The sequence below is a fragment of the Vulpes lagopus genome, chromosome 1, assembly GCF_018345385.1.
Source record: "Vulpes lagopus strain Blue_001 chromosome 1, ASM1834538v1, whole genome shotgun sequence".
NCBI lineage: Eukaryota > Metazoa > Chordata > Mammalia > Carnivora > Canidae > Vulpes > Vulpes lagopus.
Window position 1 is genome coordinate 157477796 of NC_054824.1, and position 288358 is coordinate 157766153.

General features: G+C 35.8%; 2 protein-coding genes across 5 annotated transcripts; one reads left to right on the plus strand and one right to left on the minus strand.

The window, feature by feature from the left end:
* Nucleotides 1-3102: 3102 nt before the first annotated feature.
* On the minus strand, nucleotides 3103-150186 carry KIFAP3 (kinesin associated protein 3). Of its 2 annotated transcripts, XM_041765016.1 has the most exons (21): nucleotides 149957-150186; nucleotides 131830-131961; nucleotides 127290-127444; nucleotides 125097-125152; nucleotides 124410-124551; nucleotides 121298-121397; nucleotides 120062-120186; nucleotides 117707-117805; nucleotides 103757-103935; nucleotides 94166-94328; nucleotides 72437-72537; nucleotides 64414-64522; nucleotides 62984-63096; nucleotides 62302-62467; nucleotides 61568-61693; nucleotides 57937-58035; nucleotides 52049-52134; nucleotides 38876-39065; nucleotides 32692-32791; nucleotides 7769-7837; nucleotides 3103-3566 (listed from the first exon to the last, which is right to left on the minus strand). In XM_041765016.1, exons 1-20 carry the CDS (start codon nucleotides 149986-149988, stop codon nucleotides 7792-7794), a joined length of 2319 nt encoding a protein of 772 aa, XP_041620950.1. In that variant the 5' UTR covers nucleotides 149989-150186; the 3' UTR covers nucleotides 3103-3566; nucleotides 7769-7791. The 2 variants fall into 2 exon arrangements, with proteins under 2 accessions (XP_041620950.1, XP_041620940.1); XM_041765006.1 differs by lacking the exon at nucleotides 7769-7837 and having other exon boundaries at nucleotides 149957-150185.
* Nucleotides 150187-201246: 51060 nt separating this feature from the next.
* On the plus strand, nucleotides 201247-223458 carry NTMT2 (N-terminal Xaa-Pro-Lys N-methyltransferase 2). 3 transcript variants are annotated; one of them, XM_041773835.1, is made up of 4 exons: nucleotides 201247-201502; nucleotides 213519-213694; nucleotides 219006-219255; nucleotides 220022-223458. In XM_041773835.1, the coding sequence occupies exons 1-4, from the start codon at nucleotides 201349-201351 to the stop codon at nucleotides 220291-220293; spliced, it is 852 nt and encodes a 283-aa protein (XP_041629769.1). In that variant the 5' UTR covers nucleotides 201247-201348; the 3' UTR covers nucleotides 220294-223458. The 3 variants fall into 3 exon arrangements, with proteins under 3 accessions (XP_041629769.1, XP_041629778.1, XP_041629788.1); XM_041773844.1 differs by having other exon boundaries at nucleotides 201248-201502; nucleotides 220070-223458; XM_041773854.1 differs by lacking the exon at nucleotides 201247-201502 and adding an exon at nucleotides 211915-212119.
* The last annotated feature ends 64900 nt before the right edge of the window (nucleotides 223459-288358 follow it).

Genomic DNA, 288358 nt, shown 5'->3' on the forward strand with positions numbered 1-288358 from the left:
CAATAATCAAGACAATTGGATGGATTTAGAAAAAAACACTCCAGTTAACAGTTGGAAAAAGGTAGAAAGATCACTTTATATTTCTCCCTATTCTGTTTCATGACTGAAGACCAGACAGCTGGTAAAAACTAATCTTGTTATAAGAAATAAAGACTCTAAAAGCAGGCCTTCAACTGGGTTGAAGAAAAACCATCTTTTCTGTGGGACCTTCTGACAATCTGGCTGAAGCTTGTCCTAAAGATTCTTAGCATACTTCTGGTGGCATGGAGCCAGCACTACCCTGCAAGGCCAAGTGAGAGCCTTCTGACTGCCAGCTCTGATCACAGCTACAACTAGTAATAATAGCAAGTTATTTTGTGTGATATACCTCATGTGTCATTTCTGGAGCTTCTGGAGTCGTGGTAAAATGTATAGCTTCAGTTCTCCTGTGCTGTGCAGAATAGGTACTGCTCTTACATATGGAAGGGGATCAGAAAGGGTAGAGTGTCTTCTTCCCCAAGTCCTGACTGGATACAGCAGTGGCTCTGCCATGTCGGGGGGCGGGGGGCAGTGCTAACCTTATGAAGATGACCAACAGAGATGCAGCAGTGTGAAGACAAGGGGAGGAAACAGAACATGAGGAAGCTATTCCCAGCCCTGTGTGAGAAAGCACCTTAGGGAACTCTCTCGGAAAGAGCAGAAACCTCATGAGGAGAAATAATTTCCAGCTATATATCATGGCCTACGGCCATGGCAATTTAGTTATTGAAGTAAATGTGACTTTAATTTGCAGTCAAAATCTAGTGAGGCCAAGATATCTGACTTACATATCAATTGTATTTCTAAAAGTGCCCAAGGCCAAAACTTTCTGTTCTCTGAAGTATGTAAGAATTTTAGATATTCTTCCTTATTCCTTTAGTAAAATTTTCCTTCATAAATAATGTAAAGATAAGCCAGCTCATGACTGAGTGGAAAGTTCACAATTTCTAAATTTGTGAAGTCCTAAAACAATGAGAAAATTATACAGGGAGACGGAGTGTGTGCGTTGAACTTCAGTGAGCACAGCCCCAGAAACGTTCTGAATTTGGGTGGTGTTCTTCCCAAATCAGCTCACAATGTTTTACAATGTTGGCTTTGTCTTCCTATTAATTGATGAGGGAAACAAACGCAGAAGAAAAATTATGAAATCTCCTTACTGCCTGAAAAGTCCTTGAAACAGGCAGAGTGACCTTCCTCTAGGGACTCAACTGCCTTGATGTTACTATGTTGCTAAGGGCAAAAGGCAGTCTTAGCCTGACCTCTAGGATCCTGTAAGTCTACTTTAACACATAAAAATTCCTTTAGAGGGATCCCTGGGTGGCTCAGTGGTTGAGCGTCTGCCTTCGGCTCAGGGCGTGATTCCGGAGTCCTGGGATCTAGTCCCACATCGGGCTCCCTGTATGGAGCCTGCTTCTCCCTCTTTGTCTCTGCCTCTCTCTGTCTCTCATGAATAAATAAATTATTAAAAAATAAAATAAAATAAAAAAATTCCTTTAGAAATTTCCTTTATCTCTAAGCCCCACGAGATTCATGTTGGCAATCAGCCCCCAAGCATATGACCGACCAATGTACATTTGAAGGGTCTCGTGACTCAGGTTGTATTAGATGGTAGTAAATGACCCTTTCCCAACAATAGCTAGCACCCTCAAGATCCTGTGAACCTTGCTTCCAAAATTCCTCAGAGATGCTATCCCAAACTCCCTCCCAACTTGAAGGTACATAATGGGCCACTCCTCATGACCCTGGTGCAGCTTTCTGCCCTCAGGTCCTGTCCTCGTGCTCTAATAAAATCATCTTTTTGTACCAAAGATGCCTCAAGAATTCTTTCCTGGCCATCGGCTTCGAAACCTAAAGTCTTTTCCTACATCATTAATGTCACTTATTACATGTATTTTACTTGGTATATATTATAAATAATAAGGCAAGATATTTAGTATTGAGGTTACTGCATTGGAAACATGGAGATAGGTCAGAGTCAGACCAAATCTATAAGCTTGGGCAAGTCTTTTCATCTCTTCTAGCCAACAGCTTTTTCAACCAAAAGAAAGAGTGTGTGACAGGGTTTGGCATCAAAGGCCCTTTTCTAGCTTTAATATTCTGTAGTTAAAATGGAAACGAAGACAAAATAAATGTATACTTTCATAAAGATCAATTATGTTGTGAGTTCACACACAAATCATATCTTAGATTCACATATTCCCTAGGAGCATATATACTTCCTGATACGTAGCAGGTAGTTAAGAAAATCTGTTTATGATATTTCAAATTTTTATGTTTGGTTTCTCAAATACATAGAGTTATTTAAAAGGCCCTTTCTAGCTCTATTATTCTATGCTTAAAATATAAATTAAGCCAAATAAATAGTGTAGTAGATCACAGAGGTTTTAAAATTTAAGGACAGAAGTCTTATTTTTGATTTATATATTTCCTTCAAAGCGTCATATAATTCCTCTCTCTAAATAGCAGGTGCTCAAGGAAATATCTCTAGATTATAGTTATTTATTTATTTTGCTTTGTATGTCAAGTAAATTCTAACATTGTAACACTAATGAGTTGCTTTCAAAACTCATTATTAATTATAAAGTCTATTTCTTACCACCTAAATCTTATAAACACAAGTAAATGAATGGGAAACAGTTAAGAAAAAGTGCTGTTCCTTAGTTTTCCTCAATTAGACAGCTTTCCACACTTTAGGTTTCATGAATGATAAAATTTAAAAGCTCAATATGAATCTAGTTTCATGTGCACTAACAGATGTCAGGTTTTCTACCTTAAAATCAGAAAGAAAAGACTTCAAATTGCTGAAGAGAGTCTACATATATGTAACAATCTATGGCATATATTCCATTGTTAATTGAAAACACATAGTTAACTTGGGGAAGCAACCCTGAAAATGCAGATGGCATAGCGGAAAAAGGTGACATTCTTTTTATAAATTTTAAAGTAGCACACATTACATGAAAAACTCAAGAGTTTACAGGGGGGAAAATGGGCAGGGAAAAAGAAAATTCATATGCACTGTATAGAAGCATGAAACTCTTAATGAAACATATTAAACAGAAACACATGACTTTTGCTAATTCATTTGTACTTTATCCTTCTTTTTAATAGAAATTAAATTAGTCACTTAATGTACATAATGTAGTGTTTGTTTTCCAGTCTGATTGCCTTTCAGCATTTAATTCTGCATCTCTCTTTATAACATGGGAAATGTTATTCAGCATTAATATGTAGTTTCATGAGTGAACAGTGTCAAACATCAACTGTACCCTAACAGAGGACAAAGGTATCAGAGTTAATTTGTAGCTAACAACATGGAAAAATAAAAAAAAAAAACCCCACAGACCCGCAATAATATCAACATGCATTATTAGCCAAGATTCAAAGTTAACCCAACCCATACAGATTTCTTCTAAGCTGAGAGTACACAAGGATGACTTTATCGAGATCCATAGCCATAGTAGTAAGGTTCATCAGGGCGGAATCCATAAGCTGTGGCAGGACGTCCAAGAATGCCAACTGACTGGCCAAAGCCATCCATTCCAAGGCTGAAAAGAGAAAAAGGAATGATAAGTTGTACTGTTCCTCACACAATGTAGGCCAAGAGAAGGCCAGGAATTTTACACCTCCAAGATTCTCTTCCTAGCAGCAAAAGTGTGGCTGTCATTAGGCCTTTTTCTTGTTCTCTGTGTGAGTATGTATGTGTGTAGATACACACATATATATATACACACACACACATATGAAATATACACAAATATTATGTTATATATAATATATATTAAATATAGTCATAAAACTGTGTATAATATTTACTTCTAATAATGTCTTAAAAATGTTGGAAACTTCTGTCATCAGGTACTATTCAAGACAAAGAGGAGGACAGATCAGAAAATTCTTAATAAATTAAATTACATTCACATATGGCTTTTATGCCAGAATATGAAAATATTTTATGTGCTAGCAAGTATCAGTGGTAGGGAATGATAAAACTAAAACTGTAGTAAAATGATTTTTGTTTTTATAATAAGACCATTTTTTTCATATGAAGATATAGTATTGTTAAAAAGGACATGCATTTTGAATTTTAGCTGTAAATTCTCACTCAGGGCCAAATTATACTATAAACCTACAACTGAAAGAATAAGAAGGAATTTTACAACATTTGAGTTAGCAAGATTTGATCTGCAAATTCTTCTGACTCCTCAATTAGAAAAAAACAAATAAATCGTACATGTTTCTTTTGATTGACAGCAAGATAATTATAAATTTCGTTTCAGTTTATTCCTTGGAAATAACAGAAGCCTAAAGATAACTTTCAGAGTTATAAAGATATTTGAAGCATGGGTAAACTTTATTACTTTGAAAATTATTCTTTCATCTACTACTAATTTAAAAGAAAATCTGTTCTCCAAAACACTAAGGATCAGAGAATTATCCAACACTTAGCAAAATGACAAGATATTTATTTTGCCAGGCAAAGATGGCAGCTATAACATGCTCATGCATAGCTCATGCAGTGAATGCTAGTGAGCTTATTTCCAATCAAAGGAAACAATTGATAATGTAGAAACATAGACTTTGAGAAAATACATATATTTAAGTGTTTTAAGATTTGAGAGTATACTAGATGGAAAAATATTTTTTCTGGGCATCCTGGGTGGCTCAGCGGTTTAGTGCTGCCTTCAGCCCAGGGCATGATCCTGGAGACCAGGGATCGAGTCCCACGTTGGGCTCTCTGTATGGAGCCTGCTTCTTCCTCTGCCTGTGTGTCTCTGCCTCTATCTCTCTCTCTCTCTGTGTCGCTCATGAATAAATAAATAAAATCTTTAAGAAAAAAAAAACAAAAATATTTTTTCTGTATCAGAAAAATCACAATATGATTAAAAATTGTATTTACATAGGCACTAACTCTTAACTCAAAATGAGATTAAGTTAAAGCACAAAAGAAGTAATGATTAAAATGTTAAGGTTTTAGATAATTTGTGTATGTATGTGCATGCATGCGTGTGCATGTGTATATTGAGACAGGACTAATTACTAAATATAAGGAAATATAATGCCTATGGAGTATATTATTCACAGGAATCCACTGCTCAGGAAATGGATCTTCTGAGATATAAGTTTTACGTTAACATTTGGTAGTGAGTCATCCTGAAGAAAAGAAAGTTTTTGGGCTCCTTCTAAAAAAGAAAACAAAAACAAAACCTGCCTATAATTCCTAAAAGTTGGTTGAAATTTTTAAGTCTGAATTTATTTTGAAATGGCAAAATATAAATATTTCCTTTCTACCTTGGTCTCATGGGAAGAAATTTTAATTTTATGATGAAGGGAAACATTGTTCTAGAGGTAGCTTTAAAGAGGTTTTAGAAAGTAATGCAGTCCACAAACTCAGTTTAAAATTAGAGGGAGAGTTGGCCGGTGACATTTTTCTCCTGAAGCACTAAGGTTAACAAATACCCACATATCCAAACTACTTTCAATTATGTAAAGGTTGATTGTACAGTTTATAGGTTCCAACTCCTTTCCTTTTCATCTACTTACTGCCTGCCTTCGGATACTGCTTATACTTTTTAGCATCTCTTGTGAGATGGAGGAGACTTAGGTTAAACTTATGTTAATTTTATCTTCTTTTTCTCAATCTAGAGGCTTTCAGGAACTTGGAAACAAGCAGCACAGAGTAGAAACAAGAAGCGCAAACAAATATGCAAAGGCACCTTAAAAACAGAACATCTCACAAAGGGACCTCACAGCAACAGTACCATAGTTCTAAAAGAAGAAGAGAATCCTCAGAAGGGAAACTGTTAGCCATGTTGGCACAGAACAAGATGTTCCTCAGAGGCAAAGCTAGCAACTAACTCAAGCAATTCCTTGGGGTGACTATCAGGATACTATCAGGAACATCTGACCTTTTTGGCAGGCTTGTCCTCATTGAGGAACAGGCCTTAAAAAAGGTTCTGAGAGTCTGAGGTCATTATACATTCTAACTGCAAAGCTGTATTTTATTTCTATGACCAAAAAGCAAACTTCCGATTATTGTATTCCCATGTGATTTGACAAAAGGTTATGTAAAGGATAAACTTAGACATTATTCAATCTGCCTGATGTACACTGACAGATAGATACTCAGATGTTTTAAAAAAGATTTGTCAGTCACATTGTTGGTAAGAATTTGCACTCCCAAGTCAGTTAAAGTAAGATCGAACCTTGAACTCAAACTGATGAGTTTGAGTTTCTGAGCCTGCAAGTTTACTGTAATGAAGTTCTATTTACTCAGTCGACAGTTCACCCAGAGACATCTGTGTGTTTAGGCCAAATTTTTTGAACTTCCATAGATATCCCTTGGGAAAAAATTTTAAGGGGAAAAATTAGAAACTATTAAAAATCAGTTTTTCTGTAATTATCCATCATGTATCACAGATGAACTTGCTGTTTAAAGAAAAGAATGTCTGAAACATTATGACCAGTTTGCATGGTACTTTGATGTAAGTTGTCGGTCCTTTTGTTTTATGAAAAATCAGCTATATTCACACAGTTAATATCTTTTAAATAAAGTTCACTCTGAAACACAAAAGCTTGATTCTTTAAACTCTCATTTGATTCTAATATAGAGGAGAACTTGGACTTTTCAGGATGCTGAAAGCTGAAGATAGATATTCTTTTGGGATATGTGGACACTTTGGACACTTGCTGTACTTTCACCCTTGGAATCAAGATATAGCCTTATTAATGTTGAATCTAGTTCAAAATGAGGAGAGCCTAACAGTAAGTTTTCCTTTAAACACAAGCAGATAGATTCTTTACATAAGTTCTACAAGAAGGGGATCGAAACTGTGAATATAAAAGGGAATTGTGACAGCAAAAATTGTGCTTTCCTGATCCACTACGGACTTTGAGGACACAGTAACAAAGGCACTGGCATGCCCTCACTAGGAAACACAAGTACTCAAACAGCTGTGATACACTACTCCTGTCCTTTCCCTGTGTGACCATTCTCCTTCAGATGAAAGTTTGTATATCTGGCTATTTTTATTGGAATTTAACACTGCATGTGTGTCTCCATATGTACATATTTTCTTCCTGGTATTCCTAACCTACATAAAAAGTGGTGTGTACCTCTAGATCAGAATATGCTACTACTAAACCACTTTTTAAAAGAGGACTATGTAGTGTCATTTAACCATCATCCTCAATGTCTAGATATCATTTTTTAGATCTTTAAGTTAGAAAAGCAACAAAATGCAATCTCTTCTTAAAAATGTATATTTCTAGTTAAAAGAAAATGGTTCCGGTTTGTGATGAAAAGACAACCAGGTAAGGCCCCCAAATCTGTCTGCTACTAAATTTTATGTCCCAAGAACAGTGATTTGGGGTACCTAGAAAGGAAAATGACAAATTCTTCATAAGAAAAATAATATATTTAAAATTTAACAACAAACGTAAAACCACATCTAAATTTTATCTTTACCCAAACATTTAGAAATCTAATTAGCATTCAGCAAGCAAGAGACAGGATTTTCTGTAATACTAACAAGGTGTCAAACAAATTTTTAATAGCATTCATTGTATTTCTAAACTTGCAATAATTCAGAGGGGGAAAATGAGAAATCCAGGCATGACAAGTGATACTTCACATGCAGCACGTTACAAGGGGAATAGCAGCCAGTAAAGAATCCTCGGCACTCTGAGGCTCCTACTGGCCTTCTATGCCAGGGTTGACATTCCTGTAGAGAGGGAAGAAATCACCTACCTCTAGCTGTTTGTGAGCCTTAATTAGTGCATATTTGTAAAGCACTTTGAAATCCTTGGATGAAAAGTGCTGCATAAGTGAAAAGTATTATCATTATTTTATTAAAATTTGGTAAAAAGCAACACAAGTCTTTATCTTCTTTGAAATTCCCAAGTCAGCAAAAGGTATGCAGAGTAAATAATGTATATATTAGAGAATGTTACAAAAAAAATTATAAATAAATAAATTCAAGCCAAGTTCTCTTATCATAGGTTCACAGAATTTTTGACTTAGAAACATTTTTAGAAATACTCGAGACTACACTTCCATTCATAACATCCTTGACCAGGTCTATTGAATTCTTTACAGAACATCTCCAGAAGTGGGAATTCTCACAAGGCAGTTTGTTCCATTTAAAGGCCTGTTAAACTATTAGAAAGTTCTTTATCTTGATCTGAAATCTATTGGTTCTAGAATTACCCTCTGGAACCACAAAATAAATCAAATCTTCCCTAATATGGCTATTTCACAACTCTCATTTAATCAATCCTCATGATTGATATACTACTCATATATTAGTCTCTAGAATGTTTACCATCTCTTTTGCTCTCTAAAATAACTGATATTTTTCATTGTTTACCTTAAAATGAAGAAGTGAAAATAATGTGTATCTGTACTTATTATGTAGTCTGAAACCAGCATAGAATATAATGAAATCCTGTTTCTGACTCTAATAATGAAGGCTAAAAATGCATTGATCTTAAATTTTTTTAAGGAGTCCTTACCACAAAATGGCTCACATTGAATGTGTATGTGTGTGTGTAGTTGTGTCCAGGTGTATACACAGAGACATACACGAAATTTTCACATTGAATTTCACCTTTTTGGTTTGAGTCTTTCTTTAGGAATTCTATTCACCCTAAGATAACATACTTTATGACAATATATTTATAGAGGGTAGTGATTCTTATTACTACTTATTACCTATCTTTGTGATCCATGGAATAATTCTTTTGGACTTAACATAGGCTAATTTTCTTCAGAGGAAGATTTCCAGAGTGTTATAGAGATGTATGAAATGATCTGATAATAGCTTCCTAGAACAGTTTGTTCTTTTTATCCATTATTCCAATATATTGATCATAGAATCAAAATGAGTTTTATCTTCCTTTCTGAGATTATAAATTGATCAGAGTAATTTCAGCCTAACTATAATTTGTCATGAGAAATTTAGTAATATGAAATTGTAGTAGTGCAATGTAATAGTGATCCTTTTTATCCATCCACCCATCCATTAATCCAAATGGTATATGAGTTCCTACAATGTGTTAAGTAGTTTTGACAGTCAATGTTAAAAAAATGTGGTACTGAGAAGGCAATAAGATATTGTCCTTGACCAGGACTGGAGGCAACTAAACATGGGAAAAAATTCCAATAATAATATGGTGTTGTATTACCCTGGTACATTTATAAATTAATCCAGAAGACTAGAAGAGGGACAGATATTTATTTTTTTTAATTTTTTTTGTTTTTTTTTTGGGGGGGGGAAAGATATTTAATATAAGGTGAGAGTATATTAGAGGTATACATAAATTGTTACAAAAGAATCCAGGGGGCTAGAAAGTCTTCAAATAAAATATGTTGTGTGTGGTTTTTTTTTTAAAAAAAGATTTATTTATTTATTTATTTGAGAGTGAGTGAGTGAGTGGCACGGAGGGGCAAAGGGAGAGGGAGAGAGAGCCCCAAGCAGACTCTGCGCTGAGCACAGAGCCCGATGTGGGGTTCCATCGCAAGATCCTGCGATCATGATCCCAGTCAAAACCAAGAGTTGGATGCTTAACTGACTATGCCACTCAGGCACATTTAAAAGTAAAAATACTTTTAATGCATCTGTCACTTCCTAACTATACCTACATTTATCTGTATATCCTTTTGCTTTATTTCATAAAGGAGTAAAGACTGTCACTGTCTTATTAATTGCTATATCACTAGCAGCATTGTATCTGACACAGAGTGGGCATTCAAAAAATATTTTATTTTATGAATGGATGAATCTAGAAAGACAAGTAGGACTTCACAAGTGAAGAGAGAGAATTCCTAATGTGGCAGCTTCAGCAAGAGAGAGAGAAGTCGCTGAAGAATAGCAACTGGTTTGTTATGCTTAAATTCTTAGGTTTACGATGAAAGCAAATGGCAAGAGATAAGGCTAGAAGGGGAGGTTAAGATTGGATTTTGAAAGCTCTTCATATGCTATGCTAACTATATACTTCTGGAGAGTTCTCTGTGGTTTTTAGAAAGGGGACAACTTACTTCTGTGTTTTAGAAAGATAACTATGGTAACTATGGGTGTAAAGAGACAAAAGCATGGAGAACATTTAAGAGAATATCACAGCTGTCCATGTGTGAAGTATTGAGAGCCTGTAGAGGCAATGGAAGAAATAACAATCAAACATGCTATATTTCCTGACAAAAATGGTATTTCTTCTCTTTTGAAATGGTTCTTGTAGTTATACTTTTACCACTTGGGAAATGAGAATGAAGAGAAAGTGTTTCAAAACTGGCTGAAATTTTAGAGGTTAGAATTAATAGGAATGAAACAATTTTGTCCCTTTACTGTGGGAATATGCTTCATCAAATAACTAAGTGGCTGTGGTATTCCATGCAGATGAAATCAGACTGTAGAAGTAGTTTGTCTTTGAATTCAATAGGTAGGGCTGGACTATTCTGGCAGAAGAGAACATTTTTTTTCTTGAAATACTTTTACACAGTAATAAAAGAAGTATAGATAGAATGAGACAATACCGATGAGATAATACCTACCAATACATGTATTATTTTATTTTATTTTATTATTTTTTTAAATTTACAATACATGTATTATTAGAGATCTAAATGCTTGTAATTTATAAACCAACCACTAGATGGAGAGCTTGTCTTATCACTGAGTGTCATTTACTTTTATAACGTTTTAAAGCAAGTCTTATTTAAACTCTCAGCATATTTAAGTGATAGAATGTGGTTTTCAATGGTTTCTCATTTGGTCAATCTAATCATTTTATAAATTGTGAAATAATTTAGTGAGAGTTAAATAGGAGTATTCACATGCAAAAAAAATTTTTGATTGTGGGGGCCATGAAAATGACAGAAGATGCTGATCGGCTTGGACACAGAAATATGTAATGCATGTGCATGTTAAGGTACTACTACTACTATATGACAGCTTCTGAAGTTTTCATTGAACTTGTCAGAAGCACCTTTTCTATAAACTTATATGTAATAAATATTTATTTTAGGTTGTTGAAGGTGTTACTTATTGAACTTGAGCCTTTGTATTACTGAGATGAGCACAATTAAGCAGTCTTTTGATAAGCTTTACCAATATATATCAAGTTTAGCTGTTTTTATTCTTAACCTTTTAGTTTAAGTTTTTATTCTTAACCTTTTATATGCATGAGTATCAATTTCCCTTTTATTATGATAAAACTTAATGGCTAATCAATCTTAAAGAATCACATTTTAGTGAAATAAAACCAAATAATATTTTTCCAAAAATCAAGGGCAAATGATATGAGTAGTAGGAAGTTTTACTTAAAGTATTCATCTAGAATTTATTTAAAAAATATTTTTAAAGACATCTTATTAGTTTTAAGAAGAAATATACCAACTTGGGGATAGAGCCTGTCAATTTAGTTACTATACTAAGATGCTTCAGATAAAAACTAACTTGTAGTAATTATGGAAGAAGCATGCGTAAAATAGTCACTGATTTATTCCAAATGGTAAAGAAATTCCATTTCACTGATGCTCCTCTAATCTCACTTAATTCACACTTCTCTTATAATGCATCTTAATCTGTTTAACCGATCTCCAGGGGCTATTTTAATTATATTTTTTATGTGGAGATGTTATAGTTGGCCCTTTTCATATTATACCATTGCATTAATTTTCTAAATTCCTTTTTATTTTTAAAAATTTTATAGTGTAATTGAGATTCTTCTATTAATTCCAGTTCTTGGGCATCCTAACTCTTAAATGTTTTAACTGACAGTTCAACTTCATGAGTCCTTTCTCTTCATGAGCTTTACAATTTTTATTATGTTCAACTTCTAGTTTCTTTTATTTATTTTTGCCTGTCTTTTGGCCCTTGAACTTGGAAATATTTCTACAGAGAGGTTCTGTATATGCTTATATCAAGGCCCTGAGGATTCCACTATCCTGAAACAATTTTAATAATTTCTTGATTTGGGGTTCCCTGAGTTAGACGAATAACATAAATTCTGAACCTACTCATGCACATGGGAAAGCTTGTGATTTCTCCTTCCCTTGGATGGCTATCCTCCTAACCTAGGACCTTGGGGCAGAAGATAAATTTTAGTCACTTATCTAGTCTGGTGAATTGAGATCATTTAGTCCTTTTTTCAAATATGAAAAAGGCAGCCCACTGAAATTCTAGGCTTTATAGAGGGAACTCAGTTTCATTTTCCTATGCTATATAACCTATACCTAGTTGAATATATTCTTGTGGGTGGTTATTTTGTGTGTGTATGTGTATCACCTGGGGTGTTTATTTTCTTTGTGAATTTGGCCATGAATTATAAATTTTTGTTACATTTTATCAACCTTTTCCATATGTGTATATGGGGAGGGGGGCTTCTAAGTCAACTCAATCTAGCCGGAAGTCCCTTCCATTTTGCTTCTATTATTCTGCTCTGCGAATTCAAGAAAAGGATCTATCAACCTTGTATTCCTGTGACTCAGAACTGGCTTGCTTGAAGAGAACAATGACTTGAGGGAAAAAACTGGACCCATGAGAACATATTTTCTTTTTCCTTATTTGTAGCAAGTAACAGGATAAATACTCTCAAAGGTGCCTAATGAAAGCTGTCAGATGCGATTATCAGGCTAAAGTGAATATTTACTCAAACCTATAATGGTCTCAAACTTTTTATAATAATCTTTTAATGAAAGTATACCATCTAGTCATCCTTAACTTATATTTCTTCAATTAAGTGCAAGGACTTCTTGAAATTGGCAGTTCTATAATATCAAGCAATGCCTCATTTCATACCACCAAATGTTAAGAGAACTTACTGAGCTGCTTAAGTAACCCCTAGGTCAATAAACTGAGTCATTAGCACCTCCTTTGAATAATTGTTTGTCTGTTACTGGTTCAACATTTATATAATCTGTCATAATACCTTGGTTTTTTAAGGTACGAAAATTACTGCTGTAGGCTTAAAGTAGAGAATATAACATAAGTAGCAATGTTTTCACAGTGATAGTTTAACCATACTGTCTGGTACTGAGTGAGTTAAAGCCTGAACACCACAGCTAATTACTATGTAATGCTAACCTTAGTTGCTGGTTCATTTTGAGACTCTTTAAAATATGAACTGTGTATTTTACCCCTATGCACTCTCTTAATGATTTGTTTTTTTAGACTGAAATCACTTCCAGCCATCAGTTATACTCTTGGTCTCTACATATGCACTTCTCCAAGCACAAATATTTCTTTTTCCTATTGGTCTGCCAGCCCTGTCAGAGCAAATTTCACTTTAAACTAAATGCTATGATACTTAAAACCTCTTGGATTACTCAGGCTGCTAGTGTGATCTATGACCTTCCAAGAATGACAGCTGAACTTTCCAATTTGCTTATACTGCTTGGGGAACTAGAAAGCACATGCCAAATAGGAAAATGTTTCTGATGTTGAACAGAGAGAAGTTCTTGTTGGAGGTGGGAGCAGGAGACTATTAAGTACTGAAAAATACTAATAAGAAATGAAAAGAAACTAAACATGCTGCAAAGTCTAAGACCTTGAGCATAATTCAAAAGTTAATATTAGTACTAAAAACTTTTCAGTTCAGTAAAAAATATATATAATGACCCTCAGTTACTGTAATTTAAGCACCATCCAGAATCTTAAAGTGACAATGTATTATCAAAGTGAACAAGATCAAAAGATGGAAGAGAATCTAAAATTATCATGAGTGCTATGCTAAATGGGCTATATCAATTCATCTTTCTTTATGAGACAAAAATCTGACATGCAAACACAATCAGAGTAAATATGGCTACCTAACATGCATGCTACATACCACTCTTTCATAAATGAAAAATTAACATTAAGCTTCTGTTAAAATCTTGTCTTCAAGGTCTTTAAATAAATAGTACAGTTTGGGGATATTTTGATATATTTAAAAAATTTTCACTTTTGTTTAGTACCTAAGAGGTAGATAAGTGTTATTAAAAAAAAACAATCTCAAAAAATTCTATTAAATATAAGAAGCTTAATGTAAAGTTTCCATTTATGTCATAGTCTACTTACTCATTTGTCTCAATAATTTTTAGGCTAAAAAATACCAAATGATGGTTGATAATAAGTAAAGACTTATTTTGGTACCTAAAATCAAACCAAGTGATATTTTTCTAAAATTGAGGGCACAAGTAAAGATAATAGAAACTATATTGAAATAAATTAAAATGCATATTTTTAAATAGCTAAGCATGACAGTGTGAAAATTTGATCCAAAATAATATTTATAATATTAAATATAAAACTAAAAGGCACTGCCTTACATTATTATGATATTTTAAACATCTATTTTGGGTAGTGTTATATAAAATACTTCCAGCTGCTAATTCAGCAATTTCAATAATCACTACAGGTCAGATAAATGTTTTGTAGTATATTTGGTGTCCTCTAGAGCATTTGAAATCTCAGTATATTGTAGAATATGATAGCAATTGCATTTGTCACTAGATGAACAGGTACTAAGAAAATTTCTACTCTTAAATTTCATAAGCTCTCTTGTCCTTGAGAATATATTTGTTATATTATAGGGCTGCAAAACAAAAACAAAAATAGTTCATTTTCTACTTATGTCTAAGGCTAATTTTATTTATTTTTATTATTTTTATTATTTTTTATAAATTCCCATCAAGTGCCCCCCTCAGTGCCTGTCACCCAGTCACCCCCACCCCCACCCACCTTCCTTTCCACCACCCCTCATTGGTTTCCCAGAGTTAGGAGTCTCTCACGTTCTGTCTCCCTTTCTGATATTTTCCACTCATTGTTTTCTCCTTTCCCCTTTATTCCTTTTCACTATTTTTTATATTCCCCAAAGGAATGAGACCATATAATGTTTGTCCTTTTCCGAATGACTTATTTAAGGCTAATTTTAGATTGTCAAGATATGGACTGACTGAAGTCATTCTGTTCAACCAAATTGTAGTCTTATGATGAAACAAGGTATTTCTAGATCATCTCCACAGAATAAGGCCAAGCACCCTTTGGAAACACGCTGCATTGATACCAAGCAAATTCAATGTAGATTGGAATGTATATGATACTAACGATTACCTTTCTGACTTTATACCCTATTACCATATTTTTTTCCTATTACCATATTTTAAAGTTATTTTCAAAGCAACATAAGAAAACAGGATACTTTTTTTTTCCCTTTATCACTGACATGCATGGATATTTCTTCTCCCTTAAGAACTGGAAATTATACTTATTAGCAAAACTAACTTAAGTATGAATTATCAAGAACTCCTGAATTTTATTAAAGTTAGTGGAGTGCAATGACCTGAAAACCAGAATATCTGGATATGATTTCTGTTTCTAATGATATAACTTGTTATAGTCTATATCTGTAACTGTCATAATTTTTTGTAAGAATAAAAATAATCACTATCCCTTTTAACAAATGCCTTGAGATTATTATACTTCCAAGTCTCTTACAAGAACAGCACAGACTCATATATTTGGCGTTGTTATTGTTATGACATATGAAAATGATAGACCCTTCCCTAAAAATACTTATGAAATTCTGGCTCCTGTTGTAAAATCTAGACAGTTAAGACATACTCTATCATATTTGGCATGCTTCTTACACATGCTTTCTGTTTGCTTTTATAGGGCTATTACATAATTCATAGAGATTTATGCTTACACATAGGCAACTAATTGTTATTGCACTAAAATAACGCCATGGCCAATCATATCTTCCTTTTACCATACTGAGAGTAGACTGCTTGTACAAATAAGGTTATTCAATCAAAACCCTTCAGATTCTATATCATGATTGATGCAAATGATGCGACACATGTTGGGATGAAAAATACTGGGAATGTCTTTTTACATGCTTCTTTACCTTATTTTATATTCAGTCAGTTTATTTTGAGAGTAGTAAATCAAGGGTAAGGTTTTTGGTTATTCCACACAAATCATCACTTCCCAAACTGCACACATTTCTGTACTCAGGTTTACTGCTGTTTGAAAAGGGCACAGGTCATGCATGTGTGTAGGATAGAGTATTTCATTTTGTGATGTTCATTATCTTGGGGTTGTGCCAACCTGACAACCTGGGACTTATAAGCAAAGCTGGGCAACTATGAGGAGAAATCTTCGGGGAGATGGGAATGCACCAACCATACATTTTTGAGATTATAGACAGTATAGGATTTTAGGCAATATTTCAAACTATCATATAGGTGTATCTGTATTAGTTTTTTTCAAGTATGCAGGACAAGGAAAGATTACAAATTGATTTATTTAAAATGACTACAGTGCCCATTTGAGATGCCAAATAGTACCCTCACCTCAAGACTTCAGGGGAAAAAGTCAAGATGCAACTGTAAGGAATTGTAATAGTTTTCTTTTTCCCCTTAGTGTATACAGAGAACAAATTAAATTACAATAGTCCAATATTTATAAAGTCCTTAAAACCCAGAAAACTTTTTATAAAAACTTTTTGAGACTTTTAAGAATTTCTGGATTTTTACCACCTTAAAAAAGATCTTAGTATGATGTTTTTTTTTTTTAATTTTTATTTTATTTTATTTATTTATGATAGGCACACAGTGAGAGAGAGAGAGAGGCAGAGACACAGGCAGAGGGAGAAGCAGGCTCCATGCACCGGGAGCCCGACGCGGGACTCGATCCTGGGTCTCCAGGATCGCGCCCTGGGCCAAAGGCAGGCGCCAAACCGCTGCGCCACCCAGGGATCCCTTAGTATGATGTTTGAATGGGGTTTCTTGTATCAATTTGAAAAGATGTAATTTTTATGTTACAGTTGCAATTTAAAGATTAACTTGCCTAACTATGTTCATAGAAGCCTCCTCTCATCCTTTCACATTTGAGGGGCTCTTAATTAGCCACATGATACTGTTCACACAAAGGTGTGGATTCCTTTTTAAGATTATATTGCCTTTTAATTTCTGATAGGCCAATATGAAGGTACTTTGTTTTTGTCTGGAAAAACCTGAAATGGAAAGAGTTTCTGAAAAACTGGGAAGTATTAACTTTAGATCAAGCTAAACAAAGAAAATAGGCTTAATTTATATGATATTACCTGAGATACAATGCAGACTTATGACCACATAAGAGAAGATATTCAGGAAATCATTAATTGTGGTCCTGTTTGAGTCTTTTCAAAAGACTATTTTATAATCTTTAACTCAATCAAAAGGCATAAGAAAGCATTTGTTGATTGTGCCTCTCTAGTCTGAAATGAGACTAGAAATATGTATCTTTTACATAAAAACCAACACTGACATACATAGATTTTACATTCACCAATAATTGACTGTTAACAATTAAATAGAAGTATACAGTTTAGAAAATTACTAATCACTCTCTTGAGATATAAAAACAAAGTAATATTTGAAAATTGATTCTACTACAGACTGTCCCACTTGTCTCTCTGAAGTAGGTCTGAGTTCTATTTAATTGGTAGAGGCACTAAGCAGTTATGAGATTACCAAGTGGTTTGGGTCACTACTGAAAGACAGCATACTGGCCTAAAATTCTTAAAGGATTATCATCTACAGGATTATAGTTCATAATTAATTCCCTTAACTCCAAACATCTCCATTTCCAAATAACCACCAATGGAGGTTTACCGCCATTTTTTTTTGTTGTTGTTGTTCATTTTTTTTTTTTTAAATGAGAACCTGATACAAATCCTTTGCAATCGAAACCTCTTTCAATTAAAAGTTTTGAGAATTCATCAATAATTACGTCAGTGTTAAAAGAAGTTCAAAGACTAAAATGTAGTGTCATGTGTTCCCTTGGGAATATCTATCAGCCTATCCACATACCTACCATGTAAAATAAAGTTTCTACTCAGTAAACCTTTGCTCATGAGATCGGAGGCATCAGAAATCAACATTCACATCAAACTCTTTGATATAACGGCTCTCCTCAAATATTACAATTATTCAAATCATGCTTTGTAGGACACTGATGTGTCTATAAAGAGCATTGGCTCTATCACAAAGCCATAACAAGTTTCTGTCTAGACTAATCCTCCCAAAGTGCTTATCATTCTAATGAATTAACTAAATTTTAGGAATTACCAGACTATCAAAGCATGATGTTTTATTAAATAGCCTATATAATTCAAGAGGTTATATATTTCAATAATAATGTGATTTGTCAAGTATTGCACTGCTTAGCTTAAAATGCAAACAAATCTGAATCTTTCACTCTATTTTCTTTGTTATCTAAGAAATTCATCACAATCTTTAAAATTTTTTAATTTTTTTTCCAGCTTTGAGATACAACTGACATGTAATATTATCAGATTATCTGATTTTTAAAAAAATATTGAAGGTATAATATACTGTAATGGAAGTTAAGAAATAGCAATATTTCAAATAGCATACTCTTAAGATACTGTTTATTAAGATAAAGTGGCATTCTTTTCTAAAGACTAATTCTGTGTCTGCTAAAGATTACAGACAATTCAGAAATGTGTATTACAGGGACGTCTGGGTGGCTCAGCAGTTGAGTGTCTGCCTTTGACTCAGGGTGTGATCGCGGAGTCTCAGGATGGAGTCCCGCATTGGGTGGGCTTTCTGCGTAGAGCCTGCTTATCCCTCTGCCTAAGTCTCTGCCTCTCTCTCTCTCTTTGTGTCTCTCACAAATGAATAAATAAAATCTTAAAAAAAAGAGAAATGTATAATACACTTATTTATTCATTTATTTAATCAAGGTTTGGAAATAACATAAAAATGGGCCAGAACATGTATTAGACCATTCATGTCCAAATACTGGCAATGTACTTAGTATTAATTCCTTAATTCCCTTCCTAAGCCTGCTAATATATTACCCTGAAATGTTTTCAAAGAAAGTTGATACAAAGAATAATAAATAGGATACTGTAAATCATCTCAAAAAATTATATTTTAACCTGAACTATAAGCTTCTCAAAGGGAAAATGATTATTTCTTATTGATCTGTATATCCCTAGAGCCCATCCAAGTGCTTGTCAATTAAAAAGGTTACTGAGTAAAGGAAAATTTAAGTGTTAAAACATTTAATGCACATCCTTACCTTGACAATATCTTTATTTTACACTCTATAAAGGTAATTTCATTTGTCATTTCTCTATAATTTCATTAAATTTCTTTAAGTAAAAGTTTAGGGTATCTTTTGGAGATAACAAAATAACCTCCAACAGCATATGTGCTAAACTTCTGATGTACTGATTACCAACAGGTGATTATTTAAGACCCATTATTAGGAAATAAACAATATCAAAGAAACCCCTTATTCACTTTAAATATGATATAGAATTTTTTTCTAACAGAACTAAGCTATTTGGTAATGAAAACTAATGTAAAGCTTGTAATATTGGGACATTACAAGTTTCTCTTGGCAATACATTTTTTTACGGTAGAGAATGCTTACATTCAATACAGATGAGTACTTCTTAGTAGATTCAAATAGATATGTAGTAATATAATACATGGGTACTAAGAATTTAATTCAATCTTAACTACAAAGGCAAGTATCTTTATCTGTATAAAGTATTGCAATACAAAAGACAGTTTTTTTAAATCTTATATAGGTTATTCAAAATTTTCCCATATAGCATAAGTTCCTATCCTAAATTTTAAAATGCAAGCATATTATATATATAAATTACATATTAATAAATACTATGCATTGTACATTTGAAAGAATATTGAAATAGTAAAGATTAAATCTAAAATTAAGACATTATAACAAAAAAGTTAACATTGAAAACAAAATACAGCATGGGAAATGAAGTAAGACATACGATATATTTGAGTAACAGCTCTGACCCTTATAACTCATTTATAAAATAAACATGTACCCAGAGGCTAGTGTATGCCAGGCACTGTAGATATAACTTTGAATAAGAAAGTCTAAGTTCCTGGTCTTCTGGAGACTACATTCTTGTGGAAGGAGGTAAATAAACAAGTGAGCCACAAAACAGATGATTAGGGTGCTAAAGCAGTAACTACAGGATGGGGGAAAAAGAGCTGCTTTGATGGTTTTGTCAGAAAAAGATTCTCTGAAGTAGTAGTATTTGAAGAAAAGGAACAAACCAATAGATACTCCAAAGTCTACGGCTTGACTTACGGAATGATGATGACATTCACTGAGATGGGAGATTAGGGGAAGGACTTATTTGCATGTAGGAAATCAAAGTTACACTTGATGATTTTATGAAACATGCAATTGGATCTGCTAAATAGTGACAGGAATGGTTGGTGCTCAGAGAAGAGGTCTCAGATAAAAACGTAAGCTTATAGTTAGTAGTTAAGGCCATGGAATCTAGATGAAATCCTTTAGGTAGTGGGTGTTGTAGAGAACAGAGCTGAAACCCTAAAGCAAGCAGTGTAAAGGTGAAAAGGAAGTGGAATATCCAGTACAGAACATTGGAAAGGAATGGAGAAGAGCTTAGAGGAAAATCAGAGAAGTGGGGTATCTTGAGGGATGAGAGATTCAAAAAGCAGGGCTTTGACATCTGTGTCAAACACTGCTGAGTTAAAGATGAGAAAGGTGGATTTGGCAGTATGAAAATGGTGATTTCAGACTAGAGAACCTGAAGGGTAGATGGGAGTCTTTTGAGGAGTATTACATGAAGGGAAGTGAGAAACAAAAAGTGGGTAGAATGTGATGTGGGGGATTCCAGACTATGATTATATGTTGGCAAGAATGACCCAAGAGGGGAAAAGAAGGGTGGCATGAGAGAAGTCTTTGGGAAAGCAAGAAGGACTGACTGAACGAAATGAATGGATTGGACTTTGAAAAAAAGGACACTTTCTTCATCATAACAGAAGGGAGAAAGAAAGATGGGTAAAAATAAGATATTAAGTGGTAGAATGATAACTGTGAGCAAGGTGCTTTACTTCATAAACTTTGGTTTTCTTAATGTCTTCTTCCCTTAGCTGTTGTTAAGATTAAATTAGATAAAGAATGTGATAAGCAACAATCAGCATACTGCCTGGCACTCATTAAATGTATTTCTATAAATACCATCATTATTAATCAACATATCTGATTGTAGTCACATGCAACCACTTTAGAGAGTAACTTTTCAAATAATACAATTCAAATAAAGATTAAATTTGTATGGTATTTGAAGCCTGTGTTGTTTCTATTCCTTGCCAGTAATTTCATTTAAAACTGGACTGGACTGTGCATGTTTCAGAAACAAACTTTTTCGAGGAGATTCACTTATTTAAGATTTTTCTTTAAAGAACAACAAAATTTTAAAAAAATTAATGTTTATTTTGTGCAGAAATTTCTATGGGCTTTCAAATACAGAATTCTGGGTAGGGTTATGGACTAAAGGTCTGACACAGAAAAACAAAGAAACAGACTATAGAACAACCTTCCATACTAGATACAGAGGCTAAAATTTTATTTCAGCCTCAATAATTTTTTTAACCTGAAACTACAATGTTGCAGTTTAAGTACACGTAGACAGGCTTATTGAAAAACACAATAATTCTAAGAGAACAAACTAAAATTTTAAAGCTCAACATTTCTACATTATATGTTAACACCTGCTGGAAAGGCCTAGGGCCTTTTAAAATTTTCAAGCCACTCCTTTCCTACCCTCTTTTCTTCTTGTGGTAATTAGCAACTGACACTTTTCCCAAAGAAGGTCCTCCCTCTGTTTTATTAGGAGATGTGACTTTACTGCCTCCCATTTAGAAATATTCTCTTCAATACATTTTTAGTCACTGTTTTTATGACAGTGCTCTAAATCAATGAATGGGTATTATGCAGTGTTGATTTATATACCAACAGTTTGATTCTTATGAGAGTAGAAATGCCTTACTCTGAAAGCAGATGGCTGTAACAGAACTGTGAATTTAATAGTGAGAAACTAAAAGCAGATTTCTTTCTTTTATATCTAATTTATTTTATAATATATCATATTTATATGTGTACACATGATCTATATAAACATATAATATCAGTTAAGTATATTTATCAATGGCTATCATCTAAAATGGCCTCTAAGTGTGAATTTCTTGAGAGGGAAGTTACGTTCCAGTTGCCAACTACAAAACAAGACAGAAGAAAAGATTAAAGGTGTAAGTGAAATAAAGTTAACAATATACACTAACTGAATCAAATAATGCCTCAACTGAGAGATTTCACTGTAGCCACAAAAGAAAAAAATATAAAATTTTATTGTACTTCAGTATGAAGATGTATACATTTGATAATGTACAAAATCAGCTTGCTCAATGTTGATTCTGAATTTCCATCAGTTTATTCAATGGATATTTATAATATTACCAAGTATGACCCATTTGTTTAAGATGGTTCAGTAGATACTTATAAAAAATGTTATTTTTACTAAAAAAAGTTATTTTTACTTTAAGAACAGCTCTTAAAATGTAGAGATCAACTTTTTTGAAATCCTTTAAATTCCATTAAAAACTACAGAATCTTCCTTATAATCAAAAGTGAAAAGTAATGTTCTGACTTATTAAATAAACTCATTAAGTAAATATTTATGTTGAAATGGAACATAAAACATAATCAAAATAATCAAAATAATAACAAATCAGCTTATTTTATTTGAAGAGAAAGGAAGGCTTCATCTTTCAAAAGTATTAAATAGGACCCAATCTGAAACTCAATGATGGTATATACACATGAGCACCCACTTCTTCACCCCTCCTCCCCAACACATGCACACCTTTCTCCTCTCAGTTTATTAACATTCTAAATCTTTCTCCCAGCTTTGGCTTTGCAACCACTTACTTGATAAAGTAGGTCACTTAAAAAGGAAGAAAGCCCAATAAAATGAATTACAAAGACAACAAGATTAAATTGATTGCACTGTTTTCATACACTGTAGCTAAAATTTTGCAAATATGCAGTTGGCTGTGGTTTGGCATTTAACAGCATGCGATCAGTAAGGAGGAGGAAATTTTATTCTCATTAACTGTTGCAGATTTACTGCAGTGAAAAAGGGCTATGTAACCCGAGATGTGACAGTACAGAAAGATCAAAGCCATGGACTGGAAACTAAATAAACCCTCTGGCTACTTCCTGCAAGGAAAATTCACTTTGGCAATGTAAAACAGAGCCCAGTTAAAAACTACTCTCAGTTTTATGAGCTGTCATAGCAGCTCAAGTGGTTTGGATCGGCTGAGTTTAGAACATTATATTTCCTTGTTTTTGTCTTAGATACTTCTGTAAGCAGTTTTATAGACCCCCTCCCCCTTTTTAAAACACAATAACCAAAAAACTTAAAAAAAAGGCAACTCTTTTCTTTTGGTTGAAACTGAGAAGGTAACCACTAAACTTATTAAAGCATGCAGGTCTTCATTTGCACATTCTTTTCTCATTTACTACAGTTTAATATTTTGCTCTTAGATTTATTTGGCAATTATACATATACTTTAATAATTCATCTGCAATCTATACAATTCCTATTCAAAATAAGGGCAAATCAGTTTACAGAACCCATATGGCTCATATCTGAAGGGTGAGCTATTTGTAATGGCACATCTGGAAGGACTATGGGCAATATGGGAAATATGGGAATTAATTAATATTATATTTAAAAAACTATTTGGTCTAGGCTTCATGTTTTTTTAAAAAAACAAATAAAAATATTTGGTTGAACATTTCTAATATAAGGAATTTTTAACAATTGTTCTTGAATACTTAAATCACGTTAAATCAAGACACAGATGAGCTACAATAAATCAACCTTAAATGAGAAAATATCTCTGAGTTTAGGAGTAAGCTCAATATCAACAAGTCCCGATTTACAGGAAATAAGAGATGACATGCTGTGTTTTCCTCTGCCTTATTTTTCTGGAGGGGATGGTGGTGTTTATCAAATAAATAACTTATAATTTTGTTATTTTCATTAGAATGTCAGTAAGCAAGTCTTTATAATAGTGATTTATATTCCATTTCCTTAAAAAAAAAACCCAAATCCTTTTTTTTAAAACTAAGAGCATGTCATAAAAGCAGTCATCTTTGCTGACAGACTTTCTACTTTCTTTCCATTTAAATTTACAACTAATTTTTATATATTGGTAGAGTCAACAAAAATGTGATTAATAGATATAAAAAATGTATAAACTTTAACACTAGACAATCACTCTTAAAAGGTGGTGATATAATTAACTTCCCAGTCATGACTGGATTAACTCCCATGTCATTTCTTCTAGTACAAAGCTACACCATAATTGATGTGTTAACATTTTTATAGGATCTAGTCATAGATTACTTTTTTTTTTATTTATAGACTCAGTTATGCTGACTTCCATCTAAATAAAAGTTCTAATAAAGTGACAATAAATTTGGTTTTCTTTGGGAGCATCTTTGGACTTTATATACAGCTAACATGTATGCCTCCCAAAACTCTGCTCAGATCGCCACACTGAAAATTACCACAAACTTAATGAGGATAGTTTTGTTGCCAATTTCTTCTCTTGCTTCTAAATTTCCAAAGGAAAGTTAATCACTTAAAATATTTTTCCAAGTCAGGAGTGTAACTTCTCTAGGATAAAACATCTTCCCAAGTTTCCAGGATTCTAAGCCTTGAATTTTGGCGTGTATTTCTAGATTTCAGTAAAGTTTACAATTTGCTAATGCTGATGTGTGATAATCTAATAAAATCTGGCCTTAAAAGTTATGGGCCCAATTTACTAATAAAACCTAATTCAATTCTCCTTGGGAAATGCAAATCATTAGTGTCCAAGCAGCAGAACCAAATTTCCTTGCCTTTGTTCAAGGCCAGAAAGAAGCTGTCTATAAAATGTCTAAACAAATAAGATAATTAAGACCAATATATGAGGATTCGTCTACAGGCTTAAAACAACAGCATCATATATATAAACATTTATATCAGTTAATTAGTTAAATAAATGATTTGCATGAGACATTGACCCTTATAGACTGAGATTATTTTACTCATTTCATCCTCATTTTTTATGACTAGATTATTCTGTGGAGAACTTAATGAACTAGTAAATACCTAAAAGAATTTAACAGAAGTGAACTAATTAATGTGTTACTATATTTTTAGCAACTTGTCTCCAAGAATCTGAAGCACCAATCTGCAATAGACAATGTCAAATGTATTAAAGCAAAGTAGGTAAACAATATTGTGCTGCATAACAAAAGCTATATATCTTACTCTGAATTTTAATAACATTTACTCCAAGACACTCTAACATACAGTTCACTGTTAGAGTAATAAATTTGCTTGCCTTTTGGAGGCCATAATGGTATAATAGTAAAGGCTTCACTTTTTATTAACTATCTGGTTTTGGACTAGTCCCTTAAAAATCTATAAGCCTTCATTTCTACATTCATTAAAATAGGGACAATACTATTCTTTCCCTTATGTACTTCACACACTATTGATGATCAACTGAAATGCATGATGATATAAATGCTAACTAAATACACATTATTGGTTTTTGTATACTTTTAGACCAAAAAAAACGTAAATATTTTATTCCTTAAAACTTTTAGAAGGCTCCTAAGACATTTCATCTTCTGAAATAAACAAACAAAAAACCTGACAGAATTGCCCTTGGGAGTATTTAGAAAGAAAAATGCAATTTAATGTATGAATTACAGCAAGGGTCTCAGAGTGTAAAAACCATTTATTTTCATTGGTTTAATTTTCAGAACTGTGTTACATAAATATTGCCACTCTTGTTCTCCTATTTTCACCATCCCACAAGTTTAAAAGTAAAATTTCATCAACTTAGATATAATTTTACTTGTCACAGTATTATTTCTTATAAATGGTTTTATTCATTTTAAGAAATTTCACCATACATTTGATTGGTTACTATTGATGAAAGGAGGAAGAACTTAAAATTATTATTATATAGCACTAATTACTAAGCTTGAAATACATGTCTACATATATTAAGAACAATACTATTTGGATAATCAAATACAATTGTAATAAATATTTGCACAGATCTAGTTATTTTTAGACTAAATCATATAACCTGAAACAGAGCAACTTTTAAGTAAATAGAATACAGTCTGTTACCCAACCCTATCAGTTTCTTCTATACAGAGATTCTACTCTAAGTGCCTTAATCATGATTTAACACAATTGCATTTAAACTAAGAAGTAACTCTTGCAAATACCCTAAATTAGATACAGCTAAGAACAAATATTAGAGACCTATGCAAATGTGTATGCCAAGAAGAGAGTCAATAAAATATATACTAATGCCTTGTGTATCAAACCATTCAGTAAGTTTTTATTTTTTAATACTATACATTCTTTAGTAATAGGCTTATCTTAAAATGAAAATGTTTATATATTAAGATTAGATCAATGAATCTCGTCATAATGTTTCAATACATGTAAGTGAATATAAATGGAATGACCAAATACTCCAAGCATACTGTGAACTTTCATTACTAGAAATCAAAGATGTGGCAGTGGTATGTATACTCACTTTTACGCTATCAAAACATTATAGGTGAATAACATTTTTTTAAAAAGAATTTTCAACAAGAAAAAAATCAAATTAAAAGATCTCTGTAGGCAATTCTTTAAAAAAGTGGAGAATTTAATGTTAAATGATTACCTGCTAAATATACCTATTTTTACCTATTTCAATCTTCATATTTATGTTCTTAAATCAGAACACTGGTGTAACATAATTTGTGAATAAAATCATGTGGCACAAAAGCAGGTGCTAAAAACAACATATACTCCACAATTAGATAGGTGTACACTACACTCCCTACATTCAGTGACATACACTTTGACACAGGATCACTTATTTTTTTAACAACTTATTTATATGATGCTTATTCCTGATTATTTCATAAGGATAAATCATTAGGAATGAAATTACAGGGCTATAGGAAGTGAACAATGTAAGGATCTTGTTTTCTATTACCAAATACATTTCACAAAGGTTTTATCCATTTAAATTCCCACAGGGGTGTATCAGAGTACTTCTTTGCTCCTATGTGTGGGTATTAGTATTAAAAAAATTTTTGGCAATTGATAGGTGAAAATGGAATCTGGTTGCTTTATTTTATAACCACCATGTCTGGAAAAAATTACTAAAGTAAGCCAGAGTTTTTTTTTAAAAGGCTTCTAATGAATGTTCTCTGAGAAAAATCAATAGGAAATTAGTAAATAATAAGCTATAATAATTTTTGCTAAAAATTTAATAACACTAAATAAAGCAGCATTTTAGTTAATTATTATCTTTTAAAAGATTTCATAAATGTATACCAATTCATTTAGATCTTAAAATGCTGCTGAACAAATGGCTGGTCTCAATGTCTATCAAAAGAATTATTTTTAGGAGGTTCTTTTGCTTTTCTTTTGATCCTTCTATATAATTTCTATACTACTTACTCATTAATGAAGGTCATTAAACTTTTTTAGAATAGAAGAGTTTGGGTTATCAATTAAAATTGATATAGGACTTATCAAAAAGAAGGTATTTTATGGCATATTTACGTTCCTCTCAATATAAAAGAACTTCTTGACTAGCCAAATAAAGACAGTAATTTGATTTCTTTTGAATAACTGCTTTGAAGTAATCTCATATAGTTCGAAAAATAACATGTAGTTCTATAAACACTACACAACGGCATTTAGACTAAGAATATGTAATGTTGAGGTTACTTTTTTTCAAGTGAAAAAACTAAGTAGCTGAGTATAATTAAAGTGGCCTGAAAGCTAAAGAAATAAGTCTAATATTGACATGTAGAGTCTTAGGAAAAATTGTACATTTAAAGATTTGGGTAAAAGATTATTTTTTATGTATTAAGAAAATAATTTGTTCTATTTGGGATGATTTTTAAAAGTGCAACTACCACTTCAACTGTGATTTAATGTTTGAAAAAAATAAATTAGAATGGAATAAAAAGTGTGTATGTATGTAATACATATAATGGACAGAACAATTAATGCCCAAGTATTCTCAGAAGGGAAAAAAAGAGGCAGGCTATCTAAAACATACAGAAAATGAAAGTGTAAGAATCAGATGGCTCAGATAATGCACACATCTAATTCATCTTTGACTGCAGTGAAATGGTCAGTCAATGACATCACTGTGCCAACCACAAAAAACTCCAGGCCCTCCGAAAAATAGTTTTCAAAGCCCCAAGGAAACCTAAGCAGTCTCTGCAATTTTTTTTCCAGTTTATGAAAATTGGATTCCTATAAAAGAAAAATGGACCATTTTTACTGCAACAAAAACTGATTTGTAAAAGCTGGAAGCAGTTTAAAAATACTCAACATGAGGTTCTTGTTAGTCTTGAAAAGTAAGAGTTATAATAAAAAAACGGTCCAAAAATATGGTACGGATATATTGTATATAAGGGGAAAAAAAGCTAGTCTTACTCCTATTATTTTTAATTAGCTTCAATAGCAAGTTCCACTTTACTTTCTAACACCAGTTCAAATTTTTTTGGGTGGGGGAAGATTTACATCTAACCCTCTGGGACTGGCAACTCTATAGCTAATGCCTTGGAGCCCTAATGTATTTTGCATCACCTCTAAATGTTGGGAAATTCTGGCGCCAAGAGGCTCAAACTGATAGTGACACATGTCTAAAACCCAGGATTTGCTGTCCAACTGCCAGTATCTATTTTATCAAACATTCAGTCTCTCCTGCAGAATAGGATAGAGGAGTTTAACAATTTTCGCTGTTTCCAATTAAACTGCCTTGCTATATTACAAAAATGTAGGCATTCAGATTAAGAAGGATCCCCTGACCTGGGATTTTAAGAAAAATACCAATTTAAATGGTTTAAACAATTCTTTAAATCTGGCTTAGTGTCCTCATTTTAACAGATTTGTCCTATTTCTAAACTTTGTCATTTTAGGAATACAGTGAAGATTTTTTTCTTTGAACAATTAAGAAAAAACCCTCTTATCATACAAATGAGAAATTTATTCCTTACCTTTCAGGAACTTGGGATCATCTACTTTACCTGAACCCACTAAAACTAATATGTTAAAAACAAAAACAAAAACACAAGGACTGAGAAGTTGTGAGTACTGCCTGAAGTGTATGCCATTTGGCACTGTCATACCATTTCATGTTCTCGAATCATTAAAAACAATGGCAAAGATAAAAGTTCACATTTTATACATTAATTTTTAAAAAATTCTTCTTCCAGATAACTTGATGGTGCTTATTTATCAAAAACATATGATAAAGAACAGGGAAAAAATTGTAAGTCATCTGGACAATTTCCCTGATTTAAAGAAAAAAAAAACCCTCAAAATAGGTGACATTTCCTCTTTTTACAAGTATTTAAAGAACAACTTTTTCCATATTCAGAATTCAATCAAGACATTATACTTTCATATTTCAGAGTTAACTCAAATTCTTCATGTTGCCCATTGAAGCTGCATATTCTCATCTTTCCAGTGGAGATAAAGAATAAGAGTCCAATACCCTCTGTTCACATTTCTCAAAAAATATTCCTATTTTGTTAAAGTAAAAAGTTTCAAAAGCAGTATTTTAAGTTAATGTTATTTGATCTAATAGCTTTAAATTTACCTACTGGATATCAGAAGCCAAAAGGTAGCCATTAGTTTAAAATTTCACATCTGGGACATTATGCAGCAAAATAATCATGATAAATATGTGAATAATCATATAGCAATTTAAAATGCTTAAATCTTTGCAGAATTAAGAAGTAAGCCAGAGTTAAGGTCCATGGTTTGTTACTATCAAAGAAGAGCACAGAAATCCTACTAAAAAAGAATCCTAATCAACCAAAAATGACTGAATAAAAGAGTAAATGATGCCAGAGTAAGTTAATAAAACAAAATGTAGCAAAAAGCAAAGATGAGGATTTGGCTATGCTGTATACCTTCTCTGTATCTTTGCTGATACAATTTTGAGTCCTTTTTTATTTGATCTATTACCTACAAAAATGCTGAGGAAGTTCATTGTAAATTATTTCTTCTGGAAATAAAAAGAGAAAATGATATAGTTATGTGATTTAAGGCCTGAAAAATTACAAAAGACAAGAGATGAAAGACTTAGCTTTCTCAGGGGAAGTTCTTTTTACAGGTCAAACAATTCTCAAATCAAAGTGATTATAATAAGTATTTCACTCCTTTGATTTGAAAAAATAGTCTAGTACGTTTTATTAGCTAATCTTTTAAGCTACCATTACTGTGATGTGTCTTTTATGATGTAGAAGAAGCTACTGAAATATTTTTACCCTTAAGAAGGAACTGACGGTACAAAGGTAAGATTTCCCAAAGTCATTTTATAAAAAATAACTTTTTTAAAAAAGTTATTAATAGAGCTGAGGAATAAAATCCTGAAATCTTTGGACACAGTATATAATTTATTCATTGGGCACCACCATCTCTTACAACATTTCTATTGTTTATAAAATGACCACTTTTGAAAACCAGAATTGAGAGATTTTGCTGACTTAAGCTCGTATGTTCACTGTTTTGAATCATCAATTTTAATGAAAGTGTTCAGGTTCTTAATTATAAAATTATATAAAAAATGAAAGCAACTCTTTATGAAAAAAATAATGCATTATTATATAATCAGTAATAAGTATTATAATCAGATATAAGACTGATATTAGTATCAGTCTACTTTTAGATCAGTAAATATCTGCAGGAGATACCAAAATAATGTTGTTGTTCATAGTGAAACATAAATGGCACAATAATTAATCTTATAATGATATCAGCAAAAATCTTCATATAAATAATCAGGATTATACATCCAAATCACTTCTTCCTTTACCAATTTTATTTCAGAAAACACTTTTACAGTGAATTGTCATATGATGGAATATAGTAGTTACAATGATTAAACAGATCCTATATTTACATAATTACAGCTAATATAGACAAAAACATCAGAAGCAATCAAAAGCCATATGCTTTCTGATATTTAACCATGTTTAACTTTTACGTCCTAAGGCAAGGAGCTTCTTACCATGACAATCCAGTATACCAATGAAACTATTTCTGAAGTGTTATTATTTATTTAAAGTCTGCTTACAGAATACTGAACTATATATAAGGTTATACTGCATGTCATATAATACTCCTAAGTTTTCAACATGTTTTTAAACTTTGGGTCACAAATATCAATGAATTGTGAAATCACATAGAAGGTTGCAATCTGTACTTCAAAAATGAAGTGGAATAGGTTAAAACAATATATAATTGTGCATTGCAAGGGGTAAGATTAATTACCATGTACATTTTTTTTGTTTTACTTCTATGTATAGGTATATATGTATTAACAAATATATAATCATATCTGGGTGTGTGCACTAGGTTGCAACATGAAATGTATTTCTTAATGTGAGTTGTGGTAAAAAAAAAAAAAAGACAAAAAACCACTAAAACTCATGATGGTATACCATGTCTCCTTCCAAATTAGGTATCATGTTATACTAGAAAGAACCTGTGCTTTGGAGTTCAAATTTTTTTCTCTACCACCCTGTTTATGTGAGTTGGCTATTTAAACTTAAATTATTAGAGCCTTTATTTCTTCATTTGTAAAATGGCCATAATAATACTTGCTTTAAAACATTGCTGTGCAGGTTAAAATAAATGATGAATGTTCATAAAATAGATTATATACGATAGGTGATTCATATTGGTTGCAATAATTATTAGATTAAAATGGCTTATTATAAGTGACCATTTAAGAATTACAACATATTGGTCACAACTGCATTCTTTCATGCAAAAAATACATTAATACACCCTTCAAAGAGAAAATAATTTATATTAATGAAAAGTAGAAGAAATTTTAGAAGGGGATATTAAATGAGTAATTAAAAAAAAAGTCTTAAGGGCAGATAAGACTCCACCTATATATTAAATAAGTGTAATGCAAAATTTCAACAGTCAGACTAAATTAAAATATTGACCTCTAAGAATGATATGAACGGGGAAATATTGTGCATACTTTCTGATAAAATTTTAAAAATCTATGCTACCAGTAATGAAGCGGGAAATCTGTTGGGAGAAACTTTATTATAATTGTAGAACAATGCTGGCATGCCATATTTTTTTTCTTTAAACATTTTATTTGAATGCCATACAGGGAAGGATAAATAGTCTTTAATTTAACCAAAGTATCAACTTTTTTTTTTTTTTTGTATACAGATTTTTTAATTGATATTTTTAGTTGTTTTCCAAAAAAGATAGTAACCATTTATATTTCCACCACATCCATGGCATCAATAGACATTATCACTTATTTTCTATTTTTATAGGCACATAAGAGCTATTGAGAACTGTCATAAGACTTTTTAAAATAGTGATGCTGAATACTTATTAAAATACATGTACTGTGTTCTTATATTTTACTAGCTTTAGAAAGCACTCAGGAAACAATCTGAGTTAATTAATTTGGCAAAAGTACTGTCTACTTCAATGGACAGCCTGTATTTTTCAAACGATGAAGCATTTCTTTTTCAGATCTGCGATCTCCATTTTTTAAATATAGAAAAATGTGACTTCATAGGTTAATTTAAAATCAAACTTGCATGTTCTTGAAAATATTGAGGGTTTTTTTTCCCTCTTTAATGAAAATAGAGAAATGGGGAGTTAAAAGAATTCTAGTTTTTCGAAAACAAGGGAAACATCAATATATTAGATTTTTCTTGAAAGACTATTATTTACCTGCCAGGAAATGAATGCTGCCCAACTATATCTCCATTTTGAAGGTGATAATCATTGAAGAAATCTGGACTTATAGCTCCTTCAGAGGCAATTAATCCATCTAGAAAGAAGGAAAATTGGTAACTAGTGAAACATACTGGTAGGGAATAAAAAGGAAACTATTCTATCAAGCAACACAATAGAAAATTATATATTTAATCTGGAAAGAGAAATGTTAGCATGACATGCTACTCTCTCTGGTAATATAGAAGACCATACATAAGTATTCACAATGATGAAGCAAAAGAACTGAACATTTATTGAACAGCTACTATGTGGTGGTAATACACTAACACAGAGACAAGACAATCTCTGCCTTCAAGGGATGTATAGCCTTGTGTAAAAAACAAAAAAAGGGGTGAGGTGAGGTAATGTGGGATAGTCAGGATGGTCCAGGCTAAGGAAACAGAATGAGTAAGGAAACATTAAACAGCATGGAATCAGTAAAGAGCAACATTTTATACCCAGACAGCTTCATTTGTGTAGTATAATTAAGAAATTAGAGATTTCAAGTAAGTAAATTTCTAAATAAGCAATGCCTGACACTTTCAGTGCCAACCTTAAAAAACACACACAAACGTGGGTTAGAAATATTTGTAAATATATTTTACATTCTCTGTGTTTTAGAAAATACATTGAACTTATTTTATATTACTTCTTGAAAATTTAATCTTTAATATCCATTACTGTATAATTGTGCCCCAGGCTATTAGCTACATTTGACTGCCTATGCTAATTGGCACTATACCACTATGCTTTCAAGTTCTTTTTCTTTGTTTATAGAGTGCTCCTTTTCCATTATCTAAGTCTTTATTATTAATTCCTGCTGATTTTAGAATGATACTACTTTCTTATTTATGCTAAGAAACCAGATAGCCTATTATTGATAGAATTATGAATAAGTTATGAATAAGGAAAGAATTCTAGGGAAAAAGCTCTAAGTGATGGCTTCAGGGCTAACCTATGCATTGGAAGAAATGTATTTCAGTCTATGGCTTTTGTAGTAATTATTTAGAAAGCTCTCAGGCCTAAGTTTCCTTTTCTGAAAAGTGTTCTGGGTTGTTAAGTGATCTATAGATAAATGTTGGCTAGGTCATACTCACAACATTGTTTATAAAGTTGGCACAAGGTAAGCAGATTATTTAGTCACCAGATAACCATTTTAGACCTACTGTTTGCATAATAATACTTTGCTAGGTTCTGTGGGAAATACAAAAAGTTGTTACATATAATTTCTGTTTTCAAGAATTTTTAGATTAAGTGAAATATAAGACAAACACTTAGGATGCAATTAAATAATACACTTCATTAATAAACGTTCTACAACAGGAATGAATGCATGTACTGAATGAGTGTTGGAGGCAGAGGGGGGTATAAAGTGATACTGTGTTTTGTAGGGGTTAGAAAAATCTAACTGGGGAGGAATGAGGCAGAGGTGTAACTGATTTGAGTCTTGAAAGACAGGCAGCAATTAAATGACAAAATCTATTTGAGGAGTACAGTTATTACAAATCAAGTGGTAATGTTAAGTAATAAGTGTTGGTAAGTGAGTAAGTAGGTGATTTGTCTTTCCATATGACTCCTGTACCACTTATTTGTTACACGTCATCTACTAAAGATTTGCATTATTATATAATTGTTGAATTGCTAACGAATGTCTTTGTTACTTTAGCGAATTTTAAATATTTAAGAGTAAAAGTCCATTATCCATGTCCTTGAAAAGTTAATAAATCAAAAGACCAGTTAAATCCAAAAAAGTTACAAAAAATGAAATTATGGAAAAAACCAAGACCCAATTGATTGAGAGCTAAGCATTTAGAATATATTTTACATATATTAGGAGTTTGGCTAAAATTAACAAGGTTAAGAACACAGAAATTAATTAAGTTCCTCTGTTAAATGAAAACCAAATAATTGAAGATCAAGGTTTAAGAAATCTGCCAATATCAGAGGCACACAACTAAGTAGAATGCCAAAATAAAATATTTATCACACTTTGAAAATGAATACGAAGATATTCAGCATGCCAGGAGAACAAAGATTCTAACACTCAGAAAATAAATATAACCAAATAAAAAGATACTTGAATTATATTTTAAAAGTTTATACATGAAACATGACCTAATGAAGTAAGCCAGATTAAGAAGAAATTAAACGAAAAATTGTCAATTTTTCAAGACCTTCATTTTGATCTGGAGCTCCCACTGTCTTCAAAGGGAATACAAGGAACTACAAACTAGGAGCTCATTAAATAGATATCAAATTAAAAATGTCTGAGTTTAAAGATTCAGTCAGCAATTTTATAAATCTAGAATACAATTAGAATAATATAATAAATCGGACATTATGTAAGTAGGACATTTATACTTCTGAAATTTTTAATAATTGGAGAGCACAGCCATTCATTCAGTAAGCTATGGCCTCTACTGTGTCCTTTAAAATGTCTTGACAAAATTTAGGCAGCTCTGCTATATGGGCAATCTTTCTTTACTAGAATGAGGAATAAAAATTAAATTATACATTAACCAAAATCCTCAACTCAAACACCTCAACTTCTTTGGAATTATTTGTTTTTTAGCATTCTGCATCCAAAATTAATTCTTTTATAGAAGTAATAAAAAGGAATTGTATATTCTTGACAATCAAGTCCAGATAAATCTAAGAGTGTCCTAAAGCTCCTACTCTAACCTTGATTCAAAGATAGCAACAAGGAACCAAAAAATTTATGGAACTTTTAAACTACCAGAGAACAAACAGAAGACAGAGATGATATATACCAGAGCACTTTTTAAACTGTGGAGCATTATAAACATTTAGGTTATTAAATTATATGAAACCTTTTAAACCACAGTTATACAATACACCTTTTTGAGGTGCTCCCAGTAATGAAGATAAATATGGCTATAAGTAAAATGGGGTATGTTCTGAAACAAGGATGAAATCAAAGCAAATTTATTGTTAGCACAGGTAATTTATCAACCTTCTGATTTTTGCAAGTCAGTTGTCAAAAACTGGTTTATAGATATCATGAATAAATGTAAAAAATAAAAGAACTCAGTATCTCCTTATGGATTGTTACTGAAATAAACTTTATTTTTTAAAGTCAAATGATAACATAATATTGGGCTCTTTAGTGAACTAGCCAAAAGTAAGGTTGTGACTGTATGGGAGAAAAAAGATATTAGTAATAAAGAAAATGAGAAAAACAAATTACTAAAATAGAAAAATTATAATTCATTGTGTTATAGCTAGTAAGAGATATCACAGAAACATATAAGTAAATGAAACTATGATTTTATAATAATTGAGACAGAAACAAAGCATTGTAAGCTTTATATATGCCAGAAATATATTCACATATTAAATGCTAAGAATAAGATTCAGCAAGTTGGTGAACAAACAACAGAAAAGTAAAAAGTCATTTAATTATATAATTATACTTCCTTTATGGATAACGTGCTTAAAGCAAATAGGATCATTTTTATGATGGAAGAGTAAATTACTCAGTGACTACAATCACAATAACTTTAGACTCTAAGGAAAAAGGATGCTAGCTTCCTATTTTCAGATGACAATACTAAGATCCTTTTTAAAAATAAAAGCAAGAGGGAAACATACATTCTGACATATTTAACAGTTTGAAAATATAGAGGGCAATATTAATGACTAGGAAGCAGCAAATGCTATTTCCTTTTTTTACTCTTTTATTTTTTTATTTTATTTTTTATTTTTTTTAAGATTTTATTTATTTATTCATGAGACACACACACACACACACACACACACACACACACAGAGACAGAGAGAGAGAGAGAAAGAGGCAAAGACACAGGCAGAAGGAGAAGCAGGCTCCATGCAGGGAGCCTGACGTGGGACTCGATCCTGGGTCTTCAGGATCACGCCCTGGGCTGAAGGCGGCGCTAAACCGCTGAGCCACCCAGGCTGCTCTATTTTTTATTTTAAATTCAATGAACATATAATGCATTATTTGTTTCAGAGGTAGAGGTCAGTGATTCATTAGTCTTATATAACACCCAGTGCTCATTACATCACGTGTTCTCCTTAATGTCCATCACTCAGTTACCACATCTCCCTACCTTTTCCCCTCTAGTGACTCTCAGTTTGTTTCCTATGATTCAGAGTCTCTTATGGTTTGTCTGCCTCTCTGATTTTGTCTTATTTTATTTTAAAGTAAAAGATAAGACCCAGGAAATCACAGACCCTTTAGCTTAACCTCTATGGCTGAAAAGCTACTAAGGTTGTTTTTATCAGAAGCAGCCTAAAGGGGAACCAGGGATTTAAATAAGATGGCTCAAGTGTTCAAACGTATCTGCAGTTTTACAAATCTATCTGGTGTTTCTGAAGATACAACTGCACACAATGAAAGACATATTATCTGATTTCCATGACACATATTAAGAGATCCCACAATACCACAAGCTGAACAATTCATGCAAAACAAACTAGGTAAAATAATTAATCAACTAAAATTATACAGATGGCTTGATATGAGGCCTTTATCTTTATTAAACTCATAGCAGCAATGTAACCTCCACTGTCAAATGTCTACTGTAACATCAGTCTACAGGGATTAAACAAAACAACTATGAGGATACCTAATATTCCACTTCCCAAATACTTAAAATTATTTATTTATTTGTTCATCAGCTGTGGCTGCTTCTAAATTTTGATATATAAAATATATATATAATTCCGATATCTCAAAAAAGCATAAGTTGTACATTTTAATTATAAGATATCTCAGAAAAATGTTTATGATTTTCATTTTAAGAGGTTAATTTAAGTGGATTAATTTTGGGAATGTGGTATCATTTTTTAGAAATTTATTCTGAAGTTCTAATCATATTAAAACAACAAAGTTGAACACTGAGGTGGTTAAAAGTTTTATTCAGTTTTGGAAACTAGATTGATTCACACTGAAAAGTAGCTATCAATCTTCAAAGCAAGAAACCTGATTCCACAGAATTCTGATTCCGGTTAACAAAAAAAATCGTATCATATATATTTTACATCACTTTACTACATGAATATCTGAATATGTAAGGAACAGCTGCTTGCCATTACTGAACTAAGACATTCTGGTTGGCTGAAATTAATGATACTCCATCTGGTTTGAAACACAAGGCAGTATTTCATAACTACCGTAAAGTTCAGTTAGGAAGAAATCCATTTAATTTTTAAAGTATCAATTTTCCAAGATTCTAGTATCTGTACCAAAAATAAAAATAAGACAGTTGATGGGCAATGTGCACAAAACGAAATGATAAAAACAAAGTGTGAATGAATACATAGTAGGGGGAAAAAGTAAGCCATTAATTCAGACATAATATCTTAATACTTTTTATATCCAACTTGCTACAGACCTTAATTAGAAATTCTTTTCTTTTTCTACTCACCTAAATGAGTTCAATGAAGTAATATTAATATTGGCAACAGTACAACACTTTAAAAGCCAGAATATGCAGGAACTTACCAATCTTTGTGCCAAACTCATCCTTGGAAAAAGGAAGTATGGCAGAATCAACAAAGTTATAATATATGTATGATTAATGTAAAAATTAAATTTTACACTGAAAACACTAGCAGAGTTGGAAGGAAAAAACTATTGCTGTAAAGTGTCTAAATCTTCCCAACCAAATACAGTTTACTGGTTCAAAATTAGAGCAAAACCATGGCAAAATGAAATAGATTGGAAAACAAAAGTTATTTATACATTTATATAAATCTAGAATGATGAAAAATGAGTATTGTATTTTCAAAGAGAAGTCTAGAAACCTTGAGGATTTTTTTTAAGTTACACATTCTAGAAAGTAATAAACTAAGAGTAATTAATTTTCCTGGGTACAACCTTTTTTATGGAGATCACATCAAAGACTAACTTGGAAAAAAATGGTGAGTTAATAGGTTTGCATGGTGTGTATGGATAGTACTTCTGAAATCACTTGCAGAAGTCCATTTATATACTACAAGAAAGTAGTATATAAATATATATATTATAAATATGATAAATAAATATATATATATATAGGAATATAAATTCCAAAGCTTGGGAATGAGCAAGGTTGGTCAACCCAAATCTCTATAGCACACAAACTGTTTAATTTTGCTTTGGTTATCATCTTACCTGAGTTATAGAAAAGGTCAGGTCTTTCAAGAATATCTCCTTCATGGATGTATGGCTCAATTCGATCATCGCCATACAAGAACTGCTCGCTCTCATCCATCTGACGGCTCTCTACCATCTCTAGCCACTGAGAGTTATGCCAGCGAAATTTTTCACTCTGAATTTTCTTAGCCCATTCTTCATCATATTCCTATTGAAAACAAATAGTTAAGTATTATTATGTAAGCTTATAAAGGAACTCCTTTGGACCTCAGATAATAGTACTAATTTGGAGGTTCTTTGGGTCAGTGGAAACATTAAAAATATCTGTTCAGAATTATTTTATATAATAATCAATACAGCCAATTAAATACATATATTAAAGACACCTGTTTGAATTACTAATTAATTGCTAATGGCAAAGACTGGAAAAGTCTGAACTTCATAAGAATCTCTATTATTAGAATTTAGGTAAGCAATCAGACTTCAGCTCTCAAATGTGTGGCTATAATTGTTTGTGACACTAATGATGGGTGGTTAAGCATTAATATGACATCTTTCACTACATCTTTTTTTAAGATTAACACTTTTCATTTTTTTAAAAAAGATTTTATTTTTTATTTATTCATGAGAGACACAGAGAGAGAGAGAGAGAGAGGCAGAGACACAGGCAGAGGGAGAAGCAGGCCCAAATACAGGGAGCCTGACGTGGGACTCGATCCCCAGTCTCCAGGTTTACGCCCTGGGCTGCAGGCGGCGCTAAACCGCTGTGCCACCAGGGCTGCCCAACACTTTTCAATAGGAAAAAAAAGGTATGTCTCGTAAGTACTGAAATAGTTTACCATGGAAAACAAATAGAATTTAATTTTACATTAAATTAAATTAATTCTATTTGTTATTAATATTATTAAATAGAACAATTACTTCTATTTGTTTAGAATTTAATTTCATATTAAAATCTAAAAGAACAAAGTAACATTATCTTATTTAGTCATAATTACTTCTTTAAATATCTATTTCTTCCTCTAATCCTGAACTCCTGAGGAGCAAGACTGACTTCTTGGCTGCTTATCTATAATATCTGTTCACAGAGAATGCCCTTGGTGAACATTTGTGAAGGACTTATCAGCAAATTACTCTTAGCTACAGCTGAACATATCTAGCTCTCAACTTCTGCCACAAATTGTGGTTACTACTGACTGGTGTATTCACTTAACAATTAAAGGACAGTACCACTGATAACATAGATTAAAAAAAGATTCAAGATTTCAAGATCTTTCTTGTCATTCTAACTCTAGGATCTTAGTTGTTTTTTTTTTTTTTTTTTTTTTAGGGTCTTAGTTTTAAGACTAATGATCAATTTTCATCCAAAGCTGAGGCTCAAAGTAAAAGACTATCATCACAGCAGAAATTTCTGGGATGTAAGAATAAATCTAAAATTTTATAAGAATGTAACTATTATTATTTTGTTAAAATTTTACCTGTTAAATTTTAAAAGTTTTACATCATCAATAAATCTCTCAACAGCGGCAGCTGTCAGATTGTGTGCTCTATACTGGACATCTTTGAAATAATAGATGCCCCTTCTTGACTGAGGAGGTAAGTAGAAAGTATTTTGGCAATGATACTGCTAATGGCAGTTTTGCAACCAAATTAAGTTTTCTTTTTTCAAATAGTTAAATTTTAACATTCTGATTAGTTCTATGATTTAAAATTTAATTGCATAAAAGATCAGTTACAAACATTGCATTTTACTTTAAAAATAACAAACATTTACTAATCCAACTATTACAATTTCAATATTTAAATCACTGAAGTAGTTTTTAAAGAGATTTATTTATTTTAGAAAGAGAGAGAGTACACACCAGTGAGAGTGGAGGGAGAGAATTTTCAAGCAGGCTACCCCACCCCCACACCACCAGGCACTCTGAGCCCAAGGCCCCCGAGATGAGGACCAATGAGATCACTACTCCTAGCTGGAATCAAGAGTTGGATGCTTAACCAACTGACCACCCAGGTGCCCCGAAGGAGGGTTTTTTTACCATTCCATTTTACATCTACAATTTTAATCTATATTTGAAATTGACAATTTAGATATAAATAAATGCTAAATGTAAATGCCATCTTATTGGTATGCTTACAGTGAGTAGATATGACCATAATTTATTCAATCATTCATTTATTGATTATATATAAGTTGTTTCGATAAAATGAGATAATACATATAAAGCATTTAGAAAATCTATATTGAAAACACTTAATGTTAGCCATTACTATTAATTAAGTGAAGTGACAGCTCTCTGAATTAATACTATAATCATTGTCATTTTATGAGAAAACGAGGCCCAGAACACTGAACTAACTTAAGTATGCACAGCTAGTTGTGGCTATTATAGCATTGTAAACCTTGGGCTAGCAATGTGGAAAAGGCAATTAAACAGAGGATAAATGAGTATTGTCAGAGTCACAAAGAATGGATTCTTTAGTAATGAGAATATAATAAAGAACTCCAGGGTCAACTTCCAGCTCTAAGGGTCTACAAATGTGTTGAATTGTTGACAGAGCAGTGATATGAGAGAAAGTAGCTTCTGGTATGGTAAGTTTATTTTATAACACATGGTATTTTCAATCATGTTTTCTCTAACCTGGCCACACATGGGAGGGTATAGGGAAAGAGGAGTTAAAAAAATAGTAGCAGAGATGTTGTTACAAGTAGTTTCACTGACTACAGATTTTAGTGGTTCACTCTGGGTTTCCCAAACTAGATGTAATACTAAGTGATGCTAATAATGCAATATGAGCACTGTGATCAGCTTTAAAATAATTTAGCCCAAATGCTAAATATAATTTTGAACTTCTTCAAAATTCATGCTTTTGCAGGTATACTTTTTGGTTCCATATATGGCACAGTATGTGTGTTAGCTGCAAAGCTGGCTGCACAAATATATTACTGTTATATTAGAAGTGGCTAGATAATTTAAGAATGGTCATATACACTTATAGAAGAAATGGATGAACTTATACATTAAGATAAAAAATTAATGCCTAAACAAGAAGTAAATTGGTATTTGGGGCAAGAAATTCTCCATAATAATTGGCTTTTTTCCTAAAAGATAAAGTTAGTTACAGGTCACCAAAACTCCCAGAATATGCCTCATATTACCAGAAATCCTATTAAATCTACATTAAATGCTAGAACTAATTTGATAGGTGTTTGTTTCTTTTGTGAATACTAGCTTATTTCACTTGGAAAGAGGTATGAACTTTTTAATTTTGACAGAAAAATTTTAAATCTGATTATCTGAATGAAGAAGTATTCAAGAAAGGTGATAGACATATGACTTATTATTATAATTTAGGTTCAAGTGTATGGATTCCTAGGGTAAAGACAAGAGATAAACCCCAGTCAAGTGTTCAAAACATACAAAATATTGGGTTTGCTACTCCACTGACAGTAAAACTTGCTGCTTACTAATATCTGTGAAATGTTACAGAAATAGGTATAATATTAAAAGTAAATCGGGGTGCCTGGGTGGCTCAGTCAGTTAAGCATCCGACTTCTTCCTTTCAGCTCAGGTTATAGTCTCAGAGTTGTGAGACCAAGTCCCCATGATTGGCTAGTGCTCTGTGTGCAGAGTCTGCTTGGGATTCTCTCTCTTTCCCTTTCTCTACCTCTCTGCACCCTCCCTGCTTGTACAGGGTACGCTGATATGCTCTTAAATAAATAAAATCTTAAAAAAGTATTTAAGCACTGGGTGTTATTCTGTATGTTGGCAAATTGAACACCAATAAAAAATAAATTTATTATTAAAAAAGTATTTAAAAAGTAAATCCTTAAATTACATAGCCATAAAATGTATTTAGCTGAGTAGGTAATGCTCTGCACAAGGAAAAAAAATCATGCTTGTTCTAGTAAAGCATGCATTACTATCTTACATGCTTCTCATAAGTTTTCACTATTCTAATAATAAAAGTACAGTGATAAATGTAGAAATGTGTAACGAAGTTGCTATTTTCTTCACAGATGCCCTTCAAACTTAAGCCTTCTTATCACCCTTTAAGCTTACAGCAATGTTATTAATGAACCTAAACACACAAGGCTTAGTTTTTAAAAAGAGACTCTCTATCCACAGACTATCTATCCATTTGACAGAAGCCCAAACACACAAACCAAAAATATCCATGAGCATCCATCGCTAACTTTTGACACTAAAGCTTGTTTTGTGAGTGTCTTAGGGAAGCTGATTTTCCAAAGCAGTGAGTTAACACAGACCTAGAACTAAATGTAATTAGACTACCTTTATGCAATCTGAATTCCTTTAAGGTTTTTACCACATTTTTTTTTTATCAGTTTATAACCAAGTAAACTTATAGAACCAAGGCAAATCTTAACATTGTAAGTCCAAAAATAGTAACAATGATGGCAGACTGTAATATCATTTTACTAAAAACAATTTTATTCTAATTTTTAAGTTTTTGTACTATAAAACGATAGGTTTTTCTATGACTAAAATAATGATTAATGTGTGCATTACTGTTTACAGGGTAACAATGAAAACACTATGACTGTTTGCTTAGCTCTTCAAAAAACAAGTTTCTTCCTCAGAAAACAGTAGACAAAATGTTATTCTATATCAAACTGTGTGATCATTTAGGATATAAAAAATTATGTTTTGCAGATGATATAAAGATTACAGATTCCTACTATAATGAATCTAATAATAATAATCTAATAATCTAAATAATAATAAATCTAATAATCTAAATAATAATAAATCTAATAATATAATGAATCTACTACAATGACAAGAAGAGTTTTCATGAGAGGTAATCTTATGAAGAATGATTTAATAAGTATGAGTGGTTTTTTGTTATAAATCATAGCAAACAAAATGGCTAAAAACCTTGACCAACCAGTATCAAAGCCTTAAAGTTTCAAGCAGTTATATATAATGTGACTTTTTGAAAATATTTATAATCATAAAACTATTTCAGTATTGAAAGCTGAAAATTATAGAAAAAATATCCATACCTTTATCTAGGTATGGATAATAATAATAATAAGTATTGTATATATCCTATTTGCAATGACTTTCTTAATTCTAATAGCAAATGCTAACTTTAGAAAATATTTTAAAATACATATTTTTAAAATTTAGAACCTAAGTATGAAACAATTTTATTTTATTTTATTTTTTTTTGAAACAATTTTAATATATTGTACTTGTGCCATAAAAGTTTGCTCTAAGTTGTGATAATACAGCTTCAAGTATATGAATGTTTCCCAAATACAGCATTTTGGAATGAAGCATGTTATGAGGAATACAATACTGGTTTAAATAATTGGCTTCTCCTTTTCCTTAATAGTAAACATTAGCGAAAATCAAATGAGATAGTACTGGTTCACTATGCAATGCTGGCTTTTGATCTTTATGTTTTTGAAAATCAAATATTTTAGCTTATGGCTGTTGAGTCTATTCAGTGTTAAACTGAAAGGCTAGGATAGCAGTCCTAAGAGTTTTAGATTTTGGGAAAGTTTCAAAGACAAATTTTGGGAACTGATGTTAAATTGAATCAACTGCTACTTACTATTTACTGTCTTAGAAAAGAAAGACTATTTTAATACTAAAAATGTTGAGAGATAATCTCAAAATGAAGATCTACTCTCCCAATATAAAACATGTTAATAATTTTAACATCTGCAACTCTTCCCCAGCCCTGGTCTCTCCCTATGTGTGCTCCTTTCCATTGACCTTCTCTCACTTTATTCTTTTTTCCCTTTCTCTTCCATTTTAGTGAAGACCACTAAAAGCTTTATCATGCTCCAATGGATCAGCACTCCAGAAGACATAGCTTCAACAATCTCCTGTATTTATTCTAAATGAGCATAGTTTATCAGCCATGGCAGAGGCAGTTCTGTTGTATCTCAGAGTCTGAATTTATAGGTTTTAATGATATTATGGTACGGTATAATTCAAAGAACCTTAAATTTGGAGTTAGGAGGCTTGGGTTCTGTGTCTAGCTCTGACATTAATAGAAGTAAGCAACCTTCTACAGGTATTTTAATATCTTTTGGTCTCAGATTCTTCCTTTCTAAAATGAAACAAATCTAAGATTTACTGAAGTTCTAACATTCTATAAACAAAAATCTATGATTAATACCATTATTTCATGAAACTGTTGAAACAATTATCCTCCAAAATTGAAGAATATTGTCTGAGGAGTTTATTTTAAAAAATTAAATAGCAACTCCAAAATGAATATCCAGTATCAAAAATTTACTAAACTCAACATATACCAGTTAAAATCTGTTCTCTCTAAAATCCCTCTCCCATAAATTTCTCCTTATCTCTTAACACCCTCTCCCTCCATTGTCAGGAAATTCAGGGATGGTATAGCTCAATCACAGCCAAGATACATCATAAGAATTTATCAAGCCATTGTGGAAATACTCCAGGAATATAGTTGTTTTTTCTTCATTTTTGAGATGCTTCTTTTTACAAAAAGGGTACCCTGATATCCTTGCTTTGAGACTCGAGTTTGACTTGTATTTAAAAGTACACATGCTTTTTTACTTTCGTCTCTTCTCAGCTCCTGACATGATCTTAGGCACTCAGTTTCCATAAAAACTAAAGTGTCATGAAAGACTTATGGTTTGATTTTAAATGGAATGTACCATCCTTTTTGAAGTCCGACATCATTTTGTTTACTACTTAACCACAGAAACATTGTGAAGCCTTAACCAGCCTATTATCAGAGCCTGTTCACTATCAGAAAAACTCTTTGTAACTGGCTTCCGTCACACCTTGTATCTGATTAACACACTATAGGATAACATAGAGCTACATAGATCTGCTTTGTGTTCTAACATAACTGATGGAAAACAGATTTTCCTTTCTCCTTTAATGTGACAGCCCCTAATTGAGAATGTAATATGGTTTATTTAATACACTTCTTCATACTAAATTAAAGCAGAACCAGAGTAATTTAGTTGCTCATTAAGGTTAAGGTAATAGCTGCTAAAAAGATGCCTTTTTATGTCTTAGAGAACATTTATTCTGATGATAGGTACAGGATAAGTAGATATAGATATGTACACATAATTAAACACACACACATAACGGAGTTGTTGACTTTTATGGGATAGTACTATTTCTCAATAGTACTATCCCAAGTTTTGTTCTGTAGTCATGACTATGACATTTTCTAACCAGATCTCAAATATAATCATCTCTTTAACCCCTGTTTAAAGTGCTGAGGAAGCTCATCTGTGCAATATCATTTCAAGTATCATGTCCAATAGGGACAAAGTTAGATAGAACTAAGTGAAATTTATTTAAGAAATCATGATTTTTATCTTTCGTACTATGCTTGAGTTCTTTTGAATCCAACTATTGTCAATTAAAAAAAAAGCAACATGCATAGAACTATCAAGGAATACATATACTTTCACATACATATGATCACATTCATATCATATATATATATATATATATATTCTATATTTTAACAAGCTAGAAGAATATCCTAAATTTCTGCCTTTCAGGTTTATATATCAAAAGGAACTCCAGAAGATGGCTAACCAAATTCATCTCACTAAACCCAATTTGATTGTATACAATTGAGAAAAATCTAACTTATAAGTCTGAGCAATGAAAATTCGTACAAAGACTATAAAACAAGCAAGAACCAACACCACCTGCTCTGGAAAGAACACCTAAGTAGTTTTCTGTCAACAACTCATTTGTCTCTGCTCTGTACCTGTGCCCAACCTGTAAGCCAATTAAAACTGACTGCCATCTATCCATTTTACCCAATCCCCACCCATTTCCTGCTTTTGAGAGCCTGTCCTGAAATAATCTGAGTTCTAATGTTAACCCTAATCTAATCTTATGAAAGTTTCTCTATAACTTCCCTTTCCAAGATGTTATAACACGTCTTTTTTTTTTTTTTCTTAATAAGACATCTTTTTAAAGTGCTTTCCCTTGCAGGCAATATTAATGCACTTCTGTAGGACATAGGCTTGCCTGGTAATTTTTGTGGGGACCATACCAGTTGATGTCTTAGAGGTTATAGTGAACTTACTTTGGTTTATCTCTTTTCAAAATATCAGTCTTATTAAATATAATTTTGACTATCCAAGAATAAAGATAGCACTTTGTTTTCCAAGTTTAAAATATTAAACCTAGGTAATAATTCCAAGTTACTAAAATATACACAATCTTCCCATGATCACAATTAGACTTAAAAAAAAAAAAAGGCCACCATTCACAATCTCAGTGACACAAACCTGTGTTAGTATCAAATCACATGGGCCTGTGGCTGGTTAGAAAGATGACAGACATCACTCTTTTACCAGAGAACCTAGATACATCCCTCTTCCCATAGATACCTTACAGACACAATGTGCCATTAGTATATAACATCTATTGATAGGGCCATATAATAGTACTGTTCCTGGAAGGTAAATTGGTGTCTAGATGACAGTATCCTGGTGTTCTCTAGAGTTTAGAATGTAAACTTTTGTATTCTAGGGACATTGTGTTTTGTTATTCCCAGTGTCTTACTGTTTTGACACTATATCTTTAATAAACATGTATTAAATGTTTTACAACTAAGAAAGGTCAGGGGAGGAATTTATTTAACCAACTGGGGAAGAATTTATGAGGTTATCAAATATTTCATATAAAGCTGAAGAAGTACTGAGGATAAAAATCTAATTGGGTTTTTAGAAGCTCTCTATGATTAAAGGATTCTGTTCTTCCCTTCAGGATTCCCCAGGCTTGAAAAATAGATAATGATCAACTGCCATATATACATACATATACATCTATATATAAGATATGTAGATATATATATCCCCTTAGAAGACTAAGAAGATAAGCTCCTCTCTCCTTGTCTCCCCACTTCTCTCTGCATCTACTTCAATCTCTGCCTCCAAAAGCTACATGGAAGGCCTAGTCAGACAGATGACAACTTGCTGATAAGCCCACAGAGACATCACCAAACATAATCCTCCTAGGGTACAAAAAGTACCGCCACCACACATACTAAGGGCTTGGGCCCAAATACATTAAACAAATCACCACTAATGTATCATTTCCATAATTTGGGGGACAAATTCTTTACTGCAGAAGGCATATTTCCCTAAGGTTTGTATTGAATAAATATAGCATGGAATAATACGAAATTTTTATTCAAATTCATTTGCTTTCTTTAATTGCCTTAAACTACAAATATTCTCATTAGCTCTTTTTAAAAAATCTAGAAATTATTATAGTATATACTCATGCTGAGAATAGTAGGATATCAAAGCCCAAAGGTAAAAAGAATCTTAAGAGATGATCCACTCCCACTCTAGGCAGGTTTCTAACTATTTCAGAAAGTTGGTTATTTAGTTATTACTAATGCTAACTGGACAGAGGCTTCACATTCTCCCTTGACAGCTTATTTCTAGTGTTTCATCATCTTTGCTGTGTCTAATCAAAATTTCTCCTGTTTCGAATTAAGTCAATTTCCTCCTGTTTTACTCTTGAAAAAGATTTGGGACAAGCAAATAGCACCCTGAGTCATGATCAGTAATAGAGTCTGAGCTCAAAGAACCAGACTGGCAGCTATGTCCCAAGTGAATCTGAGAGGCTGTCATTTTACTGATGCATTAAAAAGGCCCACTCCTCAAATTTCTCCCAAATAAGGAGGCCTAGCAAGGAGTATAACTCTGTTCTGAGGTTAGCTGATAAATTGAGTCCAAATTAAAATAAGTCACCACAGATTCAGAATATGGGTAATTTAACAGATGAGGCACTTCTATACTAGAAAAGGCAGATTCCTGTTTACATTGTCCTAATTAAGGCCTTTCAGTTAATTACCCTACTTAGAATTGCCCTGATCTAGAGTTTTAAAATGCTAAATTCAGTCATTTTGCAGAAAAATATTAAGGTAAACTCTGAATAGTAATATGTCTGGCCAAAATAATACTCTAAATAACTTTCCATAGTTAAAATCCAAACAGTGAACAGATTATCTTCCAATACCATTTAAAACATTTAAATGAACAGGAAATAAAGTAGATAATTAACTGTACCAAGTAAAGAAAATGTTGGTCCAGATATGGAATCAACCATCATGTGGTAGATGCTTCATATTTTCTCTAACCTTAATAACTCTCTAATGCTCAGATACATCATTGTAAACCAAATCTTCAAAAAGTTATAAGTGGTCTGTGGTTATTTAGCAGGTGAGAGAACTAGAATCAGTGATATTTTAGATGCAATACTCCGTTAAACCAAGTTGCCACATCAGAGAGACCAAAGTTGAATATAAGATTAGAACCCCTACCCAAGTGAGAAAGGGAGAAAAAGCTTTGGGAAGAAGCTGCTTCCAGTGGTGCAGCTCCTTACTATCAATCTAAAACTGAACCAGGGCCTGACTCCCATAAGTGTATAACAGCAAAAAGGTAAAGAAACATTCTTCCAGCAGAATATGGGATGTTTCTAGCCCTTCTATCAGCTGTAGTAGACCACTTCTTTCCTCTAAAAAACTGAGCTATGAATATGACTCAGTTGAGTAGCACAACAGGACTTTTAAATTACATAATTCACACAGTAATATCTTTATATTTTCTATTTAGTAAGTTTATTATTTCTAAATATCTTTTCAGATTAAAGTTTTCTAACGTGTGAAATGAAACAATCCAAAATTACTTGGCATCATATCAAGTACTTACTTTAAGTCTCATGTAGAGAGTCAGAGAGAGATTAGGTGAACCTTCAGATTACTTGTTTAGATTTCTTTTTATACTAAGTCAAGTGATCAGATAGCATCTTAGGGAGACATATAGAGCTAGCTGATATATCACCAGTTTCATTTTGCCGATTACTCTTCTTTGAAGACCATATCAACAAGATTCTTTGTAAAAATAACCTAAATAATTTTCCTTATTTACATTTTAACTGATCAGGATTTATAAATTCCTTTAAGGACGGTAAAATCAACAAAGTAAAATGAGTATTAAAAATGCTCATTGGATTTAGAAAAACGAAGGTCAGGGTGACTTTAGTGAGCACCGTATCAGTGTAATAATGGAGGCAGAAGCCAGAATTAGTATAGGTTGAAAGGAGGGTGAGGTGAAGTGCAGAAATGAAGAAAGTAATATGTAGACAATTTTTTCAAAACACTGGTTCTAGAGAGAAAGAGAGAACTAGGACAGCCATCTAGAAAAAAAAAGGTAGACACACGGGGAAAATTCCTGTTTAAAATGAGACTGTAGCCCAGATTTTAAAAATAATTGGGAATAACATTTTTTGTACCTTATATTCATATTGTGTACTAAATATTTTTATAATAATAAGCTGGCATTTTAGAACTAGTACTAATTTACATTCTAAACCCAACATGCCTAATGTGTAAATCTAAACATTACTGCCTTCCACCTACCTTTTCTCAAACAAGAATGTAATTTTAAAAGTATGCTAAAGGCAATCCATAACAAACTGACATCTTTTTTCCTTTCCTCATTGCTTAAGGTAAGATAATCATAAATAGAACTTTAATAAGTTTTTAATTCTTATACTATATATACTTTATATACAAAATGACATTAATCATCTACTAGGAAATAGGATTTGAGGGGCACCCGGGTGGCTCAGCTGGTTAAGCATCAGACTCTTCATTTCAGCTCAGGTTGCGAACTCAAGGTCCTGGGATCCAGCCCTGTGTCAGGCTCTATGCTCAGCAGGGAGTCTGCTTGGGATTCTCTCTCCTTCTGCCCCTCACCCCTATACTCTCTCAAAAATAAATAAATCTTAAAAAAATAGAATATGAGACATGAAATTATTCTCTACAAGATATAAACATTCTCTATTTACAAACCCTGTGACCAGAGGCCTACATGTATGAAACATCTTACTGGAGCAAGAATTTAATACATAAAATTTCCTTGTTTTAATTTAGAGATCAAAGCTAAAATGACAATGTACTCATTACTTTAAAACCTGTAATGATAGGGGTACCTGGGTGGTTCAGGGGGTTGAGTGTCAGACTCTTGATTTCTGCTCAGGTCATGGTCTCAGGGTTGTGGGATCAAGACCTGAATTAGAGCCTGCTTAGGATTCTCACTCCCCCTCTCCCACCTCACGTGCATGCTAAGGTAAAAAAAAAAAAAAAAAAGTTTAAACTAGTATGATATGCTCAGATCCAAAGCAGATCATATCAATTAAGATCAATTTCTGAAATAAAATGCAGGAAATTGATAGGAAGGTACCTAATACTGATTGTCAGATTTCATAATGAAATCACTAGCACAAATGCCAACTTAGAGAATTTGTAATAAAGTTGTTAACTGATTCTTTAAAATGTTATTATGATCCTCTAAAAAGCAGGCTAAAATCTTAAAACTACTGAATAGGCCATATTCAAGAAGCATTTTACAGAATGAGCCAAAATAAGAAGTATAAATCCAGTTCAAAGAAGGAAGCAAGCAAGTTGTGTGCAACACTATATGCCATAGGTGAAAAAGACATTTAAAGTAACCTAGTATATGGGATGGCACCATATGCCTGATGCATGGTCCAAGTCTAGGCAGAAGATTGTGGTGGGCAGCATGAGCATAACTTCTGAAAAAACTATACACAGAAAGCAAGTTTCTATTTCAGGACTCAGATTACCCTTCTGATTATATTCCTTCAGTTATATATTCTTTAAAAAGTTCTATAGTCATGAATAACATGATTTTTGTATGTTTCATCATTTCAAAGCAACTTACAAAACAAGTGCATGGATATGACAAAAATCAAATTGAAAAAATAATTGCTATAACATGACTTATTAAAAAAGCTTAATAGCCAAATTGCAAAATTGAGTGTATCAAGTTTTGGTAGAAATTCTCATCAAACTCCAGTCCCTATGCAATAATTTCTCTGAAAAACAAGTGATTCTGAGATTACATGCAGACCAAACCTAAAACTCCGAATATGTATAAAACCGCTTTAAGGAGCCTAAAGTTAAAAAGTTGAAAGTCAAAGATCTTAATGTTTAAAGAATTAATGAATTTAGTATCACTGTATTTTCAGAGATTTATCAAAATATAAGTTTGCATTTACATGAATTGCAGAGTTCTAAACAGATGTATCAAGTCTTCTTTTTTCCCAAATGAAGACCACTATTATACTTTGCATAAGAAGCAAAATTACTTACCGCTATAATATCTAATGTATTATCACAGACTTTTCGGATTTCATTATTTTTATCATGCATCAGATCTATGAGATATGCTGGGGCCTCTGAACAAAAGTGGTTAAAGATACAAACTACATTTGAGATTGAGGCTATTCAAGCATATTAGAAAATCCCACATTTCTCCAAATTAAAATTCTGCCTTGAAATCTAACTTCAAATTTTAAAGTAGAATCATTAATAAAAGATGACCAGAAACATTTAACATTTAACTTGTTTAAAAGGGAAAACAGAAATAAGAAAGAAAGAAAAATAAATAAAAATGGGTAAGGAAAGGGAGACCGAACATGAGAGACTCCTAACCCTGGGGAACGAACAAGGGGTGGTGGAAAGGGAGGTAGGCAGGGGGTGGGGGTGACTGGGTGATGGGCACTGAGGGGGGAACTTGATGGGATGAGCACTGGGTGTTATTCTATATATTGGCAAATTGAACACCAATAAAAAATAAATTTATAAAAAAAAATGGGTAAGGAAAACAGCCAGTAAATCTCAGTACAAGGCCCTAATTTTTGAAAACATGAAAATAACTGAAGAGGGAGCTCTAGAGCTGCACAGTTATAAAGCTTTTTTGATCAAGCTGGCCCACCAAGTTCAGGAAAATTAATTTCACATAAAAATAGCAACAGAAAAGAATCACAAATGCTATGTACAGTTATTATGAGAAAGATATTTTCATATATATAATGGAAGCTGTACCCTTCCAAGTTGTATTTCTTTTTGAAATACAAGAACTTAAGAAAACAATAGAATATGTGTAAAAGAACAATATAATAAATTAGTAATCTCAAAGAAATAAAATAATTCATGAAAGAACAAAAAATAAAAGTAAAAATTATTTCAAATATATAAGAACTAAATTTATAGTAATACATGAGTAAACAAAAACAACAGATAAAACTCTAAGAGAAATGAAAGGCAAAAGGAAGAAACTTTGTAAAATTTTAAAATAGAGAAAATATTAGAAAATGGCAAATATTAAAGATAGGCAAAGAAGATCCAACATAATAGAGATTCCAAAAAAAGATTAAAAAAAAAAAAGCAATAAAACAGAACAAATACTAAAAACTGTAATTTAAGAGAACTTCCCTGAAATTAGGTGGGAAAAAAGAGAACTACATATTGAAAGATCACATTTGATACTTGGAAAAATCAAGCAAGTATTGTCAACATCTAATAAAACAACTTGGCTTAAAAAAAAAAGACATTCCTCTGATGTTACTGGCAAAAAGATCAAGTCATTCATTTTTAAAGGAAAAGAAAAGTAAATTGTCATCAGACTTTATGACAGATACCTATAATTAGCAGACTACAGACTTCACAGTGGCATCAACTCAGGCAAGAAAACAGTGGAAAAATATCTTTCAATTGCTGAGAAAATAGCAATCTAAAATTCTATATTCTGCTAACTTATTATTAAAGAAAAGGTGCTAGTTATTTTCAGATAGATATATATTTTATTATTCATAGATATCCAATTAGCAGTATAAGAATATAATTATGAAAGAAAATCAACACAGAGAAATAGAGAAATGGAATTCAAGAAAAAATAGTAAACAAGGGAGTAGGTCAATATATTATAATCTTAAATAAGCACTGGTTCTTAAAAGGCAATAACTGAAATAATTCATTTTCAAATGTCAGAAAAATGTTCTAGAAATGAGGTTAAATTATACTGGATAGCAAGTGACTGGAAGATTAGACTTACAAGTAGAAGGACACAGTCCTTTAAAATCAGAGAGTACTTGTATTGAAATTTGGGTTTAACTCCGGAAAAGAAATGGAATAGATAAATACGTAGGGGAAAGGGAAGAATAAAGAAAAGTCTTAAGAAACCTCAATGAATCTACTAAAACAGGCAGTGAAGAAAAATTTATCTCCAATACAGTCTTGGTTAAAATTGTATTTGAAACAGAAGTCACAGGTTTCTACCAAGAAACTTTAGCACATGTGTACAAGCAAATGACATTCTTTGTAGCACTGATTGTAATGAAAAAATAATTTTTACAAGTTTTTTTTTTTTTAACCAAGTTTTAAAGCAGTAGTAAAGACAGAGCTTAGCCCACATCTTCTATGCACATCTTCTACTTACTATTTTTAATGGGGGAAGAAAAGGATATATTTAAAATATAGAAAAAAATACAGAATGATATATTCTCAGGGAGGGTCCTAAAACGACCAAGTCAAATTTAGCTTCTTTTTCATTTGGCAATTTTGGGGGTTGTATGAAAATTAATTAATTTCATTCTGTTTAAAATTGTATCAAATAATGATCAAATTCCCTAAATTTAAAAAATGGAAAAAAGAAATAGCTTATTGCCTAATAAATCTCTATTTAAAAATTTTAAGTATATCAGTCACACCAAGAATCAAAAAAATGCTTAAAATTATGGCAAAATATTTTAATAATCATTTATAATTATGTGACAAAAAATAACAAGATATACTTAAATGTCATTGACATCAACAAAAATCTTGGATTTTGAACACCAAACACTGGGCAAAAACACTTTAGCAATCTTTATCCAATCTTTTTTTTTTTTAATATTTTTTTTAATTTTTATTTATTTATGATAGTCACAGAGAGAGAGAGAGAGAGGCAGAGACACAGGCAGAGGGAGAAGCAGGCTCCATGCCCTGGGAGCCCGACGTGGGATTCGATCTGGAGTCTCCAGGATCGCGCCCTGGGCCAAAGGCAGGCGCCAAACCGCTGCGCCACCCATGATCCCTCTTTATCCAATCTTAAGGCATGGATGGAAGCATCAGGTCTAAGTGGAATTCCTTGATGCTTTTGTAAAAATTTTAAATCAGCAGATTTTTTAAATCTCCCAACCCCTCCATTATCAACGTTATATTATTCTAAATAACTATTTAAAAAGTACTCACTTCAGATCCAATAGCTTAACAAAAATTGAACTTGGAAGAAAATAAAGTTACACTGAGAAGAAAAATCAAATGGAAGTTGTCTTAATACTGTGAACTTTGATATTAAATGTACTGAGAGTACATTTTAAACAGACCAGGGTAGAGATACTTAATCACTTATGCACACTTTCTCACTATATACTACCACCTGATTGGTACTAAAAATATTTCATTCTTCTTTAGTCCTCAGAAAAACACCTATGAGATGACAATGTAAACAAAAGTTGTCTTTCAAAGAAGTCACCTAGGGAAGCTACGCTTTCACATTAATGTTTTCTAACATGTGTTTCTTACAGAGACACTCAACTCAGAAAAGCATATTAAAGTTTCTGAGAAGACCCCATAGCAAGAAAACCTGTTTAATTCAATGTTTTCCCAATTCATTTATCACAGAATCTTTTTAAATTAAACAATGATTAATAAAAAGCTCCATGGAACACCCTGGGGAAAATTAATTCATTCCAATGACATTAACACTGCTCAAAAGAATGTATTGAAATTTATTTTCCTGAGAGAGTCAGTTTATAAGCCACATTTAAAAAATATTGCTTTGTCATAAAAGAAGCTCTCTCTAATGTAGCTGTTAAGGCAAACAGTATTTGCATTTTGACAGCCCATATCAAAATAAGTATTTCTCAGACTTGTTATTCTTCAGACTTGAATCATGGGAGATTTTATATGGCCTCAGAATTTAATCTTGTCCTCAAAAAGCAAGGCAATTTCCTCCAAAGATGATACTTAAAGCATGCGTCATTGGGTTTGAATGTAACATTGAAGGATTTGCAAAATGTTTTGAACTATGGCCCAGATCATTTAAAACAAAAACAAGGGCAGTCCAGGTGGCTCAGCGGTTTAGCGCCGCCTTTGGCCCAGGGTGTGATCCTGGAGACCTGGGATCGAGTCCCACATTGAGGTCCCTGCAGGGAGCCTGCTTCTCCCTCTGCCTGTGTGTCTCTGCCTTTCTCTCTCTCTGTGTGTGTCTCTCATGAGTAAATAAATAAAATCTTAAAAACAAAACAAAAAAAACGTTTTCCAAGGTATTAATTTAAAAGGGCATTAACAATTAGACACATGTGTTCACTGACCAAACAAGTACTAACCACATGCCATGTACTGTGTTAAGTTTTGATGATAAAGGTGAGGAAGACAAAGCTGGTCCTTGGGCTTGAAGAGCCCAAAATCTTTTGGTAAAAACAGGCATACAAATACACAATTTAAAAGTCTTTATTGAAGGTGAAAATAAATTACTTCTACTGGGAAGGAGGGAGGCTTAACTGCATTAGAAAGGCTTAACTGAGAAGATAGGTTATAAATCTGCCTTTGATGAGCTGGAGGTTATTAGGGAAAGAGACAAATGTATTTGAGGCTGCTAAGGCACACAAAGAGGCAATAAGATGCATCCTGTCTGATATGATGAAAAATTTTGGTATGCTAAGAAAAAATTGTGTATTGCAGAATTAAAGGGGGAATTTTGGCTGTTTCCTTTTTTTTTATAAATTTATTTTTTATTGGTGTTAAATTTGCCAACATATAGAATAATACCCAGTGCTCATCCCGTTAATGCCCACCTCAGTGCCCGTTACCCAGTCACCCCCATCCCCTGCCCACCTCCCCTTCCACCGTCTCTAGTTCATTTCAAAGGGGGAATTTTGGGAAAAAAACGGTCAAATTAAATTTAGATTTTTCACATGGGTAATGAACAATTTTACCAGTGGAGTTCAAAAGTAGATTTTTTTTTTTTTTTTGCACACAAACAAGCAGGCCACCACAATAAGACACACACACACACACACACACACACACACACACACATGCACACACATTCAGCTTAGATATCACTTCCACTGTCAGCATTTCATGACATCCCCAGATTTGGTTATATATTCTCTCCTATGCCCAATGCACATACCTTCATGACGTTAATACACTGAATTATAATTTTATATTTCTTATTCACTTGTCTCTCTCTCTCCAATTAGATTATAAACTCATTGAGTACAGGGATTGACTTTTTATATATATAGCACTCAAAAGAGTATCTGTTAGATGATTAGAACTTGCCAAATGCTTGTATTACGAATGACTGATTAGGCGTAGTACAAGAGACAGGCACAAAATGTTCAGTTATGAGACTGGGGAGATGGTACTTTTATTATCCACTATGAATATAGAAGATAGATTGTTCAAGGTAGGGTATTGACATTACCGAGTATCCCTTCGAATGTAATAATGATAAACTATCACTTACTAAGTATCTCTGTTTGCTGGAAACAACTATAGGCACTGCAAGTCCATTAGTACTCACAACAATGATATAAGGCAAGAAGTATTCTTTTCATTAATATTATGGCCATTTTATAGATGCAAGATTTTTATGCTCAAGGGAGGTTAGATAACTTATCCAAAGTCCTGCAGCTTTTAAATGACAAAAGGTAAGTTACAATTCAGACTATAAGATTATAATGCTCTATGGATAGGTAGAAGACATCCAGATGGCAGATAGCAACAAATGCCTGGGACACAAGAGAGAAATTTTGAAGATATTAAGTACCTAGCATATAGTTGGTAGCTGAGGTCTTGGGAACAGATATATTTTCCCATGTAGAGTGAATAATGGTAAGACTGAAATAGTACTAAGGATGGTCCTAAGAACATCTGATATTTAAGTTAATAGAGAAGAAAGTTCTTACATATTTGTTAAGTTCTTAGGAATCACAGCCTGACAAGTTAATAGAATTGTTTGCAAGATTTTACCTAGATACTCATTTGGGGTCAACAACTTCCATGAAAAATACATTGCCTTCTAAAATTATTTTGAAGTTTGATATTTCCTACATTATTTGAATATATGCTAGGAAAAATATCTAAAATGCATCTTTTCTGAGAATGTGAAATATCATTATCTATTGTAAACATTAAAAGGATACGTGTTTCCTTGATTATGACATCTCTTGTGGCTTGGTGGAAAACCATCTGGTAGAAGACATAAATTATCTGACACACAAATTCATCATCTTCTTGTTGAGCTGAAAGGAAGCAGAAAACTTCAAATGAAAGAATACTATAGTTATATATAAAACTGAAAAACATTGACTGGAATAGTGGAGAATGAAAAAACCAAAAGTGACAGGAGACAGGTAAAGACAACCAGTTTACATTATTTACAGTACATGGGTGGCATATACCATTTTTATCTTTATTCAGTTATTTTTTAAAAATTCCATGATGATGACCATTGAGGAAACTTCTAACATATTTTCAAAAGCTTTAGTAATTTTGGTTACTGTTCAATTAAGTAGGTTGTTACTCTGAAATATAAATATAAAAAATAATATTTTGAAAAAGAGAAATTATATCAGCTCTGAGTTTAAACCAGACTACTTGACATTGTCTCAAAAGATCAGGTTGTATTTAGGAAGAAGAACTGAAGGAGGAGACTGGTTTAAGAACATTGTAACAGTGCTTTTCTGTAACTCTCACTCTGTTTTGCCAACAGACACAAAGAAATGATTAAATTAACTTCCATGTCCCTAATGTGAAATGGTAACACTTACTAACACTTGTTTTTTGGGTTTTGTCAATCATAGGATATTTAAAACTATTTTAATTTGTAAAATAAACCTGGTTCTATATTTTGTATAATACTGACTTCAAATGAGAAAAACAGTTCCTAAAAAAAAATTGCACCTTCTAAATTCTAAGTTTTTGGTAGGAAAACTATTATGAAGAGGTATTATTCTTGAATAATGTTAACAAAATTAAATTTTACCTATTGTCATGAAATAATAAATTATTTGATCAAATTTTGATCAAATTTTTTATAACAGTAAAAATAATGTTACATAATCACAAGGCTAATTAATAAATGTTTAATATCATACAAAGAATAGTTTAACAGAGGGACGCCCAGGTGGCTTAGCAGTTGAGCATCTGCCTTCGGCCCAGGGAATGATCCTGGAGTCTCAGGATCGAGTCCCACATCGGGCTCCCTGCATGGAGTCTGCTTCTCTCTCTACCTATGCCTCTGCTCTCTCTGTGTGTATCTCTCATGAATAAATAAATAGAATCTTAAAAAAAAAAGTTTAACCGAATAACTTATGTCCACTGATTAATATGTAATGAAAAAGCAAATACTTATAGAAATCTAATTTTTAGGTACTGGTCATGAAATTTGATTTACTAACAGTTTTTTGTCAACCTTTGGAAATAGTTCAATGATACCTGTTGATACAGATTTACAGGTCAACAGAGCATCTAACTAGCATGTAGAATAAATTGTGGGCTCCTGAAAGTCCACAGGATTTCCTCCACCCACTTGCTAATGTACCACTCTCCCAGACTACTTGGGCTAAAATTCTATTACTCTCATGGTATACAGTGTTCCCTCACTTAACCCTAAGGATTTTAATCTTGAAATATATTTCTTTATTTTATCATTGAAGTATAGTTGGTATATGCTCTATTTATTTCAGGTGTATAGCAGTGACTCAACAATTCTATCTGTAACTCAATGCTCACCACAATAAGTGTAGTCCCCATGTATCTCTATACATTATTACAATATTATTGACTATATTCCCAGAAATCCATGCATTTCTTAAAAAGAGAAGTATACAGCCTCTGCTTATGATAACCTCATGGCAGAGAACATAAAAACATAGTAAAACATTGTGACTGGCTCTGTCAACTTGCTTTATACATATGTTAGCTCTGTGGAACAGCAATTCAGGAAGACAAGCCATTTGTTTCAACTTTCTCCAACTCATCATAAAATCCTCATTCTCAATCTGCCAACTACATTGTTATCCCTTATACCTCCCAACTACCTCTCCTTTAATTATTTTTAATCTGAAAACTCCTGGCTATGAGAAGGGTAGACCAAGGTAAATATCTTATACTATATGTAGGAACACTTCCAATATGGAGGTATTATCTCTAGATGACTTATTAAAATGCATTATGTTAAAGAATTTACAAATCAAATTTTTAAAATTCAAAACAGAGAAATGGGCAAAATACTTAAAGGAGTACTTAACTTTATTAGCCCTAACTAACTGGCCAATAAATACAAACAGGTACTCAATTATTAGTCATTAGGGAAATGCAAATTAAAAACACTACTCTGTAGGCTACAATTAAAGAGACCAATAATGTCCAGATACAGTGGTGATGTAGAAGGACTGGAACTTTTTGCACATTGCTGGTGGGACTGAAAATTGGCACAACTACCTTGAAAAACATATTGGCACTATTCACTAAAGGCAAACATATGCAGACTCTACAACCCAACAATTCCAATCCTAGGCATATGTTTAATAGGAATGAATACATACATATATTCACCAAATGAAAGGTTTAAGAATGTTCAAGGAGCATTATTTATAATAGCTCTTTGCCTATCAAAAAAACAAAAAAACCCAGGGTGCCTGGGTGGCTCAGTGGTTAAGCATCTGCCTTTGGCTCAGGTTGTGATCCCAGGGTCCTGGGATCGAGTTCCTCATCGGGCTTCCTGAAGGAAGCCTGCTTCTCCCTCTGTCTTAAGTCTGTGCCTCTCTCCCTCTGTGTCTCTCATGAATAAATAATAAAATCTTTAACAATAAAATCAATCAATCAATCAATCAATCAATCCCTAACCCAAATGTGAGACTAATCTGGAGACAGGTCTATACGGAAGTAATTAAGGTCAAATGAGGTCATAAGGGTGGAGTCCTGACCTAATAGGATAAGTATCCCTATAAGAAGAGATACCAGAGTGTTGTGCTCGTGCTTAAGTTCACTTGTTTGTACTCTCTGCCCTGTGGGGATGTGATGACACATTAAGAAAGTGGCCTTCTGGAAGCCAGGAAAAAAGGCCCCATGAGAAACCAAACTGGCTGACACTTTGATCTTGAACTTCTCAGCCTCCAGAACTATGAGAAAATATACATTTTTTGGTTTAGGCCACACAACCTACGGTATTTTGTTATGGTAGCCTAAGTACACTAACACAAAGTTCTAGAGAACTTGATGCTAATAGAGTAACATTAGATCCAGATAGTTTTGTATGCAATGTGGAAAATAATGAATCCGGGCCCCTCAATAACAATATAAAAGTCAGAGAAAAACTCTATCCAGGCCTGTAACTGTACTGTAACTATAGCCACTAAGGCTAATTAAATTAAAATTAAATACAAAATTCAGATTCTCATTCCCAATAGTCCCATTTCAAGTACTCAACAGCCACATGCATGGACAGAGAAAACAGAGAACTTTTTCTTCATTACAGAAAGTTTAGAGGACAGTACTTAGGAAGTACTTAGAACTTCCTTAGAAGTTAGGAAGTTCCTTAGACTTAGGAAGGAATAGGATGCTTAGGATGAGCTTCCAAATGAAGCTTGAAATCAAGATACCAAAAAAAGCGTTTGCACAAGATAGGCAATCTGATTCAATTAACACAAAGCTCAACGGAAGAAAAGCTAGAATATTAGTATTTCATGATTACAGATCTTTTACATTTAAAACTGTAAACTAATATTCTGTTTATATATTACATAAAAATAAAGATAAATTATAATTTACCATTTAGCAATTCAATAAGTGCAGGGATTATTCCAGATTTGGCTAGCAATGCAGCACAAGAGTCATCCATAGATACTGTTCCAATCATTATAACCACTTCTAAAACAAGGTCATCTTCTGCAGCACCTAGTAAAGTCAAAACCACAGAAAGTTTTCTTTGAATTTTCCTGATCCAAATCCATTTATATTACCAAAACTTTAATGCACAGAAAAGATGCTGTAAGCTATTAAATCAGTTCTTCATTCTTACTTAACATGCTTATAAATCTGTCCTTTTTTCCACATTTCTAAGCTCAGTGAAGACAGTTCATAGTGGTGGGGGAGTACAGAAGAGAAGTGAAAATATGTCTCTGAAAATATAAATGAATGACAATGTAAACACAGAAAACAGAAGTCTCATTTGAATGGCTCAAAGAACTTTTGGTGTGCATGTGTATGCATTTTTATAGAGAAATGGTATTCAGTAATTTTAATAAGACAGAATAAAAATAAGCAGGATAGGGAAGGGAAACTAATATTAAGAAAACATATTGCTGGAATAAGAGTACAGACACATAAGAGGAGACCTAGTGACCATCTTTCTAGAAAGAAACTAGAACTAGAGCTGAAACTCAAGGTGTGGGAAGAAAATGTGTTACCCAATATTAGTCACAAAATACTGCTCTGACAACCTTATTCACAACAGAAAGGAATAACTTAATGATTATGCAAAAAGGGGAATACTTTGCACAGACCTGGTTTTAGTTTATCCTTGAGGTATGGAACTAACTTGTACTCCTTAAGAACCAATTCCCAGTCTAAGTCTGGAATGGTCAAATTTGCAAGGGTTCCCAAACATTCAATCACAAATTCCTCTTCCTCATCATTAGAGATCTGGGCTGCAAGGTCTCCAACATAATCCTAAATAAAACAGAAATTTAATACAAATTTAAAATATGATTTCTGAAGAACCAATCTGATAATGTAAACCATAAGAAGAAAAAAATAAGTATCAAATATGATTCTCTTTGTTTTAATAATCTTAAACCAAATTGCTATAGGAGCCATTGATTTAAAGTTTATTTTTTAGTAACCTCTATACCCAACATGGGGTTCTAACTCACAGCTCTGAGATCAAGAGTCACATGCTTTTCCAACTGAGCCAGCCAGGTACCCCAGAAGCCACTGGTTTAAAAGGCAATAAAATTGGCATGAGGATGGAAGGGTTAGGGGTAGGGATCATTGAACAAAAACAACTTTAAAACTTAGGTTGGGATGTCTAGAAGCTAAACTTACAAGAAGTTAATAACAAAAGAACCAACTTGGATCATGAGTTAATATTTGGTAAGAGATCAGTTATAGTTTTATTTCCAAATGTAGCACTTTAAAGCTTGAATTCTCAGGCTACTATTAGACAAAAAGAAATAAACTACTTACAATAAATAAATTTTTAGTTGGTCCATCATGCTGGGAAATGTTCCTAATCATTTTCATCAGCAATGGATCCTTGAACTTCAGAGCTCTTTTCATGAGCATTTTCAGACCATTTCCTAAAAAAAAAAAAAAAACAGAAAACTCTTCCAATAGAATTAAAGTTCATTTAAGTTTAATGATTTTTTGTTGTTGTTTATAGTTCTCAAAAAAAAAAAAAACATTTACACTTGGTAAAATGGATGAATATGAAGTGTACAAAGATTAATTTTGATAAATTTATGCCTGTGGGTAATTCATACCCATGTATAACAGGTTAATTTCAAGAAATCTATGCCCCTGTATAATTCATACCCATATTAAGGTATAGAATATTTCCATCCACTCCAGAAAATGCCCCTTTCTCAGTCAATTCTCTTCCCCAAATGTGAACGCTTTTCCTTTTTCTCTTCCTCCTCTTGTTTTCCTTTTCTTTCTTCTTTTCAAACATAGACTAGTTTTACCTGTCCTAGAATTTCACATAAATAGAATTACATAGTATGTGCTCTTCTGTGTATGGAATAGGCACGACAAATTTTAAAAATGTAAATACTTTTTGACCCAGAAAAGTTGTACTTCTAGGAATTTATCCTAAGAAAATAAAAATTGAAATTTGAAAAGTTTCAGAGAAAGGAAAATTACTGCAGCATGGTTTATTATAGAAAAGAAGTGGCAACAAATTAAATATCCAAAATAGCTGATTAAATTCTAGAAAATCCCTTCATGGATTATTTTGCAGCTATTAGCAATTATGTCTTATAAAAGTATTTAATCACATGGAATGAGATTCAAGGTATTACTAACTTAAAAAAAAAAAGGTCACCATATATAGATAGAAAAATTGTAATTTAGTCTAAAAATATACAGAAGCATAGCACCAAAATTTTACCTATCATAACTCTGGATAGCATGAGTAAGGATTTTAATTTTTTTCTATTGCTCATTTGTCCTTTTTTTCTTTAAGACAAAAATGTATATACTTTTCAAATAAAAAACTATGGAGCAGACTCTGAAATATCATAATGCATGAAAAGCTATATGTAGGTATTATAGAAACAAATACCTAATATATTTCTATTGTATTATCTTATGCTGTAGCAGATTGTTTTGCAAATAGAAAGTTTTGTTTCATCTAGAAATGTTTTTAAAAATCAAATATCAATTAAGGACAACTAAACCCTGGTTTATAAAATGTTACTAAAGGGTGTTTCTACTCACGATATAAGAGTATTTATTCTGAATCTATTTGACCTTTAAGGATTAGAGCTATAATTTTAAAACTACTTAAAAATAGGATCTACGTAGCTACTATAATTCTTACTTCCTAATCATTTATTTTCTATCATTTGCTAGTTGCTGTATGATAAAAGCTATCTCTGGAGCTCAAAGGCACTAACCTTCACAGATAAGCTGTACATTCCTTTTGTTAGCAGCAAGATTAATGCAGAAAGAAATGAGTTCCAAGTCAATTCGTTCATCTGAACACTCAAATAGCATCTTCATTAACTAGCAAAAAGCAGAGGAAATGTTTTATTCAAAAAAACAAAAACACCAGGAGTATTTTATTACAATGTATTATAACACAATTATATTTCAACACACAGAAGTGGTAGGCTGTCACTACTGCCTAACTAAATGAATAAATGGTTAATGAACTACGAGATGCTCGATATTAAATACAAACTACCAAGTACAGTAGAGAATACAAAAGGAATATTAGATACAGCCTTAGCATTTAAGGAATTTAAAATATTGTGTAGAAATAGAGCATTCTGAGTAAAGAAAATAGCTTGTACACAGGTTACAAGGTAAGGAAAAACAGAAGGCAAGCATGCTTGCAGTGAGTGAAACTTTAGAGATAAGAAAATAAAAGCCAGATCATGCAGGATTTTGAAGTACATGTTAAAGATGTGGAGCTTCATTATAAGGATAATGGAAAGCCATTAAAGGCTTCTAAATAAGTAAAAAGTCAGGATAAGATTTGTATTTCAAAGTGATCTGGCTCATGTGGAAAACAGATTAAAACAGAATATGTGGAAAAACCATCTAAGAGGCAAGAAGAAAATCCAGGTAAGATGATGACTACTTGTGCTAGGTGGGGCTGTAGGGATAGAGATAAAAGGCTGGATTAGAGAAATATTAGGAACAAAAATCAAAATGGGATTTAATAACTGACTAGATGTTGGGGTTACGGGAAAGGGAGGATCAAAGATGACTACCTGGTTTCTGCACTGAGCAACAACATGGATGGTGGTGCTAACACTTACCAAACAAGAGAAACTAGTAAAACCTTAAAGGGAAGATAGTTTTAGATATGTTGAGTTTAATAGGCTGCCTATGTGACAGTCTGCTGCAGATAGTAAAAGTAATAAATGCAACCCTGAATTTAAAAGAAATGTTTGCATTGGATATTTAGGAATTGTCATATATGGTTGATGCCTGAAGCTGTAGGCTGGATCCAATCATTTGGGCATTGGTATAAAATGAGAAAAGAACTCTATTAAGAAGAGAAAGAAAAGGTGGGTCTGAAAAGCAGCAAACAGAAAAGTAGACATCTAAGAAAAGGCAGGCTACTGAAGCCATCCATCAGTAATCTAGATTTGTCATAAGGAGAAATGAACAAACTTTATGCTGTAGTTTTGAGAAGCTAGTCTTCTATTATTGGTAAATCAGATTAACTAGTGTACATTATGGAAAGACATTTTTCTCTAAGTCAAATTGCTAATACATAGGGAAGTCAATCCTACAACTTATCACCTAAGCATTTCTTAGGTCTTGTCTCAGAGCAATACCTTTTTAGATTAACTTGACTTTATGAATCCAGCACAATGCCTTATATATAGTAAGTGAATAATAACTATTTGTTGACTGGTAAGACCCTATTCTGTTAAATCTTGTTTAACTATTCTCTATGTTAGTTTCAGATAACTTTTAAGTTTCAAAAAGGATGTATATAACACACAATAATCAATTGTATTTCTATGTGCTAGCAATGAACTGGAAACCAAAATTAAAAACACAGATCCAGAGGGCCTGGGTGGTACAGTCGGTTAAAGTCTGACTCTTGTTCTCAGCTGAGGCACTGATCTCAGGGTCATGATATTGGGCCCTACCTCAAGCTCTGTGCTCAGCTCAGAGTCTTCTAGAGTTTCTCTCTCCTTCCCTCCTTATTTCTTAAAAAAATAAAAACATAGATCTACCTACAATTGCTCAAAAAAATTATACTTAGGTAGGTATAATCCTAATAAAATTATACTTTTTATATATACTATATGCTGAAAATTATAAAATACTATAGCAGGTGAATAGTTGGCAATGTATTATACCTTTTTCCAGAGAGCAACTCTTTAACCACAAACGTTGCTACAAATGGAATTTTATATAAAAAATCATTAACCCTCAATAATATTACAGAATAAATATATTCTATGGCAAAATTAAAATAATCTTAATCTATTAGATACACATTTAACTAATTTTGCTAACTATTTAACTATCGATTAAAAGTAAATTATTAAGTAATAAAAATGTAGGTGACAATCCTCTAATTAATGTTATTAATTTCTATAGATTTCTTCCAGACTTGTATTTATGCAAGAAATTTCTTTACAATAACAAAAATCTCTTATTTCATCAAAGCAAAATATCTGTTGTTATTGACTTGAAATCAGTCTTGTAGCTATGAAAATTGCCCTTACAGATGGGGTTAGAGGTGATCTGTTTAGAAGCTGAGGGGTTTTGTTTTTGGTAATTTTCATGTTAAATCTTGCTGTAAAGTAATCAGGAGCTAGATTTTTAAAAAATAATGCAGTTCGAAATCTTATCCAAATATCACCCCCCGCCACCACCACCATATCAAGAGAAATTAGGACTAAATGTGACTGAAATGTATCATGATATAGAATTAGTTTTTCATAATAGGAAAGGGAAACACTTCAATTTTAATTAAAGCATTCACATTTTAAATAGTTTTGTTCAAACTCCATGCACAACATTATGTCTCTAATTTGGTTGCTACCCATGGCACTTCAAAAGTAAGTGTAATTGCTGACAACTAGGAAATATTAAAACTAGATTTGTTCTGTTTTAACTATGTCCATTGTCATCTTTTACTAATCTAACAGGAAAGCACTAAAAGGGCTTCAGCCTGTGCAATGAAGAGGCAATAGTGTTCAATCAGACAAGTCCCATATTGAGTATCAGATACCAAAGACCCATGACTGAAATCACTGTGTCTAGACTCTCTGGCACCTGACTTCACTTATTTACCAGTGACCAGAGGCCAACCCCCACAGCTCTCTGTATTCACATACACCTCTACTGCCCCCATCCCCCTACCCAAACATCTTTGAATGATTATGGCAGAACTTTGCATGCCTCAGGAATCTCTTCTGACTGGCTACTCCCTAACTCTGCTGTTTGAAGTGATGCTCTGGTTTCTGAACTTCAGCAGATAATGGCAGGCAGGAGCAAAGGGGGCTGTCAGAAAGGACGTTTACCAGCATTCAGCTAAAAAGAAGCATGTAGATCAAAGAGGGGCCAAATAGGACAACCGTGGTGGAAAACATGTGGATCACTATGATTCTTACATACTGTTCTGGGGTAAAATATTAAATAACACCATGACATCATTACCTAAACATGTACTTTGATTGGCCATTCTAATACCAATAAATATTTTTAAAAGCATCTGGATGGCATTTACACCTATTTAAACAAAACGTGCATCTTAGAGGTCTAAATAACAATGAACTGTTAATGTGTGCTTTTAACTATTATTACAATACAACTATTAACTCCTGGTTATCCCCAAGTTTGCTTACCTGTAACAATTCACCCACTGAGACCATTAAGATCAAATATAAAGTCAGACTTGCCCTGGACCCCAAATTTTGCAGAATGGTGATGGGGAAAAAATTAGAATATAATGGATAATTAGAGGCACTAAAGTACAAAAGAAGAAAAGCAATATAATACTGGGAGAGATTATGAGGCATATTGAACATATAATCACCTACTCAGAGTTTTAAATAATTTATAGATATATCTTATAAAACACATATAAGAAAGGTAGTATTTAAACTGGACTATGAGTGGATCCAAAATAAAGTGAATCATTTGATATTTTACTAATATTTTACCTTGCTTTTGTATGGTGTTTTATGGTTTATAAAGCTCCTTTACATAAATACCTAATGTAATTAAAGAATATGACCATACTCCACATTTTTTGTCATTGAAATGAATATGGATAACTACTGAACCATAACTTTCAAAGTTATTTTATTGATTTGACAGTCTTTACTAAACAAAAATTAAGGTGCATAATTTCAAAGATAACCAAGTACTAAATTAACTCTAAGATCCCAAACATCAGATACAGCTTTATTTAGGAAGTAGGTTCATCAATTGCTGTCACAAAGAGTTTGGGTTATTTTTTAAGATCTTTTATTTTTATATTTTTTAAAGGTTTATTTATTTATTTTAAAGAAAGACCAAGAGAGAACGAGAAAGCATAAGCAGGGAGAAAGGCAGAGAGAGGGAAAGAGGAAGAGGGAGAGGGGGAGAGGAAGAGAAGAGAGAGAGAGAAAGAGAAAGAGAGAGAGAGAGAGAGAATCCTCAAGTATATTCACTGCTGAGTCTGGTAGCCTGAGGTGGGGCTCAATCCCAGGACCCTGAGATCATGACCTGAGTTGAAACCAACAGTTGGACACTTAACCAAGCTACCCAGGAGTCCCAAGATTTCATTTTTAAGTTATCTCCACACCCATTGTGGGGCTTGAACTCACAACCCTGAGATCAAGAGTCACACACCTACTGATTGAGCCAGCTGGTGTCTCAACAAATAATTTGAAGCTTTACTACTTTAAAAACATTAATTTGAGTAGGAAAGGAGTATCTTTTTAACTTGAGAAGGAAGCTTGGAAATTGCAATTTAATCCCAGATTTCCTTTCTGCAATTCTGTTATTTTATAATGAATTTGGCACTGGGTGGCAATCAAGTCATGTCAAGTTTTCCCTAAATATGTCAAAACTGAGCCCTAGCAAGTACAAGTTATAGGATGGATAGCACTTTAGGACCAAATATATTAAAAAATATCATTTGGTTTCTCAAAATATGGCCTCATACTAAAAAGCTTCAGGATGTTTATGATGTAATTTGGTAACATCACCTCACTATTCCTATAAGGGTTTAATTTTTATAAAAAAATAAGAGAATGTTGACTACTGAGTTTTGGAAGATTTTATTCATAAAATGTAGTTCATAAATGTTCTGAAATCCCCCATTGCAGAAATGTTTGACGTTAGAAAATCATCAAGAAAACATGCACAAATATTGTTCTTGAAAAGGTATGGGAGAATTTTCTACATACAGTTTTCAACTGCAATAATAATGTAGTAGAAATGACCTAAACATTAGGCTCTTATTTCCACTTCCTTTTTTATTTTTTTAAAAAGATTTTATTTATTTATTTATTCATGAGAGACACACACAGAGAGAGAGAGAGAGAGAGAGGCAGAGACACAGGCAGAGGGAGAAGCAGGCTCTCTGTAGGGAGCCCAATATAGGACTCGATCCCATGAGCCAAAGGCAGATGCTCAACCACTGAGCCACCCAGCTGTCCCTCCACTTCTTTATTTAAAATAAAGTTTTATGTCTCACATTTGGGATTATACATTTTAAAAGAGGACAACTCCAAATGGAAGATTCAACAAAATAAGTTTTCTGTCCCTTTTTATTTTACATTTATTTCTTTTTTTAATTTACTGTTATTTTCTTTAAAATCTAATCTGGATAAAAATAGTCAATCTAGACAAGAATATTATTCTTTTTTGGCTGCTTTCCAATTCATATCCTGTAGTCAATGAAGTTCTGACACTAAATGGGATTGGAAAAGGAACACCCTTTGAAACTGCAAAGCAGAAACCCTTGGAACATATGGAGTGAGACTGTAGTAAATCACCTGTAATCTCCCTTTGACATGGCTACTCTTTTATTGAAAACTTGTTTGACAAAGAGTTTGATTACACTTTGCATTGGCTAGAATCTGACATGTGTTATCTCTATAAGAAGTCTTGCCTTGTTAGATAAGATATGCTATATATTCTTTGAAGAATGTCTATTTCCTATAAACATAATTAGTTTATCCTATTGATATAAAAGGATAAGAAATTACCCTTGAGAGTTTATCAGTTTTCCAACTGCATGTAGATAAAGTATAAAATTCTGGAATAGTAAACTTAATTTTAGAACCATCTCACTAATTTATCTTAATTATCTTCCAAGTAATATACATTCATTAACATACTTTGGTGAGAATTGTCTAGTCAGAGTCTTAAGAGGAATTACTTTAGTAAGTGTGACTTACTATTTATTGTTTTTTTAAAGTGGCATTTTTATTGTTTACATCTTGCAATTTTGCTTTATTTTAGAAAACCATTTTATTAAAAATAATGTAATATTAAAAACCAGACCAACCAGGGTTCCAATCATCACATATTCAAGTTAATGGAGCTCAGTTTAATAAAAATTGATGGCACAATAGTGATTCTGTGACTGTAAATTCCCTAAGAGTAAAATGTATATATGTATAGAATCTCTACCCTTACAACATAATCCATGTAAAAAAAAATCACTAAACTCCTCCAAGACAAAGAGGTCTAACATATGAAATATATCAAGCAACTCAGTCATAACAAAATCTTTTTTAAGAATGGTACTATAAAGGTAAAAGAATTTTGATAAAGCATTTTCCCATCAGAGAATGCAAAGCATTTAAAATAATTGAGCATAAATAAGATGAAAAGTTAAAGTTAGGAACTATTTATTATATCACAAAGAAATATTTCATATATAGATCTCATTTATTAATCCTAAAAACCAACATGTCAATGGAAAAATTGGTAAAGTACATGAATAAATAATTTATAAGTGATGTGGATAATAAACATACAAATAAATGTTTGACCTCACCAATATGCATGGGAATACAAATAAAAAGAAATAAAGACTCTCCATTTTTAGAGAAATGGTACTAGCCAGTGTTGTTAAAAATATTGTTAAAAGTGACATGCTTGGAAACAGCTCAAGTGTCCATCAACAGATGAATGGATAAAAAAGATATGGTGTGTAGATGTGTGTAATATATATATATGTGTGTGTGTGTGTATATTTATGTATACATCATATATAAATGATGGAGTATTAGTCAAAAAGAATGAAATCTTGCCATTTGCAATGACATGGATAGAGCTTGAGAGTATAAATGCTAGGTAAAATAATTCAGTCAAAAAAAGACAAATACCATATAATTTCACTCATATGTGGAATTTAAGAAACAAATGAGCAAAAGAAAAAAAAAGAGAGAAATAAGCCAATCAATAGACAATTATAGAGAACTGATAGTTACCAGAGGATGTGTGTGTGTGTGTATGTGCGTGTGTGTGTGGGGGCGGGGGTGGGGAGTGGTGAAATAGATGATGGGGATTAAGGAGTGCACTTGTGATGAGCACTGGGTGATGTATGAAATGCTGAATTACTATTCTACATCTGATATAGCACTTTATATTAACTATACTGGAATTAAAATGAAATAAATGAAAAAAGTGAAATCCTAAATACAAACATACCTTCCTAGAAGGTAATATGTCAAATGCACAAATATTCATACATTTTGACTTAGTAATTCTACTTTTAGGAATTTAAAGAATAATCAGAGATGTGGATAAACATTTACATACTATGATATTTATTCCACATTATTTCATTTGTTTATATATATTGCTTACTCCTATTTTTATGTGATAAGCTGGAAAAATTACATATACAATTTAACAATGTTAAAATCATGATACATTTATGCAATAGAGTATTATACAACTATCAGAAATAATTTATTTTATTTATTTTTTAAAAGATTTATTTATCCATTCATGAGAGAGAGAAGAGAGGCAGAGACATGGGCAGAGAGAGAAGCAGGCTCCTCCCAGGGAGCCCATGTGGGACTTGATCCCCGCACCTGGGATCACGCCCTGAGTCAAAGGCAGATGCTCAACCACTGAGCCACCCAGGCATCCCTCAGAAACAGCTTTTGAAGGCTGTTCAATGACATGGGAGAATATATTATGATCTAAAGTAAATAAATATATAATAATATATAGCATACAATCTCAATATACTATTTTTTTAACTATCCAGAAGGAAATATACTAAAGTATTAAATGTTTATCTTTGGGTCTGGGATAACAGACAGTTATTTTCATTTTTATACTGTTCTGTACTTTCCAATTTTCTATCACAAATTCATATTACTTTTAAGGGGGAATTTTTAAAGGAAAAATGTATCTGGAAAATCAAGAGAGCAAAGTGAAAAATAACCTAATTTTTTAATGCTTAAAAAAACCACTGAAACCACTTACCTGGGGTATACAGTCAGTGTATGCAAACATTGATTTAAAGCGGTCATCCATGCTTATGTGGTAAAGAACACACATTGCTATTTGTTTGTAGTTTTCATTACCTGGGCATAAGAAATCAAAGATATGATTAAATCATGGATACAATGAATTTTCTTGGTATAACCACTCAAATGAATACATTAAAAACTCCTGAATCAAATCGTTACAAACTCCTGATTTAGAAAATATTTTGAGTTCCCCATTTCAATCCTAATGTTTGGAATATACTGTCTGTGATATATCACTAATATCCAAGAGATAATATGTATTTTGCAAGGCATGTTTGTAAAAATAATTAACCACAAACCAATGAATTTATCATTTTTATTGCCTACCATAAAATAGATTGGGTTACTGGCCTCCCCACCCTTACTCTTCCATCAAAATATGTGATTAACACAGTTCTTAAGAGTAATAATATATGAAAAATAGTAAGCCAAAAAAGTGCATTTAATTCCTGTGAATCAGAAGCTGGAAAAGTAATCTAAATGATAAAAAAGTGCAATAGGTATTTGTAACATTAAAAAATACATGACTATAAAATGTTAAGGGCTATGAACTGAGCATAGTCTAAGGGCTGCCTCAGAACTGCAGAGGTCAGGTGATTCTTGCCATATACACCTTGAAACTGAGAGAAAAGAAGCAAATTATATATTATATACTGAAAAATAAAATGAGATTCTTATATATCATGCAATTCTTCTACTTGTTTTTAGGTAGGTCATATTTTAAGGAACTATTTATGAACTCCAAGTCAGAAATAGAATTAGAGAAGTGGTTTAGCTAAAAAGGTTTTTTAAAGATTTTATTTATTTATTCATGAGAGACAGAGAGAGGCAGAGATATAAGCAGAGGGAGAAGCAGGCTCCCCGCAGGAGCCCAATGTGGGACTCGATCCCAGGACCCCAGGATCACGACCTGAGCCAAAAGCAGATGCTCAACTGCTGAGGTGGCCCTAACAAAATAAAGTTTTATTCAAAAAACAGTATCCTGAGAAATCTTTGAAGATATCCAGAGTTTAAAAAAATCAAGCAGGTAAGTGAATTTAATTGATAAATAGTGTATAAAGATTTTAAATATGTTTTAACATGGAGGATACATTTTCTAACTTTATCTTTGTGTCTGTCCATCATACCATAAAATTACTAAAATACTTAAATGTTTTTTTAAAATCGTTTTGGGGATCCCTGGGTGGCTTGGCGGTTTGGCACCTGCCTTGGCCCAGGGCATGATCCTGGGGTCCTGTGATCGAGTCCTACATCGGGCTCCCTGCATGGAGCCTGCTTCTCCCTCTGCCTGTGTCTCTGCCTCTCTCTCTCTCTCTCTTTCTCTCTCTCTCTCTCTCATGAATAAGTAAATAAAATATTTTAAAAAAGATTTAAAAAATAAAAATATATAAAATTGTTTTGGATTCTGATTGAAGTTTTCATATATTAGGCATCTTTTCTTTTTAATTTTTTTTTTATTTATTTATGATAGTCACACAGAGAGAGAGAGAGAGAGAGAGAGAGGCAGAGACACAGGCAGAGGGAGAAGCAGGCTCCATGCACCGGGAGCCCGACGTGGGATTCGATCCCGGGTCTCCAGGATCGCGCCCTGGGCCAAAGGCAGGCGCCAAACCCTGCGCCACCCAGGGATCCCTAGGCATCTTTTTTTAATAAAGATTTTATTTGTTTGGGAGAGAGAGAGAGAGAAAGAGAGAGCATGCATGAGCTGCAGGGAGAGGGGAAGGGGTAGAGAGAGGGAGAAGCAGACTCCTTGCAGAGCAGAGAGCCCAACATGGTGCTGGATTCCAGCACCCCAGGGATCATAACCTGAGCCAAGGGCAGACTCTTAACCAACTGAGTCACCCAGGTGCCCCTAATAGGCATATCTTTAAGATGGTTAGAAATTCTTAGAGGACATGAACTTTGGTATTCTCTCAAGGCTTAGTAGGCCATATAGAAGTTTCCTAATAAATATCTGCTGACTGATTTTACTTTTAGTATTTAAACAGCATAATGACTTAACAATCCTGTATTGTAAATTTGAAAGTTATTAAGAGTAAATCTTAAAGATTCTTACCCCCCCCCCCCCCACGGAGTAACAATGGAAGGTGATGGATGTGTTAACTAATCTTATTGTGGTAATTATTTTGGAATGTATACATACATCAAATCCTTATATCCTAATGTTTTATGTTAATTAATCTCAGTAAAGCTGGGGGGAAAAAAAGAGTAATGTTACATTAAAAAATCAGAGGCTGGGCAGCCCAGGTGGCTCAGCGGCTTAGCGCCACCTTCAGCCCAGGCAGGGTGTGACTCTGGAGACCCGGAATCGAGTCCCACGTCCAGCTCCTTGCATGGAGCCTGCTGCTCTCTCTGCCTGTGTCTCTGCCTCTCTCTCTCTCTCTGTGTCTCTCATGAATAAATAAATAAAATCTTAAAAAAAAATCAGAGGCTAAAACAGAATAAGCTAATGATGATGTATATATAATGATAATATAATTTATATAATGATAATATATGTATCACCTTATATACATACATATATATATGCACATATATATAGCTTCCAAAGGATATGCAATAGAATATGAAGTCTGGAGAAGAGTCTTAAAATTATAGTTCTAAAACCCAGATGAATAACATGAAAAAAACAGATCTCAGCTGTAACAATAACTTACATTACCTTTTAACACACCAAAACTAAATATCTAGTTTGACCAAGTAGAATGAATCATTCTGCAGCCAGTCCTGAGTCTGTACTTGGGTGCTTTCTCTTTCTCCTCCCTTTGTACTCATGGCCAAAGGTAAAAGCTCCTTGCAGTTCTCCATACCTTCCTAATTCTTCTCAATCTGTGATCCTCCATTAAAAAAAGAATCTCTCTGAACATCTCCCAAGTTTCCCATAATCATTTGTTTCCCTCATAATCTTTACCTAAAATGATTATCATGCCCCACAGCATGTCAAAAACTAAAGGGCTGAGGAAACAGAAGTCATAGGCAAACCATGCTGTCCTGAGAGACTGTGGACAGATGATCTTTTTATAATCATAGTTCTTTGAGAAAAGAAGAAAGAAAAAGGGTTAAACAAACAGCGATATTGTTCCTATTGTATGGTAAGCATACATTTTCTTACATATTCTTCTAGCAACTGAAGAGATAGGTATTCTCTTCAATTTGGAGATGAGGCAATGATATTCATCAAGCAATGATATTCCTTCAAAAGGAAAAACTGCTGTGGATTTCAGATTCAAATCCGGGTGTGACTACATAGCCTGTTTGTGGACTTTCTATTAAGTCTTCCAAGAGGCAGCAGAAGAGTACAAAATCATTCCTTAGTGACACAGTACAGAAAGGAGATAACATTAGACGGGACTGGAAGTCCTGGGAAGATCTGGGAGTCTTGGGAAAGGGAGGAAGGTGGCAGAAGAGGGGAAGAAAGAAGACAAAATGCAGAACAATCAGTTATTTATTGGAGGACCTGTGCCCAGATACAGTAAGTTCTAAAGGATGAAAGAAGTTCTTGACAGGGACAAATTGCATTATCCCCCCAGCAGTTTTGGGAACTATATTTTTAGCAATTCTGAAACTCACTTTCACTAAATTGGACAAGAACTGTTAGCAAGCAGTGTTTGATTTTATGAGAAAAACAATGTGCTTTTTAGAAGCTTAAAAGATGAGTAGAGTGGTTATTAGGTAGTATAACATTGTAGTTAAGAGCTCAGGGTCAGTTAAGAGGCAGACTGCTGGGGTTCAATTTGTGATTCTTTCACTTGCTATACAGCCTGTGAGTGTTATTTAAACTCTGTGCTTCAGTTTCTTTCTTTGTATGCGTACACTTCAGTTTCTTAATCAATGAAATTGATAGAACAACTGTACCTAACTCAAAGAGTTGTTATGTAGGATTAGTTAAGAGAATCCTGGTAAAGCAATTAATACTGAATCTTACTGACACAATAATAAACCTATTCAGTAAATATCATTCCTTACTATAATTATGTGAATAAGAATGTTTTTTGATTTGACCAACAGGACACTACTATCATGTGCCCCTACTACATATAGTGGGTTTTTCCAGTCTCAAAATTAGATCACAGTTAGAGGAAAAGCAGTTTTGAAAAGCAGCTGAGATTTCTCTAAGATAAGCTAGACAGGGTTCAGGTACATTCTGAGCCTGTGGCTGAGCCACTTGTCCTACTCAGTCACTTTCTAAAAAGCTCTACTATTTCCTAAATATAGGCTTAGGAGAGTTACCCTATACTACAAGACTCCGTCAGTGACCCATATCTCATAAGAACCCTTCACCATTCTCTCATTCTTACAGGGTTATTATAAATTCCTTAACAAAAATAAAACTTGAGAAAATAAAATAACCAAAGTATAGATTCAGTACATGTTCCCGCTCCACCACTACCACAAATGCACCGTGAATCTCTTGTCTGTCTTCCATGTTTCTGTATCTGTAATGGAACTTAATTTCACTCTTAAAATAGGAAATTTTAGAGGTGATCGGCTACCAAGAAGGTGAAAGGATACAGAGAGAAGTCTGAGGACACTGAAGACAAATCTCACAGTCAGGTACATTACTTATTTAAGTAGCATGTCCCATATTTCCCCCACACCCCTGCCCCCTTGCTTGGGCTAACTAAGAACAACTGAACAAAAGAAACTGGAATATGACTGACATTACACCAGAGATCTTTTTTTGTTTGTTTGTTTGTTTGTTTGTTTTTTTGGTCTTGAGGAATGTGTGAAGGGAAAGGATGACAGATCTAAGGAACTACAATACTGTACTCAGAGGTCAACATTAACACAAGTTGCTGATATGTCTTCTGGATTTTGTCCGGTTAAAGATTCCCTAGAATCCAATCAATTGATTTACAAATACCTATAGAATTGATTTTCTTCCCTTTTTTTTTTTTTGCATTTATTGAGGGAATTTAAAAAGACAGAAAATGATATTTGCCCTTTTGTTCAGAAAAAAGATGTATTCTATAAATGATCTTGTTACCCACATAGAATCTTTATGATTCTAATTCATATCTTATTGTTACAAATCACATATTTCCCTTCTACTTTAAAGAACTGCAATATATAAATGAAGATTATAGTATATATCATCGGTATCTTATTCATTAAATTATTAATAATTATATAAATGATTAGTTGCTTCATGAAAATACAGTATATAACAACTTTATGGCATCTAGCAGATATCTGAGAGCTATAACAAAAGGACAAAGTATTTTAGGACAAAAGTGCCTACTTAGAGTGGGAAGATGTCTGGAAACCTAAATTCATCTCTTTAAACACAGCTGCACACAAAAAGTAATGGCTTTCTGGCAGTCAACATTTATTATTACTTAAAGGCTAATTTGCAGATCACATAGCAATAAACAGCCATTAAGAGAGATTAAATGGTCCAAGTAAAATTAAGAGCTTATCCTTCATTATAAACTAATCATCTTCTTCATTCATTGGAAGAAAGGATATCTGAGTTCTTAAAAAATAAACTTCAAAAAAAGTCTTGTATATCCCAAATGAATTTGAGGCTTGGGGGTATGATTTTCCCATAAGAATTCATGACTAAGAACCATAAACTGCAGCTAACCAGCTATGATTCCTCTACATCCTACAAATGGCAGGCATTTCAAAACGGCTCCTTTAAGACTTATAGACATCAATTATTCCCAAGTAAAAACAGGCTGCCAATAGTCTGTATGCTGGCATAGCACCAAAGGCCCTGTGACTTTTGTGCAGCATAGTGAAAAGACTGAATATTTTGAGAACTAGGTCCTTAATGACTGGAGGTGGATTAGTCAAATCTGTTCAAGTAATAAGGCCAGGGTGGAAAAAAATGGCCTAGTCATTATGATTCCTTTGGTATTTACGGTAATAAACATGAATCATGATGAACTCACTGGCTATTAAATGCAGGGGTCATAAGTACTTCGATAGGATTTCCACAGGAATTCACCGTTAATTAGCTGGATCATTATTTGAAAGTGTTACTGAATTATCTTAGCAGTTGTGTAGCCATTCCCCCCAAATTGGTCATTCCCAGCTGAGGGCAGTTAATGCCTTAACAAACTGGTCATTAACTCCAGTAACTGATTTTGTGGGAATTATTGCACTTATAAAGTACATTCAAGTTTTTTTTTTCCCCCTCTTTTTTAAAAAAAAAATTGCAGCTGTAGTTCAGCTGGAGCAGCTGAAGGAGAAAAAAAAAACAGTTCTCTGGACTGCTCTCATGATCGATTTTCTGCCAATTAAAGGGCAAACGTATGCTGATGGGTTTTGAATTTTAAAATGTCTTCAGTTTTTCATCTCTGAAGTGATTAGTAAAAACACCAGTTAGTTACTAATTTTGTAAGACACTTGGGATTTTCCGTTCACAGTTCAGTCAAGCAGAAATATGAGTTTGAACACCAGAACTCAAAGCCAAATTTCCGCTTCTGCAGTAGACCCAGCCCAACACTTTGTAAAAACAGAGTGAGAACACAAGTTATGGGCAACATTATTAGCCAGATTCTCGTTCTCTTCTGCACTCCATATCTTCATTCAAAGTAAAAAACTCCCTTTGAAGTCACAAAGGCCCCATGAAAAGATAAGATATATGCCCAGTATGATGAGAGCCTTAGTTTAAATGAATTTGGAGAGATCAATTTTTAAGATTGCAACTATGCTGGATAGTCTCCTGTATTAGATTTGTTCATAGTCAAATGTAGGAAAGATTTGAGATGAACAGACAAAAACCAAGAGTTTTTAATCATGAGCTGAAGGGTGAAAATTACAGAACTTATAGGTTACAATGATCAGTATGAAAACAAGTGTAACAACAATTTTGTGATACAGTGTTTCATGGATGATTTATGTGTCCAGTTACTTTAAAAACTATAAAAAACTGAAATTGCAAATTATACCATTAAGCTCAATAGTTCACTTTTATTAGGAGGTATTCAGTAAGTACTCTAAAATCCAACACCTATTATGCATTTTCATCCATTTTCAGTATGTATAACTGTACATTTAGCCATGTAATTTATTTTTCAATTATTACCTTGTCTGTAGTAGTCTTTTATTACATCCAGGGAATACAACAACTTATTTACAATACGCCCTGCAAAATGTGCACATTTATGGTACAAATGATAGGGACCGAAATAAAGCCCTTAATAATGACTGCTTTCTAGCCTACGGGTCCACACCACTGACTTAATGTGCTTTGGTCAGCTTTTACCACGTAGAAATGGAGACACCCCAGGCAATATTCACACACAGACTATTGGAACCAGCTGGTGATAGAAGAATCCTAAGAAAAAAGGCTTCTTGATTTAATTGGGAAAACAGGAGGAAGCATAAATTTTACTGCCATTAATAACTTCAAGCAATCTTGATATGACTCTACCTCACCCTGACGGCTAAACATGTGCTTTTTGTTAAATCGTTTGCCACATCTGACCCCTATTGTTTGCTCACTTGATCAGGTAAGAAAACGTAGGTTTATTTATAGGATAAATGAGGCCTATTAAAATTGAGAAACAGTGCAGTAGTCTATGAGGAGCTGCTTACTGAAACAGATGTGTGAAATTCCATAACAGTTTTGTAATAAACAGGCCAAATGAAAAATTTTTTAAAAAGTCTACTTTAAGTTTCTTAAATCATCATAAAGACAACCTAACCTAGCTTTTTAAAAATGGAAAACACCTCCTAATATGAAAAAATTTTATGTTGACAATTTCCAAACAGTTTTTAATAAACAAGTCAAAAAGGCATTTACTAAATACTATACCCTTTACAAAATAAAGAAATTTTATTTCTTATTTTAGGATGCTTTTGATAAAATAAAAATTAAGATATTAATTATAATGAAAAATAACAGGTAGGAATTTAAAAGGTCTTCAGAATTTAACTTTTTAAATTTTCTTTTAAGGACATATGACAGAATGGTCAAAGTAAATAACCCTTAATTTTTAAGTGATCAAAGTTTAGAGTCCAACAGTATCTGTGCTGGTGATCTCCCACAATACGGGAAATCAGACTTGTCTTAACCGGAAGAAATCAAACATTTATCACTTAACTCTTGACCTGGTCTGACTCACTACATGCTGATAAAATCTTTCTACAGCCTTGGAAAATGCCCTGAAACCTAGATTACCTAATGTAATCTAGATCAAGATGAATCAGGTGTCATTTTTACTCTCAAAACTATTCTGGGTCTACTCACAGAACGGAGAAGCATTTATATCCATTTAGAACACCTCAGAAACCCTAATTTATCTTCCAATGAGGAGAATATCATCTAACAATACTCTGACTAAAATTCAGGTCTTTTGGAAATGATTCATGTGGAATTACAAGGCATGACAATATGCTACTGAACCTCTGGAATCCTAATATTCTGGCCATAACCAATAAAATTAGCTTTAGAACAAACCAGCCATGCAAATTACCATGCTTCACAACTTTCAAATTTAGAAGAATCAAAATTTATACAGAGAGAAATCTGAATCAAGATTTAAATTATGGACCAAACTCTCATACTAGTTGCAATCAGCTGTATCTGTATCAATGAGCTGGTGCCTCTGATGAGTAAAGGGCAACCTGAACAAAGATGTCTGGTCTAGTTAACTTTTTTAGTTAACTTGCAGACAGATTCATAAATTACATGTGAAAGTACCTAATGTAAGTTAAGCATCTGATGAATATTTATTGAGTATGAGTTTGATCTTTATCTATTATTATTACAAATACTGAAAAGCTAGCAACTTCTCTAGGTAACACTCCTAATTCCTCAGTTTTTTAAGGAAATATTCTCTTCTCTGCTCATAAATGAACTAAAGAAGTATCCCTAGGTAGGGTAATTTGTGATGCTGGATTCAACATTTCAGTATTTTGTCTGTTTTTTTTTTTTTTTTTTTTGTGTGTGTGTGTGTGTGTGTGTGTGTGTGTGTGGCTTTTTTTGTTGGTTTGGTTTTTCAGAATTTTTCAAGTTTTTAATTCCACTTAATATGCAGTGTTATATTAGTTTCAGGTGTACAATATAGTGGCAATTCAACAATTCCATCTATCACCTGTGCTCATCACAACATATGCCTCCTTAATCCCCATCACCTATTTAACCCTCCACCCACCCCTCCCCCCGGTAACCATCAGTTTCTTTCCTTGAGTTAAGAATCTGTTTCTTGGTGTATCTCTTTCTTATTTTTTTCCTTTTGCTTGTTTTGTTTCTTAAATTCCACATATAAGTGACATCATATAGTATTTGTCTTTCTCTGACTAAATTATTTTGCTTAGGATTATATTCTAGAGCCATATCCATTTTGTTGCAAATGGTTAAGATTTCATTTTTTATGGCTGAATAATACTCCATTATGTGTGTCTGTGTGTATACATATATACACATCATTTTTATCCACTCATCAATCGATGGATACCTGGACTTCTTCCATATCATGGCTATTGTAAATAACGCTGCTATAAACATAAGGGTACATATATGGGTTTTTGAATACCTTAAAAGAACAGTATGCTAATCTAAAATCAAATCTATCTTTTCACATGAACAGAAATTTCACCAAAGAGGACAAACACATGGCCCACAAGCACATGAGAAAATGCTCCGCATCACTTGCCATCAGGGAAATACAAATCAAAACCACAATGAGATATCACCCCACACCAGTGAGAATGGGGAAAATTAACAAGGCAGGAAATAACAAATGGAGAGGATGTGGAGAAAGGGGAACTCTCTTGCACTGTTGGTGGGAATGGGAACTGGTACAGCCACTCTGGAAAACTATGTGGAGGTTCCTCAAAGAGTTAAAAATAAAACTGCCCTAGGACCCAGCAATTGCACTGCTGGGGATTTACCCCAAAGATACAGATGCAGTGAAATGGCAGGACACCTGCACCCCAATGTTTATTTTTTATTTTTTAAAAGATTTTATCTATCTATCTATCTATCTATCTATCTATCTATCTATCTATCTATGATACAGAAAGAGAGAGAAAGAGAGAGACAGACACAAGCAGAGGGAGAAGCAGGCTCCATGCAGGGAGCCCGACGTGGGACTTGATCCCAGGTCTCCAGGATCATGCCCTGGGCTGAAGGTGGTGCTAAACCACTAAGCCACCGGGGCTGCCCCACCCCAATGTTTATAGCAGCAATGTCCACAAGGAGCCTTGGGGTCCACTGAAAGATGAATGGATAAAGAAGATATATATATATATATATATATATATATATATATATATATATACACACATACACACACACACACAATGGAAAATTACTCAGCCATTAGAAACGATGAACACCCACCATTTGCTTCAACGTGGATGAAACTGGAGGGTATTATGCTGACTGAAGTAAGTCAATCGGAGAAGGACAAACATATGGTTTCATTCATACGGGGGATATAAAAAGTAGTGAATGGGATTACAGGGGAAAGGAGAGAAAATGAATGGGAAATATCAGTGAGGGTAACAGAACATGAGAGACTCCTAACTCTGGTAAACAAACAAGAAGTAGTGGAAGGGGATGTGGGCGGGGATGGGGTGACTGGGTGATGGGCACTGAGGAGGGCACTTGATGGGATGAGTGCTGGGTGTTATACTATATGTTGGCAAATCGAACTCCAATAAAAAATATACAAAAAAAATCTATCTTTTCACCTATTTGAATAGTGTTTATCAAATTATCTGTGGTGGAGGGCCAAGTTTTTATTTTTCATCCCATGTGTCAAAGATGATACTTTTATAAAGTATACTAAAAATAAAATTAAGCAAAATATACACAAAATAGAAGTTTATAAAGTATTATATTCAACAGACATAATTATTTGAGTAAGTTGCCATAAGTTGTCTAAACTCTTATCCTCGATTTCTAGATTTACTTGTTACAGATGAGTAAAAAAGTTTATGAATGTGCATTGGTCGCTGGAACACACTTTTGAGCTATTACTGAATTAGAAGACTCCCGCCTTGAATTACACAATTCAGTAAAGAAATATGTATCACGTAATTGAAATTAAAGTGCTATTTCAAGGTTTAAAACAAATTCCTATAAGCAGGCATAGAAATAGTAAAAAATGTGAAGTAACAAGACTTTCTGTGCTCTTCATTTTTTTCATTTAGCAACCATTAGCCCCTCAAACTTTCCCTTTTTCTTTCTTTTTCAAAGGATTTTATTTATTTGAGTGAGGGGGCGGGTAGAGAAAGAGCCGGAGGGGAGCCAGAGGGAGAAGCTGACTCCCCAATGAGCAGGAGCTAGTCCTGGGATTGAGTCCCAGGACTCCAAGATCATGACTTGAGCCAATGGCAGATGCTTAACCACCTGAGCCACCCAGGCATCCCCTTCACTTTTTTTTAAATATTTTATTTATTTATGAGAGAGAGAGAGAGAGAGAGAGAGAGAGAGAGGCAGAGACACAGGCAGAAGGAGAAGCAGGCTCCATGCAGGGAGCCTTATGTGGGACTCGATCCCGTGTCTCCAGGATCTCGCCCTGGGCTGAAGGTGGCGCTAAACCGCTGAGCCACTTGGGCTGCCCCAGATAGAGAAAAATTCTAAGGACTAAGCCCTGGGAGGTATTCTAATGCTTACAGACTGGGGAGAAAAGGTGGCAACAAAAAAGGCAACTGGGAAGGACTGGGTACTTAGGAGGAAATCCAGAAGAGTATTGTGTCCTGGAAAATCAATGGAAAGAGATGAAGAGAGAAACTATAACAAATGCTGTTCACAGGTTGAATACTATGAGTGCTGAGAACTGACCACTGGATTTAGCAATGTAGTGGTCACTGGAACTTGACCAAAGTAGTGTGATGGGGCATATATGTGAAAGCCTAACTGGAAAAGATTAAAAAGAGTGTAGAATGCAGGGGGGCGGGGGGGGGGGGAGCATTGAGAGAAGCAAGACAGGAAAGAGGAGAGAGGAAACAAGAAAGGATATGAATGTATGCAAAAAGGAAGAGAAAAACTGGGAGGCAGGAAATGACCATAGTTCTTGAGGCATTTTACAATCGGAAGAAAAGAAATATAATAGTTGAAAGGTAAAAGAATGAAGTGGGAGTCAAGAAGAGTCTTCATTAAGATGATAGAAATAATAGCATATTGGTGTGTTGATTGAATGATCTTCTAGAAAGGAAAAAAATAATGCAGAGAGGAGAACTGCGAGAGCAAAAATATTGAGTAGGTGACAGGGAATGGGATGGGGAGGGAATGTTGGCCTATGGGAAGAGAAGCAAGTCCATCCACAGTAATGGGAGGGAAGCAAACTACAGACAGAGGGGAGGTTAAGTGTGTGGCAATAGGAACTCCCAGAAGTTGTTTTGACTGCTTCTACTTTCTCAGTGAAATAGGAAGCAAAACAAGATAATGAGCTGAGGATGAAGTGTTAGATTTATGAGAAGGTATAGGAATGAAATTCTCACTTAGGAGAATGGGAGTTACCAGATAAAGAAGATGCAGTATGGCTGCTGGGCAGCATTAAAAGTCTAGTACTGGTTAATTATCCAGAATTTGCTGTATACTGTTGTCCCTCTGTGCTCAGGATCTTCAATCTCCATACCCCTATACCATGTCATAGATTCCCCACCCTCCTTCACAAAGCATCAAACAAATTGATAAAAATGATTCTAAGATGTGAATGGTTGAACACTCAAAATGTCTAAAGGGCAAGACAAGAAATATAATTAAATGTCTAAGGATAAGAGAAAGTAATGTTTATCTTATAGGAATGGGACAGTTTGGGTCATACCGAGAAGTCCAAATATAAAATTAAGAAACTAACTTTGGTAAACCCAGGCACATCTAGCTGGATTTAAGCTGCTAATTTGAGACTCCTAGTGTATTATTACAATCAGGAGTGTTTGCATTTAATAGGAATTAAAATCTTGAAAGGAATGCCTTAACTCACTGGTTTCCTGAGGACCCATTACGGGGATCCACAAAGTCACAACATTTTTATAACAATACTAATATAATACTTTTCTTTTTAAAATTCCCATTCTCTCTTAAGAGGCTACATAAGACATACACAAAATATGATGTCACAACAGATTGTTGAGGGAGCTTGGAGAGCCAAATGTTGTCTATTAAGCCTGACTCTAAAGAAATTTGCAAAAGGTAAAACTATGCCACTCTTGTCACCAATTTTTTGTTTTGGAAAGTTATATTTCATAAAATATTTATGTTAACATGTAGCAGGTTTGTTATTTTTAAATGAATATTTAAAATTTTCTCAATTATAAATAGAATAAATAACCATAGATATAACACCTCATAAACAAAAAGCTCTTTGAGGGTCCTTGATAATTTTTAAGTGTTAGAGTCCTGAGACCAAAAATTTGAAAACTGATGAACTATTGAATTCCTACAGTCTCTCCTAATAAAGAAGGGAAACTTACAAAAGAGTGGAAAAATTGTGGAAAGTGGTGATTGCCTATAATTTACAGGTAGCAGCTACCTAATCTGTTTAAACACTAGGCTGGCTGTGCCTATTCCATTTTTGTTTTAACAAACACAAAAATTCATATATGTAGGATGAGACCTGCACATTTTATAAGGTTTACTCTCTTGAGTTTAGATTCCTTTGGAAATCAAGCTAAAAACTGAAAAGCTGACATGAAAACTCGGAATATTACTCTATTTAAAATACATATCAATATCATTTACAGGAAAAAGAATACTGTAAATAAACTCAAAATTGTTCAAAAGAGTTCAATAGTGAAATGTAGTATTTTTTAAATTATTGATTATAAATTCTGCAATACACTGTCTCTACCACTATGTGATATTTAAGCTATATGCATGAACTATGTCATGATGATCTAGGTTTGTCCAAAGAATACACTTCAGTTGTGAATTTATGCTTGCATCTTTATAACATCATCCTTAAGCACATCAAACAATATTTAGCTTGTGAAACATCCAAGCCAAAGTGACTGAAGGGTACAAAAACATTTGCCTGGTGCATCAGACAAAAACCTAAGAAAACTTAGTTTTCAAGTTACTTTTGAAACACTATCAGTGCCTTTTTCAGGAAACTGAAGAATACACCATGACAAAGAATTTCCTTGCCATCTCCCAACCTAGGATATTCTGACATAAGAAAGCACTCTTGAGACACATCTAGGCTTAAGGATTTATGACAGGGAATTCTTTTTAATGATTTGATTCTTAGATAAGCCAAAAAGTCTTTAAATACTTAAAAAAATTAATTCAATATCCTAAAAAACCTGACTAAACTAACAATTGGATAAATAAAGCCAAACTTTCTAGGTCCAATTCAACTCGCATTTAATCACATTTGCTGAAACCACTGGTTGTGATAGGTCTCCCAGATAAGAACATACAATTACTAGGCACAAGAAATTATCTGTCAAGTATGGGGATGAATAGAACCGAAAAGATTTATAACTGATACTAATAAGCAGAGGTAAGTTTAGGATCCTTATGAAACCTTAGGAAAGTAACATATCAAAAATGAAGTAAGAATTGAATCATTTTGGTAGTGTTTAAGTAAAGCAAAACAAAGGAATATTTAGATATGAGGTTACTCATGGATACAAATAAAATTTCTGAAACATTTTGGAACATACGTCTTCCTTCTCAGTGTTTAGGAAAATATTGAAACTATTCAAACAATTCAATTTCAGGGTAAGTGGAGAAGGAAAGTTTTAAGTAATGACTTCAAAAATTCCTTATTAATCCCTTTATATGTCCCTGATGTCAAAGAAACAGCTAAATTCAAAATTTCTAAATGAAATGCTTTATATGACAAAATTTTGAAATAATTTTTAGTTCTACTGAATTACGTTTCACTCAGAGCCTCACATGGCAAAAAAGCTGAACCATAAGAAAACTTCTCCTTTGCCTTTAGTAATAATTCAAATCACACAATCATCCTCAATTACATATTTTTTTTTTCAGTTATGTGGCAAGTCTCACAACAGCAGGGGTCGCAATATACTAGTTAAATGTTTCAGGATACAAGAGAAGAGGATTAAATGTTCATATTGCACAGCTTTATTAGAACCTGAAAGATTCATGATTCATTGTACTCTAGTTAAAATAATCTCTCATTAAGTATAAAAAGAGTTTTCAGTTATGGGATCCCCAAATAATAATAAAGAAAACCTACTTAAAATCTGATAGCACTTTCAGTTGAAACAGCATCCCTTAAAAATCACTTCCGAAAAGTTCTAGCACATGTATAGCCTTACTAAAGTGGTTTTACATTTTTTGCAACTTTTAAAAAATAAGCAATTTCTACATATAAAATAGGTAATTCTTTAATTCAGTCATTAACTTGAACATATGTTAAGCTGATTTTCTTTCTAAAAAAACCCCCAGACTATTCATATTCTTCTCTATGCTCAATTCCTTCTCCATGACTACAATGAAGAAAATGTACCCCAAATTCTTCAAATTTTTGATTTGCAAAAGGTTTTTTCCATTTAAAAAAAAAATTCAATTCCATGGAATCACTCCAATCACTACTTGCCAAGAATAACCTAGAAAAATTTAGATTATCTACTGTTCAACACATAAAAATTCCAGTGGAGACAGTAACTGATATTTCTAAAGATTTGATGGGAAAGAAGTCTAATTACATTCTCCTAGTTCAATTTTTTCCAAATGAACGAATCAAATCAGAGAACATAAAATCAATGAGTAAATCATAAATAGAAAAGAGAATAGAAAATACAGTTCATTGCACATAGAAATGGTAAATACTGCTTTCTGAATATTAAAAAGTTAAAATAATAATATATAATAAATAAAATATAATGTATATTAATATGCACATATGGATATATACACATGCATATATAAAGCATGTCACACACATGAGTACTAGATTGCAAACTGTACTTTCCTATAGATAGTGATAAAAGATGTTTGAATGTCACTGCTCTATACTAATTATATCCTATCCCTTTAAAATCTATGCTCTCTGTCTGTAATGCTTCCTTACTACAACTTCTATATAATAATAGTGTCCAGGGCAGCCTGGGTGGCTCAGCGGTTTAGCGCCGCCTTCAGCCCAGGGTGTGATCCTGGAGACCTGGGATCAGGTCCCATGTCAGGCTCCCTGCATGGAGCCTGCTTCTCCCTCTGCCTGTGTCTGTGCCTCTCTCTCTCTCTCTCTCTCTCTGTGTCTCTCATGAATAAATAAAATCTTTAAAAGATAATAATAATAGTGGCCAAAGACCAGAGATATTAAATATATCATTTAATTACTTAATTGAGAAGTTCAGTTTATCATGTTAAGAGATAATGATATAATTTTCCACATAAGTAACATACAAATTAACAAGTATAAAAATGACTCTTCTATTATTAATCATTTATCAGGAAATCATTTATACACTAAGTACAATTTCCTTGGACACAGCAGAGAGAACAATCAAACAAAATAGGTTTCTTTACAGTTAAAAGAAATGTTACAAAGTCCATGCAATAAACTTTACTAGGAGCAGTATGTAATTGGGAAGAAAACCTTTTGGGCATTTATTTGGAATTCGTTTTTAAAAAAATATACTTCAAATAAGCTCAGTTGTCAGTTTCCAGGACCACAGGAGATTAGAAATATATCATTAGAGGAAAGGAAAATTGCTGCTATAGAACTGCTGCTGGTACAGAAATGAGAAGCGGCAGCTAAAAATAAGAGGAGAAAACAGAAAACCTGTGTATAAAAATTAAAAATACATGGAATTTTGGAACCATTTAGCAAGGAGAAATACTTCAGCACAGTCATATTTACACTCCTATATAATAAACTATCTTCAAAATTACAACTTGAATCAGCGATTTTAAAAAACAGTCACAGCTAATACTCATAAAGCACTTGAACCCAGGTACTCCGGCTCCAAAGCCCAAGGTATTCACCTACACTATACTTTTCAAAAAAATTTAAATTATGTTTATTGTATTAAAGTACATTTAAGAAAATGTTTATAAAAGAAAGATATAATCAACTTTAAAAGTCTTTATATAAAATGATTAAACACCCTTAATAGTATAAGCTGAGAAAACTTACCTATCAAAAAGATCTATTTCTGGATATCTATAGTTTGTATTCTATATAATATCATATATTTATAATTTTGTAACACTGTACTCTCATTTAATCCTTCCCTATTAATATGAACTATTTTCTATACACTGAAGATGAGAAAACTGACCTACAGGTTAAATAATTTGCACAATAGCTAATAACTAAAGCCAATATTCAAAGTCATATAGTCTGGCTCCAGAATTCTAGGTTTAATCAATGTGCCCTGCGCTACTACAGTTGCTAGATATCCTAGATATGGTAGTATAGCTATAATGTCTCAGGATGTATTTTTTAAGGGATTCTAGTAATCCTGGAAACCCAGGCACCTGGCCGGCTTAGGCAGTAGAGCGTTTGACTCGATCTTGAGAGTTGTGAGTTCAAACCTCACAATGGGTGTAGAGGTTACTTAAAAATAAAAATCTTTAGGGGCACCTGGGTCACTCAGTCAGCTAAGCATCTGCCTTCAGCTCAGGTCATGATCCCAGGGTCCTGGGATCGAGCCCCACGTCAGGCTCTCTGCTCGGTGGGAGGCTTGCTTCTCTTTCCCCCTCTGCCTGTAGCCCCCCCTGCTTGTGCTCTCTATTTCATCAAATAAATAAATAATACCTTAAAAATAAATAAATAAATAAATAAATAAATAAATAAATAAATAAATAAATAAATATCTTCTTAAAAATTTCAGAAAAACTAGAAAATACCTTTCAGGATCATTAGGCTGCTTGCTCACCAGCATTCCAGTTCTAATCCTTCCAAGCATTTGCCCACCCCCTTAAATTTGACCTAGCCATATGACTTCCTATTATCAATAGAAATATAAACAAAAATTATATTTATCACTTCAGAGTGGAAGCCTTCAAGAGAAGTTTGCCAATCTCCATATTTTTCTTTCTTCCTTCTCTGGAGCCATGTGGCTTGGAGGTTCTGGTAGTCTTGGTCTCTGACTGATGCTAACATAGACCAACACTTTTACTTACTCATTATGGATATATAATATGAGCAAGAAGTAAACCTTTGATGTGTTTTAAGCTACTGAGATCTCAAGGTTGTTTATTAACAATTATAGTCTTGTCTTCCACTAATAAAATTTGATAGATAGGTTTTTCCTGGGAGGTAATAAAGGGACCGTTTTTGGGCCATGATAAATACAAACAATTTTAAGTTTACAAAATGGTTAAGTTCTAAAAATTCATATTGAAATCAGTTACTTGGAATTTGGAACATTTTTTTTTTCCACAGGCTCACCTTCTAAAAGGCCTACAGAAGCTTATTTAATAATTTAAATGAAAAAGAGGTAGAAAATAATAGTACCTTTAAAATAATTAAACTAAAAGAATGTGAGAGAAGCAAATAAATGTAAACCTGTAGATATTCTAAATACTGATAGACATTTAAAAAATTTTTTAATTTAAATTCAATTTGCCAACATATAGTATGACACCCAGTGCTCATCCCATCACTGATAGACATTTTGAAGTATTTTAAAGAAGTTGAAGGCACTGTTCTGTAGTATATTTTAATTCCTCTTCAATATGTACATCTTCTCCCTTATCTTGGAATATCAGTAGATTTCTCTTTTGTTTATTATGTATGACTGCCATTGCTTCCATGGCTTGCAAGTGGAATGAAAAGGTGGAACTAAAGAAAGTTATTAAGCAAAGCATACATGAACATTTGAAAAAAAATTGCTTAAGTTAAAATTCAATGACTTGTGAGCTGAATAAAAGTCACTGAATAAAATTCAATAAAATTAAATAAAATTCAATGACTTTTATTCTGTGTGACAAGTTTTTCTTTTTTAACCTTTCTCACTCCTGAGCTATAGACCTATGTTTCTATCTGCTCACTGAACATCTTTGTCTGTGTCTCCAAAATGTCTCAAACTGAATCTACTGCTGTCTCCCTCCAACTACTTCCTTCACACTTCTTCCTGTTCCTGGCACTAGCATTCTAACCATCATCTCTCTATCATTACCCACATTTGAAAAGTAGCATGTCATACTAAGTCTTGCTTTAATATGTATCTCTTTAGCTCTTTACATTAGCCTTATGCCTGACATACTACCTCTTCCCTACTCCATGTTTTCTGTACTTTTGGTCTTGTTGTTACAACAGATTATGATTCTCATCTTTCGACTCTAATTCTAGTCCCTCCAGTAGAATAATGTCAGATTAATTTTTCTAGAGCAGCACTCTGATTGTGATATAAATAGCTCAAAAACCTGCAATGATTCTCACCATCAACCAAATTAAGCAGACCTTCTTAGCATAGCCTTAACCTTCATAATACCCTATAAGAGCATAAACCCCATTTATTTTCAGGATTATCTCCTGCTATCTTCTTAGTTGTTTTTCCTCATACTGACCTAGCACCATCTGTGCCTTAGATAATGTTGATCACTTTATCAGAAATACTTCCTATGGCTTCCATTCTTCTTAATTTTATAAAGATCACCTTGTTAAAAGGACAAATCTGTCAATGTCATCTCAAATGACATTCTGCCTATGAAGTACTAATAAGGGAACAGTCTCTCTTTTGAATCTCAATATACCCACAGATTGAAACGTATTTCCCTATAATGCTTAGCATTTGTGCTTTGCCATAGATTTTCAACATTTTCCTGAATTAAAATTGAATCAAACTGCACATACATCACAGGAAAGTAAAAATAAATAATCTACTTAGTTTGTCAATAAATATTTAATATCTATGAGGAGGGTATTTGCCCTCAGAGAATAGGAGGTCAGCAACATTTATAGAATGTCCACTTTGATCAAGTGATGATGATGATGGTGGTGGTAAAAAATGATTATAACTAATATTTATTAAGAAAATACTGTGTCAGGTACTATTCTAAGCACTCTGTATGCAATACTTTATTTAATCTTCCAAAGAACTTTAAGTAGGTTATAATTATTATCACCATTTTAGAGATGAAAAAACTGAATCAAAGTTTCGGTAACTTGCCCAACATAACACAGTTAGAAGTAAAGGCAGTCATAATTCTAATAGGACAGTCTGACTCCAGAAATTGAGCTCTAGAGGAGATGAAATATTTTGTGTACTAAATATTATATCTTATTTATAATATTATAATCACAATATAATATCACAAAACTTATTATTTGTTAACAAAATATAGACTGGGTATCTTTAAGTAATTTCCCCAAAATCTCTTTTAAACCATTTGTTTTATAAAAGTAGGTCACTAGATACTGTATAAACCAAATAGTCTCTGAAGTCCTGCAGGACAAGAAGTATAACTTATTCATCTGCATACACTGAAACCTGACCTAATGTTTTTTACATAATTCTGCTAGATTTATGAGAAATAAAGGATCACATGAATTAAATTCAAAGCCCCATCAATTTTGCTTTTAAAGTTTTCTGTTTCCTTGTTAAATATATTTCTTTGTTTCACAAAAGCAATTTTTGAAAGTGCTTTTCAATAGTTTCTTCTACAATGTAAAATAAAAGTCCTGTGCAATATTTGTGGACTGGCCAATGGGCCACATGTTCTTGGACTAAGTGACAAAGGGATTTCCTATTCTGAGAAAAGGAGTAAGAAATAAATTTCCTTAAAACTTACTTTAAGGGGAGTTGGAGTTAAAATTTTAAATTATACCTCTGCATACTCTACTGACATGATCTACTTAATATAACTATACAGTATAGTTTATTATAGTAGATAATAAATCCAACTGTGGCAGCAGATGTAACTGAGTTTCAATATGAGCTTTGCCTTTTATCACTTACCACTATTGGTAACTTAAAAAATATTTGAAAACAGAAAACTACAAAAAAAAAAAAAAAAAAAGAATGAAACAGTACTGAAACAAAGGAACAGAGTCTTAAAAGATGAGTAAGAATTTGCTTTCTGACTGAAAAAACACAGTGGCATTCCATGTAGAGCAAAAAGAAGGTGGACAGACACCTAGGCATAAAAGAGCTTGTTTAAGGAACTGTATACAGTGTAATGTATGTTCAGTATATGTTCAGTCTAAATCTAAGTATAAAGTATATGTTGGGGAATAGTAGGTGCCTGTAAGGACAGACATTGAATGGATCATAAAGGATTTGTTAATACTCTTCCAAGAAGCATTAAGTATGAATTCAAGAGTGAATTCTTGAATCCATCCTTGCTAGATATCTTGCTAACAGCTAAAGGAAATAATGTATTACTAACCAAATCTGCCAATACAGTATTTTCTATCTCATGCTACAAAAATTGCCCTTTTGTATTCAATGACAAAAAGGCTGTGGCAATTTGTGTACTCAAAAGCATTGTTTAAAAGTATAGCAGAATATAAGGACTTAAATGATATCCACTTTTTAAAAAACTGAAGAGAATATAATCTTCCCTTCTTGCTTCTTTGGTAGTATGTTCATATTTTCACTTTGGTTTCCCTTTCATACGGATAAATGAAGTCAAGAGTTAAAAGTTTCTATTCCATTTCATTCTATAGCACCATGGAAATCCTGGTGCACATGTTATTTTTCATTCATTCAGCTTATTTTAGTATTAAGTCACAATCAAAAAACATATACAGAATAATCTTTGCTCAGCAGACTTCAACACAGGCTCAATTTTCCAGTGGTGTTGGAAATTTGAAGCAACACTGTCATTAATTTCTAGAAGGCATACCTAGGAGTGCAGTGAGCTTGGGGAGCAGTCCAACTTGTACCATCTTATTCCTCAGTCCTGTGTCAAAGGATAAGTTTAGTAAAAGCCGGAGGGTGATATTCAGCAGATCTTCATGTTCACAAGGTATCATTTTTACCAGTTTTTCAACGATGTCCATTTCCACCTATGTAATATAATATAATTGCAGTGAGGTTCTGTTGTACAATACGGCAAAAAACCAAAAAAAAAAAAACCCCAAATAATTACTTTTCATTGTTTTTCTACCCTCTTGTGTATCTATTTTATAATTATGTGTTAATCTATTTATTCTCATTTTAAACTATAAACTTCTCTAAAATAAAACTTTTGAGGAAAGAAATGTATTATTTCTACATCATCCCTTCCTTCCTCTACTTAACAGTATCAACTGGAGGACAAATTACACTGGGTTCTTGAAAACACATTATTGAATGCCATCTAAGTGCCAGACCCTGTGCTAGCTCAAACAAGATCTTGTCTTGGCTTTCAAGGATTCTCCAGTCTAAAAAGAGAGCAGACAAATACAACAAATAATTAAAATGTAATGTAATAAGAATGGAATGCACAAAGTCCTCTGGAAGCAATATGGAAAAACTACTAAGCTACCTAGAACAGAAAAGACTTCAAATGATGAACAAATTTTTTTAAATGTGTGATAATTTGATCTCTGGTTAAGAAAGGCAAGGACAATCGACAAAAAAAAGCCAGTGGATAGGCATTTGGCCTGAAAGAGCTTATCTGGGGGGGCACTGCAAATGCTTTGGTATGGCAGGGCATAAAGTATAAATTGGAAAATGGCAGGAGCCTGTTAAACACATAATGGACAAATCACAAAAAGATTTAAATGCTCTGCTAAGAAGAATGCCTAAATGATTTTAAGTCCAGAGGGTAATGTGGTCAGAACAGTAGCATAAAGATAAGCATATCACTACATACAGACATATATAAATATATGCATGCAAAGAATAGGACACAAACAAATTAATTGGGGGCATTGTATAAGGATGGACTGAAATAGGCAGAGATCAAAAGTAGGTACACTTAGTATCTTGCATTAGGCACTATATGTGATTAGGTTCTGAATCAAAGAAAGAAAAAGATGATGAAGAGGAAATAATCTGAGAGATGTTAAGGAGATATGGTCAGAGCATCTGAAGGAGAAGTGAAGAGAAAGCACTGAAGATGACTTTCAGGTTTCTGGCTTGGTCAATGTGTTGGGGGGCCTGAAGACTACCCCAAGGTTCAGTAATTTGCTAGAAGGACTCACAAGACTCAGCACGTAGTCATCTTTATAACTGATTTATTACAATGAAAGGATGCAAAGCAAAATCAGAAAAGGGAAAAGAGCTTGATCTCATGACCCTGAGATGATGACCTGTGGGTGCTTATCTGAGTTGTGCTACCTAGGCATACCCACCCTTGCCATTTCTTAATTGCAGTCTTTCATTGACTACAAAAAAATCACATTGCTAATTGAATACTCAATAAAACTTTTTCCTCTCATTCCATGCTAAGGAGTGAACATTGATTTTTTTGAAAAAAAAAAAAAAACTAAATTGACAATCCAACAATGATTTTTCCTTTAGACCTCTATCTTCACAGTTACACTGTAATTAAAAAGTACAAATCCGTCTTCAAAGACTCTTTAACTTTGGCTCTCCCTTTCTCTGAGTTCAGTATTCTAAGCAAACTGGGACAATCATTCATTTGTTAACTTCCTACAATTTTCACAGAGGCCAGTTACAAAGATTTGTCAAATTTATACAAAACCATAATTCTATCAATAGCATGAATAACACCTTTTCTAGCTCTGTTCATTCATTCAACAAATATTTTTACCTTAAACCATTGGAACACATTAGTCAACAAGGAAGAAATAATTCATGCCTTCATAGAGCTTATATTCTAAAAGGAGTAATACATAGTAAAGAAATAGTACCATGAAAAATGAGTGGATCTGATATAATCTCAGTGTGAAGAGTTGTCAAAGCTTCTCTGAGGAAGAATAATCTCCTAGATGAACAGAAGTTATCTAATGTTAATTGAGGAGGCAAAGAGCAGCCTAGATGGAAACAATAATAGCATGTGCAAAGGCCCTGAGGTGACATGGAAAATTTAGCATTCAAGGAACTCTAAAAATTATCCTTCTGACTACAAAGTAGAAAACGTATTGGAAGGAGGCCAAAATAGAAACAGTGAGATTAATTAACATGCTACAGAAGTAGTCAAGTAGAGGCATTAGTGATTTAAAAAAAAAAAAAAAAGCAGAACTATGTGCCTAGTCCTATGCTGGACAGGGTGGGAGATATAAAGATGAATAAAAAATACTTCTGAAAAAGGAAAAAAAAAAAAAGAAAAGTAGGCAGAACCTCAAATTTACTCTTAGGATATAAAAATCTGAACAGGATATGTGGTTCCTACTCTTACCTACAAGAAAATTCCAAATATAAAATCATAACTTAAAAAATAACCATCAGAGAGCTGAGGTTGCAAGGAAATCAACTGGCCTGAAATATAAGGAAAATAGGCACCCTTAAAGAGATAAGAGTCATGAGCACTGGTTTATATATGGCAAATCCCTGGAGAAAAAAGAGTTGTACTGGGAAAGAAGACTGAAAGAAAAATTTTAAACAAATTGTTAAAGGTCAAGTGTGAAGTAGCCTGACTACTGTGAAGCTGCAGATTTTCAGGGAGTTTGAAACCATTTGCAAGGTCTTTTCCAAGCACCTTATCAGAAGATCACAGAAAATACTGGGGACAGGACCAGAGATCAAAGGAAACTTCCCTCTCAGTAGAGGGAATCTTAGGGAGGTAATTGCTGCCACTGGGGAAAAGGCATAAAATTCTGTCCAGATCTTTGTCTCCTTTTTCCTCTAAAAAAAAAAAAAGACTTAAAATAAGCTCAAACTCTATCACATCCAAAATACAGGTGAAGACCCACTGCAGCTGAGAAAAAGAGAAAAAAATTCCTGAGGAGAGGTGTTGACAGGATGACTTAGGAAGCCCCACTGCTGAGAACTATGGACACAACACCCAGCTAAGACTTACCTAAAGCTCAATTAGAACAAAAAAACGTCTCCTTTCTTCCCTCCTCTTCCTTGACACTGGTACCAAATTAGCAAAAGCCAAGTAACAAGTAATATAGCGCTATATTGTTGGAAGGGGTTAAAATGAAGTGAGAGGTCCTCTTTGAAACACAGACACATTGGGAAAGTCTGAAGAGAAGGATGGAACATCAACACTGAGAAAAACTCTCTGGCAACCAATACCCCACACTGAAGACATAGTAACGCTACGTGGGTGTGAGCTCATGATGAAGGAGAGTAACCAAATACAGCTAAACTCCTGACAAGATTGACTTAATCTCACACACTAAAGGCTGAGAAAATAAGGTCTGCCCATTTTTTAAAAAGATTTTATTTATTTATTCATGAGAGACAGAGAGACAGGCAGAGACACAAGCAGAGGGAGAAGCAGGCCCCACGCAGGGAGCCTGACGTGGGACTCGATCCCAGGTCTCCAGAATCATGCCCTGGGCTGAAGGACGGCACTAAACCACTGAGCCACCCAGGTTGCCCCAGGTCTGCCCATTTTTAGATATAGATAGTATTTATCTCAATCTCAACTGATCTACATCTGGTGTCTAGCTTTCAATCAGAAATTATGATACATGAAAACCAAGAGAATACCCTACTGAAGGCAGCTAACAGAACCAGACTTAAATATGACACGTATAATTATCAGAGAATTTAAAATAACATCCAAGAATTACTATTAATAATAGTGATTGATATGTTAAAGGCTCTACTGGAAAAAATGGATAACATAAATGAACAGAGAATTTGAAGAGAAAAAGATACTGAAGGAATTAAATGGAAACATTAAGTACACACACACATACACTACAGAGAAAGAAAACCTTCATGGGCTTACTAGCAGACTCAATATAGCTAATGACAGAGTAAGTAAGCCTGGAGGCAGGTCAAAAGAAATTTTCTAAACTGAACCGCCCCCCAAAAAAAAGAAAGAAAAAGAAAAAAAACTGAAAAGAATAAAATAGCAACACAGTACCTAAGAGCCATGAAACAGTAACAAATGGATTAACATGCATAACTGAAATCCAGTAGAAGAGGTACAGAATGGGACAGAAGTAGTACTTGAAGAGATAATGGCTAAGGATTTTCCAAAAATAATGAAATAATCAAACCACATATGTAAGTTCAAGGAACTCTAAGTAGAATACAACACACACAAACATACACATATGCCTAGAAAGACATATGTTCAAACTGCTGAAAAGCAAAGATAAAATCTTGCAGGCAGGTAGAAAATAAAAGACTCATTACATATAGAAGACAAAATATAAGTATTAAATTATGCTTTTTGTCAAAAACTATGAAAGCCAGAAAATGGAGTGATATTTATAAAGTATGTCAACTTAGAATTCTGAATACAGTGAAAATATATTCCAATAATCAATAATGAAACCAAAAGCTGGTTCTTTGAAAATATTAATAATATTGATAAATGACTAACGTATAAAAGAGAAAGAAAGAAGAAACAAAGTACCAATATCAGTAATGAAATGAGGAATAATCACCGTAGTCCTTTGGACTCTAAGAACATAAGAAGGAAAAAGTATAAAAAAATTTTATGCCTATACATTTGACAACATAGATGAACTGGATATATTCCTTGAAAGATAAAAACTACAAAGCTACCACTCAAATAGTAACAGATAACATGATAGTCCACTGCTATGAAAGAAATTAGAAAACTCCAGGCCCAGATGACTTTCTTACTGGTGAATATTATTAAATATTTAAACTGAAATAATACCACACACGAACTGTTCCAGAAAAACTGAAAAGGGAATGTTCCCCAACTCATTCTATAAGGACACAGTCATTCTAATAGGAAAACCAGACCAAGACATCATAAGAAAACTATAAATTAGTAATCCCTCATGAACACAGACACAAAAATCCATAACAATATATACCTAATCAAATCTAGCAATATATAAAAAGGCAGTATATCATGAAGAAGTGATATTTATCCTCTGAATGTAAGATTGGCTCAATATCTAAAGTCAATCAATGCAATTCACTATGTCTACAGTCAAAAGAAGAAAAACCATGTGATCATCTCAACTGATGCAGAAAAGGCCTTTAACAAAAATCTAACATCTATTTATGATAAAAAGTCTCAGCAAACTAGACCTAGAACTTATATAAACTGACACAGTGTTTACAAAAAAATCTACATAACATTATATTTAATAGTAAAACACATTGTTTTCCTCCTAAGATTGGTAACAAGACAGAAGTATCCATTTGTAGCATTCCTTTTTTTTTTATAATTTTTTAAAAATTTATTTATGATAGTCACAGAGAGAGAGAGAGAGAGAGAGAGAGAGGGGCAGAGACATAGGCAGAGGGAGAAGCAGGCTCCATGCACCGGGAGCCTGACGTGAGATTCGATCCCGGGTCTCCGGGATCGCGCCCTGGGCCAAAGGCAGGCGCTAAACCGCTGCGCCACCCAGGGATCCCTGTAGCATTCCTTAACATCATACTAGAGGGCTTCGCCAGTACAGTAAGGGAAAATAAAGGAGAGAAGGAAAGAAAGAAAAAAAGAAAACAACGAGCTGAGAAAGAGCAAACATACAGATTTAAATGAAAGAAATACAACTTTCTATTTATAGATAACATAATAGTCTACTTAGAAAATCTCTAAGAATCTATAAAAAGCCATTACAATGACAAAACTGAATTCAGTAAGGTCATAGGACACAAAGTAAATATACAAAAATCAATTGTAACTTCTATATGCCATTATTCAACAACAGGAAACTGATCATTTATTTTTTAAGAACTATTTCTAATAGTAAAACAGGTATAAATCTAACAAAATATGTGTAAAATATTTATGCTAAAAAACATAAAATGATGGAAAGATCTATATAAATGGAGCACTATACTATGTTCATGGGGGAAAATCTGGTGTAGTTAATATATTGAATCTTGCCAATAATTTTAATGCAATCCCAGTCAAGATTCCTGGTTTTTTTTTTTTTAAAGAAATAGATTCGTTGATTCTAAATGTATACAGAAAGGTAAAGAATATTAAATAGTCAGAAAAATTTGAAAAAGAATAAACATTTGAGCCCTTATACCACCTGATTTCAAGACTTACTATAAAGCTACAGTAATCAAGGCAAATATTTATCAATGAGAGCACAGACAGGTAGATAAATGAAATAGGAAGGTCTAAAAACAAAACCACACATATATAGCCAATTGGTTTCCAAAAAAGGTACAAAAGCAATTGCAAAGGCAATTTAGTAGAGAAAGGACTTTTTTCCAACAAATGGTGCTGGAAAAATTGGACATCTTTATTCAAAATTCGAATCTTGATCCATACTTCGTACCATATAAAATTAACTAAAAATGAATATCCTAGATTAAAACATAAACAATAACACATGTCTTACAAAACTTATTAGAGAAAATAGAAGAACTTTTTGTGACCTTGAGTTAGGCAAATATTTCTTAGATACAACACCAAAATGCAATCTACTAAAAAAAATTACTTTTGATATACTGGACTTCATAACAATTAAAATATTCTGCTTTATGGAAAGTCACAGAAAAGGAGAAAATGCCTGCAAAACATATAACTGATAAAAGACCTATCCAAATTAAAAAAAATACCTCTGAAAACTTAATAGGAAAATAAGCAATCTAAGGAATACATATCCTTTCTCTTGTTCCTCTTAAAATCATATTCTAATATGACCTATTCCCTTTCTGTTATTATATTTACTTAGTAAATATGCAAACTCAATTTAAATCATTAACTGAAAGACTTTTTAAAGTGAACTAAATTTCTTTTAAAATACATTAACTATAAAAAGCGAGGTCAGTATCAGTTCATATCAACAGTAAAATGAACATTTTATTTAGACAAATAACACAACCTCACAAATAGAACAACCATTTCTCCTGTCCACCCTTTTTAAATAAAATTGCCACAGGCCTCATCTGTTACTAATCAAATCAAGTTAATATTTTTCTTTTGAAATAGCAACAGTACACACTGGTTGTTATAGCAAACTTAATAATAAAATAACTGGAGAGTTTTTTTTTAAATTAATTTGTATTTCCATTGCAGAAAATGGAATGTGAAATATGTATCATGTAGTCCAATCAGATGGCTAAACACTAGACATAGCTTTCTAATCATCTGTTTCTGATTGATAAAAGCCCAATCCCAAAAACTAAATTTAGTAATTGTCTCAGCATGCAATGCCTTTTCAATTCTATGTCTATAAAATGGAATTTATAGTTAATTAGTACTTTTATTAAATGTTTTATATAAAGTGACAGCTTATCAACAATCTATCAGCAATTTTATTTCAGCCTTTAAGTAATTCTTTTTCAGTGTCTCTGGAAGCCAACATTTAAAAGTTGCTTATCACTAATCTTGCTAAAAATGTTTTTTTAAATATAAAATCATTTTTTTTTTCTCTTGGAACAGAGAGAGGAGTAGGAAGCCAAATACCTGCAGATGTTTCTTTGAGTAATTTATTTAACCTCTCTGATTTTCTGTGACTTCATTTGCAAAATTAGCTAAATCTAGACATGGATGTAAGATCTAGTCAAGCTCTGAAGATTTTGATTCTACACAATGCCTTAAAAATGCATTTCTTCCACAATAAAAGATGAAATGCATGCCATCTATAGTAAAAATGTGGCTAATCACATCATTTTTATGACCTTGGATCAATGACCCTTCCTGAACCTCTCTGCTTTTCCTACTTAATAAAACGTTACATTTGATGAGAAAATTTATATAGTATCTCCCCAAATCTTACCAGAAAATGATTTCTAATAATGATTTTGAGATGATTTTTGATAGAATTAATACATGTTTATTTCCGAAACACAAATCTAACCAAAACATAGTAGACACGTGCTGATGGCAAATCAATTTGAATTCTACAAACTTACTAAAGTGAACTTAATCTAAACATGTAAACGGAAAAAAATATACTTCAATTTATAGCAAGGAGAAGCAATTATTTAGCTACACTCTAATCAGGAATATATATATCACTGGCTCATTATAGTCTTCTTTAATACAAGATCAATGAAAACAAGAAATGTTTTTTATTACTAAGTAAATTCAATCTTAAAACAATATCAGGCATACATAAGATCACCAATAATTATACACTAATGATGAAAATGACAGATATTAAACATCTGTGGTCAAAATAAAATTTCATTTATTTCTAGTATCAGAATTCAAAGCACTTATTAAATCTGATATAGGAGTCTCAGGTTTTATGCTGTGTCATTCACTGAGCATAAGGTACTTCCTAGTCCATTTAACTTCAAAAGAAGAAAAAAGAGCAGGTAGAAATACTATATATTATGATTATCTGAAGGAGAATCCAGTTACACCAATAATACACAGTGATACAATGACTTGTATTAGCATATACTTCTAAAATGGTCCTCAATGTAGTTAAGGCCAATGATCTAACAATTTCATTTCTAGGAATCTAAGCAATTAATCAGAACTATAGACAGTGAGGCATGTACAAATGTATTCACTCAAGTGTTATTTATAATAGCTATAATTATAAACAACCTAAATATCTGAAAACAAGGTATGGTTAATATATGATCTATGTAATGTAACACTGTGTTTACAAAGACTTTTTTTTTAATTAATTTTTATTGGTGTTCAATTTACTAACATACAGAAAAACACCCAGTGCTCATCCCGTCAAGTGTCCGCCTCACTAGTTCGTTTCCCAGAGTTAGGAGTCTTTATGTTCTGTCTCCCTTCCTGATATTTCCCAACATTTCTTTTCCCTTCCTTTATATTCCCTACAAAGACTTTTTAATGTGAAAAAAAGCAGATAACTTTTATTCCGTCTTTACATTATTTCTGAATTGTGTATATTTTTCAGAAGTACTATATATAATCAACTTGTATTTCTTAAAGACCGCTGCATCACCACAATATAAGATGGCAAACAGGAACTTACTATAATACTTCAAACAAGAAAATGCAAAGGGTATAAATAAAGAGGGCATGAACTAATAAAACAGAGAAAGAAAGGTATAGCTTTACGAGATCTTAAGAAGCCAAATAAACAGGTTGAAGCAACCAACTAGAATGGCAGGTTAATAAGGAGGAATCGGGCTAGACTGTAATTCTACACACTAATATCAGAAATGTAGGAGAGAAGATAATGTAAGGGGAAAATAATAAGCCAGGTGATTCTGAAGCACAATCTTAGAATATAAATTACTTTCTACATATTATGGAAATATACATCCTATGCAATATATTAGGAAAAAATTTTTATCCAAATAGTCTCAATTAAGTGGGATATGAAATAATAAGGAATATATTTCCTAATGAAGCCATTTAAGTGAATTACTGCTATTGTGAAATTTTCATTCAGAATTATCTCAGTAGGGATATAATGTGTTTACTTTTTATCAACACATTCAAACCTGAAAATAGTGGACATGGACTATTTAAATATATTACCATATCATTTTTATTCTCCATAAAGATGCTGAGTTTCTTCAAGAATGACACAACTAGGATAAGTAGCTCAAAATTGTCCCGATCAAGAGCCTTCACCAGCATGTGAACTATGTTCTTGTTCCTCATCTTCAGTTCTGTACGTGTATCTTCAGCAAGATTCAGAAGCAAATAAAGAGCAACTAGAAGAGTAAAATAGATAAGTGTTAAGTGACTGGCATATTGAATCAACAACTTAATCATTTCTACTCAGTATAGTAACACATAGTTCTAAGAAGAGAATACATTATTTTGAAAATATTATTAATTGGCTCATTAGAAAACATTTGTTATTATTGAGAAATACATGTATGTTATACAAAATAAACAAAAAGTATACATACATAAAATAATTTTCTTATGATGCTGAGGACACTAACCAAAATAAGATAATGATTCTTTAAAGCTTAATAGTAAGCAAATGGTATTAAAGGTACATGTTACTATATAATAAAACAGGGGGAAAGAATTGTATATGTGTAGAAAACAAGGTAAAACTTCAATAACAAGCAGCTGCAATGTTAAAAAGAACTATACTCTAAGAAAAAACTGATGATTACCAGAGGAGAGGTGGGAAGAGGAATGACTGAAATAGGTGATGGAGATTAAGAAGTGCACTTTTGATAAGCATAGGGTGATGTATGGAAGTGTTGAATCACTACAATGTACACCTGAAACTAATATAACACTAGATGTTAAAAACAACAAAAAGAACTATAATCCAAAACATGTAAAATAGCTATACCTAAATATGAGGATAGTAAAATCTATTTTACATATCCAAACTGATTTTCTGATAGTTACTACAGAAAATGCCATATTAAGTTCAGTAATACAATTGTTATACTAGACAAAGTTAAGGCATTTTCTACTAGTTCTAAGTAAAATTTCTTTTAGACACCTCTAATAAAAATGCTTAGGTTCTTCCAATAAACTCATATGATTCTTCCCTTTTGACAGAATTTGTAACATATGTTGTTTTCCATTTTGCCTTGACTGATGGGAAGCTTCAGTTAAGACTTAAAAGATTTCTATCAGAATTTGTAGGCTATTATGACCAACGCAATCCTATAATCTTGGTTGCATTACTTTAGCATTTCACTTCATGCATTCTTATAAGCTATTTCTATACCTTTATGAAAATAAGAAATATATGCAATAGTTGTAAATATTTAATTTATTTAGCAAATATTTGAGCTGTAAAGGCAGTAATTAGGGCTACTGTATGACAGGCACTGTACTAGTTGATATATAAACAGTAAACCATTTTATCTTTAAGATAATTTATGGTGAAAGAAGTATTTATTACAAATTTTACAGATGGGCAACTTCAGATTCAGAGAAGTTAAATAACTTAACCTATCCACACAGCAAAAAAGTGATGGAGCTAAATTAAAATCAAGCCTATCAGAACCCAAAGCTCACATATTTATACTACTGCATCATACTGACTTTTCATGGAAGGCACTATTTATTTTTTTTTAATTTTTTTTATTTTATTATTTATGATAGTCACAGAGAGAGAGAGAGAGAGAGAGGCAGAGACACAGGCAGAGGGAGAAGCAGGCTCCATGCACCGGGAGCCTGATGTGGGATTCGATCCCGGGTCTCCAGGATCGCGCCCTGGGCCAAAGGCAGGCGCTAAACCGCTGTACCACCCAGGGATCCCCATGGAAGGCACTATTAAAAGGTTTTACAGTTGTGTGAAATCTAAAGTCTCTTTCAGATGGGAGGGAGGGGAGTGTCCTCAAAACTTAGACCTGCTCCAGGGACGGTGGGCTTTTTCAGCCCCATATGTTTTTTGGCTACACACATGCGTTGCCCAGGATCTTTGGATGGGGTTCTGTGGTAGCCATGCTCAACCTTAAGAGCAGGTGACTGGGGTGTTTTCATTTAGGAAGTTTCTGCAAGATCATTCTGATGCCATTTTCCATGCTGTCTTTGCATGGACAGAAGGTGTGGGATGATTGTGTGACTATTTTTGATGTATTTTAGATCTGTTCCCCTAATATTCATGTCAAGAAAAGGCTTGATTCTCTGTCTGAAACCAAGCAATACAGTTAAAAAACTGGGAATTAGGGCAGCCTGGGTGGCTCAGCGGTTTAGAGCTGCCTTCGGCCCAGGGTGTGATCATGGAGAACCAGGATCGAGTCCCACGTCCAGCTCCCTGCATGGAGCCTGCTTCTCCCTCTGCCTGTGTCTCTGCCTCTCTCTCTCTCTCTCTCTCTCTCTCTCTCACTCTCTCATGAATAAATAAAAACAAAACAAAACAAACACCCTGGGAATTAAAAAATTGTGTTGAATGCTCTCTGATTTAAACAGTGTTTTTGCACTCAATGAATCAATTTCTCTAAAAAAATTTTTTCTAAATGAAGTTGCATTGAAAAGCATATAGTAGACTTCTGCTTATAATCAAGAGAAATATAATGGGTTGAACAGTGATCTCCCAAAATTCATGCTCCATTGAAACTTAGAATCTGACCCTATTTATAAATGGGTCTTTGCAGAGGTAATTAGTTAAGATAAGGTCGTAATGGGCCAGGGTGGACCTCAAATTCAATGACTTGTGTCCTTATAAGAAGAGGAGAGGACACGGATACAGGGGGAGGGTGGCCACGTGAGGATGGAGGCAGAGAATAGAGTGATATGGCTATGAGCCAAGAAATATTGAGGATTAGTGGAAGCCACCAAAACCTAGGAAGAGAAAAGGAAGGATTCTGGAGCCTTCGGGGGGAATATGGTCCTGCTAACACTGTGATTTTGGCTTTCTAATTTTCAGAAACGGTGAGAAAATAAATTTCTGTTGTTTTATTAAATGAGCCAGTTTGTGGTACTTTGTTTTGGCAGCTCTAGGAAGTTAACACAACAGAGTAATGGGTACCAGATTTAAATTCTTACCTGAAATAACAATGACAACAACCAGATGAAAATATACAAAATAAAGATTTTCACAACAATGGACATCAGATAATGAAGGACAGTGACCCAACAGATAAGAAGTGAGATGGCCCTATGATTGCCCCAGAATAATGCCTTGAGAGTTTCCAGGTCATGACACAGAGAGGGAAAATCTTGGCAGAACTCAAAAGAACTCTAGAGTTCAAGAGATGGAACCAAGAGACCAGGAAAGCCAAACAAGAAAAATATCAAATAAACAACCTAACTTTATACCTAAGGGAGCTAGAAAAAGAACAACAAATGAAGCCTAAAGACAGCAGAAGAAGGAAATAATAATGTTTAGAATAGAAATAAATGATATAAAAACTAAAACAATGACTACAAAAAACCACAACAACAACCCAACAACAATAGAACAGATGAAAAACCAGGACTAGTCCTCTGAAAATATTAATAAAACTGATAAACTTCTAGCCAGCCTTCTCAAAAAGAAGAGAAAGGACCTAAAGAAGAAAGAGAAAGGACCAAAGGACCTTGGGTTGCAAGGGTGGTTCAATATTCACAAATCAATCAAGAGGATATACCACATTAATAAACGAAAGGACAAGAACCATATGTTCCTTTCAATAGAAGCAAAAAAAGCATTTGACAAAGTACTACATCCATTCATGATAAAAACCCTCAACAAAGTAGGTTTAGAGCAAACATACTTCAACTTAATAAATGCCATCTATAAAAATCTACAGCTAATATCATCCTCAATGGGGAAAAACTGAGAGTGTCTCCTTGATGGTCAGGAACAAGACAAGGATATCCACTGTCACCTATGTTATTTAACATAGTACTGAAAGTCCTGGCCACAGCAATCAGACAACAAAAATAAATAAAATGCATCCAACTTGGCAAGGAAGAAGTGAAACTTTCACTACTTGCAGATGACATAATACTCTATATAGAAATTGAAAACAACACAAAGAAATTAAAAGACATTCCATGCTCATGGACTGAGAAAACAAACATTGTTAAAATATTTGTAATGTCCAAAGCAATCTACACATTTAAATGCAATCCTTATCAAACTACTAATAGCATTTTTCACAGAGCTAGAACAATCCTATAATTTGTATAAAACCACAAAATACCCCAAGTAGCCAAAGCAACCTTGAGAAAGAAAAGCAAAGCTGGAGGCATCACAATTCTGGACTTCAAGTTATATTACAAAGCATATAATGTATGTAATACAAATATTACAAGTTATATTTGTAGTGTTCAAAACAGTATGATACTGGCACAAAAATAGACACATAGATCAAGAGAACAAACAGAAAACCCAGAAGTGAACCTACAATTATGTGCTCAATTAATCTTTGACAAAGCAGGAAAGAATATCCAATGAGAAAAATGTCTCTTTAACAAATAGTGTTGCAAAAACTGAACAGCAACATGCAAAAGAATGAAACTGTACCACTTTGCTACATCCTATACAAAAATACATTTAAAATGTATCAAATACCTAAATGTGAGACCTGAAACCATAAAAATCCTAAAGAACACAGCAGTAACTTCCTAGACATTGACTAGGAAGACAATAACAACTTCTTTCTAGATATGTCTCTTGAGGCAAGGGAAACAAAAGCAAAAATAAACTATTGGGACTCCATCAAAATAAAAAGCTTCTGCACAGCAAAGGAAACAATCAACAAAATTAAAAGGAACCTATGGAATGGGAGAGGATACTTGGAAATAACATTATCTGATAAAGGGTTAGTGTCCAAAATATATAAAGAACTTATACAACTCAATACACAGAAAATAATAATAATCTAATTAAAAAGTGGGCAGAGACATGAAGAGGCATTATTTTTCAAAGACGTAGAGATGGCCTGAAAGATACATGAAAAGATGCTCGAAATCACTCATCATCAGGAAAATTCAGATCAAAATTACAAATCACACCACACCTGTCAGAATGGCTAAAATCAAAATCACAAGAAACAACAGGTGTTGGCAAGGATGTCAAGAAAGGAGAACCCTCTTGTACTATGTGGGAATGCAAACTGGTGCAGCTACTCTGGAAAACTATATGCAGGTTCTATAAAAAGTTAAAAATAAACTGCCCTATGATCCAGCAATTGCACTATCTAAAGAATACAAAAATACAATTCAAGGGGATACATGCCCCCTGATGTTCCTAAGAGCATTATCTACAATAGCCAAATTACAGAAACAGCTCAAGCCTCTATTGACTGATGAATGGTTAAGGAAAATGTAGGAGATACATACATATAGAACATTACTCAGCCAAGAGAAAAAAATGAAATCTTGCCATTTGCAACAACATGGATGGAGCTAGAGACTATAATGCTATGCAAAATAAGTCAGAGAAAGATGAATACTATATGATTTCATTCACATAAAATTTAAGAAACAAAACAAATGCGCAAAGGAAAAAGAAAGGGAGACAAACCAAGAAACACTCTTAACTATAGAGAACAAACTGATGGGTTACCAAAGGGGAGGCAGATGTGGGGGGGGGGGGGGAGGGATGAGTTAAATAGGTGAAGGCGATTAAGAAGTGCATTTTGTGTGATGAGCACCAAGCCAATATAGAAATATTGAAACACCTGACACTAATATTATACTGCATGGTAACTGGAATTTAAATAAAAAGTATCTTCTCTAACAGTAATGGGATCACATTAAAAATTAGTAACACATAGGTCTCTCAGAAATTCCCAAATATTCAGAAACAAACTAACTCCTTTCTAAATAACTTATGTGTCAAAGAAGTAGTAAAAGGGGAATTGAAAAGTGTTTTGAATGGAATAAAAATAAAAATAAAAATAGGATATACCAAAATCTATGGTATATCCCTAAAGCAGTGCTTAAAGAGAAATTTACAGTTCTATATACTTTTAGTATAGAAGAAGAAAGGTCTTAAATAAATGATCCTACTTCCACCTTAAGAAGCTACAAAAGGGGATCCCTGGGTGGCGAAACGGTTTGGCGCCTGCCTTTGGCCCAGGGCGCGATCCTGGAGACCCGGGATCGAATCCCACATCAGGCTCCCGGTGCATGGAGCCTGCTTCTTCCTCAGCCTGTGTCTCTGCCTCTCTCTCTCTCTCTCTCTGTGACTATCATAAATAAAAAAAATAAAAAATAAAAAAAAAGAAGCTACAAAAGGAGCAAACTGAACCCAAAGTTAGCTCAGAAACAGAAATAATAAAGAACTGAACAGAAATTAATTAAATATATAATATAAATGTACAGAAAATCAATGAAACCAAAAGTTGGTTCTTTGAGATTAAAAAAAAATATGATACCCTCAAACAACTATGATCGTGAGAAAAAAAAAAAGACATAATTTACCAATCTCTGGATTGAGAGAGGTTGTATATCACTACAGATTCTGTTGGTATTAATGAAATAATAAGGAAATATTAATACAGAACAACCTGAAATTTAGAAATTCCTTAATGATTCAAGCTACTTGAGCTCACTCAAGAAGAAATAAAGAATGTGAACAGTACCTATTAAAGAAATTGAATTTGCAGTTTAAAATCTTCCCATAAAGGGACACCTGGGTGGCTCAGTGGTTAAGCGTCTGCCTTTGGCTCAGGGTGTGATCCTAGGGTCCTGGGATCGAGTTCCTCACCAGGCTCCCTATAGGGAGCCTGCTTCTCCCTCTCCCTATGTCTCTGCTTCTCTCTCTGTGTCTCTCATGAATAAATAAATAAAAATAAATAAATAAACAAAATCTTCCCATAAAGAAAACAAGGGTTCAGGTGGCTTTACTGGAATATCTTATCCAATATTTAAAGGAATAACACCATTCTGCACATGGTCTCCCAGGAAGTTAAAGAGAATGGAATATATTCCAAATCAACCCATGAAGCCAGCATTATCATAAAAATTTTACAACACAAGAAAACTACACACAAATACCTTATGAACATAGAAGCAAAACAAAGTTAGCAAATTTAATCCACTGATACATAAAAAGGATACATGAGTGTATTTAATACAGAAGCCTAAGGCTGAATTAACATTTGAAAAATCAATGTAATTCACCATATAAACAAACTAAAAAATAATTAAAAGGTTTCCTGATCTGAAAAGATGAAGTTATCTTTATTTATATATAATACATTCACCTATGTGGACAATGTGATGCAATCTTTAAAGGAAAGTTACTAAAAATAAGTAATAAATAAACTTACCAAGATTGCAGAATTCAGAACCAATATTAAAAAATATTTCTATATACAAACAACAAATAATCAGTTGAAAAATTTTTAAAAGAGTGTTCAGAATAGCAACAGAAATATGAAATCCTTAGGGATAAATCTGACACAAGATATGAAAAACCTGAAAACAATAAAACACCACTATGAGATATTCAAGAAAATCTAAATAAATGGAAAGAGAGATCCTTTCCTTGGATCAAAGACAATATTGTTAAGAAACCAATTCTTCCAAAATTAACATATATATTCAATGCATCCTGAATCAATACCCCAGAATTTTAAGGAAACGAATACACTGATTATAAAATAATATGAAAATGCATAATATCTAGAATAGCCAAAATTCCTTTGGAAAAAAAGTTGAAGGAATACTACTTCATTTAAAAATTTTCTATAAAGCCACTATACTGAAGACACTGTGCTATGGGTATCAAGAGCTACAAAAGTGATGGACAGCACAAATTACAGTACAGAAATGAAATGCACATACATGGATAAAGGATTTTTCACAAATAACAATCCAATAGATAAAAGGATAGTGTATTCAACAAATAATGCTTGAATAATTGGACATGCATAGAACTTTGATCCATTCTTCATACCATATACAAAAATTAACTCAAAACATATTATAGACTTAACTGTAAAACCTAAGACTGTAACATTTGTAGAAGAAAACAAAGGAGAAAAATCTTTGCAAAAAAATTTCTTAGATACAATATCAAAATTGTAATTCAGGAAATACGAAATCAATTGTGATACATAAATATATAAAATTCTGCACTCTAAAAGACACTCTTAGGAGAATAAAAAGGTAAGCCAAAGACTAGGAGAAAATGTCTACAAATTCTATGTCTGATAAAGTCTTGTATACAATATACAAAAGAACTCGTGGGATGTCTGGGTGGCTCAATCAGTTAAGTTCACAGACTTTATTTGTAATTGAGAAAAACTGGCAACATCCCAGATAACCCTTAATAGATGAATCCAATGACATATCATTCAATAATGAAAAGAAATTAATTATTAATATGAGATGAATCTCTAATTATGCTCTCCATGTACATTCCTGAGACTGTATGGTATCATCACAGACAATGGAAGTGCACATGGCAGTGGAAATGCAGGTGCACAGCAGGAAAGGCTAACTTCAAGCTTGTGCATTAAGAAAACAATCTACATATCACTGGAGTCCCAGAATGAGAAGAGAAAGAAAGGGGCAGAAAATTTACTTAGGAAATAATGGTGAGGGAAAAAAAAAGAAGAAAGAAAGAATGGTTGCAAATGTCCCAAGTCTCGGGAAAGATATGAGTATCACAATATTAATAATTCACCACAAAATTTCAATCTACATGTAAAACAATGTTCTATAAGACACATAAAATCATGTAAAATCAAAGAGAGAATTTTATCTATTTTTTTAAAGATATTATTTATTGATTTGAGAGAGAGAGTGAGTGAGCATATGCAAGCATGGAAAGGAGCACAGGGAGAGGGAGAGAATCTCAAGCAGACTCCCTGCTAAGCATGGAGCCCCAAACCAAGAGTCATATGCTCAACTGACTGACCAACCCGGGTGTCCCAGGAAATAATTTTATTTATTTTATTTTATTTTTATTTTTTTAAAGAATTTTCAAAGTAAGAAGAGAGAGAGAGAGAGAGAGAGAGAGAAAAGATCTCCTACAAGGGAAGACCATAAGGAGATTCCTCAGCAGAAAACTTACAGGCCAGGAATAAGTGGAATGGTAAATTCAAAGTGCTGAAAAGAAAAAGAAAATGCCAACCAAATATACTTTACACAAAGTTGTCCTTCAAAAATGAAAGCAAAATACTTTAGCCAAAGGAATACTGAAAAAGAAAACCAAAGTTGGAGGCATCACAATGCCGGACTTCAAGCTGTATTACAAAGCTGTGATCATTAAGACAGCAATATTACTGGCACAAAAACAGACACACAGATCAATGGAACAGAATAGAGAACCCAGGAATAGACCAACTCCATGGCCAACTAATCTTTGACAAAGCAGGAAAGAATAGCCAATAGAAAAAAGACAGTGTTGGGAATGGTGTTGGGAAAACTGGAGAGCCACATTCAGAAGAATGACTAGATCATTCTCTTATACCATACACAAAGATAAACTCAAAATGAATGGAAGACCTAATTGTGAGACAGGAATCCACCAAAATCCTAGAGGAGAACACAGGAGCAAACTTTTTGACCTTAGCCACAGCAACTTCTTGCAAGACACATCTCTAAAGGCAAGGGAAACAAAAGCAAAAATGAACTGCTAGAACTTCATCAAAATAAAAAACTTCTGCAGAGCAAAGCAAGCAGTCAACAAAACTAAAATGCAACCTACAGAATGGGAGATGATATTTGTAAATGACCTATTAGATAAAGGGCTAATATCCAAGATTTATAAAGAACTTATCAAACTTAACACCAAAAAAAACCAAACAATCCAGTCAAGAAATGGGCAAAAGACATGAACAGACATTTCTCCAAAGAAGACCTACACATGGCCAATAGGCACATGAAAAAAAAAATGCTCCATATCATTTGTCATCAGGAAAATACAAATCAAGACCATAATGATTTGTTACCACGTTATACCACTAAGAATGGCTAAAATTAACAGGACAGGAAACAACAAATATTGGTCTGGGTATGGAGAAAGGGGAACCTACTTTACACTGTTGGTGAGAATGCAAGCTGGTACACCCACTCTGGAAAACAGTATGGAGGTTCCTCAAGAAGTTAAAAATAGAGATGTTCTATGACCTAGCAATTGCACTAATGGGTATTTACCACAAAAATACAGACGTAGAGAAAGAAAGGGGCACCTGCACCCCAATGTTCATAGCAGCAATGTCCACTCTTCAACAGATAAATGGATAAAGAAGATGTGGTATACTTATACAATGTAATATTATTCAGCCATCAGAAAGGATGAATACCTACCATTTAAATTGATGTGGATGGAACTGGAGGGTATAATGTTAAGTGAAATAAGTCAGTCGAAGAAAGACAATTATCATATGGTTTCACTCATATGTGGAATATAAGAAATAGCAGGAGGAGAATAAAGGGGAATAATAAAATAAAGGAAGGAGGGGAAACTGAATGGGTAAAAGTCAGAAAGGAAGACAAACCATGAGAGACTCTTAACTCTGGGAAACTGAGGGTTGCTGAATGGGAAGTGCGTGGGGGGATAGGGTAACTAGGTGACAGGCATTAAAGGAGGGCATGTGATATGATGAGCACTGGGTGTTATACTCTATGTTGGCAAATTGATGTTAAATTTTAAAAATAAAAATTATTTGTGATCTCAAAAAAAAAGGCTGAATCATGAAGTGGAAAATATGAACAGACTAATAAAGAGTCAGCTTGAATCAATTACCAAAAACCTTGCAAAAAAGAAAAGCCTAAGACCAGATGGCTTCACAGGGTACTCCTAGAAAACATTTAAAGAAGAATCCATGTCAATCTTTCTCAAACTCCTCCAAAAAATTGAAGAGTTACCCCTGATACAAAGCCAGATAAGGACACTACAAGGAAAAACATAAAACAAAACACTATAGATCAATATCCCTGATGAACAGGGATATAAAAATTCTCAATAAAATACTAGCAAACTGAATGCAAAGCACACACCATCACCAAATAGGATTTATCCCTGGGATATACAGATGATTTAGCATACACAAATAAAAAAAAAACACGATATATCACATTAATAGAATAAAAGATAAAAATCATATGGTCATCTCAATAGATGCAGAAATGGTATCTGACACAATTCAACATTCTTTCTTGATAAAACTCCTAAGAATAGAAAGTAAGCATAAAAAGGCCATATATGAAAATCCAATTACCAATATCATAATCAACAGTGGAAAACTGAAAGCTTTTATTCTAAAATTAGCAAAAAGGCTTACTCTTGACACTTTTATTCAATATAATATTAGAAGAACTAGCTAGATCACTTAGGCAAGAAAAAGATATAAAGGTATACAAATTGGAAAGGAAGACATGAAATTGTGTCTGTTTACTGAAGACTTAATTCTTATATAGAAAATCCTTAAGAGTACCAAAACACTATTAGAATTGATAAATGAATTCAATAAAGTTTCAGGATTAAAAACTCAATACATAAAAATCATTTGCACTCCTATACACTAACAACTATATAAAAGGAAATAAAACAATCTCATTTACAATAGCATCAAAAACAATAAAATTCTTAGGAATAAATTTAAGCAAAGAAGTGAAGAATATATATACTGAAACTATAAGATACGATGAAAGAAATCTGAAGACACAAATAAATGTAAAGATATGCTGTGTTCAATGATGGGACAAGTTATTATAATTAAAATATCCATAGTACCCAAAGACATCTATGGAACCATATCCTCTCTATCAAAATTCCAATGTCATTTTCACAAAAATAGAACAAAATACAAAAAATTGTATAGAACCATAAATGACTCAAAATAGCCAAAGCAATCTTGAAAAAGTATAAAGATGGAGGCATTATACTTTCTGGTTTAAAAATATGTCACAAAGCTATGGTAATCAAACAGTATGGTATTAGCATAAAAACAGATATTAGATCAATGAAACAATTTAGAGCTCAAAATAAACCCACATATAAAGGTCAACTAATATTTATTTGACAAGAGAACCACAAATACTCAAGAGGGTAAAGGATAGTTTCTTCAAAAAAATGGTACTGGGAAAACTAAATATTCATATAGAAACAAATGAAATTGGGTCCCTAACACCAGTCATGAAAATTAATTTGACTTACAAAAGAAAAAAGGACTGAGATAGGATTAGGATTAAGGACTTGAAAATGTAAAACTCCTAGAAGAAAACAGAGGGGAAAAGTTCCTTGACATCAGTCTCGGCAATGATTTTTGGGAAATGACACCAAAGTACAAGCAACAAAAGTAGGCATCAAGAAGTGGGGCTACATCAAACTAAAAAAGCTCTGCACAGCAAAAGAAACAATCAACAAAATGAAAAGGCAATGTACAGAATGGGAGGAAATATGGGGTTAACACCCAAAAGATGTAAGAAACCCATACAACTCAGTAGGAAAAAATCAAAACAAATCAAATCTGATTTAACAATGGACAAATGCTCTGAACAGACATTTTCCCAAAGAAGATATACAAATTACCAACGGATAAATGAAAAGGTGTTCAACATCACTAATCATCAGGGAAATGCAAATCAATATCATGACAGATCACCTCATACCTGTCAGAATGGCTATTATTAAAAAGACAAGCGATAAATGCTGCCAAGGATGTGGAGAAAAAAGAATTTAAATTGGGAGGAATGTAAACTGCAATTTATATTCCTGTTAAATATAAATTCCTGTTAAAGGAATATAAACTGGTGTAGCCACTATGGAAAATGGATGCTTCTCAAAAATTTAAAAATAAAACTACCATATGATCCAGCAATACCACTTCTGGTTATATATCCAAAGGAAATAAAATCATGATCTCAAAGAGATATCTGTATCCCTGTGTTCACTGAGGCATTGTTAATAGCCAAGACACAGCAGCAGCCTAAGTGTCCATCAATGGATGAATGGATAAAGGAGATGTGGCATACATATGCACACACACACACCCCAAAATATTATTCATTCATAAAAAAGGAAGATATTCTGCCATTTGTGATAACACAGATAGACCTTAAGGGTATTATTTTAAGTGAAATCAGACAGAGGAAGACAAATATTGTATGTTCTCACTGAGTATGTGGAATCTAAAAACACTGGACTCATAAAAACAGAGTAGATCATGCTTACCAGAAGCTGGGTTGTGGGGGAAATGGGAAGACCTTGGTCAACAGATATAAACTTTCAGTCATAAGATGAATAAGTTCCAGGGATCTAATGCACACCATGGCAAATACAATTAACAGTACTGTATTGTGTATTTTAATACTGCCATGAGAACAGATCTTAAGTGTTCTCACCGTAACAACAACAACAAAATGGTAATTACATGAGGTGAAGGACATGTTTACCAACCTTACTGTGGTAAACATTTTGCAATATATGCGTACACCAAATCAGCACATTGTATACCTTAAACCTAACACAATTATATGTCAATTATACCTCAATAAAACTGGAAAAAATCAATAGTCAACTCCAAAGCAGGAGTGGAATGTACACTTAAAATCCCTACATTACTCTCACTAACCTTCATAAAATTTTGTATCTTATCAATGGCTGTGAAACTTTATTCAATTGTTAGAGCTCTCAACAAACCTCAGAGACTATTTTTTATTAATCAAGAGAAATACTATGAGAATTTTTATATTGATTTCCTAGGAAAGCACAAAATAAATAAGACATTAGTACTATTATGTTATAATTAATATTAGTTAGTGTTTGAGAGATCAGATTGTCATTATCAAAAAGAACAAACACTGGATTAAAAGATCCTCTCTGAGTAAACAAATTACAAGTATATACACATTTAAGAGCTGAATAGAAAAAAATAAAATAATAAAATAAATTTAAAAAAAAGAGCTGAATAGGCCTCTTGGTGGAAAAATAATGGAATGAAACTTAAAACATTATTACCCATGCTAAAGACAAAAGAATTTACAGCTTCTTAAAACTTAGAGACTTTTAAATTATTCTAATATTAGCCTTACCAATCTGAAAAAAAAATTGAACAAAATCAATGTAGTGTAAACACTTTGTTGTGTTTCTCATTGCTTAGGAAATCATACCTCGTAAGAGCTGTTCCTGTTTTACCACAAGTCCCTGGTATTTTTTAAAGGTTTTTTCATAATCTTTTCTCAAGGTTTGGTTTTCAGGGTCTTCATCAAGTAAGCAACTTAAGTTAAGGATCATCCATACTCATTGAAACAAAGAAAATCTACTGAAATATACTATGAAGAACAGTACTATTTCATGTGCAGTGTTACCCAGTTATTTTCTATAACCAATAGTTTAAAATATTCATCTCTACACAATAATTTTAGAACTTCTTAAACAAGGGTTCGTGGTTATGCTTGGAGACTTTGGGTAAACGCATGTTTAGGTTTTACCAAACACCTGAATCCCCAGAAATTTTATGCAAATATCTTATGTATGTATACCAGTGGATCCATGAATCAAAAGGATTGCTGCCTCAGAGAGTGTTTTAGTTAATAAGAATACTTAATTCCACCTTGGACAGATGCCCAGAACATTCAAAGGATGTTGATTAGATCTAAAATGCTTTAGTATCCTCTTCAGACTCCCCATCAAAGAGAACTATCCTGAAGTTAGAGGTCAACAAGATTTTTAAATTATACCTTATGGCCCCAAGTAACCCTCTGGACAACTGCAAAAATAACTAGTTATTTCGGTCTGACTTCAGGATCAGTGCTTGGGGAAGCACTTCAAAACTTCCCTCTCATTGACTGCTGCTTGTATCAAAACACAAGGAATCTCCTGCATTTCAGTATGCCTTGTAATCCATGATATGTCATAGTTAATTGAAGCATTTTTTTCCATTCTTACTAGCTCATGAATAATGGTACATCTTTCAATCAATGATATCTGATACTTAACAGAATTATGATATATCCTAAAATATCAATTCCCGTCACTCAACAATCACAAAATATTAATTAATAATTACTAAAAGTTCCATTAGTGGTTCTCTCCATACACCTCCTATTAAATGAATTTCAGGTGTATTTAGGAGACTTGTAACTCTAGAAATGATCTAAAGTCTCCAGGATCACTGAGCTGCCCATAGGATTTAAATCTACACCATTTAGATGTCAGAAGCTCATAGCACAAACAGAAAACCCCTAAACCTGCAAAGATCTTAATTTAGAAAAGTCAAACTTGTGTGTACATTAGGGTGAATTTTTAGACTATCTTGGGGATTTCATGATGGAGAGGTAAGAAATATATGATACTCTGCACAATAGGAACAATATTTTTACTTTTTTTTTGTAAAGATCTTATTTATTTATTCATGAGAGACACGGGTGGGGGGGTTGGGCAGAGACACAGGCAGAGGGAGAAGCAGGCTCCATGCAGGGAGCCTGACACGAAACTCGATCCCGGGTCTCTAGGATCACACCCTGGGCTGAAGGCGGGGCTAAACTGCTGAGCCACCCAGGGTGCCCATATTTTTACTTCTTAAAAGAGATCAATAAATATTGGGTTCAAAGGAAAATTACCAGTATGGTTGCTAAATAAGCCATATGAATAAGCTAGGACCTATAATCTAGAAAAATTAAGCTACAGAGGCAGTATGATAAATATTTTCAAATACAAGAAAAGTGATGTTTAAGAGACTACCCTATTCTATTTTGATTTAGCATGCAAGATTAGATTCAAGGGACAGAAGTTACTGACAAGTGGATTTTAGTACACTAAGCAAAAGAACATTATAATAAATAGGATGTCAAACCACAGAATGAACTAAATAAATAAGAAACACTGTTGAAGAAAAGAGTAAATATCCAATTTGTAAAGGAAGCTGCAGAAAAGATTTCTACATTGAAAGATAGTTTAAAATACATCATTTACAAAAATTTTTAATAAATTTATTTTTTATTGGTGTTCAATTTGCCAACATACAGAATAACACCCAGTGCTCATCCCGTCAAGTGCTCCCCTCAGTGCCCGCCACCCATGCACTTTAAGATTCTTTTCATAGGTTCTATCATTCTGCAGCCTCTTAGATTTGAATATATTAAGAATTTTTGGACATAATTAGTAAAACAGAATTTAATTCCAATCAAAGTCAACTTATGACAGACAGAACTACATAAACCATGGTGAGACAGGGCTTCAGTTAACCAAAGGATCTTAGGGGATATAATGATAAGGTCACTTAAGAGAATCACCAGCTCAATTATCCAGGACCACTATTATCTGCTCCTTCTAATAAACTAATCAAAGAGACAAAAAGCATATATCAAACTATATTCATTCTGATAGTTTCAATCTTCATCTTAACCATCAACACTCTTTTATTTTTCCAAATAATGTAAATGGCAAAAAACAAAAAAAACTATCCCACCTATCTACATCTCATAGCAACAACCATGGGGTGAAATGCCACTCTGAAAGGATATCAGCTTTCTTCTTCTTAGAGAGTTCTTCTTGCCACAGTTCATGTCTTTTTAACTCATGATCAATGATATTCATACATAGAGCTCCAATTTTATAGTGAGTGATAAGTCCATGAAACTGAGAAAAGCTTTAAAGAAGAGATTTTAGTATATATTTGAAGCAATATGTTTTGTAGATTCAGGAAATTTATTTTGAGTAAACACTTGTACGTTGGTATAATGGATGTAGAAAATAAAATTTGATATATATTTCAATAAATGACTACATCCATGGTATACTAGGCAGAGACCCGAAGTTGTAAGATTACTTTAAATATATTTTCCCATACTATCCTTACCTGAAATAAAATTACTTTTAAATTAGAAATGAAAGAAAACACATTTTTTTGTAATCAACCACCATTTTAACTATTCAGATACTCTCAAAATAAACTTTCAGACTGCTGTAAAACAAAACTAATAATATAACAATACTAATATTAAATAAAATAGATACCAGAGAATATAGATCAGTAAAATATTAGTAATCAGGTTTTTGCATGTGTTTCCTATACAATTCATTCATCCAAGTATTTATTTAATAAATATCTATTTGCTAATGCTGGCACAGTTTTAAAACAGAGGCAATTCTCTGGGAATTAACTCGAAATTTTTCACAGAATCTCAATGAACAACTTTCCAGAGAATACATGTATACAAATAAACACATATGGATACCTAAAAGTTATCATATATATATATATATATATATATATATATATATATACACACACACACACATACATACATACACAGTGATACATCACTGGCACTTACTCTTGAGTCAGGCTTTATTCTAAAAACTATCCAAAAATGGTGTTACTATTATTATCCAGTTTACAGATGAGGAAATTGAAGCACAGAGAAATAATGTAATCAACACGGGTTGTAAATAGCAGTACTGCTATTATGTGGATTCAAATCCAGTCTATTTTCAGAGTCCATACTCTTAAATTCTAAACCACTTTACTATTCTACTCTGCACATGCATGGGTCAGTACAGACTGAATGAAGGACAGAACAACAGAAAGGACAGAGAATGGGAAAGAGAGCATGAGTTTAGAGACAGAACTCTAGGACATACATATAGGCAGACATATAGGAAGACTGAGCAAACCAGTAATCCACAATCCAAATCATTAGCAAAATGAAAGAAACAGAGAGAGATTTCTACTTTTATTTCTTAATTTTTATACTTACCTAGAAAAGCAAAAAAAGATGTAAATTATGTTTGTAGCTAACTCAACACTTTGTTTCCAGTCTTCTCTTAGGACTCTTGCTAATGCACCAAGGGCAGTTTCTAATGACATAAGAAACATATAAAAATGATCATTTGCCTTGCCTGTAGTATAAAGGGTGATTGGTTTTAAATGTCTACTTATTAATAAATAACAAAGCTAAGCTAGAACTGGAATAAAAAAGGAAGGTGTTTCTTTCCAACACAGAAAGCTGTTTTTAAAATTGAAATACAGCTTTTACTTAAAAACTCATAACATGTAACTTTAAGTCTCTAACTATAAACAGAAAAGTAAAATATGATTTAGATAAAGTAACATGGTAAGTACATTGAGTGACAAAAAAATAAAAAGACAATTTATTTTTTAATTTGTATTTCCACTTATAATCTTGCTACTACAGTGCCATTTTTTTGTTTGTTTTTTAACATCTGATTTAATGTGTTTGTGAAGAAGGAAAAAACTAGAATCAGTCTAAAAAATAATGAGCAGTTTAGCAGGCTAACACTAGCTCCATTGAAGCAAATTAATAAGCAAATAAAACTTACACACATAAAAATAAATCTATTTTAATATTATGTTAAATTAATGCCAACAGACATAAAACAAAAAATCTTTCATAAAATTAGCTTCAGGGTAGAATAAACATCTCTGCTAGATTTTTATCTTGAGAAAGGGAAAAACTTAATGAACTGATGGTAATGAGAATTACCAAATGCTAAGTAAACATAAAATAATGAGACCAGTTTCAAATTAGAATTGTTACACAGCTTACCGATGCTTAAAATATTAAAGCATTAAAAAATATCTGTGTTATACAGAGATCATAATTCAACTTTCTATAATAGGCATTCAGAATCTACTGTACTTTATGGACTGCATTACTAGTATTAGTTATGGTAATGAAAGTGTTCAACTTATTTTTGCTCTTTGGTCATTCAGAATATGAAACTATTATTAATCTACTTAGGAACTTTTCAAGCTAAAAAACATCCTACAATATCATTTCATAATGTTATTAATACTCACAATGCAGAGCACTGGTATACCATATGCTTTGAACAAAACTGTCTGGAGTCAAGTAAATAGATAGGCAACATACATTAACATGTAAAAGCTCCACAAAGTTCTACCTAAAGAACCAGGTAAGTTTTTTATTCAGTATTAATGAAAAGTATTTCACCACTATAATCCAGAGGAACCAGTATTTCTTAGAATATACAGTTGACCCTTGAACACACTGGTATGAATTCTGTGGATTATTATTGGAAAGAAACATAGAAGTTGCCAAATGACTAGGAGGGAAGGCAAATGAAAGATGCAGAGAAGTCTGAGACAGCAGGGCTCTTGCCTGCTCCTGGCACGCCTCACATCACTCACTATCTGTTGGAAGGTAGGTTCATCGAGGTCTTGAACTGAGAGGTACATATGAACCAGCTCTGGGAAGAGATTGTTACTGAGGTGGTGAGGCATGGTCAGTCACAGGCCAGAATCGGCCAAGGACCACAGAATAACTTGCCATCCTCCCTCAGCCCTCCACTATCCCCCACCCAGGAGTAACAAGTCCAGAACAATGGGGCCAAGAGCACCAAGCAGGAACCTGGGATGCAGAGTGGACAGCAGGGAGGTTGCTGTCCGTGGTGCTGAAATCTCTCCTAAGTGGGGAACTAACTCCTCCAGGGAACTGGCAGCTCACTACTTGCCAGCATCTCCTATAACCAGAAACTGCATTAGAACTTCATAAAAGGGGTCTCCTCTGATGGAGCAAGCAACCTAGATAGACAGGTGAAAGTGTTCTGCCTTCACTCAGATTCCATGTATACAAATACTTCCCACATTCTTGGGTATGGAAGCAAGGAACGGGTGCCACTCCATGATCCAGCTTAACTTTGGTTGGGGACAAGGAGAGGTGTGGTGCCTTGTTCTATTACTGTACCATATGCAGTTAAGTTTCTTAAAAGTCAAAAATTACATGTGTATTTTTGACTGGAGGGGGGAGCTACACCCCTAAACCATCCTCTCCATTGTTCAAGAGTCAACTGTGCTTTGGAAAATAATGTACTATAATGTCATGAATTTAGGTATATGGCTAATAACCTATTTTCCAAATTTCATTTCATTTTTCTCCATTAGTATAGAATAGAAAAGTGTCTCAATAAAAATATAGCTATGGGAATTGTACATAGATCATCAAGAAATAGCCAAAATAAAATTATGAAGTTTACTGAAGGCCAAAATATAACCCAAAATCAATTTATCAGTGAAATGCAATCATAATTAAAATTCCATTATAATTTTTTAGAGCATATGATAAAGCAATCTCAAAATAATTTATTAAGAAAATGTATAAGACCAGCAACACCTATTTAAAAAAAATCAACAAATTGGAACATTTCTCCTACCTACTCTAAAACTCTAGTCAAAATACAAAACAAAACATAACAAAACAAACAGTATAATAGTGGTATGCAAATTATCAAATAGATCAATGGAAAAGAAAAAAAAAGCATTAAAATATACCTATGAATATACCAGAACAGTACATGGCAAGAATAGGTTTTTAAGAAGTATCTATTGAATAACTGAATGCCAGGCATTTAACAGAAAAGACATTTCAAATCTTTGGGGAAAGGAGTATTCACTAACTAGGTTGGAATAACTGGCTATTAAATATGCAAAAAATTTACATCTCTACTTTCTACTTTCAATAAAAATGAATTTCAGGGCCAAGCATTTCTGTAACCAAAGTAAGGACCTCTGAAGATCCATTTCTCTATTAGTGTATTAAAACACTGGTAGAGTTTTTACCAGTTTAACTGGTAATAAAAGTCCTTCAGAAGAGAATAGTACCATTAATGCTTTATTTTTATTGTTTAAATTAAATGATATGTGAATTCTTCACAGTAGTTAAGTGTTATGGTCTTAAGTTAAAAAATTTTCATAAGAAGGTAACAAAGATCTGGGAAACAAATGCATTCCTAACTTTGGTATAATGTTAGCTTTCTCTTTTGTAATAAACTTAAAAACCATATAATAAAACAAATTTTCTATTTTTAATATTTATAGATATAAATCACCATTCAATAGCAGTTCTTCCAAGTTATCAGGATTTCGAGCAAGCTGCAGGATCAAAGCAGAACCACGAACTTTGTCAGGAATATCTTCATATAGTAACTCAATGTATTCATCCATGTCATTAATGTTAGCAACTTCATCAATCTGAAAGAAAGGAAGAGGAAGTACTCTAAAAGAACAACAATGTTCAACAAAGCTACTGTCAAAAGAAGGATATTTTATGGTCAATATATTGCCCTTTTAATAACAGACAAGTTTTCAAAGTACTCATAGTCCTTTCATAGAGGGGAAAATTAGACCTCTGGGTGCTAGGAATCCAATACAAAAGTAGTTATATATTATATAAAAATAAGATATATACTCTAAAATTGGCCTATTAATATAAAGTATCTTAAATGTAATACAAAATAATTTAGTTCTACTTCAATAGGTTAATTGGTATTTCAAAATATAACGCAGTAAGAATATTTAAAACACTTCAAAACTTACTTGTCAAAGTAAATATATCTAAAAAACATGTCACTAACTTTTGCCTGTATGTAATACTGAATATCTATCTTTCCAGGTTCTAAGTTCAATAATTTTTAAAATTTCCATATCTATTTAATGTTATTATATGAATTATTGATGGGAAAATGGAAAAACCTTACAATCAATCAGTTATCTATTAGATCAGAATACAGTCTTACCTCCATTCCTTCAAAAGGAGGTGGATCTTTAGGCTTGCTTGATTTTTCTTTTTTTTCTGTAAAAAGATTTTTTTTTTTTTTAATGAGAAGAACTAAGTTTTTAGAGTTACTGGGCAATTTTTATTTTTAGCAGCTGACTTCAATTATGGCTGAGTTGAGGATCTTAAAACTGAATAGTTTATAAAATCATCTTTTTCCCAATAAATTAAAAATTCAAAACTGTTCACCTATAATCCATCTGTTCTAATGAGGATATCAAGGAGAGTATAAATGATCCCAAAGTCATAATTTCATTTCCTCCTTTGTTACTACCTTTTTGGGTATGTAAACAGCCAGACTCGCCAACAAGAAGCAAAATAGTCCCTTCTTAACTCACATTTAAGATGGGAGGAGGAAAATCAATAAGGCAACAATACATTAATAAGTTGAGTAATATAAAAACTAAAATGGAAAAAAAATCACTGAAGGTAAGGAATCACATAAATTAAGTATTACTATTTTGTTTCAATCACTTTTAGGGTGCAAGATTCTGGCTTTGAAATAGTGAATATCAAGTAAAAAAGTTAAAAAAGAAAAATGGAATAGTTTTTAAAAAATAAGTGTGTATTTAACATAGCAACAGTATTTCATTTATGTCTTCAAAACATTAATATCTACATAAGCAGATTGATTTGAACAGATTTACCCATGTTGACATGAAAATTTCCTTATATTCATTTAATTTGGGGGGAAGAAGGTGAGAAAACTAATTTACCTTGAAAACACAGTTCAAGGGTTTTAGTAGTAAAGATACTCTAATGTAAATGCACTTGGGATTAAATTAATTAGGCATGAGGAAAGATCAATTTTAAGGACACTATAACTCAAAATAAGTACACACACTTCTTGCTAGAATACAGGATTTACTTTGCTCACTTTGAACTTATTTATCAAAGGAGTTATCGCCCTCATTTATAGAGATCTTAAGTAGAATATTCTATCATGAAACAATAAAAATTCTTCTTAATATTTTCCTTATAGCAGTTATTATGAGTAATTAACATACATTGAATGCCAGTTATGTAGTTGGATGGAATCAAATTCAAACTGCTTATTTTTGCTTTTAAATAAATTTATCATCACTTAATTCATCCAAAAATACATACTGATCACATTAGATATTATATTCAGGGCTAACTAATAAAAGTGTATGTTAGACACAAGGCATTTCATTTGCTGTAAATAGAAAAGACAGAATAATTTGAAAAAAGCCCAAGCAAATTTTCTTTTACTTCTTTCTACTTAGTATAATCAACACTTAAGCATTTATGAATTATTTCAAAGGCACCACATTTTAACTCACCAATGGTGAAAGACATGTAAACTTAATCAGTACTATGAAGTAGAATATGTATTCAATAATCTGAGATGACTTTCTATTCAAATGTCTGTATTTTTACTTTGTTTCATTTTTGGTTTAGAATATTTGATGATGTCTTCTAAAAATAATTGCTTAGCTTTAATTTTTTTTAATTTTTAATTTTTTTATTTTTATTATTATTTTTTTAAGCTTTAATATTTTAATGGCTTGGTTCTTTATGAAGAAATTGAAGACAGAAGAATGGCAACAAGGAAGACATTATGAATGAAAAAGCAATATTTTCCTAAGAAAGATTCATAAAACTTGTATCTTTAGGATAGTTGAAAACATATGACATATATTTTAACATTTAAATGCTTGAGTAACCCATTCAAATTATAAATTAAATCTCTATAAGAAATTTAGAAAATATAAATCTAATTGTGTAGAGAAAATAGATTTTGCCGCCCCAAATTCTCTCCTTTCATTATTCTAGAGTCAATATGACAGACATTTGCTTTTTCACTCCTTACCTCAGCATATATGTACACAAACATACACACACACAATATGAAATATACACAACACACACACACAAACATACAGACACAAACACAAACATACACACCTACCACAATATGAAACAGAAACAGATCATTTTGCATAGAAGTATCTAATACAGAGCCTTCCTGCAGGAAACTAATAGGTTTATTCTTTCATTCATTATTTACTTATAGCACTGGCAAAATAAAATAAAACAATAACAAAACAAACCCCATGATTGAAATATCAAAAGCAAAAACTATAGTTAAAGAACTCTGGTTATGCATTAAAAAGTAAGGAATTATACTTACCTTTTCCTGACAATGAATCCCGGCGGTTCTGTAGATAGTACAACAGCTGTTCTACCTCATTTAATTTTGAGGGATGAATAAGTTTACATTCTTCAACCACCTTCCGTGCCAGGGAAGTTATATCTGTGTTGGCATTGAGACTCTTAAGACGAATGCTGTAAGCATATCAAAAATTTCCAACTCAGGTAATACCAAAGTAAGTGATAAAAATACTACTTCCAAATAAATAGTTATAAAGTATTTAAAGGTACCTGACACAGACTCTTTTAGTAAAATATAATAAAGTATTAGATGTAATTAGGCTTAGAAAAATGCAAACAAATGATTTCTTTGAACTGGACAGGCAAGATCACAAAAGGAACATAAAATCTACATCTGACTCTTCTAGACAAGATAGCATATCTTGTCTAAGACAGGTATCTTGTTTTAAAACAGTCTTTCTGACAATATATATGAAGTCTTAATCATTATTGGATATGAGAATCCATATTGCCAAAAATAAGTAATTTTCTTGACCAAACTCACAATTATTTAACTTGGGACACACACATAATATCAGTATTTTCAGATTCAATTGTTCTGGTGGAAACAATTGACAATGTACATGGATTTGTGGTACCAGGGAGAGCCATGAAGACACAAAATTAGGTTCAGGTGAAAACTCAATTGGTGGCAAAAGACTCAAGCAGATGTACCCATGTATGGCTTACATTCAAAAAGAGAAACATTAACAAAGTAGCCACTGTGTGGAATTATTTTTTGGTGAAGACAGCCGATGTTGGAAGAGACATCAAGATATTAGAGGCAGTTGGGACAGAGATCTCTGAAAAATGCTTTGTCCTCAGCATCTGTGAAATCATTATTCAAATACTGATGATCTGAAATAAGTGCAGCATAGTGATTTATATATTATTCCCAGCTAAACAGTCTTCCCTCGATCTGGTCCTCCCAGGATTCTACAAATTACCTAATAGTCTTTAACAAATTCCTTTTATGCTTAAATTCCCTAGAGTGGTGGGGTACCTGGGTGGCTCAGTGGTTGAGCATCTGCCTTCAGCTCAGGTTGTGATTCCAGGATCCTGGGATTAAGTCCCACATCAGGCTCCCTGCGGGAAGCCTGCTTCTCCCTCTGCCTATGTCTCTCTCTCTCTCTCTCTCTCTCTCTCTCTCTCTGTTTCTCTCATGAACAAATAAAATCTTTAAAAAATGTGCAGAAATGGCTTCTAATGTATGCGACAACCAGCAATACTTAGTCCATTTAAGTTTTCTTTAATCTATTTATATTCCTACAGTTTTAAATCTTTTAAACTATTTATTTTTGTATAATTTTAGCTGCATATCCAGAAGGCATCACGTGGTGCCTTTACAACAACTGATGAAACAAAACTGATACGTTATCAGTGAATGAAGTTCACAGTTTACATTAGGGTTCACTCTTTGTGTCCTATAGTTCTCTAGGTCTTGAATGTATAATGCCATGGATACACCATTACAGTATCATACAAAATGGTTTTACTGGCCTAAAAATGCCCTGTGCTTCACCTATTCTCCCCTCCCTCATCCCTTGAACTCCTGACAGCCTCTAATCTTTCTACTTTCGTTTTTTCTTTTCTAGAATGTCACATATTAGAATCTTTCCAGTCTGGCATCTTTCACTTATATGCATTAATATAGTAAGGTACCTCAAATGTGTTTTCACATCTTGATAGTTGATTTCTTTTTAGCCCCGAATTGTACTTGGTTATATGAATGCACCACAGTTTGTTTACCCGCTTGCCTGTTGAAGGATACCTGGCGTGCTTCCAATTTTTGACAATTATAAATTTTCTACAAACATTAATTCTCCTGTTTTTGTGTGGACATGTGTTTTCAACTCATTAGAGTTCATATCTAGAAACACAACTGCTGGATTATATGGTAAGCCTATGTCTAACTTTGTAAGAAATTGCCAAACTGTCTTCCAAAGTAGTTATAATACCATTTTATATTCCCACTAATAATGAATGAGTTCCTGTTGCTCTATATCCTCACCAGCATTTGGTGCTGTCAATGTTTTGGATTTTACCTATTCCAATAGGTATGTAGTGGTATATTGATTTGATAAAGTAGATTTTTCTATCCTTTTTTAGATCTATTTTCTACCAAGATATATATTAACAATCTGACTCATCTTCTTTCTATCCAAGGTAATAGATTTTCTTCTTTCAGTGTGTATGCCTCTCTCCTAACTCCTTCCCTCATTATAAAAGACAAAGAAAAAACAGGTAGGGCTAGAATTTTTAGAAAATGTCAACCATATGTTTACTGATTATACTCATAGTAAAAAATCAGAACCTCATTAGGCAGTCCATACCTACTAAGAACATCAAAAACCTACAAGAAAAATACCCAAATTATTTTTGGTCCATAATCATCAGTATCTTATAAAGAAATCTTGAGAAAACTGGGACTCCGTTGAAGATGGGGCTTAAATATTCCTTTACCTAATAAGGGAAAATGAAATATAGTACAAGTCTTTTAGACCTGGGCCATAGCACTGACTACCCCAATTTAATGACAATTTCACTTTGTATTTGTCTCAGCCTATATGAGTGTCCCTCTCAAAATCAGCCTATATGAGTGTCCCTCTCAAAATCCTTATCCCCACTTGCTGCCATTGCTAAAACTTCTTGAAGTATCAACAAACTACATTCTCCTTTTGGTCCTACAGTGATTTCTCTCCAAACCTTGCGCAGCCACAGTTGAGTATCACAAGGTTGAATTACTTAGGTTTTCCCTTACTGAAGTTTAAATCCACGTACTATCTAGCCATAGTTGGTAGTAACTCCTGCCAAGTGGTTGACACTTGGGTGAATGTATCCTTTGTCTAAAAAGTCCATGGATTTCCAAGCAATAACAACATTCTCATTTAATTCTAGCTGAAGGAGGCTACTTACTGCATTCTTAAGAACTAAAAATGAAATCTCTCTCACCTGAAATGTGGATATCTGAAGTTCTAAAGGCAAAGACTAATCTGCTACCTTCTTTGGAAGTCAAATTAATAAGATCTCAAGAGATTTTTACATGTTCTCAAAATGCACAAAATTCAGGCAGCAATAAGAAACACATTAATGGAAGAGAAAGTGTAAGAGGACACAGTCTAAGAACTGTGTGTGTATATATGTGTATTTTCTTCAGTTTAGCGGATTATCCAAGGACTCAGTTATTTTAATGAAATATCTGTGTAATTTAGTCTCCTAACACAAAAAAGGAAGATGGATTAGGGATCTTACTAAGATATTAGGCAGTTTCTCTTTGCAGGTTGCTACACACATGGAATTTCTTAATTGCAGCACTATTAAAATTTGGAGCCAAATCATTCTTTGTTTGTAGGTGGCTATCTTGCACATTGTAGGATGGTTAGCAGTATCCTGTCCTCTATCCACTAGATTTCCAATAGGATTCCTCCAGTTACAACAACCAAAAATGTCCCCAGGTATTACCAAATGTTCCCTGGGGGAAAAAAATCACAGCCAATTGAGAACCACTGCTATATATTTAAAATACAGTATTTTTCAGTGTGCTACACCACCAGAACATACTAGTACTTTTTTTTTTTAATTTTTATTTATTTATGATAGTCACAGAGAGAGAGAGAGGCAGAGACACAGGCAGAGGGAGAAGCAAGCTCCATGCACAGGGAGCCCGACGTGGGATTTGATCCCGGGTCTCCAGGATCGCGCCCTGAGCCAAAGGCAGGCGCCAAACTGCTGCGCCACCCAGGGATCCCCATACTAGTACTTTTTAACTAGTTAAAACTCTTTTAACTTTGTTCCCAAATCAAAAATTTTTTTTTAAAGGGAGGGAAAGATGTTGGAGAGAATACTAGGTAACCTCAAACCTTCTTTACTTCCACAACACTATGGAAGAAGGGCAAGACAATTAGCAGCACAACTAATAGATTAATGAAAAAGGCCAGTTTCCAATGGGCTCCTGAAAGTATTATAAAAGAAGGAAGGAAAGTATGTAGGATGTCAGGAGATATAAGCTCAACTCATTGAGTCAGAAATGCTCATTTTATTACTAACATCTTTCATAGGGCTAGACTTTTAAGGGATGAATTAAAAGTACATGCCCCATTTGGGAATTCTAGAATTCATAGTATTTTCTACAGTTCCAGGGAAAAAAGAATACAGACAGGATCCCCTAAAATAGACATTTCCTAAATTAAGCAAAAAAGTCTCACATAATCATATCTTTTATTATTGATTTCACAAGTTGTAGTAGTTTATATTCTATTATATGCATTTACTAAATGGGATAAATTAGAAATGATATTTTTCAAGAAGCCCCATCATGCTTATGTAAACCTGATCTTCTCTGGAATAAATATACTCTGATTTTATAGTTTAATATAGTCTCTGCTTCACTAAGATGAAGTATGTCTAGAAGAATGCTATAACCATCTATCATCTATAGATGATACAAATACCATCAGATTTCTACACAATTTGTATAAGGTTCACTACTTTCAAAACATACACAAATGAAAAAAACTTACATCTTTTGGCATTCCTTTCGTTCTCCCAACATGGGATCACCCATTTCTCCAAGAATAGTAGCTTCCACTTCATACTGAACAATGAGTGCTTTTTCTGATGGATGTACATCAATATTTCCTCCTTTAACTTTCCTATATGATAAAAAGAGACAGATTAAAAACTCACAAAATGTTCATGGTTTTTACCGAGTTTCTAGTTCCAAAAGCATGTGGGTTGGATTAACATATGCATTTAAATTATATTTTCTCTTGACTTGGACCAAGAAACAAGTCTTTTTCTCCAAGTCTGTAAACTCTGTACTATACTTATTATGCTTAGTCTTGCAGAAAGCACCTTAATAAATAGCTATACCTGAGGAAGAAATACATTTACACAAAGAACCATGCATAAAAGCAAGTCAATAAAATAAATAAGATGTTCTGGAGAGAATAACCTCAAACAAAAATTAGCAATTCAAAAACAAAGAAGCTGCCCAAAAACTTATATTTTATTTTCTATTTCATTTTTTTGTTTTATTTCTTCTCTTTTCTTTTTACATGGGTTCATGCATGGAGCCAAGTGCAGGGCTTGAACTCATGATCCTGAGATCAAGACCGGAGCCAAGATCAAGACTCAGAGGCTTAACCAACTGAGCCACCCAAGCACACCGCAAAATTTATATTTAAAAAATCAATCTGCCTAACAATTAGCCCATTAACTGTAATACAAAATGACATGAAGAAATTATGTAAACTGCAATATTTATTATGTATCATCTTATATGACTCTGTAAATTGTGGCATTAGTACCTAATCATTTTTCAAATCATACATTTTTCATAGTTATACATCTCAAATTATAGTGTCACTAGTAGTTCCCATGGAAAGTTCCTATATATATCATCCTTCCGAGCTTCTAGAGTTTATACAATGAATGTTTAATTATTGAAAACCAATGACAAATTAATTCCTTGTCACTTGGCCGCATTTGAAGGTGACAAGTTGTACTCAAAGAGATTAAGCAATAGGAACAGATAAATTTCTCCCTGTGGTCACAGTGGGCTAGGGGGCATTTTAGCCTGATGAGAAGAAACACAAATATGACAATGTCTTAAATTGATTCCAATAATTAGAAACCCAAAGCTTTTCCTTCTGTTAGAAATAAATGGCTTCTTATGTATATTTTCAGTGTAATTTTTAAAATGATCTTTTCATCAGAATTCTTCAAGTAAAAAAAAAAAAGCTAAGACCATGGAGATGGAGTCTGTATTGGGACCATGACTAAGACTCAAGTAGAGAGACAGAGTGGGAAATCAAATATAACAGTGCTAGAGTGTAGGTACATCAGCAACTAAACTGACAGTAAGGTGTTCAGAACAAAGCTGGTAAAGAATGGAAGCAACTAGGAACCAGGCAGGCCAGTAAAAACAGGAAATCAGATAAACACACATATACTAAACAGGATGGTACAGAGTCTAAAAGGTAAGATAAATGGATACAAGTCGAGGTTAGCAATTAAAAGCTAAAGAAATCACAGGAATCAAAAGAACTAAGAAGAGCTTAAAAAAAAAAAAAAAGATGTACTAAATAAGAAGCACTACACAAACTAGCTTAATTATAAAGCAAACTAGTTATTTGTTTCCTGATGAGATGGAGAGCAAACCCAGTCATGAATTTCCTATACAGAAAGGGGCAAATTCAATGAAGAGAATCATAAGGATAAAAAATGGAGATCTTATGAGAAGTCTCCTACCACCACTTTCACAGTAGGTCTTCCACGTACCAAGAGGTGAGATAGAAGCTTAACTGCTGTCTTCTGGTCTGATATCTTGCCTTTCTCAAAGAAATTAAATAGATCAAAGAATCTTCCCACTTCTTGCGTGTGTGTGTGTGTGTGTGTGTGTGTGTTTTAAAGAGTAATAAATTCATTCAATTTTTAAAAGTTTATCACTAAAGCAGGTTATGTTTTTATAGGAAAAGTAGAACACCGAAATTGCAAAGAAAAAAATAAACTCAAAAACCTAGAAGAAAAAAAAAAACTAGAAGAAACCAATTTTAAAAATTTAGCACATGTACATTCAGATATTTTTCTACCAAATATACATAATAGAGTGGCAGCTCTAGACTTTCTTTATAGGAGAGGCCTAAGGGTAACAATCTGGTAGAGTTGAAACTACATTGAATGGCACTTTACATTAGAGTAACACAAGTTATTGTTTATATCAATGTGGGGGCTGATGGAAATTATGGATGGATAAACCCCTCCCATTTTCCCTGGCATTGTAACTGAATATATAAAATACATATAGGGACGCCTGGGTGGCTCAGCAGTTGGGTGCCTGCTTTTGGCCCAGGTTGTGATCCCAGCATCGGGGATCAAGTCCCACGGCGGGCTCCCTGTGAGGAGCCTGCTTCTCCCTCTGCCTATGTCTCTGCCTCTCTGCCTCTCTGCCTCTCTCTCTCTCTCAAATAAATAAATCAATCTCAAATAAATAAAATAAAATACATATATTACAACTAAGGTCATATTATACTAATAGTAACATACATTTAAAACTTACTATGTAGTCACTTTATGACAATGCTTTGCCTTTAGAAATTCATACACTCAGATTACAGATTCTCCATTTGTTGAACACCTTGATTCTTTATTTCTAACTGATGCTGAACAAAATTTACACATTTACAAAACATTCAAAATCATTATAGGAAAAAAAAAATCATTATAGGGCACTTGAAATTCATACACTCAGATTACAGATTCTCCATTTGTTGAACACCTTGATTCTTTATTTCTAACTGATGCTGAACAAAATTTACACATTTACAAAACATTCAAAATCATTATAGGGCACTTGATTGCTTTACAAAGTAGTTCTGTAAAGGCTAAAAACATTTTGTAATTCAGTTACTCTACGTATGATACAAATATTTCAACACTGACAACCATGGCTTCAAATTCTAGTTCAGTTGGTAAAATATTCCAGCTTATTTGGATACTGTTATGAATTATGTCTGCATGCAACCTATAACACGTACATATCTGCTGATGATAATTTAGTATGAAAAATTTTCCAGACCAATGTGCCTCACCAAACTTATATTTGAATTATCGCCACAAAATGAATAATTTTATCTTAAAGCTGAACTTTCAAACTGAATTTAACATGGTAATCATAATGATGTCAGATGTTTACGTATCAAGAGAATGAACTTTCAAATGCTTTACCTGGAACCCATGTATTAGATTTTAAAAAATTTGACTAATTATTGGAATTAACTGATTTTTCTATTTGAAGCATCATATGATACATATCAAAACTGCTATCCTTTAACTGTAAATTTTTTCAACAAATGGAGCCTTCTCAATAACAGCTCTATTTTTTTATATACATAAGAAAACCAGAACCTAAAATATGCGAAGTTAATTTAGAAAAATCATTTTTCAATATCAATGTGAAGTCTATGCTTCACAGAGTGATATAAAAATATATCTTCTAGCACTCCATGTAATAGTTGTCATTCTGGGGGTACAATGTTCTTAATAATTTCTGAAGTACATCCTAATGTTTCCAGACTTTATGTGGTTGATGATATCATTATGATCCTTAAAGAGAAAATAAATGCTGACATTACATTACACATTCATCAATTTTCTAGAAAAACAAAAATTCATTATCTTTCATTAAACAGGTACTCAAAAACAAAACAAAACAAAAAAAAACTATTGCTGTTGAAAGAATTTACTCCAAGCTTCCATTCAAGATGGTAGCATGGGAGGATTCTGAACTCCCATAGATACATCACATCTGCAGCTACATACGAAAAACTTTCCTCTGGATGTAGAAAAGGGGGAACCCTCTTGCACTGTTGGTGGGAATGGAAACTGGTGCAGCTACTCTGGAAAACAGTGTGGAGGTTCCTCAAAAAGTTAAAAATAGAGCTACCCTATGACCCAGCATTTGCACTACTAGGGATTTACCCCAAATATATGGATGTAGTGAAATGCTGGGACACCTGAACCCCAATGTTCATAGCAGCAATGTCCACAATAGCCAAACTGTGGAAGGAGCCATGATGTTGTTGAAGGCAACAAATGAATGGATAAAGAAGATATGGTGTGTGTGTGTGTGTGTGTGTCTATATATATATATATATATATATATATATATATATATATATATATATAATGGAATATTACTCAGCCATCAGAAAGGACGAATACCCACCATTGGCACCATTGGTCTTGATGTGGATGGAACTAGAGGATATTATACTGAGTGAAGTAAGTCAATCAGAGAAGGACGATCATCATATGGTTTCACTCATACAGGGAATATAAGAAATAGTAAAATGATTATAAGGGAAAGAAGGGAAACTGAGTGAGAGAAATTAGAAAGGGAGACAAATAATGAGAGACACCTAACTCTGGGAAACAAAGGGTGGTGGAAGGGGAGGTGGGTATGGGGTTGGGGTAACTGGGTGACAGGCACTGAGGAGGGCACTTGATGGGATGAACACTGGGTGTTATACTATATATTGGCAAATTGAACTAAAATTAAAAATAAATAAATAAATAAATAAATAAAGCCATTCAAGTGTTAAAGACATAAAACACATACACACAATGAAAAATAAATAAAAACTTGAAGAAGAAGAAGAAGAAGAAGAAGAAGAAGAAGAAGAAGAAGAAGAAGAAGAAGAAGAAGAAGAAGAAGAAGAAGAAGAAGAAGAAGAAGAAGAAGACCACCACCACCACCACCACCACCACCTTCCTTCTGGGGGTAAAAAACACCTAAAAACTAGCTGAGTGACTCCTACACATTAAGTGAATGAGAAAAAAATCCACATTGAAGTGGGTAGGAGAAACCAAGATACAATCTCACCACAAACCCCACCCCTGCCAATGTGTAGTGACTTATAATCAGGAGGGAACTCACAAACCTGAGCTTCAGCCTGAGGAGCAAAGGGTTTGAACCCTATATCTGATACCTCAACTTTTAAAGACCTACACCTGGAAGATGAGCCCTAAAATGCCTAGCACTGAAAACCAAGAAGGCTTGTGTTCATGAGACCCACAAGGCTAGAGTGAACAGAGAACAGTTCATCTGAGGCAGAAGAAAGGATGAGTGAATTCAAAGACAGGGCAGTGGAACTCACCCAATCAGGAACAAAAAGAAAAAAATAATAAAGGAGTGCCTGAGTGGCTTAGTCAGTTAAGTGCCTGATTCTTGATTTCAGCTCAGCTCCTGATCTCAGGGATCCTGGGACTGAGCCACATGTTGGGCTCTTTACTCAGCAGGGAGTTTGCTTCTCCCTTTCCCTCTGCCTCTGCCCCATACTTGTGCACATTCTCTCTCAAATAAATAAAATCTTCATAAAAAAGACTACAATAAGAGAAAAAGGAGATTATATAATAACAAAGGAGTCAATCCAACAAAGGGGTATAAAATCTGTAAATATTTATGCATCTAACATAGGATCACATAAACATATAAAGAAAATATTAGCAGACCTAAACAGAGAAATAAATAGCAATACAATAGTACTAGGGGACTTTAATGCCCCACTTTCATAAATGGGTAGATCATCCAGACTGAAAGTCAATAAGGAAACATTGGTTTTTAAATAATACATTAGACCAGATAGTCTTAACAGACATAAATAGAACATTCTATCCAAAAGGAACAGAATACATATTCTTTTCAAGCATACATGGAACATTCTCCAAGACAGATCATATGTTAGGCCACAAGACAAGTTTTAATATTTAAAGATTGAAATATATCAAGCATCTTTTCTGACCACAATAATATAACACTAGAATCAATTACAAGAAGAAAACCAAAAAATTCACAAATATGTGGAGATTAAATAACATATCACTGAACAATCAACGGGTCAAAGAAATCAAAAGAGAGCTCAATACCTTGAGACAAATGAAAATGGAATTACAACATACCAAATCAAAGTATGCAGCAAACACAGTTCTAAAAGGGAAGTTCATAAGGATAAACATCTGCATCAAGGAAGAAAGATCTCAAATAAACAAGGTTCCTTTATACGTCAAGGAACTAGAAAAAAGAACAAACCCCAGAAGCACCTGGGTAATGTAATTGGTTAAGTGTCCGACTCAGTTTTGGCTCAGGTTGTGATCTCAGAATCATGAGATTGATCCATATCAGGCTTTACACTCGGCCTGGAGTCTGCTTGAGATTTTCTCTCCCTCTCCTCCTGCCCCTCCCTCCAGCTCTTTCTCCAAAACAAATAAATCTTAAAAAAAAAAAAAAAAGAAGAAGAACAAAGCCCAAAGTTAGTAGAAGAAAGGAAATAACAAAGAGCAAAGTGAAAATAAATTAAATAGACCCTAAAGGGACAAGAGAAAAGATCAAACTACAAGATGACTGGCAAGACTTTAGCTAGATCCACCAAGAAAAAAAGAGATAGGACTCAAAAAAATAAAGTCAGAAACAAAAGAGGAAACATTACAACTGATAACACAAAAATACAAAAGGATCCTGAGTTTTAACAATTAATTATACACCAACAAATTTAACAACAAGGAAGAAATGGGCAAAATTCTAAAAAACATTCAACGTAGCAAGACTGAATCATAAATAGAAAATATGAACAGACCAATTATTAGTAAGGGATTGAATTAGTAATCAAAACTGTCCCAACAAACAAAAGTCCAGACCTAACAGCTTCACTGGTTAATGTTACGAAATATTCAAAGAATTAATACCAACCATTCTCAAACTTTTCCAAAAAATAGAACAGGAGGGAATACTTATAAACTCCTTTAACAAGGCAAGCATTACCTTGATACCAAAACCAGACAAAGACACAAGAAAATTATAGGCTAGTATCTCTAAAGAATACAAATGCAAAATTCTTCAACAAAATACTAGCAAATCAAATTCAAGTTTACATTAAAAGCATCATACATCATGATCAAGTGTGATTTGAGGGATACAAGGAGGGTTCAATAAATGCAAACCAATCATTATGATATACTATACAACAAAGTGCAGTATAAAAGTCATATGATTATCTTAATAGATGCATAAAACATTTGACAACATTCAACATCCATTTACCATAAAATCTGTCACCAAAATGAATATACAAAATGTACCACAACATAATAATAAAGGCCGTATATGATAAACACACAGCTAATATCATACTTTTAATGACAGAAGTCCAAGCAAGAGTAATCTGTCAAGAAAAAGAAATAATGGGCATCCAAGTCAGAAAGCAAGAAGTAAAACTGTCACTATTTGCAGATGACATGATATTATTATAAAGGAAATCCTAAAGACTCAAAAACTGTTAGAACTAATAAACTCAAGAAAGTTGCAGGTTACAAAAACCAGTATTAAATATCAGTTGCATTTCTATACAGTAATGATGAACCTCTTACAAGCAATTAAGAAAATACTCTCAAGTACAATTATATCAAAAGGAATAATAATATATCTAGGAATAAATTTAACCAAGAAGGTAAAAGACATATCTACTGAAAACTAGAAGATATTGATGAAAGGGATCCCTGGGTGGTGCAGCGGTTTGGCGCCTGCCTTTGGCCCAGGGCACGATCCTGGAGACCCGGGATCGAGTCCCACGTCGGGCTCCCGGTGCATGGAGCCTGCTTCTCCCTCTGCCTATTTCTCTGCCTCTGTGTGTGTGTGTGTGTGTGTGTGTGTGTGACTATCATAAATAAATAAAAGTTAAAAAAAAAAAGATATTGATGAAAGAAATCAAACATAATATAAATAATGAAAAGATTTTCTGTGCTTATGGATTGGAAGAATTAATACTGATAAGGTGTCCATACCACCCAAAGAAACCTAAAAATTCAATGCAATCCCAATCAAAATCCCAATGGCATTTTTTCATAAAAATTGAATAAACAATCCTAAAATTTGTATGGAATCACAAATGACCCTGAATAGCCAGAGCAATTTTGGGAAACAACAAAACTAGGGGCATCACATTCCCTGGTTTCAAACTATATTACAAACTTAAAGTAATCAAAATAATATGGTATTTGCATAAAAACAGACACATACATCAAAATTCAGAGCCCAGAAATAAACCCACACATATATAGCTAAATGATTTACAACAACAGAGGAAGAATAAATGGTGTTTGAAAAACTGGACAGTTACATGCAAAAGAATGAAACTGGACCATTATCTTATACCATATATAAAGATTAATTCAAAATGGATTTAAGAGTGGAACATAAGACCTAAAACCATAAATCTCCCAGAAGAACATATAGGCAGTAAGCTTCTCACCATAGGTCTTGGTTTATTTCCTTTTTTTTTTTTTTTTATTTGACAGCAAAAGCAAAGGCAACAAAAACAAAAATAAATTAATTGGGACCAAATCAAACTAAAAGTCTTCTGCCCAGTAAAAGAAACAAAAAATGAAAAGGCAACTTATTAAATGGGAGAATATATTTGCCAATAATATATCTGATAATGAGTTAATATCTGAAGTATACAAAGACCTCATAGAGCTCAACAGAAAAAAATTCCAATCTGATTAAAAAATTAGCAGAGGCTCTAAATAGGCATTTTTCCAAATAAGTCATACAGATGCCAACAGGTACATGAAAAGATGCTCAAAATCTCTAGGCATCAGTGAAATGCAAATCAAAACCACAATGAGATATCACCTCATACCTGTTAGAATGGCTATTACCTAAAAGACAAGAAATAGCAAGTGTTGGTAAAGATACGGAGAAAAGGGAACCATTGTGCACTGTTGGTGGGAATGTAAATCAACGCAGCCACTATGGAAAATCATATAGAGGTTTCTCAAGAAACTGACCATCATACTATCATATAATCCAGCAAATTCACTTCTGAGTACTTATTGGAAAGAAACAAAAACATTAACTAAAAAGATATACACACACACACACACACACAAAGATATACAAGTGGATAAAGAAAATATGGTGTATGTATATGTGTGAATCTTGCCAGTTGTAACAATATAGATGGACCTTGAGGGCATTTTGCTACGTGAAATAAGTTAGAGAAATACAAATACTGACTGATCTCACTTTTATGGGGAATCTAAGAACAAAACAAACTCAGACTCACAGATATACAGAACAGATTGGTAGTTGCCAAAGGTAGGTAGTGGCAGGTGGGCAAAACAGGTAAAGGTGCTCAAAAGGTACAAATTTCCAATTATAAAATAAAAAAGTCCTGGGGATATAATGTATAGCATAGTGATTATAGTTAATAATACTGTTTTGTATACTTGAAAATTGCTAAGAGAGTAAATCTTAAAAGTTCCCATCACAAGAAAAAACATTACTGTACAATAATGGATGTTAACTAGGCTTAATATGATGATCATTTCATAATATATACAAATACATACAAATCATTATGATGTGCACCTGAAACTTATCTGTATGTCAATTATAGTTCAATAAAAAGATTTCAAATCAATAACCTGATTTTACACCTCAAGGAACCAGAAAAAGAATAAACTAAATCCCAAGCTTGTAGAAGGCTCCTGCCTCTACAAGAAGGCTCCTGCCTCTTTCTAATAAAGATAGAGAGATACAATAGAGAATAGAGGAATGCCTGGGTGGCTAGTCAGTTAACCGTCCAACTCTTGGTTTTGGTTCAGGTCCCAATTTCAAGGTCATAAGATTGAGTTCCTCTCTCCCTCTTCCATTGCCCCTTCCCACATGCTCTCTCTCTCTCTCCCCCTAATTAATAAATCTTAAAAAAAAGAAATAGAAAATAAGCAAAAGAGAAAACAAAATCAAAAGTTGCTTCTTTGAAAAATCCACCAAAATTAGCCAACTTTTAGCTAGATTTAAAAAAAGAGAGAGACAGAAGACTCAAATTACTAGACTTAGAAATTAAAGTGGGACATTACTACTGACAGTAAATACATAAAAAGAATACTATAAACAACTGTAAGCCAACAAATTAGATAACCTAGATAAAATGGACAAATTCCTAGAAACACATAAGCTACATAATTAACTCATAATTTCAGAAATTCTGAATAGATCCATAGTAAGTAATGAGATTAAATCAATGGTCAAAAACCTCCCAACAAAGAAAAGTCCAGGATGGCTTCACTGGTGAATTCTACCAAATATGCAAAGAAAAATAAACACCAATCCTTTTCAAACTCTTTCAAAAACTAGATAACTCATTCTATAAGATCAGCATTACTAATACCAAAGTGAGACAAAGATACCACAAAATAGAATATCTTTTATAAATACCCTTTATAAAGGGATAGTTTTATCTTTTATGAATATAGATGTAGAAGTCCTCAAAAGTACTAGCAAACAGTATCCAACAGCATATTAAAAGGATTACAAGCTATGACCAAATAGGTTCTATCCATGTATGCAAGGAAGTTCTACATATGAAAATCAATTAATGTAATATACCACATTAATAGAATAAAGAAAAAATACATGATTATTCCAATTGATGCAGAAAAAGCATTTGACAAAACCTAACACTCTTTCAAATAAAAGCATTCAATAAATTAGGAATACAGGAAAATTCCCTCAATATGATAAAGGGCATATATGAAAAAGCTACAGCTAATATTATACTCAGTGGTAAAAGAATAAAAGCTTTCCCTAAAGAACAGGAATAAGACAAGTATGCCCACTTTCACCCACTTCTATTCAATATAGTATTGGAAGTTCAAGCCACAGAATTGAGGTATGGAAAAAAAATAAAAGCATTTTCTATTGGAAAAGAATACTATATCTGCAGATGATAGGATCTCACATATTGAGAACTTTTAAAGCGAATAAATTCAGCAGTTGCAGAATACACTATGAACACAGAGAAAATCAGTTGTGTATCTATGTATTAGTAATGAAAATTCCAAAAAAGAAGTCAAGAAAACAATTCCACTTACAATCAAAAAGAATAAAATACTAAGGGGTGTACCTGGGTGGCACAGCCAATTAAGTGTCCACCTCTTGGTTTTGGTTTTGGTAGCAATCTCATGGTCATGAAGTAGAGCCCCACATCTGGGGAAATTCTCTCTCCCTCTCCCTTTAACGCTCCCACTCGTGCTCTATCTCTCTCGCAAATAAGGAAATATTTTTTAAAAAAAGAATAAAAGTACTAATAAATTTAAGCAGAGAAGTGCAGCACTTACATAGTGAAGACTATGAAATGTTGCTGGAGAAATTTGGTGATAAATAAATGGACAGATACCCCTTGTTCATAGAATGAGTGACAATAGTGTTAAGATGGCAATATTCCCCAAAGTGACCTACAGATTCAATATAATCCCTATAAAAACCCCAAAGGCCTCTTTTATAGAATGGAAAAGGGATCCTAAAATTCATATGGAAACACAAGGGACCCTCAGTAACCAAAACAATCTTGAAAAAGAACAAAGTTGGAAGACACACTTTCCAATTTCAAAATATACTACAAAGTTACAGTAATCAGAACAGTGAAATACTAGCATAAAAAGAGACATATAGGGAATCCCTGGGTGGCTCAGCAGTTTAGTGCCTGCCTTTGGTCCAGGACGCGGTCCTGGAGTCCCGGGATCGAGTGCCGTGTCGGGCTCCCGGCATGGGGCCTGCTTCTCCCTCTGCCTGTGTCTGCCTCTCTCTCTCTCTCTCTCTCTCTCTCTCTCTCTCTCTCTCTCTCATGAATAAATAAATAAATAAATAAATTTTTTATTAAAAAAAAGAGACATATAGATCAATGGAATAGAACTGAGTCCAAAAATAAACCCCTATATCTACCATCAATTGATTTTCAACAAAAGTAGCAAGTCCTCTCATTGGGGGAAAGAATGATCCCTTTAACAGATGGTGCCCAGACAACCAGGTATCCACATCCAAAGAATAGTTTATAGGGATATTAGTTTCACATGTACAATATAATGATTCAACAATTCTATATATCACCCAGTGCTCAGAAGTATACTCTTTAATCCCCATCAGCTATTCCACTCATCCCTTCATCCACCTCTCCTCTGATAACCACCCATTTGTTCTCTATATTTAAATTTTTGTTTCTTGATTTGTCTATTTTCCATTTGTTCATTTGTTGTTTCTTAAATTTCACATGAGAGAAATCACATGGTATTTATCTTTCTCTAATTAACTTAATTTACTTAGCCTAAGTCTTTCCAAATCTACCCATGTCGTTGCAAATGGCAAGACTTCATTCTTTCTGGTGGCTGAATAATATTGCATTGTGTATATATACCACCTCTTCTTTATCTATTCATCTGCTGATGGACACTGGGGCTGCTTCCACAATGTGGTTATTATAAATAATGCTGCAGTAAATATGGGGTGCACCTATTCCTTTGAATTAGTGGCTTTTGTTTTGTTTTGTTTTGTTTTTTTATAAATATATAGTAGTGCAATTACTGGATCATAAGATGTGTTCTATTTTTAACTTTTTGAGGAACCTCCATACTGCCTTCCAGTGAATGTAGCAGTTTGCCTTCCCAACAATAGTGCATGAAAGTTCATTCCTTTTTCTCCACATCCCAACCAACACTTGCTTCTTGTGATTTTGATTTTAGGCATTCTGACAAGTGTGAAGTGATATCTCATTGTAGTTTTGATTTGCATCACACTGATGATAAGTGATGTTGAGCATCTCTTCAGGTGTCTTTCGGCCATCTGTATATCTTCTTTTTTTTTTTTTTAATTAATTAATTTATTTATGATAGTCACAGAGAGAGAGAGAGAGGCAGAGACACAGGCGGAGGGAGAAGCAGGCTCCATGCACCGGGAGCCTGATGTGGGATTCGATCCCGGGTCTCCAGGATCGCGCCCTGGGCCAAAGGCAGGCGCCAAACCGCTGCGCCACCCAGGGATCCCCCCATCTGTATATCTTCTTTGGAGATATGTCTGTTCGTGTCTTCCGTCCATTTTTTAAAATTGGATTATTTGGGTTTTTTATGTTGATTTGTAGAATTTCTTTATATATTTTGGGTACTAACCTTTTTTCAGATATATTATTTGCAAATATGTTCTGATTCAGTAGGTTGTCTTTCAGTTTTGTTGATTGTTTGCTTTAAGAAGCTTTTTATTTTGCTATATGCAAAAGAATTAAACTAGACTACTCTCTTACTCTATACACAAAAATAAACTCAAAATGGATTAAGGGCCTAAAAATGAGATACAAAACCATAAAAATCCTAGAGTTAATTATGTGGTATAAAGTAAGGGTCCAATTTAATTCTTTTAATGTGTGCACATCCAATAATTTCTCTGACATCAGCTTTAGCAAAATCTTTCTAGATATGTCTCCTGAGGCAAGGGAAAACAAAAGAAATTAACTACTTGGCAATGGTTTCTTAAATAATGGCATCAAAAACAAAAGCAACTAAAGAAAAAATTAAATTGGACTTCATCAAAATTTAAAGCTTTTGCATAAGGAAGGATATTATGAAGAGAATGGAAAAAAATAACAAACACAGAGTGGGACAAAATATTTGCAACCATTTTTCCGATAAGAGTCTAGTATCTAGACCACATAAAGAACTCTTTTCTCCAAAGCAGATAGGACAAAGGCCAAGAAGCATATGAAGAGATGCTCAATGTCACTAGTAACTAGGGAAATGTAAATCAAAACCATAATAAGACACTAATTCACATCCACTGACTGGCCATTAATTAAAAAAAGTAATAAGTAACAACCATTGGTGATTCGAAAAACTGGAGCTCTCTAAACTCAACACCAAAGAAACAAACAATCCAATCATGAAATGGGCAAAAGACATGAAGAGAAATCTCACAGAGGAAGACATGGACATGGCCAACATGCACATGAGAAAATGCTCTGCATCACTTGCCATCAGGGAAATACAAATCAAAACCACAATGAGATACCACCTCACACCAGTGAGAATGGGGAAAATTAACAAGGCAGGAAACAACAAATGTTGGAGAGGATGCGGAGAAAAGGGAACCCTCTTACACTGTTGGTGGGAATGTGAACTGGTGCAGCCACTCTGGAAAACTGTGTGGAGGTTCCTCAAAGAGTTAAAAATAGACCTGCCCTACGACCCAGCAATTGCACTGTTGGGGATTTACCCCAAAGATTCAGATGCAATGAAACGTCGGGACACCTGCACCCCGATGTTTCTATCAGCAATGGCCACAATAGCCAAACTGTGGAAGGAGCCTCGGTGTCCATCGAAAGATGAATGGATAAAGAAGATGTGGTTTATGTATACAATGGAATATTACTCAGCAATTAGAAACGACAAATACCCACCATTTGCTTCAACGTGGATGGAACTGGAGGGTATTATGCTGAGTGAAATAAGTCAATCGGAGAAGGACAAACAGTGTATGTTCTCATTCATTTGGGGAATATGAATAATAGTGAAAGGGAATATAAAGGAAGGGAAAAGAAATGTTGGGAAATATCAGGAAGGGAGACAGAACATAAAGACTCCTAACTCGGGGAAACGAACTAGGGGTGGTGGAAGGGGAGGAGGGCGGGTGTTGGAGGGGAATGGGTGACGGGCACTGAGGTGGACACTTGACGGGATGAGCACTGGGTGTTTTTCTGTATGTTGGTAAATTAAACACCAATAAAAGTTAATTAAAAAAAAAAAAAAAAAAAAAAACTGGAGCTCTCATACCCTGCTGTTGGGAATGTAAAATGGTATACTCACTGTGAAAAACAGTTTGGTGGTTCCTCAATAAGTTAAAACATACAGAATTAGTACATGACCCTGCAACAACTAGGGATATACCAGAGAGTGAAAAAAAAGTATTCAAACAAAAACTAAAAACTAGTACAGGAATGTTCAAAGAGGCTTTACTCACAATAGTCAATGGATAGAAACAATCTAAATCTCCATCAATAGATGAATGGATAATCAAAATATGCTATATCCACACAATGAATTATCAATCAGCTATTAAATGGAATGAAGCACTGATGAATGCTAAAACATAGATGAATGTTGAAACATTTTATTGTATATAAAAAAAGAAGCTTTACACAAAGGCCATATACTGATTTTGCTTATCATATATTCATAGCACTTATAAATAATTACTTCTGATTATATATTAAAGTCTGTATTCCTTGCTATGTTATAAGCACCACATAGGCAGAGAAAGTATGTATCATTTATCCGATACTTTTAATCACTCAGCCCAGTGACTTTTACATGGTAGAATTTCAAATAACCATTGACTGACTGACTTACTGACTGAATGAATGAATGTCATTTACTCTTAAAATCTTTCAGTGGTTCCCCACTGCTATTACATTTCTCAACTCTTTACGAAAGCTCCTGAGACCAATATGATTCGGACTGTTTTTCTTTGTAGCCTTATTTTCATTTCATTTAATAACTATTTAGTGAATACTTATGTTCTAGGCACTGTGCTGTATGGTGAGGCTACAATGAGAAGTAAAATATATAGTTCCTTAGCTTTTTGAAGCGTATAGACCAGCAGGAAAGACAAACTATAACAATTTACTTGTAAGAGTGGGTAAAGACAAAGTATTAGGCATCATGAGAACCTAGCTGGTATATCTGACCTGGTTTGTGGCTTGTAGGATGAGAAAATGGCGGCTCAGGAAAGACTTTTTAGAAAAAAGACTTTTTTCCTACTTAAGCAAAAATAGGAAAAATGAAGAGCTAGCTAAGTGAATAACAGGGCAAGATCCAGACAAAGGGAAGGGCATTTGGAACCTAATACTGAGACACAGAGATCTAAAAGAAGTTATTTCTGTAAGAGTCAAGTATGAAATTACTGGGGGTAAGAAGGAAGCTGAGAGAGAAAGCTGAGAGTTGCTTCTAACTCTAAAAGCAATAAAAAGCCGTCGAACAGTTTTAAGAGGAGGCTAAAAAACCCATCACAAAGAATTATGTATTTTTGTGTATATCTGATTGAGGACATGACTATGTCTACTTAATCATTTCCTCAATGAGCAGAACAATGGTAGACATATAATAGGTATTTTGCAAGTATTCATTAAACGCCCCTGAATCAAAACTAACTTTTAGCAGAACAAAAAATGAAACTGGATTTGATTCTATAATCTTCTACACATTTCAACATAAAGAGACTAGAGATTCCTCAGTAATAACTGCAATGAAACCACTGAAATCAACTAATTAAAATTAATCAATTAGATTGAAAACATGTTGCTGTCCTGTTAAAAACAAAATATAAAGGTAAAAATACTACAAAAGGAATAGAATATATGTAATCATTATCAAAGAACCAATAATTAAAATGGAAGTTTCTGCCAGACATCAGAAACCGTCAGGCCTGTATTATACATCAGCTGCATATTTCTAATCTGAAAGCAAGCAATGCAACCTGTTCATTACTTATATTGTCAAAATTAGACAAAACTGGAGAGTGTATTTCAACCTTCCAAATTCTGACCTTATTTTACTTCAAACATTACAGTGACTTGTTTGGTTTTATTTATTTTTTTTAACTCTAGATAACTTGGCTTTAAAAATAAGCACTAGGTTGAGAAATATGTCTAAAGGCCCGTACAGGTTCAAGAATACTAAAAAAAAAAAAAAAAAGAATCCTAATAAAACTCTCTTTTGGCACACTTATATTACATGAAAATAAGCTGATGGTATGTATAATAGTGGCTCTTTGTCTAGAATAATCTTGAATCCAAAGTTGAAAGAGAAATAATTTACTATTTTCTTCTGCCATACAATTTTCAATCAAGATATTTTAAAAGACCAATGTAAGCAAATTTGAGTGAGGAAACAAATACCATACACTAGTCACGACCACATAATGCTATAAAAATTTTACTGATAAACTCTGGTTATTCTATAGTTTCAGATATATTCACCTACAATGAGGAAGGCAAGCCATATATGTCTCAGCCTCAAAAACAATGCAGTTGGTTGACTGAAAGATCGTATATTTGTTTAAATCCTTTTTAAGACTCGATTAAAGGTTGGAAGATCTTTCTGTGACGATGAAGGCCATATCAAGCCGGGATGAACACATTCAGCAAAAGCATATTATGACTTGAAATAATGTCACCACATTATGTGCATGTTTTATCTTTTAAAAGCATTTTCATATTTGGTTCACAGATCTCCCATAAGGTGGTATTTGCCCCATATTTAAATAAGGAAACTGTGTATAAAAAAACTCAGTGTTTGAATGTTATTTTTTTGTAAGTGTGTTAATAAAAGTGTAAAAAATTGGAAAAAATATAAATATTCTTAACTCAAAAAAAAAAAAAAAAAAAACATGTGACTTTCCTTGTGTACTCCCCTTATCCCTAACAGTGACTTAACTAAAAATGGAGAGTCCTAATTAGGATTGCTTTCTATTGGATCACTGCTACCTCTTGGTCCAGTGACAGGCATCTTTCCATCAGGGATCATCAGGGATGATCTTATCTTTGACAGGAAGTCAAATAAATAATCCCAACAGACACAATTTCTTTAAAGAGGAAGGGATACTGCAAATATTTTTAAACTAAATACATTATGGCCCGTCCCACGACAAGCTCCTGAACAAACCTCTTCGTAATCATGAACCTCCTACAAATACTACACTGTACACATGGTAGTCCAGTGGATGAAATGGATGAGGACAGCAGAAACAGGCTGGAAGGAAGGAGCCCGCTCAGCCCAGCCTGTCCCATAAATAAAGCGTCACCATTTCTCTCTTCGTTTATCGTGTCAAAACCCCATGGCGGGGAACCCCAAACAGGAGACAGACAGCAGAGGCACCAAGAGCCTTCATTCCCAGGCTCCTAGGGATTTATTCCACTAGGGAGAAAGGGAGAGTTCAAGCAGGCGCTTGGAGGGGGGAGGAAGACGCGGTTTACTGGGCCCTTCGCCCTCCTCCCGTGCACAATGTGATGAATGCAGCGAGGATACCGTCTTCGATGCCGTCAGGGTCCTGCCAGGTAACAGGGGGAGCCTCGCCCCCCCCCAAGGGCCCCTTTATCTTTTCCCCAGTGCACCTTTCCCCTTTCCCTTCCGTGACTTCTCCCCCGGTCTTCCACCCCTACTCTAAGGTTCTAGCTTGGCCCAGTGACACCTCAAAGCCAACCCAAGGCCCTCTAGGAATATCTTCAGGGCCCGGCGGGGCAGCAGGACCGAGTCTTGGGGAGTGGTCACCTTTTGAGGTATCTGGCGTCCTCCCCTTGCATGGCGGCGGCGACGGCAGCGTGGGGAGGATGGGGATATCTGAGAAAGCCGACGGAGCAATTTCCGGGGACGGTGGCCAAAGTATCCCCACACCCAAAGGCGATGACAGTCCCGAGGCCTGCAAGGCCGGGCGGCGGCGGCGGCGCTGCGGTTACCACGGTGAGACCGCCGGCTCCTCCCACAGCTCCCAGGCCCCAAAACACTGGAGGGACCCAGCCCCGCCCAGCCCCGCCTCCCCCAACCCGCCCCAAAGGCGCATGCGCCCGCTCCGCCGCGCCTTGTGCGCAGGCTCAGTGTGAGATGCTGGTCCCTGGGATTAATCTGACGCACCCTGGAGCAGAGCGTGAAGGACTTTGCGGCAGGTTTCGGCGTGTGCGGTCGCGGAATGACTATTCTGATCACCGCCCCCTTGAGGATGGAAATTGCAAGAGTCATCCAGGTCAACTGGGTTGAAATTTCAGGTCTTACTTAAAAAAAAAAAAAAAAAAAAAGGAAAGTAAAAGGGAATCCATTAGCCTTTTAATTAGTGAATGCTGTAGAACAGTTCAGCCCTGGGCTGTAACCTGTAAAGTGAGGTTTGTGTTTGGAGGCATCGTGGAAAAGGAAGTGCTCTGATTGCACTGAGCAGCTCTTCATTTGTGGAGATAGTTTGATCCTCGTTCAAAATGAGTACCGTTAATCACTTTTGATTCAGTGCACCGAATTGATTCCAGTTTGGTATTCTGCATCTGGAGTGGACTCCCCCATCCCCACCCCTCCATCCCCCACGCACATACAAACAAACGAACTCCTGAAATGCCAACTCTTACACTAATAAGAAAGCCTCTTACTTTCCTCTGAGTCATGCCCTCTTATTAAACTATTACAAAATTCTATCGTTTCTTCCTTCATGATACTCTTGTAATCCAGCTTTTCTTCTCCATTCTTACTTCTGTTCATCTAGCCACGTCATACCTGGAATATAGCAATTCTTTCCCAACAGGACTTCCTATTTTCTGTTTTTCCTAAATATTCATTCTGAACAATGATATGGAATTTTACAAGCTATCTATCATTCATGGCTAGATTACCTTAAAACCCTCACAATATCTAAAACTGCCAGATCACAATATCCATTACAATGCATACATAATATAATAAGCGTTCTTGCAAAGTAAGCTTCTTGAGATCAGAGATTATTTTGCTGTGTTAACCACTGTACCCTTGGAACAGCATCTGGCCCATAACTGGCACTAAATAAATACTTAGAGCTGAAAAAGAAATGCATACCCGAGCTTGAAAAAAAACAACAAAAATCTAGAGGAAATGCCCCAAGGACAGAAAGGAAGATAGAGCTGAAAATTAGAGCAATGAGAAGATAAACTGAAACTGGGACTGAGCTGGAAGACTTGTCAGTCTATAACAGGAAAAGTACAAGATGAGCCTGGGCATTTTATGCTTGAAAGTAAAGAAATATTCAAAGACTATGAGATTGTGTCCAAAAGACACTGGTCAATTTTGAGATAATTTACATCAAAAGGAATAATTACTGGGGCAGTTGGGTGGCTCAGTCAGTTAAGCATCCAACTCTTGATTTCAGATCAGGTCATGATCTCAGAGTCATGAGATCAAGCCCTGTGTTGGGCTCCTTGCTGAGCAAGGAGTCTGCTTGAGATTCTCTCACCCTCTGCCCCTCCCCCCACACACCTCCTCTCTCTCAAATGATTAAATATATTTTTTTTAAAAAAGGGAATTATTACTGTGGTTGATTTAACACATTAATAAAATCCAGAGGTCTATGATGTTATGAAACAATGGATAGAAAAACCCTCACTAAAACGAAACAAAACAAAACCCTCACTTTCATTGAAGGCAACAGCTACCTTATAACCTTACTCTGAAAATCAGTAACTAAGGGGAAGAAATAAGCATTTGATCCAGGTCTTTCCTAATCCAGGGAAAAGAATTATGGTAAGAAATGGTAACACTCTGTATCTTTAAAAGTTTTTTTTTAATCTGACTGTAGACGACACACAATGTTGCATTAGCTTCAGGTGTACAACAGTGTCGAACACCTGAGAGTATGCTAGGCTCACCACAAGTATAGCTACCATTTATCACCATACAATATACCATTGACTATATTTCCTTTGCTGTACCATTTATCCTCATGACTTCACTCCATAACTGGGAGCTTGTATCTCCTATTTCCCTTCACCTTTTTTTTTCCATTCCCCCAAACCTCTGGCAACCATCAATCAGTTTGCTCTCAGTATCTGATTCTGCTTTTTGTTTGTCCATCAATATATGAATGAATAAAGAAGGTGTGGTGTGTATATGATGTGTAATGGAATATCATTCAGCCATTAAAAAGAATGAGATCTTGCCACTTGTGACAACATAGATGAACTTAGAAAGTATTATAAGTGAAATAAGTCAGACTGAGAAAGACAAATACCATGCGATTTTACTCATATGTAAAACCTAAAAAAAAAAAAAACAAATGAATAAACAAACTTTCAAAGAAATCAAATGACTAATTGAAGTTTTTCTCACAAAGAATATTCTAGACACAGCATCACTGATGAATTCTACCTAGGAAATGATGTCAAATTACATATTTACACAGAAAATAGAGACTGAAGGAATATTTACCAACTAATTTAATTATATTAACATTATCAAAGATATAAAACAAAAGTCACAAATATCCTTATGAACATATATGCAACAATAATTAATAAAATATTAGCAAATTAAACCTGTAGTACATAAAGAAATAGTACATCATGACCAGATGGGCTTCATCCCAGGAATGCAATATTGGTTTAACATACAAAAATCCAATAATATAATTTGACATATTAACAACATAAAGATGAAAAACAATATGTTCACAGCAATAGTGGCAGAAAATGAATTTGGCAAAATTCATTTTTAAAAGAGCTACCAGCAACTAAGAGTAGAAGATTACTTCCTCATTCAAATAAAGACATCTGTGTCAGTTTATTTCTAGGCTTTCTATTATGGTCTATTGGTCTATATATCAGGAAGTATGATCCCTCCCATTATGTTCTTCTTAAGATTGCTCTGGCTACTTTAGGTTCATTGTGGTTCCACATAAATTTTAGGATTTTTTTTTCTGTTTCTGTAAAAAATACCATTGGAGTTTTGATATGGTTGTGTTGAATCTGTTAAATCACTTTAGATAGTATGAACATTTTGACAATATTCTTCCAATCCATGAACACAGAATGTCTCTCCATTTACTTATGTCTTCTTCATTCTTATTTATCAGTACGGTGTAATGTTCAGAGTAGAAGTCTTTTATCTTCTTAGTTTATTTATTTTTTAAGATTTATTTATTTATTTCAGAAAAGGAGAGCAAGCGAGAACATATGAGTGGGGGAAGGGGCAGAGGGAGAGAGTCTTAAACAGATGCCCACCTGGGGCTCCATCCATGATCCATGATCATGACCTGAGCCTAAACCAAGAGTTAGACACTCAACTGACTGAGCCACCCGTGTGCTCCTAGTTAAATTTATTTCTAAGCGTTTTATTCTTTTGATTATATTGTAAATGGGATTCTTCATTTCTTTTTCAGATAATTAATTGTTAATGTATTGAAATGTAATTAATTTTTATGTTGATTTTGTATTCTACAACTTTATTGAATTTGTTCTAACAGATTTTGTATGTTTTTAGGGCTTTCTATATATCGATTATGTCATGTGCAAACAGAGATGATTTTCTCTCTTTCTTTATGATTTGAATGCCTTTTCTTTTTCTTGCCTAATTGATCTGGTTGGTGCTTCCAGTAGTATATTGATTAAAAGTGACAAGAATGGGGATCCTTGCCTTTTTCCTGATTTTTTTTAAAGATTTTATTTATTTATTCATGAGAGACACAGAGAGAGAGGCAGAGAGTCCCCCAATGTGGGACTTGATCCTGGAATCCCAAGATCATGCCCTGGGCCAAAGGCAGGCGCTTAACTACTGAGCCACCCAGGTATCCCTCCTTTTTCCTGATCTTAAAGTACAAGCTTTAATTTTTTCAATGTTAAGTATGATGTTAGCAGTGGTTTTCCTTCCAATAATTTCCTTCCATTCCTAGTTTATTGAAAATTTTTTTTTTACCATGAAGGGATGTTGAATTTTGTGAGATGATTTTTCTGCATCTATTGAGATGATCGTGAGATTTTTATCTTTAACTCTATGAATATGATTCATCATATTTATCAATTTGGGTATGTTGAACCATCCTTGCATCACAATATTCACTTGATTGTGGTTCTTTGATCCGGTTCAAATATGCATTTGAATTCAGTTTGCTAGTTTTTTTTCTGAGAATTTTTGTGTTTATATGCATTAGGTGTATTGGCTAGTAGTTTTCTTGAACTGTACTCATCTGGCTTTAGCATCGGTACAATACTAGTTTCATCAAATGAGTCTGGGAGTTTTCCTTCCTCAACTCTTTTTGGAATAGTTTGAGGGGGACTGGTGCTAATTCTTCTTTAAATATCTGGTGGAATTCACCATGAAACCATCTGGTCTTAGGCTTGACTTGTTTTGGGAAGTGTTTGATTACTGTTTCAATCTTAGTGTATTTCAAAAATCAACTCTTAGTTTTGTTTATTTTCTCCATTGTTTTTCTAGTCTTTATTTTTGCTCTGATCTTTGTTATTTTTTCTTTCTCTTCTCCTATTGTTACTTGGGGTATAAAATTAGGTTGTTTAAGATCTTCTTTCTTAATGCAGGCATTTATGACTATGAATTTCATTCTTAGTACTGCTTTTGCTGTATCCCATATATTTTGGTATATTGTGTCTCCACTTTCATTTGTTTCAAGAAATTTTTTGATTTTGTTTTTGACTTCTTATTTGACCCATTGGTTGTTCAGGACTATGTTAATTTCCACATATTTGTGAATTTTCCAGTTTTCCTTCTGCTACTGATTTCTAGTTTCATTAATACTGTGAAGATACTAGATATGATTTCAGTCTTATTAAGTTTATTAAGACTTTTTTTTTTGTGATCTAACACGTGATCTGTCCTGGAGAATGTTTCATGTGCACATGAGAAGAATGTTTTCTCTGTTGTTGTCAGATTGAGTGTTCTGTATATATCTGTTAGGCCCATTTGGTCTATGGTCTATGGTGTTGTTCAAGTCTACTGTTTCCCTATTGATTTGTCTGTATTTTCCATCCGTTATTGAAAGTAGGGTATTGGAGCACCTAGGTGGCTCAGCCAGTTAAGCATCTGACTCTTGATTTCAGCTCAGTTCATGATCTCAGGGTCGTTATCAAGCCCTGTGTTGGGCTCTGTGCCAGGCATAGATCCTGCTTGAGATTTTTCTCTCTCCTTCTCCCTATGCCCTTCACTTCCCCATCTCTCCACCCCCTCTCTAAAAAAAAAAAAAAAAAAGGAAAGAACGTGGGATACTGATATTTCCTACTATTATTGTATTTCTGTCAATTTCTCCTTCCAATTCTGTTAATATTTGCTTGCTTTCTATTTAGGTGCATATATATTTATAACTATATATTTTCTTGGCTGTCAGTAGGGCTTTATTCCTTTCTGGAGGGTCTAGAGTAGAATCAGTGTCCTTTTTAATCTTCTAGAGGCCATTCACATTATTTACTCGTGGCTTCTGTTATCCATATTCAAAGCAAGCAAGAGTGGCCAAATTCTCATACTGCCATTTTGGTAGTCCTCCTTCCATCATCACTCTTCCTAAGACCACTGCCAGGAAAGGTTTTCCATAAGAATTTTAATAAGTCATGTGGGCCCACCTGGATAATCCAAGATAGTTTTTCTATGTTAAAATAAGTTCTTACCCTTAGTTGTATCCGTTAAGTCCCTTTTTGCATTTAAGGTGATATATTTACAGATTCCAGGGATTAGGATATAGGCATTTGGCCAGGTGGGGGAAGGGGGAGAGTATTATTTTGCCTACAAAAACACCCACTATAATGGTTAATAATGGGCCCTCAACTCTATGGTCAATTAATATTCAACAAATGAGGAAAGACTGTCCATTGGAAGAAGGACAGTCTCTTCAACAAATGGTGCTGGGAAAAGTGGACAGCCACATGCAGAAGAATGAAACTAGACCATTCTCTTACACCATATGCAAATATAAACTCAAAATGGATAAAAAGTCTAAAAGTGAGACAAGAATCCATCAAAATCCTAGAGGAGAACATAGGCAACACCCTTTTTGAACTTGGCCACAGCAACTTCTTGCAAGATACATCTATGAAGGCAAGGGAAACAAAAGCAAAAATGAACTATTGGGACTTAAGATAAAAAAACTTCTCCACAGCAAAAGAAACAGTCAACAAAACTAAAAGACAACCTACAGAATGGGAGAAGATATTTGTAAATGATATATCAGATAAAGGGCTAGTATCCAAGATCTATAAAGAACTTATTAAACTCAACACTCAAGAAACAAACAATCCAATCATGAAACGGGCAAAAGACATGAACAAAAGTTTCACCAAAGAAGACATACACATGGCCAACAAGCACATGAGAAAATGCTCCGCATCACTTGTCATCAGGGAAATACAAATCAAAACCACAATGAGATACCACCTCACACCAGTGAGAACGGTGAAAATTAACAAGACAGGAAATAACAAATGTTGAAGAGGATGTGGAGAAAGGGGAACCCTCTTGCACTGTTGGTGGGAATGTGAACTGGTACAGCCACTCTGGAAAACTGTGTGGAGGTTCCTCAAGTAGTTAAAAATAGAGCTACCCTACTACCCAAAAATTGCACTGCTTGGGATTTACCCCAAAGATACAGATGCAAAAGACCGAGACACCTGTACCCCAATGTTCATAACAGCAATGTCCACAATAGCCAAACTGTGGAAGGAGCCTCGGTGTCCATTGGAAGATGAATGGATAAAGACAATGTGATAACAACGGAATATCACTCAGCCATTAGGAACGACAAACACCCACCATTTGCTTCAACGTGGGTGGAACAGGAGGGTATTATGCTGAGTGTAGTAAGTCAATCGGGGGACAAACATTATATGGTTTCATTCATTCAGGGAATTAAAAAATAGTGAAAATGATTAAAGGGGAAAGGAGAGAAAGTGAGTGGGAAATATCAGAGAGGGTGACAGAACATGAGAGACTCCTAACTCTGGGAAATGAACAAGGGGTAGTAGAAGGGGAGGTGGGCAGGGGATGGGGTGACTGGGTGACAGGCACTGAGGGGGGCACTTGGCATGAGCTCTGGGTATTATACTATATGTTGGCAAATCGAACTCCAATAAAAATAATATAAATATAATTATAACAAATATAACAAAACAAATATCAAGCAAAAAAAAACCCATTATGCTCCTAAAATAAATTCATTTATAGTAAAATGTATGTGTATGAGGCAGGATTTAAAAATTCATTATGAATCTAACATGGACTTCATAGAATATAGACTATTTTTCTATGCCATTTAGACGAATGAAAATAGAAGTGAAAAGCAATCTCAGCTCCAATATCTTTCTTTCTGTGCCTTTTTCCCTTTCTGTTTTTCTCACGTGTCCTTCAAATGAAGACTATGCAGTGCTAGAAAGAGGTAATATAAATGAGTGGGGGGATTTACTTATCCTTTGTTCCAACTCTGATAAAATATTGTCAGTTGAAGTAGAAAAAAATAAATAAAGCATCAGAAAATATCAAATGTTGACAAGAATGTGGAGCAACTAGAGTTCTACATTCCTTGCAAGAATGCAAAATGGCACAACCATTTTGAAAAACAATTTGGTAGTTTCTACAACAGCTAAGCATACATTTACCACATGACCCAGTAATTCCACTTCTAGATAATTACCCAAGAGAAATTAAAACATATGTCTACAAATATTGGTATCTACAAATGTTCACAGCTGCTTTCATAATAATACAAAACTCGAAATAACCCAAATGTCCATTAATATGTCAACTGATACAAATGGTGGGAGGGTCAGCATTAAAAAAGATAAACTGCTAGTATATACAGCAACATAAATAAATCTAAAAACATTATGATCAAAGAAACATATGGTTTGATTCCATGCATAAGACATTCTTAAATTAAAATAAAAAGACTATTATGATAGAAGACCAACAAGTGGTTGCATATGCCTGGCAGAGAGGACACACAGAGTGTAGTCAGATTGGGAAGAATTTGGGATATTGGTTATTTATATATGTGAACACACTTATCAAAATTCATCAAACTGTATACTTTAAATGACTTCATTTTATTGTATATAAATTATTTCTCAATTTGGTTGTTTTAAAAGGTATAACAAACAAGGAAATGAGAAATTCATATTTAGATATAATTAAATTAAATAATTCCAAAGATAAAGAGATTTCAGAAGTTTTAAAATATTTTTATATGTATTAATTTAAAATTTCCCTCTTATTCCAACCTCCTGTCAAATTGATTATAAAATTTTTGAATGAAGAAACCAATCCCATTCAGCATATGGAACCGGCTGTGATAGGTAAGAGCCTGAATTCTGTGATGGTTAAAAACCTGAAATCTGAATTCTCAGAACTATGTGTAGAGTATCTGATTCAGCATTTATTTACTCTTTGACCTTGGGTAAGCTAAACATTATAAGCTTTGATTTTCTCATCTATAAAATAAGAATGATAATAGTTTATGTATCTTAGAGTTATTGCTGTTAAATGAGGTAGCATAGGTAAATTTACACCAGGGTAATTATGACATAAACGTTAGTAGCTCTTATTAGATAAACTAAGTATTTGAAAACCATATATTAATCATGTGACTCTGAAGAAATCACTCAAGCTATATCTTCTTAATTTAGAAAAAATGGGATTAATACCCAAAATATAAAAGATTTAGATGAGTAGAAAACGAGTTAATATTTTGTGAAAGTCTTGTAGACTGTAAAGTACATGAAACTTGTTATGATTTCAACTTTACCCTTAGATTTGTTCAACTGCATTTTGAATACTGTACTAGCTACAGTGAGGAGTTTAAAAGTATAGAGAATAGTTAATACTACTTCTTGGTCTTATAATTTAACACCCTGTTAAATACAAATACAATTAAATATAATTTAACACCCTGTTAAATACAAATACAAATAACCCCAGTGATACATTGACATTCCAAGAATGGTTCCTGAAGGGCTTTGGAGCTATTAACAGTCAGGCTGCACTGCTTTGGAAAACCTTCTTAATATCACAGTTTGGCTCTATAAGCAAAACTCTTCCTCTTGGTAGCTTTTTCTAAACTCCAGACTCAGTAAAGTGCCTTCTCTTTTCTCCTACTGCCTTTATTGTACATTATGGACACAATTTGTTTATACTTCTATCTTTTCGAATAAGACTGATTAAAAAGGTACAAAATCATGGATTTCCAACTACGTTTCTAATCATAGTGCTTCGCACATAGTCATAATTAATGTATGGTAACTGCTGCTATATCAGATACAATTACAACCTTCAAGGAGCTCATAAAGTAGTCACCAGGTCTGTAAACAAATACCTTTTGAACATATTAGTGCATGTAATAATGGTAACATGAAACAGGTAGAGTGTTTTCATATAGGAGGGAGTAATCCACTTGTTCTGGTGGATAGAATTCAGGGTAGGGGTCACAAAGGGTGAATAAAATTTTTCTTAGCAGAGAGCATAACAGGGATATTCTAGAAAAAGGCAATAGGATATAAAAAGACACAAAAGCTTGAAGCATCATGGTGTGTTTAAGTAACTGCAAACAGTTTGAGATATTTAGAGAATTAGGTTTGCATAAGAGCAGTAAAAATAATTTCAGAAGAGCCAGCAAGAGCAAGACCATGGAAAGTCTAGTATAAGAAAATATGATATTTGGATATTTTCTTTGGGCATGGGGAGCCATGGGACTGTTTTAATATAGGAAAGTCATGTTGAAATTTATTACTTTTGGCAATATTAATTGTTCTATACTTTACCACACAGCAACATAGAACAGATGTGTAAGAATTACATTTTTATTTTCCAAATATGTTGCTTTTACATTCCTTCATATGCTTTAAGAATCTATCGAAAATCCTTTCTTGGGCGTCTTGGTGGCTCAGCGGATGAGTGTCTGCCTTCGGCCCAGGGTGTGATCCCAGAGTCCTGGGATCAAGTCCCACATCAGGCTCCCTGCATGGAGCCTGCTTCTCTCTCTGCCTGTGTCTCTACCTCTGTGTGTGTGTGTGTGTGTGTGTCTCTCATGAAGAAATAAATAAAATCTTAAAAAAAGAAAGAAAGAAAGAAAATCCTTTCTTACCTTGTGACTGCCTTTGGGATATCATTAAATGGCCATTGTAGTCCAAAGAGTCCACATCCACTGGCTATTAATGCAGTCATCTTCTCTCTTTTCAAATTAACTTGAGCTCACAATGCACATCTTAAAGTAAAGGAGATTTCAGTTAAAAGGACCCTTTAAAATACATCCTCCTCTTGACAGTAGTAACCTCTGTTTTCAACTAGTATGACATCAGACAACAATTATGACATCATTGGGTTGCTCCAATGGTCAGAACAAGAGGTAGGTGACCCACAAGGACAATAAATAATGAATCTCTGTGCTTTTCTCTTTCCTCAGGTTCTCTTATAGCCTGAATCATACTTTTAGAAAATACTTGTGTTGTGTGTCAACCTGGTGATTCTCAAAGACATGCAGTTAAATGAGTACTCCATAAAATATAAGTAGAAAATGTGCACCTTTAGACATACATATATCCATAAACATTCATTCACACACAAACCCCTGATTTTGAATTTATATATGTGAATATATACATAAATGTTCAATTGGAAGTTCTCTGCAAGAGAGCATAGTTATTGTTATGAGTTTGGAGAGATGCTCATGACATGGTGAGAAGGAAGAAGATCTGAATATATTCACCCAGATTAGCTATATTTATTAATTTAGCCAAAATTTATGAGCAGGTATTGCTTTAGACCTGAGTATGCAAAAAGTGAATAGACATAGTGCCTGACTTGAAGAAGTGTATCTAAATCTAGTAGGGATACACAGAAGGTGAATAAATAAATTCAAAGTAAAACGTTCTATGGTAGAGTTACACTGTATCTCTGTAGAAATCAAGATGACTATGGAATCATTAGTAAGACATTTAATGCCTATCCAATACAGGCATTCATCTAAGAATTGAGGCTGCAATGAGAGTGAAATACAGACCTACCCTGAAGGAGTTCAAAGTCTATAAAGAGGCAATCCAATCAAAGAACAAGTAACTGGGGTCTCAGTCATATTTCCCACACACCTACATCACAACTCATGTTTTTCTTTTTTTATGGATCCTATTATTTTAAACTGTCTTACCTATTAATATTGTTCTTGTAAGAGGATGCCACACTATATCTTCAATTTATTACTTCAATTCATAATCTCTCACAATGCTAGAAATGTCATTTGAGTTGGAGATATTAAGTGAATCCAATCTCTCATTCAAGTACACGTTAGTTTAGTACATATTGTATGTTCCAGGCACAATTCAGAGCTAATGTAGTAGTCCAGGCAGGGTAAATTCAGGCATCTGAATTTGTATCATCTGTATTAGCAACCAGATGTTTCCTTTGAAATCTTAGTAGCAGAATTGGAAAACTTTTAGAGCTGGAGAGCATATGACAACTACTACCAAATGTCTCTGCTGAAATGAGTTGAAAACTGTTGGGTCACCAAGGAGTGCTTCTTCTCCACCTCTTAAAGAAAGGTATTGCCATAACATAAGTGTGACATACCTTCCATGTCATTAAGAACAGAACTAGAACCATCAGTTCATTCCAAATAAGTTCCTAGCAACAACCAGTTAGCAACAAGAACTTTGAAGTTGGTTGTGAAATGAATTTGTGCTTCTAGGGTTGAAATATATTACGATCTAATGGGTGACATAATTCCCTAAGTAGGGGCTAAAATTAAATCACATGTTGTTTGACTTTAAAATTTGAACTTTGATATTTCCTTTCTTTCATTTCCTTTCCCTTCTCTTCCCACCCACCCCTTCCTTCCATTTTTTCTCCCTTCTTTCTTCCCTTTTTTTTCTTTGCATGTGTAGACAGCACATGTGTCATAGAAATAACTGCACATTAGAAACAGAGTTGTAGGGATGCCTGAGTGAATCAGTGGTTGAGTTTCTGCCTTAGGCTCAGGGCATGATCCTGGGTTCTGGGATAGAGTCCCACACTGGGCTTCCTGCAGAGAGCCTGCTTCTCTGTTGGCTTATGTCTCTGCCTCTTTGTCTCTCATGAATGAATAGATAAAATCTTAAAAAAAAAAAAAAAAAAGAAACAGAATTGTATCTGATTTTAAGCATTTCCTACCAAATCTATCTCTCTTCAAAGAGGGAGAGCTGAAAAGTAAGATGCTTCTACTCCAAACTTGGCAAAATGTAAAATATTTCTCTCAAATCAGTCTTTCTGCATTCCCTTTCATTGGTATGTGAACTTCTTTTTCTTTCCAAATAAGTCAGTTAAGGATGCCAACATTCTCTTAATAAAAGGTGCTAGTAAGCCATCAGAAAAACAAAACAAAGTAAAAACAAAGTTAACTTCTCTAAATTTTTCTCTCTGGCATGGTGATAAGATTTCTCCTTCAATCACTTCCTTGGTACTGAACCAGGCCCTTGATACCCAACCAGGCCCTTGGGCCTTGGGTGTGATATTTAGTATTATAATGAAGGAAAAAGTTGATGAAAGTTCAGCACTGGGTCCACCTTGGTGCAGACTAGTTTGGTCTGGTCTTCGCCAATCTCTGTAGTAAACATTCTCCTTTTGGTAGGCATATCTGCAAGATATGCTACTCAAGGACATAGAGTTTTAGGTTGTTGTTGCTGTTGTTTTGTCCTTGTGGAGGCAGCCAAAGAATACTTGGTTTTGTGGTCAGTGTTGAAGGGACCTGAGTCTAGTTCCTGCTCTGTCTTATCCTCACTGAACTCTATGAAATAATCTCCACCATAACCAAGTGGACATGCTGATGGAAATTCCTCCATCTGAACTAAGGAAACATGAACAACTTAAACATTTTTAAAAGCAAGATTGGTTTTATTTTACTTTAGTAAAATATTTTCCTGGATACCAGAATACCTTTTTATTACTGACCTTGAGATTTGGGGCCAGGATTGATTCTAAGGTTATTCTGTTGTCTATACATATGAGTTTATAATATTAAAATGGAACAAATATGAAAAAACTGAAGTGGAAAGTCAAGTATCACCTAAGGAACACTTATTCTACTTTTTCATTTGCTGGTCAATTTATTCAGAGGAAAGAAACAAACAAACTAAACAGGCTATAGGAAGTGCTCAGTAAATGAGTTTTGAATGACTCCTTATAGAGGAGACAAATCACCAAATAAATTGAAACTTAGTGGTACCTTGTCATAAAGTAGTAGGTTGCATTTAATTTTTTGCATGTAGGCCATTAGGGTGCAGACTATATAGAAATTGGGGCTTCTCGGGCGGGGTGGGGGAGGTCTGAGAGGCTCAGTCAGTTAAGTGTGTGCCTTTAGCCCGGGTCATGATCCCAAGATCTTGGGATTGAGCCCCACCTTAGGCTCCCTGCTGAGCCTGCTTCCTGAGGGAGCCTGCTTCTCCCTCTCCCCCTGTGCTTTCGGTCTTGCACTTTCTCTCTCTCTCTAAAATAAGTAAATAAAATCTTAAAAAAAAAAAAAAATTTGGGCTTCGACATTTGTTATCATAAATAATGCTATCCTGTCATGGAGAGGGTAGTCAAGAAGAGGAAGTTTGGGTGGTTGTCTTTTATTTACTTCTACCTTGGTATACATTTATTTGGTTTCTGTTCTATTGGTTTCCTGTGGCTGAAAGATAAATTTGTTTTATTGCATAAAAAACTCTATGTAGTCATATGGAGGAAAGGGGGATGAGTATTTTATTTTTTAAAAGATTTTGTTTATTTATTTGAGAGCCATTGTAGAGGGGGAACGGGCAGAGGGAGAAGGAAAAGCAGATTTCCTACTGAGCAGGATCCCAATGTGGGGCTTGATCCCAGGACACTGGGATCATAACCTGAGCCAATGGCAGACACTTAACCCACTAAGCCCCCTAGGCACCTCACACCACAGAGGGATGAATATTTATTGAGGGCATACTATGGGCCAGGTACCAACAGAAACAAAATTATAAGAGGGAAAATTATGTTTTATAGATGAAGAAATGCAGAGAATCAGTACAAGTTAGCAGAAAACAGATTATTTTTGTAAAATCTTCCTGTTTTATCTTTATCTTCTTATCTTCTTATTATAAAGTGATACGAATATAGATAACCATACAAGTTAGATGCAAAGCCCAGTGAATTATTATATGGCAAATGCCTATGTAATCAGATCAACATGTAGAACTTTTCCAGCCTCCAGAAGCTTCTCCCAATATCAGCCCCTTTCTGCCTCCAAAAGTCATCATTATCCTGTGATTGCAATCACAACTTTGCTTGTGTAACTCTAGATGTTATAATTTGGTTTTGCCCATTCTTAAAAACTTAATATGTTTTTCAAGTCTCTATTAATTTACAGATTTCTATTATCCCCTTCTTTTCCTTACATTATACTTGTTGAAGAGCCAGCAGAATTTTACCTATAAATTTTCCATGTTCTGGATTTGCTGAGTGCATACTTGCAATGGAGTTTATTATCTTCTTCCTGAAAAAAATATATTTTGTCCTAATTGGCAGCAACATCCAGAGGCTTGATCAGGCTCCTGTCTCCTTTGGCAAGATAATAGATGGTATTATACTATTTACTCAAGGAACACAGAACCTGCATTCATTTCTTTCTGAAGTCAGTATCCACCGGTGCTCAATGCTTCTACGTAAGTCATTCTGCTGTCTGAAACTTATTCGTGAGTATATTTCTTAGGAAGTGCTCATAGGAACAATATTCCTTGAGGCTTTGCCTGTTGATAACAGTTGTCTGTGTTTTTTACTTGAAGTTCAGTATTACTGGATATAAAATCCTTGGTTCGCATTTTTTGTCCTTCAATATCTTCAATATGTTCTATTTTCTTCTGGCATGAAGGGTTATGAAAACGTGTTAATCTAATTTTCCTCGCTTCATGAGTCACATTTTTTTTTGCATAATAGGCCAAAGATATTTTTCCTTTTTTTTTTTTTACAAAGTTCAATGATTTTACTTAAATATATTTTTTGATGTTAGATATTCTGTATGACAGAGTCAGTTATATGGTGTCCTCTTTCAATATGTAGTTTCACATCCTTTAAGAAAATATCAGGAACATTGTCTTTAATTATAGTTTTTAAAATGTGTTTTATTCTCCTGCTTGGGTTTTTATTTTCAGGGACTTCTAGCACTCATCTCTTCTTTATCTTCAATATTTGTTATTTTTTTCTTAAATCCTTTTATCTCTTTTTCATCTTGTAATTTAATGATTTCCTTTTATTAATCTATTATTTCTCATATTTATTACTCATGTGTTCTCAAATAGGTTACATCTGTAAAGGGTTTTAAATTTCTAATTATTTTTCTGAATTGTATCAGCTTATCTCTGACTTTTCTAATCTTGATTTGTGTTATTTCATGTTCTATGTCATTAATATAGTTTGGGTTCTTTTGAAATAATAGTTACAGGGTGTTTTTTTTTTTTATTTTTATTTATTTATGATAGTCACAGAGAGAGAGAGAGAGAGGCAGAGACACAGGCAGAGGGAGAAGCAGGCTCCATGCACCGGGAGCCCGACGTGGGATTCGATCCCGGGTCTCCAGGATCGCGCCCTGGGCCAGAGGCAAGCGCCAAACCACTGCGCCACCCAGGGATCCCAGTTACAGGGTTTTTTAAAAAAGATTTTATTTATTTGAGAGACAGAGAGAACACAGGCAGGGAGGAGAGGAAGAAGGAGAAGCCGACTCCCTGACGAGCAGGGAGTCCGATGCTGGAATTGATCCCAGAACTCTGGGATCAGGACCTGAGCCAATAGCAGACGCTTAACTGACTGAGCCACCCAGGGGCCTAATAAGTCGCAATTTTGATCTCTCTATTTTTCATGTTTTTCTTTCATGTTTTTCCTGTGATTATTTGAGATTTCCTAGCTCTGTTTGCCTTCCTCATTTTTATGTATATCTTCTTTCCTTTACTTCTCATATCTTTCTTGCTAAGTGTTGCCAATCCCAGTAGTTTTTCCTCAGTGAGTAGCCCTGTGCCCTAATGGGTCAGATTTGAGAGTTCCCAGACAGTAAACTGCTTCACCTTTATAGAACTTACAGCAGGTGCTCACATGCTACCGAAGTAAATGATACTTTTCTCAATTTCTGCCATTCTTAAATTGATCTGTTGTACTTTTCAGATAGTGTCTGTTGGATGTTTTTTGATTCTCTTATTCTGAGCATCATCAAATGGCTTGCTATTTCCCCCTTGCTTTTTCTCCACACAAGTGACAGATGCCAACAACACACAAATCTGGTGGTTCTCGATCATATGTCGCAACCTGCTTGTATTTTGAGGCTTGTGTTGTACCTAGTTACCCAGTTTTGTTGGATTTTGGCCTTTGCCCAAATGTGATATAATGTGATTTGGGAGGAGCCCCTCAAAATTATGCTGCCACAACCATCTTTCTAGAATTTACTATAGGTGCTTTTTTAATATATAATGAATCTGAGGCCCAAGGAAGTAAAGTTATTTGCCCAAGATCACACAGCAAACAGCAGAAGATAAATGTACATGTAAAGAACTTTGATAATACTAGGGATTGGGAAACTGCCTAAGGCATGCTTTTTCCTTCCTTCTTCGCTTTCTCCCTCTCTTCTTCCCTTCCTTCCTTTCTCCAATTTTTCTTCATTCCCTCCACAGCCTAGATTTAAAGTTTATTTCTGACTTCAAAGCCCCTGAAAGCTCATTTAATATGTTATGCTTCTATCCCATACTATGATGTCACTAGAGCTTTTAAACAAATTTAAACAAAACGAGGTTCACTAAGACCTAAGAACATTTTCCTCTACGTTTTTATGCTCACACGCTTTTAAACGGAATCTACAAATGTTGGATTCTTTGACACATGCCTCATTAAAATATGGTTTGTTAGAAGTGAAGTGGTGCCCTTATTTTAATGAATCCATTTATAGGCATTTTATAGAATCTTTTATAAGCCTTCTTGTCTTCTACTACCACCCAGGAAACTACATTTGATATGGAGTCAATGAGATCTGGATCTGAAAACTTTTATTTCACCTTCAAATTTAAAATTCATGGTGCTCAAAGAGATTTTAAACTTGGCCAAAGTTGAATGTTCTACTTTTGAAAAAATCTTATAAAAGCACTATTTTGATTAGAAAACTATGTAGCTCTTGGACACAAGTCCATAAAATTGTAAGCTCCATTTGGTTAGGGTGCTTGGCTATTGATGATACTTGACATGGATTCATTCAAAGAATTGAATGCACCTTGAAGGCTTCCCAGGAATTTATATGTATACTCTGTCATATAAAAATTCCAATTTGCTAATTCTCCATAATCCTCTATGTAAAGTCAATCAGTAATTAGATCGTGGGGACCAGAGTTTTGCTTAAGGTATGAAGTCACCATACAAGTCCTAAGGGACTTATAGCTCTATTTTAAGCCAGTGCTTTTATAAAATCCTGTTCCAATTTTTGGCTCTATAATGGATTTCCCAGGTTGGTGATACACCACACAGAAAACACCATTTCCTTATTTTTCTTTCCTTGTACTTCCTGCTCATACTGTGCAGGCTTAGTTCATACTGTTTGAATTTACTTATTGTGGTTTGCATAAAATTATCATTCACTCATCTACACATAGTAGATAATGGTTATTTGCCTATAAATCTAACAGGTACTGAGTTTTATTTACCCTTCTGCTCTGTGGGCACTCTCTGAACAAATCGGTAGTTGTTCTTGAAACATTTTCTAGTTTTATGAGATTTGGAACTGCTTTTCCTTGTTGCTTTGTGTGCTTTTTAGCAGCTTGAGGCTCCTTCTTTCATGGTGTTTACTCTGGATCTGGTGTGAACAGAGGCTCTTGGAAATGGTAGAGTGTTAATATCCTGGAGTGTGTCCTGCTACATGTAAAAGATTGCTTCTCTAGGCTGCTAGAAGCTGCAGCAGAGGTGGGTCTTTCACAACACATACAGATACACTTACAGTCATGAATAGTCAGTCACACACCTACACTCAACCTCTCACGCTCTCCGATTTTGCATGTGCAGAAACAGGCCAGGAAACCTGACCTCATGTTGATAGGAACATTGCTTTGCATTCATTTTCAGAATATTTGGAGCCTCACATATGTTTCTTGTTAAGGTTTATGCTTGATTGTTCTAAGTAGTTTTTTTAATTAAATAAACCTGTATCAAAAATTGTCACTTTGCTTTTAAAGAAGTACAATTAGCTTACTGTTGGAGCAACTAGCAAAGAAAAAATGAAATATTTCTGCTCCTATACTTGTTTCCATAAATGAGAGTGGCATTAAGACATAGTAATACACTTGAGGTTCAAGGGATTTTAAATTGCTTTTGAACAAATTAAGCACAAAGTAGCATAACTTATACAAAGAAACTCATTTAAAATAGAGCTTGTTAATAGAATATCGTTTAAACTCATGTCTGTTGTAAATATATTTTCAGGATTGAAAGTTACTGGGCCAGAGACTGAAAGACAAGTAAGCTGATTGACAAATACAACAACTGTAAATTTGAACGTGTATTAATTGTTTCACCCTACAAAGGCATGATTTGGTAAAGCCTCATAACCAACATAACATACGTACACCCGAATGACTTCATAAATTTCTGGAAGTGCAGTTATTTGAATCTATTTCTATTTTACTTAATTACCTAGGATCTCTTCCCAAATTCAACTTAGTAATGCTGTGGCCCCTTTAAGGCAAAACAGGAGGGGAGAAGGTGTGCTCTCTCTCTGTGTCTCTTATCAATCATCTGTCTACATATCTGAATCCAAGTGGCTAAATCAGGTGTTTTAAGATCCAGGTATCAGGTTCATGTTGCCTCCTGACTACTTATTATCTTTCAGTTCACTCTCTCATCCTACATATTTTAAATAGTGTTTTGTATATTGATCACATCTTCTATTTTCTATATTTGACATCTTGGGAAGCTTGGGGACCCAAGGAGGGACTGCCCCTCCCATGGTTATTATCTAGTTCCATAGAGATAGGAAACATCTTACCTGTGAGCACACCTATGATATGCAAACCAACTAATCAGAGCTCATATCTCCAATCCCCTTCTTTTTCAAATTTGACACACCAAGCCAGTAAGTAGTCTCCTTGCACTAAATCACCCCACAGGCAGGTACCAGATAACCAGGGGCAACCCCTATATTCCAGAGTCCATGGAAATTATTCAGGCTATCCAATCGTAAACCTATGCAGTGTACTTACCTGTCTCACTCATTCCTTTCCTCAAAAACCCAAATAAATGGTCTGGCCTATAATTTTCATAATGTTTCTTCATGTGGCTCTGTAAGCCATGGATTGCCCTTTTTCTCGAGAATTATAGATAATTAAATCTTTTCAATGGCAGTCATCGGATCTATGGGTCTCACCATACCTGATCTAAACAAATTCTGGTAATGTTTTCATACTCTTTGGGATCCATTCCTATTGTAGACTCCAGGCTTCTCTCTGGCCCCTTTTGTTTCCTTTTTTTTTTTTTTTTTAAGATTTTATTTATTTATTCATGAGAGACACAGAGAGGCAGAGACATAGGCAGAGGGAGAAGTAGGCTCCCCACAGGGAGCCTGATGTGGGACTCAATCCTAGGACCCTGGGATCATGACCTGAGCCAAAGGCATATGCTCAACCACTGAGCCACTCAGGTGTCCCTTGTTTCCTATTCTTAAAGAACTTTCTGACTCTAGACCATGGCTATTGCTTTTTGGTGTGGGCTACTACATTTTTTTTTTTCATGACATACACTCTTGTAAAACTCCTGTCCCAGAGGAGTTCCCTGAATTAAGTGCAGTTAGGCATCAGCTTGCCCTTGGCTTTTGAAATAACAATTCTCAATCCTGCCAGGCATAACCCTATCTTCACTTCTGACTCAGGAGTGGAGTTGAGTTCAATTGTGATGTGCTTTCCTGCTGTAACTGCCTTAGGCTCTGCCATCATCTCTAACCACAACTAGCTTTACTTTACTAATCCCAACCTCAAATTCCAGCTCTCCCATGAAATAGCCTTCTGCCTGATTGCCTAAGCTGCTTTCTGCTCTTTCTTTTATATTGTCTCCATCATCCCCACCCAACCATCTTTTGATTACCTACTCAAAGTTGTACCAGTCCTTCAATCTTCTGTGAAATCTCCAATACTACCCTCTTCTTTGCATTCATTTATATTTAGTTGAACATTCTATCATTTGTTGTCTTTTTCTCTCTCATGTGCATTTTTTCTTATCTAGGTGGATTACTAGATTTTAAAGTACTTGGTACTGTACGAAAAGCTTGAAATTTGGACAGAGGACTTGAGGCATACGTGCTGATTCTGTTATTTACAAGCTGTGTTATTCTGCCTGGACACACATAGCAAAATACCACAGGCTGGGTGACTTAAACAATAGACATTTATTTTCTCACAGTTCTAGAGGCTAGAAATCCCAGATTAAGGTCAGGTAGTGTTGGTTCTTAATGAGGATTCTTCCTGGCTGGTAAACAGCCACCTCTCAACCCTCATCTGGCCTTTCCAACATGCATTCATGTGGAAAGAGAAAAAGAGGAGGAGTTCTCTGGCATCTGTTCTTATGAGGAGACGAATCTCACCAGATCAGAGCCCCCCACTCACTCATGAGCTCACTTAATCTAATTACTTTCCTAGAGGTCCCATCCCTAAATACGGACGTACTGGGGGCTGAGGCTTCAACATATGAATACTAAGGGAACACAAACCAAATGACTAGGACAATCTCTTTATATTTGAAAAGGAGGATAATACTACTCAGAATTTCTTTCCAAAGGCTACCAGGTGCTGAACCATGTTAAGTGTTCAGAATTTAAATTTTAAGTAAACAATTTTATTCTGTGTGTTTATTAAATTGAGATAGCAGAATAAGAAGCAAATTTATGTCATTTGAGATTTGGGGGTTAAATTTTCTGGGTTTTAGAGTTGGATATTGTCTGCGAGAAAGACTGCATTTTTGCGGCTCTTTCTATTGCCACTACACGTGGGATGAAATAGTGTATGGTGTCAAATTCTCTTTCTCTCTAAAGTGGAATTTTTAAAAAGATTTTATTTATTTACTCATAAGAGACACGAGAGGGAGGCAGAGACATAGGCAGAGGGAGAAGCAGGCTTCCTGCAGGTAGCTCACCAGGAGCCTGATGTGGTATTCCATTCTGGACGTGGGGATCACACCCTTGGTGGAAGGCAGATGCTCAACTGCTGAGCCACCCAGGCATCCCTCTAAAATGAAATTTTAAAGAATATTTTAGGGGTAATCATATTGTCAATCTAGCTTCACACTCCAACATGAAAATCCCAGAATTCTAGCTGACTATGAACAGACCATTTACAATTACACATTCTGATTATAGAGGCCGGTCTTGTTCCATTTGGAATTTGGGAGTCTTTTTAGTAAGCTTCACCCTGTCCCTTCCAGGTCCATTAGACTTTTTGTCTTAGACTCTTTCCCCATGGAAATGCCAACCCCTTTTGGTTGAGTATTGGGTAAAAAATTCAATTCAAGGTAGAATTGCCTGTTCAGGCCATCCCCTAGCACTTCAAGTCACTCATTCAATCCATCCTGGTTTCTAAATCATGGATCCTTTGAAAAAACATTCCTAAGTGCTGCCTCCAGTTATTACATGCACTGTGTTTGGTTTACCCCTAAATTTCTCTTTGTTCTCACTTTCCACTTTATTCCTAGTTGTTATCATGCCTCAAACAACTTTTCATGTATTTGTATTCTTTACAAATAAACATGTATTTTCTTCTTCAAAAATTCTCTCATCTTGGGGATCCCTGGGTGGCTCAGCGGTTTAGTGCCTGCCCCTTCAGCCCAGGGCCTGATCCCGGAGACCTGGAATGGAGTCCCACATCAGGCTCCCTGCATGGAGCCTGCTTCTCCCTCTGCCTGTGTGTCTGCCTCTCTCTCTCTCTCTCTCTCTCTCTCTCTCTCTGTGTCTCTCATGAATAAATAAATAAAATCTTAAAAAAATAATTCTCTCATCTGAATTACTTTTCACAGTTAATGGAATCGCTTTTTATTCCTTCTACTTTCACATTTCTCATAGGTAATTGATCACTGAATCATGATGATTCACTCTTAAACACTTCTGAATTCATCCATCCAATGAACAAACATTTATTGAGAACTTATAATGTACCAGGCTATAGGAATTTGAAGGTGAATGAGATTGGCCCAGTCCCCACCCTCATTGGTTTTATAGTCTAGTGGTGATGAATTTTCACTGCCTCAGAAAGTATTGGGCTGAACTCACCATAGATGGGATGTCAGGCACAGAGAGTACCAAGGGAATAGAAAGCGCAAAGTCCTAGGGGCAAAAGAAACAATGTCTCTTAGTGAAATGGAACCAACTTCAGCAAGTAGAACTGCCTTCTAAGTGGTTCCCTCATCTCTCACTAATCTTCTATTTGCTGATAAACCTTCCTTCTAAACACAGACTTATTACAACCTTGTTTAGAAAACTACTGATGAATTTCTATTACCTACAGAAGAGCTAAACTCAGCATAACTTTTTAAAAAATTTTTATTTATTTATGATAGTCACACACACAGAGAGAGAGAGGCAGAGACATAGGCAGAGGGAGAAGCAGGCTCCATGCACCGGGAGCCCGATGTGAGATTCGATCCCGTGTCTCCAGGATCGTGCCCTGGGGCAAAGGCAGGCGCTAAACCGCTGCACCACCCAGGGATCCCTCAGCATATCTTATATAACCCTGTGTGAGATACCTCTAGCCATCCCACCTTACTTGGGAAATGGCCAAATAAAAATAGCACTTTAAACTTCCATGAATTTCCTCTTCCTTCCATATTTGTTCAACTGATGAACTCATTTTAGACTCAGCTTTAATGTCATCACTATGAAACTTTTCTAACCCTTCAACTTCTCAAAGTTAATGGGTTTTGTTTGCTTTTGTAGCTTGTCACAAGCACCTATGACTGCCTTTTTGGCTAGACTATATGTTTTTCAAACCATTGGACTATTTTAGTTTTATTGCTTTTCTAGCTTTGACAATGGTGCCTAACATATCAGAGGTGTTTGTTCTTAAAGAGTGAATTCAACTCTCTTCTCTCCTCAATGGGATCAATGCACTTGACTCCTTTCTCTAATTTTTCTCCTTCCCATTTTTAGAGATCATTTATCTATTGAATGCATAACTTGCATTTAACCAAAAACCTGGCAACAAAGTTTCAACTACTTGTGGAATGCACTGTTCAACTAATAGGAGGATGATCAAACTTTAATAAAGTTGGACTTAAAATGATATATGTTTCCCTATGCAGATAATGACATCCTGATATTGCTTCTCAAAATATAAAATAATATTTTCATTTGACTTTCCAATGCTGCTTTTTTTGGATTTTTTCCCCTACTAACTAGCTTAATACTTATTTAAATAAATAAGTCTAATGTTTAGTTTGATTCAGTAAAAGTGTTGACCAACAAATTTGAAGCTCAAAAAGTAAAGGTCACTATAACAAAACATTTATTTTTGGCAAACAAAGAATAATCTGAAGTTTTCCATGTTTCAGGATCTCCTGCATTCAAAATACCTGTCTAGGCATTTGTAATACAGAAAAAAAAAAACAACACTGTATATTATTCTCTATACAAAGAATGCTGTTTACAGAGGTGAATTTGTTTATGCTGTTTTCTCTATCTAGAATATCCTTCCCACTCTCATTCTCTTAGAGAGCCCCTCTTCAAGAACCAGCTTTACTATTGCCTCCTCCATGAACAGTTGACCAAGCCTCCTGACAGAGTTAGAGAAAGTATCTACAGAACCCTGTTTCTATCTTTATTGGAGCACATTCCACACTATATTGGGATTATCTTTTTATCATCTATTTTCCCCAATTGAGTGTAAACTCTTCAAATAAAGGTTTATTAATTTATTTTATTCAAGTTTCTTGACACACAGTAGGTACTAAGTTAATGTTTCCTAACTTTATTGAAACTTGATGCTTAATATATTTATATACCAAGTATATTTTCAGGGCTGGAAATAAGCAGAAATGTGATGTTTGTCTCTGGTATTCTTCTGCTATAACCTCCTTTCCTAACTTTCAATACGTAGTTCTTTGTGTTCATGCCTTTCCAGCAGGCTTCTTTCTTGATTAAGAGTATGTCTTACAGTAGAGCACATGAAGTTATTAATGAGGAATATAACAAAAGAATGACTTATGTAATTTTAGGAACCAAGACACCTGAACAGGGGAAATCTACCTGGCAGGCATGAGACTTTCTAGTTCTGGTTAAATTATACTAAGTAAACCACTTCCTCCTATTGCTTTTTGCTAAGTAATTTTGGAACTCCATAGATCAATCCACTGTGAGTTCTTCCCACATGACCAAATTTCCCAAATTATCAAATTCAATTCGGAGAAATTCTGGCTAAAAATAATCACAGGCTTCCTTTTAGTTGAGCTAACTAAAATTCCTTTGATGTGTGTGTCTCAGGAACTTGACATTTTGATTTCTTGACCTATTCAATGTTTATTCTTTAGGATTTTGGTTAATTACCACACAGATTCCTGCCCCAGCTCTATAAACTAAACTCCCAGCATAATAGTTGGGTTTGTGTACATTAGCATGCTGTTTGAAGCCTTTTCCAATCTGGCTTCTTATTACCTTCTCAGTCTACCCACCACATCTTCTCTTTTCAAGTCATATAGGTCTGCTTATAAAACACCAAACTGCTCTGTATTTTCACACTCTATAACTTAGCTTATGTAGTTTGCTTCCCTGAATTTTCTTCTTTTGTTTATCTCTCTTTAAAATTTGGACTCATCTTTGAGTGCCATTCTCCTAGGAAAATAGTTATTGATTCTCAAAATAAAATGAATTGCTTCCTCTTCTCTCCCAGTGTTTTTAACTAGATTATAGAATTTATTACAATGTTACAGATTGCTATATCCTTGTCTATATCACCCATTAGAGTATGAATTCTTTGAGATAAAGGATTGTATCTTCTACACACTTGTTTTTTTTTCTTCTTAACCCATATCAGTTCTTAGAAACCTATAGCAGTTTAACTCAATGGAGGCTTGTAATAATAAGTAAAGTCAGTTAATCAATGAACCAGCATATGCTGGACACTAAAATCATTTATATATTATAATAAATATTTCTTTTTGAGCTATAGAATTGAATTAGTCTTGGTTTTTGTTTATGTTGATGGCATTAACAAAGTGAATTGTATATATTATTATAACCATAGAATGATGCTGATCATCCAAGCCAGAGTCTCAATAGCAATAAAAAAAATTGAAGGATTAAATGGATGGTTGATTGATTGACCTAAAGGTTCCTTAACCTCTGAAAGTAAATGATACCTATGATATTCATTGCAAGCCTATGCAGAAGCTCATAGGCAATATGGATGCTGGCCATGGTGCTGAAGATTTAAATTGCAAGTGATGATCTCAGTCATATGGTCTTACACAATATCATAAAAATTAAATCATTGTCAGCCTAGCACAAGTTTAATTTATTTCATAGGTTATATTTTAATATGTGCCTATATGTAATGCTGTCAATGCTCACAACACATCATTTCTAAATAGTATTTCTCAATACAAAATAGATTGAAGTAAATCATTCCTGAATATTTTCATTTTTCTTCAGGGACTTAAAATGTGAGTGTAGTTATACATCATAATCTTATCAGAATTCCTTATGGAAGTACGGTAGATAACTTCATAAAATTAAGACTTTGTCAAGCAAATCATGATACAAATACTAATAAGCATTCATGAGAAGCAGGGAACTTCATTGAAGAAAATTAGATTTATTGTATAGGTTGATATTCATCCTCAAATTTACCTTTAGATAACTTTTTCCTTTTTTTCTTTTTAGAAAAGATTTTATGTATTTATTTAATTGACAAAGAGAGAGAAAGAGAGCACTTCTTTCTACTGTTCCACCTGTGTGGGAATAGAATTTATTACAATGTTACAGCTTGCTATATCCTTGTCTATATCACCCATTGGAGTATGAATTCTTTGAGATAAAGGATTGTTTCCCCCCATGTGGGGGAACAGTAGAAAGAAGGAGAGGGAGAAGCAGACTCCCTGACAAGCAGGGAGCTTGGCATGCACACTATCCTGGGAGTCTAGGAGCATAACCTGAGCTGAAGGCAAATGCTTAACCGACTGAGCCACCAAGGCACCCCAACTTTTTACTTTCATACATAGTTTTTTAACACTTATAGAAAAAAGTGAGGAAAACTGCGTAGAGTAAGAAAATTCTGAGTTAAGTATACCTGATGACATTAATCTTGAGATCTATTTTTCCCAATATGTTAACTTCACTTGTGGATGAATATTTTTATATGTGCTTAGGCATACATGGAACTGCAATGCAGAAAAAGGAAAGTCACTACACATATTTCTTACTAAGTCTATCTATGTGAGAGTCATTGGATAATAGTATCTGAATATAGAGGAGAAGAAACAAATGAACAACTTTTTAAAGCACTGTCGCTAAAACGTTAACATTTTTAAAAGATTTTATCTATCTATTTGAGAGAGAGAGAGAGCGCACACGCGCGCGAGCATGAGTGGGGGAAGGGTGAGGGAGAGGGAGAAGCAGACTCCCCACTGAGCAGGGATCCCAACCTGGGGTCAGTTCTAGGACCCCAAGATCATGACCTGAGCCAAAGGCAGACACTTAACCAACTGAGCCACCCAGGTGCCCCTGCTAAAACTTTTTAAAAGAGAATATATAAAGCCACATTTTAAAGGTTTTTTTTGTTCTGTATTTTATCTTCCTTATCTCATGTTATTGCTGAAAGGATGAATTGAAACAATGAATATAAACACATGTTATAAACAAAAACTTAATATGCAAATGCAAGATTTTGTTAGTATTTCAAATTGGGTCGAGATTCAGCTTTTTCACCTGTTACACTACTCTTCAAGTTAGAATACATAAACCCTGGATGGTATGCAAAGACCTTCTTAGGAATAAAGTATCCGAAAAAAAATTAAGAGAATAAATGTTCACATCCTTGACTTTGATTGATCCTGCCTGACAAAACACCTTTCCCACCTTCCTTTTTGCAGCTGTCCTGTCTTCATTTTCTAATCTAGGTATCCTATTTAGGATAGTAGTATGATTTAGTTTTCTGGAGGGTAAAAAATCTCTATGGCTCCAATCAATAAGGCAATTTGAAATATAAATGTGATATTGAGTAAATGATTGCTTCTGGGTTACAGCTGCATCTGCAAATAAAATTTCTACTCTTTGTTTTCAACAAAATAATAATATTTTATTATTATTTTATATTAATAATATTTATATTTACACTTATTATATATTTGTATATTTATATTTATTGTAAATTATATTTATATTAATTTATATGATAAATTATATTATTTATATTTATAATGTATTTATATATAATTTATTATATATTTATATATTTATATAAACATATTCATATATAATTTTAAATATATAAATATAATATATTTATATAAATTATTTATTTATATTTATAATATAAAATATATATTATGTTATAATTTATAATTACATTAATTTATATTAATAATATTTTGATAATAGGTCATATAGGATTTTTGACATAAACAATAAGTAAAAATAAATATATAGATATAATGTAAGAAAATTTCCATTCCCATACCATGAGAACCATTTCTCAGTGTCTAAACCTATTAAAAAATTGTAATAGAATTTATAATCAGCCCTGTTTCATTTTAGTAATAAATTGTTTATATATGGATACATTAAGTAATTGAAAAATAAAGTCCAGTCTATCTAATATTAAAGATGGTTTTCCAATATAAATTTCATTTTATTTAAAAATTGTTTATTGAATCTGAATGATACTTATGTTAATTTTGGAGTGGCCAGGGTTTTTAGTATGTTTATCCATAATCAGTTCTTTTTCATTTCCTCTAGTCTCAGAGCTTTACATTCTATTTGTATACTGATAACTCCCAAATTTATATCTCTAGTGTCCCTCAGGAACTCCAGAATTATGAAGCCAACTACTTCCTTAACATCTCTACTTATGTATATGACTCTTAAAGTCCTGAGGTTTTCTCAAAACTTGCTCTACCCACAGCCTTTTCCATTAGTTGTAGGATATTTCATCCTCCCAGCAGTTTGGACTCCAAACCTTTAACTTATTCTTCATTCTTTTCTTTATTTCACATCCCACATCCACTCTGTTGAGAAACTATTAGCTTTACCTTCAAACTATATCTGGAATCTGGTTACTTCAAAAGTACTCATTACTTCATTACTCATTACTTCATTACTCACTGCTAACAACTTGACTTGAACCTCCAAATGCAATAGTTTCCTACCTAGTAGCCTGAGTTCACACTTATCACCTTATAGTCTATTCTCAATAGTTTCTTACTTGATAACCTGAGTTCACACTTAACACCTTATAGTAGATTCTCAATCAGAAGTCAGATCATCTTGTAAAAACACGTCATATTATGTTATTCCTCTCATAATTCTGAAAAGGTAACTGTGATTGTTAATTTTATGTGTCATTTTGGCTGTGCAACAGTACCCAAATATTTGGCCAAACATTTTAGATGTCTCTGTGAGAGGGTTTTTCAATGAGAGTAACATTTAAACCAAGGAACTTTGAGTAAAGCAGATTGTTCTCCATAATGTAGGTGGGCCTTATTCAATCAGTTGAAGGCTTAAAGAGTACCAAAAAACTGACTTCTGCCAGCAAATGGCCTTTGGGTTGGAACTGCAACATTGACTTTTCCTTGTGTCTCCAGCCTGCTGGCCAACCCTGCAGATTTTGGACTTACCAGTTTCCATAACTGAATGAGACAATTGCCTAAAATCAATCTCTGTCTCTCTCTGTCTCTCTCTCATCTATTATCATCTATCTATCTATCTATCTATCTATCTATCTATCTATCTATCATCATCATCATCATCTATTTATAATCTACATCCTATTGGTTTTGTTTCTCTGGGGCATCCTAATAAACAAAGTAACATTCTACAGGATTTTCATTTTTTACCACATGGATATCCAGTTATTCCAGAACCATTTGTTGAAGAGATTTCCATTCACAATTGAATTGTTTTGAAGCACTTGTGAAAATCACTAGTCTCTACATGTGTGAGTCTATTTTAGGACTTCATTCTGTTTCATTCTCTATTCTTTTTGCCAATAACACACTGCCTTGGTTACTGTAGCTTAAGAAAAGTTGGTAAATTATATATATATATATATATGTATATATATATATTTATATTTATATATTATATTTTCTTTATTATTATTTTATTTTAATTCCAGTATAGTTAACATACAGTGTTATATTAATTTCAAGTGTGCAATACAGTGATTCAGCAATTCCATACATCACCCAGTGCTCAGCATAAGTGCACTCCATAATTCCTGATGCCTATTTTCTAAATGCAATACCTGACACCATAAAAATCCTAGAAGAGAGCACAGGTAGTGATGTCTCTGATACTCGTTGTAGCAACATTTTTTTCAGATATGTCTCCTGAGACAAGGGAAATAAAAGCAAAAATAAATGACTGGGACTACATCAAAATAAAAAGCTTCTGCACAGTGAAGGAAACAATCAACAAAACTAAAAGGCAACCTGCTGAATGGGAGAAGATATTTGCAAAGGACATATCTGATACAGGATTAGTATCCAAAATATAAAGAAATTACAAATTCAATATATCCCCCCCAAATTCTAATCCAATTTAAAAATGGGCAGAAGAAACGAACAGACATTTCTCCAAAGAAGAATCCAGATGGCCAACAGACACATGAAAATATGCTTACGTTCGTTACTCATCATCAGGGAAATGCAAATCAAAACTACAATGAGATATCACCTTACATTTGTCAGAAAGGCTAAAATAAAAAACACAAGAAACAATACATGCTGATGAGGATATGGAGTAAAGGAACTGTTGCACTACTGGTGCAAAAAAAAAGTTTTGAAATTGAGTAGTATGAGTTCTCCGATTTTGTTCTTTGTTTTAAAGATTGTTTTAACAATTCTAATGTCCTTGATTTTCATATACATGTTATAAACAGCTTATCAATTTATACATGAAAACCTTTCTGGGATTTTGATTGAAATTGCACTGAACCTCAACCAACATGGTGATGGTGAGGGGAATGGATTGACAGCTTCCCTCTATTTAGTATCTCTTCATTTAGGACTCCTTTAATTTCTTTCAGCAATGTTTTATACTTTTTCAAAGAGGTTTACATACCTTCCATTACATTTATCCCTAACATTTTCGTGTTTCTTGGTGCTATTGTGAATGATACTCTTTAAAATATTTTTCTAATTATTCAATGTTACCACATAGAAATGCAGTTGATTTTTGCATATTGAGTTCATATCATGCAAAATTGCTAAAATCACCTATTAATTCTAGTAGTTTTCTTATAGATAACTTAGGAATTTTTTTAAATAATAAATTTATTTTTATTGGTGTTCAATTTGCCAACATACAGAATAACACCCAGTGCTCATCCCGTCAAGTGCCCCCCTCAGTGCCCGTCACCCATTCACCCCCACCCCCCACCCTCCTCCCCTTCCACCACCCCTAGTTCATTTCCCAGAGTTAGGGGTCTTCATGTTCTGTCTCCCTTTCTGATATTTCCTACCCATTTCTTCTCCCTTCCCTTCTACTCTTAGGAATTTTTTATGCACATAATCATGTCATCTGCTAAGACAGACAATTTTTCCATTTTAATGATTTTTTTCTTTTGTCTACATCTTTAAAGCTACATTTCCAGTATAGAATTCAATAGAAGTAATTAGAGTGAACATATTTGGTTTGTTCCCAGTCTCAGGGGAAATGCATTTGTTATTTCACTATTAGGTGTAATATTAACTGTGAGGTTTTGGTAGATGTCTTTTATAAGGCTGCAGATGCTTTATTCTGTTATTATGTTGGTGTAAGTTTTTTATCCTGAATGTGTGAAATGCCTTTTCTATATTGACTGAGATGATCATAAAACCTTTCTTCTTAACTTCTTGGTGTGGTGAGTTATATTGAGTATTTTTCAAATGTTAAAGAAACTTTGTATTCTGGTGCTAAATCCAATTTGTTATGGTGTGTTGTCCTTTTTTATCTATTGCTGGATTTAATTTGTTAATTTTTGCTAAGGAGTTTTGCATCTATGTTTATATTGTTCTGCAGTTTTCATTTCTTTTTTGTTTTTCTTTTCTTTGGTTTTAGTAACAGGGTAATACTAGCCTAATAAAACCAGCTGCTAACTCTCCCCTCCTCCTTTTTTGGGGGGGAACTGTTTGTACAATATTCCTAATATTTCTTTTTATTTTTAAAGTTTAGGTGGGTTTTTATTTTACAGTACAATACTATCATGAGGTTTAATTTTATTATTTTTTATTTTATTTAAAATCAACTAATTAACATACAGTGTATTGTTAGTATCAGAGGTAGAGTTTAGTGATTCATCAATGGCATACAACACCCAGTGCTCATTAATCATGCCCTCCTTAATGCTCATCACCCAGTAACCCCATCCCCCCACCTACCTCTCCTACAGTGATCCTTAGTTTGTTCCCTATAATTAAGAGTCTTTTATGGTTTGTCTCCCTCTCTTATTTTATCTTATTTTTCCCTCCCTTCTATGTTCATCTGTTTTGTCTCTTAAATTCTACATATGAATGAAAGCGTATGATAATGATTGACTTTCTCTGATTGACTTATTTCACTTAACATAACACTTTCTAATTTCATCCACATCATTGGGAATGGTAAGATTTCATTTTTTGATGGCTGAGTAATAAATATTCCATTCTCTCTCTATATACCATTTCTTCTTTATCTACTCATCTGTCGATGGATCTCTGGGCTCTTTAGATATTTTGGCTATTGTGAACATTGCTGCTATAAACATGGGAGTGCAAGTGCCCCTTTGAATCACTGTGCTTATAACCTTTGCATAAATATCTAGTAGTGCAATTGCTGGGTCATAGCATAGCTCTATTTTTAACTTCTTGAGGAACCTCCACTGTTTTCCAGAGTGGCTGCACCAGTTTGCATTCCCACTAACAGTGTAAGAGTATTCCCCTTTCCCTGCATCCTTACCAACATCTGTTGTTACCTGACTTATTTATTTTAGCCATCCTGACTGATGTGAAGTGGTATCTCATTGTGGTTTTGAGTTGTATTTCTCTGGTGTCAAGCGATGTTGAGCATGTTTTCATGTGTCTGTTGGCCATGTGTAGGCCTTCTTTAGAGAAATGTCTGTTCATTTCTTCTGCCCATTTCTTGACTGGATTGTTTGTCTTTTGTGTGTTGAGATAGATATCTTCTTTATAGATCTTGAATATTAGCTCTTTATTTGATAGGTCATTGCAAATATCTTCTCCCATTCTGTAGGTTGCCTTTTAGTTATATTGACTGTTTCCTTTGCTGTGCAGAAGCTTTTTAATCTTGATGAAATTCCAATAGTTCATCTTTGCTCTTGTTTTCCTTGCCTTTAGGATGTGTCTAGTAAGAAGTTGCTGTGGCTGAGGTCACAGAGGTTGCTACCTGTGTTCTTCTCTAGGATTTCAATGCATTCTTGTCTCACTTGTAGGTCTCCCAGCCATTTTGAGTTTATTTTTGTGTATGGTGTAAGAAAATGGTCCAGTTTCATTCTTCTGCATGTGGATGTCCAATTTTCCCAACACCATTTGTTGAAGAGACTATCTTTTTTCCATGGGTTATTCTTTCCTGCTTTGTTGAAGATTAGTTGACCATAAAGTCGAGGCTCCATTTCTGAGTTCTCTATTCTATTCTATTGATTTACGCATCTGCTTTTGTGGCAGGACCATACTGCTTGATGATTACAACTTTGTAATACAGCTTGAAATTCAGAATTGTGATGCCACCAGATTTGGTTTAGTTTTTCAATATTCCTTTGGTTTGTCAGGGTATTTTCTGTTCTCATACAAATTTTAGGATTATTTGTTCCAGCTTTGTGAAAATGTTGATGGTATTTTGATAGACATTGCATTGAATGTATAGATTGCTCTGGGTAGAATAGACATTTTAACAATATTTGTTCTTCCAATCCATAAGCATGGGATGTTTTTCCATTTCTTTATGTCTTCCTCAATATTTTTCATAAGTGTTCTACAGTTTTCAGAGTATAGCTCTTTTGGTCAGGTTTATTCCTAGTTATCTTATGGGTTTTGGTACAATTTGAGACTTCTTATTTCTTGGGAAAGGCTGTATTGCTATATATTTCCCTCTTAGGGTCACCTTAGCTGCAGCACTGGTTCCGAGGTACAGCTGGTTCCCTTAGCTGCATCCCAAAGGTTCTGAACTGTTGTGCTTTCATTTTCATTTGTTTCCATGCATTTTTAAAATTCTTTAATTTCCTAGTTAACCCATTCATTCTTTAATAAGCTGCTCTTTAATCTCTATGTATTTGTGTTCCTTCCAAACTTTCTCTTGTGATTGAGTTCAAGTTTTTTTTTTTAAAATTAATTTTTATTGGTGTTCAATTTACCAACATACAGAAAAACACCCAGTGCTCATCCCGTCAAGAGTTCAAGTTTTAAAATATTGTGGTCAGGGGAAGTGGGCGGGGGTTGGGGTGACTGGGTGATGGGCACTGAGGGGGGCACTTGGCGGGATGAGCACTGGGTGTTATGCTATATGTTGGCAAACTGAACTTCAATAAAAACAATTTTTAAAATAAAATATTGTGATCTGAGATTATTCATGGTACCAACTGAAACCTGATTTGTGACCCAGTATGTGATCTATTCTGGAAAGTGTTCCATTTGCATTCCAGAAGAATATTCTGTTGCTTTATGATGAAATGCTAGAATATATTTATTAAGTTCATTTGGTCCAATGTGTCACTCAAAGCCCTTGTTTCCTTGTTGATCTTCTGCTAAGAGGATCTGCCTATTGTTGTGAGTGGGTGTTAAAGTCCCCTACTATTATTTTATTATTATCAATGCATTTACTTAAATTTGTTGTTAATTGGTTTATATTAATTGGCTGCTCCCAAGGTCGGCACACAAATATTTATAATTGTTAGATCTTCTTGTTGGGTAGAACTTTTATAATGATATAGTGTCCTTTTTCATCTCTTATTACAGTCTTTGCTTAAAAATCTAGTTTGTCTGATATAAGGATTGCTATCCCAGCTTTATTTTGATGTCCATTAGCATGATAAATGATTCTTCACCCCCTCACTTTCAATCTGGAGGTGTCTGTGGGTCTAAAATGTCTCTTGTAGATAGCATATTGATGGGTCTTGTTTTTTTAGTACAATCTGATACCCTGTGACTTTTGATTGGAGGATTTAGTCTATTTATATTCAGAGTAATTATTGAAAGATATGAATTTAGTGCCATTGTATTACCTGTAAAATCTCTGTCTCTGTTCCTTTTTGATCTTTGTTACTTTTGGACTCTGTCTTCACTCAAAGGATCCCCTTTAATATTTCTTGCAAGGCTGGTTTAGTGATCACAAATTCTTTTAGTTTTTGTTTGTCCTGGAAATTTTTATCTCCCTTTCTATTCTGAATGACAAAGTTGCTGGATAAAGTATTCTTGGCTGCATATTTTTCTCATTTAGTACTCTGAATATATCACGCCAGTCCTTTCTGGCTTGCCAGGTCTCTGTGGACAAGTCTGCTGCCAGCCTTATGTTTCTACACTTGCAGGTTAAGAACCTTTTCCCTTGAGCTGCTTTCAGGATTTTCTCTTTTTCTATGAAATTTGCAAGCTTTACTGTCATATATATTTTTTTTATTGATTGTGAAGGGGGTTCTCTGTGCCTCCTTCCCCAGATTATTCTCAGCTATAATTTATTGAAATAGACCTCCTGCCCCCCCCCCTTTTCCTCTGGATCCCTATTATTCTAATATTATTTTGCTTTATGGTGTCACTAATCTGAATCCTCCCTTTTGATCCAGTAGGGGTTTTTTTCTCTTTTTTTTTCAGCTTCCTTATTCTTTTCATCATTTTGCATTCTATATAATTGACTCACTTCTTCCGCCTCATTTATCCTAGCAGTTAGAGCCTCTATTTTTGACTGCATCTCAGTCTGCCTTTTTGTTTTCCACTGGATTAGATTTTAGTTCTTTTATTTCTCCAGTAAGGGATTCTCTAGTGTCTTCCATGCTTTTTTTCAAGCCCAGGTAGTATTTTTGTAATCATTGTTTTTAATATTTGTTCTGATACCTTATTTATATCCATATTTATTAAATTAAGTACTCACTGTGGCAGCGAGTACTGCCTCCTGTTCTTTCTTTTTGGGTGAGTTTCTCCATCTCTTCATTATATCCAGAAAATAATAGATGAAAGAGAAAATACAAAAATAGCAACAAAAACACCAGAAATATACAAACAAATCAGAAGAAAACAGAAACCAAAAAAGAAAAAAAAAAACCAAGAAGTAAAACAGAACACAAGAATAAACTAGATCCTGGGTATGTTTTATTCTGTTTGTTAGAAGAAACTAGATCCCAAAATAGGAAAGAAGGAAATTTTTATCAAAAATAAAATTGAATACAATGAAAGGAAATCAAAAATGAAAAAAATACACATATAAATGTAAAAATAAAAATTATAAAAGACTTAAAAAAAGAATTGGTAAAATAAAATAGCTGAAGAGGGGGAAAAACAAAACCCCTGAAAGACTAAAGAATAAAAAAAACAAAAAACAAAAAACACCCATGTATGCTATATACTGTCCCCACCCCATCACCCCAGAGCAGTGGTTTTCCCATTCTCTATGATCAGTAAACTTAGTTTTAGTGGGATGTTCCTGCTGATCTTCTGGGAGAGGGGCCTGTTGCGCTGATTCTCTGGTGTCTTTGCCCAAGGTAAATTACAGGGCCCTTACCACTGGGCCGGTTCTGGATTGCTCTATGTGGCTGTTTTGTTCCCTGAAGGCTTTCAGCATGGACGGGGGGCAGGGTAGAGGGTGATGAAAATGGTGGCTCCCTGATCTCTAGCCCTGGCGCTGAAAGTTCATGCCCCCAGTCTTCAGTGAGCCCTCACAGATCAGCAATCACTCTGGTCTCCCTGGTTTCAGTCAGAACTCTGTGTTCACTCAGCCTGTGACTGAGCATTTTTTTATCAGTTACACAATCCCATTTCCAGTCTCCAAACTTTATGGACTGCTGCAGTGTGGATCGCACAGGTCCTCCTACGAAGGGAGAGAGATCTTGCGCTGGTTCTGCCTCTTGCTGGGCCCCTCGTTGTAGAGCAGTTTGTGGTTTATGGCAACCCCCAGCTGAGAGCCTGCTCCTGGGCGCTGATTGTGGCCGTTTCCCTGCTCTGATACCTGAGAACTCTGCTGCACTTAGGCCCCCAGCCCTTCCACCCCATTTCCCTAGTCTTCCTGTGACTCTGAGGATCCGGAGACCACATTTTTCTACCTAGGATTCCACCCCTGCTTCACCATCTGAGCACCTTTCAGGCCTGGATGTCCCCCTGCCATTTATCTTCCCATATATCCCCAGGTTCACTTCTCCACACCTCCTACCTTGCAAAAAGTAATCAATCTTCTATTTGTAGAATTGCAGCAATTCTTTTCTCAGATTTCTGGTTGATATCACAGGTGTTCAGAATGATTTGATAGCTATCTAGCTTAATTCCAGGGACCAAACAAAACTAGGGTCCCCTACTCCTCTGCCATCTCAACTCCTCCCTCCCATAGTATTTCTCTTTAAAATGTTTTACAGAATTCACTAATACATCCTTTTGGGTTTGTTCAATGATTCTGTTCTCTGCTGTTCCTAATTTGCTGAACTTATTGAAAGTATTATCTATTCCCAGTATTATGTTTCTTCATTTCTAGGTTTTCCATTTGAGTATTTTATATCTTTGCTATAATTCCCCATTTATCATGTAGGTTGTCTCTTTTTCCATTAGATTTTTTAAAAACATTTTTATCATAATTATTTTAAAGTCTGTCTGGTAATCACAACTCCTGGGCTATCCCTGGATTTGTTCCATTTGATCATTTCATGATGGGTCATATTTTCTTGTTTTTGACTGTATCTCATAACTTTCTAATGAATGCAGATATGGAGTAGAAATATATAATGTGGTAAACAACATTTGCCCTCTGAAAAGGGCATTTCTCTTCTTCTATGAGTTCATTAATTACAGAATTCATTTAAAGTAGTCTGTAATTGAATGGGTCTGGTCTTGTGGTTGCTTTAATTATGTTCGGGGCACCATGGGCCTCACATTTTCCCCATGGTGGGCTGTTGCTCTCTGGTACTTAGAATAAAACCTAGAGTGCCAGACATATATCTCAGTTCCCCTACTCTGGCCTCAGAATTTAGCAGGTCATGTACCTGTGCCAAAAGGTGGTCTTATTGCAACGCTCCTTCTTCTGCTCCAGAATTAAACTGCTATTGCCTCATATTTGGCAGTGCCCAGAATGCAGGAGGATTTTATTGGTTCTGCTACTCCTCCCTTAGATTTGGGGAGACACGTTCTTGTATCTTCACGTGAGATCTCTCTCAATGATCCTTTGTTTCCCTTAGCATTAGGCTGCCTTTGCCTGGCGCTTGGTACAAGGTGTGTGGGGGTTCTGGGAGTAGATAGAGGGTATTCCACTGGGTTTTCTCTCTCTTTCCTTGGATTTAAGCAGCCCTTGCTTGTAATAACCTCAGAGGGAATCTCTTTCAAGTCTCATTTTCCTTCTCCAGTGGTAGACAGTTGCTATCTTATATTCAGTGCAGGGTCCAGAGCACAGAGAGGCTTCACTCACATTTCCCACACTGTCCTCAGGCTTGTGCATGCTCTTAATACCCATGACTTAGCAGATGACTTTCTATTCTCCTGCCCTGTTCTCAATCTTTTCATGAACTCTCAGTTAAAGACAATGAAGAGTAGATGAACACTGCAGCCTTTCCTTGTGTCCAGAACTCTCAGGATTCTATAATGGTATGCCAGCCCACATGCAGCCTCTTGACTTTTTTTTATTTTTAAAATTTATTCATTTGAGAGAGAGAGAGAGCATGAACAGGGGAGAGAGGAAGAAACAGACTCCCCACTGATCCAGGAGCCTGATGCGGGATTCAGTCACAGGACCCTGGAATCATGACTTGAGCTGAAGGCAGATGCTTAACCATCTGAGCCACCTGGGAACCCTGTTAGTAAGCCTTCTAACCCTAAAGTAAACTCAAGGAATTCCTCTGGGAGCTGAGGTTTCTATATGACATTTCCAGCCCTTTCTTTGGACTCTTTTCCTTCTCTGGGAGAAGGGTCGAAGTTTGTCTGTATTCAAGGTCTCCTATTTGATTTATTTGTCCCAGGAGCTCATTTTAATATCTTCATTGACAGTATCTGATCTAACCTATCCAATCTTCTGGTTTAACTGTATAAACATGGTTTGACCATTACCATTTTAAAGCAGAAGCCAACCAATACTGGCACAGTAACAATGCTGTCAAGAGAAAAGGTTTGGACCATATGGTAGCATTAACCAGAAATAGTGTCATGAGTATTACTAAACCAAATCCTTAATCAACTCGGGCAACCAAAGATCAAGATTAGACTACCCAGGTTTACTTGAGAAACAGATTCACATGAAGGACATAACAGATGGCAGCATATTGGAAGAAAATAAAGAATACAGAGAATTAGATCAGATTTCCAGGCCATATTTAGGAACATTAGTGATAAGAGTCAAGTTGTTAAGGCAAGAAGAAGACCACAGAAGAATCAGAAAACAGGACAACTGTGGTGGATTGCTAAACCCAGGTCAGGAACTCCATAGGTCAACATGAGAGAGGACAAAAAGTCTATTGATCCAGGTTTCCCATCAAGGACTGCATAGTATCAAAGAGGGAGGTCACCAGTAAGACCAAGAATGTCTCAGAGCCTTATGCTTTGTCTTCATCTGGAAGTAGTGGTATAAATATCATTTACTTTTATATTTTGTCTATTATGTAAACTCTAGGAGGGCAGTGCGCTTTGTCTCTCTGCCTGGTACCATAGTTGGTGCATCATAAATGTCATTTGAATGAATAAATGGGAAAGGGATTATTATATCCTTCCATGTAATATGATGGAAGCCTTTTATTTTAGTAATATTTCAGAGGCAAAGGTTGTGTATACAATCAAACTATTTACAACTTTACTACTTTTGCTTCTTTTCCATATTGTAGTTTGAATAATCTTTCCAAAATGAGAAACTGGTCATGTCAGCCCCATCTCTACATTTCTTCCTCTTTGCATAAAGTGTCCCCAAAAGCTTCCCATGCTTTTAGAATTAAGACAGAGTGCTTTGACGCGGTCTATAAAGCTCTGCATAGATTGCTTCTTGCCTGAGCTAGATGGCTTTTCATAAGCTGTTGCCTCTCCTTGGAATGCCCTTCCCTCCTTTCTTTGCTAAATTTGCTCCTGGATCAAAGCCACATTCTAACCAACAGGGGAGAGATCCTGCAAACAGAACCAGACAAGAAACTTAAGCTCCTTTGATTCATTGGGTAGTGAGCATATATAAAGTTTTAATGTTTCAGAAATTTGGTATGAATAAATTCTGAAGATCTAATGTATATAGCAAGGTAACAATAATTAACAACACTGTATTGTATACTCAAGATTTGCTAAGGCTAGATCTTAACTAATCTCACCAAAGAAATAAACAAATAAATAAGTTAACTGTGAGGTGATAGATAAACATTTCACGATGTAGATATACCTCAAAACATCATTTTGAAAAAAAAAAACAACAAAAAACCCCATCATTTTGCATACCTTAAATATATACATTTTTTTTATTTGTCAATTGTACCTTAATAAGCTTGGTGAGGAAAAGGAACTACCCATCCATATTGCTGCTTTTAATATCTCTTAATCCTAGTCTTAAGAGTATTAAGTAGATGAGTTATATTTAAAAAGAAACAACTAGAAACATTGTCAATTTCACTTCTTTTTTTTTTTGAAATTTATTTTTAAGTAATCTGTATATTCAGTGTGGGACTTGAACTCACAACTCTAAGATCAAGAGTGACATGATCCACTGACTGAGCCAGCCAAGGACCCTCAATTTCACTGCAGTGGAGTGCAGCCATCTTTCTCTCTAATTATACATCTAGTTAAGTTCTGCTTATTTCTCAGATTCAGCTTAAGGGTAACTTTCTCAGGGCAATGTTCCCTGCCTAGAACATATCCACCTTTGATGGTCTCTCATGGCATGTGTGCCTCTCCTTCTTGGCACTCATTGTGCTTTCATGTGTCTGTGATTATCTGGGTAATTCTTATTGTCCCCACTAGGCTCTAAACTTCATGAGAATAATGGATTGAGATTAAGCTTGTTCACTAGTTTACCCTTAGTGCCATGTACAGTGTCAGGATCACAGTAAGTAATCAAAAAACTTTTTAAATGCATACATAGGTATAGAATAGTGTGTTTAGACACCAACTTTCATTCTATGTTAGATCTTTTTTTTTAAGATTTTATTTATTTAGTCATGAGAGACACAGAGAGAGAGGCAGAGTCATAGGCAGAGGGAGAAGCAGGCTCTCTGCAGGGGGCCCAATGCAGGACTCGATCTCAGGACTCTAGGATCATGATCTGAGCAAAGGCAGATGCTCAATCACTGACCCAGGTGCCCTTCTATGTTAGATTTTATCCAACCACCAATATACCACGATTCCCCAAATTATATAGGTATTTTAAATTTTAGGATTTGCTCCCTCTCCTTTAGGTGATACGTGGGAAAGTCTACAAAATCCTGGCTGATCTGCACATCTGCTCTTCTGTTGGTCCTTATTTTGTTAATAGCTGCTTCGTGTGGCTCTTCAAATCTGGAATTTGATTTCAATCATTGTATTGAATATTGCCATTAATTAATATTAAAATTACCAGCAATTTTATATTCTTCTGGTCTTACTTTGGTTAATGCTGATTTTATTTAATTATTTATTTATTTATTTATTTAGTACATTTTTTATTGGAGTTCGATTTGCCAACATATAGCATAACACTCAGTGCTCATGCTGTCAAGTGCCCACCTCAGTGCCCGTCACCTAGTCACCCCATCCCCCTGCCCACCTCCCCTTCCATTACCCTTCGTGCATTTCCCAGAAGTTAGGTGTCTCTCATGTCCTGTCACCCTCACTGATATTTCCCACTCATTTTCTCTCCTTTCCCCTTTATTCCCTTTCACTATTTTTTATATTCCCCAAATGAATAAGACCATGTAATGTTTATCCTTCTCGATTGACTTCCTTCACTCCGCATAATGCTGATTTTTAAATGTGGTTCTAGAGTTGCCTAACTTTAAGAACCACCAATCTTCATGGTTTCCTAAAGATGTGTATATCCTAATTTTTTTAAACATTTGGGAAAACTGCTCTGAGTATGTACAGAACTTTCACATACCTCAAAAACCTACAATGACTTTCAGGCCTCTATAAAACCTCCAGAGTCCAGATAAAAGAAGTGCAGGAGATGAGGAGAGGACTAGGGAATGAGCAATGGATAAAAGAAAAAACAAGGAGAGGACAGTGTGGATAAGTGAATTGCCGTCAGGAATTTTTCTGCACCAGGTTTCTAAACCTTATTCTATAGAATATGTGGAAGTGTAAAAAAATCTTCTGATGGTTGGCTTATGACATTTGGTTTTAAGATTCATTTTCATTTTGACAGGGAAGAATTCTTTGTATAATGATTATTTTACTGGCCTTGTCAGTAAATCTAGATGTTTTTCTACCAGAGGTGATGGATTTGCTGTGATGTAGCCATAATTTGTTATTCAGTCCCAGCACTGGCAGGTTTTACAGATTTATAAAAGAGATGAGTCAATTAGGAATCCAGCCTGCAGTTATGAAGTGGAACAAAAGTTAGGAGGTTTAATTTGGCTTCAAATGCAAGTCTGCCTTGCTTATTCTCTAGATACCCTGAATGTATTCATACAAATGCTAATAGAGAGACACACTATTTTAAATGACATCCCTGGACTCGTCAATGTTCCCAACTGCACAAAATATACTTGCTGGCCAAAGCACTATTAATATGGGCTCAGAAAAATGACCCAAGGGAGCCAAGTAGTTTATGACTTTGGTTGTCAGTAGACGTTTAATTCATCCAAAATACCTTTATAACTGGAATGATAGGAGATTTCACAGTGATCCCAGAGATCTTGATAGATGCACCAGAAGTAAAGGAGGAACAGATTTTCAGTCACTCCATTTTTGTCTGGCTTTCATCAGAGAGCCAGAGTAGTTGGAGAGTGGTCTACTGAGTCTGTGCAGAGAAAGGCCAGTCAGTGAGGCTGCAGGGCTTACCCTGGCCTAACGGTATTTCATGCTAATGTTTCTGTGCTAGGTGTACAAATGAACTGCTGATATCACCTGTAACCAGGATTTCTACAATCATTCTTTTGGACATGGTGGAACTGCAAAAATAGAAACACACTAGAACAAATATATTCTATCCTTAATATCAATCAAAAGACAACTTTAGTTAAAAACAAAAGGAAAAGCAAAACATAACTTGGTCTAGTAAGTTACCCTGTGTGAAAAAGGAAGACTGTCCAATGCTTATAAATCATGGCGACTTCTCTCTACAGTAAGCACTTTTCCCCCCTCAGAATTATCATTTTGTAATCAGAAAAGCCCTAGAGTTTAAACTCTGCCTCGTACAAATGTCACTTCCAAGCTTCAGTGCTAATCCAGAGGAAATATTATCCTAGTGGTCTCCAAGGCCCAATGTCTAGGTGTTGGATACATGATAAACTTACACGGAGCTTTCTTAGTGAGATATAGTCCTCCAGAGGATTGAATTTTTCAAGGCTTAGTACAACCCAACCCCTTAAATAAGATTTAAGCTTCCCTTGTCAGGTTCTTTTAAGAGCTTTTTAAATTTTTTTTATTTGCTGCTTTGACCAGGTTCTAATCCCTAGTCCCCAGTGACAACCTTTGGCCATCTCAACTATTTCGTGTTTGCTTTCCCAGGGCCGGATTCAGCTTGCACAACTGGAGATATTTTTTCCTCTTCCACAGCAGAGCCTCATTAAAATATTCTGAAATGGAAAATTGTAACAATAAGACTTGCTACTTTACTGTTCATATGACAGCTTTCTTTCTTTCTTTCTTTCTTTCTTTCTTTCTTTCTTTCTTTCTTTCTTTCTTCTTTCTTTCTTCTTTCTTTCTTTCTTTCTTTCTTTCTTGTCTTTCTTTTTTTTTTTTTTACCATTTTGTAGGATTTGAATGGATTAAATCAGGACAGAATACTAATATTGGAAATGAAAAATGGGTCTACCATTTTGCATCTGAATATTAGACTTCCCAGCCTCCAGAACTATGAGAAATAAATGTCTATGTTTAAGCTACCCAGTCTATGGTATTTTGTCACACCAGCCTGACAACAATTAAAATTCTTAAATACTTTCTTGTGCTTAAAAATAATGGGGAAATTTCAAAGCCCCAGAAACAAAAAGGGAACTCAAAGTTACAATGAAAAGTTGGAGCTGCTACCATTACATCCCATGGAATTAGCTGATTAATACATATTTTTATTAATATAAACATTTTAATTATTTAATCATATTAATATACACATTTTCCAAGGAAGGCAGCAGAGCAATGAGGGTAGGGAAGAGTTCCTGATTATATTTGTATAACTGTCTAATTCTTAAAAAGAAAAAATAATCTGAAGCTTACACAATATATTACATTTGACAACATTAGATGGTAACATGAATGCTTGTTTTAGTCCAGGGAGAGAGGAAGAGGAGGGAGAATATTTTATTTTGTATTATATATTGTGTATGGAGCAGCCTATTACTTTCAGTACTTAGGGCTCCTAAAAATTTATATCTGGTCTACATATGTTCAGTTTCACAATGTCCGAGTCTGGTTTAAATAGAATGCTTCACCCCAAACCTAGTCTGCTAAATGCACAATGGGATAAGCATGGAGGCTCATATGCTTATGAAAACACTGTCAAATAGAAAGCCAGGGGTAAATTAAATAGGAGCCAGGATATCAGGTACAAAGGAAGTATGATGAAGGGAAGTGATGGGAGCACAGCACTGTTTTCAAAGGTAAGTCTACACAGAATTCTCATATATAAAAATTAAAGTCTGCTCCTCTGGTCCATGGGAGGGTGGGGAGGCCAGAGACCACCTGCTTGTCCACCTCACCGTGCTCAATGCCTAAACTATAAAGAAGACCTATTAGTATAGAGAAAACAGATTCTCTTTACATTCCAATCCACATTTCAACTTCTTTTCTCAACTTGCCTTCCTACTGACAGGGGAAATAAGAGTTGAAAATTGAAATATGAGGATGCCAACTTGAGACTTCATCATATTTATTAACTTTATAAGTAAGATGAAGAAAAGAAGTACAATTTTATTTCCTTATATTAATCAGTACCTAATATTTTTTTAGTTGAGGAAAATGTGCGAAGATTAATTTGTCTGGATAGTGTTCTATGAACTTTTACCTGTCCAAAGTCCTATTGAAATATTAAATTATGGGAATTATGTGAAATCAAGCTTCATTATATTTTAAAGGAGAGTTTGATAAGAAGTTGAATGTTCTATAATTTATATTATCTATATGTGATAGAATAATATATATATAATGTTTTATAATTTTATAGTTTATACTTTCTTCCACTAACATTAAGTGATGGAAAGGAGAAAAGTACACACACACACACCAAACAAATGCTTTAGACAGGGACATTATTTCCTTTATTAGAAATGTGAATGTATTTTTTAAAAATCTAAATGCTTGGGGAATCAAACCCCTTAATGAAAACTAGGCAGCCCAGTTGAATTCTCCTCAGTACGACAGGAAGGAGTCCTTCAGGGGCCACTCCAACCTTTCCATCTGTTAAATTGAATGACTTGACCTGAAAACTATGGGCTTAACTATTTCTTCAGCTGCAAAGGGTCACTTACCTCCAACCGCATATTCATTTAATAAGGAAGGTGAAGTTAAAACCTGACTGCTAACCTTGAATTTAATTGGTTTATATACCGAACAGACAGCATTTCTGTACTCTATGTAGTTCAATGGTGGATGAAAATAGTCATCTAAACTTCTTCTTGTACTATATATTCCAATCACATATCAGGTAATGGGTTTTATGAATGATTTCCAAATTATTATCAGGGTAACCTTGATTGAATGCCTCTTCCTTAAACAAAACAGGATAAAGAAAGAGGCAAATACTCTATATGAAGTTGGACCAGTACAGGGTGGAGTAATGCCTGGTGGTCGGTTTGAGTTGCTTCTTTTTTGAACAATTTTTTATACTTTTGTCTCATTCTAACTTGAAGTCTACTTCCATACCCACCTTAGCAGAAAGACACGTTGAGTTCATCAGCCAGAATTATTCATTCTGTATTCTCATTAATTTTCACTAAAACCTGTATATGAGAATATACATTGATGATTTTATCCTAAATTTAATTTCATTGATTTGCGGTTATTATTTTAGCCTTCTAAATCTACCTCCCTGGGTTGCATTTGGGAATCCTCATTTAGGTACTTTTTATTTTAGTCTTGTTTTAGCCACCAATCTATATATATTATTCTTCATCTTTTTTTTTCTATAGGATTGTTTATACTGTTCTTATTTTTTTGTAGGAACTATTAATTTAGTACACAAATTTTTATTGATCATTGATGCTCTAAATATTTATTATCTTTTTGTTAGCTGACTTTTCACTTTCTTTATGGTTTCTTTTGATGACTAGAAGTTCATTATTCAAATATTAATTTAATCAAATTATTTAACTCCAATTTTTAAAAAGATTTTATTTGTTTATTTGAGAGAGAGAGAGAGAGAGAGTGAGCGAGCACTAGCAAGAGAGAGGCAGAGGGAGAAGCACACTTCTCACTGAGCAGGGAGCCAGCCCAATATGGGGCTATCTGGATCCCAGGACACTGGGATCATGACCTGAATGGAAGGCAGATGCTTAATTGACCAAGCCACCCAGGATCCTCCCATGGTTTTTGTTTTGGTTTTTTGCATCTTAAAAAAGATTATCTTTTTTACCCTGGTACCGTAAATGTGTTTTCCTATAACTTGTTCAAAAGTTTTAGAATTGTGCTTTCCACACCTAAGTCTTCAATCTATCTGGAATTAGTTTGTGCAGGAGGTGAGTAGGGATCCAATTGTACCAACATCAGCACTCTTATTGAAAATATTTTTTCTCTGTTGCAATACAATCTCTATCTTATATCAACTTATCACATATAAATAGATCTGTTTGGGAGCTCTATCCTGTTTTCACAATCTTTTTACTTATTCCTGTGCTAATAACACACTGTTTTCATTTTCTTTTCCTGCAGTAGACTTTTTTTCTGTTAATCTTTCTGTGAGTGCCTATGAATGTGAATTCAATCTTGGCCTGAAGCTATCTTTATTTCATCCTCTTTGTTGAATTTTCAATTTCAAGGATTATGGAATTTTAATTTGATAAGTACTTTACATTTAGTGGAATTTCCCAAATATTTAGCTTAACATACTACTGAATGAATATGTTTTCTACATAATTTTTTTTTGTTTATCGTTTTTACTTCTGAGCCTCTCTTCATGATCCCTTGTGAGAAGGCAAACCAATCTGAATAAATTCAGAGTTACACCTTCTCTTGCTACTGTCATGTTTCTCTACATTCATTGCTTTCTTTTCCTGCCTGGAAATTAAATGCCTGTAGTAGACTGGAGATCTATGTCTTAACCTCACTCACTGTGTGAATACAGGTGAGTGGTGTGAGGTGGTAACAAATAAAGCATTTTATCTGCGAAGAAAAAATTATTTGCATAAGGAAACAAATGCAATAAGCCAGAATCTGGTGCAAGCTATATAAGTATGAGAAATAGGTACAGTATCTTATGTAACTCATAGAGATAAACAAAAGCTGTCAAAGGCATTTTGTATAAACCAATGAGTATTTCATCCCCACTCAGGAATTATGGGTCTGAAATACAGAGATCTTAGAGCATTTAATAATCCTTTTTCTTTTTTTTTTTTAATTAACTTTTATTGGTGTTCAATTTACCAACATACAGAAAAACACCCAGTGCTCATCCCGTCAAGTGTCACCTCAGTGCCCGTCACCCATTCCCCTCCAACACCCGCCCTCCTCCCCTTCCACCACCCCTAGTTCATTTCCCAGAGTTAGGAGTCTTTATGTTCTGTCTCCCTTCCTGATATTTCCCAACATTTCTTTTCCCTTCCTTTATATTCCCTTTCACTATTATTCATATTCCCCAAATGAATGAGAACATACACTGTTTGTCCTTCTCCGATTGACTTATTTCACTCAGCATAATACCCTCCAGTTCCATCCACGTTGAAGCAAATGGTGGGTATTTGTCGTTTCTAATGGCTGAGTAATATTCCATTGTATACATAAACCACATCTTCTTTATCCATTCATCTTTCGATGGACACCGAGGCTCCTTCCATAGTTTGGCTGTTGTGGCCATTGCTGATAGAAACATCGGGGTGCAGGTGTCCCGACGTTTCATTGCATCTGAATCTTTGGGGTAAATCCCCAACAGTGCAATTGCTGGGTCGTAGGGCAGGTCTATTTTTAACTCTTTGAGGAACCTCCACACCGTTTTCCAGAGTGGCTGCACCAGTTCACATTCCCACCAACAGTGTAAGAGGGTTCCCTTTTCTCCGCATCCTCTCCAACATTTGTTGTTTCCTGCCTTGTTAATTTTCCCCATTCTCACTGGTGTGAGGTGGTATCTCATTGTGGTTTTGATTTGTATTTCCCTGATGGCAAGTGATGCAGAGCATTTTCTCATGTGCTTGTTGGCCATGTCCATGTCTTCCTCTGTGAGATTTCTCTTCATGTCTTTTGCCCATTTCATGATTGGATTGTTTGTTTCTTTGCTGTTGAGTTTAATAAGTTCTTTATAGATTTTGGAAACTAGCCCTTTATCTGATATGTCATTTGCAAGATACATCCACAAAGGCAAAAGAAACAAAAGCAAAAATGAACTATTGGGACTTCATCAAGATAAGAAGCTTTTGCACAGCAAAGGATACAGTCCTTTTTCAAATATAAGTAATTAATGTCCATTTTATAGTGAAGAAAATTAGTTCTTTCTGTAAAAACTGATAAACTTGCCAATATCCATTGTCAAATAAAGAATAGTGGGTAGCTGAAGTTGGTGATTGCCAATCGCTCTCCTACGACCAAACATCCCAACCTTTTCACCATACGAAAGGTCATCAAAACATCACTGATGTCAAAGTTAAGAACCTGTTAATATATGTATTGACAAATGCAAATGAAACAAAAGAGGATCCCTTAGTTTTCTTCTGCTGCTACTTAGTTTTTCTGATAACAATAGAAAATTCTGAAGGATAGATGAATGAACTCTAATAGCACATTTAATTTGGATGTCTTTTCTTTTTAACTTTGGAATGTATCTAGTACAAATAATCTCCTGGGTAGATGGTGAAATTTCATGATAGGAGGAAGTATACATTGAAAATAATCCAAGAAGGCTGTATAGACAAAGTAATTTCAAAACCTGTAACTTATCATCAACTTTCTTCTAGAGATTATAATGGTGATACCTAGCATATCATATATATGAACATATACTGTATTCCAGGCACAGTAGTGTTTTACAGGGAGTATATTTGGTTCTCACAACAATTAGATGAGATATGTACTATTACCATTACCCTCATATTACAGAAGAGGGAAGTGAGGCTCAAAGACTAAGAATTCGTCAAGGTTGCCCAGTATGTAAGTGGTAGAAATGAGTTTCTAACTTAGCCAAATCTGTTTCAGTTAAGAGCCTTTCTTCTTAACATAAATGAAATGCTCAGTTTCCCTGTTCTGTTTGGTATCATCTACTTCATTTCCATCGTTATGAGAATTGAGTATAAATGAGGCAGGATGGGATTTGTGTTAGCTGAACTCCATGTTTCTAGCATAGAAAACTCAGCTTTGGATTCAACAGATTTCGATAATGTACCGCTTCCAATTGAAAATCAGACCTGAGAGAACACTGTGTTGATTGGCTCAGGATGGGATTTTGTGCCCCTCCATGAACCATTCACTACAGCAAGGAGAAAATGGATAACTTGGATTGCAGTTTGGGCAATTCCTGAAGCCAGGGATGGGGTCAATTTCATCAAAATGGGATAGCTGCCCCTTGAGGTGGAGTGAGAGCAAATGGGGAAATAGATAGGAAAATAAGTCAGAGTCAAACAAATGGAATCTTTACTTCCTTGCCCAGTAAGATTAACATGGAAATTAAACATAAAGAAAGATCATGGTTAGATTCTACATCTTAGAAAACTTACACTGACGATGTGTGAATTAGCTATTTATTGCTATATTGAAACAAATTATTCCAAAATTTAGCTGCTTAAAAGAAGAGACATTTATTGCTGTAGGTCAGTAATTTGGGCATAGCTTAGCTGACTCAGGGACTTTTACCAAGTTGGCTGGAGGAAGATCTTCCAAGTTCACTCAGGATTGTTGGCATAATGTAGTCCCTCCGTTGCACTCCAGGCCTGTTGCACTGAGACAGTTTCCTTGCCATAGAGTAGCTCACAACAGGCACTGTCTTCTCTCAGAAAAAGCAAGCAACAGAGCAAAAGAAAATGTCCAAGATAGTCTTTTTATAACCTTATCTTGGAAGTGACATCCTGTCATGTCTGCCATATTTTATTCTTTAGAAGTGTGTCAGTCAGTCTACCCTACTTTAAGGAAAGAGGATTACACAAAAGTGTGAATATCAAGCAGTAGCAGGGGATCTTTAGGAGCCGTCTTAGATACTACCACAATGTGTGTGTTGGTGCATCTGTGTGTATGTGTCTATGTTTGGAGTTGGTGGGGAGTCTGGGGTTGCACATGATATGGTTGCATAGAGTTCTTACGGACTTTCCTGTTAGGGACATTAGAGGAATAAAATGGTAGTGGTATTTCCTATAGGAAACAGATGGCATTTGCAAGTTAAGAGTTTGAGCCAGTTTGATAAAGAGACTATTTACAAAGATGTAGGCAAGTATAGCAAAATTGTAAGGAATAGTGCATTACTCCAGGGCTCTTGACAGTCTGGCATGTCATTACCCAGAGGGCTGAAGCAGTATAGGAGGGAGCAGTTATCAGACATAGAATATGATAGCTGTATGGGAAGATGCCAGACAGGAGTTATGACTTTCCACCAAAGGAAGCAGTCAGCCTATGGCATCTCCACAGGGAAGGTGCCAGGGAAGTAAACACATCAGCTCACTCTTCTCCAGTCTTTTGCTGGCACTACCCATTGGCTGAACCCAACTAGAACTGAGAAGGCAAGGGAGTCCACTGACGTTGTCAACACAGGTCGGCCTCCAGGGTACACAGTATGTGGGAAGAGTGGAGAATGAACCCAGAGGGATGATCAGAAGTATAGAAATCAAGTGAGGACTTACGAGGAAATCATCCCCACAATATACAGAGAGGAAGAAACAGGCAAAGTAGGTGTTTTTTAGAGCAAGCTGGATTGGAAGGGTTTAGTTTGCTGGCAGAGATGGGTATATAACATCCAAACAGGCTTTCATCTAATTGTGTCTCTCATAGAATCCTTAAAAATGGGAAACACGTATCCACCCCTATGAAATGATTTGGGCAAAATTGCACTGATGAGAGGAGCCTGGTTGGCTAGGATGACTTTGAAGGGTCCTTGTAACTTGAGGATTCTATGTTCCAGGAGGAGTGATGGAAATCAGGAAACAGGATCTCCTGCAAAATATTTCCAACGCTTTGAAATGGAAATTAGGCTATTCCAATTTAGGAATCAAATTAAAGCAAATAGTCAGGGTGTTAGCGGGTTGAGCTCCTCCCTGTTTGAAGTGGCAGCTAAAGAAGGGACGCTGCTTTTTACTGGATGAAGCAGGATCTCACTCAGCCTGTTTTCATCTTTACTTAGCACCTGCTGGCTTGGAGTGGTGTCGCCCAAGCAATCGACGGGGAGGCGGGGGGGGGGGGGGGGTTGTGTTGGAATGTGCCAGGAGCTTGACCTCCCGAGTCTGTGGCCCCTCCCCCACGCCCTATGAGAGCTTCTCCTGATATAGATGGACAGGGGCTGGTTTAAAATGACAGTCTCAAGTTCGTGTAGGAGGAGAAGGCTAATTCAAAGAAACAGCCAGGCAAGCTTCATTTCTCTGTAGGAATAATTATCATCCCCCTTCACCATGGCCCACCTGGGAGCCCATTTTGCCTTCAGATCCCGCTGGCAGAAGACCGACGATGAACTCTGTCGACATAGCATGTCCTTTATCCTTCACAAAGCCATTCGCAATGACTTCTTTCAGAGCTATCTCTACCTGCTGGAAAAAATTCCCCTGGGTAAGTGAGTCAGAGCTACCAGATAAGGGACAAGAAAGGGGCAGTGTGTGAAGTCGTGGGACCTCTGCCAGGAGTTAGGACAAGGACACTTTTCATGTAAAAAGAACCCATAACCACTGTCAGAGGGCTTAAACGGTTCAATGGCATTCTTTCTTGCAGGGTGCAAAGATCAAGTGCTGCCTGGCAAGTCAGTCCTCTATTTTGGGATTTCCATGCATTCTCGGGCACCATGATTTGTTTCCCTGGGTGTTGGTTTGCCCAAGTATCAGGCTTACAGAAATTCATTTCCTAAGTTTTGAAGGACATTTTTAATATTTGCCAAAATTGAGAGGGAGGCAGGGGAAATTAGGTAACTAAAAGATGAGAGTATTAATGCAGTAATATGTCAACTAAGAGTTAAAAAGAAAGACTAAACAATAATAGATCAAGGACTCCTTGTTCTTTCTCTGTGTGTGTGTACATTAGCCCACACTCCACACGATCCTTTCTGGCTTTCCTGAGTCACAATCAATAATAGAGGGCCAAAAAGGAGCAGGTTTTAGTCAGGTCTTTGAATATTAAGAAAAAAACCCTGGGTTGGTGGTATGTCTCCCTTTTCCTTATTTCCTTTAGCTTTCCGGGAATTAGACAATAGGGCAATAAAAAGCTTATCGGGTTTGTCTACACTATTTTTCTCAGCCTCTGTGAAAAGTGTTACTTCAAGGAACTCTTAACAGCACTGAAGAGGAAATAACTTACGATTAAAGGTTGAAGTGTCCCCCTTTGATTTATATTTTCCCCCAATGAAAGCAGGACCCAGTATGTACAGCCCCAGTCTGTTTTCTTAAGGCTGCCTGAAAGCCCCATTGTGCACTTGATGTGGCCAGGGTTTCCAGACATCATAGGCATACTTAGTTCTGTGTATTGCATTCAAGAAACTAGATGCTAGCAGCCTACCAAATTTTCTTTTTATAAGTCCATTCTTGAAGGAATCTTTAACTCTAGACATACAAATGCTTTCATCTCATACTTATTCAATGTTCCTTACCAAATTTCCTTATTTATGATACTATTTGATCCTCACAGCTATACTATGGGATAGATAGGATAAGTATCATTATTTTCTCCTCCCGCCTTCACACCCCTGCCTCCATCTTATTTTTTCAAACTGGGAAAAGAAAATTCAGAGGTAATGTGGTATAACCTAGACAGGTCTCATGTTGATGTCAAAGAAGAACCCAAGATGAGGGGCACTTGGGTGGCTCAGTGGTTGAGTGCCTGCCTTTGGCTCAGTACGTGATCCCGGGGTCCTGTGATAGAGTCCCACATCGGGCTCCCTGCTTAGTGGGGAATCTGCTTCTCCCTCTGCCTATGTCTCTGCCTCTCTCTGTGTGTCTCTCATGAGTAAATAAAATCTTTAGAAAAGAAAAAGAACCCAAGACGAGGGCTCTTTCTGGTAGATCACACTGCCCCTAAGTAAATATTTTAGGAAATGTTATGCATCTCATTTGCATCCAAGTGGAAAAACTAGAGCAATCCATTTGGAAGGTGAGGATGTTCTTCTGCTCCACACACTAGCACAGCACTGCTTTTCTAAAGATACTCTTGAGAGTCTTGTGCGTGTCACATTGCAAGAACAGTAGCTTAGTGGCCTTAGCTACAGTAGTCTGGGGAAATATATCAATTACAATTACTAAGATATTCAGGATGGGGCAAATGGCTGCCAAATTTTAAAAATAATTGCTATAGAGAAAAAGGAACTCAGCTCTGAAAGTAGTGAAGATATTAAAAAGAAAGAATAAAACAGAATCTTCTGAAAATCAAGTGAAAATCAATTGGGGACAAGGAGTCTATAATTTATGTTTGGTCTCAATTCTATTTTTAATCCGTAAAGTCATTCTGATTTTACCTATTTTTCTCCTCTATTAATGTGCTGATGGTTTCCAAAAAGATTTCCAATTTTTAAAAAAATTATTGACAAAAAAACACAAACCTTTTAACAAAGTCTTCCATGGAAGCCCAGTATAAAACAAGAAAAAGTGAAAATTTTCTGCTTAGGGTTGGGGACAGAATCTGTTTCTTGCTCTGTCCTCCTAGCCTCACCAGTGGCTTCTGTAACACCCATTGGGTTCCATAAACATTGTTTGAAAACCCTTAGTCCAATCCCAAGCCAAAGAGGACTCCATTTTACTTAGTTGGTTTTCCATAAATAGGCAATGCTTCTTTTCTCTGATTCCGATGACTTGTCCCAGGCATTAGTTTCCCCTGAGAGTAACAGAGGTAGCCCCATCCACAGTATTGCTTTGATTTTAGCAATTGGGGGCTATATTAGTAAGTATGGACTATGCTATCCTGCAATAACAAACTAACCCTAAAATCTCAATAGCAGAACGTATAAAAGTTAATTTTTTGTTTTTGCTATATCATTGCTTTAAAAAATTTTTTTTTATTGGAGTTCAATTTGCCAACACATAGCATAACACCCAGTGCTCATCCTGTCAAGTGCCCCCCTCAGTGCCCATCACCCAGTCACCCCAACCCCCTACCCACCGCCCCTTCCACTATCCCTTGTTCATTTCCCAGAGTTAGGGTTCTCTCATGTTCTGTCACCCTCACTGATATTTTCACTCATTTTCTCTCCTTTCCCCTTTATTCCCTTTCACTATTTTTTATATTCCCCAAATGAATGAGACCATATAATGTTTGTCCTTCTCCGATTGACTTATTTCACTCAGCATAATACCCTCCAGTTCCATCCACGTTGAAGCAAATGGTGGGTATTTGTCATTTCTAATGGCTGAGTGATATTCCATTGTATACATAGACCACATCTCCTTCATCGATTCATCTTTCGATGGACACCGAGGCTCCTTCCACAGTTTGGCTATTGTGGACATTGCTGTTATAAACATTGGGGTGCAGGTCCTGCCATTTCACTGCATCTGTATCTTTGGGGTAAATCCCCAGCTATATAATTTCAACATGCATTATGGGGGTTGGGTGGGGGGAGCTGTATTCCACAAAGGCATTTAGGAATCTAGGATGATAAAGGCTCCACCATCTGGAACACTGCTATGCACCATGGTAAAGGAAGATAGGAGCTAAAATTGTGCCTACTAACCCTTAAATATTTTGTCCCAGAAGGACATCCATTACATCTGTTTAGAAACCATTGCCCAGAACCAGTTACGTGACCCTGTCTAACTGCAAGGATGTTGAGCAATGTGAGGGAATATAGGTATATCCAGTCACTAGGAAATGTGTCTGCCAGGGAGGAACCCATTGCTTTTTAGAGATAGAAACACCAGACATTTCTGCTTTCTCATCAATCTAGTGGAAGAGACATTTATGGAACTCTGTCATCCAACGTCCTGTTCTGTGTACTGGAGAAAATTCAAACAGACACAGTCTCTATTCTTCAGGATTTTATAAACTGGTAATGGAGGCAAATCCACAAATAATTTTTTATTAATCCTTAAAAGGTTTAAATTAGGATTACAGGAGGCTGTCAGCTCTTTCATATACTCAGCTTTTTTGCAGTGTTTTCTTCTCATGGCAGAAGCTAAAGTCCCTCTAGGAGACTACCAGCTACTTGCAGGTGCAGGAAGAAACCAGCACATATGTCTCATCTGCCACTACAACTTTTATCCAATCACAAGTTTTCCCCAAAGCCTTGATTTTCTTGCTTAAACCTTGCTTTTTGCCCCCAGGAGATTGTAATTTCTATTTATGGAATATGTGTACCTGTAGTTCCCTGATTGGACTCTAGTTTTCATGTCCTCTTCTATATCTGTATAATTTAGCACTTACCATGGTTCCCGGTGCATAGAAAGAACTTGGTGTCTGTTCACAGCACATTAAATGGCCCCTTAGTAATAATTAGTTGCAGGTCACAAAAGTCTTGAGTTTAAATTCTGACACTGCTATTGATAGAGAAAGTCACCTCTGCAAGTTCCTAAAGTCTCTGAGTATCATTTTCCTTAGGGCAATTGGAAGAATTAAAAGTCATTACATATAGTCAATGCTCAATAAGGATTAGTTTTTTTCTTTCTTTCCTCAGAGCTAGGCCTCTTTTAATGTCACCATGTGGTCTTCCCTAGAACAGGCATTACCAAAAATGGTAGGCTCAGCTCCCTGTATGGGACTCTTCAGGTGGCAGGAGATAGTAAGTTTTTCAGTTTGAAATGAAAACTTAGCCAGTAGATGTGCTCTCTCCCCAGCTCCACTCAAGTGTGTTGGAATCAACTTCCCCTCCTTTTGATGATTTCAAAACTTCATAGAAATGAAAATAAAGCCCTTCTTTGAAAAGGTTAGGGAATGGCTACTGTAGAGTCAGCACAGAGAGTGTGTTGTTTGGGGGTAATTCTGGAAAGAACAGTGGCTAACCAGACTCTTTGATTCTTTCTTTCCTGCCTTCCTCCCTGCAACTGCCTGCATTAGGTAGCCAGTCCCACACAGTACACTATGAAAGGACATTCAGTCATGGGGACATTTGCTGGAATATCCTTGGCTCGCTTCAGAAATTCGTGGAGAAGCAAGGGCACGCATACCACAAGTCTCCAATGAAAGCTTAGCTATGCCACTGATTACAACACCTCTTCAGGAAGGAATGGAAGCAAGCTTGGTAGTGTTCTCAGTGCTTTGCATGTATCAGCTCAGTGACTCTTGACAGCATGCCTATTAGATGGTACTGTGCTTTTCCCCACCTTGTATCCAAGAGACTGATGTGCGGTGGAGTTAAGTAACCTGCTGAAGGTCACATGCCTGTGAGTGGGGAAGCAGGATCAGAACTCAGGTAGTCTGAGCACAGAGTCTGCCCTTTTTGAACCTCAAAATCATGCTCCCTTCCAGTGAAAATGTTAACTTGAATTATGTAGGCAGCAATGTGAGTTTTACGATGGTTTTTGACTTGACAGGAACATAAAACCTAGTCTATGAAAAGCATCAGCTTTGTACTGAGATAATCAACAAGGTAGGCAGGCCAGTAAGTAGGTCCATTTAACCTATTTCTACCAGCACAAGGTGGGGCATGGAATGAATGATTTTTCCAAAGGTGGCTTTTTATGAACAAATAGGAAATAAATAGGAAAACAATTGTATACATCTCCAGTTTGTGTACCAGTGCTCAAGGGTGAAATGTTCCTAAAAATTAACCACTCAATAATCCTTCTAGCACTATGCTATCCAGTGTATTCCCTAGTACATAGACGTCAATGACTATTTGTTAATCATATACTAAGAGTCTATTATTCCTGCACGTCATTAAAAGCTTAGTCTGACTTCACATTTAGAACAATGGTTCCACAGAGTTAAGCAGAATATGGATGGGGTAGGACCTGGTTCTGACACTTTGTTTCTGTATATTAAGTTATTAATTCTGAGTATCTCATCACTTATCTGCAAAATGGTAATATAACACCAGTTTTGTGTTATCATCATGAAGATTAAAAGAAATAATGTGAAGAGATGATATGAAAATGCTTAATATAATATCTGGTGCATGGGAGGTACCCACCAATTGTTAGTATCCACCCTTCACTTAGCTCTTTCTATAGGAATCAGTCTCTAAGGAGGAAATTGATAACAATGGTCACCTCTTTGCCATCACAATTAAAGACCAGAGTTAGTAAAAACACTTCCTGTAAGACACGTGGGACTGCCAAATAAAACTCAACATATAACCATTGGTATTTTTCAAATTGATTTCACCCCTGTGGCATCATGGCTGCACAACTCACTGAACAGTGATAACATTGTTCAAATGTTTACTGTTACCTTTGTAATGCAGACACTGCAAGATGATTTTTCTCTTTGAAGAAATGGAGAACCATATGACTTCCTTTTTTATTTAGCAGACTTTCAGATATACACACACAGGATGAGAGGGATGAAATATGGGTTTTGGATTTAAATAGACCTCAGTTTAAATTCCAGAAATGTCCTCACCAGTTACTCGATCTTGGGCAATTCAGGTATCCTCTTGCAGCCTTGTGTTCTTCCATAAATAACAACATCCATTTTACCTATTCTGTTGGACATAAATGCTAAGCATAGGTTGTGCATACAACCATGTTTGATCAATGGTAGTTACTATTTTTTATGATATGGGTATGCCTAATTAGGATAGATATAAACTCTGCGAAAAGTGTAACCTGTGTCACTTATGTCAGCGTTTTCCTATAACCACTCTTTACTTTGTTGAACCTGTGTTATTCAAAGAACAAAAAGTGTGACAATATTCATTTAGCCAATGAATATTCAAAAGAGTTCTGCTATGTGTTAAGCATAGTAGTAAGTGCTGGGGTTGCAAAGACAAGATACAGCCTTATCCTGAAGAATTCAGTGTAGGAGAGAAACCCACACAGTTTTTGTAAAATGTGGAAATAGAGCACTAGAGACTTTCACAGGATGCAGTGGAGGTGCACAGGACACCTGGTGACTGCTGAATCAGTGTCTGACTCCTCTGATGCAAATCCTACGATGAGAAACCTGTCCCTAATTCTTGGCCTGCCTTCTAGCCTTCTAAAATTTGATAGTAGGTGAGGTCGAAAGCTCAAGTAGGAATAGAGTGTTGGGAAGATGTTTGGCCAAGTGGGTATGGGTGTGATGTGGGGTGGTAGATCCTTGCCAAAGTGGGGAAAGTGTGTTGTCCCCTCTGCCCTCCCTTTGGTCATCTTATTCGTGTTAAAAATTAGGAACCACTGAACTAGCCTTCAGCTGAAAAGGAAGAAACCTTCTTAAATTATTATGGTAGGCAGTGCATTATTTTAGAGATGAGAAACACCAGACACCTAAAGCATTCAGGGAACAAATCAAACCTACAGCGTCCCTCAGGGCAATTCCGAGACTTGATGATGACAGCGTTCTAGTATTCTTGGCACGCTAAACTTTTGGATTCCACCAGAGACCAGTGATAAAGTTTTACTTCTCACTCTCCCCTGCTGGTGAAAAAAATAGTTAGGAGTTCAGATTTTTTATGATTCCACATATAAATGAAGTCAGACGGTGTTAGTTTTTAGTTGTCTCACTTATTTCACTTAGCATAATATCCTCAGAGTCTATTCATGTTGTCACAAATGAAGGATTTCCTTCCTTTTTATGGTTGAATAATATATTCCATGGTACCTATGTCCTTCCTCCCTCCCTATCTCCTTCTTTCCTTCTTCCCATTTTTACCATTAATTCTTGAACAGCTAAATTAGGAAGTGCTCACCTGCAAATCTCTTTCATGTTAGGTCTTATCCTTCATAAAGGCATTCCCTAATTGGGCTTTTTTTTTTTTTTTGCTTATAAATAAAAGATTAACATGATCTATGATCCTATTTCAAATAGTTTCAAACTAAATGTCTAAACTTAGTGTACCTATCCTTTCAGATCAATTTTCAGTTGACAAACAGTTCTAACATCTGGAATGAAGTCTAAAATAACTATAACCAACCATTTAGAAAAACAAAAAGGAAGAAAAGGAAGCAGAAAGACAAGAAGATACTCAGCATATATAAGCATTTAGCTATTAGCAAAAATCTTCCTTAGAGAGTTCACAAGATCCAAATTCTTCTTCAAGGCATATCAGCTTCTATTCTACTTTCCTTTTTGTAACAAGTAAACTATTGTAAGGGTCTTGAGAGTTCAGCCCATAATGTGGGTCCAGAAATAAGTACCATATTATATCAAGAACGAATAGAACTATATCAAGAACTCTTTCTTAGACTACCCCAAATTTCACAGAGACATTGCAATCCTACAAGAGTGAGCTGCTAGATGTATTTCTTTAATAAAAAGGCACAGGCTGATGACTGATTACCTTATCTGAGTCAACTTGCACCATTGCGGGAGCTATCAAGAGGGGAGTACCTGGGGCTGGCCATGACACCTCATATATCGTTTTAGTGAAATGCTCCTGTCAATTAGGTGAAAATGAGAACTCAAGCCCATAACCGTAAAAACCTACCTATTGAGTCTGACCCCTGCTGGGCTTGGCATTCACTTGTGGTCTAAATGTTGCTGGCATAATGGACCATTCCCATTTCCAGATTAAGGGTTTTAATAGACTTCACCAACTAGTTGACTTAAGCAGGTGATGATGAGTGTGGCTGCTTTGCCACTTTGGTTGGATCAAGGAGAGTACTGGGCTGTGGCTTGCTTGTGATCCCAGGCAGCATGCCGGACTTGAGGAAGACTCTAAGCTGTGATTTTCTAGCCTGGTTTTCTGAGACATACAGAAGAGTTTGGAGCACTCACGTCATTGGGTTGGTTTTATGCTTTATTTTTGTCATCCTGTAGAATTTATTGAGCCACCTGCTATTTATACAACACTTTACTAAGGCTAGGGAAGAGGATTTGGTGTAGGTTAGTGGTTCCCAATGTTTTAAACTTCAAGACTCTCCTTTTAATGTTGTGTTTTCTCAGTTTTTAATATGTGTATAAAATGGCAAAAAAGCATCTATATATTTAATATTTTTAAAAGATTTGTGTTTTAAAAAAACTATGTATAACAGTTAATATATATGGGGGCTATCTCATATAATGTTAGTCTCTAGAAAATGTACATTGGAACTGATTCTTACATTGTTTTCAGTAAACCCATGACCATTCAAAAGTCCAAACATTGGCTCCAACATCTTCAAGTTGGAAAATACTGTAGTAACTCCATAGATGGAATGTTTTACAATTAAACATTATGAGTAGTGTTTTTTGGATTTTTACCTTTTAGATTCAAAATTTGGGACAATGTAATTGTTATTCAATTCAGAGCCAAGTAGTGCATTATTCCAATTTGTCAACCTTGGTGTTGCCTGAAGAAAAATTATTCTGGTTAAGCTTAAATAGATTCTCTTTTCTTATACTCTTTCTACTGAAAATTATGACTATTTTGATTTGCTGATCATAAAATTTTTGTACTGTTGATTTTGCTTGGAGCTTTCACTTGTCTTCTTGTGTGTGTGTGTGTGTGTGTGTGTGTGTGTGTGTGTGTGATGGTTGAGATAAAAAATATGTCTTCTTTAGAATATCACTAATGTCTCTTTGCTTCTTTCTTACTCTATTGCCCAGAATCCAATTCATTCTACTTCTGGATGAACTTCTGTTTCTGAAGCCTATACTATCTGTTGTAATAAAGACTGATTTCTTTTTAGATCTGATAAATATCTGTCATTTTGGGATGTCTTTTTCATTGGATTCCTGGGCTAATTTTATTCTTTTGACGTATATCTTCTCTTGATTTTGACCATCATTGGATTGGAATATAGCTTCAAGAAACTTCTGAAGAATGAATCCATGGTAGGTAAATGTATTTCCACAGTTTGACTGGGTATTAAGTTTTAGGCTCAAAATAATTTTCTCTCAGAATATTAATGGCGTTACTTCTTTGTTTTCTAGTGTTTATTTTTTCTTAAGGCTTTTATTTTTAAGTAATATTTATACACAGTGTGGGGTTCAAACTTACAATCCTCAGATCAAGATTCACATGCTCTACTGAATGAGCCAGCCAGGTGCCCCTCTTTTCTAGTGTTTCTAATGAGATCTGTGCTATAAGCCTGATTCTAGTCCTTTGAATATAGAGTTGCCCGATAAAGTATAATATTCCAGATAAATTTCAACTTAAAAATGATCAAAAATAGTTTTTTATATAAGTATGTCCCATGCAATATACATTTCAAGCATACTTCTACTAAGCAATTATTTATTCTTTGTATGAAATTCAAAACTAATTGTGTGTCTCATATTTTTATTTGCTAAATCTGGCAACCCTCCTTGATAGTCAACCACCTTTCCCCTCTAAATAACTTTAGGATCTTCTACTTCTAGGATTATTATTCTTTGTGTTTTGGATTATTTATTTATTTATTTAAGATTTTATTTATTTATTCATGAGAGACACACAGAGAAAGACAAAGACATAGGCAGAGGGAGAAGCAGGCTCCATGCAGGAAACCTGATGTGGGACTCAATCCTAGGGCTCTGGGATCATGCCCTGGGTGAGAGGCAGATGCTCGACCACTGAACCACCCAGGCATCCCTGTGTTTTGAAATATTAAAAAAAAATCCATGCTGCTCAGTACTTGTTGGAACCTACACTTTTAGCTCTGGAGAATTTCCTTCTATTATTTCTTTAGTAATTTTCTTCTTTCCATTTCTCTATTATTGAGAATCCCTATTGGCTTGATATTTAGACCTCCCGAATTAAGTCTTTGTAGCTGTAATCTTTTACCTCAGTCTTTCATATCTGTCTTTTTGTTTATGTCATGACAAATTTACTCAATGTCTTTGATAATCAAAACTTTAATTTCTAAGAATTCTCTGTTATTTTTATCATTTTCTTGGCATCTTATCTTTGATTTATGGATGCACCAGTTCTCGTATCTTTCCAGGGATGTGTTTTTTCTGCTTAGTTTTGGTTCAAGTTCTCATCCATTTCCTGAATTATTTCTATTTCTTTTGGGGTCATTTCTAATTGTTTATTTTTATCTTTATCTTTTCTTTCAGACTGCTGTTTTACCCCCATGTGTTTGGAAATAATTTTTATCCATAGTTAGGAATAAAGGAGAGGGTCAATGATTCTAGGTAATGGAGAAGGTTTCCTCTGTTACATATGTCTCCCCTGAATAAAAAGAATGACAAGAAGCTCTACATGTACAGGTAGATCTTAAATCTTACGAAATTCTGATCTGTGTGAGCAGATGAGGTACTTGGAGTCATCTATATGCTAAAATGAGTTGTATTCCAGGATTCTAACACTAACTGCTTTAGGTTTACTTAAGCAATTCCTTTTTCTTTTCTTTTCTCTTCTTTTCCTCTTTCTTTCTTTCTTTCTTTCTTTCTTTCTTTCTTTCTTCTCTCTCTCTCTCTCTCTCTTCTTTCTTTCTTTCTTTCTTTCTTTCTTTCTTTCTTTCTTCTTTCTTTCTTTCTTTTTTGAGAAGATACTTCCACCATCTAGGATTATAGCTTTACTTCCTATTTTGGGGAGGAAGCATTTGTCCTCTCACTGGTTGGCTTGTAGACAGATTTTTTGATTAATTTTTATTTCCTTTTGCATCTATCCAAGACAAGATATTTTAGCTTTGTTCTATTTGCTTTTTGTCTCCCAGACATTTGATGAAATCATGATTCCATCGGTGGCCACCCTCTCTCATTTTGTTCACTGTTATGTGTTGCTTATTAAAACAACTTAAGGGGGATATGGGGAAGGAGGAAAGACAAATGCGTGTATTCAACCTACAATAGAGGAACCAGAAATTCCTTCCTTTCATCCACTCTTTATCATTTCCTCGTGAATGTCTTCTAATGAGAATATTTTATATCTGAAGAAGTGCATTTTCATCCACCAAAAAAAAAAAAAAACCACTTACATACATTCACACTTACTCCTCAGAAAAAGGAACTTATGTTTTTCTAATAGTGAATGTCTTAAAATAATGCCTCATATGGTTTCTGAAATAATGAGGTTACATAGTGTATGTGAATGTGATTAAGATATTATCTTGTACAGAATAGTTGCTCAATAAATCTTTTTATCTTTTTTATTTATTTATTTTCAGAAGAAAGACTTCAAGCATATCTTCTGTAATATTAGTAGACAGAGATAGTTCAGTTGAGTTGCTTGAAAAAGCAGTGAAAAAAAATAGCTACCCTGAACGTACCTTGTGATTAGAAGGATTAATGATTAAATTCTCATAAAACATTTGGAGCTCAAAGATACAATTCACTATGAAGCTTGTGAAATTGCTTATTTTACTATAGTGAATGCTGTTAAATTTTTTAAAAATACAGTATTAAGCTAAAGTTTCATTAAACTATAGGGTTAATAAGTCATGAAAATGCCACAATGCATGAAATACCTGAAAATCAGAGAGGTTAAGAAGTTTTTCCAAAGTTACATAGTAAGTCACTGAACCAGAACTGAAACCCATATCTTCTGACTGTGCCTTTCCTCCACAGCACAAATTCACAGGCTTCTAAGAAGCAATTAAATGTATGATAAGAGTGAACTTGTTTGCCATATAAATATTAATAAATATTCATAATATTTAATTTGCAGTGAAATTGTATGCTTTAACAAGTCAAGTCATCAATGGTGAGATGCAGTTCTATGCCAGAGCTAAACTTTTCTACCAAGAAGTACCTGCTACTGAAGAGGGTATGATGGGAAATTTCATTGAACTGTCCAACCCAGATATCCAGTCTTCTCGGAAATTTCTTAGGAAATTTGTTGGGGTGAGTTATCCAACTGCAGCTTGATGAGGAAGCAAAGTCACTGCAAACATTGAGCTCACATACCTCTTCTGTGTTGTCTTTTAAGTCATATTAAACCCATATGGCTCAGCTAGAAGTTTAGCCTGAAAGCCTATTTTAATATATTCAGAAAAGATGGGTTGCATCAAACGACTGGCTCAACCCACTTGGCATTTAACCATCCTAGTATCAGCTAATCTCTCATGCTTCAGGGGAAGGTGAAGTAGCAGTGCTAATATTATAATTTAGGAATTAAGAAGACATCTCTTTTTGAGTTTTACAGATCAAACAGTTGACACCCAGATGATTGATGAGAGATTTTGCCACTTGGGATCATGGAGTGATTTATTGATTTCTGTAATACAAATTCAATATAGCAAGTAAATGCATGCTTATGTTTGGTTTTAAATGATACTAAGTACAGTAGAATCTCTTCATGTTATTTAATAAATAGTGCAGACTTTGCCTTGAAAAAATGTGATCTCTTTGAAGCTCTGGTGTTGGGTGAAACTGCTTCCTTACTTCCTTGTCACATGGAGATAGACAGTATTGTGTAGAGGCCAAAATCTTGCACTCCAGAGTCATTAGGTTCCTCTATTCAATGTATAAGCAATGTTGGAATTTTTTCTTAAGGGCTCTAAGTCTCTGTTTCCTGTGACTAGAGCATAACCATAGAACCTACCTCATAGGATAATGTGAAAAACAAATGAGATAATATGCATCAAGTACTTTCTTTGTTGTGAATAATTATTACCCAATAAATCTAATTTATTTCTACTAATAATAATAAAAGGCTTTCACAAAATGCATTCATTACAGTTTAAGGAACTTCATGTAGTTGTTAAAATAGACTTAAGCTGCCAGCAGAACAAAGCTGCTGTTGTTCCTGCTGAAGACATAAAGTCCTAATTTGCAAACAGATTTTGCTCCAATTCATTTTGAAGTCATCTTTTGGAAATTTGGAGTCCATTTTATTTTGATAAAAGAAACATTATAAATATTATAAGTATCTGGGTAGGTGTCAACCTCCTTGGAAGCATGCTGTTAAGAATATCCCTAGTGTTGAGGTGAGGTTCACTTTACATCCAAACTCCCTGGAGCACCAAGTGCTGGAGCAGACAGAATTGGGTCAGGATGGAGCACCATTGGGGCTGACGTGTGTGAACATCAGCTACAGCCACGAAGGAGTGTGAGGCTAGAGATGATAGCCGTGGCTGTTTATAGGTCAGGGCAGCTTGGAATATTTCTAAATCAGTATTGCTGACATGGAGTGGTTTCTCTGAGATAGCCACTCTGCTAAGCACTTTAGAACTATTGTCTTATGTTTCACAAGAATTCTAAAACATAAGTACTATCATTATCTCTGCTTTTCCCAGTTGTGGAAACTGAGGTTTGGAGACGTTAAATAAGTTGTCAAGGTGATGCAGCTGGTAAGAGACAAGAGCTGGGACTTAAGCCCAGCCAGGTCTTCTGACACCAAACTCTCTACTCTTAACCATGACATATTTTTTCCATTTGTCTCACAAAGCAGAAAAATCCTCTCTCTCTCTCTCTCTCTCTCTCTCTCTCTCTCTCTCTCTCTGTGTGTGTGTGTGTGTGTGTGTGTGTGTACCACAGACCTCAATTCTTCTCCAGCCTAGCTGAAAGCAATCCCTCCTATTTGCCTCGTGGTGAGGCCGGCTTTGATCCCAGTGCATTTCAGAAGCATAGTTAGTAATCCAGCTGTCTTGTCACTCCATGTGGAATGCCAGGCTGACCACAGGGATGCTGGTCAGACAGAGCCCATATACACACCCATGGACCTGGGAAAGGAAACAGCCTTGTGCTTGCATATTTATGTTGGAAAAGAGAAGCCTGCTCTTTTCAAACAAATATAAGGAGTCCTTCTTAGTAGACAAGGCTCATTGTGAAATCATGACCTCTAACTAAGTACAAACAGTCTTTTTAAAGAAATGATATTTTGGTTCTTTGACCTTAATAATCTGCTAAATTAGAATCCAGGTCAAGATACAAGGAGTCAGGGAATATGAGTATCTGACATGATTTATCCTTATGTCAACTGGGAAAAGACAGATTGTTTAATTTAAAGTTTTGCTTTCCTTTCAACACTTAGTGACATGGGACAGTGAGAAAAGGTGTTTAAACTCATTACAAATATGATTACTTTAGCAAATAAACAAATGATACCAAGATGATGTCAATGGCATGGCTGATAACTTTCCTTAGTTTTAGCTTTCTGATGTGGGGGGAGCAGCAATTTATAAAAAGTAATCAGCATTTGACAGTATTTATCTTTTAACCTTACTCAGAGATTGGATGACTGAAGACCCTGGGTCTAACTTGTTCTACTTAGTAGTTTTTATACAGTGGCATTTTACACTTTCCTTTTAGTTTTAAACTTCCTGGGTGAGCTTAAAATTATGTTCTTCAAAACAAAATATATAGGCAGAATCAAAACTAAAATGAAATTCTTAAGAGCATTTTACTGTTTTATATGAATCCATAATATAGGAAGACAGCATCATAAGTGACAATGAAAATAACAAAACATCTTGTTCTGAAATCACATGTCATACATAGGTCCAGTCACAGTCATGGAAAGACATCAGGTTTCAATAGGGACAGCCATCGTGTCCAAGTGGTGAGAGATGTCCCTGGGTCAGTCTTTAAATACTCCTTCCCAGAGGAACTTTGTGTGAATGAGAGAGAAATTTGGGATATCCGCCAGGATAGCAGATGCAGTGCCAGCACATGCAGTGGAATGGGATAAAGAGAAATAAGCAATAGAGTGGGAGGCTAGCAGCACATGTAATTAGGGTGAAAGGTACCTTTTTAAAATTTGTAAATAACTGTTGTTTCAAAAGTAACTATAGTCAAGGATCACACATCTAAATTGGAGAAAAATACAAACAAAAAGGTTGAGAATTCTTTTTTTTTTTTAATGTTGAGAATTCTTAAGGGAATTTTATTTCAAACATTTTACCTCTCTGAGCCTTGCTTTCATTGTCTAAAAAAGTAGGGAAATTAGACATGAGTTCTTTAAAAACTCTAGGGTTTTACTGAGATCCTTCAAGGTTTTATTGAGAGAATGATAGGGAGGGTGAGTGAGTGAGACTCTGCTTCCCTTTAACCAGAGCAGCTTCGTGTTTATTTAGTTCATTGAAATAAAGGAGATCATTCTATGGTTCTAATTCTAAGACTACTTGCTACAATAATCTGAGAAACATGATCTATAGAGACTTTAAGGCCAAGTAATCATAAGAAAAATCTGTAGTTATAATCTCCAATTGAGCATATGAATTTCTACTAACATCATTTTCAGTAGCTTAAAATAATTTTCCTATACTTGTCCCATCTTGTTTATGTTATGGATTTACTTAAAAGATGTTTTCCTTATGGAGTTCACAACATAAACCTTTAGCCTAAGCCTTTTTTTCTGAATTATCTTAGTTTACTTTAAAATATCAGGATGAGAGAGGTGTCATAGTGTCAGTAGGAATGGCAAACCTATGGTACATGTACCACCACTTCCCTTTCCCATACTCTAGGCAGACATCAGTAGTCAATCACAGAACTCTTTCCTGCTAAGTCTCAATGAAACCTTAGAATTTCTTTTTCAGCATAGCATTAGACAGATACTACCAAAGGAATCAGAGTTGTCACTTAAGGTGACAGCCCTAAGGTAGAACTGGCTTTGAATTCACACAGTTCCATGTTCAAGTCCATTAGCTGTGTGGTATTAGAAATCTTAATTTCCTCAGCTTCAAATTGGGGAATAATCATTATCTTGTGGTATTGTTTTGATTATCATAGTTATTACAGACACAAAGAACTTCTATGTTTAAGCAGGTGATAAATCATGTTATTATGATTCCATTTGAAAAGAAGCTACAATTGTTTCCCTTCTTGTTCTTCATTTGGCCTTTTGGGTGGGCTGGAAAGCAGCATTTATGATGTTTCCTCCTGATCAAACTTCACCTCATGATCCTTAGCCAAATGTTTTTTTAAATGTTTAGTTCCTGTGAAACCAAGAGTAGGCTTTCTCTTTAAGATCCTGATTGGCAGCGTAAGTATCTTATTACTGTAATTTCTAACAAAACGTATTTAGCAGTCATCCCAATTGTGACCAAATAATTTGGACAAGATAATATATAGAAATCAAATAGTATATATCTCAAAGTTTCAGCTGTCATATATACATACATGTGTGTATATGTATATGTTACTTTAGAGAAGTGAGTGTGAAAAATTTTTCATTGGCTGATTTCCCCCTGTGCTACCTATCTACCCTTCACTTCCAGTTAATTTAGTGTATGGACATACTTTATAAAAGCAATTTTAGGGGGGAATTTGTGCCCAGTAAACCACATAGTTTTTCTTACAAAGGCAGAAAATTTCTAGCATGAAAAGAGACGAGGAGACTTTACTGCAAATACCTTCTATCCATGTGACTGTGTGCCATTGGGGCTGGATTTGAAGTAAAATCCTGGCCTGAAAGGCTCTCTCACTGCTTTGCTCTTTCACTCTTTCCCTTCCCTTCCCTTGCCTTCCCTTCCCTTGCCTTCCCTTCCCTTCCCTTCCCTTCCCTTCCCTTCCCTTCCCTTCCCTTCCCTTCCCTTCCCTTCCCATCTTAAAGAAAGCAATAAGCTACCATGCACATCCATTTAGCTGTTGACCTGACCCAAATTTATAGTTAATAAAATTCTACTTTTATTTATTTTTAAAAATTTTAAAAAGATTTTATTTATTTATTCATGAGAGACACACACAGAGAGAGAGAGGCCCAGACACAGGCAGAGGGAGAAGCAGGCTCCATGCAGGGAGCCTGACACGGGACTTGATCCTGGGTCTCCAGGATCACACCCTGGGCCAAAGGCGGTGCCAAACCACAGAGCCACTCGGGCTGCCCAAAATTCTACTTTTAAAGGGCTTTCAGTGGCTCAGTTCTTAGAGAAAATTGCCAATTTTTTAGACCCAAGACATTATTTTCCAAAAGCTTACTTTGAAATTCTTTTGAAGACCTACATTTGGATAAAATAAAGAAAGTGAAAACTAGCAATGTTGGATATTTCTTTTTTGAAAAGGTAATTGGATGTTCTAGAACTTGATCATAGTAGAGGGTGCATGCACCCTCTGTATACTTTATCCAAACTCATTGAATGGTATATTTAAAATAGTGCATTTTATTACATGAAACTGACCAAAATAAAGTTGTTTAAAGTGGCAATTGGAGTGTCCTAGACTCAGAGGGGTTGTCTGTATTTGAAGTATCCCACAAAATACCTTTCTGCAGGGCCCCGGGAGAGCTGGAACAGACTGTGCTTTGGATTGTGGCTCTGGGATAGGAAGGGTCAGCAAGCACGTCTTGTTGCCGGTTTTCAACAGCGTGGAACTGGTGGACATGATGGAATCATTCCTTCTTGAAGCCCAGAACTACCTGCAGGTCAATGGGGAAAAGGTAGAAAGCTACCACTGCTACAGCCTACAGGAATTTACACCCCCACTGGGCAGATATGATGTCATCTGGATTCAGTGGGTCTCTGGTTAGTCCTGCATGGCATGACATCTGCCTTTCTCACCTTCCCACATAGACAAGTCAAGACCTGGGCTATTTGAGGATTTGTGGAGAGGGAGCATGGATATAAAGGGAGATATAGTTGTAGTTGTGCTTAGAGCAGTTAGCGAGCCTTAGGCATCATAGATACTCTCCCAAAGCTCTGGTCTTCCCAATCTCTCCCCTAAGATCCTCTGCTACAAGCCTGAAAATTCCCATCCTTAGGGATGGAGTGCCTTTGGACCAACCTAACTCACAGAAGAAAACCAAATATTTGAGAAACTTCAAAAAGTGGGGTCAAAATAAGTTTATCTCCATTTACTGGCAAAAGTAGATTTTTTAAGATATAAATTCCCAGGAAATGGGACAGCAATGAATTAGAGTCTGGTCTAAGTGAGTGTGTGTGTCTAGGAGACACAAAGAAGTGATGACAGAGTTGGGTTGTCTGGAGACAATGGCAGGGACTCATAGGATAGGCAATAGTTTATTTCATGTCTGTGAGGTAGATAGACCAGCTAGTATAATACCTATTTTATAGACAGGACACCAAGCCTCCTCAGAGAGGATACCTGTCTTCTTACCTAAATTCTCAAAGCCTCCTGAAACTAGAACAATTCAGGCTATTAAGTAATTCACGAATGAGCGAAAAAATGGTCTCCTGATTCTTCACCTTGTGGTCTTTCCTGCCCTCCTACTCTCCTCCCTCCCACCCACCATATCATCCTGTTCCCCCATCTACTTGGCCTCACCTGTAGGGTACCTGACTGATAAAGACCTTCTTGCATTTCTTTCCCGGTGCCGAGCGGGCCTGAAAGAAAATGGTGTCATCATACTGAAGGACAACGTGGCTCGGGAGGGCTGTATCTTCGATCTCTCTGACAGCAGTGTGACTCGGGACATGGACATCCTCCGGAGCCTCATTAGGAAGAGTGGGCTGGTGGTGCTGGGCCAGGAGAAGCAGGATGGCTTTCCAGAGCAGTGCATCCCAGTGTGGATGTTTGCACTGCACAGTGATGGACATTCCTGATGGGCAGTGGGAATGGACAGCTGGACTGCACAGTGGTGCTTTAGGACAGAGGTGCTCTCCTCATAATTCATGAGGGGATGGAGAGAAGGAATGCAATGCATGTCTGGAAATGGTTAATGTAGTATGTACAAATTTCCACTAATTTTATAAGGATATACACACAATCAGGTTTTTCAGAAGATAATAGAGTGAAACATCAGGAAAAATGTTTTAAGAACGACTTGTGTACACCCAAACTATACAAGTGTACACAAAAACAGAAAAGGGATCAATGTTCACAAACTGCATTGTCTGAAGATTTGCATTATGGAGTATTCTGGAATGGGTGGGGTAAAAAGTCTAGACTCCCTTTCTCTGCCCTCATGCTAGATACATTCTATTTCCTTCCTCTTTGGGACTATCATTCTCTTGGACAAAAATCTCACCCTAATTAAGAAGGCACCAGTCAAAATAATCTCATGAAAACCAGTCCATTGCTTAATTTTGTCTCTAGCCTTTCTCTTCCCAGAAAAAGTATATGTGGTTTCACTTTCTATTTTGGGTCAAATTCACCACCCGATGATGTAATATGGATGTAATTTGATAACAGAAGTCTACATTTCAGTGATGAGGAAGTGTCTCCTTTCAGGAAAAAAAATGTTGTACATTGCAATTTCAGCTGCAAATATGTAAGTAAATGTCATTGATAATCTAATTTTAACCATTGGACTTCAATACTGTTTGCTTCATTGCAGCCACTCCTGTTTCTTTCATTGATATGAATGTACACTGGAAAGAGAAAGGAAATGATAAATCTGAAAACTAAGCTAAGTGGATTAATTTAAGGCATTGGTTTAATTAAAAATAATTTAGGGATGCCTCGATGGCTCAGTTGGTTAAGCATTCCACTCTTGATTCCTGCTCAGGTCATGATCTCAGGGTTGTGAGATTGAACCCTGTGTCAAATTCTGTGCTAGGCAGAGGATCTTCTTTCTCCTTTTCCCTTTGTCCCTCTCCACCTCAAAAAAAAATCTAAAATCATTCAAATACAAAATTTAATTTTTATTAGCAGAATGTTTAAATATAACTGCTTTAAGGCACTCCAATATCTTCATGTTGAAGCACCTATTTGTATATTGACATGATTTGTATTTTGATACATATTGAGTCTTGTATGAGATACAAAATATCAATTTAAGTAAAGAAGGTCTGCATGGATATGCTGTAACCATAAAAATTATACTTGTATGTCAGAGCTCTAATTTAGGAGTAAAACAATCTTCAGTAAAAACTGCATGGATATGCTGTAACCATAAAAATTATACTTGTATGTCAGAGCTCTAATTTAGGAGTAAAACAATTTAGGAGTGAAACATTTACTACTTTGTTATAGGATTACTGTGGTAATTTTAGTCATGTCCTAGAAAATTAAGTCACTTACTTTGCCTCTGGCACCTCTACCTGTTGTGTCACTTATCATGCTCTAGGGTAACACAACAGAATGTGAGTTGGAACCTTAGGAACAAGCCAAAGACCAGAACTAAATCAAATGGCTAGCCATTGTTAAAGACTGAATATGGCAAAAAAAGGGCATTCATAATTTAATCCTCTGCACCTCAGAGCAAATCAGCCAAAACATTTATTTAGGCCCATTCCAGAAATTTAATGTTTCTTTTATACTTGCACCTTTAATTCTTTTATCTCTTGATTTTCTGCTTTGCCAATACTCAAATGCTAGTTGACAAATTATCAGTGTTCTCTGCTCCTGGGTTCTTGAGCTTTGGAGGAAATAACATGGTTGTCCTAAAAATATGTTCTTTAATTCAGATGAGTCTTGGAGGCTGACCAGCAGTCCCTTTATGTTCCTAAGTCAAGTCACTTTCCAAAGCTCCTCAGACAGTTTTCGTATCTCTACTGCTTTATATAATTTCCCATATCCATCCTTAATTGAGAAAGTAGAAGTTGGGGAGTAAATTGCATTAACATCCCCTCTTTGTACTGCTAATTACAAGTACAAGGTAAAGGGAAGAGTGGCTGGAGAGGAGATGGTCATGCTAAGTACTGGACCTGTTATTCAAACAAAGGAAGGTTTTGGAGGATTTAAGTAAGGGGCTGATTTTCCTAGTCCTGGGATTAGAGGTGTAGATCATGTAGAAGGAAGACATTTCGATCGAGACCTCAGACATCTTCAATCTAATTCAATAAGCCAAACATGCTGCTGATGTTCATCAACACATCTGCATTGTGGTGCCAGTGACTGTCTATGTTAACCCCCCAATTCTGTCCACCACCCACCTGCCTCAGAATTATGTGGGAAGGTTTATAAAATAGAGATTGATAGGCTCTGTTCCCATGAGAACCTAGTTCTGTGATCTGGGCTCAGATAATCTGTATTTTTTATAAGGTCTCAAACTGATTTTGATCATTAGTTTTGTTTGAGAATACTAATGGGAAAAGAGGTGTGGAGCTGAGCTATTCAGAACCTCAGAAAGATAAAGCAGGGAAGGTGAGAGCATGGGCCTGTTTCAGGATAATAGCTAGTGAAATTCATTCTCCACACTGATGCCGGTCCTTCTGGCATCATATATAAATGATGCCTTCTGGCATCAGATATAAATCTGACCATATCATGTATAAACTTTCAGTGACTCCCCATCACTGATAGGTTGAATTCCATCTTCTTAGAATGACATATTAAACTTTGTGATCTAGCCCTGCTTTCCCTCTGTAGCCTCAGATTTTCCACATCCCCTGAAGCCATACTTAACTACTTTAGTTCCCTAAAGGAGCTATGATTTATAGCTTTATCAGTTATAGATATGACTTCCTTAGCATAGAACATCTCTCATTCTGTTTTGTCTAGCACAGACTGCTTAGATGTTGTTGGCTCTAGGAAAGCTTCCCTCAGCCCCTAGTTGCTGGGTTAGGTGCCGTTACTCTGTGCTACCTTCATACCCCCTGCTTGACATCACAGCCCTCATCATGTGGTATTTTAATCAAGGCTACTTGCTATTTTCTCTGTTAAATTCTGAACTCTTTAATGGAGCATTCATGGTCAGAATCTCAGTCATAGGCATAGGTCCTAGTAAAGCAGAACTCAAGCTTTTGTTGAAAGTATAAAAAGTGGCATTTTAAGTAGAAAGACTTAGGAGCGGTCTAAGTTTCTGGCATCAAACATGAATCAGAGCAAAGCTGCAGGTAGAAAAACCAAGGGTTTCTGCAGTTGCATGAGCACTGGGATGTGCAAGACTGTCAAAACTGTGATAAGACAACACAAGCTCATAAGAACTTGGAAATGCACAGAAACAAGAAGGCAGTGAGTTCAAGGATCAAGCATCTGGGAGGAGATTGTAGCAAGGAAATTAGTTTCTGAGGTGAAATGCTGTCTAATTAGGAAATCTCTTTCTAATAGGAGCCAACCCAAAGGCATGACCAACTCAAAGCCCATAGCTTCATAAGATGAGAGGGGAGATTTCATCAGAGATATATATTAAAATTGTAGGTAGGTCTACAAAGCAACTCCTAATCCTCTTTCATTTTCTGCTAAGCAACAAATCCAAAGAAACAAATTAGGTTATAGATGAAGTTAATCCTTCTGTGAACATTGAATACAAGTAGAAAGTGCTCACCTGTACTTCACAGATGAATTAATTGCAAACATACTTGCAATTCTAGATGAACTTTGGAGGACCCCTTAGCTTATGTAGTAATTCATGAATGGGTGCAGTCTTCACCTACCTCCTCTTCTGAGAACCTGAGCCACCACTCCTAAACATCAGCAAAGGAGCATGCCAAGTCTTAAGGGGTCAGCAATTTTATAGATTTGGGGCCATCATAAAAATATTAGACAAAATGAATAAGGTCATCGATGTGAAAGGTGATCTGCTTTGTATTATGGACACATTTTGGCTCAATCCTGTTTTTTTTTCTTTCTACCATTTCCTGAAACTGGCCTGCTTTGAGTGATGTATTGGGGAGAAGACCTGTGTCAGATATATTCAGCTGCCTGTCATGAGTAATTAAAACCAGTTGTGTTATGCTTTCCTTAGTTCCAGCTGACTCTTTGATGCTTTGGTGTCCATGCCAGAAAACTACCTCTTACAATCATCAGAGGCCAGTGTTTTTGCAGAGGTCATTGCAAGCTAATTAAGCAAATATGTGAAAAATAGTTTTAAATTATCTCAATTAGTAGAGTGTGTGTATAGATGTATCTAGAGTGGGGGTTGAGGAGAGACTTTCAAAATAATAATTGACTTGCAGAGTTAGTGATTTGGTGACAGAGAACTATGCATATATGGTACTTTGTAGGTTCATGAAGTTGGCATGGTCTGACATTTTGATACATGACAGGCAAATAAACATATAGAAAATGTCCAAGGAGATCATGGCTTTGTAATGGGAAGGACAGATACATAAATAATAATGAATCAGGCCAAAAAGGACTACAAGAGAAGCATGCACAAAGAATTAAAGTAATATAGAGACCAGAATGACTCACCACATCTCTGGGATTGGAGGGATGCCATACAGATTCCATTCATCCAACATTTTTTGAATGTCTATTATGTGTCATCCATGGCTTGAAGGTCTCAGGATATATACCAGGGAATCAAATCCGAAGATTCCTGGCCTTGTGGAGCCTGTATTCTAGGAGAGTTGGGGATGCAGTAAATATAAATTAGTAAATTACTTTTTATGTTAGAAAGTAGTAAGTTTTGGAGAAAATGGGAAAAATAGAGAAGAGTAAGGGGGATTGAGAGTCATGAAGGAAGGCTATAATTTCAAACAGTGATCAGCACTGGCTTTCTTGATGAGGTGACATTTGAACAAAGAAGTGAAGAGGGTAAGGGACATTGGCTGTGTGGATGTCTGAGGGAGGAAGGGACAGCCAGTGCAAATGCCCCATATCTTGAGTATGCCTGGCCTATTTGAGGAACAGCAATGAGGTCAGTGCAGCTGCAGCAGGGTGGGTGAAAGAGAAAGTGCAATAAAGTATGGGATTTAGGGATATGACTGGCCAGATCATGTATGGTCTCAAAGATCCTGGAAGGAGTTTTTACTCTGATCCAGAAGGGGAAAGATTACAGAATTTTGAGCAGAAAAGTGATGATCTGATTTGAGAAAAGAACACTGGATGGAAGCAAGGAGACCAGGTAGATCAGGAATTGGTAAACTGTGACTCATGCTCTGAATTCAGCTTGTTGCTTTCAAGTAAATACACTTTTATTCAAATACACCTGTGTCCATTTGCATTATAACAGCAGAGATGAGTAGTTGCCAAAATGACTGTATGCCTGTAAAGCAGAAAATATTTACTATATGGCCCTTTACAAAAACACAAAACAAAACAAAACAAAAAAACCCAAACCTGTGCTGATTCTTGAATAAGGAGAAAAGTAATGGTGGCTCAGACCAGGGTGGTGGCATTGACAGTGGAAAGAACTGTTTGGATTCTAGATATATTTGAAATGAAAGCCAACTGTGTTTGCTGAATGGTTTGTGTGGGAATGTAATAAAGAAAGAAGTTAAAGATGAGTGTAAAATTTTTGATCTGAACATAGTTGCTATCATTTGAGATATGGAAAATGGGTGGTGACTCAGTTTTCATGGTGAGAGATCAGGAATCAGAAGAGCTTAAACCCAACATTTCTGAGTTTTCAGATTACATCAAGTTAAGGATTTGAGAAGCTGAGTGAATGTGCAAGTCTGATGCTCAGGAGAGAATTCTGGACTGGAGGTGGAATATCAGCATAGAGTCAGTTTACCAGAAGAATGAGTGAGAATAGAGAGGAAAACAATGGGCAAGCCCTAAGCATGTCAACATTAAGAGCTTGGAAGGAAGGAAAAAGTTGTAGGAGAGACTAAGGAGTAAGCAATAAAGTAAAACAAGAATGAGATATTCTGGAAGCCACTTGAAGAAAGGATATCAAGGACAGGGATAGATTGTATCCTATCTCTCTGATAAGTCAAGTAAGAGGAAAACTGAGGGAAAACAGTTTTGGTAGAGCAGGTAGGAACAAAAACTGGCTTGCAGTCATTTTAAGTGACTATGGGAGGAAAGGAATTACAGAGAATGGATATAGACAGCCTATTCAAGGGGTTTTGCTAGTAATTTGCAAACAAGGCAATATCAGTCAAGGGAAGTGGGGCAAGTGAAGGGTTTTGGTTTTGTTTTTAAAATGGGAGAAATGAATTATGTGTTTGTACATTGATGGGAAAGATTTGGTAGGGAAGGAGGAAGTTGGGATTTAGGAAAGGAAATGGGAGAATTGCTAGAGCAATGTCATTGAGTAAGAAAGATGGGATCTAGTTTGCAAATGGGGAGATTGACTTTCAATAGGTGCATGTTTTTTTTTTAAGATTTTATTTATTTATTCATGAGAGACAGATTGAGAGGGAGAGGCAGAGACACAGGCAGAGGGAGAAGCAGGCTCCATGCAGGGAGCCCAACATGGGACTCAATCCCTTGTCTCCAGGATCAGGCCCTGGGCTGAAGGCGGCGCTAAAATACCGCTAAGCCAGGGGATCCCTGGGTAGCTCAGCGGTTTGTCACCGTGCCTCTGGCCCAGGGCGCGATCCTGGAGTCCCGGTATTGAGTCCCGCGTCGGGCTCCCGGCATGGAGACTGCTTCTCCCTCTGCCTCTCTCTCTCTATCATAAATAAATAAATCTTAAAAACAACAACAACAACAACAACAACAAAACCGTTAAGCCACCTGGGCTGCCCTAGATGCATGGTTAAATCCCCTCCAGTTGCAGGTGGAAGTAAGGTTTTATGTGTGTAGATTCTGGTGAGAAGGTGATGATGGTAATGGAAGTCTACAGAAGTCTCATTTTGTTGGCTTTAGTTTTTTCAGTGAAGTTGGTAAAAAGGTCATCTCTGAGAATGAAGTTTGAGGTGGTGTACTATGGGGTTTGAAGAGAGATGAGAATGAACAAAATAGTCATCACATATGTGGTAGAGTGAATGGACTAGAAGAGTATAATATGGTCATCAAGTAGCATTTAGGTTCACTCTCATGATCAACAGCGTTGGTCTTCAGCTCATTCTTTTGCATGGATGAAGGCACAAATTAGGTAAAAAGATGGATTTAGCCAGGGTTGTGGTTTTGCTAAGTGAGTACATCAAGAAATTAAGGGTATAAACAAAGAAGTGGATATACTGATTAATCAGGGACTTTAAGATTAGTGAAGAGGTGAGAGAGAATATCAAGAAGCTTAGAGATAGTCAAAAGATAGTTCAGTGGGTTGGAAATCCCAGTGAAATTTGAATTGGGTCACTAGAGGAAATGAAGGGATAGATAGGTGAACGGACTTAATTAAATTGAGATTATGGAGAGATTGTTGGTAATGAGAAGGTCTAGGATTATGAACATATAAATGAATTAATGAGGTAGTATGGAGGGTCAGATCACTGGAAGAGAGGAGTTTAAGAAATGGAGAGGCTAGAGTGTTGGACTGAATCATCTACTGTGTATATTGCAGTCATCCAGGAATGAAGACGTTAACAGAAGTGGAGATAGTGAAAGTGAACCAGGAAGTAAAACCAGTGGGAAGTAAAGGGATATATCCTAGGGATTGGTTGGTGACATCACAATGAAGGATAACAGGCAATATGATTTAATTATATGAGATTCAATCCCAAGAATGTCTAGGGAAGAGAGAGAATGAGAGAGAGAGAGAGAGAGAGAGAGAGAGAGAGAGAGAGAGAGAAAAGAGAAGAGAAGGGAAGAGAAGAAGAGAAGAAGAGAAGAGAAGAGAAGAGAAGAAGAGAAGAGAAGAGAGGAGAAGAGAGAGAAGAGAAGAGAAGAGAAGAGAAGAGAAGAGAAGAGAAGAGAAGAGAAGAGAAGAGAAGAGAAGAGAATGGTTTGGAGATAGCAATGAGGAGCATGGAGGGTACCCATCTTATATATGATTTATATTGTATATTAGACTCTAAGAATAAGTGGTTGTCCTTAATGTGAACAGGCTGGGAAAGAATATTTTAGACATAAATGAAATGGCTGGGCATTTAATAGCATGTACTAAGGCACAGAACTTAAGAAATGGTGAATATATGAATCTGGCTGGGGCATCCAATTAGACCACAGTGACTGTAGTGTAGAAATGCTGGGTTATGAGAGAGTATGATGGAAGAAAATGAAGTTGCTAAAATGTGTAGGTTGGGGCAGACTGTGGTATGTCTCATACATTCAGATTTGCCAGCTAAAGGGGCTACCTAAGGTTCGTAGTCAGGGCACTCATTCACCAGGTTTACTTCACAAAGGTAAGGCTCTCTACAATGTAGCAATGGTTGGGGACAGAGAAGATAACCAGCCAGTACAGCAGTAGTTCAAACTACAGATCAAAGGGTCTGAATTTAGGCAATGCCCATAGGAGCAGAGGAAACTCAGGAAAGTGAACTCAACAGGTATTGGTGTTTGATTGAGTGTGGTTAGTGAGAGAAAAAAAAGGAATCAAGGAAGACTTGACAGATTTTCAACTACAGTAACTGGGTGGGATATGTTAACTTCTATAGTTTAGGGAATAAATGAGAACAACTAAAATGCCTTAGCAGATGACCCACCTTTTAATAGGTAATCACTCAGCAGAAGCTTAATGAATATACCTTATTCTGTAGTTATATATTTTTTTCTTTTGTAGAACTCAACATTCCTTAAAGTATCTTCAAGACTGGTGAGGATTGTGAGGGACCAATCATATTTTTTTTCTTCTAAATAGTTTAGCTACTTTAAATATGGACTCAGGAATCAAGGATGAAATATTAATGTACTTAAGTATAAAGCAAGGAGTTTAAACAAGATTTTCTCTCATGCTATGTCTCCTCCTACCCCACAAATCTAGATCTTGGGGCTTGGATGCCCTCACCTGCCCACTGTGCCCCTCTGCACCCCAACCAGGGTAAACTCAGGTCTGAAGGGTTTGTATTTGCCAAGACAGATACAAGGGTATCTGCCATCTCTCCTGACCCTGGGAGGATAGAAGACTGACAAGAAAGGCTTGTCAGACATCAGGATTCTATGCTTTATTTCCACAGTGAAACAAGAGCAAGAGGGAAGATGATGCTTGCTCTGTGAATCCAATCGCTTTCCCCAAACTCAACAAGAGAAGGTATTTTTGTGTGGGGAGGAGTAAGAGATGGAAAAGGGCCCAAAGTGTTCCATTCTCCTGTAAGTGGAATGGAACTGGAAATATCAACTCCGGTAAAGTAGTCTAATCATATGTGAGCCCTAAACAGGAAATGTGCCGCCTCATGGACAAAATGTAGGACTAGGGCACTCAGGGAGACAGAAGATAGGGAAATCGACTGGATAATTGGTTTAGCTGGGCAAAAAGGGGAACATTTATTACATGGATGCAAGGGTGCTTTATAAAACTCAAGGACAAGAGTAGAGCTGGGCCCTAGGATGGAACTAGAGACAAGAAAGCCACTGGGAACCCATGATATTAGACCCTCTCTATCTCAAGTCTTGGCTTCTCTCTGAGCACATGCTTCATTTTTCTTTTTCCCTGCAGGTGGCATTCTCTGTTCCCTCATCTCCATAACAGGAAACAGAAAACATGTGCCACCAGGGCTTCCTGGTTTGCCTGTTCTGGGTTCAGCCATACTGAGTGACTGACAGAGTGATTGACTCTTTCTCAGTCACCCTTGATCTTGCTCTCCATTCTCATTTCACTGGCTAGGATCATCAGGTCACTAGCTGGCCTGGCCTAGGTCACAGCCTCATTTCTTGTTCACTCAACTATTGCAGCATGGCTATGTGTATCCCACCGTCTCCACCCCCAGCTGTAGGCTATAGTTGACACAGCTAAGAGAGGTGAGCTGGAGTGATACCCCAAAACTATCTTCAGTGTCTGAGTGCCTTCAGTGACTAAGATCAGGAAATCAGAAAATTTAAAGTCATGTAACATGTTTATGTCATGTACTAAAATGCAATTAGGTAGTCTCTTGATAGAAACTCTTTACAAGAGTGTCTTGGAAAGGCAGCCAACACCTGCATTTGGGGCCTTAGCTAAAATAAGTTGACTGCCATTTTCCTGCACCACTGGATTAAACATATGTACAGAAGGGATTTGGGTTATTGTAAGAAGAACAAAAGGATGTCAAGGAAGACTGTCTGGTTGTCACCCCCTCTAGGAATATTTGTCAAGAAGGAACAAGGAATGTGGCAGACAAGCCCTCTATGTCTGCCAGATGTTTTCTGACAATACTTATTGTTAAAACTGAAATTTAACTGATGAAAGCCAGGCATGGCTTTCAAACAATGAAATAGCCAGTGGCATTTTGAGTCCCATTCATTAAGCCTTTCTGGGTGTGGCTCCCGGTCAAGCTACCATTTCTTGACCCAAAATGCCAGTCTATCTCTGGAATATTAGCCCTTTGGCCCTTTACAAGGCTCAGAAAGTACATAAGGAGTAGTTCTTTCTGTCTCCTCCTCACTGTGGCTTCTGGAATTTCCTTTCAAATGTGGGGAAATAGTAAATACTCAGCAAAGGCTGCCTGAGTTCTTTATATCTATGATTTTATTGTTCTACAGCCCTGTGAGATAGATATTTTACATATTTTTAATTTATGTAATTAAAAGTATTTAATAAGTATGGAAACTGAGCTTTAAAGAGTTAACTGAATAGCCCAAGATTAGTGGCTGATCAGAGGACCGAATGTAATTGGGAACCCAGGGCTGTTTGATAGCAAAGTCTATGCTCCTGAAAGAATCTGTAGGGATGATGGGGATATCTGGGAATACAAAAATATTATGGTTACAATAATTACACACTTACATTACATCATTACGTTCCCATACATAGATAGATTCAGCTAAGCGTTCTAGATGAGTAAAACTTGTAAGTCAGCAAGTAGAGCTTCCTAAACTTGGTTTAGTGGTTTTCCCACCTGTGTCTGGGTGAGAGTAATGGCTTTCTCTTTCTGCCCTCCAGAAAAATCCTTGTCCCACTCACATATAATATCAGAAGATTCTTAAGATTATTTTTAAGGAGATGGCCACTCTAAGAAGACTGGCCCTGAAGCCTGTTCCTGAGATGATCCCACTGCCATTGACTCCTGGTTTGGAGAAGTAGATCTACAGTGAAAAGGATAATCCTGAGTGGCCAGGCCCCAGGCCTTCCACAAGAGGCCACAGGCAAACATTCACTATATAAGATGATGGTCCAAAAAGAACTGCTACCCCTCTTTTGGGAAAATCCTGGACTTGTCCTTGGTCTTTGGCTTTCTCTACTTGTTTTCCGTAGACTTATCATTGATTTTTATTTTATTTATTAGAGTGTATTATTAGATCATTCCTCCAAATCTGCAAGAAGGAGGTATTTAGCAAGCTTTTATTACAGTCTAACCGTTTACAATCCATTTAACTAATTTCAGGACATTTCAGAAATTTTATCAGCACAATTCCTTTATTATTTATTTATTTATATATAGAAAATTATATGGTAATTAACTGAACCACACAAGAAACTTGCACTTAAGATTGATTTTTGATTTGTACACTGTTGTTTCAGTAAACCCTGCAGAAAAGTTGTCTTTCCTTATCTTTGGAATTTGAAACTTGATGAAAGCTCTGAGCCCTTTTTCTGTATACACAAGGAATGTTACATGTCTATTCAAGAGAAATGCTAGAATAGAAATTATTATGGTGGTAAACTATCCTGATTTAGACTGAATTTCTTTTCTAGACTTGATTCATCTCAACAGATTCCTTCATTTTTTAAATACATATGTGTCTAAAGAAGGGACCTTTGTAAACTGGAATCTTAAAGGTGGAACTGACTTTGGAAAGATTCCAACCCAACATTTGATTCTGATGGTAAATAATAATGGCAAGTATTTATTGCTTTTTTCTAAGCATCCCTATAAATATTTCAGTATTTTAAGTATTAACTCACTTAGCCTCCTCATGTTCCTAGGAGTTCAGTACCATCCTTATTCCCATTTTACAGAACAGAAAATTGAGGCCTAAAGAGTATAAGAACTGAAGTTACACAGCTACAGTTGTGTCTCTGAGCTCTTCAGCAATAGTGCAGAATAACTGCACCAAAGATGATCTAGAAGGGCTCTGCCCTTACCAATCCCAAGGCCTTGTGTGATCTCTGGATCTTTTCTGATATTCCCATATTCTGCTCTGTGTAACCCTTTTCTCCTCTACCCTCAAACCCCACAGTATGACATTCTAGAAATAAACGAGCACAAACTATAAAATGGCAAATTGTTACAGAATAGATCCTGTCTAGAGCCTCCCTGCTCTTTTATTTTCACTCTGGGAAAAAGAGTCTCAACTCTGCTGTCCAGAACCCAAGTGATTCCCTTTCTCTACTCCAGAAGACTGTCCTCTGTGGATGCCAAATGTGGGTAGAGATGGCAGGCTGGGAAAGCAGGACTCCTTTACACTCCTTCTGGAATGATGGAAGACTGCTTGGCAGTGAGAACATGGTAATGGCTTCTCTCACTCAATGTTCTGTGCTTGGGAGAAGTGAGAAGTTGGAGACAACGGGTCTCAGGGAAGTGATGGTTCATTGGCTACACTTTACATGGGCCATGCTGTTTCTCCTCACAGGGATTGCATTTCACTGGTTGCTAATTTGAGGACAGGGTCTAGACAGAGATTGATGAGAAACCCTAACCCTCTCTGGTAGATTCTGGGGCCTCAAGGCCTGGCTGCACAAGAAGCAGTTTAAGGATCCAGGAGCCCAGATTGTCTAGAGTAGAATATTAGAGTCTTGGCTAAGGACAGATGAGTGCTTTCCACACGGGCCCTTGCCTGGGGTCTGGTGTGTGATATTCAAGTCAGGTTTAACCCATGATGATAAGGAAGAAAGGTGAGGCCAGACAGCTTGGTTTACAAATAGGCATATTTAAATTTTCATTTCTGAGGGAAATGATGATGGATTGCTTTTTTAAAGATTTTATTTAGTTATTTGAGAGAGAGCGAGAAAGAGAGAGAGAGAGCATGGGTGGAGATGAGGGAGAGAGAGAAAGGGAGAAGCAGACTGAGCAGGGAGCCTAATGTGGGGCTTGATCTCAGGACCCTGAGGCCATGTTTTGAGTTGAAGGCAGATGCTTAACTGACTGAGCCACCCAGGTACCCCTGATGGGTTGTGTTTAATCTGGAAATGTGATGTCAGTGATCCCTCCTTCGGAGAGATATATAAAAAATATGTTCTAATCTTTATTATTAATTCCAAATTCTTCCAAAGAATAAGAAGGGCTTGACTCATTTGCCCAACTGTTTACCCATTCACTAAACTGGCAAGTATTTATTTGGTACCTAATACATGCTAAACACTGTGCTAGGCCCTGGGGGTACTATGGGGAACAAAAAAGATTTAAATAACTTTCAGTTTGGTCAAGGGCAGACGTGAAATGAGCATGTATTCAAATAAACTGTAATCTTTATTGTGATGAATGTCATGAAGCAAACACATGAGAAAGAAAATAATGGGTGTGGGATGTCTAATATATACTTGAGGATATAGAAAGATTTTTCCTGGTCAATAAATCTTGGATTCTTCAGGGTTCCACGTGGGGTGATTTATGAAATGAGAGTTGTGATGAGATTCTCTGAATGGGGTCCCTGTAAATGGGGTCTCAGGGGAGAAAGGTGGACTTGGAAAGGTAAGAAATTTCCATCTTTTCTGTACCTTCTCCTGCACTGTCCCTCAGTCAGATCAGTGTCATTCATTATTTCATTCCCAGCACCTGGCACAATGGCTAGCATGTAGTAGATGTCAAACAAATGTTCGTTGAATAAATGAAATGCTTTAAAAGCTGACATTTCTCTATTTCTCTGTTTCTGTTTGAATGGGTCAGGACAAAGCTGGAAGTAAAGAGACAGATGGAACTTTGGGAGTTGGATTTAGCTCATAAATCCCATACTTTATACCTTGTAGAATATATGAGCAACTTGTAAACAATACCAGAAAAAGGTCCTGAAGGCAGAAGTCAAAGACCAGTAGGAAGGAAAGAGAATCATCTCCTTAAAAGCCTAAAGTTTGGTATGAGGCAGTAAGTCCCTGCCAGTCCAGCCTCTTATTTCAGCCTTAGTAGCATTGGTCTAGGGGGCCACACCAAGGAGGTGAGACCCACCTCTCTGTCCTCCAGCACTCTTCAGTACTGCCTTTGAAAATGAAGTGAGAACTCACCAGCTCTGGGAAAACAATGACTCAGGTTAGCTCAGGTGGAGGGAGAGGGGAAAGGGGGACATGGAACAAAATACTTTTTCCCTTTTCCATCCTCAATAGCAAGCTTTTAGGATACAAATAGTTTATTTCAGTTAAACTTTTACCTCATTGCTAATGCCAAGTTTCATACTAAAGTCAACAGAATAATTGTACAGGTTCTGGAATGGCCACCTTCTGGGACAGGGCACCATGAAATTTGCCATGTCTTTAATTGAAAAGTGGTTGCCTCTTTCACTTTAGTAGGCAAAACTGTCCCTTCATCTTCCTCACCCTCTAAGCCCCCACTAACCATATACCACTCTGTGGGACCACTTGCTCAGGGACACCGGAAATAGGTTGATTCTTGTCTTTGTACTTCAACTTCTATTTTCAGTAAAATAACAGCAACCCAAGCTCTATCCTATTCCACTTCTATCGCTTAATCTTTAACTTTAGGAAAGTTTTAATGAAGCTTACCTCTCAAGGACCTGCCATGTAGGCTTTTCTGTCTTTGCTGTTCCTGTAATCACCAAGCACATGCTTGCCTCAGGGCCTTTGCATTTGCCATTTCCTCTGCTTGATAGGCATGTGGCTAAACTTTTCACTTCCTTTATATCTCTGCTGTAACGTGACTTTATTAAACAGGACTTCCCCAATTCTCCTCTCTCCTCCCTTTTCTTCTCACTTTCTGAATTTTTCTTCAAAACATTATCAGATTCTGACATCATGTCAGTAACACATCATGTATATATCTGTTTATCTCTTTTCTCTAAAATATACATTCTGGAAGGCATTGCCTTTGCCTTTTTATTGTCATATTCCCAGCATTCAGTCAAGTGCTGTCCCATGGTAGATGCGCAATAAATATTTATTGAATGAGTAATACAATACAAATACAACCAACCATCAGGGTGGTTAAAAAAAATCAAAAGAGAACAAAATAAAACCCAGAAATCTTACCTGTCATAAAAAAAAGATATCAGCACCGAGATTGAACACATTTCTTATTTGTTTACTTATGTTTTATTTCCCGATGATCAGGCATCCTAGTATCCTTTATTTTCACAGTTCTAAAGCTCAGTGAGTCTCCCTGTATTTCCACATATACTCCCAACCCCTGAAAGCCTTCTCTGTTTTTACAATGCCAGGAAGGGCTGACATAACAATACATCTGGTGACCCACTTACAATGGGCCACACTTAAAGCTATCCTGTGTTAAAGGGGACTGTTTTAAATGGACCACCCTGTATGTTACATTAGATTGTGCCTTTCTGCCAATAAGTTCAGAAGTGTTTCATAAATAAAAAGATGATGTTGGAGAAGAGTTCTCTCTCCCTCTTTTTCCTTCTAATTCACATGGAAAATTTTATCGTAGAAATCTCCTGCTCAGCTGTGCAATGACAAAGCAATTCAGCCCAGAGAGATGATTCTTTTGGTTCAGAATCTATTATGCTATGTTGATACGGAAAAGCAGGCTTCAGTTTGGGGGGGAAACTAAAGAAGACTAGATTCTATATGAACGATCCTTCTGGGTAACAGAACAGATCCCTGAAGCTTCATTTCTTGCTTCCTAATGGGTTTCTGCTGGGTCCCTGAAAGGAGCCTCAAGTTCAAGAGGGAAAAGCAAAGGCAAGCTAATTTATAGCTGTTCCAAGAATGCAGTTGCTGGATATATCCTGACAGGGGGTTCTGTTGTGCTTTGAAGAATAATGTGAAAATGCAAGCTCAGAGTGAGCTTCTGTAATATGAAAATTAAAACTCCACCCTAAACCTTCACCCGCATCTGAAGCCAAGTCTTTTTAGATGTGCAGGAGGGATTTGTTTACTTTGTATGGAAAATCACTTTCTTTTTATTAGCAAGCTCAAGGGTTTCCTGATTATCTGAAGGGCTGTTGCCTCTCAGAGGGCAGTCATGGGGCATTCTTGGCATAAGCAAGGACCAGAAAGACTGGAAATCTTATTTTGCAACAGTTTCTGCCTGGTTTTTAAAGTCAAAGAAGACAAATGGTTCTGATAAGTTCAGCAATACCTTTGAATTTGAATTGACTTCTTGTCCTGAGCTGACTTGGAGAGGTTAAAAACCAAACCAAACTAAAATGAACAAAAAATAGAAAAAATAACCCAAACCATATCATGAGCAACTTTTCGTTTTCTCTGTGAGCACATCTGCCCCAGGAGACAGTAGCTCTCCTGTTCCTATTATTATCAAGAAACAAAACACAAGAATCGATGGGGTGGACAATGGTGAGGGGCTCAGTAGTCTTTAGACACATTTTCAGTTTCTTCTTTTTCTTGCTGTTACTTTGCCCACTTTTGTCTTACTGAAATCATCCTGTTGCTCACCTCTAATGAGCAGGCCATCCAGATTTCTTCTAATCTCCTCAAATCCTACCAAGAGACCTTCCTTAGCAGATGTGCCTTAAACACTCCAATTTGCAATGATTTTCCAGGTTCCCAAATACTCTACTGCTCGAAATAGGTATCTGCCCCATTGCTTTACCTCTACAATTAAGTCCAATGAACTCTTCCAGCCACCTTCTAACTCTCCTGAGCTGCAAGATCACTTCTGGATTCCTTACCCAGGAGCCCAAATTCTTGAATTTCAGGAGCTTATAAGCTTCTTGGCGTAACCAAGGCTTCCCAGTGGCTCCTTTGCCAGCTTCCTCTGCCTTTCAATGCCTTCTAACCCAGGTGTCCTTTTCTTCTTTCCTTACCATCCATTCACTGACATGAAATCCACTCTTTGCTTATGTTTCCTAGCCTCAAGCCCTCCCAGTGCCAATGTGGTCCACTTGTTGAGTGATCCTGTCAGTCAACTCTGGCTCATTACAAAATGTGTATGTCCTAACCTCACACTTCCATATGGCCTCATGATATTATAGTAATTGCATTTTCTGTCTACAGTAGGCAAAATGAAACACATGCTATGAAAGTGCTTATGTTTTAAGCTGCTTCCCAAGGCAGAATTTAAAAGGAGAGCAAGTTCTCCTTTAGGACCTTTTCTACCTATTTGTTCCTTCCTGGAATGGGATTTCCTGGTAGTTAATATTTCTCAATCAGATAACATGAAATACCTACTTTTGGATCTTGCTCTTAGGTCTTTAGACTGCATAGGTGAAAATTTTAAGTGGAGACTGTAAGAAAACCTCAGCAGTATACTTGACAATCCCAAGTGTACTATGAAGTTTGAGGGAAATTGATGATGAGTAGAGAATAGGTAGAGATGGTTTTATGTAATCATTAGAGCTATAATTTATTGAGGAACTACTTTGAACCAAGCACTAATTAGTTCCTCTATATATGTTGTCTTAATTAAATGTGGCTAGAGACTTTCAATTCAGAGCTATCACTAGATCCTATCTTTCAGAGTTTATTTCCTAGGCTGTTGTTTTGCTTGTGATATTTAGAGCATGAACCTAAGAAGCTGACAAATCTTCAAGTCTTTCCTCTTTTTATATGAGTACAAGTCTTAATGCCTTAAAATAAGATAATCAATTTCTCAATAAAGAAATGACAATACCTACTTAATAAGACTGATGTGACAAGTTGTAGGAGTGCTGATGATACTGACTCCATCTTTGGTCCTCCATCTTTTTCATGTCTGATCAATGGCCTCTTTTGGAGCTATATGTTCTGGGTCCCTTGGAGATTAATACACATACCTTAGAAATACCTGCCAAAGCTGGGTGGGGGTGGGGAGTGGAGGTGGACACGGCTTGCTTTGGCCTCCAATGAATCTGTTGGAAATAACTTAGTCTTTTCCCTTCCTAATTTATAGGTGGTGCCACAAGATCTAATTAAAGTTAGCTGTCAATTAGGTGCATGCAAACCCTTTGATCTCACTACAGTGCCCTTTTGCACGTCCCTTTGCTGCATCAAATCTGTGGACTAACATCCAGACTTGTGGAGAGTAACATTGCAGCTGCTGTGATCCTCATCTTATCAGTAAGTTACCCTGAATAAAACTCAGTGCAAACTGTAATGGAGTCACCTGCTTCATTTTCTAATCTCAAAGTGCTGTGTCAGTTTGGGGGATACTTCACTGTTCCTCCTTCACCTTCTAACATGAGTCAATCAGATATTATGATTAAGGTGTAATTATAGTGACTACTCTATAGTAGGTGCTCAAGAGATGAGAGCAGTGATTATCATTTTACCTAGGTATATGCTTCTGGCCTTTATTTGGGAGGTATATAACCAAGATGATGACATACATTGTTCCTGATCCACTCCTCACAAGAAAAACAACTAAAACCCACTCAAGAACAGGGGTCACTGAGGTCATCCTGGAACATGCAGGTGAGGCTGAATCACCTCCTTTGCACCACAAGGACCAAGACACACTGGATTAGTAGGTAGGAGAAGCGGCTATACATTGACTGCTCTGCCCCTCCCAATATAATACCAGCCTGTGGCCAAATAGCAACCCAATTACAAAATAGGCAAAGGATATGAATAGACATTTCTCCAAAGAAGATATATGAGGGGCTAAGAGGTACAGAAAAAGATGCTCAAAGTCACTGGCCATTAGGGAATGCAAGTTAAAACCACAATGAGATACAACCTCATGCCTATTACATGATAGTCATCAAAAAGACAAAAAATAACAAATGCTGGCGAGGATATGGAGAAAAGGGAACCCTTGTATGCTGTTGGTGGGAATGTAAATTGGTGCGCCCACTATGGAAAATGGTATGGTGTTGCCTGTGTTCTCCTCTAGGATTTTGATTGATTCTTGTCTCACATTTAGATCTTTCATCCATTTTGAGTTCCTCTGTGAATATGGTGTAAGAGAATGGTCTAGTTTCATTTTTCTGTATCTAGCTGTCCAATTTTCCCAGCACCACTTGTTGAAAAGACTGTCCTTTTTTCAGTGGATAGTCTTTCCTCCTTTGTCAAAAATTAGTTGACCATAGATTTGAGGGCCCATTTCTGGGTTCTCTATCACAGGCAACACCCTTTTTTGAACTTGGCCACAGCAACCTCTTGCAAGATACCTCTATGAAGGCAAGGGAAATAAAAGCAAAAATGAACTATTGGGAATTAATCAAGATAAAAAGCTTCTGCACAGCAAAGAAACAGTCAGCAAAACTAAAAGCCTACAGAATGGGAGAAGATATTTGCAAATGACATATAAGATAAAGGGCTAGTACCCAAGATCTATAAAGAACTTATTAAACTCAACACTCAAGAAACAAACAATCCAATCATGAAACGGGCAAAAGACATGAACAAAAGTTTCACCAAAGAAGACATACACATGGCCAACAAGCACACGAGAAAATGCTCTGCATCACTTGCCGTCAGGGAAATACAAATCAAAACCACAATGAGATACCACCTCACACCAATGAGAATGGTGAAAACAAGACAGGAAATAGCAAATGTTGGAGAGGATGTAGAGAAAGGGGAACCCTCTTGCTCTGTTGGTGGGAATGTGAACTGGTACAGCCACATTCCTGGTGGGAATGTGAACTGTGTGGAGGTTCCTCAAAGAGTTAAAAATAGAGCTACCCTATAACCCAGCAATTGTACTACTGGGGATTTACCTCAACGATACAGATGCAGTGAAAGACTGAGACACCTGTACCCCAATGTTCATAGCAGCAATGTCCACAATGGCCAAACTGTGGAAGGAGCCTTGGTGTCCTTCAAAAGATGAATGGATAAAGAAAATGTGGTCTATGTATACAATGGAATATTACTCAGCCATTAGAAATGATGAATACCCACCATTTGCTTCAACGTGGATGGAACATGAGGGTATTATGCTGAGTGAAGTAAGTCAATTGGAGAAGGACAATCATTACATGGTTTCACTCATACAGGGAATATAAAAAACAGTGAAAGGGATTATAGGGGAAGGAAAGAAAATTAGTGGGAAAAATTAGAGAGGGTGACAAAACATGAGAGACTCCTAACTCTGGGAAACGAACAAGGTAGTGGAAGGGGAGGTGGCGGGCGGATGGGGTGACTAGGTGATGGGCACTGAGGGGGGCACTTGACAGAATGAGCAATGAGTGTTATACTATATGTTGGTAAATCGAACTCCAATAATATATATATATATATAAGGAAAATGGTATGGAGATCCTCAAACAGAGCTACTATATAATCCCGCAATTCCACTTTTAGGAATATATTCAAAGGAAACAAAAACACTGACTTGAAAACCCCATGTCCATCACCACATTATTCACGATAGCCAAGACATGGAAATAATCTAAGTATCCATCGATTAATAAATGGATAAAGAAGTTGTACCATATAATACAAAGGACTATTATGCAGCCATAAAAAATAAGGTAATCTGACCATTTGCAACAACATGGATGGAACTTGAGGGCATTGTGCTAAGTGAAATAAGAGGAAGAAATTATGTTACTTGTATGTGGAATGTAAAAACAAAGTCATAGGAAAAGAGATCAAATTTGTGGTTACCAGAGTGGAGAGTATGGAAATGGGTAACTGAATAGAGGTGGTCAAAAGGTTCAAACTTCCAGTTATGAGACAAATCAATACAGGATGTAAGGTACAACATGATGACTACAGCTATCACTGCTGTACCTTATATGGGAAAGTTGTTACAATGGGATCCTAAGAGTTCTCATCACAAGGAGAAATCTTTTCCTTTTTTCTCTTTTTCATTCTTTTCTTTTTATTGCATCTGTATGAGAAGATGAATGTTAGATGGTTCCTATTGTGGTGATCATTTCACAATATATGTAAACCAAACCATGCTGAATGCCTTAAACTTATGCAGTGACGTATATCAATTATTTCTCAATGAAGGTGGAAAAAATAATAAAATTATTTAAGGTTTTGGGTATAAAAATTTATACCATGATTCATAAAGGTTCTGAACCCTTTAAAGCAATGGAGCCATGGGTGCTCACAGAGCTAGTGAGGAAAGCGGAAGGAAAACTCAGTAACACACAAACACACACCCATCAGCCCTTCAAACGGGGTCTTTAACAGTAAACTGAGGTTCAGTTACAGAGCTCCCATAACAAATGAGCATATGGTGAGCACTTGAGAGAGAAAACACATCTTTCGAGGAAGCTCTTAAGTTTTTGGGAATTTGGGAAGGATAAGGAAAGAATGTCTTAAAATGAGTAGGAATGAGGAAATTAGGGAAACTCACTGTGGTTTACTCTTTGTTAAAAAAATTGCAACACAGGAGTTTATGTCTGCGTTTAGACCTCTGAACCAAGATGTACTCCTCTGCAGTACAACCCAGAGAAAACGGGTCTGTATGCCCTTTAATCCATGACCTCTGGAGATCGAGTTACCTCTTTGAAAGAACTTTTCTTTCTCTGGCCAACTAAATGAATTGAAATTGATGTACTTAATTGTTTTCTAAATTGCAGTGTTTCTCCCCCAGATGTTTTTTATCAGTGTTGAGCCCAATGGGCTCTGTCAGTCACACTGGGGAGATGATGTCATGTGGTAATAAAAGAAAAGGGGCAGGGGGAGGAAGGGAAATGCCATACAGTATATTGTCTAATTGAAAAATGTGCCACATAAATGCTGAACTTGGAATCTCTGCCTCCCTGAGGGCTACTCACAACAAACAATGCACACATCTTCTGCACTGGAAAGATTAGACTTCTCCCCTTTCTCCATTATTAACTCAGGCCAACAGAAGAGTTTCCTTCCTTTGCCTTTCTTGGGTGAAGTCACTCTACTGGAATTGTGATGTCAGGTAACAAGGTTCTCAAGTGAAAGCTTAAATGCAGAAGGGAAGTCATCAGGACCAGAGGGTGGAGGGTTAGGATGATGGTGATGAAGGGTAGCATTAGATCAAGCTGGAATCCTGTAGAGGGGAGAAGAGAGCTGGCAATACTAGCCATGGATGGTCTGAGAAATGGTTGCCAACGATGACACAGCCAGAAATGGGAGAGGGATCTTGTGGGCATATGGCACTCAGGAAGTCAGAAAGTCTCAGGCTCATAAGGCATACCAATGAAAGTTGGAAGTATAAATGGTGTGAAGTGAGAAGCACAGACAAAATGGGAACTTGCACATGTTTTTCATAGCAGGAAGAACAGAGTTGTAGATCCAGGACCCGTGCCAGCCTTTGTGGGAGATCAGAAGGCAAGGAGAGAACTGATACAAACAAACCTGAAGAAGTGACAGGAAGACCCGTCCCCAAATCCCCATTTTGAAAAACAGATAAGCACTGACTGCAGTGCAAAAACATAAGTCTACAAGGTCCTCTTAGAGACTTTTCTAGACCTTTACCTACCTTTATTTGTGCTGCACTTTACCCCGACTGCATGAAATCATTTTTAGGCTCTCTGTAGAAACTAACTTGTAACCTACAGGAATTTTACCAACCTTCACTGTTAAAAGAATTTCCCTCTTGTATCAGGAAAAAAAAAAAAAGTCTCTTTCCTCTTGTCTTGTCATCATTGAAGAAAGAGGACACCTGGCCATTACAGAAGAAACCCAATGAATCACTCATTTAATTTTTTGCTTGTTTAATTGAGGCATACTTCACATTGATGGAAACAAACTCCAGGGACTTCTCCAAGTTCTTTGATTGCACTGGAATCTTGATGAATCAACCACTTCTTTGAAATACTAGGACTATTGCCCAGGATTTATAATCCTTTGTAATTTTCTTTGTAGTGATATTTGGAGTAACTAGATTCAAACTGCATGAGAGTCAGCCATACAAAATACCAAAGCTCAAGGGGAAAAGCGTCACATCATTGTAAGGTATAGATGATCAGGGCTTTGTCTGGTCTCAAAACTTTAACACTAATCTGTTTCTCCAAGTTCTTCTCTGTGTTAAAACTGACATCATGTCATCAGCTTACCTCCTGTCTTTTTGCTCCTCGTCCTTGTCTTTCCCTCCCATTCCTCTCTTCTTCCTTTCTGTCTTCTAGCTCTCTTTCCCCTTCTTTTATTTTGTACTTTCTCCACTTCTTCTTTTTCCCTTTCTTCATCTGTTCCTCATCTTTCCTTTTCCTTTCTTTTCTTTCTTCTCACCATATCTTACTTTTTCTCTTCTTTTTCCTTTATTTCTTTTCCTCCAGACTTTTTTGAGTTTTCAGTCTGTGCCAAGATTTAGGGAAGTGTTTTACTTCTGTCACCTTGTTTCACCTTGGTTACAGCCCTAGATATATATATATTTTTTATGATAGTCACACACAGAGCGAGAGGCAGAGACACAGGCAGAGGGAGAAGCAGGCTCCATGCAGGGAGCCCAACGTGGGACTCGATCCCGGGTCTCCAGGATCGCGCCCTGGGCCAAAGGCAGGCGCTAAACCGCTGCGCCACCCAGGGATCCCTAGATATTATTTTTATATGAGGATGTTAAGTATCAGAAGAGATAAGTAATTCATTCATTCACATGACCACTACATGTGACTCTGGGTCTTCGATTCCAAATCCATGCTTTTAACGAAAGTTTCTTTAGGAAAAGATAATAAATATAGGGGGTAGAAAGAACAAAATAAGATTATAATTATTTAAATGTGTAATTTGAAGGGTGCCTAGGTGGCTCAGTTGGTTAAGTGTCTGCCTTTGGCTCAGGTCATGATCCCAGGGTCCTGGGATGAAGCCCTGCATTCAGAAGGGAGCCTGCTTCTCCCTCCCATCTGTCACTCCGCCTAGTTGTGCTCTCTTGCTGTCTCTGTCTCTCTCTCTTAAATAACTAAAGTCTTTTTTTAAAAAAGTGTGTAATTTGAAAGAAGAAAATGATTTTGTACTTGTAAGAATTTGGACTTAATTGGGATGAGATAATTATAATATTATGTGATAAGTAAATCATTTTTAACAGAAATATCTACGAATAAAAATCATAGAGCCAAGACAATGATTTGAAATGTAGAAAGGTCTTTATATGTATAAGTATTTATTAGTTCTCACAGAAGATTCTCAAGGAGGAATGAATGTGCTATTGCAAGGGACTCAACATTCCATGTGAAATGTGTATTTGTATTAGGATCAGCTATCTAGTAACAGAAGACCAAATTACAATTGCTTTACAGTTTACTAAAAGAAGTCTGGATATCACAGTGGTTCAATTCTTTGTCTTTTTTTACTCTCCTATTGTCATCATGTTGGCTCTTGGTCCTTAGACTTGTACCTTATTATGTTAAGACAGCTGCCACAGCATCACATTCTCACCTCATTTAGAGATAAAGAAAACAAGCGTTCTCCTTGTGACTTTTTTTTCCCTTTTTATAGAAAGAAAATAGGAGTGCCTGGGTGGCTCAGTTAGTTGAGTGTCTGACTCTTGATTTCAGCTCAGGTCATGTTCTCAAGGTCTTGGGATTGAGCCTGGTGTTGGGCTCTAAGCTCAGTGCGGAGTCTGTTTGTCCCTTTCTCTCTGCTCCTCCCCCAGCTTATGCTCTCTTTAAAATAAATAAACAAAACTTAAAAAAATAAAGAGAAAATAGTTGCCAGAAGCTTCTCCCACCCTACCCCCCAGCGGACTTTCTCTTATATTTTATGAGCCAGATCTGAGTCATAGACCAACTCTCTTGGCAAAAGGGATGTTAATGGCAAAGGGGGCCAGAGAAGGGGCTAAACATCTTCCAAAGTGCAAAACCTCTGCTTGACACCTACATATATCTGGAGATTAATCAGTAAGTAAGAGGGGGAGATGGCTGTTGGGCAGATAATGAGCAGTGTCTGCTACACCAGCTTATTCATTTCACAGGGGAAAATGCCCTCCTCTATCTCTTTCAAATGAAAGCAGATCCATATGGAATATTTTGCTTCAAGGAAAAAAGATGCTGAGGAAACCAGAATCCCATGAAAGATTGTAGTCAGTTTGACTATTCCTTTCAAACTTTTCAATATTCTGTTAGTATTCAAATCTAAATACTAGAACTTTGAACAGGAAAGTGGAGGAGAATGGTTCAAAATTAAAGAGCAAGACACACTTTATTTTCTGAGAGACTATGGACAAGTGACGGATAGGTATGTAAGTCAGTAAACATGTGTCAGTAAAGATGGATGAAGCTCTACGTGTGGCATGGCATGTGAAGAAACAGCCAACTATCGTTATGACAAAGGGCTCTGGAAGTGCCTGAAAGATTCAGAAATAGGAGTTTTACTTCTTTTGGTAAATCTGGCACAGTGTGTAAAGGTCCTAAAGGATATATAATATCCCCAACAGTTCTAATAAAAATGATGATGACGATGATGATGATGATGATGATGATGATGATGATGATGATGATAAAGTGCTCTGTGTGTCAGGCACTGTTCTTAGCACTGTACCTACATTAAGTCATTTAACCATCACTTGTATTAAAGCAATAATTTATAAGTGGCTGAATGTTGTTTGTGTCCCATGGCTCCTTAATTAGGGTTTAAAGGGCTTTTTGACATTTAAGGCAGCTACCCCGAGAGTGGGAAAGCAAGTGACTAGATCCAACGGACATCAGTCCATTGGCTTGTTTCTTTTCTATCTCTTGTTTCTTTCTTTCTTTTTTTTTTAACTTTTTATTTATTTATTCATGAGAGACACACAGAGAGAGAGAGAGGCAGAGACAGAGGCAGAGGCAGAGGGAGAAGTAGGCTTCCTGCAAGGAGCCAGATATGGGACTTCATCCTGGGACTCCAGGATCACGCCCTGGGCCAAAGGCAGATGCTCAACTGCTGAACCACCCAAATATCCCTCTATCTCTCATTTCTTGACATTCTTTTCCAATTTACAGTTTACAGTTACCATGATTGTGTCTCCAGTGAGCATGGAGCAGTGCAGCTTCAGTGGGAGGAAGGCACAGTTCCTTGGCAATGCCCGTGCCTTTGATAGTCATGGCTTCTTCAACTGTTTTCCTTTAACTTATTCAATGGCTAATGAGCCTGGGTCAATTTCAGAACCACAGCCAAATATCTTAAAGCTTGGCAGCAAAAGTTTTCCTTTCCCCTCCACTGGCATCTATGATTTCATTATGTTACTACCAGCTATAGCATTCACTAGTCTAGTTCAAACATTCTGGACATCTTTCCAAGAATCATTCATTGTTAGAATTCTCTAAAGGATCAGCAGACCTCTTGCAATGCAGCAGGATCTGGTCCTCCATGAGCAGCAGGTCCAAAGTCACTGACGGTGTGCCTGGCTGCTGCCATGTTGTCAAGGAACAAGTTAGAATTTAAACTAGGTGTTCTAGCTCCAGAGTTCATGTTCTTAAGTTCTGTTCTCTGTTATTTTTTTAGAATCCATTTTTTACACTATGTTGGTGTACTGAAGTTGTGGCAAGGTTATAAACTCAAAAGCATAGCTAACAGGAAGATCCAATTAAGACTTGTTATAAGGTTGAGAAGAATAGTTCACACATGGCACTGATGAACTGGAATATCTGAGGAAAGGAATGAGGAGCAATTAATTATATTTTGGATGAGAATGTGTTGGAGGAAGAGAAATTTGCAGAGAACGAATCAGACACATGTCAGTGTGGCTGGTAACTGAGTTCTTTAAATTTCCCATCTGAGGTTAGAGTAGAGTGGACAGAGGAGGGCTGCCATCTTGGCAATTCTGTCATTCTTTCTTTCTCACCATCTCTCGGGCCTCTGTGGTTCATGTGAACCATGACAGTGGTACTAGGCTGCTCTACCAAAGCATCTTGTCCTGATGTGGAGAAAGTATTTTCTGACATCCCAGACCACCTGAAGTGGCATGGAGAATGGGAAGAGGGGCCTTCATCTGTGGGGCGTGGGGTGCGGGGGCATGTCTCGTCTACCCAGGGATGTAGCCTTCAGTGACAAGATATGCCTCTTGGATGATCAATGTGGCCAGTGGTGGGCCAGCCATCCAAAGTCCTGGCGGCAATACCAGGATACCTTTGAAGCTTACTTCACAGTGTAGTAGTTTCTTTTGTCTGTCATATGCCAAGGCAGAATATTTTTCCAGAATCTTGTCTGGTGGTGGGCAACATCTTTGGGAAAACAATTCAATTACCTCTAGTTAAGGAAGAAACAAATCTGAAAGTACTTTCAGATATGCATTCGCCTGAAGGTCAGATGGAACCACGGACATCTGTGACAGGCCTGCTATATGTCCCGGGCTCCATCTGTACACAGCCTGATGACTGTTATTTTCAAAGAATCAGAGACCTGTAGTGTTTAAGGCATTTTATGGTACTGCACCTCATTCAAATGTCTCTCTTCACAGATAAGAAAACTGAAGCCCAGAGAAATTATAAAAGATTTACCAAACTGCCCCCAAAACAGCTGGTGCTGTAACACTTGGTGTTCGACCTAGGAGCCAATGTTCTTTCCCATACACACACTTGCTTTGGATCAATGATATTCTGGAAACGCAAAGGATAATTATTACTGTGACAAGTAGTATAGAGAAAGAACTTCAGAAACCATGACAAGGGCAGAGTGGAGAGCAAACCAGTCTGACTCAGCATTTAGCTTGAAACCGAAGCTTACTGGATGTGAAATTACAGGAGGAAAAGTCCATGCATTGACTGAAGGCCTTTTTGGGGGATTAATCTCACCCACATGAAAGTAAAGAACTCTGCCATACACATTTAAGTACTACTATTCAGGGAACTCGAAGAGGTCATTTACCAAATAGCTCCTTTACCCTTCGCAACAAGAATTGAGTGCTCTAATTTAGGGGAGTGGTTTTTTGCAGAAGTGGCTGGCCCAACATAAAGAAGCAATTTAAAGTTCAATCATTTGCTTTTCTTCTTCTATCTCCTTTCTCTTTGCCATTCTCTGGGTTTTTACTTTTTCTTTCTTCATGAAAATTGTTCTGTAAAGGTAATATGAGTTGTGGGTTAAAAAGTTTTTGTAAACACAAAAGGAGGTATAGTGAGAAGAACATCTCCACCTGAATTCTGACCCTGAGTCTTCTAGTTCTCTTTTCTGGAGACAAACCATAAAACAAGCCTCTTCTGTTTCCCTATAAGTATATATTTAATATATTTGGTAGCCTACTTATCCCACTGTATTGTACCTTTGTTTTTTCCACTTAATGTTTCTTAAAGATTATTAGCCATCAGCATGTAGAGATTTCTCTTGTTCCTTTTAGTTACATTTAAACTTTGATGAAATCTATTCTATTTTATCTGGTTACTGTTCCTGTCTTTCTAGAGCTTGCCATGTGGCCAAACCCTAGGAGATGAGTTTAACACAGCAGATCACATGGATTGGTATGGGAAGGCTTGTTGCTTCCAGACCCTTGAGTCCAGGCACCCCTCTCTACCTCATAAGCACCCTCGGTGACTTGTCCATAATGCAATTATCTGTCCCATTCTGATTCTCAGATGACCTTTCCAGTCTGGCTCAGAGAAGGGGGGTGGTAGGGTCTTGTGAAGCTGGCTTGCCTTGTGTGTGTCTTCTTGGCTGCTCTGTCAGTAAGGGAGGCCTGTGCTCCTACTCTGAGATCTCTCGGCGGAGACATTGGGTTTTGTTGGCAGGCAGACCTTCAGGCTACTCAGCGGAATGTCTTTGGTTCTGTAGCTTCAGGAGGAGCCAGGAGGCTGTGCTTCCAGGCCAAGGGAAACACTGCTTCAGACTCGAGACCACGACTTGGCAGAGACTGTGAGGCCTGCTGAATTTAGGAGAGGGCTCTCTCATCCCTCATCCATGCCCGAACCACTCTTTCCCATTAAAACAGAGGAGGATGGAATGATGGGAGACATCTGGCTTATTCAATGGCACACAACAATTGCCCGGTTAAAATGGATTCCAATCTCATTTTGGTACAATAGGAAAGGCAAGTGTGTCCTTCCCTAGCTAGCTGGGGAGGAAGGAGAAGGAAGCCAGAGTCAAGTTAGACCTCTCAAGACTCAGCAGAGGCTTGGTCTCTGCTTAGACAAATAATCTTGAGAAGACTCAAATCCCCTGTTCATTGTGAAAACAGACAGTGCCAGAGTAAAACAGAATTAAATTGTTTCTCTTTCACGGCAGCTGAAGTGTAAAAACTGTTCTATTCTGACCTTGTGGCCAGAATATCCTGACACCTCATAAATTATCCCAAGGGCCCAGGGCCTGGGGGGCTTGGGAAGGCTGTAGGTCCACACCACAGTCAGCCCTAAGCGCAGGGTGGCTGGGCCACCCTTCCTGATATGCGGGCACCAGTGTTAGGATGTGGAGGAAAGGAGTTTTCTCAAAGTCAGCTTTTCTGAGTTAGGACAAGTATTTTCAATCTCCTTTTATGTTTTCAGAGTTTGCATGGCCATAGGGCCTCTTCCATGAGTTGTTTACTAAGGAGGCAAGAAAAGCATGGTGATAGCTTCCAAGTCTGACAGAACCTTTGAGGTGGTTTTAGAAACCTCCCCTTTTTCTTAGAAAAAAGAGAAAGGAGAAAGAAGGAGGGTCGGAGTGAGAGACACAAAAGATGAAGAAATGAATTAAAGGGGAAGGAAAAAGAAGGAGGGCGGAGGAAGTGGGAGTGGGAGAAATGGTCTCCATTCAGAGAGGGCCTCCCCTTGCCCCAACACTGCGGTTACAGAAAGCAAGGCCACCTGCTCAGCAGGATGGGGCTCACGTCCGGTTTCCCACCTCCCAGTGAGCCTCCTCTAGCTTCTGAATCCATCTGTACCCTACACACAGTAGGTGCTCTGTAAATGTTTGCAGAGTGGAAAGATCCACAGATCAGTCCTCAGAGAAGGAAACAGATTTATTTTGGGAAACTCCAAGAATGTAGAATGGAGTCATTTGGAGCAAACAATATTCCTGTAGCTTGAATCACCATAAGGCTTAAAGAATCTGGGTATTTGTGGGTGTGTCTGGACTTATTGTGTGTGGGAGCGTGGGTGGGTGGTCTGGACGGGTGGGTAATAAGTGACAGGAGGGCCCTTGAAAATATAAAAGGCTCCATAACTACTGTAAAAATAAAACTGGGAACAGCATGCCCAGACCTCCAGCCATGCAGTGACCAAACTTGACCTTGGCAGAGATGAATAATATTGTGGAGATGGATTCAAGAATTATTAGTCAATGTTTTCAGTCCCTATGGGCTTTTTTTTTCTTCCCAGAGAACTGCTGGGTGGGTTTTTGGCAAATGACTGCAACAGCCTGTAGGATTCCAGAGCCCTTCTAAGCTCTTTCTAGACTCTGCTATATTGATGTTTTTAAATTTCTGGTTCTTTTCTTCTCCAATGGGATGTCTTTTCTGGTTCCTCCTTTGGACAAAGAATATTCTTTGGTTTCTCACTTGTTTCTGCCTTTAATTCCTTCCTTTCTTAGAAATTATGCTTTCAGCATTCCTCACAAACAGGCAGATAGATCTTCCTGATTCCTCTAGCCTGGAGTAGAAGAATGGAAGATCCCAGGAAATGGCTAATTAGAGGCTGTTTATATCAGATTGCAGAATAGGTCATAGGATATTAGGCTCTGCAGCTGTCCCAGTGCACAGATAAATGCTCACTGGAATGTATATAGTGTTGGTGAAGGGAGACAGGGCCAAAGGAAGTGTTTTTTGGGTTGTGGCTACAGATAACCCACCGAGAAAATGAATATCTTCCACTATCCACACCACAGCTGTGGGTACCTGACAAGATTGAGGTTTCTTTTTTAAGACTTTATTTATTTATTTATTTATTTATTTATTTATTCATTCATTCATTCATTCATTCATTCATTCATGAGAGACAGAGAAAGAGAGAGGCAGAGACATAGGCAGAGGGAGAAGCAGGCTCCCTACAGGGAGCCTGATACTGGACTCAATCCCAGGACTCTGGGATCACAACCAGAGTCAAAGGCAGACACTCAACCACTGAGCCACTCAAACGCCCCAGTTGAGTTATTGATACGCATCTTTATACATACGTCTGCCATCACATAGAGCAAGCTTTCAGATTTAATTTCATGTTATTAGAGAAACAGCAATCTGTGACGATTAGTAACATCCTTAATCCATGCGGTTATTCTGGATATTAGGAAGTAAATAAGTCTTAGAAATAAAGTTTCTTAAATGCTGGGGATTGCATGCTACAGGTATAGATTTAAGGAATGTCATGAGACTAAATTTTGGGGTGGGGAAACTGCATTGATAGCAACCTTGACTACCGCAGCCCTTTTCTCTCTCTCTCTCTCTCTCTCTCTCTCTCTCTCTATATATATATATATATATATATATATACATATATATATATATGGTTTACCTAATCATTCCCTAACTAATCAGCCTAACTCTTGATTCCATATGACCACCTCACTCTTGTAATTGCTGTGCACATCTGTATGTATTTATGTTGATTTTATGTATTTTATTTCCCTCCCATTAAACCTTAATCTCCTTGAGGATAGGAATCAGCACAATCTTTATTCTATATACACAAGTGCCTGGGGTTGTTTTGTGACTCCTATGTGTTGTAAATAAATGAAGCACATATTCCACACTCTGAAGAGCATTTTAATGCTAGGTTGGATTGTTTTACTCACTTCTTCCATCTCTTTACTAGTCAGTGCATGCTCAAGAAATGCTGATGTCAGCCTTGGGATGACATAATTATGAAAAAAATAAAATTCTAAAATTACACGATGCACTTCAAAGTCAAGAGTAAATTACCTATGGGTTTTCCATGGCTTTATAGGTAGCAGGATGGCATTTAAATTGAAGGTATAAGTTTCTAACCGTAAGCAATTATCATTTTTTTAATAAAATATAAACTTTCTATTCAGTTACTAAGTATTTTTACGTATGATTCTCTTAAGCTATTCTCTTTAGTTCTCCCTGGGGTATTCTATTGGATCCTTTACCATTAGTACCTCCTGAATTTTGAATCTGGTCCCATAATCAAGGGGACCACATACAGACAATCAACTAAATAAACTTGCTCTGTTTCTGAACAAGGTTCTATATCTCTGACACCATTTTACCAAAAGGACGGACTGTTGAAGTTCTAGTGCTCAGATAATGTAAAATCATTGTTCTAGCTTGTTCCTTCATGAGAGAAGGTTCTCTCCAAACCTTTTTACTGGATGGTAGACTGTTTTATGCTTCAGGTCTTTTTCTCCCATTGTGATACTGAGTCATGTTAATCCTGTACATATCATGATGCATTTCTACAACCTTCCTTCTCCTCTCTCTCTGCCTCATGGCCACATGTTGAGCCCTGAACTCTGAGTTCAGAGAAATACTCTTGATGTAGTGCTAGCTGTATCTCCATGTTCCTCTGCATTAACACCAATCTGTCCTGAGATTATTTCCCTCAGGAGCTTCCCCTTATTCAGCTGTCTTCATGAAAAATAAAAATCTATTGAATAAATTAAGAAATTGATTGTAAAGACATATTGCTTTGAAAATATGCACTCCTTACTTGACCTCTTAGAAGGTAGTTCTTTATCTCAGTGCTCCAAATGCACTCATCCATCCATTCACCCAGGGCAAGATTATGATTTGTTGCATAAGGAATTCAAGGAAGAAAGATAGGAAACAGTCAGCTTCTAAGATACAAAATAGATTTAGAACAACAGTCTGGAGAACCAAGCAGGCATTAAAAGGAAAGTGTGATTCCCCAAATCCCTTCATTGCTGCCTTTAGCATAAGAACTCAGCCTGAAGGGCTGTGCTCTGAGACTTCTCTTCCAGCATTAATAAGACAGCTTCTCCACCTTGAGGTGGAGACAGCTCCTTGGCAGCCGGGGTGGGGGGGTGGGGGGTGCGGAATAAATGAGCAGTAAACAAAAAAGCCAATCTTCCTTTGGCTCCAGAGATTGTAAGGAGATTAAGGTAGAGAGTAAGGCAGTGAAGTGGTCAGGTATCTTTCACTTCCTCTCTGCTTGGGTAAAGTGAAGAGAACTCAAAGAAACATGTTGGGACTGGAGCAGAGACCAGCTTAGTGACTGCCTTAAACCAAGCTGGTCACAGTCACACCCACCCGGTCACACAGCAAACTCAGGCAGAGAAAGGGTCTGAGGTTGACCTTTTCCTGAGCCATGTCTGCATACAGACTTCAGAAAGCTGAGCATCTGGCTTTGAAACTTGGCAGAGGTGTCACAGTATGGGGGGAGGGGGTTGTGGTGGTTCCATGGTGAAAGTTGCAAGGTACACTTGTCCAACCGGGGCCTAATGAATGGTAGCTATGGCCAGACCTCAGAGGGCTGTCTAACATCAGCAGGAGTGGAGGTGAGGCAGAGTCAGCCAAGGGTCACTATGGAGACCAGAAAGCCCAAGCCAGGACCCACTGGATGGCAAGTTACAGTGACCGTAGACCTTAGTTGTTGAAAGCCAGCAGGGCATGTACCGGCTTGTGGACAGGGACAGTATCCCAGAGCTGGAAGGAGGGGGCATTGCTTCTGGAGACCCTGCTCTTCCCTATGGCCCTTAGGGACCCACAAATCATCTTCCTCTTCTTTGACCTCCTCACTCATGACTGTCATTATGTAGGGGGAAGAAAGGCTTTTACAGATATTGGGAATTTTTAACAGCAACAAAAAGATGTTAAATACTTCTCAAATAGACTGTTTAAATTATTGGATTAAACTGAATTGTCAGTTTCATTGGATTGTTAGTATATTTTTCTCACTTACCTTTTGAGGAAGACCAGACAGTTTACCAGTGAAATACTAAACCTTATATTTCTCTGCTTTTTCTCATTTGCAGTGGGTGAGTTACATTTTGTAATTCCCTCCACATAAAGGCTGACAGTAGCTGAATAATTTGCCTTTTATGGATATGGATGTTTTAGTAGGTGAGTCTATGAGCTCCAGTTTAAGAAATTGAGGACTTAATTTTAAAGATTAGAACAGGTCTCCAGCCTGAAGACCAAATCTGGCCCACTGTTTGTTTTTGTAAATGAAGTTTTATCAGAACACAGCCATGTTCATTTGTTTATATATTGTCTGTGGCTGCTTTAGTGTTATGACAGCAGAGCTGAGTGGTTGCAACAGAGCCCACATGGCCTGCTCAGCCAAAAGTGTTTATTATCTGGCTTTTTTTTTTTTTTTATTATTATCTGGCTTTTTATAGAAAAAGTTTGCTGACCCCTGGTGTAGAATAATATGGTTTTATTGAGCATCTTGTCCAGTCCCCTTTGTAGACAGATGAGGCCATCCTGCAAAGTTAACCGACATGTCCAAGATGACACAAGGCGGGGCAGGGGGGCCAAGATAACAAACCATGAAATTTTAAACATGAGGAAAGGCAATCAGGGAAATCCCTATAGAGCTGGGTTCCTTCAAATAGTTTTGTCTTAAGTCATACCCCTGAGGTTGCCTGATCATTATGAACCAAACTTACTAATAAACCCTAGAGGAAAGCAAAACTAATCAGTGAAAATTCCCTTCAGCCGGTGAAATTACCTGGGTTTTATAACAACAGGAAGACTCGGTTCAGACAGCATGCTTCTGGCACACCAAAACCCTGCATTCTGAGGCAGTCACACATGCCTATTAGGTAGTAGGTAACTGAGTCTCAAAGTAGGGCCCAGTGGATCATGTCATAGGGATTTAGGATTTGGAAAATAACCTTAAAAATTGATTGCTGGAATTCCACATGAAACTCCAACTGGGAAGGTGTCTGCAACCCTAATCTCTTCTAAGAGGCTGTCAGAGAGACAAGGGCTGTGTAGCCAGGTACCTCTTCTCAGCCTCTTGAAGAAACCGGGCCCCTGAGAAGCAAAAGGTGGAATGGCTGCCAAGTTGCTGCCTCTGCCTCTCCTTCCTCAGAAACCTCTCCACCTGTTGTCTCGTTTCATTTCCTAACCTCAAGGCCATTTTTCACCTCCTGCAGTTAGGAGCTGGCCCTGTCACTCCATTTAAATAGGAAGGGTTTTACAGCCCTCACCTCATTTGACCGCTCTGAGACATTTGACATTTTTGCCCACACCCTTTTCAATAATACTCTCTCTTTCCTTGGCAGGTGCCCTGCTCATGTAATTCCCCTGACTTGTTTCCTCTCCCCAGGCTCATTCTTCATCTGTCCGCCACCCTCACATGTGAACCTCAGGGTCCCAATCTCTATCCTCTGTCATTTTGTGTATTTTTGCCTGGAAAATCTCATTTATCATGGCTTCAATTGCCAATTCACTGGTGTTGCCTCCCAAATCTGTCTCTTGCCCGTATCTCTCTTCTAAACTGTAGATTTCATGTCCATATTTCCGCAGGACACTTCCACCGGATTTCCTCCAGTTTGGCTTTCTCCAGCTCAGAAAGTCCAAAGCTGAAACTATAATCTAACCCTAATACTTTCTCTGATATTCGAAACTTATCATCCATCTGCTCAAAACCCTTCAGTGGCTCCCTGGAGCTACACAGAATAAGGTTACTAAATTCCACGAAGCCCTGCATGACCTGGCTCCTGGCAGCCTCTTCTCATACTTGGCTTCTACTCTCCCCTGTCTTGCTATCCCTTGCTCTCTCCCTTCTGTGTTATTTCTTTTTTTGGTCCAGTTGAAATCACCAGCCCCCAACCCCTTTGTCAATTTGATGAGCATCTATTTAACTTCCAAGATTCAGTTCAAGTATTGCCTTCTCTATCACCATCCCACAAAACAGTGGACATTAGAAAAGGCAGGCCTGAATCCTTACTTCCTTGTCCTTGCACATTGGTGGGCCTGGGAATTTGTCACATGGACATAGCAACTTTGTGACAGCAACCTGCTCCTTGCTGGGCAAGGAGTCTTGCTGGGCAAGACTTTGACTGGCTGCAGTTCCTTGTTGAGTTTTCCAGCTCCTCCACCCACCTGGGATTATCTTACTAGCCTCACTTAAATAACTGTGGGGCCAAGTGGTAATTCTTGGAGTAATTTAGTCAGATGACTCTCAGTGAAAATTCTAGAGAAAATAATGCAATAACTAGAGTGAGGAGAACTTAAAAAATTTATTTATTTATTTATTGGTGGGTGAGAGAGAGAGAGAGAGTATGATGGGATGGGGTAGGGGAAGAGAGAGAGAGAGAAGCAGACTCCGGCTGAGCAGGGAGCCCGACTTGGGGCTTGATCCCAGGACTGCAGGATCACAACCTAAATTGAAGGCAGATGCTTAACCAACTGAGCCACCCAGGCACCCCTAAGAATGAGGATAATCCTAATAAAGGGCAGAATATAGCACTTTATCCAGCATTTAGGACATTACAGAGATGCAGCAATATGGGATTAAGGAGCATGGTCTCTGGAGTTGAGGAGCCAAAGTTCGAATTGTGGCCCAGCTATTCATTTGCTTTGTGACTCTGGACAAGTTTCTGAGGCTGTCAGTGCCTCAGTTTCCTCACTGCGAACTGCATATGGTGATAACAGTATCCTCTAGATAGGATTGTGGTGAGGGGCATAAGTCATAGTGATATATATGTGTGTGGTATGCACATTTCTACACATGTATTACTTAGAATGGTGCTTGGTTTTAATAAGTGTTACCTACTACTATTTTTTTTTTTTTGAGAAAGGGAGAGGGAGAGGGAAACGGAGAGGGAGGGGGAGAGAGAGAGAGAGAGAAAGAGAGAGAGAGAATCTTAAGCAGGCTCCACACTCAATGAGGAGCCCAACGTGGGGCTCAGTACCATGATCCTGAGATCACAACCTGAGGTGAAATCAAGAGTGGGACTTACTGAGCCACCCAGCTGCTCCTATCTACTATTTTCAGCTTATTAGATGACAAGGGAGAAACCAAAGTTTAGGAAGTAAGGAAGATCAGGTTTAGCAGTTCCCTCTTTCACACCAGTAAAATCAACCAACGAACTCTCAATTCTTCAATTAAATGGCACACTGAATAACATGCTTATATGTCTTGTGTTTGCTTAGCTCATTATACTAGGCAAATAACTTTCACTTGCTGTTATATTAGGTAGCAGTAAAACAAGGGAAGAATGAACAGGCTTTTGAACATGCAATTCTTTATTTTACATGTAAATACTTTGATGAATGTCTCCTTAAATAGTTTGAGCAAGTAATTACAGAACTTCAAACACCAGGGAGCCCTGTTCATATGAACCACTATACATCTCAGTGCAAGCGATTTCCACAGCACTCCATCCTCACAACATCTAAAACACAAGGGCTAGGATGTATAGATATCATTGCCCTCATTTTATGTATAAGAAAACAATCTAACAGTGACACAAGAGCCCTATTTTTCTCTGATTCCTGTCTTATACTTATTTCGGTGTTCTGTTTTTTAAAAAACATTTTTAGGGGCACCTGGGTGGCTCAGTTGGTTGTTTCTGCCTTTGGTTCAGGTCATGATCCTGGGGTCCTGGGATTAAGCCCCAAGTGGGTTCCCCGTTTAGTAGGGAGCCTGCTACTCCCTCTGTACCCCCACACCCCCTGGCTTGTGTGCACTCTCTCCCTCTCAAATAAATAAAATCTTAAAAAAAAAAAGAAACATTTTTAACTTCATTTTACAGGCCTGGTATAAAAAAAAAAACCTGTGGGCTGTGCAGAACCAATTCACACCCTAGGGACTCTGTGTAGAGGTTCTTTAAAGCCCTTTTGATAGCTTTTTCCAAATTTGAGGAATTCTTTATGATAATTCTTATATCTTCATTGTTACTGATGCTGACTGAGGAGCCTTAGTGGTACAAAAGGATAGCGGGGCGGCGGGCGTGGGGGGATTACAGGAAGTAGAAAACAGTTTAACAAAGAAAATAGGCTTATTATATATTTGCCTGTCATTCTCTGGCCACTGCTTGGTCACTGGGTGCTAATGCATCCATCCACCATTCCCTATTTCCAGCACCAACAACTTATCTGTGCCATGCTGCTACGATTTCTGGCCTAGTGTGCTAGAATATCTTCCTCAAATATATGATTTCCCTACAACCATTCTGGTACTTTTCTAATCTGTTCTCCAATTTGTTGCCAGAGTCATCTCTTCAAAATATACATCAGATCACCTCACTCCCTTTTACTTACATCCCCCCCCCCCACACACAGATTTTCACTGGTCCTGAGATAAAACTAAAATTCTGTGTCATCTGGCTCTACCTGCTTATGGGAGACACTGCAAGCTGTAAATAATACCCATTCCTCTTCCTCCTGTGACTTAGTTTGCAAATCCCGGACTCCCTTACTGTTGGGGGTGACCACGTGACTGAATTTAGCAATGGGATGTGAGCAAAGGTGATATTGTGCTGCTTTCAAGCCCAGGCCCTAAGAATCTCTGATAGGCATTTTCCTGACTCTCCAGGTGATTGGAATGGTGGTATTTATGTTGACTTTGAAAGCCGCCACATGTTGAAGATGACAGAAAGGTACCAGCATGAATTTCTGACAGTGGATTCCCCAGAATCTTCCATCACCACCTCTAATCTGGAATTGCCTTGGGATGTTAATGTGAGGGAGAAATAAATATTTTTCGTCTTGAGCCATGATGTGGTTGGGTCCATTTGTTGCTGAGGACTGGTCTACTGCAACCAATACATTACATTTCCTGCCCCATCTATCCCCAACACTGCTCAGGCCTCACCTCTCCACATCAGCTGAAGACACAGTCTGTCAGTTCCTCATATTGGCCATGTTCCTGTCTTCTATGGCGCTTTGCATATGTTAGTAATCTTTCCCTTGACACTGTCTGGTCAAATCGTATTCATTCTTTCCACCTTAGCTCAGGGAATCAGGAAACCTTCCTATTTCGTGGAAAGCTTCTCTGAACTGCTGTGCCCCTCTTATGAACTCATCACCATGTACTTGTGTTTCATAGATCTTATGATGATTTCAGCTTTGTATTTGTTTTTGTGCTTTCTTTAATCTCTTAAGTTCCCTTCATTAAAGTGTAAATTCTGTGAGAACAGGGGCAGCGTCTGTTTTTCTTCCTTCAGTATCTACATGGTAACTTGATGTAAAGATAATCAGTGAATTCATTGAAAGAGTTGAGTGAATCAGATTATTAATCCGTACCATTGTTGAAAGAGTAAATCAGATTATCTTGTTGAAAGAGTGAGATTATTAATCCATACCATTAAGGAAAAATTAAGCATGGTAAGCTCAATTTATAGCTGTAAATTATGATGCAAATATATTTTTTCTCATCTAAAATGATATTTTGCCACACTGTTCTTAAGCGCTTTCAGTAATTGTGAATGTGCTTTAAGATCATAATCTCAAGGACATGAGGCTTGATGTACCAGTTCTATACTCAGTTGCCCTGGTTTAGTTTGTTCATCTTCAGCATTTCACTTTTCTTAATAGTTGGTAACCACATACTGTTCCTGGGCTGTTTCTTATCTAGGAACCTTCTGGTTGGGAAAAAATGCTAGAGAATAAAAAAATAAGTTATATTCCAGATATAACTCTGTGTATGAATTAAAAAAGAGCATGGGCTTGATAAAATAAATCCAGGGGCTTGATTTCTAGTTAGGGTTGCCAGATACATATGCACATCTCACGCAATATTTGGGACATGCTTAGTCTAAAAAAATTACTTGTTGTTTATCTGAATTCAAATTCAGCTAGGTACCCTATAGTTTTATTTGGTAAATCTGGCGGCTCTATGTCTAGTTCTGCCACTTACCAGAATCTTCACCTGAGATAGGAATTTTACCTTGAGAAGATTATACGAAATATCATATTCGAAATGCTTAGCATAGTGCCGGGCACTATGTGCCAATACTTAGTGCTCAAAAATATTTATTCGCATTATTAATATATCTAATAATAAAAACTACTGTTTATTGCAATAAGGTTCTATTACTTCTAATAATAAGAGCTACTACTTATTGTGTGTCCCACCATATACAAGGTATTACTCTAAGCCGTTCACATGTATTATTCTATTCGTTTCTTCCAATGACCTCGTAAAAGGTATTACATGATCTCTACTCTATAGGTGAGACACAAAGAATATGGATCACCATTCAATAGTGGTGGAGACAGGATCAGATCCAGCTGACCACAGGACCTGTTTTCTTTTTTTCTTTTTTTTTTTAAATTAATTTTTATTGGTGTTCAATTTACCAACATACAGAAAAACACCCAGTGCTCATCCCGTCAAGTGCCCCCCTCAGTGCCCGTCACCCATTCCCCTCCAACACCCGCCCTCCTCCCCTTCCACCACCCCTAGTTCGTTTCCCAGAGTTAGGAGTCTTTATGTTCTGTCTCCCTTCCTGATATTTCCCAACATTTCTTTTCCCTTCCTTTATATTCCCCAAATGAATGAGAACATACACTGTTTGTCCTTCTCCGATTGACTCATTTCACTCAGCATAATACCCTCCAGTTCCATCCACGTTGAAGCAAATGGTGGGTATTTGTCGTTTCTAATTGCTGAGTAATATTCCATTGTATACATAAACCTGTTTTCTTAGCCTCTGCACAATCTCTGCACATTGCAAATGAGGCTGGGCCTCTTTACGAATGAATGCTCTTTCATATTTAACAGGACTGCTTTCCCTTAGCCCCTCTGTAACCCTGGGGAATTGATTCAGCTGCCCACCTGGTAACTCAAGCATCCATTTTGCATCCAGAGCTGATTTTATAGAAATCTAAATACAGTTTACTAGATTTACATGTTAACACTAAAAGGAAAAAGTTCCCTGCTTGCCTTTTAGTTGGGGCAACCCTTTGGTTTTATGGGCTTGTTTGAGTAAGTAATTATTCTGGTAATGCCAAGGCCTCCTTTATGGAGTCATAAATGCATCCTGGACAACTCAGAATAACTAGCAAGCCCATTCCTTTGAGCCTAGCAGGCAAACACGGTTTAGCTAGATGTGAGTTGGCTTGCCTGCCCCTGCAGGTTTCTCTTTTTCTCTGGAAACCTCCTATGAAACCATGTGAAGGGGGGAAAGAGGATCAGATAATTGGGATCTTTAAGATGGTTATTATGAAAAATGTTCTGGAACCAATTCAAATACCAATCAGAAACCACATTGTTCAACTAAATCACTTTCAGATGCCACATAAGATACAAAATACAATGATTTCCAGTTTAAAAATATAATGTTCCTTTTAAAAAAACACAGTATTTTATTTTATTATTTAAAAAAAAAGAAAAAAACCTTGCCTTGGCTGGAATTCAGGCCCGTCACAGATGATGTACAGACAGGCTTTTGTGCAGTTCCCTTCGGATCCAGGGCCTATAGACCTCACTGTAATGTATTTAAAAGTTCCTTAAAATGGATGTGACGGCTGTTTTCTTTGTGTATTACAGAAATATACAGAGTTCAGAGGCTCCGTGGCTACACTTCAGGCATGTATGTCATTAAAGGAATGAAAAAAAGATGATGGCCAAATGCTGTATTAAAATCCCATTAGAAACGCTGGGAGGAATTTATGGCTTCAGTCTCTTTTATCTGACAGGCATCAGTTTGGTGAAACAGTTTTCCTTCTTGTCATTTTCTCTTTCCTTTGCTTCTTTCCTTCCTTTTTTCCTTTCTTCCTTCTCTCCTTCCTTCTTTCCTTCCTCCCTTCATTCTTTTCTTCCACCCTTCCTTCCTTTCATCCATCCATCCTTCCTTCCTCTCATCTCTCTCTCTCTTTCTCCTTCTCTTTCTCTCCCTCCCCTCCAGGAACCTCCCTTCCTTTCCTTTCCTCCTCCACTTCCTTCCTCTCCCTTGCTTTTTAAAAAAATCTCTCCCATTTCCTTACTTGGTCACAGAATATCTGCATGTCATCTTTACCACTGGAAGGGCAAATATTATCAGGTTTCTGTCAATGTTTGCTCTTCTACACTTTGTCTTGTGTCAGGCAGCCTTGGGGGAGACCATTCATAGATAGACTTTTCCACCTAAGGATTCGTTAAATCCACTGTTGTTTATCTGAGCCGTCATCACTGTGATGAGGAGCAAGGGGGTTAGCACACCGTGTGACCTTAGGAATGATTTCTGTTCCAGCAGCTCCCTTATGATCCATCAGACTCCAAGCATGAATTTTAATGGACTTAGAACCACTTCTCCAGCCTGTAGGCCAGAGGTCACTGGCTTTCAGAGCGAATCTTCCACAAACTGACATGGAACCTGAAGAATTTGTTTGTTCTGTCAAGAGAAGTGTGAATTTTTGTTCCTGTTCAGAGCTGCAGGCCATGCTGTCCCCTCTGTGGAGCAGGAGGGAAATACCAAACCATTATGTCACTGAGTATAAAGTTACTTATGGATTAACGTGGAAAATTCAGCCCACAAAGAGCTGCTATAAGGCTTGACAGCAGGAGCAGTGGGAGCACGGACGTCTGGTTCTGGTCCAGCTTTGCTATGCACAAACCTTGTGGCCGTGGGCAAGTTGCTTCCTCTCTTCTATGTTCAGTTGACTTATCTATGAAAAGAGAGTTGGCTCTGAAATTCTCTGATTCTGTGAAAGCAACCCAACGGTCAGAGAGGGAGAGATAATTATTGCTATGAGATATTGTAACCACAGCTAGACAAGAACTCCTCCCTTTTTTTCTGAAGACTTTAGTTGTGAGAGAAAGATAAATAATTCCATACTTCAGGGAGCTCAGAGCCACCAGTAGCCTATTAGTCCACTTATCTTATGTCATGTTATCCCTGACTATAAGCCTAAAAGTCGCCTGAGAACAAGGATGGTGCCATTCATTTCTGTATCCTCTCCTCTGTGCCAGTTTGTTGAGTGTGTGAGTAAAGGTGCAAAAGTTAGTGAGTATGTATGATGAGGAAAGTGGAGGAGGAGAAATCCAAAAGAGAGGCAGAAAACTGAAAGCACACTGGCAGCAAAATTAAGGCAGAAAAACATCTGAGGAAGAACAAGGGGCCACTAGTGTTAAATATCACAAGTAGGCAATAAGGCCAAATAAGAGGCCCTTCACCTGGGAGACATTGATAGTCACTTTTATGTAAAGAAGTTAAAGCTCTTCAGTTGCCTATGATGTCTACAAAAGAGGAGACTGTACTATCACTGAAAGTTGAATAAACTGAATTTTGAAGAAGTTTATCTTTTACTAAATGATACATAGTAATAGATAAGATTCAAATCTATGCTTAGCTCTTTTAGTTCCCATGCCCTCTAGTCTATTCTGTACATATTACCTCTTAATAATATGGAGCAGACTAGTTAGTGGAAAAGGACAGAATGGTCTAGAGCTGGGCCAGTGTACTTTGAGGATTGATGGACATACCTCCATAGGCTTGCTTCTCATTATCAAATGAAAAGAAGAATTTGAACAATAAAATAGTAAAGAATTATTTAAAAAACTAGCAGAAGATTAGAAGCAGTAGTAGGTAAGAAATGGCAAGTGTAGACATTTGATGATTATTATGTCCCCATGACTCTTAGCAGAGTAATTCTGGATCTACAAGAAATACTGGCTCTGTTTAAGGGGACTTAATACTAACTTCAGTTACAGACCCAGCCCCAAAATGGAGAAAGTGCTTGTAGTTAGGATCATTTGGATCATCTAATGTCAGTTTTAAAGAATCACAAGATGCATTCTAAGAAGAAAAATTGGCAATGAGTAGGGAAATCATGAACTAGAGAGAGTATGGATTTCTTGTAGGAAAAACTGTACCAAGAAGATTAGATTACTTCTTGGGAGAATAAATTTATATTAGTGAGAGAGGGAAAAGCGGATGTTATTTATTAGCGTTTTTATAGAATGTTTGGTTAGGAAATTGCAAAATTGTATTTTTAATTTATTTTGATAGTTTCAATTGGCATAGATTATGTTCCAAAGGCGGCTTGTAGAAGAATCAAGAAAGAAAAAAGTCAAGGTGTTGGAGTTTGGGAAGCAATATGGTTTACATCTCTTTCATATAAATATTTTTATTGCTTCTCTGGAAGAAAAAGAAAATAGGACATTAATGAAATTGGCACTCAAATCCTTAGTTTGAGAGTGTTAGTGAGCAGTAAAAAAAAATGGTAAGATTAAGAGATAAATTATTTTTTTCCCTTCTCTGGGTCCATAAAAGGTCACAGGAGGAAATTTATTCATTCAAACATTCATTTCTCCATGATCACATTGACCCCACAATAAATGTAGCAGGACGTGGACAAAAAAGCTATTTTTTTATTATTTAAGTTTTCCAATTTTTGATTTCTTTACCTGTAAACTGAAGATTAAAACAGCTAATTTTGAGGGTTATTGTGGGCATGAAATATGATGATTTATTTAAATAGCACAATACTCAACATATGGTAATGATATTAATAACTAATATTATTGAGGACTTGCTCTGTGCTAGATATTGTTAATTTTTATTTAGAGATTTTATTTATTTATTCATGAGAGTGAGAGAGAGAGAGAGAGAGAGAGAGGCAGAGAAATAGGCAGAAAGAGAAGCAGGCTCCATGCAGAGAGCCAGATGTGGGATTAGATCCTGGGACTCCAAGATCATGCCCTGGGCTGAAGGCAGGCGCCAAACGGCTGAGCCACCCAGGCATCCCCTCTGTTAAGTTTTTTGTATACATTAATGTATTTGATGGTCACAACTGCCTTATGGTGGATGTAGACATCATAATCCCATTTTATGGATAAAAAGACTCTAGTTTCAAGAGTGTGAGTAATTTACCTGAGTTTATAAGTAGTGTAGCTGGGACTCAAACCCAGAGAGTCTGACGCCATTGCTCATTCCTGGCGGCTATTATGGTTATTACTACAACTACTATTCTCAGCTGAAGTTACATAAATAAGAATTTAAATTTAGACTTGAAGTTCTTGACTAGAGAGATTATATTTAAAAAATGGAACAAAAAGTTTTAAAGCATAAAAATCCTTGGAGAATTTTAGAAGTAGTCTGTCAGTCCTACTAACCAATGCAGACTTAGACCAACTTGGTTTAAGATTCCAATTTGATGCCTAGACAGGTTCAAAAATATCTATGTGGTTTTTTTTGAATTCCTAATGGCTTCCTTTCTCTTGGTTTTCCCTACCTTGTTTTCCATTCATCTTGTGTCATCCAAACACAAAATCTGCTTTCCCCAAATATGTCATTAGTTTAGGGATTTTACTGAAGATCTGAGAGGTTATGGGAGAAGTCACATCACACACAGTATCACTAACTTCCTTGCTTCACCTCCAGCCCTCCTCATTTTACACAACAGTAAACATGTTTGGCAAGCATGCCATTTCTAACCATTTAGTAAATGGTGGAGCCATGACGCCACACAAAATTCTAAGCAAGCCAGTGCAAGTAATGAAAGAAACCTCTTTATTCATTGAGCTATTCCTCTTAAGCCCTGCATTTTCTCTCCACTAATAAAGGAAAAATAAGATAAGAATCTTCCAAGCTAATGTAAACTGATCCTCCAAGTAAATTTTTCTTAGAATTGCAAAGGGCCAAAACTAAAAACAGTAAGATTATACTAAAAGTTAGAAGTGTTTCTAAAACATTGATTTGTGTTGATTACTGAGAAAAGATTGAATCCTGGTTGGGTTGGGCTAACAGGAACCCTGATAGGAGATTGGAAAGGGGGTCCTTCTCTTCTGGGTCATCCACAGCTGCCAACATTGCCCAACCAAAGGTCATTGCTCTTCTTGAGGCAGCTTCTATATGCAACTTCCTCCTTCCTGTTCTAGTATCTGGGTCTTTCCTTCATTCTTTGAGGCCCAGAGGTAGAAAGAGTTCTGTCCTAACTACACTGCAAATACAATTGTACCACATCTCGTGTATTATGAGTTGAACTGTGTCCTCTCAAAACACATTGCAGTTCTAACTTTCAGTGTCTATAACTATGATCTTATTTGAAGACATGATCTTTGTAGATGATCAAGTTACCATAAAGTTGTTAGGATGGGCCCTAATCCAGTATCACTGTGTTTTTAGGGAAAAAAAGGAGGAACTTAGACACAGAGACATACACAGAGACATACACATACATACATTAAGAATGCCATTTAAAGTGAAGGTGGAGATTGAAGGTGATGCATCTACAAGTCAAGGGATGTCAAAGAGTACCAGAAACCATGAGAAGCAAGGAGAGAAGGCAGGAACAAATTCTCCTTCACAGGCCTCCAAAGGAGCCAACCCTGCTGAAATCTTGATCTTAGACATTTGGCCTTCTGAACTGTGAGGCAATAAATTTCTTCTGTTTAAGCCACCTAGTCTGTTGTACAGCAGCCCTAGGAAACTAATATCCCATGTAAAGAGTCCCTTAGTTAACATTCCTAGAGTTTTCTTAGCTTGAATATGTCCACTGGTACCTATTAGGAACCTGACTGGTTTAAATGCCACTGTAAAAGGAAATAAGTTATTGGGATAATGTCCAGCTAACAGAAGAATTTGACAAGGTATACCTAGTTAAAATCGAGTTGTGAGTTCTGTTTGAAAATCTCTCATGTAAGATAGATCCAGGCCTCAGATTAGAAACCAGCATTTATGTGACATGTTTGTAGAGCACAGGTAATTTCTCTGTTCCTTTTCAGCAAGGCTCTAATAAAGTTTCATCTCCAAATATTTATAAGCTTTTGAGGACACTTAGTGGGAGTGGAAAATCTGTGACATGCTCAGAAGAAAAATAAAATAGGGTAAGGAGGTAAAGAAGAATGTAGTAGAGGCTCTCAGAGAAAGTGAAATATCTAAATACAGTAAAGGAGGAAGCCATGTGGAATCTGGCAGAGAGTGTCCCAGGCAGTGGGAACAGTTAATTCAAAGACTTTGAGACTGGAGTGTGCAAGGTGTATTTCAAACATAGGGCAAAAGCCAGCACAGCTGGAACTGATTGAGGCAGAAACAGGTAAAAGATGACATCAGAAAAATAACCATAGTTGTATTTTCTATCCAATTAGGAAATTTTTGCTTTTTTCTACTGGATTGTTATGAGCACTTAACGTTTGAAATGAGTGTTTGCAAACTGACTAATAGGATATTTCTCACATATAAGGAGTACCGAAGGTACCAATGTGGGCCAAGAGCCACGAACTGTTTTCACATATTTTCCAGATTCCCCTTCCAAAGTGCAATAGTTCTAGCAAACATTCATATTATTCAAAAAAGACTAAGAAATATTTTATTTTTAATTACAACCTGATTTCCAATCAGGTGAATTTTCTTGGCTCTGTTAGAGGTGATTTTTTTCCCCCTGCAAATTACTTTCCAACCTCTCTTGTTTATTCCATTTTGATTTGTGTGGCCATACATCCTTTCCCTAAGCTTCCATTATTTCTCTGGATCCATGTTTTGGTTTGGGCAGTCCTAACCACTGTAACATAAAGAACTCTTAGAGATTTTTAAGGAAGTTTTTCACTTATAAAAAGTAATAAAAGTATTAATTTCCTTTTCAGATTATTTAAATGGATCATAAAACAGCCTCATTTACTGAGCTTACCTTTCCTTGTGTCTTGAATAATCAAGAGAAGGTGTATGGTCTGGGGCACTAAAGCAGTTATGCACACTGGTGGTCTGAAAGCTTTAATGTCTCTTCCTGGAGTGATTAATTTAAAGCAGGGCAAGACTGGCCCAACATTATTATTTCATTTTAAGTGCATCTGGAAATCCAGAGAGTGAGCCCTTGTTTAACTGTGTTGAAGAAAAAAAAAATGCATGTTAATAACTCTTACCTATTCTTAGAGCAATCGCTTCTCATATGTAGGAGGCAAAGCTCATGATGTCACCTGGAACAGAGACAAGAGGTGACAGGATCACTTATGTCTATTGATGAGGCATGGATTCAGGGCAGAGCAAGTCGGGTTTAGTGAAGTGTGAAGATTCTACAATTTAGGGACTTAAACAGAAACTGAAGAGCTTAGAAAGAGAGAAGAGATTCCCAAAAATAACTTTAAAAAATTTGATTGACACTACAAATGTCACAAAATCCAGAAAAATAACATAATATTTTTTAATTGACTGCCTGACATATCACTATGTTGTCTTCCTCTATTTTTGACTGCATACTATTTGATTACCTTTTCACATTAAAACAATTTTGTATTATTTTCTCTAGAGAGATTAGAAAGGTATCTCAGTCTGTCCGTTAGCACAATTGATTGAAATTTGTTTTTATTACTTTTGGGTTAGATGAATATTAACGTGATTTCATATGCAGACATGCTGTTTTTACTACCGCTTCCAGTTTGTGCTCTACAGACATAAGAATTATGATGATTCCAGTATTCTGTTTCTCACAGTTCCCATCAAAATGGAAATGATAATGTGCAATATGTTATAACTGTACATGCTACATTATATTTCTGTCAGGGAAGAAGGTGTGTCTTGATGAGGCATCTATGAAAAGCAAATCATCGATGAGAAACTGAAAGTTTACACCACTGAGAACTAGCAGAATATTCTGCAGATTGGCTTCCGGCTTCACAGGTTTTGCACTTCCATCTCTGCCATTTCTTATGTACTCCCAACACTGGGGCTATAGGACATGTTCCCATTTTAATATGTCCCCTGGCCCCGCACCTTTGTGCCGTGATAGTGGCCAGAAAGCACAGGTGGCCGCAGGCGTTGGTCTGGATAATATTTCTACACCAGCATAGCTAGCAATCGCTTTGTACACATGGAAATGACAGCAAACCTTGCAATTATGGAATGTATGGAAATGTATGGACAGGAAAGTGAGCATGTAGAGAGACAGTGGTCTTGACTGATTGAGGCTAAAATATCTTACTTTTGAAAATTTACAAAAACATATGTGGCCTCTCAGGGCCTTGGGTAGAGTCCATGTAGCTGAAGAGCCACCTAGAAGCTTAAGTGTCATTAACTTCGGTGTAAATCATCCTCTGGGGTGAAATCTAAGAATAGGGTTTTACTCTCTCCCCTTATCTTTACAAGAGCACTAGAAATAGCTAAGTCTGCTCAAAACTAGTTCTTCACTGAAATTTAGTTGGTAACCCTTCCAATTAGCTAATGCAATCAGACATGATCCATAACTGTTCTGGTGGTTTATTCAGAAAACTCAATAGATGGTAATCCCAATGTGATTTTTTAGGGGGTATTGAATGACTGAGTTAAAATAATGACAAGGCAGATGAAATGAATTTGCTTTATATCTCTCCAACTAAGGATAGAATTGCTTTCCATTGAGACTGGATAATATGCTCTCACAGTTTTATTTTATTTTATTTTTTATTTTTTTCTCACAGTTTTAATTTTGATTTTTCCCACTGTTCCCCAGGTTCCATCATTTTATTCTTTGCATCCTTTTCTTCTTATATTCTTTTCTTTCATCTTCATTGGTCTCTATGTTCTCTTGAGTACCGAGACCTGGGGAGATTAAAGTTTTAGTCAGTCCAGGCTGCTGTAACAAAATACCATAGGCTGAGTGACTTAAACAACAAACATTTATTTCTCACAGATCTGGAGGGTGGAAGTCCAAGATCAGGGTGCCAACATGGTTGGGTTCTGGTGAGAGTTTTCTTCCTGGTATGTGAACTGGTTGGTTGCCTTCTTGCTGTATCCTTGCATGGGGAGCAGAGAGAGAGAGAGGGAAGGAAGGAGAGAGAGAGAGAGAGAGAGAGACAGCATCTTTCTTGTCTCTCTTCTAAGGGCACTAATCTCATGGTGAGGCTCCAGCCTCCTGACCGAGTTACTTTCCAAAGGCCCTCCTCCACATGACAGCACACTGGGAATTAAAGCTTCAACATACGAATTTTGGGAGACTCAACCATTTAATCCATAGCAAACAGAGTGCAGGGAACAAAGCATTCCCAACACCAACACTCACACCTACCTGAGGTAATAATACACATCCTATCAGTTCCTGGATCTTTTTTTGTTTTGTTTTGTTTTTTGTTTTTATATTCTATTTGTTTATTCATGAGACACACACACACACACACACACACAGATATAGAGGTAGAGACACAGGCAGAAGGAGAAGCAGGCTCTATGTGGGGAGCCCGATGTAGGATTCGATCCCAGGACCCTGGGATCATGACCTGAACCAAAGGCAGATGCTCAACCACTGAGCCACCCAGGCGCCCCAGCTCCTGGATCTTTGTACTGTCATAGTATGGTCTTGTTTTCTTCCTTCCCTGAGTCTCCTTTCAAATACTTTCTATATGTTTTCCTTTCTCATTCAAATCTCTCTGTGATGCACATTTTAAACCGATTTCTTTTAGATAAGATGTTAGTGCCCTGCTGCTATATGTAGTTTTTTGTTGGCTGCTGGCATTTGGTTGAACATACAGTAAACACAAGGTTAATCCAGTCACTTGGCCATACTGGGAGGTCTTGACATAGATTATCCAGCCAAAATCTGTTTGTATTTTCTTGTCATTTTATAAAGTAAACTCAACTTAGACCAGAAGGGAAATAGTCTACCTTGATTTTTTTTCTTTTTTTTCTCCTCCAGATGGGAAGAGAAAGGACAAGACATATTTCCTGTAAGAACAAAAAATGCCACCAAGTGCATACCCTCCCTGTCTGACTTCTTTCAGTTAGGAATGCAAATTTCATAAGGCAGAGCATATTCTTCTTATCAGGGAACTTTTTTTGTTTCTTATGCTTCTTAAGATAATTTTCACTATGGTTCCCCTATGCACATTTTAAAGTTTAAAACTAAAATGTTTCTGGCACATTTAAATTGAATTTTAAGGTAAAACTGTTACTCTACTTTTAAATATATCTATAGCAATAATATGTACACTATCATCTATTTTTAAAGGAATACAAATCTCTTTAATAATTAGATATTTTTCTCCTTAAACTGAGCAGGGAGCTGTATGTGAGCCTTGATCCCAGGAACCTGAGATCATGACCTGAGCTGCAGGTAGACGCTTAGCTGACTGAGCCACCCAGGTATCCCTCTACAGTTATTTTTCATATGTAAATGATCAAAACTAATATACATAAGTTATCATTTTTGTAATTAGTGTGTATAAAAATTGTATTGAAAAAATGAAAATTGCATTTCTTAGTGTGATGGGTGGTGGAAGTTTATGGTGTTTTGATCAATGAGGTGACACAAATATTTAAAATTGTTTCTTTGACACTGCAGGGATTATTATACCTGGGAACAATGCATGGCACTGACAGGGGTGGGAGACAGCTATACCCTTCTTTTGCCAAGTGGGAGATAGTCTATGGACAAAGGGAAGTCAGAAAGAGAAGGCCTATGAAGATCTCTTTGAAGACACCTATGTAGGCAGATTGCTTTTAGGGAAGAGTAGATATGGAAGTTGAGTATCTGGAAATTGGTTTCCTTAAAACTGTGTTTGTAAAGAGTGAGTATAGCTATTTGAAAAAGCTGATTTATATAGTTCTTAAAGTAGTTCATGGTTCTTCTCCCCCCAGAGTAGTAAGAGATGGTGCATTAGGAAGCAATAGAACAATTATAGACATCTCTTTGGAGTGGGGGGGAAGCACAGTGGGAGAGCTTGTTTTTAGATAAATTTTAATCTTTAGGAATTTTGATCCAATTATATTTTGATTATAATAAAAACTTCACTTGATTTCTGTTGCCGAACATTCTCTGATTTTTGAAAAGTAAACACCTTTTAAATTGCTCTATTTAAGTTTGGTGAGCTAACTGAAGCTATTAATCTCAGCCCCAGTAGCTGCTCCTCATTTATGCTCATGCAGGAGGTCCCGCTGATTATGAAATATCACAGACTATCACTTACAAATGAGAGAAGAAAATATACAGGGACCTCCCAAACAAAATGTACTAGGTTAATTTATATTGATATTATATAGTGATATTTATCACTGGCTTAAGAATATTCCTTGAGAGGGCACATGAGGTGATAAGCACTGGGTGTCATACACAACTGATGAATTACTGAACACTACATCTGAAACTGATGTAGCCAAATGTACTATATTTGGCTAGCTGAATTTAAATAAAAAATAAAACAAAATAATTTAATGGAAACATTATTATCCAGGAGAAAAAAAAATGTTCCTTGAAATCAGTTTATGACTTACTTCCAAAGTCTTTAGTAGATGAAAAGTCTCAATAATCCCAAATTATCTTTTTTTTTAAAGATTTTATTTATTTATTCATGAGAGACAGACATTTATTATTTATTCATGAGAGACAGGCAGAGAGAAAAGCAGGCTCCATGCAGGGAGCCCGATGTGGGAATGATCCCGGGACTCCAGGATCATGCCCTGGGCGAAGGCAGGCGCCAAACTGCTGAGCCACCCAGGTGTCTCTCAAATTATCTTGATTTGTATCTCAATCTATTTCTTCATTTCCTAAATTTATAATTGTTTATTTATATTTTTTTATTAGTTTCATATTTAAGAAGTAAAATACTTGAAAAGTCAGTTTTATGTACCTCATCATTGTATATAAAACTGGTAAGCTTTATAACTTATATAAAATACAGAATAGCATGCATAGTTTTATTTAAGTCCTTTCATATTAAATTAAAAGGGAGTCTACATCAAAGTAAATTATAAATTTAAAATAAAGTTAAATTGATAATTTATTATACATTATTCAATTTATTTTCAATTTATATTTATTCCATTTATATTTATTTTAGCAAATAAACCCTGCTTTCAAAACAAAGGAATCTGATTTTTTTCTCTATAATTCAGAAAAGTGAAAACCAGTGAGGTTTATAAACCAACTATTTGTTTTCAATTATCTGGCATGACATATTGCGTATTTTTTTTTTTTAATTTTTATTTATTTATGATAGTCACAGAGAGAGAGAGAGAGAGAGGCAGAGACACAGGCAGAGGGAGAAGCAGGCTCCACGCACCAGGAGCCCGACGTGGGATTTGATCCTGGGTCTCCAGGATCGCGCCCTGGGCCAAAGGCAGGCGCTAAACCGCTGCGCCACCCAGGGATCCCATATATTGCGTATTTTTAACTCAATTTTTAGCTCTTCCTTGAAGCCCTGTACCAAAAGTTCAGATATATTGGGGAAAACATTGTCCTTGGAGCACTTGGCAATCAGAACTCCAGTCCAGATGTGGTGTGTGGTGTCCCACCTGGGTTTTAGTTGAATGGGGAAACATCTTCCATCCATAGGTCAAGCAGCAGACCTGCCTAAGCAAAGCCGGTGATGTCAGAGCCCAGCCCAAAGCCTGGGAAGTGTTGTGGGGGAAGGAACAAAGGAGAGAATAGGAGAGGGAAATACAGAAAGAAGGGTAGTAGGAGGGAAAAAAAGAGATGATGAGAGAAAGAAAAAAGCCAGTAGTGTGCTAGGAAAGGACAGGGTGGCACCACTCCCCCTTCTCTGTGATAGTGCCATCGTTACCTAGGTCTATTTAGGGAACTTTCCAAAACACAGAGAAGCTTTGTGGGTCTGGCTCTCAGAACTTATGCAACCAATTGTTATGGGAACAGCCTGGAAATTTCACAAAAAAGCAGAGTTCTCAAGAGATTGACAGTTTGACCAAAGGATCAAAGGTTTGGTGCAGTGGGGCTAATTTTCAGAAAGCCTTCTCAACTGTAAAGATTTTCCTTCTTGTTATGGCAGTTAAGACATGTGAAAATAGTAATTCGAGGCACTTATAAGCAGCTTTCTTCTTTGTTCACAATGTTCTATGAATGTCAGTCCTCTTCGAACCCATGAAAACAAAGTAGGCGGTCAGGATGATTACCCCCCGACCACTGATAAAAGGAGAGGGAAGTACAGAAATATGCAGTGATTTGTTTGGCTTGCCAGAAAGGGAAAGTCACATGGTTGTATTACAAGTATTATTGCCTTCTGATCGACAAAGTACATATGCAGCATTGCTGTGTGGGGGAGGAAGGAGGAACTGCATGATTAAGAGTGAGATGAGCAATAGTCAGATGGGTGGGGAATGAAATCCTAACAGTTATTTGAGATTCTGAGGGCTCCAAATATATTTATCAGACCAATAAGATCTAAAAACCATATAACAAGATTAGGGAAGTCTATAATAAACAGAAACTAACATAGTCTGTTGCTACTGAAAATGCACGTGATGGGGCACCTGGGTAGCTCAGTGGCTGAGCATCTGCCTTCGGCCCAGGGCATGATCCCAGGGTCCTGGGATGGAGTCCCACATCAGGTTCCCTGTAGGGAGCCTGCTTCTCCCTCTGCCTATGTCTCTGCCTCCCTTTCTTTGTTTCTAATGAATTTTTTAAAAATGTATGGATAACTAATAGCAGCTCTCTTAACCTTTTTTTTGTTTCATTAACAGGATGTAAGGTAGATAAACCAAGTATTGGCCAGCAATCCCTAATAACCAAAAGATGTCTATTATTTATTTGGAAGCTAAAGAATGGAATAAAAAAACCCATTTCCCCCAACATTTTATAAATCAGTTTTGGCTGCTGAGACTAACTCAGAAATAGAGGACCTATGAAAACTTTGCCATTGCACCAAGTCGTTCTGGTACATTGGTCCTGTAGTTTGGATCAGTCTTTACAACCATATTCTGGCATATCAGGTCAGGAAGTCAAGGAATTGGCATGTGTTTTTATTATGCTTAAATTACCTGGATTTAAAATGCATTAAATATCTTCTGATTTCTTTTCTTTGGTTGTACAAGAACGCTTGAACTGGATCTTGTGACTGGAAACATTAACGCTCTGTGTTGATCACCTGGAGACCTGTTTTCAACCTCTAAGATTGCCAAGTGAAGGGCTACCCCTTGAAAGTCTTAAAAGTAGAGTCTTTCAGGCTGTAAAGATTCAAGAGCCCAGGATGTCCTGCGTGGAGTACTTCTGGCCTCAGCCACCCAGGTCAGTTCATCTATTTGATTCTGTATACAACAGCCAGACCCCAATTTCCTCTTGGGACTTGCGGATAAAGCCATCTCTTCCCAAATTAATGAAAGTGAAAGAATTAAATTATTGACAAAGAACTCCTTCTGGTGCTACATATCTCCCTTCCATCATAATTTAAGAAGGTTAAACTTGATGCACAAAGCATATCCCGAGGATGACTGGCTATTGTTGAAAGGGCTTAGATACCAAAAGAGCAGAATGGGATAAGCTGGGTTATAGTCATCTAAATGTCTCTCGAAGGAACACTAGCACTAATATCAGTTCCCACTGCAACTAAATTAAGATGGCTTTTCCAGAAGGAGTTAGCATTCGGCCACAGTAAATTTATGATGGAGGCTTCCAAAAGTGACATGTGTTTCTCCTCACTTACTCCACTCATAATTTCAATTAGGAACACACTGATTAACCCCAGAACACAGTTTCTGGGAGAATCTTACTTCTATTATCCTAATTTCATGAACTCAGAGAAAAATGGAGTAGCTTATGATTTATTATGGCAAATTATGCAAAGCTAAACCTCTGACAGGCTGTATCTATAAAAAGATATGACTGGCCATTATTTATTTTATTTTTTTTTTGGAAGGGTGAGGGAGCTCTGAATTCAGAGGCTAAATGAACTAACTGCCCCAGGACTGCCTTATAGGTACAGTTCATTCAAGTAGGAGAAAATGCTAAATATCAGGTTGAATTTTGTCAGCATGGTAAGACATTTATTTTATTTTATTTTATTTTTTTTAAATATTGACTTAGACTTTTATTTTTTTAAGATTTTTAAAAATAAATTAATGTTTATTGGTGTTCAATTTACCAACATACAGAAAAACACCCAGTGCTCACCCCGTCAAGTGTCCCCCTCAGTGCCCGTCACCCATTCCCCCCCACCCCCCGCCCTCCTCCCCTTCCACCACCCCTAGTTCGTTTCCCAGAGTTAGGAGTCTTTATGTTCTGTCTCCCAAAAGCATTTAAGAGAAAAATGTAGCCACAATTCATTAGAGTTTATACATAAGAGGGTGATGAAATGCAACAGTATTGCAAAGCCAGGTAAAATAGAATAAATGAACAAATTCCTTACAGGTAAGTTCTGTAACAGTATTTGTCTATCTTGAACTATTCACCTTTACCCCATCTCTGCCAGCACTGCTCTGGCCAAACCACCTTGCTGAAATCTTCACTTCCTCTGAGGCACCTTGTATAACCGCTTTCTCATAGCTACCACGGTGATTTAAAAAAAAATGAGGTGGTGTTATCCCTGCTTATTTAAAACCTGTCAAAATTCTCATTACACTTTGAAAAAAATGTAGATTCTTTCAAACCAGATTTCTTATCAAGTCTTTCTCCAATCATTATTCTTCAACTTTCTGTACCATAAAACATTTCCGTCTCAGAGCCTTTGCACATCACAGGTCCACTGCCTGATGTTCTCTTTCCCCTACATTTGATCAGACTAACCTCTCCTAGCAGTCAGGGTTCAATTCTAGGCATCACATCAAAAGTAGCCTGCAGATATATTTACCATCCCATTTATCTTGTTTCATTTTCTTCACAAGTCTCTCATTACCTGGAATTATCTTCGTTTGCATGTTTAGTGCCTTTCTTCCCTACCAGAGTGGAATCTCAAAGATCAAGAACAGTTTGCTCTATTCACTGTTGTATTTCCAACATTTTGACATATAGAAAGAAAATGTGCAGTCTTCTAAATCAAGATTCCAGATGACTTGGTAGTAGGTAGGCTTGTGATCAAGACAGCACGAAGTTAAGGGTATATGTTGTAGCCAGATAGTATTAGGGATGGCCAAGGAACAGATGGTAAAATTATGGGCAGTATGACATTGTGGAAAGTACGTGAACTTGGAATCAGACCTGAGCTCAAATTCCAGCCTGCTACTTACTAGCTGTTTGACCTTGGGTGAGATACTTAGAACTTCAGTGAGGCCCTATCTACAAGAAACAGAGAACCAGCATTTACAAATGACTATGTTACAATGTTGTGAAGATTAGATGACATAATGCATGTAAAGTGGCTATGTCTGTGCCTTCTACATATAGGATCTCAATAAGTCCTAAGTTGACAGACATTGTTGGTTACCTGCCTAATAGCTCTATTTTCCTTTTCCTTGGTAACACAGCCCTAATTTTCTTTTCTCTTTAAAGATTTATTTATTTATTTTAGAGAGGAAGAGAGAGAGAGAGAGAGAGAGAGCAAGCACAGGGTGAAGGGGGGAGCGGAGGGAGAGAGAGAATCTCAAGTAGACTCTGAGCTAGCCCAACTCAAGACTTGATCCCAGGACTCTGAGATCATGACCTGAGCTGAAACCAAGAGGCAGAGGCCTAACTGAAAGAGCCACCAGGGACCCCCAGCTCTAATTTTCTTTTGATCGTTAGATTTGTTTCACTTTTATTTTTTATTTCTTTTGATCGTTAGATTTGTTTCACTTTTATTTTTTATACAATATAATTGTATTATGTAACTGTCAGTATTGATTTTACATATAAATGTCAGTTACTTTGCCTTTTATAATCTTCTGACCACTTGAGTATCTTTGGAATCAAAAGCACTATTCTTATTCTTCTTGTTTTTCTGATCAATTTTTCCAAAATTTAAATTTTCTCTGGACATAGCCCTAATTTTATCCAGGGTTGTAATGCCTAGGCCCAGGTGTGAATCATGTTTGATCTAAGATGATCCTAAGTAACTTGTTCTTCTCATTTTCCCAGACTCTTTTGCAATTGTGGGTGATGAAACTAAGGGGAAGTTGGCTCTGTCCATGTGTGTGTGTGTGTGTGTGGGAGGGGTGGGTGTGTAGGCAAGTAGAGCATTTAAAGGTGATGGTAAGAAGATACATGTTACTGTACCCACAGTTAGCTGGTTCAGTGTCATCTGGATATTTTCAAAGTGAAAGCAGGGACAGGTTGTCAGTTTCTTTGAAGTCATACTTTAAACATGGGAGAGGTTAGAATCGGGATTTTAAATTTCATTAATTAAATCTGATACTCAGGATAGCATTCTTTCCAAGACATTGGCTATATTTTATTGTGGAAAACAATAGCTTGTGTATTTATCAGAAGCCAAGTTTAAAAAGAAATCTGCTTTTAATTTTCAATGTTAACCTCATTTTACTTCCTTTTATAAAAACAAAATATATTGTTTATATTTTTGGATATTTGAGTAAAGAACAAACAACATTCACAAAAAGCTGCATTTTAAAAAACCCTATTGTAGATTTTAAACATTTAAAATGTTTGTAAGAAAGATGACTTAAAATAAAACCGACAAATTAAAAATGTTCTATTATACCATGTGCTGTATAAAATAGACCATGCTATATTATTGGAGGCTAGAATTTTAAAATAGCACCATTACAGTTTTAGGTATTTGATTAACTGTTAATTTAAATAATAATGAGTAATATTTATCTAGTGTTACTATGTGCCAGGTACTGTTCCATGATCTTTGTCTATATTAACTCATTTAGTCTTCTCACTAACTCTGTGGATTTGGTACCATGGTCATCCCCAGACATTGACTAATTTGCTCCAGCAAAGCAAATCTGAACCATAATCAGGCTCTAGATTATGCTCTTTTGCCCACTACACTCAGCTGCCTCCCAAGTAATATTCAGTATATTTCATATGAGAATAGTTATATTACTTGTTAACTTGTGCTGAGCCACATTTTTAATACATTTCCTATTCAGTCCTTTATATGAGTAGGTAAAGATACTGTCCCTTTATCATCCCAAACACTTTGGGATAAATGGATTTGCCACCTTCCCTTACTCTATTCTCCCAGTAAGCTAACAAATTAGGAGGTAGATCACTACTACCCTTGTGCACTCAACCAAATAGAACAAAACTCTTCTGGGTAGCTCAGTCATTTAAGCATCTGCCTTCAGCTCAGGTCATGATCACAGAGTTCTGGGATTGAGCCCACATTGGACTCCCTGCTCTCCTCGGTTGGAAGCCTGCTCTCCTTCTCCCTCTCTCTGCCACTCCCCCTGCTTGTTCTCTCTTTCTCTCTCTCTCTCCCTGTCAAGTAAAGACATAAAATCTTAAAAAAATAAATAAATAAAAAGAACAAAACTCCCTCTGAAGAGAATCTAAAGCCAAAATTCTCACCCATTGTAAGAAGGGATCAGTTGCCCCTTGGGAACAAATTAGAAACCATTGCACTGACCCTATTCAGCTTGTAAAACTCTAGTTCAAATTTTGCTATTTCTATCAATTCACAGCCTGGATTTCAGGTGTGTGCATATCCCCATCTCCTGGGGGAACCACACAAGCGTTGTCTTTCCATTTTTCTGTCATTGAGATTCAGAAAATGTGAACAAAGCATGTAAACTACTGACCTGGATTTTATGGATGGAACAGAAGCTCCAGAGAGGGAGGAGGACAAATTGCCCCTATAGTCATCTGCATGTGATTAGGCCAACTATGGGTGGAGAAAAGAGGTAAGAGAAAAGCAAGAGCCAGAAGTATTTAATAGAAGAGGGCAGAAACTATAAGAGTAGAATGTACAAGGAACAGAAGACTTGAGAAGAATGAGAGAGTCAGGGGGTCTGGGTCTGGGGGATGGGATGAGTCTTTAAAGAGTGTTAGGGAAGAAGTCTGTTCTCCCAGGCTCTCACTTGTAGAAGCTACAGTTTTATTTTTTTTTAATTTTTTTTTTATTTTTTTAAATTTCTTCCATTCTATAGGTTGCCTTTTAACTTTGTTTCTTTTGCTGCTTAGAAGCTTTTTAAGTTTGATGTAGTCCCATTTGTCTATTTTTGCTTTTATTGCTTTTGTTTTTGGAAGTTGATTCTTTATTTTTTTTTTTTTAAATTTATTTATGATAGTCACAGAGAGAGAGAGAGAGGCAGAGACACAGGCAGAGGGAGAAGCGGGCTCCATGCACCGGGAGCCCGATGTGGGATTCGATCCCGGGTCTCCAGGATCGCGCCCTGGGCCAAAGGCAGGCGCCAAACCGCTGCGCCACCCAGGGATCCCCTAGAAGCTACAGTTTTAAAGGAAGCTGCCCAGAACTGCCTCTCTCCTTGGAGACTCTTTAGGCATCAAGGAAATAAACAATTAAGCCTAGCCCTAGCCACATCCTTTATCTCCTGGCATTTGCATCCTTTCTCCATTCTTCAAACCTTTGATATTACCCCTTAAGTTAATCACTCATTTTCTCTTTGCAGTGTCCTGTCCCTGCATCTGCAGCTCTCACCCCTGTGAAGGGCTGCTGGGTGCTCCCTATTAAGCAGCTGTCCTGGCCCAGATCATGCTGGAGAGCTGATTTTCCACTTCAGGGACAACCACAAGACAGTTCCTAAAATGGCAGTCCTGGCTTGCTCCCCATGATTTTTCTCTTCCTCTCACTTGCAAGTTTTACTTTTAGTTCCTTGTGTGGAACTGAGCTAATTGGAAGAAGAGGTTACTAGAGCTAGTTTGGGACAAAGTTCTGGAAGATATTTTCTGGAATTTCTGCAGCCCCATGATGTAGACTGATAGCTCCCACTGCCTCATCTTCCTTAGCATCCAGCAGATGAGCTCCTGCCCACCACTCTTCCTAAGTCTGGTCCCACAAAAGTTTCTAGTCACCTCCCAGTTCATGACTCAAATGCAGAGGGTTCAGCTTTTTGTTAATTGAATACTTTTGGATCACATATTTCTTTTCTTCATCCCCAAATCTTTGTGCCACATATTCCTCTCTGATTATTCCTTCTCATTTCCCTCCTACTGGTTCCTCTTCCTCACCCTTACATTGTGACATCCCTGAGCTTCTGGTTCTGTCATCCTATACTTTTCCCTCGCCCTCTTCCTTACTTGGGTTGAACTGGGTCCCTTCCAAAAAGATTTGTTAAAGTCTTGATCCTCTAATATCATAGAATGTGACCTTATTTGTAAATAAGGTCATTGCAGATGTAATTAGCTAAGTTAACATAAGGTTGCAGTGAAGTAGGGTTGGCTCTGAGTCCAATATGACTGGTGTTAGCATAAGAAAAGGAAATTTAGATGCTGCATATTTAGGGGAAAGGCAGCCACTGGAAGACAGAGGCAGGGATCGAAGTGATGCTGCCACAAGCCAAGGAGCCACTGGAAACTAGAAGAGGCAAGGGAAGACTCCTTTATAAGAGGCTTCAGAGGGATCATGGCCCTGCCAACACTTTGATTTCAGACTTCTAGCCTCCAGAACTGTGAGACAACACTTTTTGTTGTTTTTAGTCCAGCGTGTGGGTACCTGGTTCCTGTAGCCCTATGAAACTTACTGCACTCCCCTCCCCTCCTCACTGCTCATCACCCCTCCCCTTCTCACCCCAGCTCCTCTTCTTCCTTTCCCTTTTCCCTTTTCTTCCTTTTCCCTGGATAACCATAACAGAACTCCCATGACTTCCATCACCACATAAATTCTGACAAATCCTGAACTCCCAAACCAAGTTTATTATTTCCCATTTATCTTCTTCATCTGGGTGTCCTGCAGGTATTTCAAGCTCAACACATTAAAAACAGGACTCAAACTTACTTTTCTTTATATGTTTTTGTTGCAGATTATACTTTCCTAGGATGACTACCACAGTATGTCTCATTGTGATCTTGTGATGTGACATTATAAATCTTCTCATCCAGAGCTGAGGGTCTCTGTTCCCTTCCTGAACCAGGGTGGACCCTTGTGATTACCTCGACCAGGGAAGCAGAGGAGACCTTATGTAACTTCTATGGCTAGGTAATAAAATGTACTCAAGATCTCTCTTCTTCTTGGAGTGGCTTTATTAGTTTTTGCTGTTCAATAAACTCTCGTTTATCCTTTAAAACTGAGAAGACATATCACTGCTTTGAAGAGCTTTCTTGGAACATCCCTTGTCTCTCAGTAGAGTTACTCTTTTCCTCTGCTCTAATAAAAACTTGCAATACCTCTCTTCATTAGAATTTTTTTTTTCTAGTTGTTTCTCCCATTAAACTGAGAAACCTTTAGCACTAGGACTATGTGCAAGGTTCATTATTAAATACTGGTGATTCCAAGAACAGTCGGTAAAAGGTAGTTATGCTATTCATTCAATCATCCATTTGTTCACTCATATGTTTATTCCCTTACCAAATATTGCTTACCAATGTCACTCTGTTCTTGAGGGAAGAGTGAGCATGTAGCTTTTCTAACTTGCCTTAGAGAATCTGAAAGCCAAAACCATTGTCTTTTGCCTGGAGCGCTCATAGGATACTTTAGGAACAAAAGTAACAAAAATAAAACACATGTTTATGAAGCCAAACAATGTAATAGCCACTTTACATATATCATTACACTTAACCCTCTCAAAAATATTGCAATGTAGATTTTATTGTTGAGTAAACTGATACTCAGATATTAAATAACTTGCCCAAGATTACAGTTAGTAAATGACATTGCCAGATTTAGGTCTAAGTCTGTTTGGTTCTAAAGTTCATTTTCTTTCCATAGTAGATCATATTTTCTTCTTCACTTAGCATCAGTGGTCATCTCCTTAGTAATTACTGTATCGTTACCATTTCAGGACCACTCAGGTATCCATCCACTGAAAAAGCAGGCAAGAGTGGGACCCTACCAGCCCTGATCACCTTCCCACTTAGCTTTCCAAATCTCCATTCCCCTAGCTTGCTAGTGAGTTGTACTTTATTTCCTTTCCGTTCTGTTATTTGGAAGAATTCAGAAGGTGAATTTTCATGAGGCTGCACAGAGAGAAGTTCAATTAGTCAAGCCAAGACAGACTTGAGAAATTCTAATTCGAGACAGTCTTGCATTCAAATAGGGCATGCGGGAGGAAAGTCGCAGCCGAGTAAGGGCGGACTGTGGGTGTGGTGGTGGCATCTGTGTGTGGGTCTTTGTGTCCGCGTAGGAGTGAGGATGTAAGCACATGTTCTGTCTGCTGCAGAAGGCATGTGTGGCTGCAGCGGTTCTGGCTACCACTGAGCGTTTTCATTGTCTGTCCATGTGTTCGTAGGTACACATGTGGCTTCTTGGTGGGTGTGCCTGTTGTGTCTGTGTATGGGTTTCTCTGCCTGTATGTGGGAGTGCTAAAGGAAGAGCTAACTTCTGAATAGCTTTTCCAGATTTCCATCCAGGGCCCAAAACTCCAAATGACAATGATGTCAGAAGCATAAAAGAAATTTGCTATGGATACCTTAAGAACTAGGAGGCATAGAAGGGCCAGAAAATGGAATTGACAATGTCTTATATTCCCTTTCTTCTTCTCTTGCCTGTCTTAAACGCGTCTACTCCCCATCTCTACTTCAACCCTTCTCTATCCTGGTGAATTATTGTTCACTCTGCCTGGGCATCATCAAATTGAATGATTGTTCTGTATTCCTTCTAAACAGGAGGAGAGGACAGTGAGGTCTGGAGAAGACTGGCAGGAGAAATGTCTAGACAGAGAGCACAGGAAGCCAATGTCTACCCTGCCATGTTGAATCATCACATCAACTGCATGCCAGGCACTGTGTTCTAACACAGTCACACCCCTTCCTCAATGTTCCCAAATGGCAGACTGACACACTAGAGGAGATTAAGGTAAATTAGCAGTTGGAATTATATCAGAACACGAAACAAATCAATCCATGGAAGCAGCTATGTGAATTGAGGAATATAAGTTCTACTTGGGCTGTATCAAAGTAAAATTTGCAAAATTTTTGGCTAAAATGAAAAGTTTATGAAAAAATAAAGAGAAAAATCTATGAAAAACCATCTAATGTGAAGCTCCTACCAGTATTCGAATGAGATATTACCAACCTCCAAATATTTTAACTAATCTCTGCTTTGGCTTAGGACTCTTATACTTTAACATGAAAAACTCTTATTTTTACACTTTCTGACTTTTGGATAGCTAGAGAAGGTACACTTCAGAGAGAGGGAGAGAGAGAGAGAAGACAGAAGACAAAAGGCAGAAGAAGGAGGGCTTCAACATTTCTGGGAGATACTGATAGGTTTTTATTTTTCTGTTGAGTGACAGCAATACAATGAAGACAGCAATGAGATGCTTCCTCCTAAATTGGAAATAGGGGAAATAAGGTTTGCCATCTGTGGGAGTAAGTCTGGAGACTATCTGTAAATATGTTCCTGAAGTGTTTGGGAACACACAAAACTCCAGTTAAGGTCACCTGGGTGTAATTTCAAGCAGGCAGTTCTAGAATGTGATTTTAATTTAGTAATTGGAACCCAACTGTGTTGTACTTTCTATGGAGAAAGAGTTGAAGGAACAGAAGACAGTTCAGTCTGGACAAATGGAAAAGGGCCCTACAGCTGGGCAGTCTGGAGATGGGGAACTGGGAGATGCAGATGCTCCGTCACTGCAGGGTGCCATGGGGGTAGTGATTCTTCACTCACAGCCCCGCCTCTAGCATACAGATGAAACTTTGCTTGAGATCATATGTATTTCCAATTGCTTTTATTCTCTGCTCACTAAGTTACATTTTTATTATGAGCTATTCTGTTAATGAGAAGGTGGTATTATGGATGGGGAGATAGCATTATTCTAAACCCTGGAAGGAGAATCTCCTAAGATAAGTGGAGGATGAGGCAGTCAATTGGATTGATAATTTTCAATCTACCATGACTTTGAGTAGTTTGAGACAGGCCTCCCTGGATTGATGGCAATGCACAAACACTAGCAAGTCACATCCAGCACTGGGTCACCTGTGAGGACTATCAGTAAAGATAAAGCCGATTTTCCTCCAGAAAGTAGTTTGCTGCTAACTAGATTGAACATTTAATATTGCGGGGTCATTACTTAGAAATAATACACAGAGAATGGGATAAGGCTTATCAGTAAATGCACACTTCCAATATTTCTTCTTCCTTGATGCTGAAAAGGACTCTAGCTTGGGCTACCTCAGACTATTTCTTTTCCCATTCTACAGCCATTGTCCTGAATTTGCTTGAATCATTTTGTTTTTTAATTTTGTGATGGAGAACTGAGAGGAAAAAGTGGGCCTGGAGGAGTAAGAAGACAAGTGTGTAAAGGAGATTTGCTGTGGTTTGTGTGAGACGCAGATTGAGGAGAGAAATAAGAAGTCTTGAAGGACTATGTATCAACTTCTTACAGTTTGAGGAAACAAAAGTAAAATAGTTGTTATTCTGAAATTATTTTGGTTGGGTGGAATGGAATATATTTTATTAAGCTGAACATCTGTATGAATCAAAACAACTGAGATATAGCTTTAGGAAGATTCAACAGAAATTCTGTTGCTTATTCTAAATGACTTTCTGCGAAAGTTTGATCTTGGATATTTCGATTCATACGCCCAAGGAACCCACTCTCTGCTTTTAAGATGTCACATGTTAGACCAGACTATGCTCCGGTGCTCCAGGCCATATGTCCAGCTATGGATTGGTCATTTTCATTTGGATTTCCCTTCAGCATCTCTGACCCAAGTAAGCTCATCATTTTCAATATTGCTTCTCCTGGCTTGTTTCTTCTCTCAGTGAATGTACTATTTTGTGCCCAGATTTCTAAACCAAACCCATGGAGTCTATCTTGACTCTTCCCTCTCTGATATCAACCTCTCAATTTGTTTATTTTAATTCCTAACTATTTCTAAAATTTCCCCACTCATCTCCATCCCACTGCCATGACTTTGGATCAGACCAACATTAACTCTCACTTGGATGACTGAGATAGTCTCCCAGCTGATTTTCCTGTCTCCAGCCCTTCCCTGACCCAGACCTCTAGATGAAAATCATGCCACTATTCAGTTGTGTTGTTGTTTGGACTCTGCCTTCCCTATATAGTTCTCTTTAAATATTAATCTTGAGGTTTTTTCTTTGTTTTGTGTGCGTATCATACTGATCAAAATCTTAAGTTTTCCCAAGTATTGCATCTTAATGTCTATTCTATGTAATTTTTACCAACTTTTTTTTTTTTTTAAAGCAGAGAATTAACACCAGTTGCTCTCTTTTTCCCCCCTGCAGAGACCTCTTTCATCTAGATTTTCATCTAGCTGTCATGACCTGGGGCTTCATTTATATCTCTCCATATCGGATACACCATTTGCTGGATCCTATGGCTTCCTGTTTTTTTTTTTTTTATTCCTGCAAGTGACAGCCTATAAAAAGATAAATGGAGGTACAATTTTGTAGTCTTCTCCTGTCTTAAATATATTTATTCTGTCCTTATATTGATTGATAGCTTGGTTATAAAATTCTATGTTGAAGGCAGCCTGGGTGACTCAGCGATTCAGCCCCACCTTCGGCCCAGGGTGTGATCCTGGAGACCTGGGATAGAGTCCCACATGGGGCTCTCTGCATGGAGCCTGCTTCTCCCTCTGTCTGTGTCTCTGCCTCTCTCTCTCTCTCTCTCTCTCTCTCTCTCTCTTTCTCTCCTGTGTGTGTCTCTCATGAATGAATAAACAAATCTTTTAAAAAATTCTATGTTGAATTATTCACAATAGCCAAGACTTGGAGACAACTAAGTGTTTATCAATGGATGAATGGATAAAGAAAATGTGGTATATGCAAAAAGCAGAATATCATTCAACAATGAGAAAGAAGGAAATCCTGCCTTTTGTGACAACTTGGGTGAGTCTGAGGGCATTTTCCAAAATGAATTAAGTTAGACAGAGAAAGACAAATACTTCATATCCTTCCTTACATGTGGAACCTAAAAAAAAGCTGACCTCAGGGTACCTGATGGTTCGGTTGGTTGAGCGTCTGTCTCTTGGTTTTGGCTCAGGTCACAAACTCATGGGTTATGAGATTGAGCCCCGAATTGGGGCTGTGCTCAGTGAGGAGTCTGCTTGAAGTTTCCTTCGCTTTGTCCCTCCACCTGCTTGCTCTCTATCTCTCGAAAATAAATTTAAAAAATCTTAAAGAAAAAAAAAGCTGAACTCATAGAAATAGACCAAATAGTGGTTGCCCGGGCTGAGGGGTGGGAGAAATAGGGAGATGTTTATCAAAAGGCACAAACTCCCAGCTATAAGATAAGTAAGTTCTGGGGGTCTAAAGTATAACATGGTGACTATAATTAACAATAATGTATTATATACTTGAAAGTTTTTAAGAGAGACCTTAAAAATGTAATCAACACACACACACACACACACACACACACACACACACAGGTAGTGATGTGAGGGGATGGAGGTGTTAACTAACCTTACTGTAGTAATCATTTTACAATATATCTTTATCAAATCATGAAAAAACAAATAAAATAAATAAAATTCAAAGCTAAAACAAATTGATCCTTGAACTTGAAGATGCTGTTTTGTAGCACATGGCTTTACTGACAAGAAGTCTGCATTTCTCTCTGGAGGCTTTTCCACCCAGCTTTATTGAAATATAATTGACATACAACATTGTTAAATTGAGGGTGCACATAGCATCAATTTGAGACAGATAGACATTGCAGAATGAATGCCACCACAGCATTAGCTAACAAAGCCTCCAAGGCACAAATTCCCTGGATGCTTTAATGATCTACTCTTTTCATTTTTTTCATGTTTTCAGTAATTTTCCTAAGTGTGCTTCTTTTCTCATTTACATTACTTGACATTTGGTGGAAACTTCCATTTTGGATTTACCTTTCGGTTTGGAAAATTATTCTTGTTTTGTTTTTCTGATTATTTCTCTTCTCTCTCTACTCTCTCATCTCAAAACTCTTAATAGTTAGATGTTCAGTCTTCTGGATTCATCTCTTAAGTCTCTTATCTTTTCTTGTGTTTTCCATTTTTCTTCTTTTTTACTCCAGGAGTAATGGAAGTTCCAGGAAGCAAACTAGACTATATCTTTCTATCCTTCTATTGGAGTTTTATTCTGGAAATTTGATTTCTAACTCAACCTGATACTCCCTTACATCATATGTCAATGAAACTAGAGGCCCTGTTATGATCCTGGACTCTTTTCCAAACTGCTCCTGCTGTGCATTTTCTACTTGGCTCCCTCTGGCTCTCTTGGTTTCCTCTTCAATTTACAGTCCTGCTTTTCACCTTTGTTTTTGGTACAGGAAGTTCCTGAACAATATTTTGTAAGCTGCTATGAGACATCTCTTTAGACCTCATAGGGCCTTGGCACCATGGAGACTCCCATAAGCACTGCTACTATCAGGCCCATTACTGTTGGCTTATCACAGCATGAAAAAATCCCCTATATTATCACTACTACTGATTTTTGTGTTAAAGGGATTTCTTTTCTAAGTGAAAAACCCTCTTGTAATCAAATCACCTCTCCTAAGTTTTCTTTTGCCACAGATACAAAATTTCTCCAATCAGGTTTGGTGAAATGATTGGGTATTTCTCTTATGTGAAGTACAAATAGTATGAAAAAGTAACAGAAAATTTCATGGCCACTTTCTTACTGACTCCAATTAACAATGTGTGGCCTACAGAGTAGGCAGTTAGTTGTCCACAATGCATTGAACTCTGTCAGACAGAGCAGGATCCTGTCTCTGAGCACAAGGTTGGGTGGCTTATTTTTATTCCAGGCTAGATCAAAGCTATTATAATGAAATTGATGATATTAGCTGCACTGAGAGAAAAGGGCTGCATTTTGTGTTAGAGATATATATTG

What these genes read in the sequence shown, in the direction of transcription:
- KIFAP3 (XM_041765006.1), bottom strand. Translation starts at nt 149,988, where the DNA reads ATGCAAGGGGAGGACGCCAGATACCTCAAAAG. An exon ending in CTCCTTTTGAAGGAATGGAG is followed by an intron (nt 124,552 to 125,096) that starts GTAAGACTGTAT and finishes CCTTTCTTTCAG; the next exon opens with ATTGATGAAGTTGCTAACAT. An exon ending in TGACCTTTTCTATAACTCAG is followed by an intron (nt 32,792 to 38,875) that starts GTAAGATGATAA and finishes CCTTCTTTCTAG; the next exon opens with ATGGATTAATTGCCTCTGAA.
- NTMT2 (XM_041773835.1), top strand. Translation starts at nt 201,349, where the DNA reads ATGGCCCACCTGGGAGCCCATTTTGCCTTCAGATCCCGCTGGCAGAAG. An exon ending in GCTGGAAAAAATTCCCCTGG is followed by an intron (nt 201,503 to 213,518) that starts GTAAGTGAGTCA and finishes TTTAATTTGCAG; the next exon opens with TGAAATTGTATGCTTTAACA. An exon ending in CTGGATTCAGTGGGTCTCTG is followed by an intron (nt 219,256 to 220,021) that starts GTTAGTCCTGCA and finishes CCTCACCTGTAG; the next exon opens with GGTACCTGACTGATAAAGAC.